The sequence below is a fragment of the Strix aluco genome, chromosome 3 (genome assembly GCF_031877795.1).
Source record: "Strix aluco isolate bStrAlu1 chromosome 3, bStrAlu1.hap1, whole genome shotgun sequence".
NCBI lineage: Eukaryota > Metazoa > Chordata > Aves > Strigiformes > Strigidae > Strix > Strix aluco.
In genome coordinates this window covers 15454398-15692715 of record NC_133933.1, presented here as the reverse complement: position 1 = coordinate 15692715, position 238318 = coordinate 15454398, and the positions used below count along the sequence as shown (strand labels likewise).

At 53.1% G+C, this 238318-nt stretch overlaps 8 protein-coding genes, 1 long non-coding RNA gene and 1 pseudogene across 50 annotated transcripts; 4 read left to right on the top strand and 6 right to left on the bottom strand.

Annotated features, from left to right (window-relative positions):
• The first annotated feature begins 1032 nt into the window (after window positions 1-1032).
• On the top strand, window positions 1033-4564 carry LOC141920566 (uncharacterized). The gene is made up of 2 exons (XR_012622387.1): window positions 1033-1693; window positions 3693-4564. It is a non-coding gene; the product is annotated as an uncharacterized LOC141920566 (long non-coding RNA).
• Window positions 4565-7754: 3190 nt separating this feature from the next.
• Window positions 7755-9121, top strand: LOC141921675 (NADH-ubiquinone oxidoreductase chain 2-like; annotated as a pseudogene).
• Window positions 9122-16608: 7487 nt separating this feature from the next.
• On the bottom strand, window positions 16609-50639 carry CUL9 (cullin 9). Of its 11 annotated transcripts, XM_074817486.1 has the most exons (42): window positions 50477-50542; window positions 49553-49613; window positions 47800-48408; window positions 46836-46990; window positions 45954-46475; window positions 40103-40241; window positions 38098-38288; window positions 37244-37628; window positions 36811-37012; window positions 36323-36530; window positions 36026-36219; window positions 35679-35896; window positions 35305-35536; window positions 34868-34973; window positions 34342-34569; window positions 34086-34176; window positions 33830-34001; window positions 33519-33624; window positions 33026-33121; window positions 32762-32937; window positions 32143-32276; window positions 31887-32063; window positions 31513-31628; window positions 30889-31071; window positions 30371-30528; window positions 29850-30060; window positions 29580-29745; window positions 29326-29471; window positions 29030-29147; window positions 28444-28646; window positions 28104-28363; window positions 27663-28026; window positions 27207-27347; window positions 22918-23082; window positions 22665-22828; window positions 21666-21759; window positions 21384-21458; window positions 20777-20887; window positions 19339-19456; window positions 18835-18968; window positions 18550-18641; window positions 16609-17597 (listed from the first exon to the last, which is right to left on the bottom strand). In XM_074817486.1, the coding sequence occupies exons 3-42, from the start codon at window positions 48392-48394 to the stop codon at window positions 17399-17401; spliced, it is 7545 nt and encodes a 2514-aa protein (XP_074673587.1). In that variant the 5' UTR covers window positions 48395-48408; window positions 49553-49613; window positions 50477-50542; the 3' UTR covers window positions 16609-17398. The 11 variants fall into 11 exon arrangements, 9 of the variants coding, with proteins under 9 accessions (XP_074673587.1, XP_074673591.1, XP_074673592.1 ...); XM_074817490.1 differs by having other exon boundaries at window positions 29326-29745; window positions 50477-50639; XM_074817491.1 differs by lacking the exon at window positions 50477-50542 and adding an exon at window positions 50590-50610 and having other exon boundaries at window positions 29326-29745.
• Window positions 50640-54026: 3387 nt separating this feature from the next.
• On the bottom strand, window positions 54027-68727 carry SRF (serum response factor). Of its 4 annotated transcripts, XM_074817479.1 has the most exons (8): window positions 68256-68717; window positions 66571-66837; window positions 60960-61221; window positions 60434-60613; window positions 58656-58775; window positions 57727-57918; window positions 57140-57216; window positions 54027-56870 (listed from the first exon to the last, which is right to left on the bottom strand). In XM_074817479.1, exons 1-8 carry the CDS (start codon window positions 68700-68702, stop codon window positions 56775-56777), a joined length of 1641 nt encoding a protein of 546 aa, XP_074673580.1. In that variant the 5' UTR covers window positions 68703-68717; the 3' UTR covers window positions 54027-56774. The 4 variants fall into 4 exon arrangements, with proteins under 4 accessions (XP_074673580.1, XP_074673582.1, XP_074673581.1 ...); XM_074817481.1 differs by lacking the exon at window positions 57727-57918 and having other exon boundaries at window positions 68256-68727; XM_074817480.1 differs by lacking the exon at window positions 60434-60613.
• A 5361-nt stretch (window positions 68728-74088) lies between these two features.
• PTK7 (protein tyrosine kinase 7 (inactive)) lies at window positions 74089-113230 on the bottom strand. 3 transcript variants are annotated; one of them, XM_074817476.1, is made up of 20 exons: window positions 113113-113230; window positions 88465-88758; window positions 87810-87912; window positions 87162-87352; window positions 86296-86443; window positions 85141-85271; window positions 84610-84876; window positions 84250-84383; window positions 83697-83832; window positions 83445-83564; window positions 83126-83275; window positions 82698-82848; window positions 82218-82345; window positions 81727-81930; window positions 76720-76875; window positions 76305-76537; window positions 75657-75737; window positions 75425-75576; window positions 75169-75347; window positions 74089-74947 (listed from the first exon to the last, which is right to left on the bottom strand). In XM_074817476.1, the coding sequence occupies exons 1-20, from the start codon at window positions 113141-113143 to the stop codon at window positions 74787-74789; spliced, it is 3150 nt and encodes a 1049-aa protein (XP_074673577.1). In that variant the 5' UTR covers window positions 113144-113230; the 3' UTR covers window positions 74089-74786. The 3 variants fall into 3 exon arrangements, with proteins under 3 accessions (XP_074673577.1, XP_074673578.1, XP_074673579.1); XM_074817477.1 differs by lacking the exon at window positions 113113-113230 and adding an exon at window positions 92309-92417; XM_074817478.1 differs by lacking the exon at window positions 87810-87912.
• Window positions 113231-114066: 836 nt separating this feature from the next.
• LOC141920557 (heme-binding protein 1-like) lies at window positions 114067-119018 on the bottom strand. The gene is made up of 5 exons (XM_074817474.1): window positions 118827-119018; window positions 118574-118659; window positions 115789-115930; window positions 115489-115672; window positions 114067-115333 (listed from the first exon to the last, which is right to left on the bottom strand). Exons 1-5 carry the CDS (start codon window positions 119002-119004, stop codon window positions 115159-115161), a joined length of 765 nt encoding a protein of 254 aa, XP_074673575.1. The 5' UTR covers window positions 119005-119018; the 3' UTR covers window positions 114067-115158.
• Window positions 119019-119211: 193 nt separating this feature from the next.
• KLC4 (kinesin light chain 4) lies at window positions 119212-146411 on the bottom strand. Of its 7 annotated transcripts, XM_074817512.1 has the most exons (18): window positions 146289-146396; window positions 144334-144497; window positions 136363-136605; window positions 134756-135022; window positions 134329-134559; window positions 133881-133959; window positions 133566-133791; window positions 133166-133253; window positions 132674-132775; window positions 132178-132351; window positions 131920-132019; window positions 131302-131354; window positions 128452-128519; window positions 128262-128370; window positions 127337-127486; window positions 120476-120600; window positions 120294-120351; window positions 119212-119828 (listed from the first exon to the last, which is right to left on the bottom strand). In XM_074817512.1, the coding sequence occupies exons 4-18, from the start codon at window positions 135002-135004 to the stop codon at window positions 119739-119741; spliced, it is 1902 nt and encodes a 633-aa protein (XP_074673613.1). In that variant the 5' UTR covers window positions 135005-135022; window positions 136363-136605; window positions 144334-144497; window positions 146289-146396; the 3' UTR covers window positions 119212-119738. The 7 variants fall into 7 exon arrangements, with proteins under 7 accessions (XP_074673613.1, XP_074673612.1, XP_074673614.1 ...); XM_074817511.1 differs by lacking the exon at window positions 136363-136605; XM_074817513.1 differs by lacking the exon at window positions 144334-144497.
• A 114-nt stretch (window positions 146412-146525) lies between these two features.
• MRPL2 (mitochondrial ribosomal protein L2) lies at window positions 146526-148102 on the top strand. Its single transcript, XM_074817518.1, has 6 exons — window positions 146526-146787; window positions 146866-147007; window positions 147089-147204; window positions 147294-147404; window positions 147695-147768; window positions 147858-148102. Exons 1-6 carry the CDS (start codon window positions 146544-146546, stop codon window positions 148068-148070), a joined length of 900 nt encoding a protein of 299 aa, XP_074673619.1. The 5' UTR covers window positions 146526-146543; the 3' UTR covers window positions 148071-148102.
• Window positions 148103-148738: 636 nt separating this feature from the next.
• LOC141920561 (cullin-9-like) lies at window positions 148739-163026 on the top strand. 18 transcript variants are annotated; one of them, XM_074817496.1, is made up of 29 exons: window positions 148739-148761; window positions 149564-150172; window positions 150982-151136; window positions 151497-152003; window positions 152143-152278; window positions 152719-152909; window positions 153379-153763; window positions 153995-154196; window positions 154477-154684; window positions 154788-154981; window positions 155111-155328; window positions 155471-155702; window positions 156034-156139; window positions 156438-156665; window positions 156831-156921; window positions 157006-157177; window positions 157383-157488; window positions 157886-157981; window positions 158070-158245; window positions 158731-158864; window positions 158944-159120; window positions 159379-159494; window positions 159936-160118; window positions 160479-160636; window positions 160947-161157; window positions 161262-161681; window positions 161860-161977; window positions 162361-162563; window positions 162644-163026. In XM_074817496.1, exons 2-29 carry the CDS (start codon window positions 149578-149580, stop codon window positions 162926-162928), a joined length of 6003 nt encoding a protein of 2000 aa, XP_074673597.1. In that variant the 5' UTR covers window positions 148739-148761; window positions 149564-149577; the 3' UTR covers window positions 162929-163026. The 18 variants fall into 18 exon arrangements, 11 of the variants coding, with proteins under 11 accessions (XP_074673597.1, XP_074673596.1, XP_074673598.1 ...); XM_074817495.1 differs by having other exon boundaries at window positions 148750-148871; XM_074817498.1 differs by lacking the exon at window positions 148739-148761 and having other exon boundaries at window positions 148784-150172; window positions 161262-161427; window positions 161536-161681.
• A 183-nt stretch (window positions 163027-163209) lies between these two features.
• On the bottom strand, window positions 163210-236493 carry LOC141920562 (phosphofurin acidic cluster sorting protein 1-like). 4 transcript variants are annotated; one of them, XM_074817506.1, is made up of 25 exons: window positions 236318-236493; window positions 184763-184850; window positions 177600-177689; window positions 177111-177236; window positions 176760-176922; window positions 176513-176604; window positions 175431-175511; window positions 174574-174633; window positions 173783-173934; window positions 169671-169764; window positions 169274-169345; window positions 168851-168981; window positions 168595-168727; window positions 168366-168470; window positions 166909-167015; window positions 166439-166593; window positions 166234-166344; window positions 166044-166146; window positions 165640-165672; window positions 165240-165282; window positions 165094-165136; window positions 164847-164988; window positions 164451-164674; window positions 164134-164247; window positions 163210-164026 (listed from the first exon to the last, which is right to left on the bottom strand). In XM_074817506.1, exons 1-25 carry the CDS (start codon window positions 236491-236493, stop codon window positions 163911-163913), a joined length of 2754 nt encoding a protein of 917 aa, XP_074673607.1. In that variant the 3' UTR covers window positions 163210-163910. The 4 variants fall into 4 exon arrangements, with proteins under 4 accessions (XP_074673607.1, XP_074673610.1, XP_074673608.1 ...); XM_074817509.1 differs by lacking the exon at window positions 165640-165672 and having other exon boundaries at window positions 236318-236456; XM_074817507.1 differs by lacking the exon at window positions 236318-236493 and having other exon boundaries at window positions 184763-185000.
• Between the last annotated feature and the right edge of the window lie 1825 nt (window positions 236494-238318).

The following is a 238318-nucleotide window of genomic DNA, read 5'->3' as shown; positions in this document are numbered from 1 at the left end:
GATGGTGGCTCTGCTAGGGGAGGTAAAGACTGGGGCAGAGAGGCAAAGTATTAAAAAACTCAGTTTCAGGGGTGAAACAAAGGAAAGCAAAGAGTGCAAACAGGGAAACGTACCCAAACCACCTCTAGATGATTCTGCTGTCTGTTCTTGTAAATTTTTTTTTTTGAAAACTAGAACATTTTATTCACTGTGCTGTGCAAAACACTTCTCACTCACAATGATGATACAAAAACTTTGGAAGGAATTTGGACTTGTAAAAATAAGCTATTCAGTCTTCTCCAATGTGAGGTAGTTGATGTTATGAAATACTGAAAAGCATGAAGAAGCTTATAGTTGAAGTGGTCTCTTTATTTATTACCCCCTTTTTGAAATAGAGACGTAACTGCAAAGGCTAAAGGAAATAAAGCTGGAGCTAATAAATCCCTAAATCTTACTAATAAAAGAGGCTTAATAGAAAAGTTAACACTACATCAGGGGATTATTAGTGAATTCACAGGAACTACATACTGTGAAATCATAAAATGCCACCTGCAGCTGCTTAAATCAAATCTAACTTCTTGTCATCGTTTCCCCACCTTGTTTTTCTTATTTTTCATCTTAAAGGCCATCAGCCTTCCCTGCAGTCTCAGCCTTCCAGGGCGAGTCTTGCACTCGGGGCTGGAGCCGCAGCATCACAAACCGGCTGAGGCTTCCCTCGTGGGGTGGGGATGGCCACTTCTGTAATTCCAGAAAACTAAGGAGTGCTTACAGCCCGCTGGATTAGCCTGATTGAACAAAAACAAAGTTACTGTACTGCTTTCCTCGCACTGGCCGCAGGCGGGTAAGGCAAAGTGACCCAAATCAAGCTCCTGAAGCAGGGAGAAGGTTGTATTTTCCGTAGAACGCAGTTTGTGAGACACCTCCCTTTCGGGAGGGGAGGACGGAGCCGCGGGCTCCCCGCTGCGGGCCCCGCCGCGCCGTGCCGCTCGGTGGCGGAAGGGGCCCTCGGCCGGCGGAAGCGCTTCCGGGCCGGCGGGGCCGGGGCGGGACCTCTGCTCGGCCCCGGGAGGGCGGTGCGCGGTGTTCCCCGCCCGCACGGCCGGGCCCGCTGACACCCCGCGCCCTGCCCGCCCCGCGGGGCTCGGCCCGGCCCCTGCACCGCCCGGCCCCGCGCTTCCCCCGCGGCCGGGCGCCTTCCGGGCCTGCTGGAGCTCGGTCCCGGCGCGCTGGTCCCGTCAGTAACAACGCGGGGTGCGCTTTGCCCTGGCTGTAAGGGAGAGCTCCGAGAGCTGCTTAAAACTTGCGTTTTGAAGTCCCGCCTCAACGATTTTTTAAAAAGTTGGGTGTTTTTTGTTTTGTTTTGTTTTACACTAGTCAAGAAACATTGTAATACTTGAGCAAAATGACATTTTTCGTGGTTTTGGAGTCCCAGAGCGATAACGTAGAGGTCCCTGCTGGAGCCTTTACCACAGTCGTCGCGATGGTTGCCCGTACCCTGGTTCTTCGGTCCGGATGTCTGGCTGCGGGTGGGCCCTTAGGTCCGAGGTGCTGCCGCGCCGGTGCTCTCTGTGTTCACAGGAACGCCTGAAGCCGAAGGTGCTGTGGCCTGGGAAGCGTGGCATGGACAGGGGACTGCTCGCTCTGTTGCACCGTTATTTTGACGACTGGTTTTGGCTGCTAAATTGATGGAACTACTGGAAGAAATTTCAGAAAAGTGAGTACAATACTTTACCATTAAATTTATCCTTTAAAGTAATCTTTCTACAGATACCTGTCCGTGGCTTAGATACTTGATTTGTGTAAAACAGACCCAGAATTTCACTTTAAGTAGTGTTCTGATTTGCTGAAAGTCCCTGTAGTTAGAGAACAAAAATTACGAATGTTGCTCAGTGGTTTAAAATCTCAGCATTTCCCTGAAAGCTAACTTGCTGGAGTGAGTAGGAAGTAGCCTGAATTCCGGTAGAGATACTGTATAAAAGTCCTTTTCTTGACAGGAAAAGAGCTTCACGAAACGTCAACACTGTTTCCCATAGGGCCTCCAACATACTTGTTCAGTAATCGTGGGCTTTGTGCGATTCTCTCAGGCACAAACTTGAACAAATTTTGTACGACAGATAGTATCTTGGCTTACTTTCCATCATTGATACTTGTACCTGCAGAAAATTTAATTTAGCATCAAATGAACCCACAGGGAAATGTCCCCAAATCATGCTGGAAGGGCTACCCCACTGTGCTTGGTAAAATCAGAAAATAGTACGATATTTTGTAAAACTTGCCTTGTGAGGAGAAGGACTGTCTCCTGAGAGGCAACTGATTTTTATGACTGATTTCACAGCCCCCAAGCACTTTGAAGGAGGCAGTCCCGAAGCCAAAGCGATGTGAAATGTGGATTTTTTTGGGGTTTTTTTTTTAGATCATCTCTTATGGATATAAAGCTTGTGTGGGTGTTTAGCTTGTCCTGTTCTTTCTGTTTGTAATTCTGGACACACTGGCAGGTGTAGAAGAATGGTCATGTGACAAAAATAAAATTAAAAACATAGCTATGCTGGATTTGTCCCTTGATAAAGAAATGCATCTGTTACTACAGCATAAAAGATGTCTGATTAGTGTACCACATCGTCAGATGTCCTCTTGGTCTGACTACAAGTTATGGGTTCTTATTTAGAAATACATTCACCTACTGTTCCTTACTGTGTTTTTTTACTTTTTCAAAGGAAGGTGGATTTTTTGCCAACCTCTTTGTTGAGAGTATCAGATCAGGTTGCAGTAAATACGTATAAGCAACTAGGCAATGGTGTGTACCGGATGGTACTGGAGTACTGCTCTGCTAGCAGTGGAGAGACAGATGCTTGTTCTGCCTCAAGTTGAATGGAAAGATTCTCCTGTTGAGGGTTCCTGGGCTTTTTTTAAATTATTATTATATGAAACAAGTTCAGATAGTTGTTGATGAATGAAATATTGTATGGAATCATAGGATGGTTTGGGTTAGAAAGGACCTTAAAGATCATCCAGTCCCAACCCCCCTGCCATGGGCAAAGACACCTTCCACTAGACCAGGCTGCTCAAAGCCCCGTCCAACCTGGCCTTGAACACTGCCAGGGAGGGGGCAGCCACAGCTTCTCTGGGCAGCCTGTTCCAGTGCCTCACCACCCTCACAGTAAAGAATTTCATCCTTATATCTAATCTAAATCTGCCCTCTGTCAGTTTAAAACCATTACCCCTTGTCCTATCCCTACAATCCCTGATAAAGAGTCCCTCCTCAACTTTCCTGTAGCCCCCTTTAAGTACTGGAAGGCCACTATAAGGCCTCCCTGGAGCCTTCACTTCTCCAGGCTGAACAACCCCAGCTCTCTCAGCTTGTTCTCATAAGCGAGGTGATCCAGTCTGGGGGGGGTGGGGGGTCCAGATTGGACAGAAGGAAAAGGTTCTTCACTGAGAGGGTGGTTGGTCACTGGAATAGGCTCCCCCAGGGAAGTGGTCATGGCACCAAGCCCACCAGAGTTCAAGGAGTGTCATATGGTTTAGTTTTAGGTAGTCCTGTGAGGAGCAGGGAGTTGGACTCAGTAATCCTTATGGGTCCATTCCAACTTGAGATATTCGATGGTTCTAGGAAATCTTGATTAAAAATGATCTTATTGTAATAGAGAATTCATTTAATACGGTTTTGTGCAATGACTGTCTTATTACAGTACCTTTTTTTTCTTTTGCCACAGATACGAGAAAAGCTCTTTCCAGAGATACGGAGAAGAAATCAGTTATACCTCTGCCTCATTCTCTGAGACCAGAAGATACTGAGTAACTGTAAGCTGTGATTCTTCAGGCAACTTACTAAGAGTGTCAGGTTCCTTCTCCCCCTATCCCCCCAAAACTTGTAGATGAAAAAGCTTAGGCTCAATGTTTTACCTCATGAAATACCAAAAAGCAATACTGAGAAGCTTACTAATGGTGCTTCTGTTGGTAATGGCTCCATACTCCTGTACTTACCCTATGATTTTTCCTTTAAAATACTGAAAATTCAGGGACTATTAAAATGGATTACTTTCTGTATGGTGTTTTCCTGGTTTTCTTTCAAACCAAAAATACCTGAAGTCAGTAATAGTAAAAACTCTTCAAATTCAATTCATGACAATGAAAATTCTGTACAATACCCAAAAAACACAACAGGGGAAGGCCAGTTTAGGTTTTCCAAATAACCTGCAAAAGAGAAGTCTGTCTTCAAACAACCCTGTATCTAACACTGAGATAATGAAGTTTTATTTTTTTTAATGGAGGAGCATAGGTAAATATGGAACTTGGAGAAATGAAATTCAGAGATCTGAGTATTGACCATACAAGCTAGGATTAAGACTAAGTAATATTAAATCTTGTGCACATAATCCATTTAACTTACTTGTGTAAGCATGTTTTGCCCTTTGTGTTTTATCATGAGTTTTATATTCCTGCATATCTTGCCAAGAAACAGATGATTAGACAAGATACAGGCTAAGCCACTAGTGTAAGCAGTTCTGTTCAAGCTGGTAGATTATTTACATTTTCGTTAGACATGCTGTGTAATAAATGATGGGGTTTGTTCCTTTTTTTCTTCCATCCTTACATCCATCTTTCTGTACCTGTTTTCCACTCACTTTCTGTCTGGTGTCCTGTGTCTCTGGTTGTGCTCTTGTTCTGTCTGCTCCCCATCCCGTTCCCCATCACTATTTTGCTCTCTCCTATTTTTTTAAAAAGTTCCCTGTGCCTTTTCTTTCACTCCCCCATTCGTCTTGTCTTGTGCCATGTCCCATTTTTGAGGCGATGGAATTTACATCAGGAGTGACAGGTTGACAGAAGCAGGTCCTCCAGCCCATCGCTGTTTTCACCTTCTCCATCTCTGTCCCAATCTGCATCTCTCTCTGTATTACTAAATCCCTCTCCCTTGTTATCTTACTTTTTCTCTCTCCATATGTTCCACTCCCTATCCCCATCTTTAGCTTTCCTTCCTTCTTCGTCTCCTTTGACCTTTTGTCCTGCTCCCTGACCCTATTTCTTCCTCCATCTCACCATCCTTTTCCCTGTACCTTTCTTTGCTCCTCAGTCCTTCTCCCTTGTCTTACATTTCTCTGCTCCCCATCCCCGTCTCTCTCCATCCCTCCCTGCTGCTCCTTGCCCCGTCTTTCTCTCCCCTCTGATCAGTTTCTCTCTGTCCTTGTCTTCCTCTTTGTCTCTCTATCCCTCTGTCCTTCTTGTGTCTTTACCACTCTGCTCGCTGCCCCTTCTCATTCTGTGTCCTGCTCCCTGATCCTCTTTTCCTCCATTGCTCCTTTTATTCATCCTTCTTCCCCCGCCCCATTTCTCTCATGCTTCTCTTTGTTATCCTCCGGTGCTCTGTCTGGCTCCCTGTGCCTGTATCTCTCTGACCCTATCCTTTTTTAATCCCAAGTGGTGGACTTTGCAGTGCTAGTTAATGATGATCTTAAAGGTCTTTTCCAACCTAAACGATTCTGTGGTGCGGATTCTTTCTCTGTCTCTGTCCTGCTCCCCTCTCGCTGTGCCTCTGTCCTTTCTCTTGTCCTTTTTCTCTTGCTGTCCTGTTCCCTGCCGCATGCTGTCCAGCTGGCTGCCACTTTTCTCTTCTCGTGGCTTGCACCCTGCTCCTCCTTTTTGGCAGCTTCCACCTGTGCCCAGCAGCCCCTCGCTTCAGGAGCCAGCTGAGCAACCGATGAGTACGGCTCCAGCGACAGCTGCCGGGGTGTCCCATGGGCAGGGGGAGCGCTGGGTGTCCCAGGAGCAGAGTCGCTCCTGGGACTTGCTCTGTGTGTGGCTGAATAAACGCTTGCCGTCTCCCGGCTGTGTTTCGTGCTTCCTTTGCTCCGGGCGAGGGGCAGTGAGGGATCCCAGGGGTGATGCGCTGTGGGGGTCGGGCGGTCGCCCCCTGTTCCTGCTGGGGTCCAGCTGTGCGCCGGGGCTGGACAGGGCGGTGTGGGCACGGGTGGCCCGGGGCGGGGGGGAGCCCTGGGAGGGGGAGCGGTGTCCCCGCCAGGTCAGAACGGGGCGGGGGGGGAAGGCTGCCTCCCGCGGCAAGCTGGGAGCTGTAGTTTTTGCGGCCCTGGCTGGGGGGCGGCTGTACTGCTCCCGGGCGCGGCGCGAGGGGTCGTTTTGTTGCCCGTTTCGTGTGATTTTCTGCGCGCATCGCGCTGCGCCCCTGGTCCGACAGGCGCTGCGCACCCCCAGCACCCCGCGTGCGCGGCGGCTCTCCCCGTCCTGCGCGCTGCTGCCGCCCGGTGACCGGACGAGGGTACTGCAGCCCGGGGGCGGCTTCAGCTCTTACAGATCGTGACCTTGATCTTCCCCTGCAAAAGCAGGAATAAGATGAGGAAAAGCAGACTAAGATAAGATGAGAAGACCCTCTGGAACCTAAAAATCAGCAGCCACTACACACCAACTCAAGCTCACCCTGTTCACGATCCCCTGCCCCATCCCAAAATGCTGGCCTGCCTTTTTTTGGTTGGGGCGACCTTGGAGGAAAACAAATCCTCCAACAGTAAGACCACACCTCTTAACCAAGAGCAACCCCTCAAAATACTAAACCAGACCCAATAGAGGTCACCAATGGACCAAGTTACTCAGGGATAACAGGGCAATCTCCTCCAAGAGCCCATACAGACAAGGAAGTTTATGACCTTAAAGGTCCTAAAGGTGCAGCTGCTATTAAGGGTTCATTTGTTCAATGATTCACATCCCACGTGACCTGGGTTCAGACTGGAGCAATCCAGGTCGTTTTCTATCTATAATGAACTTTCCCCAGTACAAAAAGACAGGAAACGTGGGGCCAATAGTACAAGCATGCCGCCCTCTAAGTAACGAACTCAAATGAACTACCAAGAGAACACCCATACCATCCCCTGTCCTAGAAAAGGACTGCTAGTGCGGCAGCACTCAGCAAATGCAAAAGGCTTAAGCCCTTTACCCAGAGGTTCAAATCCTCTCAGATCTTCTCCCTAGAGCCCCTCTTTCCCCACCACATCTACTCATGACCTGACCCTCTACTTTTTAAAATATTTTATCATATCCCTATCCTATGCTACCCCAATTCTAATTGCTGTAGCCTTCTTAACATTAGTACAACAACAAAAAAAAAAATCCTAAATTACATACAAGCCTGAAAAGGCCTGAGCACTGTAGGCCCCTTCTTTGGATTATTACAGCCAGTAGCAGAGTAAAACTATTCATTAAGGAGCTTATTTGCATGGCGAATCCAAGCTACCATCAAGCTTCAATATAGAGTATGCTGCAGAACCAGTCACTCTGTTCTTCCTAGCTTAATATGCAAATATCATACTGATAAGTACACTAATTACTATCCTATTTCTAAACACAAGTTCGTTAAACCGCCCCCTCCAAACTCTTTCCAAGAGGCCTTGGCTACAAAAGTCCTGCTCCTTTCCTCAGGCTTCTTATGAATTTGCACTTCCTGGCCATGACTGTGCTACAAGCAACTCATACACCTCTGAAGAAAGTTCCTGCTCCTGACATTAGCCTTTGACACGCCAGCATACCAACCTGCTATGCAGGCCTGCCTCACTCCTCAAGGAAATGTGCCTGAATATAAAGGATCACTATAGTAAGGTGAACATAGAGCTATACCAGCCCTCTCCTTTCCTAAGAAAGATTTAGAAAAATAGAACTCAAACCTAGACAGAAGAGCTCAAAACTCTCCATACTTCCACTATATTATTTTCTAGTAGGGTCAGCTAAAAAGCTATATATAAAAAATGATGGTTTAACCCCTTCCCCTACTAATGAACCCACATACAAAATTAATCTTCTCCCTAACCTTACTCCTAGTAACAACCATTACAATTTCCAGCAACCACTGAATCACAACCTGGACAGGATTGGCAATTAACACCCTCAATATCATGCCCCTCATCTCGAAATCCCACCTCCCACAAGCCCTTGAAGTTGCAATCAAATACTTCCTCGTACAAGTGGCCACCTCAGCATCAGTCATTTTTTTCAAGCATAACCAATGCTTGAGCCACAGGCCAATGAGTCATTACCCAACTAAGCCACCCAACATCCTGCCTCCTACTGACAATAGCAATTGCAAACAAACTAGTACTAGTGCCATTCCATTGCCAATTCCCAGAAGTACTTCAAAGGCTCATCCCTAATCGCTGCTCTACTACTATCAACAGTAATTAAATTCTGCCCCTCCCATTCTCTTCCTAAGTCACTCAACCCAACATTATTAACCATCATAGACATTTCCTTAGCAGTCCTAGGAGGCTGAATAGGACTAAAGCAAACACAAATTCAAAAAATCTTAGCCTTCTCATCCACCTCCCATTTAGGCTGAATAGCCGTAATTATTATCTATCATCCCAAATTCCCCTTACTAACTTTCTACTTATACTTCCTAACAACTGCCACAATATTTCTCACCCTCAACACAACCAAAGTTCTAAAACTATCAGTGACCTCATGAAGAAAAAAAAAAAAACAACATACTAAATATAACCTTAATATTCCTCCTTACTGTTCCTAGCAGAACTTCCTCCAACAGGCTTCCTGCCTAAATGACTTATCATCAAAGAATTTAATAAACACGAAATGACAACAGCCACAGTCATTGCCATACTCTCAGTAGTAGGATTGTTCTTCTACCTTCACCTCACATACTACTCAACAATCACACTTAGACTATACCCCACCAAAAAAAAAAAACCCCAACAAACTAACTGTAAATCTAATCTTATCACTAACAAAAATTCTAACCAGAAAAGACCCTAATCCTTGCCTTAATGACCATAACCCCTAAACCCTAATTCTAACAATTGAAACTCCAACCCTATCCCTAAGCCTAACCATATGGTAACATTAACCCTAATGACTGTATTCATATCCTTAAGACAAACATTTAAACCTAATCCTAACACCTAATCCCTAATTCTAACTGAAACTATAACCCTAACTTTAGAACTAATCTTAACTCTAACCTTAACCCTCACACCAACCATAATAGCCATAACCCTAACCTTTCGCCTTAAACCTAACCCTAACTCTTACCCTAACCCTAAACTTTAACCAAAATGACTGCAAACCTAATCCTACCACCTAACCCTAACCCTGTGAACAGTTACCCTAGCCCTAACCTCTAATGCTAATAACCCCAACCCTAAAGGTAACTCTAACACCCCTGAACCCTAAAAGAAATTATAGCCCTAACCCTTACCGCTAAACCCTCACCTTAAACCTAACCCTAAACCTTAGTTTAATCCTAAATTTAACCAAAATAACTGTAAACCTAATCCTAACTGTCCTGGTTTCAGCCAGGATAGAGTTAACTTTCCTTGGGCTGAGAGGGAGCACAGCTAGAGGGCCAGGTCCAGATCGATCATTGGAGTATTCCATATCATGTGAAATCATGCTCAGTGTATAGGTGGATGCGTGCTCCCTCACGCCCTGGTTTTTTTTTTTGTTTCCGGGTCACTGTGGTGGAATTTTCTGGTGCGGTCGGATCACTGCTGGGTACTGGTCGCCGCTCGGTAAGCCACTGCTGCATTTTACCCATTTTGGACTTACTATTGTTACTGTTGTTTTTGTTACTATTACTAACTTTTTTTTTTTTATTCAACCTACGAATTTCTTCTTTTGTCCCTCCCCTATTTCACCAGGGAGGGGGGGCGGGGAAGTAAACAACTGGCCACGTGGCGACTGGCTACTGGCTGAGTTCAAACCACAACACTAACCCTACCACCTAACCCTAAACCTAGGTTGCAAGTGTCTGGTTTGGATCTAGCTCTGTCTAGGGTTAGTGTCCAGGTGAGGGTGAGGGATAACACAAACCCTAAACATTAAATCCTATCCATAACCCTAAGCCTATTTGCTAACCCTAATGATCCCTAAACTAAACCATACATGAAGGGACTACAAAGGGAAGGTGAGGGCTCACAAAAGCTATCAGTACTGGCCACTTTCTGTGTGAGGCCCTGCTGACAGGTGTCTGTTTTGGACCTGGGCTCTAGCTAGGGTTAGGATCTGGGTGAGGGTGATGGATCACCCTAACACAAACCATAACACTAAGCCTTACCACTTAACTTCACAGAATCACAGAATCGTCTAGGTTGGAAAAGACCTTGAAGATCATCCAGTCCAACCATTAACCTCACACTGACCGTTCCCAACTCCACCATATCCCTCAGCACTATGCCAACCCGACTCTTAAACACCTCCAGGGATGGGGACTCCACCACCTCCCTGGGCAGCCCATTCCAACGCCTAAGAACCCATTCTGGAAAGAAATGCTTCTTAATATCCAGTCTAAACCTTCCCTGGCGCAACTTGAGGCCATCACCTCTTGGCCTATCACTCATTACTTGGTTAAAGAGACTCATCCCCAGCTCTCTGCACCCTCCTTTCAGGTAGCTGTAGAGGGCAATGAGGTCTCCCCTCAGCCTCCTCCTCTCCAGACTAAACAACCCCAGTTCCCTCAGCCGCTCCTCGTACGACATGTGCTCCAGACCCTTCACCAGCTTCGTTGCCCTTCTCTGGACACGCTCGAGTCATTCAATGTCCTTTTTGCAGTGAGGGGCCCAAAACTGAACCCAGTCATCGAGGTGCGGCCTCACCAGTGCCGAGTACAGGGGTAAGATCCCTTCCCTGTCCCTGCTGGCCACGCTATTGCTGATACAAGCCAGGATGCCATTGGCCTTCTTGGCCACCTGGGCACACTGCTGGCTCATGTTCAGCCAGCTGTCAATCAACACCCCCAGGTCCCTCTCTGACTGGCAGCTCTCCAGCCACTGCTCCCCAAGCCTGTAGCGCTGCTGGGGGTTGTTGTGGCCCAAGTGCAGCACCCGGCATTTGGCCTTATTGAAGCTCATACAGTTGGCCTTAGCCCATCGCTCCAGCCTGGCCAGGTCTCTCTGCAGAGCCTCCCTACCCTCGAGCAGATCAACACTCCCACCCAACTTGGTGTCATCTGCAAACTTACTGAGGGTGCACTCGATCCCCTCGTCTAGATCATCAATAAAGATGTTAAACAGGAGTGGCCCCAAAACCGAGCCCTGGGGGACACCACTCGTGACCAGCCACCAACTGGATTTAACTCCATTCACCACAACTCTTTGGGCCCGGCCATCCAGCCAGTTTTTTACCCAGCAAAGCGTGTGCCCATCCAAGCCACGAGCAGCCAGTTTCACCAGGAGAATGCTGTGTGAGACAGTGTCAAAGGCCTTACTAGAGTCAAGGTAAACTACATGCACAGCCTTTCCCTCATCCAATAAGCAGGTCACCCTGTCATAGAAGGAGATCAGGTTTGTCAAGCAGGACCTGCCTTTCATAAACCCATACTGACTGGGCCTGATCATCTGGTTGTCCCGCATGTGTTGTATGATGGTACTCTGGATGAGCTGCTCCATCAGCTTCCCAGGCACCGGTCAAGCTGACAGGCCTGGAATTTCCCGGATCATCTTTCCAACCCTTCTTATATATGGGCGTCACATTGACCAATTTCCAATCTGTCGGGACCTCCCCGGTCAGCCAGGACTGCTGGTAAATGCTGGAAAGCAGCTTGGCGAGCACCCCAGCCAGCTCCTTCAGCACCCTCAGGTGTATCCCATCCGGTCCCATAGACTTGTGTGTGTCTATGTGATGCAGTAGGTCACTGACTATCTCCTCCTGGATTGCGGGGGGGTCGTTCTCCCAGTCTCTGTCTTCTGGCTGAGGAGGCTGGATTCCCTCAGTACAACTAGTCTTGTTATTAAAGACTGGGGCATTAAGCACCTCAGCCTTTTCCTCATCACTCGTTGCCATGTTTCCTCCTGCATCTAGCAGGGGATTGAGGCTCTCCCTGGTCTTTCTTCTGCTGCTGACACAGAAACATTTCTTGTTGTCCTTGATTGCTGAAGCCAGATTAATTTCCAGCTGGGCTTTAGACCTCCTGATTTTCGCCCTGCATAGCCTCACAGCCTCTTTGTAATCACTGTGAGTGGTTAGCTCCTTCTTCCAAAAAGCTGTAAACTCTCCTTTTCTCCCTGAGTTGCAGCCAAAGCTCCCTGTTTAGCCAGGGTGGTCTTCTCTGTCACTGGCTTCTCTTACAGCACCTGGGGACAGCCTGCTCCTGAGCCATTAACACTTCCTTCTTAAAGCGTGCCCAGCGTTCCTGGACCCCTATAGCCTTCAGGATCGTCTCCCAAGGGATCCTGTCAAGCAGGTGCCTAAACAAGACAAAGTCAGCCCTTTGGAAGTCCAGGGTGTCAGTTCTGCTGCCCCCTCTCCTGGCCTCTCTAAGAATAGAGAACTCTATTATTTCATGACCTCTGTGCCCTAGTCGGCCTCCAGCCACCACATCGTCTACCAGTCCTTCTCTGTTCACAAAGGAGATCCAGCAGGGCACCTTCTCTGGTCGGTTCACTCACCAGCTGCCTCAGGAAGTTGTCTCCCACACATTCCAGGAATCTCCGGGACTGGTCCCGCTCTGCTGTGTTGTATTTCCAGCAGATGTCTGGGAAGTTAAAGTCTCCCACAAGAACAAGGGCAAGCGACCGTGAGATTTCTCCTAAATGCCTATAGAATATTTCATCCACCTCCCTGTCCTGGTTGGGTGGCCTATAGTAGACTTCCACTACAACATCTGCCCTGTTGGCCTTCCCCCTGATTCTAACGCAAAGACACTCCACCCTGTTTTCACTACACTTGTACTCAAAGCAATCATAACAGTCCCTAACATACAGCGCCACCTCACCACCTCTCCTTCCTTGTCTGTCCCTCCTAAAGAGCTTGTAGCCATCAACAGGCGCACTCCAGTCATGGGAGACATCCCACCGTGTTTCTGTAATAGCCACGACATCATAATTTTCCTGTTTCATCATGGCTTCAAGCTCCTCCTGTTTGTTACCCATGCTGTGTGCACTGGTATACATGCACTTCAGATGGGCTGATGTTTTGCCCCCTTCCCCCTTCAAATCTAGTTTAAAGCTCTGTCAATGAGCCCAGCGAACTCCTGCCCCAAGATCTTTTTCCCCCTCTAGGACAGGTGCATCCCATCTAATGCCAGAAGGTCTGGCATCCTGTATACCAACCATGATTAAAAAATCCGAAGCCCTGACGGTAGCACCAGTCTTGGAACCACAAGTTCATCTGTTGAGTTCTCGTGTATTCTTCTTCATCCACCCCCACAACTTCACTCTAACCTTAACGCTAATCCTAATGGCCATAATCCTAAACCTAAGGCCCCGAACTCTTAAACCCAAACCCTAACGCTAATAGTACCTTAACCACAACACTAACCTTGATCCTAACCCTAATTGCAACCTAACCCTTACACTAATCCTAAACCAAACTGTAACCCTAATCCCTAACCCAAACTGTAAATAACTGCTTCACCCTAACCCTAACTTCCTTCCCAAGGGAGGTGGCATTTTCAACAGCCTAAGTGCCCCGCCAGTACACCAGTGCTGGGCATAGTGTTTTGTGGGAGGGTCCCTAAGTCCTGCTGCTACAACAGGCCAGGGCACCCTGCTTTGCACGTGGCTATGTATCCTTGGGACTGTGACCCCCGAGGCTTGCAGTATCCCAGCACGGTCTGATGGGCAGGCATCCCCCAGCCCCACCAGCACGTGATTGGACTTGATGCTGGATGCTTCAGTGCCTGGGATTATGTAACACTGTCCTCTGCGCAGGGATCCCTGAAGGATCATTTTGGTGATCTCTTAGGAGTGGCTTGTTAGAATCTTGCCAATCCTTTTGAGTTTTTCAGCCAGTAGAACACACTGTTTATTATGAGTTCTGATCCTGGCTTCCTGATCTGCAGGGCAATACCCACTAATACCCATGCTAGAAGCTTCCTTGTGGGATAGACACTCACTCTTAATGGTAAGGAATTAATGAGCTTCTTGTGGGGAATGCCCCTATAACATTCACTCCAGTTGTTACTAATTTTGTCTTTTTCAAAGTTGGCAATTCCATGGCTCTGGCAGGGCAACCTAGTCCAATGCAAAAATTCTTCCTTCCTCCAGTCATTAGGTCTCAAAGATGGCATTTGGAGCAGAACTCTTCCATTCTGAGACTAGGGTCTCACCACAAACTGCTTCTGGACTCACCACGAGTGCTTTTGGGTCCCAAATTTATAGAACTTTCTCTTCCCTTCCTCCTGGAGCAACCCACAACTTTCTAAATTAATTCTCAATACCTTCTTGACCAACTATCTGCTTTATGGTGTCATCAGCCAATATGCAGTTCTGTATCTTTCCCAAGGACTGAGGTGAGGCTGACTGGCCTCTTGTTTCCTGGATTGTCCTTCTTGACAATGCTGTCTGCCTTTTTCCAGTCAGTGGGAGCATCTCCTGATCACCACAACTTTTTAAGGATGATGAAGAGCAGCCTCATGGCATCTGCCAGCCCTTTCAGTACTCTGGGATGCATCTCATCTGGTTCCATCGACTTAATGCAATGTCTAATGGACTTGAGTGGCCCCTAATTTTATCTTCCACTACTGTGGGTACTGCTTCACTCCTACAGACTCTGCTAGGAGGCTTAGGGACCTGGGAAGCCTTACCAGTGAAAAGTGAGCTTTGACTTTCATAACTCCCTTGTGGAGAGTGTCTTTGTAAACCTCACAAGTAGTCTGCCCTTGCTTCTACCTTCTGTCTATTAGGTGAAGCCACATCTGATAGCCCAAGAGAGACAAGGCTGCTGCAGCTCCACACCCCCAAGTCCAACCAGTAGTAAGGCTAAGCATGTACTCCACATAGGCACACAGACAAGTATAAAACAGGAGTATAAATAATACAGAAACACTATTCACACAAAAACAAGTAGCACCAACAGCCTCATCCTGTTTCTCTCATTGGCTGATCAGGATGAAGAATTGTTAGTGGGAAATACACATACACATATGTATGCTGCCAGTCCCCCAGTAGATGGGCACAGATCTGCAGTGGACTCCTGGGTGAGCCCTCAAGGCTGCAGACCCACACCAGGTGAAGAAGGGGAGCTGGGTGAAAGGAAAATTATGGGGAAGAAAGGGAGGGGAGGAGGTGGAAGGAACGCAGGAGGAGGTGGAAAGAGGGCAGGTAGCACAGCTGTAGATATTGTACATATCTTTGCCAGTGCAAACTCATTTGACTGTAAATAAATTACATTTACGGGTTGTCATGATCTAGGGAAATGGATGCTCATCAGAAGTAACAGAGGTAGAAGGGATAGTAGGTAGGAAATAGAAGGGAACTTGGTAATCACGCTGCATAGTCATATCTGCCAACAAAATCAACCAGATGTACCCAGGTGGAGAGGTAACCTTACATAGCCCGGAAAATTTATGTGTGATCAATAAGTACCCAAGTGCCTCACCATCCATCCAATTAGTGATGTGCATGAATGGATGAATGAGATTCCCACTGTCCCTGCTTCCTATACAGTGAAACCACAGCCAAGAGAATAGGCTTGAAGGAATCAGCAGGGAAAGAAGACGCTGTTGAACATGACTCTAGTCTGGTGCTGCGAGGAGACATCAGAGGTGTAGCATAAATGGGAGGCCCTGCATCTGCAGTTATGCAACTCAAGACCACGGTCCAGTTGCCAGTGAAATACAACCGATCGTTTTTTCCACTTACCCAGCGAGATGTGTGTTGGGGGTGAGCCCCAAAGTGCCTGGCACAACCTGCTTCAGGGACAGTATTAGGTGGGGAGTTTGACTGGGGCAGTACACCTGTCAAACTGTAACACAGGTGTCCAAAGGCGAGCTCAGAAACCTCCTGCAGAGCAGAAGATCAAGGCTTGATCTTGATTTTCAGTATAAATATCGTCCATGAAAGCAGGGCCGCATAATCCTTCTTTTTTAAGCAGGCATCCAGGAGGCACTGGATGAGTCTCCACACAAGGAGCTCGGGCATTCAGGATGCTCTGCTCTGTCCTGCAACAACCTGGGGAATTGAGGCTGTTCCTGCAAGGACTGGTCACCCTGGGAAAGATGAGGATGTCTAGGCCTCCCCACCACATCTCTACCCATAGTGGCCCTGAGGAAAGGGCCCAGAGAGGTGTCTGTCTCTGGTTGTGGGGCAGGGAACCCCTTTGCCACATAGCGGGAGCAGGGTTGGGACTTCCACCATGACAGATTCTGGGACTGTGCAGGACTGGGAGCAAGGGGGTGGGGGGTACTGGAAAAACCAGTCCTCTTGCCCTGGTCTGCCCCTGGCAGTTGTCCCCTGCCCAGCATCCCCCTAACCACCCCACATCCCTCCCAGATGATACCTTAGGCCTGAGAAGAGCCCTGTATCTCCAAAACAATCCCACAAACCTCCCAATCACCTCACAGCAGTCCCACATCTGCCTTCTGCAGGGCACCAGATGTTACCATCTTCATCAATATACAGGCATTCTGTCTTGCACCTGCTCCCAGAAACACCAGCCCCATCACTCTGGCCTGGTCCCCTGCCCTCTTTCCCATACCTCTTACTGTTCTCTAACTGCCCAGGAAGGAAAAGCCACTTTGCAGGGATGACCGCGTGGCCTGGGTGAGGATCCCAAACCCACACATATTTCACAAATGACTCCTGGGATGAGGACATTCAGGTCACATCCTCCTCACCTGAGCATGTCCTGCTCTCCCTTCACAACCACGTTCCACATAGACAACCAGGAGGCTTGTGCTCGAAGAAAACTTTTTTTTTTAAACAGAACTTTTTTCAACCCTTGTTCCTCAGGGTTTTCCTTTTTTGGAAAGATAAAGTATTATCTCAACAACTTCTGCACATATATATCTCTATATCTATTTCATGTGTGTGTGTGCGCACATACATTTATACACTTAAAAACAGCCCTGCAAACTTGTGCCAGGCATCGCAGCCCATCCTGCTCCATAGCAGAGAAGACAACTCCAACAAACAGCAAAAAAGCTGCCCCTTTCAACGAGAGGAACGCACTGAACCACATCCATCTGTGACTCTGGAGAGAATCCCACCAGCTCCAGATGGAAGGCTTTGACTTGAGTGTAAACATGTCACTTTACAGTATTTCTAGACACTGGCTGGATTAGACAGTGCCATGTTAGGACACGCACCACGCTCACCTGTGCCCAACCCTTGGGGAGAGCATGCCCAAGGACACCAAACAGTCCTTCAACATGAGGCAAGCAGCCCTCACTTTGCAGCTGGACTGTGACTTTCTAACTCAATTAGATACCTATGGGCAGAAATGGAGACAAGGAAGAAAGGCGAGGAGATGTCTTTCTGAGAGGCGGCCACAGTAACACAGCCCATCTGTCCAGAGCGATGTTTCTGCATATTAAAGGAGAGTCACTGAGCAAGTAGCCCCCAGAGGAAACATCTCTTCATTCTGCCTGAGAGCTCCTCACTGTCTTTGAGGAAAGAAATTAATACAAACTGGTCAAGACAGAGCAGAGGCAGAGGTCCAGGCTGCCAGGCTGGGTGACAGCCCACTTCTAGTCATAGGCATCATCATCATCAAAGTAGGAATCACAGTCAAGGTTATCCGACTCATCATCAAACAGAAAGTTGTCTTCATCAAGGTCATCATCATCATCATAGTCTTCCTGCCACTGAGGTTCATACTCCTCATCTTCAGCCTCTTTGCCACCTTCGTCTGTGTTGGGGGAGTCACACAAGATGGTACGTTTTGGCCTATTTGAGGAGGAGAACATCAGAGCAGAGCCCTGGTTGTGCAACCACAACTCAGCCTCACACCACCCTCGTCCTCCCTACTACCATCACCTCAGCATCCCCCTCCAAAGCCATGCCTCAGGGACACAGCAGCCATGCAGATGCACCTCAGAGAAGGTGATTAAATGGCCTTATCCATGCATGCAGCACAGGGCTGTGTCAGAGAGACACCTGTGACTGGGCCAACAAGCTGCAGTCTGCCACCAGCTCTGCTGTCTCAGCCTCATCCCAAGAGCAGAAACCCTGCTCTGAAACAGTGTCTCTTGACTCAGTTGTCATTCTTTCTTGCAACACTCAGCACCCTGTTCAGCTCCTGGAAATACAGCAGCTGTCAGGGGGGATTGGTCACACTGGGATAGCAGTTTCTTGGCTTAAACAGTGTGTCTTACAGGAATAGACCCTGTTTCAAACTCATCACCTTCCATACTTAACATCTGCCAGCTCAGTACTCTAGGCAGAGAAACAACAAACCATCCATTTCAGCTCTCAACACATTATTTTACAGCTGTGTCACCTCTTCTCCATTCCCTTCTTAAAATAAATGTCAGGCTCTTCCATCTCCCCCCATGTATGTTCTTATTCTTGCTTCTCTCACATAGACACCTCCTAGACCTCAGATACAACTTTGAAGAAAGAGTGTGACACTCTACAGAAACTCAAGAGCGTCCAGGGAGAGCAACTTATATAACCAGGTAAGCCAGTGACGGCATTTTCTTGACCAAGTGGAGCTTTTGCTGGTCTCCCTACACCTCTGTGTCACTTACATTTACCTCAGACCGCAACACAGAATGCAAGTAATGAGTATGTGTTATTAACTCTTCTGTATGTCAGCGAGCACAGCAGAAAACTCTGGTCACCTGCTTTTTGTCTGCACTCACGCACCCTTCCCTGTCACCCTGCTAGGAAAACTCACCCTATAAAGGCAGGGGCTGAAGTAGGCACATTGGAGAGTTTCACCTTTCTCTGACCAGGATCTGTCAAAGTCTGGAGTCCAACATGGAAATCCTGCTAGCACAGAAGAGCAGCCAGAAGAGAGAGACAATATGCGATTTGGGGTGTTTTTTGCGCTGCAAACCCCTTCCCTACATACACACAGCACAGAGTCTATCCCCTCAGCTGATCAAGCCCCCTTCTAAGTTTGCCCAAGATCAAACTAGAACAGAGCAAGATAGTCAGCCAAAGGGCATGTGGACTTCACCTGTGTGGAGTACCAGAGAATTGCAAAGAGACGCTCCTTGATCTGATGTACCAACTCCAAACCAGCACTGAAATGTTCTGCTTTCAGGAGCTGAAGAGAAGAGGCCAGGTCCTGATACTGCAGCAGGGTTTCCTCTGCAATTTAAAGCCAACAAAGTCACGCTGCTTCCCACACTCCTAAGCACAGACCAAGTCCCTTGGCTCTGATTATGAAGCAATCCCTTGGCTCCGATTATGAAGCAGTCACAGCTACTTAGGTCTCCTGTGCACATACACTCCTCTTTCAGAAGGGAACATGTTGTTCCTTGCTGCATCAATCTCCACCAGCAGCCAAACTGCTTCAGTGGACTTCCCAGAAATGACATCAAAAATGGGCTGGGAAAAGTGAGAGAGACCAGCTGGGTGCTGGTGTGTATGCTATTGCCCCCTTTGAACCAGAGCTGCCACCCTTTGAACCAGACAGCTGGGAATGCTAGTCTCTACTTTGAGAGGCTGCGGGACTTACCCAGAAGGATCTGCAGAGCATTAGTGTGCAGCTCTAGGCTCTCAGTCTGCTGTTCCACAACATCCATGCTCTCAGTGTCCTGGTTATAGTAGCTGTACACACAGGAGTAGGCCAGCACCTGCAGCAGTACAGATCACACTGTAAACATCCACCTTCAGCTTCAGAGTGGGCAAGAAGAGAGTAGCATCACATCTTTCCAGATTTCATTACGTATCAGTGGCTGAGAGAAGCCTGGCAGTGCTTCTAGTCTGTGGCAACAGCCCAGTGAACCATTATGCCAAGTGACAGCAGTGCCAGGCTACCTAGAGCTACTCGTAGGATTGGAAATGAACATGTAATTATTTTGTACCGAAGTCTGAAGTAACTGATTGTTCCCATCTGCGAACCATCACAAGAACACAGACTGTAAATGCATAACAAGCATGACTGACCAGCAGGCAGAGCGTCAAAAGAACCAGCACACAGAATCTACACGTTGCTGAGCCGCCCTAGATTCAAGTGGCCCTGAACTGAGAGAACTGAGCCCAAAGGGAAGGAGGCATGGTGCTATACAGCACCAAGAGCCCATGACAAAGGCATTTCAACAACTGACAAACTCCTGTTATGAATAAATGACCCCTAAAGCCATCCAGGCACTCAGCAGGAAACAAGACCACCATTTCCATTTAAAGAAAAGGGTCAGAAAAGCCAGCAGCAGCAAGCAACAGTGATACGTATCCTGGCAAACACAGGGGCTACCATACTGAAGAGACAAGACAGGGACATACACCCTTGTTCCACGTCTCTCTCAAAATCAAATCTGCCTGTGCAAACAAGGTATATATTGCAAAGCCAGTACTGCAAAGGCAATTCCCATCTCCTTCCTGTGTTTCAGGGGACAGAAGACATTGCAGGCCTACACTGTCACAGGCTTATTGCACACATCCAGTGGCTGCACTGCAAATCCTTCATAATGTGGCTAGGCAGTGGGTAACTCAGTGCTCCCTAAACACCTACGGCTCATGAAATGAAGTTAAGAAAGGAAAATCATAACATGAGCATCAAGAGGGACTTCCTGATTATAACACAGCATCAAGGAGAGCTTTCAAAAGGTAAGTACCGTCACTGGGGCATTTCAAATTGGAATGGACCAAACCCAGTATATGAAAACACTAAATATAGATCCTTGTGCTGATTCCATGGTGTCAACTTGAGCTAAGCTCCAAATCCTACAACCTGACTGTGATGAACACTGAAGACAGAGCCCACCTCAGAGTGAGAGCAGGGAAAGGCAGACATGAGCTCTTCCCCTGTCCTGATGCTATTCCTCCCCTCAAGCTTTTTCTGTCTCACCTTGTTTGGAGCAGAGCAAGGTTAGCATCTCCTCACTTTAAGAAAGGCATAAAACACACCAACTGAATTAGGCCTAAACCTCAGCAAGTCTGTTATCCAGCCTTACCTTCCGTGCCTGCTCTAGCACTTTGCAGGCATCAAGAACAAAGGTCAAAGTCCTAATTTTTGGCATCTCACTGATGGAAGAAACCCTGTTCCTCAGACTCATGGCAAATTCCTGCAATAATCAAAGGAGGAAAAAAAAAGTCGATGTCAAGCTCCACAAGATCCAAAAAAAAAAAAAAAAATCGCACCTTCCCCACAGATAATTGGTAAGCATCCTGAAGGGCCATTCCAGAAGATGCAGGCAGCAGGAGAGCACTTACTGCATCCAGCTATGACATCTTTACTGTGCCATCACTTCAACCTTTTACAGTATCTCAGCTCTAGACAGGGTTCAGCCTTCAGTCACCATTGCTTCCAAATACTGCATCAGTCTGAGCACGTAAACACAAGTTAGGTGCTCGGTTTCCACAACAGACTTGATAGAAGAAAGCAGGCCAAGAACTACCCCTTGCATCAGAGCAAGGGTGAAATGACCAGGCATCCCCACCTGGATCCAAAGCCCAATTCTCAACTTCACATGAAATACACTGAGACACAACAGGAACTGTCCTGCTCACCGGGGCTAAGACAACAGAGTCAGCATCTGCAAAGGAAAGAGGAGGCCTTACCCTTGCACGATGATGAAAGGTGCATCTCTCATTGTAATCCTGGAAACGCTTCTCCTGCCAAGCTGCTTTACTCACCTGAAAGGAAAGGCAGAAGTAACCTGTAGCAATTTCCCTCAAGTACCAGGGTTGTCTGGAAATGGCTACCACACATGCAGACTTTGACAATACGATCAATATTACTGGCAAGCGTACAAAGTCCAGAGTAAAGGGCACAAGTGGACATCCTCAGACTCTTCGGAAAGCTAGGTGCATCTGAACACAAGCATACAGCAAACTACTCACCATAGCAGAGCAGTTGTAATAATCCTTGTGAGTCGGCCTCCAGGGTTTGAGGCAACGCCAACAGAAGCCATGATTACACTTTGCACATGTCATACTGCATGACAGAAGAACAACGGGAATCACTCAGTCTTAACAGCCACTTGCAGACAGTTCCTCCCAGTGCTCCCCTAGATGACAGGGCTGGAATGTGTGACCCAGTCACTCCCATTCACTCAGTACTATGCACCTCCCTGCACGTGGCTTTTTTTAAAGCCTTTGCTGGAAGCAGATGATGCTTAAAATCTGTCATTGTGTCTCCAAAAATGAGCTGGGTAAACTGGAATTCTGGTCTCACAGTACCAACTTACCAAGTAATCGAAGGGTAAACTAAGCATTCCAGTTTGGAGCAAGATCTGCATGAGCACCTCACCTCTTCCCCCAGTAATGCAGCACTCCACAGTGCAGAAAGGCACTGCACAGCCCTAGGGCCACACACAACATGTGGGGACAAATCACAGCTGGGCACTAAGGGCTCTGCCAGTGCAAGAAAGAAATAAATGGCAACTCTTAAGCCCTGGCTTCAAAGCTGGAATGAGCTTCCCAATCATGTAAAAAGCTGCCAGAGATTCAAGACAATTCAAAAGGGGCAGTTAAAAGAAAATTGCTTAAAGTTACAGGAATAGGTGAGCATCCAAGAGAAAATGGTGCTGAGCTATCCACTCCCCTAACCTGCACTTTTGTATGTTTATAGGGGATTCTGAGAGCAGACAAGTGTGTGCTATAAAAAGGTACCGTAAAATGAGTTTTGGTTCTCCTACAGAGCTATCAGTGAATTTAACTCTGAATGCTGGGGAACATTTTGCTTTACCTAGGAATTAAAAGCAATCACTTATTATTCTGAAACTATAAAACAGACCTGCTGTAATTTTTACTCCACAGCCAAAAAAAGAGAAGCACAATGGACCTAACTGTGTCTTTGCCTTCTCCTGTCTCCAGTAGCAAACAAAAATGGATACTCACTGCAGGCACCCCTCATTTTTCTCTATTTGAGCCTGGCAGCTTGGGCAGTGCTTCGAAATGAGTTTAGCCAGATGTTTGCTCTGGGCTTCACTTGTCATTCCCTCATAGTACCCATCATCGTCCACCCACTGAGACATATGGCTGCAGCTGGCAGGATAATGGGCCTGAAAGAGAGAGTCAGTCAACCACACAAAAGCAGAATGGTGCGTGCCAAACCCAAGAGAGTATTACCCATGACTCAGCTCAGCCTCACCTCTGGGAAGTTGCAGCTGAAGCAGGATATCCAGGAGCACTTGGAACAGGCTGCCCCATAGCCAAGTCCATCCTTAAGGAGAATCTGATCGCAGCCCTGAGGATTGGTGCACCACGTCAGGTTGGAGCAACACTCAACATAGACTCTGAGGAGGGCTTTTTCATACTGTAATAAGAAGCCAGGAAGGAGATTTAAGGCAGAGAAGCTGCAAGGTTAGGCCTCACAAGTGGGGTCTGGTGCCTCTGGGCTCTACATCTCACAACAAAACAGCACTAAATTAGTTTATTCTTTCATTCTCTTTGTCTAAATTCCCCCCTGCTCATGTCATATCTGGATGCTGTTTCATATAATCACAGAACAGCTAAGGTTGGAAGGCACTTCTGGAGATAAAAACTAGTCCAACTCCTCCAGCTCAAAGCAGGGTTGCTCAGGACCATGTCCAGTTGGGTTTTGAGCACACCCAAGAATAGAGTCTACAATCCTCTCTGCTCAACCTGTTCCAATGTCCCATTACCCTTACTGTTCAAAACAAAAAAAAGTTTTCTTATGTGGAATTCCTTGCATTTAAATTAATGTCCACTGCCTCTTATCCTTTCACTGGGTATCACCAAGAAGAATCTGGCTCCTTAATCCCATTTGTGTATTTACATGTGTTGATAAGATCCACCCCTGAGCCTTCTCTTCTCCAGGCTAAACAAACCCAGCTCTCTTAGCTTCTCCTAGAGGTGTTCCAAAACCTAAATCTTCATTGTGGCCTTTTGCTGGATTCTCCCCAGTCTTGTACTAGTGAGCTCCAAGACGGACATAGTATGCCAGATGTCATCTCACCAGCACTGGGTACAGGGGAATGATCACCTCCCTCAACCTGCTGTCAATGCTCTCCCTAATTCAATGTAAGATGCTAGTGGACCTTCTTAGCCACGAAAGCACACTGATGGCTTATGTTCAACTTGTTGTCTATGACAATCCCATTTTTTTTTCTGCAGGGCTGCTTTCCAGATGGTTGGCCCCTGGCACATACTGCTGTATTGGGTTATTCCACCCCAACGGCAGGACTTGGCATTTCCCTTCATTGAACTTGGTGATATTGTTTGCTAAGCTCTCTAGCCTGTTGAGGTCCCTCTGAACAGCAGCACAACCATCTGGAGCATCGAGCAGTCCTCCCAACTGTTGATCATCTATAAATTTGCTGAGGGTGCACTTGGTCCCACCATTCAGGTCATCAACGAGGTTGTTAAACAATGTTAACCTCAGTTACATTGCTTCAACCTCTGGGTTACGCCAGTGACTGGCCTCCAGCTGAACTTTCTGCCACTGATCATAACCCTTGAAGCTCAGCAGGCCATTGCACTGTCCACTCATCCAGTTTGTACTTCATCAGGTTTTTTCTGTGAGGATGTTGTGGATGATGGTGTAGAAAGCCTTACTAAAGCAAAGATAAACAACATCTCCCCTCATCCACCAAGCCAATCATCTCACCACAGAAAGCTATCAGGCGCTCTTTAACTTTTTCTGATTTTAACTTCCTCTGCAGAGTTTTGCTTATTTACATGATGTGCAAAGGGGAAGGAGACTCGCTTTGCCCACACCCTCTAGACATTACTGCAGAGGACAGGCAAATTGGTTATCAATAGATAAGTAGGATAGGGACCCAGGGATGCAATCATACCACACAGAGTAGCTTAGTTTTCTATGCTCAGTTACTATAGGGCAAGGACTCTGCAAACATACGCAAAGCTAGAGGAAGTTCAGAAGAAATCCTGTAGTCAAACAGTCCTCCTGCAAGGATTTTTTTGCATACCTGGAGAGCTGCACTAGGAGAGCCAGCAGGCACAGAAAGAACAATACTGGTCACAACAAGCACTAGAGAGCACCGAAGGGCTCAGACAGGGCTCTCATTCATTTCTCTCTCTCATTTATTCCTTCTTGTTCAAGCAACTGAAACCAGAGAGTGTGTGCTGACAGGCTGCAAGGATGTCAGCCTGTGTGTCATGGCAACATGCCTGGTGGAGGCAAAGTCTCAAATCCACTTCATTCTTCTTAGAGAATCTACATCTATGTCTGTTGTCATCCTGTTGATAGGCTGTGGGACCATTTCTGCCCAGACACCAGTACACAGAGAGATAAACAGGTACTTGAGTCAGCAGACAGCACCAAATCACAGCCTTCACAGAGGATGAATTTCACGTCTGATGTTTGGGGTTTTGCTCTATCCTGAGGAGGAGACAGAGATGCAACTGCTGAAGTTGATCTAGGATTCCTACTGGAACCGTATGAGAAAGAGGTGCTCACAAGAAGCCTAAAAAGAGAGGGAACAAGTGTCCAATAAAGGTCTGGGAAGAAAACTAAACAGGTTCAATCAAGAAGTTGCCAAGTACCACATGACACTGATCAAGATCTTAGAGGAACCTCTGTACACACTGGAGTTAATCCAAGTAGGGAGCCTACGGCACAATTCCCAGCAAAGAATCCCTGGGGGCAGAATGGAAGACCACCTCTGAAAACAGCCTCTCACAGAACTTGAGAGAAACAAGGTTGAGAGAAAACCTCTTTCAGAAACATGACAGGGTTTATGTTTTGTAGAAATACAAGCAAGAAAAGTTTAAACTTACTCTTGTATCATCAAGATTGCAGCCAGCAGGCAAGGGAAGGGATTTCTCAAAGCTATTTAGCACTGGTGACAAATTGGATACCGGGAACAGTTTGGGCTTCCAAGTACAAGACAGACATTAACAGATTAGAGAAAATGTCGTTCATAAACCATCAAGACAGTCAGGGGCTGAAGCACAGAATGTACGAGGGGAGGTTGAGAGAGGTGGGTTTGTTCAGCATGAGGAAAAGGCAACAGAGGGGGATCTTACCACTGCCTAGAGCTACCTAAACACAAGATGCAGAGCAGACTGAACCTGGAGCAGTACGTTTTAACTTCAGTGTTAGATCTTCACACAATAATCTGGTTATTTTGAATACAGGGTTGAATCAGAGAGCTTCACAGATTATTGCAACCTAAATTATTCTGTGACTGTATGTGTGACTTTGCACAAGGTATTAACACTCCAGCCATACCACTTACTGAGCAAAAAGGGAAACAGGTAACAGGTAAAAGGAAACAGGTAACATTTCAGTGAGAGCAGAGCAACTTGTTAAAAGTGGCTGCAATTTATGTTGACCTGCAATAATTTATTTTTTTTTTTTTTATAAAATAGCCATAGCAACAGGATATTAAACCCTGCTCTCAGACAGGCACGACTACAGGATTTGCAAAGCCAGTAAGAACTGTCCAGATACATGCACTAACTCTCCAAGCACTTCTAGAAAACAAGATACAAAAGATACATTGAAGGAAATGTTTTTCTGTAGTCTTGACCATTCTGGTTGCCAGTATGCAATCTTAAAGAAAAATTATAAAATAGAGCAGCCTTTATGACTACTGTTTATTTCTCCTTATGAATGTTCCCATGGGATCATAATGACAGCAACGAGCTGGAATAGGAGAAGAATATTTTTGGAAAAGCAATTGCTGGTGGAGACCTGTCAAGTAACAGAGCAGTGGAAAACAGATGAGACACCTGTTCTGTCCAGCAATTAACAACAGTCTGTCATGTGACAGCCACAGCTCTGGTGGGGCAGGCATTCAGCTCTAGTAATAACTAAAAACGGAAAGAATAGGGAGGAAAGTAGCTTCTGCCTCAGAACAGGCAGCTTCTGCTACCCCCTGCTGACTGAGGACTAAGGTGAGCAGAGCTCAGGAAGCCTGGTCTAGAGATGTCTGTAGATCCACACAGACTTAAAAGAGATTAAGTGTGATGTGGTAACTTCTGTCATCTTCACAAAAAGCTGGAGGTGCTCAAAGACAGAGACTAATGGAAGAGAAATGATGTTGGGGTCACTGATGCAGCAATAAAATGAAATTCTTCAAATGTTTTCTCTTCATTTGTCCTAGATTTTACAACTGCTTCCAGCACACCAGCAGAGGATATTTGTCACGAGCTGCTACCAAAGCTCTCACCTGGTCCTCAACTAAGGATGCACCTGAAATGTTGTTTGCTGGAGACACATTTAGAGGAAGTATCACTGTGCTTTTTTGCTGATGTTATGCTTTCCTGAATAGCTGATATTGACCATGATCTGTGACAACAGACACCACTGGGCAGAAATCTGGTCTGCCTCAATTATCACACTGCCAGTCTTAATAATGGAAAGGGGAAAAGCAACAGCAAGATTATCTGCTAGTGCTGACCAAAATGAAACAGAGTTTCAACACCCAGTAACCACCTCTCCTACTTCACCTTGGCTATAATGTCCTCGGAGGAAACAATGGAACAAATGAAGGCTGTAGTTGGCTGTGCACGGCACTCGGATATGGGACAGGTGCAGTTGACAACCATGTTCTGTTCAATGCGAGTCGTGAGATACTCATTCCAACATGGCTGTGAAGGCAGAAGAGGAGAGATCAGAGCTAAACAGGAGCTGCACCACCTGGGTCATGTGACCCTGGAAGCCCACCCCCCTCAGCAGAAAGTGCACAAAACCACCACAAACCCTGGATAGGCACTCAAAAACACAAAAGCAGGAACAGACTAATCAGGAACTGAAAGATCACAATAAACAAGGGAGCTGAGAAAAGAGAACATATGAGCTCTGTGAAAATCACCTGAACAGCTTCAGACAAAGAACAGCTGCTCCAACTAGGCAGAAGGAATTCCCTACAAAGTTACAGAAGCCAAAGACCCCAGGACCTTCACCTTGCAGCAGTAGTGCATGCAACAGAGGGTTGGTGCCTTCTCAGTGGGACATAGCTGGTTCACACAGACTGGGCAATGGGTTCCTGGGCTCAGGGCAGGCTCGGCATCCTGCACTTGCAGCCCCGAGGAGATGAGCAGGGTCTCACGGTTCTCCACGTAGCACTGGATCAGGAAATCCACATTCCACCTGCAGTGCATGAGGAGGTGCCGAGCAACATCTTCTGGGATGCTCAGAGTAACCTGGACCTGCTGTACTGTCTGGTTCATGAGCAGCTTCGCCTCCTCTGGACTAAGTGTGTGCCCCATTGGCACCTGCAACGCTGCCAGGAGAAACTCCTCCGCCCTGCCTATGCCAGGATTCAACCTGATATGGAGAAATGTGTCATGTCCATACAGGGTGGAGATGCACACCCCTCCACACCTGGTGACATGCATCCCTACCAATGCAGGCAGTCTACACTGTCCTCATCCGGAGATGCCTCTGGTGACCTGTTCCAGAAAACCATCTGTGCCTGGCCCCCAGGAGGTGTTGTGGGTTCAGCAGAGATGTATTCCAAGACATGAGGCCTCTCTTCCTGGCGCCGGAGATAGCCCTGGTTCAGCAGGTGCAGGACACAGGACAGCACATCCACGCTGTGGCAGCAGAAGCTCAGGAACTGCAGCCCTGGCCCCAACTCGCCCTTCTGACAGGCATCAATCACCTACAGCACCAAGGGAGCCCCACACTGCAGTGCAGCGCAGCGCCCAGGCAGCCCCTCTCTACCCCTCAAGCCCTTCGTACCCTAAACACCAGGTTGTCAGTGTGGAGCTGCTTCTCCACCTTGAGGATGCGGGTGATGAGGCAGCAGAGGACGTTCCTCTTCCTTTCCAGGGCACTGACCTCAGCCCTCTCTGCCCGGAGGTACCTCTGCCGGGGCAGCAGCCTCAGGTGGCGGCCAGAGGCACGGGCCAGGGCCGCCTGGTTCAGCCGCAGCGCACCTGGAGCTGGCACCCGACCCAGGGTCAGCCAAGCCCTGAGCTGGGCCCTGAAGGAGCCCCAGGACACACGTGTGGCTGCCGGACCCAACCCTGCCTGCACAGGCGTCGGCCCCGTCCTCCCCCCCTACACATGGCCCCGAGCAGCAGCTGCACTCGCAACCCCTGGCCCTGGTCCCCAACCCCCCACGTTGACCCATGCCCCAGCCCCACGCGCCACCCCCAGCCCCACGTGGGGCCTCGCAGATGCTCCACACGCAGACCCACGCCCCGAGCTCCGACAGACTCACTCCAGGCCCCTCGCTTCCCCTACAAGCTCACACCCCCCTACCCCAGCACCCACTCGGGGCTCAGACCAGCACCTCCCCGGGATGCCCCAGCCCCACGCTCACCTCCCGGCGCGCAGTTCCGCACCAGGACGCCCTCGCCCTGGGTCAGCGGCGTCAGCGCGTGGTGCAGCAGCTCAGCAGGGAGCCCCGTAGCCTGCAGCAGGGCCTCCACAGCCACCTCCTGCGGGAGGGCATGGGAGGGGAACAGCCGGCCCAGACCCGCCAGCTGCAGGCCCAGCCAAACGAGGGGGGGCCTGTGCCCCAAACACCGCCCGAGACCCCGCCGGAAGGGAGGGCACAGCCCTGCCGCGCTCCAGCACCCGCGGCCTCCCTCAGCCCACCGCGGCCCCGGCTCCTACCTCGGCGCTGTTGAAGCGCAGCAGGATGTACATCTGCAGCGTGGACACGTGGAGGACGCAGTCGCCAAAATGCAGCTCAGCGTGGCCCAGCCACGTCCACTGCAACCGCCGTGGCTTTGTGCACCCCCAGCCCTGCTGGCTCTGGCCTACCAGAGCCAGCGTCAGCACCAGGGCCGGGGGCCAGCCCTGCCGGGCACTCCCAGCACACCCCAGCACTCCCTGGTGAGACCCACGCCCGCTGCCACCACACTCACTCTGCCGGCAGAAGTCGGCAAACTCGTCCAGAGGGGAGCTCAGCGCCACCGAGAAAAACCTCCTGGGTTCATCCATGTAGCAGAACGGGGAAACGGGCCAGCAGCGCGGGGACAGGGCCAGCACCTTCACCTCTGGCACATCTGCCACCGAGGCCGTCCCTCCTGCCTGGGCACGTGGATGCAAGGGCGGCTCAGGACAGCCCCCAGGACCCCTGTGAGGAACGGGGGCAGCCCCCAGCCTCCCCCCCATCCCCCCAGCAGCGCTCTCACCTCGTCCAGGCCCACATCCAGCTCCAGCAGCCGCCTGTCCTGCTCCTGCAGCTGGAAGAGGTAAAACTGCCGCTGCAGCTCCTCCGACTCAGCCAAGTTGCTCAGCATCTCTTGGGGGAAGCGGCTGGGGAAGCACAGCCCAATCTGCTCCACGACGGCTCCCTCCAGCCAAGACGGCCCTTGTGCCAGGAGCCGGTCGCCCAGGTAGTGCCTGCCACAGCCGCCAGCGTCAGGTCAGGGGCCGGCCTGAGCCCCGTGGCCATCGGCCACCCGCCGGCAGACAGAGACAGCCCCGGCTCTGGCCTCCCCCCGCGGTGCCTCCCCGCCCCATCGCCAGCAGGGAACGTGCCTCCGCAGACGGGCAGCGCCCACGGGCCCTCTCGGCCCTTCCCTCCACATGCCCGAGCCACCGGGAAAAGCAAAGCAGGAGCACCGCTGCCAGGTCAGGCCCGGCCCAGCACCGCCCGTGCCTCCCCTGCCACGCCAGGCCCTCTGGCCCGTGGAGACGTGACACCCCTCACCGGTAGAAGTGCTCGAAGGTGTGGGCGAGCTCCAGCCCACTGAAGACGACAAAGGGCTCCAGGATCTGCTGCAGCCGCTGCAGCGGCTCTGCACTGCCCGCAGTCCCGTGGAGCTCCTGGACCTGCCCGTCAAGGTAGCGGGCAAACTGCTCGCTCACCTGCGGAGAGAGAGGGCTGGCTGCGGCGGGGGCTCGCCGGGTGGCCGCAGGGCCGGGCCAGGTGAACGTCCCGGAGGGAGCAGCCGGGAAACCCTGGGGCTCTCGGGCAGGGGCTGAGGGTGCCCAGGCACCAGCCCGAGGCAGGAGCGCACCGGGGCTGGGGCCGTGCCGTGCCAAGCGCCGCACACCCACCATTGGGCACCATCCAGGGCCACCACAGGGCCGGGCTCCGGGGCTCGCTGGGGGCCAGGACAGCGCCCAGCCGGAGCTCATCCCGGTGCCGCGGGCCGGGGCCGCCTCCCCAGCCTGGGCCCAGGGCCAGCAGGACCCCGGCACTGGTGCCCCACTGCCTTGACTCACGTGCAGGGCAGCAAGGAAGGGGAGCTGCAGCAAAGCCCCTGCGAAGCCCTGGCCCAGAGCCAGCACGAAGGCGGCCCGCTGCCCAAAGAGCTCCTCCGTGGCGCCGCGCAGGCGCTGGTACAGCCTGCAGTATCGCTCCACGAGGTCCGGCGCCTGCCCCGCCGCCTCCAGGAACCGCCACACCTGCGGGACGCGCCATGAGAGCGGTGAGTCCCGACACGGGATGTGCCCCTGTCCCGTGGGAACGTCCACCGTCCCTGATTCACTCTGCCACCACCAACCACCCAGGGGCCGACAAGAGGCCCCAGCGTCCTCGCCGACTACCGACAGCTGGTGGAGAGCCGAGAGCGCAGCCCCGAGGGCTGGGCAGGGGCTGAGGGGCGGGACAGAAGCCCAGCAACTGCCCGGTAGGAAAGAAGTAGCCCGACACCTCGGCTGGCACTTGAGCCCTGCCAGGGTGGCAAGTGCGGCAGGGCTGTCTCCACACCCCTCCAGCCCCACGGAGGCCAGGTACAGACCCGCACCCTCCCTGTGCACCGTCAGGCCCCGCTCCCCCCTACACCCGCCCCGGGCAGGGTCCCACGCGCCCTCCCCGGCCCCCACAGCCAGCCCTCCCAGCTCTACCTGCTGCTGCACCACGCCACGCCAGCACCGTGAGATGTCCCACAGGCCGCTCGGCTTCTCCACTGCCACCTTCGCAGCCCTGGTCGGCACCTCCTTGTTCTTCCCCTCCTTCCTGCCTGCCAAGGGACAGCCCCGGGCTCAGTGCAGCTCCGTGGGCAGGCCCTGCACCCTGACCCACAGCAGCCTCCCCCTCTGCCTGCGGGGCACCGAGCAGAGGAGATGCCACTGGGGGGGCACGGCCACGAGCCCTCCCCGGCTCAGGCACCACCGGGCAGTCCCCAGAGCTCCCCAGCGCATCCCCACGGCCACGGCCTGGTGCTCTGAACCACCCCCGACCCAGTCCCATTCCCACCGGCGGGCAGCCCCTTGCTCACCAGCTGCCCTTGCCTCCTCTGGCTTGGGGCTGCCGGGGTCCACATGCACCAGGAGCTGGGTCAGGCGCCGCACACGGGAACCAAAGGCAGTGCCGCGGCTCGGGGCGTGACGGGGTAGCTCCACGCGCTCCAGGTACTCGCTCAGCAGCCAGGCCAGGGGGCTGACGCCTTGGGGGTCTGCGAGGCCAGCCAGGCTCAGAGCGGGGTGCCTCAGCCTGGGGCACGGCGCCGACTGGCCCGGGAGAGCGCAGGGTACCTGGGCTGGTGATGCTCTGCACCAAGGGGGTCACCAGGGCCTCCCAGCAGGTCCTGCCCAAGGCCCGGGCTGCCTCGTCATCAGGAAGGAAGCGGTCAGCGAAGCCCTGCTCGTGCCGCAGCGCCCGGTTCAGCCTGCAACAGCGACCGGGCAGCATATGGCACTGCCGGGCACCTGCCGACGGCTGGGGCGGACGTGGGAAAGCAGAGCACAGCGGTCGCTCCCTGCCCTGCCCCTTGCCAGGCATGACAGCTCAGCAGCCCCGCTTGCCCCCAGCAGCCAGGGCCCCCTCGCTGCCCGTGCTCGGTCTTGGGGCCCTTGCGGCCCCCGCCAAACTGGGGGGCTGGGCGGTGCCTGCACCCACGAGATCCCACCTCTGCCTGGTCAGGATGCGCCAGCCCCTGTGCCCAGCTTAAACCTGGGGGACCCCAAGGTGGCCCTGGCCCTCTGGGACCACCGGTGGCCAGGGAGGAGCCAGGGCCCCTCCCTGTCCAGGCAGGGCACACGGCTGCTCCTCTCCCAGCCCTGTAGTCCCATAGTCCCCTCACGGGCTGCCAGCACCGTGCCCCCAGGCTCTGGGACACTGGGGATGTGACAGCGCAGCCAGGAGACAGCTCACCTGCCAAAGAGCTGCAGCAGTTGCCCCCGGTCCCGGCAGATCTCCTGGCACCAGGCGTGAGCCTGAGCAGTGCAGGAGAGGAACGTCCGCCGGCACAGCTGCTCCTTGAAGATGGGCCAGAACGTGGGCTTGGGACCCAGCACCTCGATGCCACGTACCCGCGTGTCAATGCCGCCCTGCGGGACAGCGTGACCCTCAGCTCCGCAGGCACGGCCCCGACGCCCCACGCTGCCGGCTCCCCGGCCCCGCCCCCTGCTCCCCTACCTGCTGGCACCGCTTCACCCGGATCTGGATGACGGGCCAGAAGCGGGTCATGTTCTCCAGCAGGATCACTCTGCTGTCCGAGGGCAGGATGGTCACCTGCAGCCAGACAGCGAGCCCTCAGCACGCCAGGCAGAGAGCGCCAACCACCCCGCACGCTCCCCTGGCCACCCCCCGATAAAGCCGGTGCCTCTCGCCTTCCCAGCAGCCCCTACGCAGCCACAGGGCACCCGCCGCCAGGGCCCCGCTCTGGCTCACAGCCCCACAACACCAGCCTGCTGCAGCCTGGGCCGCAGGGCTGCCCGTGCCCGAGCCTCCAGCACCTGCTGCCAACAGCCAGGAGGAGGCTCCCGCAGCCCAGCTCCTGCCATCCCCACCTCCCCGGGGGGCACCTTCCAGGGCCCCGCACCAGGGCGAGACCTTCACAGGGCACAGCAAGGACCAGCCCACCGCTCCCGTGGGGCCCTGGGGCCTGAGCAGCCCAGGCCCGACTCACCGCGTTGAGCTCCGTTCTGATGGCGGCAGGGCTGTCTCCCCCCAGCACCACCACACGGGCCGGCATGTAGCTGGAGTCCTCGCTGGCCACCAGCATGCTCATCTCCCTGCAGCACAGCACACACGGTGCTGCCCAGCAGGCACCACCTCCCCGCCCCAGCCCCCGCCAGCCCCACGCGCTGATGCCCGCATCCAGCGACCCCCAGGATGGGGACCACTGGGGCAGGGCTCGCACTGATCACCACAGCCCTCCCCTCCCCACGCAGCCACTGGCCCTCCCGGCCCCAAGGCTCCCCCCCGGACCCGCCTCACCTGACCACCACACCACACTGCATGTGCACAGTGATGAAGTGGGAGCCGGTGCTGCCGTTTGACTCCCAGTAGGTCTTGGGGTTTCTGTCCGTGAGCTTGCTGGCTCGGTGGGGGTTGGAGGAGACCTGCACCTTCTCCCAACACTTATCCTCCTTCACCTCCACGCTGGAGCCTGTGGGGAGAGCGCCCGGAGCCTCCAGCCGCCCGGCCAACACTTGCTGAGCACAGGGGCCCAGCTCCCGCTCCCTGCACTCACCTCGGCACAGGTTGTGCAGAAAAACGTCAAAGAAGGGGATGCTGATGGGCCGGTGGCTCCGGCGGTGCTCCTCAATCTGCCCCAGGACCAGCTACGGGACAGGGCGAGGCTCTGACCGGCGGTCCTGGCGCCTCCTCCCCTCGCCCGCCACAGGGCTGTGGCAGGCAGAGGGCAGAAGGCTGCCCTGCGGCGCTGGGAACAGCCGGACGGCCCCTGGACCCAGAGCCCCAGCACGGCCGGGCCTCCCCAGGCCCACCTGGATGCAGCCGGACAAGATGCTGGTCGTCAGCTTCTTGTAGAGGCTGGCGTACTTCTCGCAGTCAGTCACCAGGTCCAGCAGGGCCGGCGCCAGCGACAGAGCCGTGCTGTGCTTGTCCAGGGCTTTGGACAGAGCCTCGCGGGCGCCCGCGCGGCACATCGCCACCGCGCAGTCCTTGCTGGCGGTGGCCAGGCGGTGCAGGAAGCCAACCGCCTCCTGCACCACCTGCGGAGCGGGCAGCCCTGAGCAGCCGGGCCGGTGCTGGGAGCCCCCAGGCCGCAGCAGCAGGGTGCTGCAGTGCTCCCTTCCCACCCTCCGCCCCGACGCTGCAACAGTGCCTGCCAGAGCCTGGCCGGGCACGCCAGCCACCGGGACGCGGCCACAGCCACAACACCCCCCACCTCTCCCAGCACCTCGGCCTCGATGAGGCCGGGCTGCAGCTTCGCCAGCGCCGGGCCCAGACGACGCACGACACAACCAGCAAAGCCGCCCCGGCCTGCTGGGAGTCCCGGGGCCCCCTCACCTCCCGGTCGCTGCTGTGGGCACTCAGGGAGGACAAACAGGGCTCCACACACTCGTGCCAGGGCAGCACACCCTCCTGGTAAGCGTCCAGGAACTTGTTCAGGATCCTGAGTGGCAGAGGGGGCCCACTCAGGCCGCTGCACTCAGACAGCAGCGCCACAGGCAGACCTGCCCCACCTGGAAGGCCAGCACCCCACAGGGACAGAGAGCCACGGCTCCCGCCAGCACCCAGGCGTGTGCTGCGCTGCCCCCGTACATCCCTGTGCCCCAGGACCCCAGTCAGCACCTGCATATGTGCTGGGGGGCACCTGCCCCTGCTGAAGAACAGCCGCCCCGCCAGGACCCACCACCGTGCGCCTTGTCCCTCCAGCACCACCACCCCACCGCCCCCACCTGCTGGGGAGGCCCCGGACCCCCGACAGATCCCCCCGGACCCACCTGAGGACGCTCAGGCTCACGGCCTTCTCCGCCCCCAGCAGCTCAAAGCTGCGCAGCAGCAGCCTGAAGCATCTGTGGTCCTGCAGCAGCTGGGACGCCTCGCCAGAGGGGACGGCACCTTCACTGCAGAGCTGCCGATCCAGGGCCACCACCACGTCCTTGGACAACGTGCCATCCCCCACGCTGCTCAGAAGCGGCCGCACGTCCCTCAGGTCCAGCGGGGCCTCTCTGCCTGCCAGGACAACGACGCGCGGGTCCGGCCCAGCCGCTCGCAGGAGAGGCACCAGTGGGGTGCTCTGCCCTGGCAGGTGAGGCAGCCCTGCCCGCTGCACCCACGGGGCTGTAGCACAGCGGGGGGCGCGGGCGGCAGCTACCTGCCGTCTCCAGGCCCAGGGGCAGCCGGTGCTCCGCGAGGCGGTTGATCACACCGAGGGCCAGCATCGCGTGAGGGCAGCTGGAGCTTTGCCCATCCCACCAGCAGCTCTGCAGCACCGTGGCGAGATCACGGCCTGCCAGCTGCTCCGCCAGGCCCCGGTGGCCGTCGATCAGCATGTTCACCACCAGCAAGCCGTTCCGCACGCCTGACGAGCCCCTGCAGGGACAGAGCAATGCGGGCGCCTGCCTCCCCCCAGCACAGAGCCTCCCCTGCACCCTCAAGCCACCCGCCTGCCTTGGCCGAGGGTCTCCCCGCCCCCAGCTGCCGTCCTCATTCTGCCCCTACCCTGGGACCCTCTGCAGGGTGCTCACGGCCGCAGGGATGACACTAAGCAGGCTCGCCAAGCCCTCGCTGGAGGCAGAGCCGATGCTGGCAAAGATCTCCCGCATCATCTGCGCATCGGCGTGGTTCAGGGGCGAGGGCTTCCCACCGGCACCTCCTGGCTCGCTGGCCACAGCTCCCACCAGCACCTTCAGGGCCTGCAAGGCCAACAGCAGTCAGGAGGGCAGCGGGCATCCCTGCCACGTCCGGGCGAGCCTGCACCCTGACCGCCCACCTACAGCGTCCCCCCGCCACACTCACTGCCAGGCCGGCCTGCTGCACCAGGGCGGAGGCGGCGTGCTGCTGCATGCAGGCCAGCACAGCCCGCACGCCGCCCTCCATGGCAAATGCCACGCGCCAGTCGTACTTCGCCATGAGCATGGCCAGCAGCCGCAGCGTCACCACCACCAGGGCCTTCTCTGCCACCTCGGCGCTCAGCAGCTCCACTGCCACTTTCACCAGCTTCTCCCTGCATGGGACAGGACACCTCAGGAGGAGCCTCCTCGCACTACCCCTGACATCCAGGGCCCTGTCAGCCACCTCTTCCCTGCCCACGTGGCTCCACAGCAGCTGGGTCAGCCCCAGGAATGAGCCTGCCTGGGACCAGAGGACACAAGACCCACCCCTCTTCTGGCCGAGCATGCAGGCACATGCCGGCCTTTACACTTCCATTGCCACCTCCTGCACTCCCACCTCCAGTACTGTCCCACACAGCCAGCAGGAGGGGTGTGCAACACCCCACGGCTCACCCAACACTCCTGGTCCCGAGCCCACCCTGGGCTTTGCTGACTTGCTCCTCGGACTCAGGCTCCTCCTCCAGGATCTCCATGATGTGCTTGAGCCCAGCTAAGCGCAGCCCCACCTCTGAGCTGCTGCTCTGGATCACGTCCACCACAGCTGCAACCTTGGCTAGCGAGCCCGTCTCACTCATCCCCTTGGAGCTGCCCAGCACTGGCGGGAGGGAGGCAGGGACATGGGTGTCAGGGCAGCAGTTACACCCCCAGCACCTCCCACAGTGCCACGCACCCACAGACCCACCACCCACAGGCACCCCCCGCCCCCGCTCCCCAGGCAACCTCTGGGTGCCTGGCCTCCCGTGCCCTGCCCAGAGCCTTCCTCCACAGAGGCAACGATGCCGCCTCCAGCACCACGCATGTGCCCCAGCACGTAGCAGGCCGTTACCTTTGATCTGCTCCTCCGTCACCTCTGGGAAGAACAGCCCTTCCTTCTCAAGGAGCTCGCTGAACAGCTGGTTATCCGACTTCACCACTGCAGCGGGGGCTCGGGGCGGCACTGTGGCTGTGGAAAGGTCTTCCTGCGCTGCCTTGGCCATCGCGGCTTCAGGGCCAGCGCTCCTGCGGCCGGCACCCTTCGAGCACACCGCGGCGCTCCCCCTGACGTCCTGCTCGGCCCCCCTGCTGAGGAAGTATTTGGCGTAGACGTGGGAGCCACACAGGTCACGGCGAGTGCTGCCCTGGCACCGCTTCTCCAAGACCTGCAGCACCTTCTGGGCCAGCTCTGCAGGTACCGACAGCTGGATCAGGGCTTCTTCATCCACCTCCGACAGCTGGACAGACGGGGTCAAGTTAACCCTCACGGACTCACCACGGATCCCACGCCCCTTGTGATGGCCAGTGCCCAAACGGACAGAAAGGCTGCACTGCCAGAGGCCCCCGGGGCCATTCCCCAGTGCCACACTCCCCTGGCTGTACCCAGCCCAGACCTCCCGCCTGCACTCACCCCCCAACCGCAAGTGGCAGAGTCACCCCATGGCCTTGCCTCACCTACCCAGACCTCGCTGGACACAGTCACTCCTCCCAGGTCATGGCAGGCTGCGTTTCCTCTCATCTCGCCTCACCCCTTTGCTGTGCCCAGCTCCCCGCACTTCTGCCATCCCTCACTCACATTCCCATTTCAGTCCCATTTTGGCTCCAGTCAGGCTGCCCCTGCACAGCTCACGCTCGCCATCTCCTCCTTCGGGCCCAGTCCCCTTCCTAACATTCTCCCATTTCCACACCACAGGTTCTGGCCCGTACCTGCTCTCCCTGGGCCTGCTGGATGAGACAGGCGATCTCCTTCTGCTCCTGTGCTTCCACCTTCTTCACGAAGAAGAGCAGCTCCCACCACTCGGCACGGCTCAGCGCCTCTGCAGCCTTTCTCGGCTGCTCTCCCAGGTAAGGCAGAGAGTACAGCCCCCCAGAGGGCTTGCAGAAAAACGGCTGCGCAACTGCAGGACAGCAGAGCAAGGAAGGGCACTGTCAGCTCTGCCAATTCCCCCATCCTCTGCTGCACACCCCACGTGCCCCAAGGAAAGGGCTCATGGGGACTGTCTGGGCAGAAGAGGCCCCCACTATCCCACTGCCGGCTGTGAGACAGGGAGGTGACAGGAAGGCAGCGAGAGACAGGGAGCGTGCTGGGAGGAGACCCCAGAAGCTGTAGAGATGGGGATTACCATCTTCACTTGAGCCTCTCTGGGCTGTAGAACAGGAAAAGCACATGCTCCAAATAGGCATCTCTAGATCACTGCTCCCCACATCTGTTCCCACAGTGCCTGGGCCAGCCAGGGCAACGCACTTGGACACCCAGCACCAGCAGAATCCACAGTGCCCCCGTGCAGCTGTAGAAGGGTGGGGAGAACAGCTGCAGGCCCAGCTGACAGAGGAGTCAATGGATAGGAAGTTAATTCTGCCATGAGCTTCTCTCTTTTCCAAACACCTCTTGCTGGCTAACAGGGCAAATACTTATAGGCAAAAGCAAAACGAGACTGAACATTTATCACGCTCCTTTTAGCTAATGCATCCAAAATCAAGAGAGGGAGATAAAAATCGATTATGTAGGTTAGATATTCCCTACATAATTTAGAAATAAGAGCTGAATCAACACTTGCTGGTATCTGCTAAGCAACAACTTGCAGCTCTCTCTGAAAATGCAAGGTGGGAGACATTCACCACCTCAAGACTCAACAGAAGAGGGCCAAACTCACTCTAAGATGCCCAAGCATGCCAAGAGCAACTACATACATGGCTGATTACCAACAGTCAGTCAACACGAGCTCATTTATTCAACTGTCAAGATCCAAAACAGAAAGCATTTACTTTTTCAATTCAAGTTCTATGTGGGATATGATGACTAGAAAGAAGTGAAATAGAGCCCATGCTTCTACCAAAATCAGAGAGACCGAGACAAAAGGCAAAGTCTAACCAAGTTTGTTTTAAGTTAGCCACTTCAAACTAATGTGCAGTTAGGTCTTTAGTTAAAAGAGGTACAAGCTATTAAAGAAGCTATCTTTTCAACTGGCAATAAGAATATTTTTTGAAGTGGAAAATTAGCTGCTGATTCCATGTATATTCTGTCTCTTGCAGCAATTAAAACCAAATCACTCTACCCAAAAGATGTCCTATAAGATTGCAGGTGTGATAAAAGAGTTACTTTAACAGGTTTCCCTGGCCAGAGTCATGTCAAACACTGAACAAGAAAGGGGTATCTGGAGGCTGGATTTTCCCTTTTATCTTCTCCCAGTATAAGAGCAATGTCAAAGGATTCTAGGAGATTCTGCAGATGTCTTATGGAAATGGTGCATTTAATGCTCACCTTGTCCAAAACTGAGAGGTATGAAGTTAAACAAATTGTTGGCATGTTTATGTTTTTAAAAATCCACATCTCTTATTTAAGGGGATCTGCGGGTCCCTAAAGCAATTTCATCTCAGAGAGATTCTACATTCTTATTTTGGCAGTTTGTTCAGTTAATTCAAACACACATTTTTGACAGTCATGGTTTAAGTCAAATTTTATGCTTTTTATATCATGACTTTCATTATATCATGACAGAAGTCTAGGATTCAAAAACACTCCATGCAACCACAAGCCATGTAGTTACTTAATGAGCTCTACATGGTCATACAAACCAAAAGCTCATAGTGCTTTCTAAATCAACCTACTAGTTCCTATATGCTTAGCCATATAAACTTAACCACTCAAAAAATGCCACAGCAGAATCAGAAAGAGATGATACAGACACACACATGCAGCACATAATCTCACCTGTGTCTATATTAAAGCTCTCTACCAGACTATATTCTTTTTCCTGAGCAGCATGATCTTCCCACTGGTCTCCAAAGCCAATAATCTCCAACATGTGCCAACGCATCCAGTAGATCTGACCTGCTGACTGCCATAAAACCTGTGCGTGAAACAGATTTACATGATCAGATTTGCTCACTCATTCAATCCTCATGCTACATTTGCCCTCCCATTTCCCAAACACATGGAGATAGCGAGTACTGTTCAAGTAGAAGACCACCTAATTCACATACAGATTTCAACACACACATTGTCTAATTTTTAAGCGTACCATCTTTATTAACTTGTTCCCTGGTTACACCTGGATCTTTATTTTAAAAAAAACCAAAACCACCAACTTTGCCTGCAACCACTAGAGATATCATCTACCACAGCAGCAGTGACAGGAGTGCATCTAGTTAAGCATGCCCATTCCAAAAGCGCCCAGCAGCAGGGAAAAGCATACAAAGGAAGAACACAACCAACACTACCTCATGGCAAATGAGTTGTATATAAGGGGTCTTGAGACACAAACCAAATGAATGCAAGTGTAAAGAAAACTATTTTTGCTACTCTGACTGTACCTTCTATCGGTTATACTTCTACACCTTGGTCATTCACCAACCGTCTCAGACAGGTTTTAGGCTCTTGACAAACATGTCTCAAAGAAGGCAACTGTCTCCTGCGCTTTGTCGAAGATGCCTCTCAAAATCAAAAGGATTTTTTTTTATGGCTTCCCATACTTTTTTTTTTTGGTAAGCTTTTTTTGTGGGTTTTTTTTTTTGTTTGTTTGGGGGTTTTTTTGAGATTTACATTTAACCTTCTAGCAGAAGGAGGACCCAGCAACACAGCAAGTACAACATGTCAATAATTTAAACAGCAGAAAAATATATGGGTTGCCTGATTCACCGAGCTCTTTTGGAGTTACACCAGGGCTACTAGGACTCCATTGCGCTGGAAAGCTAAAGAGATAAGATGCTAAGACACTTCAAGAAAGCACTATATGGAAGGAAATTGAGTTAAACTCTACGCGCAACACCAACTAATCTTCAATGAATCCTTGACCTAAACTAGTTATGTACCAAATATCATCTCAAAGGAGTCATGGAAAGATAGGACTGAAGGACCAGACACAACAGTGACACTTTTTCTTTGGAGAGGGAAAGAAAGCAACAGAAAACAGAGTAACAAAGGTAAGATGACAGGAGGTAGGAGACAGACTCATGATGGACTGGCCCCAAACAAAAATGCACAAGAATTTGCATTTTGCACGGTTAAAACCAACAGCAAGCCTCAAGCAGGTTGAGCTGCAACAGCAGAACTAATTGGAAAGGAAAGGATCAAAATTTTAACAAAGACCAGGAAGAAGCGGTTCTTGTAACCTGAACTCACTAGTCACTAGGAGATAAACTGTCAATAAAAAGTAAGTGTGATACACAAGATAAGAAAGAGTAACAGAGATAAAAATCAAGTTTCCCTTCAAAGACTGATGGTAAAAGCCCAGAAAAGCAATGATGATCAAGAGATGTCATTACAAAGATGATTTTGAGATGTCACTCACTCATTGAATGGTTTGACTCACAGGTTTCTCACATAACTGGGGTACTGCTGCAGACACATATACAGATATAAACATAAAGAGCAGGGTAAAAATTAACACCCCCAAAGACCGCACGTACATTCCCAACTTCCTAGACAGACTGGAGGGCACAGAGCACTAATAGCAGCAGAAATTAAGTACTTCCAAATGTAACAGACAACAAACTTCTTCACTGAATATTTATTACCATTTAGATCTGGTTTTGCCAGTAGTGTGAACCTTACAGAGGACTGTTATTGAAAATAAGCCTGGATGAAGCAACTGCAAGTTCATTCAACCTAACTAAATAGAAAAACAGGAGAAGGAACCCAAGGGACCAACTGGACAAAGGAATGGAAGTTAACAGTACACTTCAGCTCAACAGTGAATTAAAAAAAAAACCCTCTGAAATTTATATCACAGACAACAGGAGAAAAATGTGAAAGGATCTTAGTGTTCAAGTGCCCAGTTACATTAAGAGCGAAAGCAAGTACAAGCTTGTAAGAAATAGAAAACAGAATTTTAGAAAAACACAGATCTTAGAAATCAAGGAGCATAAGGACAAAAAGAGTATCAGTAGCAAACATATTTCCTTTGCAATTTATCTTTACAGACTGGGTTATAAAAGACAAAAGGTTTATCGACCACTTAAAATTAAGATGTAGAGCAGTTATTTAATTGAGGGGGCCTGCAATGAAAAATCAGCTATGCATGGTCCAAAACTAGAAGAGTATTTTACTGGTGTATTGAGTAAACACAACAAAAAGCAAAGCAAACTGATAACAGGTAGAGGAATACAAATCCAGAAGTTGCCACAACTGAGAGAGAAGCAAAATTTAGTTTGGAGGAGAGAGATGAAAGACATGCCAAGTAATCTGCCAAAAGCACAGTTGGAAAGCAGGAAGGATTTACATTATTCAGTGGTGTTTCCATGTGACTGATAAACACTATAGCCAGTGCTTCTAACTTAAGGAAAAAAATTGATTAAATAAATCATCACTACAGCTTCACTACTTTGACTTCAGTACTATGCAAACCTTTAAAGTATATTTTAGTGGAAAGAGCAACTAAAACTGTTCAAGATAAACAATATGTTTGAATTAACAGGTAAACCTGCTTCAAGTTTCAATTCTGACAGATTGATGCATTAGCTTTCTTCACTGAAGTAACCAATTTTCTAGATTAAAAAAAAAGATTGATTTCAATTGTCAAATTCAGTAAAGCACAGGGCATCAAACAGTAAATTATTAAACCAGAGAAGAGAGCGATTTATTAGAGCAACTGTGGGCATGAAATCTGCTCAGCAGAACCCAAGAACAGGAGTATGAATGGGAGTAGAAGAAAGTGCAAATAAGATGGGCAAGCCATATTTGCACAGCACATGGTGCCCTAACAATTACGCTCTCCCAATACAAGCACATACTGGTAATATCCACCATCAAACAAGCAGATAAGGCTAAATGCATCCTTCTTGCACATGCACATTTTGGGGCATTTTAAGCTGCTGGTTTAAATTACACCTGCAAGAAGTGCTCCAAGACTAGAAAGGAGTTAAGGAACTGGACCAGAGTAAGTTAAAGTTACTGAAAGGCAACTGGAAAAATTCATCCCAAAACCAGTTTTCACTGGATAAACAGAAGAGTATCAGAAGGAAGCAGCAGTCCGCAACTGGCTGAAGAAAAAAAACAAAAGAATATTCATACAATTTTCCTGTGCACAAGAAAGCAAAGAGAGACAATAGGAGAAAAGAAGTAAGTTGGTGTTCAGTGTTCTTAACTGGCTAATTTATATTTGGCTGTAAATTACAACAATGGCATTACACAAAATAAAATTGGCTGTAGTCCGAGAAAGCTAGAGAATCTCATGCTTAACAAAAGCTGAAAACAGATTGAAAGGAGATGGTCTTCAAACATGCAGAAGGGTAATGTCAAATTCTCTACCTCCTCTCTGGAAAGTTTGGTAACGAACTTTATAATACAGCATGAGAGATTTGGAAATCACGCATTTCTATAGATACCAGACTGAGCCTTTTCAGCTACTGATTTTTGAATATCAGCAACACAGAGCTTTGCACTAACATGGCACTTAAGTCTATTTGCAGACCATCTATATTTGCAGAAATCAGCTTGAAGTAGTGTCATGGTTTAATCTGGCAGGCAGCTAAACACCACACAGACATTCGCTCACTCCCTGCCCCCCCGCAGGGGGATGGGGGAGAGAATCAGGAAAAAGAGTAAAAGCCTTTGAGCACAGGCTGAAGTGGCACCTGAAGTACAGCTACGACCAGCTGAAGTGGCCTCAGACTCCTTATTTATCATCTGCATAACCAAAGCATAACCAACTTTTGCAAATTACTTGGGGGAGAGAAAACAAATTTTAAAAAATCCCAAATCCATATTTGCACACACTAGCATGTGTGCAGTGGTTACAGTTTCTCATTTTACTGGTTACTATCTCAATTTAATAAAGATTTCATGAAGTGAATTATAGCCCTGTTTGCAGCAGACACGATGCTTGACTGAGCAGGGGACACTAGCAGACAGCCCTCTATCTATGGATGACAGCCAGGTAAAGCTTGATTTTTAAAAGAACAGAAGTCATGCCTCTAGCTGCAGTGTTTGGGAAGCTCAAAAGCAAGACCAAAGCACAAGATCACCAGACAGCCTGCAGAAATAACCATACATAGTGTGATGCACAAGGCCCACCAGCTCCCTACTGCACAGTCAAAACAAAATCTCAGCTCTCACTGAACATGGCCAGCCTTCAGGACTGAGAAGAAAGTCTCAAGAAAAAAGTCTAAGCACAAGCAAACACCTCCCCATGCCCACAAAAAGGCTGGAACAGCACTCAAGTGCTCTCCCACCCCTAGGCCTGAGTGCAAACCCTGCTGCTCCAGCACTGACCCATAGACTAGAGGGATGTTCTGGGAGTGGCAACAGCTGAATGCCTTAGGCCATGAATCAGGTCAAACCATCAAAGGGAACCTTGTGGTTGGTGTTTACTACAGGCTGCCCAATCAAGGGGAGCCTACTGACAAAGCCTTCTTATTCCAGCCACAGAAGGGATTGCGCTCACAGGCTCTCATCCTGCATGGGGACTTCAACCACCCTGACATCTGCTGGATGAGGATAACTTCTTAGGCCAGGTAATAGACCGCCCTACCAGAGCACATGCATTACTGGGCCCACTGGTTACCAACACAAGTAAGCTAATCATAGACACTAAGATTGGAGGCTGCCTGGGCTGCAGTTATCACACACTGGTGGAGTTCACAGCCCTGAGGGATATGGGAGAGGTGAAGAGTAAAGTCAGGACCCTGAATTTTAGGAAAGCAAACTTCCAGCTGTTCAAGCAGTTAGTCAGTGGGAAACTGGCCCTGTTGCAATAGGACAAGGACTAACAGTTTTAAACTGAAAGAGGGTAGATTTAGATAGGACATAAAGAAGGAATTCCTTACAATGAGGGTGGTGAAACACTAGAACAGGTTGCCCACAGAGGTGGCAAGTGCCCCATCCCTGGAAACATTCAAGGTCAAGTTGGACAGGGCTCTGACCAACCTGATCTAGTTGAAGATGTCCCCACTTATTGTGGGGAGGTTGAACCAGATGACCTTTAACAGTCCCTTCCAACCCAAACTATTCTATGATTCCTCCCCCTCTTCAAATATTGAGGCCTTTTCCCTGATCTCTGGCACAATCTTAGCAACTCAGCTGCAAATATGCAGCTCTAACAGCTCTTTTCAACACAAGCTCTCATTTAAGGTTTACTCACCCAAAGGGCATTTTAAATGGAAACAGATCCCAGCATATACTCACAGATCAAAAGAAACAGCTATGTAGGCTGTGTCCATCCCAGTGAGAACAGTATGCCACAAGTCCTGTCACCCACATACCAAGGCTTAAGACCTTCGGGCACCTTTTGCTGTGTTACTCATTTGTGCTAGCTAGCCTGTTCCCAGACCACCCCCAAGATCAAACCAGGGCTAGGGACTGTTTCTGGGAAGCAGGATATAACCACCTGTTTTATAGGCTAAGAAATCTTAGCAGGACAGCCCATACTGAACCAGACCCTCAAGGACCCATACTTCCAGCTCTGAAAGGTGACTTCTTTGCTAGGACAGATGTAGACAGTATCCTAATTATGATACACCTATTGTCCAACTTGCTGCACATGAAGACATCATTAGAAAATCCTCAGTCACCCCCGTCACTCCCCTCTGTCATCCCAGCCAGACTACTTCCACGAGTGACCTACCTGCACTGTGCGCATGCTATTAGTGCTCTGAAGAAACTCGCCTTCCTCCCCAGCTTTAACATCACCGCAGTCCTCCAGCAAGCGCACCCTCATTCCGCGCACCAGGTTTGCCTGTAAGTACTCCACATAGCCACTGCGGTCTGCAAAGTCTGACGGGGTCAGGAAGGCATGACCCTGCTTTTTGTGGGGACCATAATTTGAAGTGAGCACAGGCACTTGGGCAGGGGTGCAGTCTGCAGTCTTGGGTTGGAAGATGGAGTGGGTGGTGTGAGGCCACAGCTCCTGCTGGGGCAGCAGCTCTGGCTTGTGGCTGTGGTCCCAGCCCATCACGTGCACCAGCTCCAAGATGAGGTTTGCCATAGCCATGCTGAACTCAAACTCCTGCCTCACACGGCTCCTCTCCTCAGTGGGCAGGCTGGGCACAGCGCAGTCCTCCTGCTCCACACCACTGCTGAGCTTTTCCATAAGAGAAGTGACACACAGGTAGCGCTTCACCAGGACGAACAGCAGCTTCCCGGGGATCTGCAACAAGCACGGCTGTCAGACTCTAGCCTGCAGAGTGCCTCCAGCTCTCTCCAAGCCACCAGCTTGTCCACAGTCAGGCTCCCATGATAGCTCCGAACCAGCAAGAAGCAGCAGGAACCTCACAGCCCACCCTCACTTCCCTGCTCAGAGACAAGGCTCTCCACATGCCTCTCCACCACCCCCAGCCTCAAGCCAGGCCCAGATCCTGTGCCCCCTCTCCCAATACCCAGTCCTGCCCAGCTGCCCACTGCCAACTACCCTCCTGTCCCAAACAAGGACACCAGTTCTGGCCCCCCACTCTCATCCCTCCTGACCCCTAGAGCCCACAGGCCCAGGGCTGGCAGGGCCTGACGCTACCTGGGGAAGGTGAATCCCCTCAAAGGACATGCAGTGCTCTTCAGAAGACATCATCTCAGCAAACAGCTCCAGCAAGGTGTAGCGACCGTCGAAGTCTACATGCTGCTCAATGTCATCCTGCTGGCTCAGGGACAGCAGGACATAGGCCCGGCTCCCTGCAACAACAAGACAAACTCTTCAGGCCCCATAAAGATAACCCTCACCCCACCCTGCCTGTGCGAGAGACTCGCAGGCAATGAACAGCTTTGTTGCTCACTGTAACCTAGAACCATGTTCTGTCCTTTCATCTGGATTGGCAACATTTTGCTCCACTGAATAACATCGCATTTTTTCCACCCCTAAAGCTGCAAGATTCCCCCAAAGCAGCAGCCCCAAATAACTGGCTCCAGAACAGGGTTCCAGGGAAGAAAGAAGTTAAGCTTTAACTGAATCAGCCCCCCATCTGCCCCACTGGAGAGCCACATGAACTCGGGCACTAGGACAGGGAAAGCCGGATCTCCGAGGGACACACCAGCACCAGCAACCTTCCAGGTGCACCCAAGCCTCACCCGGCACTTCCGAGCTCTGGCAGCTCCTCTCAGATGAGAGGACAGGGTGAGGACCAGGCTCTACCCCCAGGGCCTAACAAAAGGCTCCCTGCCAAGAACAGGCCAGAGCCTTCCCAAATCAAAGCATGCAGCAGAGACACCCCAATGCCCTGCCAAGCCTCTTGCCACAAGTCCTCCTAACAGTTAATCAGCGTCCCAGCTCAGGAGCCCGTCGGGGAAAAGAGCTCCCAAGTCTTAGAGCACCCCAGATAACTACAATCGAGGAGCCGCTTGGAAGCTCCACTCCGATTCTTCCCCTTTTGCCAACAAGCCCCAAGACACACTCTTCCCAGGCATCCCACGCCTGCAAAAGGACTGGCACCCTCCAGCTGCCCAGCAGCACCTCCTCAGGGGCACTGAGCAGTAGCAGCCCCCACCTGCATCATGCGAAGCCAGGGCCCTCAGCATCTTGCCGGCGCTGCGGCGGATTTGCTTCTCCTTGTGGCACAGCATCTTCATCAGCAAGTCCAGGGCTCCCGTCTCCTTGAAGGCACCCGCCAGCGAGCCAATGCTGGCATACGCGCTCAGCACGTGGATGGTGTTGAGGATGGAGGACTCGGGGGCACCACTCTCGGCCATCTGCCGGCCGGCTCGCTGCACCAGGCTCCTGACATCAGCCTTCATCTCCAGCAGCGAGGCTTCATCCAGCGGGACATCTGCAGCGAACGGGCTGGCTGCCTTCTCCTCTTTCGCCCACTGCCCTTCCAGCCTCCTCTTGCCCAGCAGCGCCGGGCAGCTGGCACAGACCTCTTCTGCAGACATCCACATCGAGATGTTCTCCGGCTTGGTCTCTGCAGAGGAGCCACTGCTGCCTCCCGCTGCTCTCTCTTCCAAGCTGACGATGCTCCACTGGATCAGGTACTCGGGCTGGCCGTCGTGGCCTCGCCGCTGCCGGAGCAGCTCCTCCGGGTAGGCCTGCAGTTTGGCTCCCAGGTGCACAAGCAGGTTGCCGTTATGCTTCTCGTTCACCATGACAGGAAACGTGCCTGCAGAGACAGAGGGGAAACAGAGGCAAGCTTTTATTTCTGAGCTGCATGCCAGTGAAAGCTTGAATAAGCACCTCAGTTGCTTGACAGTAGAAGTGGCTGAGGCTTTTGATCCTGAGATCCTGCACCCAGGATAAAGCTCTGAAGAAAAACCCATTTTGAGGAAGCTCACATACCCCCTCCAAGAAAATGAGCCAGTGTTTCATATACAAAACCTGTTCCCAGCATTAATGGCACACACAGAAATAGGTTCTCCTCAAAAAAAGCCAAGGCAAAATGGCTCATTCAAATCCTCTTTTAAGACAGCACATGACAGGAGACCTGGCTTCTGTTCTCATCTCTGCCACTGTCCATAACACGACCCTGTGCAAGTTGCTGCTTTTGCACTTCTGTCTTCCCTCTTATTATTTACCATTTATATCTCTCTAGACTGCAAGTTTACCTAGAGCTCAAGGCACTCTCACTGTGGAGCTGGACCTAATGTGAGTCACCAGGCCATGAAGAAAATAACCAGCAATTTCTCTGATCAAGTTCATATACATCAAATCAGGTCACTATCTAAAAGCCACTCAGTATTTCCTCCTTGGCCTCCTCTCAGATATTTTTTGCCTTTACAATCTTCAGACAATGGGCAAATTCAACAAAATTAAAAGATTGCTACTCTCTGCTGCCTGATTGTTCTGCACATTTTAGGACTACAAAGAAGAACCCATGACACTTCTCTGTTTTCATCTGTTGAAAGAGGAGCATGAAATAATTTGCAGTCTGAGACTGAGTGCCAGCAATCAACTGGCCAACTGTAAACAATACCACACACAACGGACAGACTTCATTACTACAAAGGATGTCAGATCAGAGTGTGATAAGAAAGTTCTCAGAGGAGCTCAGGCAGGTGGTAGTGGAAACACATGAACAGGCCCTCTCCTTGTTACTGACACATACTAGCAAGAGAAGCAGTGAGGCAACATGCTGTTCAGCTGATGGTAACGCAAGTCATTCTTAAAAAAGGAGTTAACGTACACAGCAAATAGTCAATCCATGTACAACTGAAGAAGATACCAACCATCAAAGATGGTGATAGGTGCATTAAAGATGTTTCCCAGGTGCAGAGAGAAGCCTGAACTCCCGAGAAATTCATACCTACCTTCAATTGTGCCTTCCTTGGAGTTTGCAGCAAGCCAGCTGGGAATCTTTCCACAGTCTCTCTGTAACAAGAGGACCAAGTTATTCTCCTGTGCTTTGTAGCAGCATTTAGATGCCACAACATAAGCCAAACAATTTTTTCCCTGTACTTGTACAGAACTCAAAAAAACCCTACCATAAGAGGTGTATGTGGTAATCATAGTAAAACAAAAGTCTCTGTGAAGCATTATTTTATTTGATAATTTCACCCCATCCCCACATCATGGCATTTAGCATGAAAAAACCTCTTTAGAGCAGAGCTATCAGAAGGAGCCCAAAGGGATTTGTAGCTACTAGGTAGAGGAGATTTTAGATTTAGGGCATCTTAAGAGGTAGCTACAACGCATATGATGAAGGAGGCACACCAGAGCCTATGACAACTCTCAGCTAAATTGTTAGAGTGCACAAATACATGCACTGCAGTGAGTTTCAGAGTTGTGGCAAATGAGAATGCCAGCTACGATGCCGAGTCCATGAACCCCCACGGCCCCCGGTGGAGAAGCGCAGCCAACACGGCCTGCGCACAGGCAGGCAGAGCACCCCAGCACCCCGGGCCGGCAGGGCGGGGGGGCCGGCAGGGCGGGGGGGCCGGCCTGCACATGGAAAGCAGCAAGGCCGCCCAAAACGATTTGCCTCGGCAATGGCCGCCGCGGAAAAGACGGGTTTTCTTCCGGGCCGCTCCGGACACCTCAGCAAGCCCTGCTCCACCTCGCGGCCCCTTGGCTCGCCGCTGCCGCGCCACCCCCGCCCCAGGAGCCGCAGCCAGGCCTGCCGCAGCGCTCCGCAGCCAACGGGGCCCGGCCCCGGCGCACGGGGATGCAGCCCGCCCCAGATCTGTCCCGAGACAGGGAAAAGGAGGCAGCCCTCGGGAAGGTCCTGTCCCCACCCGCCGCCGTTCCGGTTCTCCTCCCGCACCGTTCACAGCTCGGGGCGAGGACGCGGCACTGCCCGGCCCCGCTGCCCCCACAGCCGCGAAGGGACCGAACGCCGCACCACGACCTGCTCCCACCGACCCGCCGCCGCCGCCGCTCCCCACTTCCGGGTGCCGGGCGCACACGGCACGCAGGCCACGCCCACTACGGGTGGTGACGAGGGCCAGGAGCGCTCGCGAGAGAGGGCGGGGTGGTGGCGGGCTCCGCGCCTGCGCTCTGCTGCGCCTCGGGGCGGGGTCGCCGGCCGCGGCTGGCTCGTGAGGGCGGCGCGGGGGCTTGTTTGTGGTGGCACATGGCAACCGTGTGTCGCAGGGCTTCTGCTTCCCCCCTCTTGCTGCCTGCACAACAGAAATGGGTGTGAGGGACAGAAAACTGTGAAAAACCGGAATATCTTCTGACTCTCCTAGCTAATACTAGAAACGAGAAAAAATTGAGGTTGGGAGCTGAAGGCTGCGTCTGCAAGAGCTCAAGATGCTTGTGGTACACTGGGTGTCGGTATGGTTTTTCTGATGATTAACGAACTTTGTTAAGGACTGTTGCGGGGCAGGTGCAAGGAAGACTAAAACCGTAATGTCAGCACTAACATTACTGCAAACACAGTGTTAACCAAAAATTACAGTGCAGCAACTTCATCAGGCCTGGGGTGCTGGGGTAATTTCAGCCCTGCACCCCACCCCACATCCACCTCATTTGGCGTTGGTGAGAACTACGCTCGCTCTCGGCAGGTTTTGGGTTGTAAGACTGCCCCGTTCTCGATGTTGCTAGAGAGGCGATTGACAACAAGAGGCAACTGCACACAAGTTTGGCCTGTTTCCAGTTCCTTTCCTGCTTTGGTGTTATCATGATCTATAATGCCCGTAACATAAAATCTAAATTCTTATCATTTGCTCATATTTCTCTTCCTTGACAGTTAGCTACAATCCAGTAGGTGCAGGTTTCTATCGATCTCTGAGGGCTGACATTTGTTTTAAATTATAAAAAAAAAATAAAGGCTAAACAGAGAAGAGTGCTTTCTTATTTGATCCTGGAGCAACTTCGTGTGTGTGTCCAACCTCATTTCTACTCTTGACACTAATACAACTGATTAGACAATTCCCATGTTTTAAAACCACAATCAGCAATTAACAAACAATATCACTGCAATCGACTATAGGCTGGATAAATCAGTGCAGTGCTGCATCAGTCTGTGAGGACCGTCCTTTAAAGCTGTAGCACCAATGGTGGACTGTAAATGTTTGTGTTTCCAAGCCAGCTTCTCAATTTCTCCATTAGCACATATAACCTCTGTTGATGCTCTTGAAATCTCTGTTTTCCATGAGCATGTCATTTTCCTTCCCCATTAACTCCCAAGGATTGAGGATTGAAGTGGTGTTTAGTTATATCGTGCTTTGCCTTTACAAAGTCCCTTTGTCTTCTGTAAACACAGTATATTTGCACTAAGGGGAAAGTAACTTCCTGAAAGCCACACAGCTACATAAAAGCTGATACCACATGCACAACCATTGCTATTTTCCTCTGTTCTTGTCAGCTGTTACTCTGTGCAGGTACTACACCTGCAACACTGCTGTGTTTGATGTCACAAACCTGAGGTGGTGATAATGCTCTCCAGTGGGAAATGCAGCCTGGCTGGTAACATCAGCTGGCAACATCCCATAAGCAAAACTGTCACCAACAATAAATGGCAATGGCCAGATAGGACACAGGCATCTTGACTGTGATGCTGGAAGGCTTTCTGTGGTATTCATATGCCCTGCTTACGTCTTGGCTGTGCTGGTCTTGATACCATGCTTAGTCATTTCTCCTAAAGATTATGTCTGTGTTACCTTGCTGCATGTTAGGAGTTTTACACGTCATACACAGCGCCCTATGCACAAGTAACATGGGCTTACTTGTGCTGGTATGGGTTTTGTGGTGCTGAACCACGAGACATATCTGTGTAGGCATGCTGAACATGGGCTGGCTGTGGTGTAATGTGTGAAGGTGAAGCACCTCCCCTCCTGAGCTGTGTCTTGTTACTAAGCACTTCCTGTACAATCTTCTCTCCTGCTACACTGAGATGTATTTTCTCCAGATTGTACTGTGAGGTATCGTGCAGTCCCTCCACTGCACACTTTTATCAGTGCTAAGCTTTCCTTGCATTATACTGGTATCTGCTCCAGGAACCTGATGCTATGTAGAACATTTTTATGTAGTTGCAATTTTGTAACAAACAGAAAAAAAAAGCCGAACAAAACAACAACTATGTAGTTGCGTTTTTAGCTGGCATACTGTTGACTCAGCAGCACTGATGATTGTAACAAGTCCTTCTTTGGTTTCTTTCCCACCTTTAGGCACTTTATTGAGCTCCCATGTGCCCTTGACCTGGTTTCTAGAGGCCTACAGGCATCCACCTTTGACCTGACTTTAGGTAATGCTTCTCCAGTTTGGCCTTAGAATATTGCCATATCTTCTCATAGCATTTTTTTTACAGGAAATTTAACAGTCTTGGTGTTTGCCTCATAAAGACAACAGTTAAAGTCCATCCTTAAAGACTGCAGCTGTCCAAAAGTAATGGACTTGGAAGAGGTGAGGGGAAACAACCTCATTTTTATTTGAGACCCAGATCAGATGCCTGTCAATGTCAGAGGAGACTGTTCTGCCTGCAGCCCTTCAACTGGTTTATTCTGAAGGCCAGTTTGTTCTTTCTCCTTGTCCAGAGGCCTGGGGATGGTACTGCACACACCAACCAGCATGTCTGGATGCTGAGATGCCAGCCACATGACATCTCCCACGATGGCAGGGCCTTGGCCGGCATCACTTGTCTGTTGAGTCCCATCTCAGGCAAACACTACCTTAACAGCAGCGTTTTCATTCAAAACTTTTTTCGATCCTGGAAATACCTCTGTCACTACTAAAAGATCTCTCTGTCCTCCTTTGGTTTGTGGCAGTTTATCAATATAGGGGTCAGTCCTAGGGATCATCTTTTCTTTGATGTTACAATGGCAGAAATTGCTCTTCCTAACCCTCAGTTATTGTGTAACTACTCCATAAGCAACACAGACTGTTTGTCCTCCCTGTTTTAACTCTTGCTTGAGGTCTTCCTGCTCCTTCCTGTCAACACCCATGAATTGGAACAATTATTTTCTTTTTCAAAAGTCCCTGTTCCTCCTCATTCTTGGTTTTCATTTCTCTTGACTTGACACCATGCCCTGCTCACCAGCCCCATTCCTGAGCTTTCAGAAGGGACAGCCTTCAGAGCCCTGCTGTCCACCACAGGCCCCCTCTGGACCACCCACTGGCTCTGGGACTCCCAGAGTAGATGTCCAGCTGGCCAGGTCTCACCCGTGCAGGAGGCAGCGGGGATGGAGACTTTTGCAAAGAGCCCCTCTTTGCCACATCATACCCAGACAGCCCCCCACCCTCTGCAGCACACAGACAAGGGCAGGAATCTGCCTCTGATCCCCATGTATTAGCTCTAGGGTGTGTGTCATCCCCTCCCGCAAAGCACGGCCAAGATCCCAAATCTGTGCACAAAATGATAACATTTATTGAAAGAGTAATTTTTTTTTTAATACAAAAGAAAGCTCTGTACATAGTACTGTGATTACTTCCACATCCTTCCAGAAACACAACCCTGGAAACTGGAGGGGAAAAAAAAAAAATAATCCCACACACACTTATGCGTACACACGCACACACACGCACACACACACACAACCCTCAAACTAGTAAAATGAACTAAAAATGTCACCACACAATAAATGCCATTTCATCCCTGATACACAAGTGTTCTTACAAGTCTGCACTTAAATAAAATACACCATTAGCGTTTAACCAGCAGTTGCCTTTGGGGAGCCAGGGAGGGGATGCAGTCAAGACAGCCTGAGCAGCAGGGTCTCTCCTGCCATCCCGGCCCGACAGCTCTGCTCCACAGTGCTAGCACAAGCAAAGCGGAGCAAAGCCAGGACACAGTGATGCGCTGGGGCAAAGGACAATGCAAACCCCAAGCCCATCCTTCTCCCCAGACGAACTCCTAGGTACCCAGCCTTGTTTTGGAAGCATCACTGAGCAGCTTTCCAACACCCAGCGACAGGGCATGGCACAGCACTCCCACATGCTCTGAGCTGCGGGGTACGCATCACTCTTAGAGCAAGGATACTAAGGGGAGGCAGCATGCAACATCACTCTCACTGGATGGGCCACCCCACTCCCCACGAGTCCTTCCCAGGCTGCGTAATGAATAGACCAAGGGCTGAAAGACGGTTCTGGGAGCTCTTTGCACAGGGGCCTTGGAGGGGACCTATCCACCTCTGTGCACTAAGGAACGGCTGTAGAGGGGGAACTACAGCCCAGATCATCAGCTAGGAGCTCAGAAGAGGCTACCTGAACAGTGAGCAGGGATCAGCCACTGCTGGACACTTGCCACCCAGGGAGGAGTGGGGATACCCATATCCCTTAGGCAGTCACAGGTAGCACTTCTGACACTGCTCTTGGTGCGGAGAACAGCCGCAGGCCTCAGGACCAGAGGTGAACAGGGCAGCCATCAGAAAACCCAGTCCATCTCTGGCTCCCAAGCACTCTACAAGCCCCTTGCTCCTGAGGAATGGGTTCCCCACTTCTAGAGACCAGCCACTGCTTCACTTGCCTTCTGCCCGTTAAGCCCAAAATGATGGGTATGGAGTCCTCAGTACAGGTAAGTGGGAAACAAGCATCCCACTTGGTTCAGCTTGAACCCTGGCACATGCTGGTGGGTGGAGAACGCAGCTTAAACGCTAATGCTGAGGGAACGTGTCCAAGGTTACAATACAAACTCAAAAGCAAGGCCCCTTTCCTGCCTCCATGCCCACCCACCCCTCTCCCATCCCCCTGGTACAAACCCCATGAAAACTGTACAGGAGCCAAACTTTTATTCCTTAAAGAATTACATAAATACTGAGTTTAACACTTAGAAAAATAAAGTAATTTTCTTTTTTTTTTTTACTTTTTTTTTTTCTTTTTTCTCCAAGGCTTCGTCTTTAACTTAAAAAAAAAAAGTTACAGTAGCTGCTCCTTCCCCTAAGGATTCAGCAGCTTCTCTCACTTGCTCACTCTCCCTCCAGGGACAGGGCTAGGTAGCAGAGCCATTCACAGCAACTCCCATGCAGGACCAAGCATGCTCCAGCCCTTCTTCCCCAGCCTTGCTGAGCCTGCACAGGCATCACGGCTGCTCCTCCACAGCCCAGGATGGCCTGCAGGTCACCCTGGTGCTCAGAAGACCCTGCCACCTGCCCAGCAGCTCAGTGCCCCATGGGCTCTTCCTTTTGACACTTGAGTTGTTTCTCCACCTTGCATCAGACAGAAATTTAGAAAGCGCTGGCTGGAGCTGCAGGGGGGGGGATCTGGGAAAGACCCAGCCATGTTCCCCTGGGTGTACGGAGTCAGCAAGCAGTGTGAGGGCTGAGAGAAGAGTGTGGGGCTGGGCCGGCCACAGAGCCCCCCAGGAGCTCTCCAGGGAATTGTTGTGCTCCTGGGCATCCACCAACCACCTCAGCTGTGCAAGGGTGGCCGCCGGGGCAGAGCCAGTCAGGCTGCAAATCCGCCAGGCAGCCCAGCGAGGAGGCACTGAGGGCAGAGGGCTCACTGTAGTGCATACAAGGACGGGGCCACGTGCCGCAGGCTGCGCCCTGCCCTCCAAAGGGAGGGCATGCAGGCCCAACCAGAGATGTACATGCAAGGTGGCCACTCTCCCCTGTCCAGAGCCCAGGGCGAGTTGCTGCAGCCAGGACCTGTCACCCCCACAAAGGCACATTGCTGAGGTCAGCAGCACAGCCTCGGCCCGCTCCGAGCTGCATCCGCAGGACGGCTCTGGGTCCGAGCTGAGCCCCACACAGAGCAAACACTCATGGGCAAGGTGACTTGGAGCACCCAGAGCCAGAGCCTCCAGCTGGGAATGGCCCGCAGTATTTATTTACAGCGCAGAGCAATCCTCCCCTCAAGAGACAAGTTTCTTTGGCTGGCGTGAGACAAGCACAGCTATCGCAGCATCCAAACGTCCCCAAGCCCTGCATGGCCCCAGCACAGCTCCACCGCAGGTAGGTCCTGCAGCCCCACGCGCATGCCTGTGTGTATGTGTGTGGGTGCATGTGTGTGTGTGTGTGTGTGCATGTGTGGATGAAGGAAACGTGAAAAGGCAACAATAAATAACTGGTGCAGTCTGTACGAGAAGGAATTGCCACCAGCCCCAGCACTGGCATGACAAGCCAGGGACAGCACAAGGCTGGCAGCAGAGGCCTCTCAGTCACTCTTGGCGCTGTGTGAGGTGTCCAAGTTGACGACCTGCAGCTCCGTGAGGCTGCTGCCACTGCTGCTCTGCTGCCCGATGACAGCCATCTAGAGAGAAAAGGGAGGAGGAAGCACTGGGGGACAGCATGCCCTGAGACCATGTGTGCCAGCAGCCAGGGTGACACTGTCCTTTCTGGGCACCTGTCCAAGGAGGGCAAGACTTCCTCACCCAAGGGTGAGGGGCACTGACAGCCTTCCCAGAGCTGAGGACTGGCCCTTCCCAAGGGGCCGGGTCTGCCCAGACCCACAAAGGGTGTGCAGGCAGGGACAGAGCAAGGACAGCCGCATAACACCTGTGAGTACCACTCTGCGCCTACCTGGTGAAGCTGGACAGCTGAGACTGGGATCTGAACGGTGCCTGATGGGGCTGTCAGGAACACTTGGGGGACGCCACCTGCCACAGAAAGAGAGCGCACAAATGACACCATCCCTTAAACAGTGCTCCACCATGGGCCCTTTCTCAGCACTCCATGAAGCTTCATGAGGATGAAGGTGCCTGTTTGCATGCATGGAGGCATCCCAGGAGAAAGTCACATGTGCTAGTTTTCCAAATGCTGGGAGAAGCAGGCACAAGCCCTCAAGCTGTCTTGCCTGCATGCTTCATGCTCCCTCATGCAACCACATGTCCTCTCCAGTCTCCTAGCTCCCTCCACTGCCTGTCCCGTATGCCACCCATCCCAGCAACCCTCACCCTTTTTCCCCAGCAAATGCAATCCTTTGCATAGAGAATGGTGGGATCTAAAAGTGCACATCAAGCATCACCCTTGCCAGGCCTTTGTACAGCCACTAGGACTGCTTAGAAGAAAATTATTTGAAATTGATATACAGCATAAATACATGCGAGATGAGAAAAATCAGGGTGTCAGAGCACTTAAGGGAGCACTGACCCAGACAACTGTCTTACCCTGATCCTGGACCTGGCCGTGGGACACCTGCATCGCTGAGGGAGCCTGTGAGAAAGCGTTGAGGACTGCAAGTCCACCGTCTGCAAGGCCAGATGTGGGCGCGTACATCACCGCATGTGGGCTGGGGTACATCATGTGGCCACCCACAGTGGTTGGCACAGACGATGTCATGATGGTCGCCGGGAGGGTCACTGGCACCAGGACAGACTACATGTGAGCCACACGAAAGGAGTCTGCTACACTTAGACACCTGCTCAGAACCCCTCCCTCAGCCACCCTTGGCATGCTGTCTGAAGCAGCAGGTACATGGAGATACCCATCTTGTTCTCCCAAGCTCTTGGGGAAAAGCCCCAGGGAACAGACAGGAGAGCTGAAACCTCTCCTTTCATGAATGAGTATGAGGGCAGAAAAGCACAGTAGCCAAATATCCTAGAATTGAAATCAAGTTGGGATACATGTTTTCTGATGAACCTTTAATAAAGCTGTTGAACTGGATTCAGTCTGCATCCAGGCACCTGAACTCCAGTTTTGCTGACAACAGAGGAGCCCTCTGCATATACAGTAAAAGTCTCAAGTAGATGTGAACCAATGCCTTGTGCTAGGAACAAAGCTGGCTCCCCAAGAAACCATCTGAGAATTGGGCAACCTGTTCCCAGCTCCATGCTGCAAGCAAGAGCAGATCACGTGTCTGGAGAGGCTCTGAAATCCCTTGTAAGGTGCCCTATGCACAGCAGCATCTACCTAGATAAAGCATAGCACAGGGGCTGGCAAGAGGAATAAATACACCTGTGAAACTGTCAGAAAGGCTGGGATAGACTTGGTCTGGAGAAGGATCCTGGGCAGGGAGCAGGTGTGAGGTCTATTGGTGTGGGTTGTTATCAGCAGTGGTTAGGAAGACAGAACATGGTTACAATAATGTCCCGATTACCTGTTCCACTGGAAGAGGTCTGGGTAAGGTCAGTGCTGCTGTCACTAGAGGGAGACGTTTGCTGCGGTGCCTGGTGCACCTGGATCGCCTGGACTGGGACCTGCTGAGCCATGGTACCACCTGGGGAGAGAGACGAGCCCATGAGCCTGTGGCTCAGCAAGGATACAGGCACTCTGGGCCACGGGAAAGACCCCCACAGTCCTTCTCTGGACACATACAGCTCCACAGCATGGCTCTGCACTGCTCTCAGGGAGGCTAGTCAAAAGCAGCATGTGGCAGAAACCAGGCCTTGCCCCAAAGAGCAGGCCAAAATCTGCTCTTTCCTGGTACACACGGGGCCAAGGAAGGGTTAGCTGGCCTACAGGGCTCCAGAGAGAAAAGGAAAGGGCACAGCAGCTTTTGTCCAGCCCCCAGGCATGGTTCAAGTATGCCTGGGGCCCTCCTCACCATTCCTGGCTCCACCAAGATACAGCACAGATGATGTGGGGAGGAGAGGGCCCAGCACACGCCCCCAGCACCACCCATGCCTAGCCAGCCCTGCAAGGATCATCTCCCTGCATCAAGCAGAGCTGCAAGAGCTCAAATGCCCAGGCCAGCTGGGTTCTGTTGTCTTCATACTCTGAAGCCCAGCTCCATCCTCCACAGAGCACTCAGGGAACAGCTATCTCACCCAGCTTGTGATCTCAAGGACATCACAGTGCCCTACACAGGGATTAGAGATCACTGGGCCACAAGGTGTGCATCCCAGAGCTGCAGGTGCACAGCCACACAGCCTCCAGCCCAGCCCACTCACTGCAAAGCTCTCCAGCTCCAGAGACAGAGGTCAGCACAGAAAGCTCCCCTCAGTCTCAGGTCCTGTCTCTAGATGGAAGAGCAAGGGATGCCAGAGAGCAGGAATCACCGGCCACCTTGCTCAGACTGGGCATGTCCCCATGCACCACACCACAGAGTCACACATCCATTATTCTCTTAGCTCCTCCAGATCACAAGGGAAAACCAGTCCCATTTCATGGGATCACGCTGTCTGCCAGGGCCCATGGGAGCCATAAGGGCTCCAAGAAAGCATGCACGCTATCAGACTCATTGACCTGGGCCCAAACAGGCAGGACGCAAGAAACACTGTCTCACTCTTAGTGCTGGTCCTCTCAGATGATAACTGTCCCCACAAAGGAGAGCCTATCCCTGCTCTGAAACTCCAGCCAGGAGCATGTCCAGCCCTAGTACAACACCTGGAGAGCCCTGATTCAGTGCAACAAGAAATTCCTACCAAGGACAATGCACACAAGGCAGCACAGCAGCACCACTCCTTCCTCTGCTCTGGGTCTCTCCTAATCTATCATCTGCACTGTGGTTCAGTGACTGGCTGCATATCCAAATACAAAAGCAAGGGCAGCTGCTCAGAGCCAAATGCGAGCACTCAAAAACCATCCCTTGGGCATCTGAACCCCTGCGGTCTCCTTCCATCAGTCCTGCTAGCAGCACAGTTCAGCCTCAGCACAGCTGCACCAGGGACCGACCTCCTCAGAGTTTGTTGATCACAGGGCAAACCCTGGGGCAGGAGACTGACAACCCACTGCTTCAATGGTCTGTATCCCCTAGGATGCTGCTGCCACCTATGCCAAGCATTCTCTTCCCTCTCTTCCCATCTTTCCTCCCCTGCAGGTGGGTGCCTTGTGCTCCCACCTCAGTGGGGGGTCAGCTCTCTGGCCAGGACCAGGACCCCCACAGACACCTCCATCCCCCCACCTCAAGCAAGCGGAGGAGAAGCGAGTGCTGACCTGTCAGCGACACAATCTGCCCTCCAGCTCTGGCAGGGAAGCGGAAGACTGTCTGTTGTGCCTGCTGCAGCTGTCCAGCCGTACCCGTGACCACCTGGCCCTGCTGGCTGGAAAGAGCCAGGGAGTGCGACTGTAACTGAGTGAGAGGAATGGTAGGGGTCCCCGGAGAAAGGGAAGCACCTGCCAAAAGGAGGGAGAAAGAAAGGCTTTGTCACCACCAGCTCTTTTCACTCCCTCCAGGCTTCTCGGTGCTGCCCTGGGGTCCCAGCTCAGCTCCCTGCCACCACACCCTTCCCAGCAGCAGGGCCAGCTAGCAGCACTCTAAGGATTGAACAGTCACTACACGATCCTTCTCCAGCCACCGGCCTGGCTGGGCTCACGCAATGAATCCCAGCCAGGTTCACCCTACAGCAGCAACCACTCTGCTTCCTCCTGCTACTATGTCTCCTCTCCTCTGGAGAGGGCAGCAACACACTCCAGGTGCAGAGACGGACGGATGCAGTCCTCAGCCCCTAAAGGCACTGACCTGACATGAGGGTGAAGCCGGTGGGTATCGGCATGAGGCCCCCAGATGTCACTGCACTGGCTCCAGTAGTCTTCAGCACTGTCCCGTTGGCACTGGTGACGGCATTGGGGCTGATGCTTGCAGACACTGGTGCCAGGTAATTAGTGATGGGGAATGACGGGCCACTGCTGACCTGCATGGAGGTCGAGGTGGTGGGGGCTGTCTGGATAGTGGATGTTGTCCCCGGCAGGTTGGTGACAGTGAACGCTGGTTTCAGTACATCCTGGGGAAGAAGAGATTGTGACAATTCAGACCAGCCCTTGGATCTGGTCAACATCTGCCCATGAGACCAAACCAGGCTGCATCCCCATGCTAAACCATACCCCCATAGCCTGGTGCCAGCACATGGAGCAGAGCCAGGGTAGCAGAGCAGAGTTGCTTGTACAAACATGAGGGGACTGTGCCCAATAATGCAGCATGAGGAGAGCTGGAGGGAGCTCAGCGTAAACCTTGGATACAAGCCCAGGGCCACACAGGTCCCCTGAGAGACTTCCCTGCAAGACACCAAGAAACAGAGCAACCCTTCCCCTCCCCAGGAGTCCCCATAGCCTCTAAGAAGAGAGCAGCTTCTTTTTGGCACAAAACAGGCAAAAGCAGTCCTTGCAGGGACAGACGTAAAGGCAAACACACTGTCTCCTGTCAGGAACACACACACCACTTCCCTTATGGCAGGAAACACATGGCCAAGAACAAGCTGAGAACTGGCTCTTAAAGGCAGCGGTACACCTAAAAGCAGCAAGGGAGGGGTGAGTTAGGCCAAACCCAGACATCAGGGAGGCCCAAATCCAGCCCTCACAGCTGCTTAGGCAGGCCCTGGGGAATGGCTCCGCAAATCTCCTGGAGCAAAGGGGAGAACCTGGCCAGGGGAAGCACCCATTTGCCAGTCTGCTAGCAGGAGATGGGCACGAGGCAAATATTTCCAAGGGACCCCGCATGTTCGGTACAGCCAGCACGCACTACGGCCCTGCAAGGAGCGTTGGAGCTTTACGCCTGCCAGAGGACAGTGCCACCAGGGAGGCTGAGCACCAGGAGGAAAAGGGCCCTGTGCTGAGGCAAAGCAAGCCTGAGAGGCTGGCCTCCTGGGTCTGGGAACAAGGGAAGAACGTGTATGCCAGGCTGCAGGGCACGTATCACCCCAGTTTCCACAGCCACAAAGCATGCAGCTGGACATGGCTTAGATCTGCAGGAACCAACCAAGCCCAGCATGATCCCTGCTGCCCCTGGCAGTCACACTTCACCCAACAGATCTCCTTCCCCCAAATCCCCTTTTGGATACCCAGGGTCTTCGCGGCTCCTCTCCTGCCCTGCTCAGCTGGCCAAGAGCAGACTGCAAATACACTGCTCCACAGGAGACCGTGCCACAGGCCACAAGGGACCCGCTGTCCCCGTGCCCTGCCGCGGCTGCCAGCATGCCTGGGAAGAGTTAAGGCTACCACACTCCCACCCCTCCCGCTACAGGCTGGTGGGCCCTGCTCTCCCACGTGCTAAGCCTTGTTCCCAGCTTGTCAAGCTGCCAGGAACAAGGAATTCACAGCTCAACGAACAGCTAAAAAAGGGAAGGCAGCCCATTTTGGACAGGGGGAGCCAATCCTGGGCACTCAGACGTGCCCCAGGGCCTGGGGAGGGAGGAGAGCAACGCCCCTCTGCCCTGGCACTGCAGTCCCTGAAGTCTGAATTAGAAGAGGCACATGATAACAGAGCAGAGCCCAGCAGAAGCACTTTCCATTAGCTCAACCAAACTCCTGCCATCTCACATAGGACATCGAGGCTGTGGGTGCCCTCCCCACGTGGGTGACAGGGCAGAGTACCCCCCAGTCCACTAGGCCATGGGAGCCATAGCACAGCAGGGTGGGTCCTGTTCCCAGCTGGAAAAGTGAGGCTCCCTCATCCCCAGGCATAGCCCTGAAGCTGTACACCCCCGAGATACAGTCCCCAAGCAGCCAGGGCATTTAGCATCCCCCCACGCTCTGTACTCTCAGGGCTGGAGAATGCATCCCAGAAGATTCATAGCACCCTGCTCAGGGGGATTCTCAGGACTCCCTAGAAGCACAAGAGCAAACCTCAGAACAGCAAATGTGCTTAGGAGGGATGCTGTGCCATCAGGCTCAAACCACGCATGCCCCATTCTCTGTCCCCCCTACTCTACCACAGGTGAGACTTGGATTCCTCCCATCTTTGCTGTGTTTTTCTTGGGCTGCAGCAATAGCTCCCAGTACAGAAAGAGAGCTGGAAGAGACTTTAGGATTGGACACCCATTGCCTTCTCCCCATGCCCATCTGTGATGCCTCTGAGCCCTGGGCACCTTACCCCCCACCACCACCTTGCAAAGCCCAGACTACACAAAGGCCAGCCTTCAACAGGAACCAAGCCATGGGTCACCTTCAGCAGAGATTACCAAAGGGGTCACGGACAAGTCCTGAGGCAGCCACCACCACCCTGAAGGCCCTTACGTTCCTGATCCAGCTGTACATCCATTCCCCACCATAGCTCAGTGCAAACTCCAGTTTGCAGAGCAGTGCCTGGGGAATCAACATGCAGTGGAGAGGTGCAGCACAGCAGCAGGAGATGCCTGATAAATGCTATGCAGCATGAGTGGACCACAGGGCACAGCCTAGGCCATCTGATACCCATCCTGGACCACAGTAGGGTCTTGGGGACAGGAACAATCCCAGCTTCTCCCCTCCATAGCTTCTGAGGGCTGCCTGGAACAATGCTGCTCAGCATGGCCCAGACCCCCAGGCCAACATTACTATGCAGATATTGTGGGACAACTGGCCTTGGAGGTACATGGGAAATCCTAATCCGGTCTCTAACACCTGGTCTGCATTCCACATGGGGCAGAAAGTCCCACCTTTCCCCCACCCCAAAAAGAGATAAACAGATCAGGGCTACTCCATGCTTCTCATCCCAATCTAGAGCCCCTGAGCTCCCTCCAAAATCCCCTCTCCCACATAACCACACCCAGGAGATTACATGAGGGCACTGTTGTCCTTTGCGGCCTGCGAAAGATCAGACAGGTCAGTGCACAACAGTATCACTGTGAGGATACAGCTGCTCTCTTAAAAGTACAGCATGCCCCAGTGCCAGCTGCAGTCCAAGCTCAGGTCCATAGCAGGGAGTTTGGGTTCGGCACAGCAGCAGGATCTCATAGCTGCTGCTGGCTGTAGCACAAAGGAATACCAGCGGGCTGCTGACTGCAGGTAACAGCCTGGCTGCATTGCTCCCCCCTCTGCTGCAGCAGCTGAACACAAGCAGGTTTTGTCCATACAGAAGTCCAGGAAGCAGAGTTCACCGGAAGGCCAGGGAGCAACTGCCCAACCCTCTCAGAGCATCCTATGTGGCTGGACCTGAAAGTCCAGTCACTTAATTTCCTGCCACCTCCTCCAATAAGGCACCCATAACCCAGCCTTGTGTACCACCCACCCCTCAGCAAGGATGTCAGCCACCTAGCACGGCTGACCCACAGGCTTCCTTCACCCTCAGAGAGCTTCTTGATCTATATGAATTGGGCTGATCTCTGTCAGAGCGCCAAACCAGGCTTCCGGCCCTGCAGAAAGCACAGGAGGAACGTCTGGGTAGGACTGTCCCCAGCCCCAGGGCTTGCCATGACAAGAACCCTCAGCAGACCAGGGTGGGTTTAGCCAGACGTCAAGCAGAAGACAGGGACACAGGGCTCCTCCAGCCCACACCACATGCTGGCTGTGGCCACAGGGCAACCACACTAAGCGTTACCACTTGTGAGTACTGGGATGGAGCTTGCAGGGTTGCATCAGAGAGCAGGCAGAAAGAAGTTATGCTAAGATCTCCTCTGCAGAGTAACTGTACCCTAAGAGCACACTTCCTTTGGGGCCATCTAGCAGTATTTTCAGGAAAAATTTTAAGGGACATGATGCGGACAAGCCCCATGCCAGGGACAGGTCATCTGCCATGCACGGTGCTTCCTGCACCTCCAAATTACTCCAGGCACAGGCAACTTGCCTCATTACAAAATGCCCACAGGACTTGCTTTTTCATCCAGGGAAAGCCCAAGAGACACAAGTCCTTACAAACACAGGCTACACAAGGGAAAAATTGCTCGTGACAATGGACACCTTTGCCTACTGGAAAGAGCTGGCACAGCTCACACTAGGAATCAGAGGCACCCCAGGGAGTCACACCAGACTGGGACAGCCAGGACTGTTGTTGAGCTCCCATCAGTGGGAAGCCTTCCCAGGGACCTTTCTGGGCTCCAGCACAGGCTCACTTCAGCCAGGCCCACCACAGCTCCTCTGCCTGCAGGGATCTCTGGGACTGCTGGTATTTCTCAGGGCTCAGCAACGATAACCTTTTGCTTGGGGCAGCACTGCACACATGTGGGGAAGAGGGCATGGAGGAATCATGGCTGCCGGGTACTCAGCAGCACTGTGACACCGCTGTGGGGCTGCCACAGGATACAAACATGCAGCTGAACACCCCTGAAGCCCCAGGAAACATGCTGGGCATGTCTCAGGGCTGCACTCACTGCCTTTGGGATTACAGCACAGAGATCTCCAACACCCTTCTCCATGTTCTGTCTGCTTAACATTTAGTGACTACTACATGGCAAGGATGCTGCTGTGGCTTGCGTACGGTTGGCTGGAGGGTTCCTGGAGTAAGGCCACAGTTCATGCGGAAGGATGCTTTTGCAGCAAGCCCAGTACCCATGCCATGAGCACAGGTACAGCAGAGCTGCAGCAACTTGCAGCACCCAACGGCACTCTACACAGGCCCGGGAAGCTGTGGCACAACCCCCAGTTCAGCACGTTGTCCCAGCCTCGCACCACAAACTCCCCTGTTTCCCACCTCCAAGCGCATGTGGACCTGAGTACCAGCCTGCAAAGGAAGCAGCAGGGATACAAGAGCCAGTTTTCTTGCAGCAGCTCCAAGGAACAGCACCAGGGAATGCAGGGACAAGACAAGGCCCTTCCAGCAGAAAAGGGCCATTGCCTGACTCTGTACCCGTGGGCAGGCCCTCTGCAGCACCCTGGGCGAGAGGCCACAAGGAATACGGGCAGGCAAGGGCTGGCGCCTGTAGGGACACCAGGCAGGGAGCAGAAACGGTCCGTCCAGCCAAATGTTTCCATTCCCCATGTCCTCCCTGCCCCCTTCCAAAACAGCACCAAAGCAAGAGACAGCTGCAGCTTATAAGGAATGTGAGGGGCCCTGCCAGGGACTCTGGCGAGGGAAACCAGGCCTTATAAGGCCATGGAGGCAGAATCAAATTTTTATCAATGAGTGCGAGAGCGTGGAGACGCCCGGGGAGAGATAACGGCACCAAGAGCTGGCCAGGGGGGTGGGCTGGGCTGGTGGGGAGCCCTGCTGCAAAGGCTAGGGCACCTGTCACCCACCTCCCTCCCTCTCCAGATCACCACTACCACCAGCCAAGTAAAAGAGCTAGCCCTGAGAGGCCATGGCACAAACTCACACAGCAAAAGGGGACCCATTCTCAGCTTCCCAAGCTGCTACTCAAGGACGGCTGGGGATGATCAGGGCTCCCAGCACAGCCCGTGCCTCCCAGAGTGCCCAGGTGTGTGGCTGAGCACAGGAATGTTACCTTGGTCTCCCCACTGCTGTCCGACTCAGACACCTGGTAGGTGAGGTCTGTTTCCTCAAAGCCCGTGGCGCTCATGCGCTGGTCAGTGGTCGGGTCCGAGCGCGGGGGTGAATCTGGGGAGTTGAGGCACGTTTGGATCAATGCCTTCCCCGTCTCACTGGTGATCATAGGTTGCAGCTTCCGTGTGGCAAACGTGTACACGTGGCCCGTCTCGCTGGCCACCAGCAGCAGGACTTGAGTGCCAGTCAGCGTGGAGAGCTCGTAGGCCTGCCAGCAGCACGAGAGAAGAACGGGGAGTCACAGACAGCAGGGACACATGTGGTGCAGGACAAGAGTCCCTGGCGTGTCCCTGTGCTCCCAGCATGGGCCTCCTTTTGCTCATACCGGCTCCGGCTGTCGCCCCAGAGGTGCTATGGCCTCTAAAACCAACTCAAGATTGGTTCCCTACAGGTTAAAGTGCCCCATGTTGTGTTCCCATCTCCTTTAGCACGTCCTTAGGGGGTGTGCAGGCCAAGAGGCCACAGGGAAAGAGTGGTCTCCTCAGGAGAGTAGCATGAGGACGCGGGGCCACTGGGCTGTCTGGAAATTCTGGAAATCCCACTCGCTTCTCCCTCCCCACCTCACCTCTGCTGAGCCATGTGAGAGGACGCTACTGAGGCCACGTGTCTCCGCTACCTATTTCCCCTCACTGACACCCCAGCCAGGGCAGGACCCAGACACCCCTCTCAGTCTTCACAGTCCTGAGCACAGCTGCACCCCTGCAGCAAAGCTACCGCCCCCCCAGGATTGACCCGTGGGCTAGGAAGAACACTCTTCATATGCCACCATGGCACACTCAGTGGTCTCACACAAGCTACCACAGCCAGGATGGCCTCATTCTGCATCCCATGCACCAGGACGTGCTCAGCGGTACTCCACAACCGTTCCCACCTTCCCAGGGTGCGTGAAGCCCAGCTCAGCTAGGATGCAGCACTGCCCAGTTGGTTAGAGGATGCTACTAACACCAACGGGGATGCCGATGAGCCAGCAGCACCCAAGTGCACACAAAACCCCCTAAGTTTCTCAGCTTGTCTTTGCACGACCGCTCTGGCCACCGGGAACCACGGAGAGCCCTCCGGACCGACCGAGACATGGCGCTGGCCCCCTCCGCAGCCGGAGGAGCCAGTCCTGCTGGGCCTTGGCGGGACAGGGCAGCCCGGCTGTGCCACGGGACTGGAGCGGCACCCAGCCGCGGCTCACCGAGAGGGGCCCCGAGGGCTCCGGTCAGTTCCGCCCGACGGCTGAAGGCTGCACCGGGACGGGCCCCTCCGGGCGCAACCATCATCCCCCGGCCCCGGGGCTGCCTGACCGTGACCGCCGCTCGCGGCTGACCACCTCCCTGCCCAGAGACACGCGGACGCCAGGGACCGGCCGCAGGCCACAACCGGCCCCGCCAGAGTCCCCCGCGCAGCCCCCCGGAAGGAGCTGGTGCCGGGCCGCCCCCACCACCACCCCCCCCCCCCCGCCGCGGGACCGGGAAGCCGCCGCCGTTTCCGGGCAGGGCCCCGCCGGCCGGTTCCCCGCTCGCCCCGGAGGCGCGCCGCCCAGGGGCCAGCGCTCCCGCCGGGCCACCGGCCACGGACAGGTGGGTGCCAGCCGCCAGCCGCCCCCGCCCCCCCGCGCCGGCCGGAGCCCTGGGGCCGCACCTTCTTCATGATGCCGGTCTTCCTCTTGCTGAAGGTGGTGTAGCGCCGCAGCTTGTTGTCGATGAACTCCATCTTGATCTTCACCCGGCCCCGCGTCTTCTTCCCGGGCTTGGCACCGCTCACGGCCCCGCCGCCCCCGCCGCCGCCGCCGCCGCTGTAGGCGGCCGCCGCCGCTCCCGCCGCGGGCCCCGCCGCCGCCGCCTCGGCCAGGCCACGCTTCACGCCGCGCCGCTCGCCGCCCAGCTCCTCCTCCTCGGCCGACTCCGAGTCGCCCTCGCTGCCGCTGTACAACGCTTCCCGCTCCAGGCGGCCCCCGGGCGGCCCCGCCGCCGCCGCCGCCCCACCACCGTTCGCCCCACGCGGCACCGGCGACCGGCCCAGCCCCGAGCCGCGGGCCAGCGCGGCGGCGGCGGCGCCGTTCCCGGCCCCGGCCTGGCTCGGCAACATCGCGGCGGCGAGCGCGGGTCGGGTCGGGTCGGGTCAGGCCGGCCCCGCCATGGCCCCGCCGCCCGCTCCGCGCTCACGGCCCCGCTCCGCCACCGCCCCCGCCGCGCCGCGCCGCCCCCATATAAAGCGATACAATGTTGCCTTTTATGGAGAAGGCGCTCCTTATATGGGGCGAGCCGGCGCCCCGCCGGGAGGCGCCACCGCATTGGCTGGCGGCCGCCAAGCGCCGGCACCCATTGGCCGGCGGCTGGCGTTTGATTTGCATACGTTCCGGCTGCGCTTGCGTCACTCACGGCTTGAAACACGCAGGGAGGCTCTTAAAGGGGCAGCACGCGGCGACGCGCCGACGGGGCGGGACAGGACCGGACTAAGGCGGGCAGCGACGAGCACCGAGAGCGTTACGCCGCGGGGGTGGGGGGCGAGGGCGGCCCGGCCCGCAGAGGAGACTGGGCTGAGACACCTGCTCCTGGAGCCCTGGCTCCCCCCTTCCTGCCGCCGGCTCCAGGCACTTGTGCCTTCACAGAGGACACAGCACGTGGCTGAGACCCCCTGCCTTGCCCTCAGCCCCTGCTTCGCCATCCTTAGGGTGCAGCCGGGAGGAGCTCCAGCCCACCACCACCCTGCCTGCCTTGTGGTGGTAACACCAGGCGTTGCTCCGGGAAACTCTCCACTCCTACTGTTCGCTGTTCCTACACCCTGCGGGAGACAACGTGCTGCCCTCTTGTCCTCTTGTCTCCGGTGGCTGCAGTGTCTGTCTGCCTGGGGTTTGGAGGAGGGGCTGCAGAGGCACCGAGAGGGCCTGGGGGCCATGTGGGTGCTCAGGGGTGTGCAGGGCACAGGACTGGGCAGATGTGACCAAAACACACATCGCCCAAGCACAAGGTGACCACTGGTCAGAAGAAAAAGGGTCTCTGTTTAACAGGATAGGCAAGGCCCCAGGAGGAGAGAATAGGGTCCTGTACTACAACCATCCACAAGTAGGACAGACCACCTGTACGCCTGTCCCCAGGGGAGATGGCTGGGCTGGCCCCAGATCACAGACAGGGGCCCACATCCACTCCCACGCTGCAGCTCAGAGGGTTCCTAGTGGGTGGCATAGGCCATCTCTGCTCAGGTGCGAACCAGGACCTCCACAGCAGAGACAGCCCATGCAGGCAGGACAACTGGGTGCAAGGCAGGCTGCATGTGTGTCAGCGAGGGTACAGGAGGGACCATGCAGCCTCAGAGCTTGAAGCTGTGAGGACAGGCAGAGCCACATCCTTGGCTGAGAAAAGAACTCTCCACACTGTCCTACAAACAGGAACTGCAACCCAGGGCAAGACCTCACCTCTGCTAGCACCAGCCCTGCCACAGACCCATTGTGCCTCCTGGGCCCCCCATGGAGGGTTCTGCAGCTTGCACAAGCCCTTTCCATATCTGCCTCATCACTCAGAGGATGTGCATGCTTGCCACCAGTCTTCAGAGCTGTCTCCCACTCTCTAGGGCCAACTTCATACAGAGCAAGGGAGTAACTGCAATACCGAACACCCCCCTCACCGCCACCGCCTCCCCCTCCTCCCCGCCAGCCATGCTCCTCCAGTGAGCACACATGCCATTTATAGCTCCCAGCAGGGCTGCTGGGACTCACATGCCTCCCATCACATGCCCTGGCCACCCTCCCTTCAAGCTGAGCATAAACTACACCTAGCACAGGTGAGACTGAGGCCTTGCTGTGTCACACCAGGCTGAGGAAGGGTCAGCAAGACCCTCTGCATGGCTGGAGGCACCAGTTAGGTTGACAGCAACCAGCACGTAGATCTGACAGCCAGAGCCAGGCCCCTCCGCCTGCTCTGCACAAGTGTGCAACCACTGCAGGTACCAGGATTGGGGTTCCTCTTGCCTGTAGGGCTGCTACACGCTCCCTCCTTACTCCTCCCTCTGCACCTTTTGATTGCAGGGCCATGTGGAGGCCTTTTGCTCCCCAGGCTGCAGGAGAGTCTGAACAGGCAAGAGGCGAGAGCTTTGGGCTGTCTGATCCCTTCTGCTGCCATCCTCTCCCTCTCCAGCCTCATCTCAGGGATGCTTTCTGAGACGCTTGTCCCACTTGTGCTCTGAATGAGACCAGAGCATCAGCCTGCCTCTGAGCTTCCTGGGATGCTAATCTCTCATCAAGCCAGTCAGATGCACACTGTAGAGCCAAGCCCTGTCCCCAGGCCACCATCACCCACAGGACACAAGTTGCCAGCAACAATGGACCTCCAGAACCAAACCAGCACCCAGTGGCAGTTGAAAACAGCTTATACCAGGTTTCTGGTCACTTGACAGCCCCATCTCATCTTCACGGCTATTTGAATTTACAACACCCCAGACATACAATTCACATTTCTAACCCTCTTCTTACACAGCCGTGGGCACAGCACTTGGCACTATGCCATAAAAAAAGCCTCTTATCTGATTACCCCCAAGGATCCCTTCAGACAAGCTGCTGCCTGTGCTGGCTCCAGTGTAGCATGGGCTCTGGTGCCAGCTCTGATAGAGCCGTTCTTTGTGGCCCTGGATAGCACAGGTTGTCTTCCTTTCCTGAGTTTTTTGGGGTTTTTTTAAAGATGTTCCTTCAATTTGAGCTGAGGCAACTGGATCCCACCTCTGTTAACTGCCCAAGTCCTCTCATTCTCCTGCAGGGGCTCCGATTTCCTTCTCTCCTCCACTGCATTTAGCTAGGACTGTATTTGCTCAGCTTGCTGTTTCCAATTAGTTTGGCCAACATCTGTCCCATCCCCAAGGATACAGAACTTTTTCATGACATCACTCCCAAAAATACACAATCCCCAACCCTCGCCTTTCTGCACCCTTTGGGTCTGGAGTTTGTCCTAGCTTTGGTGCCTTTCCATTTGCTTGCTTCCCTGTAGTCCCCAGATCTTGACTCCATGGTAAACAGGCACTCGAGTCCCCAGGATGCATTGGGATAAAGCCAAACACCCCATCCCGACACTGGTCACAGAACCAGCCCACTGCAGCCATGTCGTTCCCTCGCAGTATGCAGAGAGAGATACCTGCATGCATGAAGCTGGCAGAGCAAGGATGTCACTTCAGAAGCCCTGGGATCTGAAGATGATCAGAGATGCTGCTTGGCTAGGCCACCACAAGTGATGGTGCCTGGCTCCCCCTCCAGCCCACCCAGGAGCATTTCGAACAAGCACAGCAATAGCCCTGCTACTCTGCCTGTCATGTCCAGCATGGGGCAGCAAGGCGGGAGGACAAGGAATCATTCATTGTGTCCAATAAGCAGGTGGCCTTTGCCTGGGGTAGAGACTCAAGGTCACTTGCTGGCCTGTCTGTTGGCTGATACTGTACAACTGCCCCGACCTGCCCCTCACCTCCCAGACAACCACTGAAGAAGAGCACCGATGACCTGGATGGAGCAGGTAACCCCTGCTGAGGGATGAGATGCTGCAGCATAGGAATGCTAGTCCAGCTAGAAGGATCAAGTGACAGTCTGCGATATGATCTATCCACAAGTGCCCAAGGAAGCAGTTGCAGAACCATCTGGAAGTATTTCTGGGGCAAGATGTGCTCTAGAGGTAAATACCACAGGGACATGCAGGCAAGACAAGACACATTCATTAGCAACTTGGCTGCAGGAATCAGCCCACAGCATGCAGCTGTCCTGCCTGAGATGCAGGGCAGCAGGCAGCAAAGTCCACAGGAACGGGATGGATGGGAGAGATGGAACAAAAGGATATCAAACAACAGCAGATTCACGTGAGAGGTCGCTTGCAAGTTGGAGAGCATGCATACAGCAGTGCTATGGAACTTGCACAATTCAAAAGGGTTGTGTGCACACTGGGAAGGACTGGGGGGAGCAACAAGAGGGACATTGAGCTGCAAGGGGGAGAGAATGCACATCCTGAGACATCTGCCCAGTAACACCTCCTCCCAGTGTGCACAAAGTCACAAGCCCCAGGCTGTGATGGTCAGGCCATCTGCAGAAGGGTCATGGAGGCAGCAAGGGTTCAGGGTGGCGATAACCTGCTGCCAAGCCCACTATGTGAAGTAGCAACAGGTCTAGGAGGAGAGAGGGGCCCAACAGCCAGCCACAGCCACATCTTAGCCTGCCAAGAGACCTTGGCTTGGGGAGACTCCACAGCTCCCAGCTGCCAGACCCAAGTGTGAGGAAAGGGACACACACTTCTGGTAACACTGCTCCATAGCCAGCAAACTTGCTTGCACCCAGATGGGCCCAGCTGACCCCCTTCCCAAGCCCTGGACCAAATCTGAGCTCAGAGCCAGTTAGCACATTCCCAGAAATGAGCCATCTTCACCCTCCAGCATCTCCATAGGCCCTCTGGGTAGCAGAAGTGGGAAAAAGGATCCTGGACATTTTCGGTCCATCCCTGCTTAAAGCAGAACCCACTAGATTGGGTTGTTCAGGGCTTACCTGGTCCAGGGTTGAGTATCTCTTGACGATGGAGATCCCACAGCTTCTCTGGGACCGTCTCAGACCTTTATTGCCCTTGGGGAGAAGCGTTTTTCCTAATATCCAATATGAGTTTCCCTTATGCCCATCACAAGTCCAGCCTCAGTAGGCCTCCTGGAAAAGGTCAGATCTTTCTCTATAACGCCCTAACCCAGACTTGTACAGCAAGAAAAACTGCTGGTCTGCAACTTGGCCAAAGCCAGCATCCTGCTCTGGCTCCAAGGGAAAAGGCCTACCCTGTGCTGGCTTGACCCATGTTCATGCTGTGGGGACTGGGGCTTCTTCTATACCACCTGCCCGCTCCTCCTTCCCCAAGAAGAGACTGTCAGGACCCTGCCATTGCTCAGGGTCACCAGCACAGGGGAGAGGGCTACAGTCCACATGTGACAGCAGAAGTCCCCCCCGGTAGCCCCATCCAGGCCTGGCCCTACTATCTCCTCAGTCCTGTAAGAAGCAAGAGCTGAAGTCTCCTGTGCGAAAAAACACAATGCAATGCTGGTTGCAAAGCTGCCTCAGGCCACAGGGGTGGGTGCACAAACCCAAATACAAAGGAGAAAAGTTGCTAGGAAAGCTTGGCTACCTGAACCGGAGCGGGGATAAGCCTGTCAACGTGTCCATAAACAGTTGCTTGCAGGGAGTCTGAGGGGGATATTTTCTCGAGACACATGTCCCTCTTGGAGAGCAACCCATGACTGCCCAGAGAGACGGTAAGCACTGAGGCAAAGTGAACCCTCAGGGCACAACAGGTTGGGAACAGCATCTCAGATGCAGCCAAGAAGGGGGCAAAAGAGTTAAACACAGGAGACAGATGCCTGAGGAACCAGCCCCCAACCCTTCCCATGAACCATGTGAAGAAAACAGTCAAACAGCCATCTGACAGCAGTGCCTTACAAAGACACCCCCCGCCCTCCCACAAAAAAAAAAAAAAAAAAAAAAAAAAAGCCTTCTTTATTGAGAGCAGCACATAAAAACCCAACAAAACCCAACCCTTCTTGGCTGCGGTACCCTCCGCTCAAGCAAACAAACTAACCCACTCTAGGCTGCATTCCAGTAACAGAAATACTATTGTAGGGAGGAGTCAGCGCTCTGGAAGAGGAAGAGGGGGCGCTGCCCAGAGTCGTTGTACAAAAAAAAGGCACAGGGTAGCTGGGAAAGGTAGTGAGCTCCTTCATATGCCAGGCACTTTTGTGTTCCTGCTGGCTGGCCTGTACCCGTGGGGTACGGGGGAGGCAGGCATGCCTAGCACAGATGGACAGAGAGAGGGGCCAGGCCAGGCCAGCAGATATGCACATGGCGAGTGGGGATGGAGAGCCTGATGCTGGAGCCCAGCTCTCGCCGGGTGAGGGGGAGCTGCGCTCCGTTCACACTGGCAGCCCAATAGCGTTGGGCTGGGCAGGCGGAGAGCAAGAGGAAGCAAGGGCTGTCTTTTGGGACCCACGGAGGAGAGGGGTGGCGGGGCTGGGGTACACTGGCTTGTGCTTTGAGTCCAGCAGCTGCTGGTGCTGAGCTGCTCATGGGCGCACTGGGGTCGGGCTCAGCAAGGGGCCGCAGGAGTGCCAGGGGCTCCCCAGGCACCTACAGACCCCTGTCCACCCCGCCACGTCCTTCCCCAGCAACGGCCAGGATGCTCAGGCTTTGCTGTCAGCTGGGCTGTCCCCGAGGGTGGTGGCGAGCTCGCTGAAGGAGGGTCGATCCTTAGGGCTGGGGGCCCAACAGCGCTGCATCAGCTTGGCGAGGCGGGAAGGGCAGCCCTCGGGGTGTGGGAGCTTCGTTTTTCCTGACTGCAGACCTGGCATGAAAGCAAAGTCCAAAGGGCCACTGGGAAGAGGTGTGATCCTCTCTGCAGAGTGCAAGGAGAGCAGTACCTCTCCACATGGGCTGGAAGAGCCTCCCCAGCCAGAACAGCACCGTGTCAAGAGCGGGCATGTCACACAGCCTGCCTGGCCCCCTCTACCAGAAGAAAAGGAAGTAGGCTACAATGCCAGGGACAGCACAAGGTACTCCGCATACCTGCTAGGACCTCATCATCTGCCAGCGAGGTGTAGGGCATCTCTCCATGCGTGAAGACCTCCCACATGAGCACCCCAAAGGACCACACGTCTGACTTAGTGGAGAACTCATCCTCCAGCACAGCTTCAGGAGGCATCCAGCGCAGTGGGATCCAAGCCTGGCGGAAGTGGTAGTACTCGCTGCAGGAAGGACAGGCAGGCTATAAGACTGGCACCATCCCCTCCCCTCCCATTTCCCTGCCAGGCTCCCAATTGACCTGTTGTACACGTCCTTGCTGAGGCTCAGGGATGAGACCTTGACCTGCCGCTGGGCACTGACCAGGCAGTTCCTGGCTGCCAAGTCCCGGTGCACAAACCTGCTGTTGGAGAGATGCTCCATGCCCAGGGCCACCTGTGTGCAGAGAGACACCTGACCCCAGAGAGATGTCAGCACTGGCCACCCTCCTCAGGATTCCCAGCCCCACAGCACTTCCAAAACTGCACTATCACCTTATGTTTGGTAGTGAGGGGCTGCGGCTTCAGAGACTCATCTTTGCTCTTTGAGATCCTCAGGAACTGCTTCAGATCCCCCTGGGAGACAGACAGCAACTCTCAGAGGCAGCACCTCTCCATGCTGCCAGTCACATTGGTCCCTGCAGTGCCCAGATGTGGCAGATCCTCATCTCCTGGGCCACAGTCCTGGCCTGCCCTCCTGGTCCCTGCCCTGTAGGGCAAGCCAGTATCTCACTTCTGGGCCTCAACTGGCTAAGATCAGGGCAAGCGGGCCTGATGTTTCCAGGAGATTTTTTTATGTCCCAAGTTGATTTCTCTCTCACAAACTCTAGGTTCTCCATAGTAGCCCTTAGCATTCGCAGCCATTCTGGAGCGTGGAGTCCCGCAGTTTAACTTATTCAGCTGAGTCCTGGACATAAACCAGGAATCAGGAGGATGTGGAAGAGGACAAAGTCACCTCCAAGTCTTGCAGGAGACCCCCATCCCCCTTGAGACTCTTCCACACACTGGGAACAGTGGTAAGCTCAGCCTGGTCTCCCTGTGCTTTGCTTGCCCTGTGCTGCCAGCCTGGACTGTGTCACACATGCAGGCCCCATGCCCACCCCTCTTCCTCCTCACTGCAGGCACCGCTGGCAGGGCCCTTACCAAGTCCACATACTCCAAGACCATGTAGTGTGGCTCTGCCTCACGGCACAGCCCCAGCAGCCGCACCACATTGGAGTGGTTCAGCTTGCCAAACATCTCTGCCTCTCGCCGGAAGTCCAGCTGCAGCTGTTCATCCCTCGTCTGCAGGCTCTTCACCAGGACCAGTGCTTCACCCTCGCCATCCTCCGCACCTTTTGCCTTGGCCAGGAACACTTCACCGAACTCCCCCCTGCCTGGAAGTGTAAAGCAACACATGGGAAGACGGCATACATTAGGACAGCATATGTATTGGGCAGCCCAGTGGCTGCAGGGAGCTCTGTACCCCAGCACATTGAGATTTCTGGCTAGGACACGCTGGGGTTTCAGCCACAGGTTTCCTGCTGGAGTGGGGTCAGGCCACAGTGGCCCAACATACCCAGGGTTGTGATTGTCTGCAGGTTGGAACGTGGAAAGTGCATCTTGTCAGCAGCACTGTGCCGCTTGCTGGCCCCAGAGCTGCTGCCCAGGTTGGTCAAGGCCACTTCTTCCTGGATCTCTGCTGTCATCTGTCCATTCTGCAGCAAAGCACCACCTGCAAGGGAAGCACAAATGGCTTCAGCATCCTGCCAGGCTGTGCAGAGAATGTCACCCTTCTCGGTGCTGACACTCCAAGTACCCCCAGCTGGCTCCAAGCACCCGAGCTTGATACCTAGCCCCAGGCAACAGAGTGGCTACCACACAGCTGTTCCCTCTGGGCTCACGTCTGACCCCATCTCTGGCAGCCCTGCAGCCACCCTTGAAATCAGATGCTGAGCAATGGTTTTGGTCTCAGAGCCAACCAGCCCCATCTGACCTCATCCATCCCATGCCACTCAGTCATCCCAAAGGGGCAGCTACATCCAAACTGCCATTGACAAAACTCTGCAGAACAGCAGCAGGAGGTTGGATGTGTGAGGCAGAGAGAGAGCAGAGAGGATGCTGCTCACTCTAACCAGAGATGCCCAAGAGACTCTCAAGTCTATCTGGCACCAGCTGCTGCAGCCTGACCCTCCTGCTCCTGCTCAATTCCCAGCAAGCCAGCAATGCTCATGTCCCTGGTAATCTTGAACCTGTCAGACCACATCAGCCTGGAGTTTCCTTTATAGCCTGGAGTTTCCTTTACTGCCTGAGTTAAAGCAGTGCTAGGAAGCACTGTCCTTGCAATCAACCCCACCAAGCTTTCTGCTCAGGAACTCCACTAGAGATTTCCCTGGCACAAATTAATGGAAGTGTGCTGGGTTTGTGTGTGTGGTGGGGGTTCTTGGCAGCAGGGGAAGGGGTGACAGCAGTGGCCCCCTGTGAGAAGCTTCTCAAAGCTCCCCCGGTTCCAAGTCAGACCTGCCTCTGGCCAAGGCTGAGCGATGGTGGCTGCATCTCTGCAATAACATATTTAAGCAGGGGAACCTGGGAGGAGGAGTGGGAGCTGCGAGGATGACACCTAGGCGAACACAGAGGTCAGTGGAAGGAAAGAGGAGGAAAGCAGGGGTAGGTGTGCTGGCGCAGAGACCCCCTTGCCACCTGTGGTGAGATGGCAGGGCTGCCCCCCTGCCACCCATGGAGGTCACTGGTGGAGCAGATGCCAACCTGCAGCTGCTGGAGGACCCCATGCTGGAGCAGGTGGCTGCATCCATGAGACGGACACCATGCTGGAGCAGGGGAAGAATGCAAGGAGTTCTCCCCCCCCACCCCGAGGAGAAAGAAGTGGCAGGACTGACTGCACCCCCCACTCCCTGACCCCTGTGCTGCTGGGGGAGAAGAGGTAAAGAAATGGGGAACAGAGCTGAGCCCAGGAAGGGAAGGGTAGGGGGAAGGTGTTTTAAAGATCTGGTAATGATTCTCACTGTCCTACTCCGTCTGTTAAGTGTTATTGTTGTTAGTGTCTGAATTAAATTGATGGTCTTTTTTTCTTCCCCTAACGAGTCTGTCTTTTGCCCATGACCGTAACGGGTGAGTCATCCCTCTCTGCCCTTAATTCCCCAGCCTTCTGCTTTATTTTCTCCTTCCCAGCGCTGGGGGGAAGAAGGGGAGAGTGAGCGGCTGCATGGTGCTCATTTACCCTCTGAGCTCCAAACGAAGCAAGAAAACACTATTGCCTTAAGAAAATAGAGAACCCTGCATTTTACAGGCAGCTTGTAGAGGAAAGACTGTATAGGTAGTTGTATAGAAAGCAAACGTTGATTTTGAATGCATTTACTGCTTGGATCAGACTTGGCACTAGGAAGCGGTACTTTCCATAAGCTGAAGGCAGGAGTCTGAATGTAAAGTGGGGCACAGCACCCAGCTAAGGTGGCTGACACACATGCAGAATCATCCTGCATTACTGTGCACGCTCCATTTCAGCTAGTCCAGGAGCAAGCCTTACGGAAACATCTGGCCATGCAACAGATTTAATCACAAAATCAAGACTTGACCCAAGATGAGGTAGCTCCAAGAGGAATCCCACTGCCCACAATTTCCATCAAGGGGTATTGTACAGCAGCCTGTGTTCATACAAGAGAGGTACCAGCCCCATGAGCACACCCTGAGCAGGTCTGGCCACGACGACCGGGACTGTGGCTTTGTCACAGGTAGGCTTGGAGCTGTGAAGACTGAGATATGTTGACTAAAGAACTGTGGCTACTGACAACTGTTCTCTCTCACGTGCTAGATTAACATTTTCAGAAGACCATAGCAAAAAACCATCATCTACCCTATAAATCACAGCTCAATGCTACTTACACTCTCCCTGTCTTTATGCTATTAGCAAGACTGTCCGACCCTGTGCTGTCTGCACTCATGACTGATAGTGTCTCAAGACTACAAGCTTGAAGCCAAGAGGATAATACAAGACGACTGCTGCAACTGTGCCAAGAAAATACCAAAGGCTGCAGAGTTAGTACACTACCACTGAGAGACAGCACCAGTGGGCAACAATGACAGACGTTTTTGAGAACGGACATCCCCATGTTTCAGAGAGCTTTGACAAGACAGTTGATAACAAAAGGATCATGAAAATTAACAGGAAGTTTAATTTATGTATCCAGCAATCCAGAGGGGAACCAAGAAGTGTAGAGGAGCTGCCTGCTTTGCCCACTTGCCTGCAACACCTGAGCATCTCCTGGAGAAAGAGACACAGCCATGCTGCTGTGGAGAAATTAGCACAGACCAACACAGAAATCAAATACTCCCCTCAGTCCCCACAGTCATTAACCTCCCCAGACGCTATGTCTGTGTTCACCCAAAAAAAGCAGCACAGTCAGGGACACTGAGAGCAAGCACCCTTGTTAAGTGAGGATGTGGCACATGAAGGACGTGACCTTGGAAGGTGAGTGACTTGTGAGGAGTGCATTGATCCACAGGAAATCCATAGGAAGGATCCACTGCAAATCCATAGGAAGGTCAAATCTGTCTGGATCCTGAGGGCACTGGAAAAGCCGCTGGTGGCCAGCCAGGAAGTACTTGTCATCAGGTAGGTGCTGAGATACTTCAGGTCACCAAGCTAATGAGGGACCACATCAAAAGGAGGAAAAGAGCCAAATCTTTGAAGACCATAGTGAAGGGGGTGACTCCACTGGAACTGACAGCAAACACAAAGCACTCCTCCAGAGAGTCTATGGAAGTACCAAAAAGGAGTGTGGACATCTGGGCAGCTGCGTCTGCTTGTAGCAGTGAGGATTTATCTCTGACAGTTAAACTGGTTCCAAATGAAGGGGATAAGAAGAGGCAAACTCTGGCAGAATAAAAAGAAAAATAAATATAGGCCAAAGTAAAAATCTGAGACCACCTCAAAAAAGATTAAAACAAATCCTTTCCCAGGAAGATGATGCTGGCCACAGCCTGCTGGCACAGGTGGCCTGCAACTTGTCCACAGAAAGAGCTCACAGTGGTGACAGCAGCAGAGCACAAAGCTGCAGAGATGCTCCTGCATCCCTGCTCCCAGGAGGTTCCCCACAGCCAGACTTCTGGAGGTTTGGCTCTGTTCAAAGTACCAAACAAGAGAAAAAACAGGAGACAAAACCAGCAGTGATGTTTTGCCAGGACCTCACAGCAATCCCCACGTGATCAGAACATGGCTGTGTGCTGGAGAACTAAGAGGAGGAAGCACCATGTCTGCATTTACAGTGGTGTGGGGGGAGATCCAGGGGATTGTAAGGGCAGCAAACTCAACTGAACCCCATCACTTACAAGTCCTCACTGGTATCAGTGATGCAAGGACAACCATGACGCCAGGAGAAAGAGCTGAAACAGCTTTTGGCAATGAAAATGATGCCCCCGAGATCTTTTGGGTTTACCAAAGGAGTCATGTAGCTCATGCACAATGGGGACCCAGTTTAGTCTGTTTGCAGGGATATTGCAGGGTCTCATGGAAACAACTGTTAAAAAGCAGCTCAGCTGCCACAGGACAGGAGGGAACATCCTCCAACGGACACACAGAAGGTAGGAACCAGGGTAGTACAACATGCTGCCAACATGGAAGCAGTGCTGCTGGCAGTTGTTTGCCAAAGCCACCAACTTAATTAGCAGCAAAGGTACAGGCCAGCTGTGGCCAGCTGCAGAGGCACACTGAGCACTGGGAGGCGTAGCCAGAGACACAACATGAGGCCTGGGAAAAGTAACCCTGATGTCCCATCCACAGCCGTGGGCTCAGCCTGGAGCTGCCTGCTCTCGCTCCAGAGTGAGTTCTGTGGACAGGGAACTGAAGTCAGTGGCAGAGCTGGGAACAGGACACAGCACAGCTGTGTCACCCTGCAAAGCTGGATGCACCAAGTCCTGTCTGGGGCTCCCCATCTCAGAAAGGCAACAGTGCAACCAGAAAAGGCACTCGCAGGAATGATGAGACATACAGAAGAGCTGTGTGTTCCAGCGCATAGCTGATAAGTGACAAGCTTGAAAAGCAAAGAGAGGGTTTATAGATAACCTGTTATGCTCCAAAAGTCCTTCTTGGAGGATGCTGTAGATGCTCAAAGCTTATATGGGTTTCAGAGGTAACAGGGTGAGTTCACAGCAGAGTTCAGGGCTGTTCAGTGAAAAGTCTTTCCCTCCAGCACCAGGAGCTGCTGAACTGTGATTTGAACAGGCTGGCAGAGTACTACTATTTCATTACATTGCAATAGGGATAGCCCCCTCCCCTTGGCAAAGGATGTATGTGATGCCATGTATGGGTGCTGGAAAGCAGGAGCAGTACATAACTCAGCAGACAGAGATGGCCACAACGTGGAGCTGGGATGCAGGCTTCACACTAACTTGCCTATTTCTCACCTGGCAGCAGGTCTCCGTCACCAGCCATAGCCAAAACCAAGAGCAAGAGACTCCAAGGGTAAGGAGGAGTCCCCTGTTCCCTGGGAGCTCCCTGCCCCTCAGCCTCTCCAGCCCAGGGGTAAGGGGCCGGCAGTGAAGCCCCCACCCCCAGGGGTGCCAGCCTCACCATTCAGACACTCCATTTCAGGCTCCTCGCCCTCTGGGTGCTTCTTCAGCCTCTTGGCTTTTCTCCGCTTCTTACAGTAGAACATCAGCCCCAGCACGATAATAATGTAGGCAACAGCTGCCCCCACTGAAAGCCCAATGGTCTGGATCATCTTGTAGGGTGTGTGGCTGCCAGGTCCCCCATCCTCTTCTGCTGCCGGCTTGTCTGTGGGGCAGAGAGCATCAAACCCATGAGGGTGCAGAGGGATTTTCCAAATCCTACTCCGAAATGTGCTGGAGGAATGTGAAAAGCTCCTCCGCTGCTGTGGCCACCTCCTCAGCCTGCCACAGAACGCTGGGCACAGCCACTACGCTGCATCCCAATAGAATGCAGCCATCAGTCCCTAGCAGGCATGACCTGACACACAGCACCCACTGGTGGGGTCAGGAGCACGGCCTAGAGCTGCTGGGGATGCCAGGAGGCCATGTCCCGACACTGGGCACCTCCCTTACCTACGACATATAGGAAGGCCTCGCGGTGCTTGATGTTGCAGCTGTTGCCGGCGATACAGGTGTACTTTCCAGAGTCCTCGGTGGTGACGTCGTAAATCACCAGGGAGCCATTGGGCATGATCTGAATCCTGCCAACCACACAGAGCCCTTTGCAAGCACCAGAGGGCAGAGGCAGGCTTGGGGCACCTGCAGCCCCATCTCCCAGGATGCCTTAGCCCCATGACCCCAGTGCAATCACCTTAAACCTCAGGCTGTGTAATGCTCAAGAACGTATGGTTGCAGCTCAACCGCGGCTTGCCAGGCTGCGGCAGAAGGGGTAACCCTGGGGCCAGGAGAGTCCAGGCCACAGGACATGGAGACAACTGACTGTGTGCCCCCCAAGCTGGGAACCCAAGATCACACCATCAGTACCCGCATGCTGGGCAGGCATGAGGAGTGCCATGCTGCGCCACATTTCAGTTTGGAATGGAGGCTGTGTACCTGGGCAGGTGCTTGCCAGGATCCAAAATCTTGTCCTTCCCTTTCCACTGGATGTGTGGCACAGGGTCCCCCTCTGCCTGGCACTGGAACATGGCTGTGTGCCCCTGGTACACCGTCATGGGCTCTGGCTCTAGCTTGAAGGTGACGTAAACTGAAGGCAGAGAGGCCGACACAAAGGCTGTCAGTTCCTGGGAAGGGTGCTGAGCTCCCACAACGGAGCAGGGCTAGCACTGGCACAGTGGCACATGCCCTCCGGAGCTGTATGCAAAGCACTGACAAACCAGACACTCAAGTGCCATGGGGCAAAGCTTGGGGTCAGGCCAGACATTTCTCTCTCTGCAGAGACATGCCAGCTGGGTGCCACCCAGGCACACCCACTGCAAGGCCAGCACAGCAGGAAATCCACCTGCCTGCTGTCGAGCCCTCACCTGCTACCACGAGCTGCACGGTGGCACGGATCTCGCCCTGTGGGCTGTTGGAGGCGATGCATGTGTAGTTCCCCGAGTCGCTCCTGCTCACCTTGTGGAACGACAAGATGCCGGCATTGTGGCTGACGTGGGATGGCAGGCTGCTCCCATCTGCAGGACACAAGAAGAGGGATGCAGCAGTCATGCATGAAGCGCTTGCACGTGGCAGTTTCCCAGGCAGCCGCAGCACTGCTGCTTCACCCATGTTGCTGACAGGCCAACGCAAAGTTCCTGGGTCCCCAGGTCAGAAACAGACACATCACATCCGAGACCCCCTTACCTGTTTTAGTCCACTGGATGTTGGGTTTTTCCCGGCCGGTGGCTGAGCAGGACACTGTAACCTCCTTATCAAACTCCATGCACTGCAGCGGCTGGGGTGGTGGGGTGAACTTCAGCTTTTCTGCAAGAGACAGATGTGCTGTTAGGCCCCCCCAGTCGCTGGAGGCACTGGAGCTGAGGATACCATGTCTACACCCTATCAAGCAGAAGAGGTCCCTCACAAGGTGAGGATGCAGAGTGCTTGTCAGCATACCTAGCACATGCACCCGTGCGTATCCCTCGATGCTGCCTGCTGGTGTGCTGCTTACGCACTTGTACATGGTCCCATCATAGACCTCCACGTTGTTGATACGCAGTGTCCCATTCTCAGAGATCTCGAACCGTGAGTCCTGCCAGAGGGAGGGAGGGAGGGAGGCAGAAACGACACTGTCACCAGCCCTGGGCTCAGACCTAGCTTGTGGCACTCCTGACACTCCACACACCCACACCATGCCTCAGATAGGCACAGCCCTGCTGAGACCCACACAGAGAACTGAGACAAGCTGCAGAGACATCTCTCTGAGGGATATCTCTCTTGTCACTGCCCCAAAAGCACAGGGCTGGCTGCCAGCCAAGTGGCTGGAGACAGCCAGTTGTGTACCCATACACCAGTAGGATGGAGATGGTGCCAGGAACATGGCCAGAGTTGGGGTGACAGGGATGCTGGCCTAGGAGCAAGGCGAGAAACAGCAGCAGCAGAGGAAGGAGCTGAGCGGGTGCCTGGCAGAAGTGTCTGTGAGTGGCAGGGGCTTGTCCTATTACCTCACCTCAGAGATGGAGACGCCGTTGCGGTACCAGGTGATGGTGGGTTTCAGGGAGGCCTTGCTGAGGCAGTGCAGGTATCCTGGCTTGCTCTCCTCCAGCTGGCTGTCCTTGGGCATCTCCACCCACTTGGGTACCGCTGGGCATGGAGGCAAGGGGTTATGCAGGGCCACTCACCACGCCTCTGGCCAGCACCAGCGCAGACCACACAGGCAGTGTGCAGCCAACCGTGGGGCCCTGCAGCCCAGCCATGAGAGATGTGCCTCTCTGTACCAGTGAGGTAATGCACCATCCCACCCCAGCTCACTCCAACCCCCTATCCACCCCCTTTCTCTGCTCCCAGCCCTTCTCAGAAAGCTGCCTACTAGCCACAGTGATGCTCAGCTCCTGTTTCTTCTCTCCAGCCTTGTTGGCAGCATGGCATGTGTAGGTCCCTGCGTCTGTCTCGGTGATACTGGTGAAAACAAGCTGCTCTGCCTCTTGGTGCACCCTGCCAGAAGTGGGAAGTCGTTCCTGGTTCCTCTCCCACCAGACTTGGGGCGTGGGTATGCCTCGTGGGGCATTGCAGGCCACACGGTGCCCCTGGTTTGCTGTCAACACCTTCGGGGAGAAGGGTGCCATTTCTTCGATCTCTGAGAGGAGTAACAGACAGCAGGGATCAAACAGGGCAGGAATGTGTAGACAACCCACCAGCATCATCATTCCCATGGGAGGTACCAGCCAAGGGAGAGAGCGCGCAAGCTGTGTTTGCTCCCCTCATCTGGGCAGCGAGGATGAGCCATTTCACAGATAAACCAAGCAGTTCTCCATGTACTGACCCATTGCCGTATTGTCACATAGCTCCAGAGTGACACTGCAACCCACTGCCCACCCTGCCACCAGCCCCAGGACCTCACCTGCTAGCCGCAGAGTCGCCTTCAGCACGAGAGCTTTCCCCCTCTGCCCACGGCCAACACACTTATAGACACCGGTGCTGCGAGCCCTCACCTGGGTGATCAGCAGGGAGCCGTTGGTGAACACGGTGGTCCTGGGCACGTGGGGAGAGGCAGGACTCAGTGGGCATCTCTGCAGGACACAGGCCAGAGCCACATCCCCGTGATGTCCTACATAAGCCCACGGAACCAAGAGGCAGATTCTGTGCCAAGTCAAAGCTTCCCAGTGCAGGGGAAGCAGCACACAAACAAGAAGATGGTGGGACACAGGTTTCGTGGAAGAAATGAGCTAACAGAAGTCTGTTTCCTGGAGAAGAGCTGGCTCCCACCAAAAAATGCATCCCCAAACTGGGCCAGCTCTGAAAGCTGGCACAGCCAGGAAAGGGGGTAGGGGGCACAAGGTGGCGCCCGGGAGCTGTCAGGCCACTGGGCATCTGGCACCCAGGTTAGCACCACTTGCCTTGCACAGGCTGGCTGAGAGATATCCTGGGCTTCAGGATCACCATCACCGGGCAGCCTGGGCTGGGAGATGTCTGGGAGCTCAGAGCTCTGGGAATTGCCTCATGTGTAGATGTCTGGGGCTCAGAAACATTCCTGGCTCTAGGGATCACCATACACTGGTACGTGGAGTGCAAGACAGCCATGGGCTCAGTGATCACTGTGCAGATGCTGGGGACTGGGAGGTGTCCCTGAGTCTGGGGATCACCACCTGTGGGTATCTGCTACTGGGACACATCCCTCAATCTGGGAATTGCCCTAAGTGGGTGTATGGGGCTTGAGCTGTCCCTGGCTCCAGGAAATTGCCACACGTGGACATCTGGGGCTGGGAGACATCCCCATCTCTGGGGATCATCATGTGTGGGCATCTAGGACTGACAGCCCCACAGACTCATTTGAGGACAAACTGCTTGCTGAGTCCTATGCAGATAAAGGCCACACACAAGTACCAACGCCCTGCTAAACCCAAGCCAGCCAAGCTGAGAAACCAATCCCAGTGGCCAGCCTGATGTTGAACGCTTGCCCTCAGGCACGGCCAGGGTTTGGCCTCTCTCTGTTGCTTATGGCACGCAGCGTCCCCCCTCCTCCCAGACCTGCCCACATCACCGGGGTCCCTGTTACTTGGATCTGTTGGCGATGGGGCTGTCTTCAAAGAGCCACTCCTGCGTGGGAGGGGGCATGGCTGCAAACTGGCAGTCAAACATGGCTTCTTCATTCTTGGTCACAATGAGGTCCTGTGGGACGATCACCGCCTGAGGAAAGCTCTCATCTGCAACGGCAGAGACCACAGCAGGGTGAAAAGAGCAGAGCAGCCTGTGGTGTTCCTTCGCCAGGGCTCTGGGGGAAGCTTAAAAAAGAGCTGGGCACACCCTGTGAGCACACTGCAGGTCTGAAGGAGACAGACATGCCAGCACAGGTGTAGTTACGCAGCCAGAGCCCAAGACAGCATGCAGTAGCTGCTCTGGGGAAAGCCCCTTCTGCTTCCAGCAAGGCCCTGAGCACCCTGGGATCCTAGCAAACAGATCAAACCTGTCACCGGACTGCAAATACCTTTGTCCAATTCCAAATACCTCTTTAAGATCAACATCTCCTGCCCTCCCTGGGCCTTGCCTCCAAAAGCCAATGGGGTGTCTCACCCATGCAGCACCGCAGTGGCACTGGCATTAGCAAAACCAGCAGCACCTACAGCCTCCAGGGTCCAAACCCTGTTGAAGGAGGGAGGACCCTGGTGCCCCAGTATCAGAGATGACAGCATAGACCTGCTCCAGAAAGATGGAGGGGCAAATTAACACCTGTAGGCAGGGTAGGGTTCAAACCCAGCCAGGTGTGCCCAGGGACAGGCCTGACAGAGGCTTTGCACGGAGAAAGTCACACCAGCCTGACACTTCTCCTGCAGCCTGGCTCCCTCCCTGCAGCAGAGGGGAGGCTGTTAGCAAAGCAGTAAAACAGCTGAGACCCCAGCCCTGAGCAGCCAGGACACAACTCACCAATGATACTCAGCGTGAAGTTGTTCTGGCTGCAGACGAAGCCAACGGCACTGCGGGCACAGCAGTAGTAGAGACCGTTGTCGTCAGGGCTGGCACTCTGCAGGGTCAGCGTTCGCTCCTTGTTGCTGACAGAATAGGTGCTGCGGCCATCGGGGAGGGGGGTACCATCCCGAAACCACTGCCATGTGGGACTGCAAGACAGGGGTGAGAGGGTGACCAGGTGCAGGGCACCAGCAGGGCTCCCCAGAGAGCACGTGTGCAGAGGAGACAGCCCAGAGATGGCCCATTTCCCTGGCTCTCCATCCCCACTGCTGGCCCCGACACAGACACGAAGCCATGAGACATGCAGCCAAGTGGACGGGACATGACTGGAAAGCAACGGAGAGTGACTGCAGCACACCAAGCAGCTCAGCAACCTGACTGTGACAGCCCATCCTTACTGTGCTCCTTGCTACGCGGCTCTGAGGAAGCTATTTGCCTTCTCCCCCGGTGCTCAGTCACAGGCTCAATCCTGCCTTTTGCCTTCCCTAGACTCTACTGAATCCTCACAGGAGAGAGGAGAGAGACAGAGAGAGAGAGGGGAAGAGCACGCAGCAAAGGTGCAGGGGGACCCCTGGCAGGGTCCACTCCTCGGGAGGCAACCCTTACCGCGGGTGGCCGTCGATGTGACACCGCAGCACCACTGTGGAGGAGGGCTGGATCTCAGCTACACTGGCCGGCTGCTTCAGCACCACACTGCCTGTCTCAATCCCTGTGGGATCAAAGAATATCAACACAGCTGGCTCTCCAAGCCTACAGAGCCCAGGTGGATGCCAACTCAGTAACCAGAGCAGGCAGCAAGGACACAAGCATGCTCAGAGACACATAAGCCCTCAAGCCAGCATGGAGTAAAAGGACACCCACCCTGCAAATGTCCCACTTTGCCCTGTGCAGCTGTTCTCTGAGGGATAAGAGGGGATCTGAAAGGATCTGCAGTGCTCAGGACACACCTGGTGCAGTAACATCCCCGTTTCATATATACAAATGAGGAAGGTGTCAGGAGAAAGCATCTCTGACAGCCTTGGGGATATCAGAAGATACAAATGGCCTAGCAGGCATGGAGGACACGGTAGCTGGAGAGGAATCCTACTTGTACAGTTCGTGCCGTCTGACCCCTGTCTGACCACCACCCCCACATGCATTAGCAGGCAGCTTGGTAAAGCTGTTTCCAGTGTCAGGCCCTCCCAGGAGAGCGCTTTTCCCTGCCCACGGTGCGCAGCACCAGGCTGTGGCATGTGCCCGGCTGCCCTCGCCCCACACTCACACTTGATATTGAAAGATGCATTGGCTGTGCGGGCCTCCTCCCCAGTGAGCAAGTTCCTCGCTACACACTGGAAGTCCCCAGCATCCCGGTGCCGATCGACAGAAGCAAACTGGAGGTTGCTGCCTTCCTTGAAGCGCTGCTCTGTGTCCTGAACGGGGAGCCCATTCTGCAGCCATTCAAACTCCACACCCGCTGGGTCCTCCACCTCACAGCGGAGGATGGCACTGCGGCCATGCAGGGCGTCCTGGGAGTACGGCTCCTTGGTGAAAAGAATCATTGCCTGAGTCCCCACAGCTGCAAGATAGAAAAAGGAGGGCACATTTAGAGCATGGGGATAGTGAGAAAGGAGTAGGTAAGCATGTGCTCTTCTCAAGAGTCTCCAGAAAGCTGAAACCGCTGTGTTAGGAGAAACATAACCCAAAGCACATCTGTCAAAAACAATCCCCCATGGGAGAGTTTACACAGATCTGTGCTCAGATTCCAGCACAGCCACTTTAAGGCTATCTCCCCAGCAATCACCGGGACAGGGATGCCTGAGCTTGCCACAAGCCAAGTAGAGCCCTCTGCTCCCAGGGGCCAGGGTGTTAGGAGAGAGCTCCTGTGACCCACTGCTGAGTGCCACTTCCAGCCTGAACAGAGAGGTGTCTCGCAGTGCACAAGCCAGGAAGTCAGTCACCAAAACACTGGAGAGCAAGCAGCTTCCTGGGCAGGTCAGATGTTTCTCTGAACTCCTCTTGTCCTGTTTTCTGGGACATGTCCTAAGTCCCAGACATGCATCAAGATTGCCCCAGATGAGAAACATCCACAGACTGTTTCTAGGCTTTCCTCAAAGCTTCTCTCCTTGCGATCATGTCTCCATCGCACCTCCACATCCTCAGAAATTGCCTGACAAAAAACTGGTCTGGAACAAGGACTGCCCATGGGAATAAACACAGCAGCTGCTGGAGCACAGCACAAGGGGTTGCAGCAGTGACATCACAAGCTTATGCTGGGGACTCAGCCCACTTGCAAGCAGGAGCGGAAACAAGAAATTGCAATGGTTGACCCCAGGGTCTGATAGCAGCCGCGGGGTGGCTCTGGAGGGCTGGAAGCATCTCTCTGCCGTGGTAGAAAAGCTGAAGAATCCTCCTCCACGCACTAACCCCCACCCAAGAGCTCAGGGTCCCGGGGACCAGCGCTTCCCTAGGCATTGCCTGACGTGGCTGCTGAGGGACCATGCTAGCATATTCCTAAATCTGGTTGCTGCCTGGCCGCAGCCAGCCATGCAGGCGCTCTGCTCCGGTTACCAGCTGGCCGCAGAAAGGAAAGCGGACAAAAGGCAATTCAACACATGCCGTTTGCTGTTGGACTCCATTCCCAGCACCGTGCTCTGCAGTGAAAGAGGCCAAGCCAGGCAGATTTTAAGCATCTTAGAAGCAATCTCTCATGAAGGCGAACAAGAAAGTGGTCAAAATTGTGCATTCCCACCACTGCAAGGAAAATGGCTTCAGAAAGTGGTTGCCTGGATGAGTTACATGAAGAGACTCCAAGCCCAGCTGAAGGGCAGTCAGTTCCTCTTTAGAGGCTCAGCCACATTCTCATGTCTGGTGTTTGTATAAAAGCCTGGTAAAGGGACACAATTTGACAGGACATCTCAGTCACCCAAAGCTAAGGATTCTGAAGGAGATGTTTTGAGGGGGCACCTAGATCACCACATTCCAGAAAGCCTCAAGAGCCCTTTCCATGCGTGAAAGCCTTTGGAGCCTGCCACGTGTGCAAGTGCAAGCAAAGCCTCTACCGCCTGCAGCCATTCATGGGCACCCCAGTGCCAGCCACTCACTTCCAGCACAGCTAGCCTGAGCTCTCCTGCTCATAGCGACAGCAAGGCATAGACACAGGCACTCATCCAGCACTGCTGGTAAGGCTCCAGTCTCCCAGCTCCAAGCACATATCAGCCAGGGGCCAGGGCACTTCAGCCTGTGACTGCTATGTCTGCTAATACCCCTTCCTCCTAGTCCAGACAGAGAAAGCAACAAAGTCTTTCCATTGCAAAAACCACAGAAGCCTCTTCCCAAAGACACTGAGGCAAAGTCGACAGTAGTCCAGAGCCCAGAGGTCTCTCCTGCCTGCAGCCTTTGCAAGATGGGACTGTGGGCTCAATTTTCATTTTCAGTCACCCCAAAGAAGCCACCAGGAAGGGGGCAGCAAGGAACTGGGAGGTCACAGGAAGAGCCGTGCACAAGGACATGCTGCAGGGTCTAGGACGTGGACCTCATTGCAGCCTGGCTTTCTACCTTCAACACGCAATTGTGCCATTGACCTTGGTGTGCAGGCAACATCCCCGGGGACCGTCCCCAGCCAGGTTAAGTCCCACAGCTCCTGGGTAGACATCCCTTGTCAACTGCACTCACGGCATTTAGGCCACCAGGAGTAGCCACAGACTGATCCCTGTGGCCTGAATGACAGCTGCAGACAGTGCCCAAAATCCTATCTCCTGAGTCTCGTATTGAGCTAAGCCCCATCAGCATGCTGTGCTCCAAGGGTCAGCATGTCCAGTGAAGTTTCCATCATCAGCTACCGTGCACCTCCCCAAAAGGCAGGAACTATTCATGAGTCTATGACAGTTGTCTCATGAGCACCACAAGATGAACACACGCCCCAAGGTGAGACAATGTGTGGGAACATGTGTTCTTACATAGGTACACACATCTAGTTCCCTGCACATCCAATCTGCCTCACCAAGAGCACTCAGCAGGGTAACAACCACCTGACCCCACACAAACACAGCTATGTGCTTAATAGCACAACAGCTCTGGAGTATCAGGACCTGAGCTCATGCCAAAACAGGCTGCTGGGACAGACAGACAGGAGCAGAGGGGAACAGGACAGTCAAATCCACTCAGGTTTGAACCTACAGGAGCTGGGTCTGTCCTTTTCCACAGATATGCTTCAGGGCACCAAGGCGCATGTCCATCAAACCGTACCTGTATGGTACAAAACACATGCAAGGCGGCAGCGTGTGTTAGGAGAGCTCATGAAGGAGAGGGATCAGTTCTCCTCTGGGGGTCTCAGCATCCCAAAACCTTCCACTCTACTAGTCATGCTAGTGCTGGAGGTAGTGATGAGGCACCTTCCTCTGAAGTTGTAGGCCATCAGGGTATTAAGACATGATATTTTAAGTTAGGTGTGCTTCTAGCATTGTCAGCATTAGTAGTATAACAATAAACAGCAGCACAACTGCTTTCACTCCATCACTGCCAGCACCATTCCATTTCACTCAGCACTGGTCAGCTGAGAGCTTCATCCGCCTCATCACATGCATCCTTCTGCCTCAGCATCCCCCACGTCCAGGCAGGAGGACATGGCTCTGTGGACAGGAGACATAACGAAGGCTTGGCACAAGCTCCACACGGAAAGCAGGGATTTTACAAGGTGTCAGGGAACACTGGGATCCAGCTCCACTGTGAAACAGAAGTATCTATTTATGTCTTTATCTTCCATACTAGGGAAATGGACACAACCATTTCGGCTCAAGCAAGATCCCTGTGATGAGTATCTCATGACCACAAGTGCCAAAACAAACTGGGATAAATGAGTATTAAAGCAGTAAGAGCCACAAACTTGTGGGGTTTTTTGACAATAGCATCCAAGGTGCCATGGGTGCACTGGTTACACATGCCGGAAACCATTGTCCCAGCCATGTATCAGATTTGGGCTGCAAGGAAAGACAGGTACCAGCTAGATGTGGTCCAGACATTTTGGGGTGGAAGACATCAGAAGCCCAGAGCTAGACACAGCTTGTCACAGTACTCTAAATCCAGAGAACCAGGGTCCAGTGTTCAGAGATGGGAAGTGCTGCACTTACCCATAAAAGTTGTACAGCCCTGGTCCAGCCAATAGCTTGCAGTCCGCAGGGTTTATGCATTCCCTCCACCCCCTCCACTTCATCTGGGCTTTTGGTCAGTGGCTCAAGAAAGCTGTCCAAGCAGAGGGCTGTCTGTGTGGGATGCCATTATGCCAGAGTTTGGGTAAAACCTGTATAAAGCCAGCAGACATCACCACCAGTACTGAATGAAGAACAAATGCTTCTGCTTGTTCCACTCATCCAGCTAGAGGACCTCCCAGCACCACTGTGTGGCAGAGCCATGGTCACACGTGGCTTAGCCATTGGGGGCTGCCAGAACTGCCTAAGCTGGCAGATGAGAAGCTCTTGCAGAATTTGGTCGAGAGTAAAGGTGACCCCTGCTCAGTCTGACTGGACACCTTCACAACAGCACGTTTCTGTTGTGGTTTCATGAGCTAATCTGGGCTGGGCCGCATTGCTAGGAGCTGTGAAAGAAGTAAAATGACTCTTTCTCTTCCTTTAGTGAGAGTCAACACCAAGTTTGCTGAAAATCAGCTTAGCTAGGCCAAACCAGTGCAGAGCTCTCCCCTAGTAACACAGCTGGGCCAGCAGCAGTCCCAGATTCGTGCACTGCCAAACAAACACCTGCTCTCTGCATATGTATGTGACACAAGCCACCCTTGGCTGGGAGAAAAAGAAACCCTCAACACATGTTTCTGGCCTAAAACCATTTCAACTGTGGCTACAGAAAGCTTTTCAGGAAAGCTTTAGCCAGATTAGATAAACACATTTGAAATGCAGCACACGAAAACACCCAGTGGTGTTGTTCCCAAAGGATATTGAATTGAAATGCAAAACCCTCCCGTTGAGGTAACAGATAAAGGTTAAGTGATTTGTGTAGGGAAGTTGCACTGGTACCTACAGGTCCCCCAGGGTATCATTCTCACACACCACAGAGCAAATCCTCTGCAGAGAGGGGACAGACACCAGCGGGACACACAAGGACAGAGCGAAGTGGAGGCTCTGAGAGCATACTTACAGCAAAGATCTGAACGCAGGAACACAGCATCCTTCACACTGAGGTATCTCCCTGCTCAAAATTAATTTTATTTGTTTAAGAAGGCAAATAGCAGCTTCCCAGGAAAACACACTCACACTAACACCTGCAATTCCAGTCTGAATTTCTATCAAGTGTACCTCAATTCACTTTTTGGGCTTAGGGATGTCCCCAGGACTTGGCTCTTCCAGCCTCCTCTAAAGGCCACAGTGGGCTGAGCATGTGTAGAGCATTTCAGGGTGACAAATAAAACCAGCAAAGCCACATCCAGGACAGACTTTGTGAGCAACCCTGTGAAGTTATTCACTGCTGTCTGAAGCTCTGCAGAATGAGTTTTCAATCCTATGAACTTGCCAGGGAGCAAAGGGCTCTCCACCACTCCAGCAAAGGAGACCCAGCCCCATGGTAGTCAACCCCTTTGAGTGCTGCCACATTACTGTGGCGATTTGGCAGCAGAGTGCAGCACAGCCTGGGATTGGCCTTGGTTTGGGGCTGTTCTCCAGAGCTAGACAAATGAGACACATCAGTGTTGCTATTTTCATCAGCCAGAGCTGTAAAATGCACCAAAAGAGTAGTAAGGATCTGAGGGAGCCACGGCAAAGCTGGGGCTAGCACTGGGAAACTGGGGCTGAAGTTCTGGGAGACCCCACATGACAGTTCCCACCTGGGCAGCACCAGGCTTGGTACATCCTGGGTACAGAGACATCGTAGGCCTCCTGGGGAAGGAGGTGGCAGCAAACTGCCCAGCTATGTGTCTCAGTGCTGCTCACTGTCCTCCCACCGGGTGCTGTGGAGATAGCCAGGCAACAGGCAACGAACCTCATTGACTGCAGACCCTTGTGGGGTGCTGGGCTTTGTAATCATGGAGACACAGCCAGAAAATCCATGGGGTGGCAGGACGTGACCCTGGGGGATCAGCCATCTCTAAGGCTATATTTAGGGCTGCAGCCAAGGAGAGGGTCTGTCGCCCTGGCGCAGCCTGGCCAGGCCTGGCAGTGAAAGCACCCAGCCCACTTTCTGCACCGTAGAGGACTGAGAGCACCATGGATACTGCCTGGTGAGTCCCTGCCATGGCAGCAAGCCCAAACCTTCATGCTCATCTTTCAGGCTGCAAGGGCATGGGGCAGCAAGCCAGGCTTCAAACCAAGCCAGGTTTTCCATCTGTTGCTTAACGCATCAGTGCCAGTCACACACAAGTACTCGCCTGGGGACACTCCAGTAGCCCAACCCCATCTGGGTGCTGCAGAGCAACTGTGCAAGCTGGGGAGACCAGACAGCACATCTTCTGCCCTGCCTGACAGGCCAAGTCACCTACATCTTGAAGCAATCCATGTCTCCCTGCCTAACGACATCGCTTGGGAATGCAGCCTCAACCACAAGGCCTTCAGCTGCTGCACAGCCCCCGATCCCTGATGTCTCCGCAGTCATCTCACTCACCTACAGCCATGCTGGGGAAGCAACAGGCAAGTTGGCTGGTGGTGCCGTGTTCCACAGCATGGCAGCCCCCTGCCTGCCCAGGGCGCTTGCACCACGCGGCAGTTGTGGAGGAAGGAAAGCTGGCACAGATCTCGGCAGGTATTTGCCATGGCTGCGGTGCCAGTAGAACTGGAAACATACCACATCCCCAGCTCCATGGGAGATCCATGCTCCCTTCAACCCCAAGCCGCCCACTCCCAGGCACGTCCAGTGCCCAGCTCCTGGGCACCTCCTCACCGAGCTAAAAGAGCTCTGGACAGAGGACAGAAAGGGAAAAGGAAAGGATCCATTTCACTTTGTACCCAAAAGAGCCTAGGTTACCAACCTCTTGAGACACCACAGCTGATGCAAGGCTATGAGTAATCCCAAAGCTGCCTGCAACCAAAAAAGGAATGAAAAGCATGGGAATAGGATTTGGGAGAGGGCTTTATGCAAGTTTAAGGTTTCCTGGTTTGGAAAGCAAGTCTGGCACTGCAGGGCTTCTGCAGCTTGTAGTCCAGCCCCACTTTCCAGCCAGGCCCCAGGAGCATTATTCTGCAGGCTCTTCTAGGGGCACTTCAGCAAAGTTCACTCTGGATCAGCTCAGCCGGATGTGCAAGCCAGCTCCTTTAATGCTCTGTATCTGGAACAGCAGATTAGAGGAGCTGCAACTCATCTGCAGTGCCGGACAGCAAAGCCCAGAGCACCCAAACTGCATCCTTCTTCTCCGAAGGGGAACCATCCTCCTCCTCTTCTCCCCAGCCAGCAGGAGGCCTCTGATCTCTCCCAGCTGTGGAGGGGGACAGCTGGCTTACAATACACAAATAAAAAAAGACCCACAGGTACCAGGATGCAACTGAAGAAGCTAGCTGCAACAACTGGCACAGCCAGATCCCCCAAGGAGTTCTTCTGGCAGAGGACACAGCTGGCCAGCATCTGTTCCAGCCTCTCAAAGCAAAGAGGACCTCAAATGCTCCCATGCCAGAGCAGGGCAGCTCTCCTTGGGGATGCACAACTGGCTTGCAAGTCTCAGCCCTGAGGTGAGAGCTGGATTTACACCATCAGCTCAGCACCTAATCAGACAGAGAGCTTGGTAACACACTGTCCGTGTTCTTTAATTAGCAAAGATGCCATGTTCCCTAGGAAGGCACTGCTGCAGCACACAGGTGGGGAGCCTGCTCTCCCTGGCTCCCCAAACCTGCAGGGCCCTAGGGGTCAAAGAGAACAGCTGCTCACCTGGGGAAGCAACCACACAGTGCACCTTCCTGCAGAGAAGGCTGGGGATACAGCTGGGAGAGAGGAGGGTGACTTGGCCAGAGATGCCCTAGCCCACACCATTAACTTGAGGTGGGCAGTGGGAGTAGCCCAAGTCCATCCCCAGGCTGCAGCTCTTCAGCCTCAGACTTAAAGAGCAGGATTAGGAGACAATTTCACCACTTTCTATCTAACAACCAACTCTGGATGTGTCAGCTAAGCAGAGCAAGTTGGCAGCGATAGCTTTTTGCCACCTGGGAATCCATTGCTGATGTATCACCGCCCTGTCATATTCACATATGACCTTTATGCTTCTGCCGCTGGCATTGCTCAGACCACTGAGGAAGCAAAGCCTCTGCAATCAAGCCAGCAGCAACACAGGCTATTCCTCTTTGATGAAGAATCAATAGGAGAAAGGGAAGGTTTGGATGACCTAACACATGCTGGACTTGTATCACTCTGCAGCACTTGCTCCCAGCTCCACAGACCTGTAACAAGACAAGGAAGACACAGGCAGAGCATTGCTTTGAAGCTGCCACTGCATCCCTCAGCAGCATACTTAGCTGCTGCTAACCCCAAGCAAAACTAACAACCTAGGCCACAGCTACAATGACCACCTGGCTTCCTGCAAGCCCAGGGGCAGAGCTAAGGGCCACAAGAAAGGCAGCCCTTGAAGGAAGAGGATCAAACCTCAGCAGAAGGGACTGACAAGCTCACACTCAGGTCCCATGTCCCAGAAGAGCTCACCATAGGATGGACACAGACAGCCCCAAACATGGGACTGATTTATTGCCATGTTCTCTGGGAAAGACACTGAGCCAAGCAGAAGTCTGGTGTCAAAGGCAACCATGGGCATATTTTCAGAAAAGACCATGGCCTGTGCTCCATCCCAAGGCCACAAAAGGCACAGCGGGGATCATGTTAGGGTTTGGGGTCCTGGACTCTCACAGGTTTCAATAACATTCCCAGGAAGCATTTTCAAACAGGTCTTGTCTTTAAAAGCATCACTGTCTGCAGGCAGCAATTCTTTCTGTTGCCAAGTCCTCGGGAATGGCTCCAATGCTGGTGCTTTGCTTTTACCCACTCTTGGATCAAAGAGCAGCAGGCTGGGTTCAAGCCCCAGCTTGCTTCTGAAGGCTAGGCAATCAAATCACTGGGCTGGAGCATCCCAAGCTTGCTGGTCCAGAGGAAGCTCTGAACCCCCTGTGAGAGCAAGGCTCCACTCACTGCAGGCAGGTTTAACTCCTCATGTGCTGGGTGCGCACTACTCACCAGCAGCTTAGCCCATGCATGCTCGGCAGCAGCTCCTGCAACAGAGCAACAGCAACGTTCCAGACCCTGACGCGCTGCTGATGCTCAGGATTCCAACTCTCACCTGACAGCCTTTCCTTCCTGCTGTAGCCAGGCACAGCATGCACAGCCTCATTGTCCCTATGACATCTGGGCCCCAGTGGACTCCACCTATCTCTCCTTTTCTCTCTCTTCCCCATCCACAATCATCATCCCAAGCCATCAACTGCACTTCTTTGCTTGCCTGCAGTGCCCAGGCTCCTTCCAACCCAGCCTCCGCTGCACACAGCCACGTCTGCGGAGCAGCAAGCCAGTCCTCCCCAGGCCAGGGGAGCCACAAAAAGCAGCACGCAGTAAAACCACTCGCCTGGCTTCTCATCCTGCCCTCTCTGCCGTCACTGGACCAGCCAAGCACTTAGTACCTTGATCTCACCTCCTGCTCCCCATCCGCTGCAGCCCAGAGGATGAAGGCTGCCGCAGAGCAAGTAATGCACGCCAGCATCTGCTCTTTGTCCTCGCGAGGCTCTTGGTGAGCACAGGGCCCCATACAGACCTCCCATTCATTGCTCAAGCAAGCCATGTGTTTCCTGGCACAGTTCATTATGAACATGCTCCTATAAAAGCAGATTTTTGGCATGCCAGGACTAGGAACAACACATGGGTCAGCTTTTCCTCCCCTCCTGGTCACAAACACAGAGCCAGCAGGCTCATTTGCACCAGCTGAAGCTGTAGAATCAGGCAAGAAAAATCATGAATGCTTAATAACACATGCAATCCCCCTGCCTTGCGGGTCAGTCCCTATAGCCACATAAAGCAACTGCTCAGAGAACACCAGCTCCACACACAGCCTATTCCACTGCTTAGCAGATACTGTGGAAACAGCAGCCAAGCCAAACACCCAGAGAGATTTGCATCTCCAAATGATTTCCAGCCAGCATGTTCCTCTGTGCAAGAGGTTCCAGTTGAGAAAGCCTCTCGGACGGGTAGAGTTGCAATAAACCACTCTCCCACCAGGCCAGATGGAAATGGTTTGATGCAGGCAAGGAGCTCTGAACACGGCAGGCTTGGTCTGATCAAGCCCAACATCTGGAAAGTCTTTGGGTACCCATCATAGAAACCTTTTAAAACTACGTTTCCCATTCCAGTTAAAGTAAAAACAAAACCTCACTCTGCGCCCAGAAAAAAATCATTCCTATTTGAGTGCCCAGCACAACTGGATGGGTACAAAACAGCATTTCCAAGAAATACTCAGCTAGAGCAGCTTTGGCTTCATGAGCCAGGAGGAACTGCACCAGCACCCAGGAGCTCCAGGTCTGGGGTAAACACAGCATGGTCGTACTGGGGTGGATCAAGACGATGAGGGACTTGGGAAAACTACTTGCCCCCACAGTTGTACCACACACCTGGATCCAACAGCCCTGCTCTGAGAGCATGGGTTTGCTCAGACGACCACCGAGCCTCTCCCTTTTGTGGCGGTTTGCTCCAGACTTGCAGGAGACGCGATGCCTGCACGCCACTGCTTCATGCCAGTTATCACACCACCATGCAGGCCATGCATCTAGTTCTCCTCCACATGCTCAGTGGAGGGCCACATCGAATCAGCCTGTAGCACAGCCACTTGCATCCACGAATAAAGTTTCAATTGCAAAGCACCCAGATATGCAGCCTTCCAGGTGGGATTTACTGACCCAGAGAAGTAACCCACGATGAAAGCAGGCACAGAGGCATCCCCATCCTGTAACAGCTAGGGACATGTGCTCATCTCACAGTACTTTGCTGTTTCACTTGGGTCCCAAATGTAAACTGCAGAGCTGGTCCACAATTTCCTCACCTCCATCCCTGTGTGTCAATGCAAGATTACATCTGCCCACATCCTGGCTGCCCTCAAGGACCTCACCAGGACACCTTATGACGTATGGTAGATGCAAGCCCTTGTCTGGAAACATCTTGGCTGCTGGCCTACCAGCGAGTGACAATTGCTCTGCAATAGGACCACAGCCTGAGCTCACCCCTGGAGCCCCACAGCACCTCTCTCCGCTGCCCTCTGCATGGAGGGGTGCTTCTAAACACAGGCTCCAAGCAACCATTGAGAAGCCAACTCTGCCCTTCAAACCAAGCTTTAGAATTAAAAAAAGAAAAGCCACAACCACTTAGCACAATTCCCATTAGCCTCCCCAGAACTGCTCAGAGAGGCTGCAAGCTGTGGGGGATTTTCTCCCCCATGGTTAGCAACCCTCCCTGCCCCACCCTTTCAGGCCCAGGATCCCATACTTGGGAACAGCTAAACCCAGTTTCTGAGCAATTATCGAAAGAAACCAGAACAAAGCCTCTGGGGTTTGAATACTGCAAATCAATTGCTGGAGCAAATGCTGAGGCAGTGCTCACAGTAACACGCTGGGGTGCAGCTGGCCATGGGAAGAGCTCGCTGCCGCACACAGCGGGGAGGTGCCTGCAGCCTCCATTGCACACAGCCCCAGTCCCAAAGCAGGCAGGGACTGCTCACACATGTGCCTCACAGAAAAGACCAGTATAACTGAGGAAAAGGCTCAGCACAAGGACAGTGAGCCCAGGTAGCCAGCTGCAGACTCCTGATGGCTGCCGGCACGTGCCAGGATAGCCAGGCTACCCTGGCACAGACCTCACTCACCCACTCCGTTCAAGCAAGTTTGGGGCTTCCCCACCTCTGCTCCTCATGCTGCTCATCCTGCTTCCCCAGCACAGCACAGGTCCCGTGAATCCCAGCCCCCTCCCCAGCCACAGACCCCTCAGGCTTGCTTCCTCCAAGACCATCCCAAGCTCAGTTTCATAACTCTGCTATAGGAGCTCTGCAGCCACTACCCTCCACAGCTCTCTCTACCTTCATCCTTGCACCAGCAACAAGCAGAGACCCTTCTTTCCTGTGTGCTCAGAGCCAGGCAGCAGGATAAGAGAGGAGCCACCCCAAAGCAACATGACAGGGCGGTGGTGGGAAGCGAGGTTCAGGGCATTTCCCACTGGGCAAGCTAGCTGCTGCTCAGGCAATGAGCAAGAACAGCAACAAGGGTGCTACTCTGCAGCCACAGAGCGACAGGAACATTATGGGAGGTTCCTCCTCATTCCTAAGCAGAGCAGGGCTGCTGCCAACCAATACCCCACTGCAGGCTTACTTGGGGTGGTGTGAGAACCACCATGCTGTGCAGTTTGTCTCCAAGGCTATCGGTCTTTATGGTATGGAAGACGTACTTGGGCTGAACTGCTAGTTGTGCCTTTGCCCCACAATCTCTCCTGACATCTCAGCACCTTCTTCAAAGAGGGGAAAGCTGGAGCAAGCCAGGGAAGTCCCAGTGGTAGCCAAACTCCTTGGCTCCCTGCAACAGCTAGGGCTGCTGAACCAGAACAACTGGCCTTGGCTCGGCAGGAGGCCCCAGCCTGTCCTGGGAGCAGGTTGACACCGCTCTGAGCCATGCTCCGCAGCGGGGCTGCGCCTGTGCTCCTGGCATCCGCTGCAAGAGGAGACACGGGCATCTCTCGGGGGGATGCGCCTGGTCCAAGGGAACGGATGCCATTCTGCTGGGCCGCTGAGGCAACCGGGTGGTCGCAGGCCCCTAACAGAAACCCAGGTACCCTCCTGAGCCTCCACCCTGGAAAACCAGCCCAAGCCATGAGCACAGGGCTGGGGTGGTGCAGCTGGGAGGGGGGATAGGGCAGAGTTAGCAGCCAGACCACAGCTTCTCCTGCCCAAACACCAAAGCCTCCCCAAGCAGACACTGCCAGCTGCATTGCTAAGCCCCAGTGAGAAACGCAAATGTTTCAAGGGTGACTCAGCACCAGTGACAGGCTCGCTGCACCCACCAGTCCTGCCAACCGACTCTCCCAGCCGTGCTCAGAGCCCTCGAGCAATTCCCTAACTTCCTCAGAAACACTGATTTATAGCTGACATGTGCTACTGGCAGTGTACGGCAGGCTGGAGACGCCGCTGATCTGGAGGCCGAGCTCTCTGGCTGGCACAGCAAAGGTATTGGACTTTTCTCCCATGAAAGGAAACATGGCAGTCAGGCACCAAGGGGAGCCAGGGTGAGCTGTGTGCTCCCTGTGCAGTGGCCTCGAAGGATGATGCTTCCCCCACAATTTAAATAAGGTACATGTGAGAATGCAACAGTCTTTACCAAGCAAAACCCCTCAGGCAGTAGAGGAGAGTCCAGGCAGTGCTGAACAGCCAAGTAGCTGCAGCCAGAGGGGAAGAGCTGCGACATAGCTGGCTCAGGGCTCAGCACTCATTGCCACTGGGCTGGAGGCCGCGTCGCAATGAGGCCGCCTTGCTTCACTCACAAGGTCCATGTGGCTGAAAACTCGTCCCATGGTAGCTGGGGCCAGCATCTCCAGGTATCACACAAGCGCTCGCCACTACATCCTCACGCCCCTTCACTCAGGCTGAGGACTGAAGGCTGACGTTGCTCCTGACATCCCAAGCCCAGCCAAGAGGGATTCTTCCACAACAGTGCTGTGTGTGTAGGGAGTGCCTGGCCAGAGCTTCACGTTTTTCCTGTTCCAGCTAAAATGCCGTTCCAGGAGATGATGGGAAAAACCAGAACAAGCTCCATAAGGCTGCCTGGCGCTTCCCTTCAGCAAACAGGAGCCCCAGCCAGGCCTGAGAATGGAAACTCAGGCAGCAGAGACAAAAGAGGGGGCGGGCGGAGGGAGGGGGGAGGAGGAGGCCAAGGCAAGGGAAGCAGTACTAAGAGAAGCAGCACGCACAGGAGGCCTCCAAGCAAAGCCAGCTGCTTCATCAACACACCATCAGAGGAGACAAGGCAGCTGCTCAGAGCCAGCTCCTCTCCAGGCAGTGAGGCCATCGGGTCAGCACCCAAGCCAAGGCTGCACTGGGCATGGTGCACTCCTGCCAGCGAGCCCTCCTTGCTCTCCCAGGACTGCTGGAGAATGAAGCAGATTTGGCACTGACGCTGCTTGAGCGAGCTGCTTCTCTGCATGCTGCCACCAAACCCACTGGAAGGAGGAAAACCTCCCCAGTACCACCCAAACCCGCACTGGCTCTCAGACACGCTTGGTCAGGACGTCTTGCAGATCTTGCTCTCTGAGAGGGCCAGGTAGGAGGGTTACAACCTTATCCAGCAGACCCCAAGCCAGACACGGCTCACCAGCAAGTTCCACAAACGCCCTGAGAGCAACAGAGTAAGGACAGCAGCTTGGGGGGGGGGGGCGACAGGGGGAGAGAGGGTGCAGACAAGAACTCACATCTACACCAGCACAAGTACCCTTGGTGCCCCCTCTCCATTTTGCCAACAGCTATATATTTACATATCTACAGGGACTTCAAGCTCACAGATAAGCAACCCTCCAGCCCCAAGGAGGACTCAGAGCAGGGGACAAAGGGACAGCTGCACTCCTGAGCCTTGCATGCAAGGAAACAGAGAGGGAGCTTATTTATCTCCCAAGCCCTGCTCTGGGATAAATATTTTAAATCTCTCTCCAGGTCACGGCAGCATATTTACAGCTAAGTTTCCCTTAGTTATCTGCCTGTAGAGACTCAGCTGGATTTGCCACGAATCCAGAAAGATCCCAGCTGGCCAAGCTCTCCACACAGTTTATAGCTCATGGAAGAAATGCTTCATCCAGTGCCATAGTCTTGAAAGTGACACCCATGCTGTGGCAACTGCTGCAGGGATTCAGTTGTGCACCCCTGCACGGCTCACCCACAAGAATGCAGCCAGCCACTCTGCCTTCCCAGGAGCAAGGGGATGGCACAGAGGCTGCGTGATGCCACATACAGCACTACATCGGGGGCAATCCTGCAGCCGTACTCCCCACAGAGCAAGGCTACGCCGTGGGTCCAGCTCGAGGTGAGGGAGTCTCTGGAGCATCCTGCTTCACTACTTGGCTTACTGCAGGTTTGACCTGTTTTCTCCCCTCCCATAGGAAGGGAAGAAACTCCCAGGAAAGGCGCTCCTGACAATACACCAGCTTTTCCTAGAAGCCACCATGATGCTGCAAACTAAAAATCACCCCATGCATCCAGCAGTGCCAGAGACAAGTGGAGCTACCAAAAGATATTGAGGAGACAAGCCTCACTCCACTAACTGCACTGGTGCCTTTCCTATTTATATGGGCTCTACACTGCTGGGTTTTGACCTCTGCCTGCATCTGAAACTTGCAGAGGGACTGGTTACCCAGGGTTTCTCTCTGGGTTTGTACCATTTCTGTGTCACCCCTCATGAGTGTTTCAGGGACAATAGTTCATACAGCCTGCTGTGCACTGCACATCCATTTTCAGTCTATGTGGCACTGCCTTCCTTCTGGCTACAAAGCACCATCCACAACTCCCCATATCTGTCTCCAACTACACTCTACAGGTCTGCAGATTTCATCCAGCTCCTCCTCTTCATTGCTGGGAAGTTGAAGACCAGCCCATTTCACAATCACCATTTACGGTTGTGCAGGGCAGCACTGCTGTCCAGTTACAGCCCAGAACCTGCCTCCTGAGGGAAACATCACCGGGAAGGCTGACCTGCAGTATCACCTCTGAAAGCAAGAAGGGCACAGAAAGACACAGTTACTTGTTTATTTTCATTAGAGCCATTTATGAATCTATATTAAAAGCCACAAGAATAGGAAAGTAGACAGAGAAGCTAATATTTGCTCTTCTCATGCAATATTAATTAGAAGGTAGCTTCTCTATCAGACATTGCTACATTTCCTCCCAGCTAAAAATAGAGAAAAGTCACTGAGTGGGAAGAATGTGCAAACAGGGCACTTTCTGGAATACTTTTACAAATCAATAACTAGGCAGAACGCTTGCTACAGACAGATCTGATGCAAAGCTCCAGCAACAAATTAAGGAAAAGCTTGGGTGTAACAGACTCGCAGAAACAGAAATTAATACTAACCTAATCTCCTTGAAAAACAACTGCTTTTCTCCATAGTGGCAGGACAGCTCATTCCCAATGTATCTGGAGAACGAATAATTCTTATTGGGCAGTCACTAATCCACCAGTGGGAAGAGCACCAGGACATCCTCAGCAACCAAATGCCAAGAAAGCACAGAAACAGTGGCAACAGACACTCAACAACCAGGTCCTGGAGAGGAAGAAGTTGTGCTGAAATATCTGCAAGTGCCTGACTGCTCACTGTGGCCACTCGGCAACCCAAGGAAAATGGTTGTTCCATCAAACCCATAGCACATCTTTGTCTGCACAGGAGCCACGGAGGAGAGCATCTCCAGCCAGCAAGAGGCAGGGCCAAATCCCAGCAAGACCACAGGAACGCAGTGTGACATTGAAGGACGCCCATCACGACACTCTTGTTTCCTGGGTGCTTATTTCCTTGCGAAAATATTAACCATTCAGATTAATGGTTTCTGCTTCAGGCCATATGGTTTTGAGAGCTTTCCTTAGCTGAGTGGAAGCATTCTTATCAAAAAAGTCTCTGATTTCTAAGAACCACCTGAACACCTCATCAGCCCTGCCCCAGTTCTCCTCTGATTTCTCACCACTTGTTGTGAACTGGAGGCCTGCCTCAAGGAGACAAGAGCAATCTCAAGATGGGATAAGGAAGCCACAGCCATACCTGGCAAAACAGCAGTGCTCACAGCCAGACATTGGAGAGAAGTCAAGCAACAGTAAAGTCAGAGAAGGGGATGTGGGGCATACCATAGGGGGTTCTGGACACAGAAGAGGAACCAAGAAGGGAGACAGGAGGCACAACTGGAAAAGGAACAGCTGCACCTGGGCCAAAGCAACAAGGCAGCAAGACAGAGGCAGGACTTGGGCAGAAGGGTCAATGCTGCTGTGCCAGGTGAGGCCCCAGCAAGCAGCTCCTCCACTTATGCATCTGAAGGCTGCAAGAACACACAACATGCAGGGAGAGCCATCATGAGCTAACGCAGCAGAGAAAAATGACATGCGTTGCCTTCGTAGCTCAGCTTTTGCTTAGAATATGGCGGATAAACACCTGTTCAAACCCGGCTGGAGGCAAGGGTGATCTCAAGACCATCAGCTGACATCCAGCCATCTCACTGCTACAGAAGGAGGCTCAGCCCAGGAACCGGCCACTCCTGTAACACCTGCCAGGTGCTCTCAGATGTCTCCCAGGCTCCCCGTGTTCACAGCAAGCAGTATGAAGGGATAGGATAAAAGAAGAAAGCCAAGTAACTCACAGGAAGCTCTGTTTTCTTCGGTCAGACAAAATTTGCACCATTCTTCAACTGCTGGAGGAGACTTTCAGTGTTGGCCCCTCTTCAGGGCAGCTGCAGAGGCAACTGAACGACTCATCCTCAGCAGCACAAACCCATCTATGCTCCCACAGATGGTCTGGGAGAGCTGGATGCACTGCCCTGAGTGGCACCCTACAAGACTGTCTGGTTCTGTCTTCTCTGATCCTGGCTTTGTTGGGAAAGACAAAAACAATGAAAGCTTCCCACTGACACAGACACTGCCAGCGACTTCATCAGAGCCAGCACCATGGAGCAGCTCCATGCCACGCAAGTGATATGCCTCCCCAGCAGAGCCAGGGCACACACCAAAGCACACTGTGTGGAGAGCAGTAAAGGCACTTGCAAGCCACAGCTTGTCCTGCCTTCAACCATTTGGAGAGTCACTGTATGTTTTGGAATCAAAGGCTTCCTTTGTGCTCCTAGACAGGCCAACGAGCAACCGTAATGAGGAGAGCATTTATAGCTGGTCTTAAGCAATACCATGCCTATCTTGTGCCAGCATCATGTTCTACAGCAAGGACAACCCTGCACAGAGCTGCCCAGAGGCACATCTGCAGCCAGAACAGGGCTTGGCCTCCCTGTGCCATGGCTCTGGGGACAGAGCTCTCTGGCTTGGGGTGATGGAGGACAGAATCAACTTGCCGGCATGCCCATATCGACAGCAGTAGGGTGCCGTCTTGGCTGCTTTTCAGGGTGGCCCGAGCTGCACCCAGGTGTAAAATCCTGATGCTGGGACAAACCTCATTTCACAACAGCATCCCAGGAGCGGAAAAGTTATAAAGTCTGTCACCTTAGAGCTACCCTGAAAACAAGTATCTGTCATTAGCACTGAGGTCTGAGTGCAAAGTGCTCACAGACACTCCTACCCTCCAGGACAGAAGTCATCTAGGAACCAGCAGCTGAAATACAAGTAGACTCCTAATACTCACTCAAACCCCAGTCCCTTCCTGCACCAGCTCCCAGCACAGGCAGCAACGTTGTGTCATTGCTTCCTCTCAATTTGCAACATCTTGCTTTCCAGCAAAGTCTTGCTTTCCACCAAAATCAAATGTGTCACCCCACTTTCCAGATAGGAGTCTGCTCGTATCGGTTTTCCTCATTCACCATCCTGCACAACATTGAACACCGATCCAAGACAGCCCAACCTCGCAGAGGTCCAGACCATCTGACCTGGTGGGGGATTCAATTCACACACACTCAGGGGCCCAGTGCACACCCCAGTCCACAAATGTCAAACTTCCTGCCTGCTCCATTCAAATCGGAGCTTAATTTGACAAGGAGAAGACAGGACATTGGTATCCCACTGGCAAGCTCCATCTCACACGGGGAATCATCAGTTCAAAACAGCCATGCCTCCTCTGCAGACACACAATTTGTGTGCACCTGCTGTGCAAGGGGACAGGGAATTAATGAGTACTCATCATTGCGATGTTCCACCCTGGCAAGTCCCAGTCTGAATTCTCCCGTGGTTGGATCTGGCTAGTTTTCATTTCTGCTCTCTGGGGCACCTGGAAACCTCAGCATCCATCTGTTCACTATCAACAGGAATGTAGTGACTTGGGACCCACCTTGATGTTACCTAGTATTTTTGATTAAAATGCATTTTCAAGAGAAGTCCTTGCAGAACAACTTCAGAGGGTCAAAAATCAGAGAACAGAGGATGGATTTTTGAAAGCTGACCAAATCAAAGGAGCAGCCCCAGGCAGTAACAGTTTGCAAAGAGTATCAACAAAAGCACCTACCCCATCAACCTTCCCATAGTGCTCTAAGACAAGCAGGCTTGGGAATGATCTGAGCTGGGCCAGCACACCAAAACTCCTCATCCCAGGCACACAGACCAGGCTTTCAGAAGCTTGCAAACCACTCTGAAGTCCTCCTTGCCTCTCTCTTTGCTGATCAGACAGCACGTATTAGCTACCTCTCAGAGGAGAGGAAAGCAGTCTGTTCTGTGCACAGACAGAGATTGCTTCCCCTAAAAAGGCAAGGCTTAAATTAAGACTAGAAGTACTGTATGGCTCAGCCTTTTAAGCTCAGGAAAAACATTTTTGTATTAAATTTTAAAAAAAGCTGGCAAGAGTGAGGAACGGAGCTGAGGCAGCAGTCAATGAAAAGCACATGCACTGCAGACCTGGCTGCCAACACAAATTGATGCTTTGAAACAAAGACCACTTGTGTTTGGCTTGAAGATCTTCCACAGCTACTCGGCAGGGGCTGCACAGATTAAAAGGAGACACAGGTAAACACAGGAGAACAGCACTTGCTGCCAAGTATTTCCCCAGAACAAAGGAATGACCCGAAATGGAGTCCCTGCCTTGACGGGGTGACACGGGTTCATCCTCACTGTGCTGCAACATGCCAAAGCAGGCAGAGGCAAGAGGAAACATTGGACAAACCTTTGGATGGGACTCTCTTCAACCTGAATTCAAGCAGCACCCAGACCCACAGACACAAAGCCTGGACCTGGAGAGCTGCAGCTGTTTAACGCACTGAATGTGCCCCCAACCTCAAGAACTCACAGCAGCTTCACTACAAGGAGCCTGTGCCCATCTCCCATCAAGGAGAATACCCAGAAGAAACCCAAGACAACTGTTCCACTCCTTGAGACTGCAGACACTCGTGAGCATCCTGCAAAGCTTCTGAGTGCTCTGGTCTAGTTCCCAAACCAACCTACATCCATATAAAGACAGGCCTTGAAAGCCTCTCTTCCTTCCCGCTGCCTGCACAGTGATATGTTCAGAAGGCACAGGAAGAGTGAAACAGGAGATGGTCTTCCTGATGATGATCCTTCAGTCCGGCCCTTTTTTGTTTAGGGACACCAGCTGTCTGGTCTAAACCAAACAGCAGTAGCAACAGCTCCCATTACAAAGCAAGGTGGACTTGTTGGCACCGTGTGACTTGAGAGGTGGTGGGACACTGCTCCCCTGCATAGCACCCAACAGCAACGCAGGAAAGCAGCCCCTGGACCAGATGCCCCAGCAACAGTCAAGGAAGAGGAGAGACAAACTGAGAGCTGACACCTCATCAACACAAACAGCACAGCAGATCCTGACAGGGTCAGATAGGATGGAGGAGGTGGAAGTGCAGGAGGACCCTGCCCAGGCCACATCCTCCAGAATCAAAAAGCTGCGTGCTTGCTTTCTTATGCTGGGGTTCAATAGCTTTGGCATGAGGAAGTGAGCAAACAGCTTCTAAAAGACCCCAGGGTCTCCCACCTTACTCGCACTCCCTCTGAACACCCTCCCTAAAAGGCAAGAGATGCACAACGTATCTGGACTGCTGAAAGCTCACAAGGACATCAGGAATGAGACACGAACCACGTGCAGAGCTTCAACCATGACAAAGCCCAGGGACCAGCCCCTGCTCTAGCAGGCGGCTGCATGAAAAGCCTGAAAACCTGCAGCATCCCTATCTGTTCCCTGTCAGGTCTCCCTCAGAGAACAAATCCTTCCATGCTCAGTAGTGGGATTGCTTCTTCCAGGCAAGCTGGCAGAGAAGGTATGCTACGTTCACAGCACAGCCCTTTAACCCCACTGCGTAATATAGCATCTGCTTTTCTAACAGACTAAAGGCATTTACAAACAGCTCTTGGATGCCACATCCCAACATCCTCCAGGCAAAGGGCAGGACATGGAAAGAGGCCACCCAGCATGGCACCTCTGCCACACTGAAACGCACACTGATGCCCAAGAACCAACATGTTGTCAAATTGCCATTTCTTCATCTCCCTTTCCCCTCTCCCCCAAGACACAGTTGATTTCTTATAAAGGTAAAAGACACTACATTTGCCCTTCTCCCACCTCCAGCATGACCAGCCAAAGGCGTTCACCTGGGGGCCTGGGGAGGTGAACTGGTACAGCTGCCTCTTTCACTTACACAGCAAAACCCACTGTGCTAGTTCACAGCTTTTGCAAACCCCCCTAAACCCAATATTAACAGCCTGCGCAACTTCAATCCTCATAAAGGAAAATGTTTCTGTGCATCTGCCAAGCATCTTGTCAGCCTCGCTGCCCTCCAGGCCTCCAAAGAGCTGCCTGTCCCAGCCTATGAGACCACCACGCATGTTAGGAGAATGAGACCTGTTTCCTTGGGGTCTGGACAAACAATCGCACATCCTCCGATCTCAGGGGAATTTCCCTGCAAACACCACAGCAGCAACTGCCTTCACAAAGAGCACATTTGTACCCAAGTCTGTCTGCTGCTAAATAAGCATTTGTTCCAAGCTCCCAAATATCGAAAGCAGTGGAAACACCCACTGCTAATGTGAAATATTTTGCATTCCAGGCCTGAGAGCTACGCTTGAAAATGTTCAGAGAGGAAAGAGTGTTTATTCACTGGAGAGAGGTGTAGGTCCAGCTATTTACTTAAGTCCACGTGTGCTTGCTGGAAGACAGCTTTGATCTTTGAAGCTCAAATAGCAGATGAATTGCAATGAAGGGAAGAAAAATATTAGTGTAAAGTTCCCCTAGTAAATACCTGTAACCAGGCCTCACTTTTAAGTGCCTTATTGCTTACAGCCAGACTGGCCCTTGCGTTCTTGCCCGCCGCCCCAAAGCCAGGCTCTTCTCTTCCCACTCGTTTCCTACCTTCTTCTCTCCATTCCCCCTGGGCTCCGTGGCCTTTGGAGAAAAAGCAGCCTGCCCTCCTAGGACACATATACATATCTGCTTGGATGCAACATGGACCAGGTTTTGGTCAAACAAGGTGAGACCTATCCATCTGAGCAACACAGAGATGCGTGGTGCCATCCACCCACTTCTCTTGAGCAAGAAGGCTTTGGCAAACTGGGAGAAAACACACTCCCATCGGCAAAAGCATTCATCACCCAGCATGCAACTAAATACAGGTGCTTGCTGCAGTTTAAATATCTGCCCATATGCCTTTAGAGACGGTCTCATTCCAGATCAATTAAGACATCAGAGGACATCTTTGAAGGATGCCGAACTTGACAACCCTCTGGTTGGTGCCAGCTCTCAGTTGTCCAGGACCCACTGTACAGACAAAGAAGTGCCTACAGCCATGACTATGGAGTCGCTGTGCCTTTGAAGCTCCTGCCACATCAGGGTTACAGCCTGCCCCAAGCTCTGCCTGAGCACAGCCAAGTCCCAAGGGGGACCACATGCTTTATAAGAAAAGAATGGTATTGGCTTGTCATCGCTTTGCCCCAAAACAGCCCAGAAATGTGCTGAGCAGCACAGCTTTTCGACTGCTGAAGGGATGCTCACTCAGAACAACTATCATAGTACTTGGTCTGGCTGCAGAGGACTCGGAGCTGCTGGAAAACAGATGGCAGCTTCAGCTCAAAGAGCAAAAGTCACCTAAGTTTTACTATTAGAAATTTATTTTGGACCCTTTAAACCCAAGAGAAATTCTCAGATCCTATCTGATCATTCCTGTTTTCAGAGATTTTCTTCTTTAGGAATGGGCTTCCTAGGGAGCACAAGAAAAGCACTGCCATACAGAAACATACAGCTCAGCACAGGACATGGAGGCACTTTCAGAACAAAACAGACCTTTTGGGGTTTTTCAGCTTTAAAGAAAAGTTGACTCAGCAAATATTTCCTCCGCTAACATTTCAACCACATGTTCCAGCAGAAGCCAGCACACATCTGGCACGCTGCAGTGTCACTGCCAGAAAGATCACAGCTTTGCTGAGCAACGGAAATGGAGGAACAGGGACCAGCAGTCCAAGCACTGAGCACTCCTGGAACACATACGTGGCAAAAGAGGATCACAGAAAGGACCCATGTGAGCCACGGATACCCCACGCTTCACAGGTCTTTCCCCAGCCCTCTCTCCAAACAGCACCCACAGTCAAAGGCAGACACTGCCCGCAACCTGCAAAACTTACCACTAGCCCGTAAAACCTAGATTTTGAACTGTACGTTTTGGACACATTGAGGGTGTCTGAGATTTTTTACAGTGTCCGTGAGCTGGACAGCAGCACGTTCCTCCCAGTGCTGTAGGACATGGTCCTCCTGAGCAAGAGAAACACGGAGAGTAGGTGCTTGGGAGCAGCACAGAAACTCCAGCAACCGAAGAGGGGAGCGTGGTGGCAGGAAAGGCGGCAGACAGCCCTCACAGGCAGGCCTGCGCATCCCAGCTGCCCCCGGCGGCACGCTGGCAGGTAGGTGACCACTGCGGCAGGTCCACCGGACCCTGCAGCTTCAAACCAGAGCCCAGGCAAACCACGGGCTCTTTCTCCAGAAAGAGGCTTCTCAGAAGGCTTGCCAAGGCAATCGGCAATTGCGGTGCTAATCAGCTAAATAAGTGCTGCTTTTCGTGCTTATCAGCTGTAAATTGGACGTTACTTGCAGCCTGGCAGCAGGGCTCAGCCACAGCTCCAGACACAGCAGCGCTATAAATACCTTTCCCTCAGAGGCAGTATCCTCCCCAGGCGCTAGACTAAGGTTGCTCTTGATTTTGCAGCAGAAACTGTCAAGCAAACTGTACAAGTGTGCACAGCGACACAGAAGGGACCACGAGTGGGTCCTGGCGACATGCAGGACGCTGTCTGCAGGGCTCCCAACCGAAGGGGGCAAGAAACAAGGTGGCGTGGTGTGGGGCAGGCACAGGACACTTCAAAGCCAGGCTGGAAACCAGCTCACAGCCCCTGTGGCTCTCGTGTCACAGCCAAAACCTCGGCCTCCTCGGGCAAGGAAAATGGCGCTAGGAGGCCAGCAGGGAGCAACCCCATGGAGCAGAGCGAGGGAAGGCGGGTTTGGGCCTTGCGGTTGGAGTTGAACGCTGTGAAAAGCGGCAGCCAGGAAAATCAACCGTCTGCCCCCCGAGCCTCTGTGCCACCGAGGAGGATGGCAGGGCTAGGAACAGGCAGGGAGGCTGGCTCACACCCTGCCCACCATGGAGGGTGGCATGGGGGGGTGTGCGGGGGGGTGGCTCCTCCGGATGCGCTCAGCAAGGGGCACAACCCCCTCAGCAGCTGAAAGGCCAACTTCTGCGGGCGGGAGCCTGCTGCGGGCCCGCTGCTTCTTCTCCGAGATTCGATCCGCTCAGATTTCATGGGAAAAACCACCCGCTGCTGCACACCAACAGCCTTCCCGGTGTCGGCCCTCACCGCAGGGCCCAGAGAAGCTGAGAGACGGGGCCGAGCCCAGCGAGAGAGGGCTCCGGGAGCCACCTCCCCGGGGAGCGCCCGCCCGCCGCCTCCCAGGCGGCACACCTCTGGCGCGTTTGCATCCCGGTTCGTTTCGGCACGACGCTCCCCCCGTACGAACGGGCAGGGCGGGCAGGGCGAGCCGGCGCACGCCGGGGAAGGAGAACCGGGGCGAGGCGCTCCGGCGACTCCCGCAGCGCAACCGGGGCGCCGCAGGGCCGGGACCGAAGCGACCGGGAGCCCGCGTAGCCCCTGCTCCACGCCGGAGCCCCGCGGGCCCGTCCCGGGGGACGCCGGGCCCCATCACCACTGGGCTCACGGGAACCCGGGGAGCGGGGGGGGAGGGGGGGGGAGCGGGGGGGGGAGCGGACCACCCCCCCCGCCGCCGCGCACCGGGACCTGCATCCTCAGGGCGGGGGGAGGCTGCGGCGCCCGGCCCAGCCCGCACTCACCCAGCACCAGGAGCGCCCGCACCGCCGCCATCCTCCGCGCCACTCCCCGCCGCGCCGGTCAATGCGCGCCCCGGCCCGTGGCCATGCCGCCGCCACCGCCCCGCCTGCCGCCGCCGTCGTCGGGAGGGGCTTCCGGGGGCGGGGCGGCCACCGGAACCCCGGGCGGGGTCCGGGCAGCGGCGGGCCGAGGGGAGCAGCGCCCCCCACACCCCCCGGCTGGGTGCTCGAAGCGAAGCGCCTGCCGGGAGAGCCGAGGGCGCCGGGTGCCCCCGCTGCCGTCTGCAGCGAGCCCCAAGGTGGGGTGTCCGGAGCAGCGAGGACGCACCAGGGCCCCCCTCCCGCCAAGGGGCTCCTCGCGGGCGTGCTGGTTGTTAGACGGGTGGTAGGTGCTCCCCCGCTGTGAAAGCAGAGGGGTACCGGGAGCCCTGCACCCTGCTGCAGGGAGCAGGCTGGAGGTACAGCCCCAGCTGGACAACACACCGCTTGCTCCTTGCTGCTCCCCCACATCGCCCAAAGTTGGGGCACAGCAGCGCGAGCTGGCCTGACCACCTTCACCGCGCAGGCTGGAGGCCACGGTGCCTGCTAGCGCCTGCAAGCAGTTGATACCAATTGTAAGGGGCCTCAGACAAGAATACATCCAAGGACATAACTTTTGCAACTGTGATGGGTACATCCCAGGGAGGGCAAATAAACCAGCAGACATCTGTGGAGACCAAGGCAAGGAACCTGAGAAACTTTACAGACAGAGCAATGAGTTAAGACAAAACCTTGTATGAAAAAAAGACTCAGAGTTCATGGAAAGGACACCAAGAGATACCTCTTCAACAGCCACTAGGGACCACCACAGACCACTGAAAACCCCCATGGAAGCCCCTCAGAGACCCTCCCCCAGATTTTAGTACACTTGCACAATGTGCAACATACACATTAGATACCCTGGAAACAGGCAGGTACTTCTCAGAAATTACATGAATATTTATTTCTTTTATTGTGTATAATAAGTGTGCATGTTAGGTGGTGTGATCCCCTGTGCATCCAGCGCTGCCTTCTAAAACTTCAGACTAAGTCTTAGAGGGTTCTTCTGAGACCGGATTTGTGGTAGCAGCCTCCCTGCCTGCCCAAATGCCTCCCATGAGCCTGCTGCAGCCCCATCACACCGGCCCTCGCAGTTGCAGCTCTTAACACCAGCTTTCTAGCTGGCTCGTTGAGCCTTCAAAATGCTGGTTGGTTTTGGTACTGCATGGAAGGCTCACCATCAGACACCCCATAGCATCCCCGAGAGCGCTGCTGGATCCATTGCAGAGGATGCTGAAGCCTTGACTCAGCAAAGCCTGTGGCACAGGATCACAGCGTGCCTGCTGCCCTGCGTGGTGGTGCCAGTCTGGAGCTGCACAAGAAGCCCCTACCATTACCACATCCAGAAGGGCCTGGGCAACCATGGAGCAGGGCACGTGGCTGTGTGGCTTTGCCAGTAGCAACAGACCAGTCTGGTGGCTTCTGGAGCATTGTGAGGAGAGAGCAAGGCTCTTCCCAAGCCAACCTGGGCACCCCCCATCATCACCATCTGCAGCTGCAGTGGTTTGAGCTGGGTTTATTTACTGTTGGCACTGCTAGCTTCCCGCAGGAGAGCGTGATAGTATTCATGGATGTGAAACTCACTGATTAATGCACAACACAACACACAGCAGTGCTGCTGTTGCTGTCAGGACCCATCCCTCTCAGCTTGTAGCAGGTCTGCAAAACAGCACCCACAACTGATGGACAAAGGCTGCCAGCACCCTGGTCCTGGCTGAGGGATGGTGAGTGACAGCCAGGGAGGCACCCAGCAGCCCAAAGAGAGCCACCCCAGCAGGAAACGTTCAGGATCCACATGTTGCTTGCAGCAAGCCCTTTCCCACTTCAAACCCCACCATCCCTGTAGCAAGTCTCTTGGTCTGCCACTCTGTGGGTGAATGGTGGATCAGGATGTGCATTTGTCCCCTTTGGGTCAGAACTGCCATCTACACCAGGTTCAGTCGCAGGATGGTTTGTGGTCACAGAGGAGACTCACTCTGCTTGGCAGATGAACCAGATCTCATTGCGGCGCTGAGGGACGCTGGGATTTTCGTAAGCAGCCACAATGTAGGTTTCCCGGAGCACAGTGTCTGTGCAGCCCAAGAGCTCCCAGAAGAGACTGATCTCCCGCAGAATCGTCTCCTCAGTGGTCATCCCATAGAAAACCCTGCAGCAAAGGGAGCAACATAAGCAATAGAGACAGCACATTCCCCCTTCCCACAGCCATGGCTCCCATCCCCCTGCCTAAGGAACCACAGCAGCTGCGCAGGAAGTTCATACACTGCTGCTGAGCTGAGAAAACACCTCTGGTACTGGGGTCACCTGGTTATAACCCGTAGCGGTGCCCTCTCGGTGATGTTGATTTCGGGGTCCATGGGAACAGGGGGGTTTTGCTGGAACTCTCCCGGGAGGTAATAGGCAGTTATGACCTCACGCTCCAGCTTGGTCCCCTCCTTGGTCAGGTGGACTTCATTGAGCACCGGGACTGTCATCCCCAGGTAGCAACCTGGAAGGAGGTAGGAAGGCAGTTGGCACAGTGAGACGGCTGGGTCAGTGGTGGCAGCCCTCTTCCTCACTCCAGATGAAGAGTGTCAGCTCCCTCCAGCCCCCGCCTGCACACACCTATAGAGTTCTCCTTGCAGATGTAGCGCATGAGCTTCATGAAGCTCATGGAGATGCTCTGCTCATACAGGGGCTCCCCCTTGGTGACAGACGCCCACTTCCCTGCTGGGTACTGCCGCTCCTCATAGGCTGCTTCCTCACACTGAAACAGGCCACAGACAAGTCAGAGTTAAGCACACTGACAACACTGCAACAGCTGGGTGGCAAAACCAACACTGACAGGCAGAAAGTAGGGAGAGAGGACCCTGCCAAGATGAGAGCCCCTGATAGTCAGTGATTGGCAGGGGACGCCAGAGAAGGCAAGGGGAACTGGCATCACGTGCACCTCAGACACCACTTAACAGCACTGGGCAAAAGTCAGCAAAAGGAAAAGCACACAGAGGGGGCAGGATGCAGGGAGGCTTAGAGGCTCCTGGCATGCACAAGGAATGCAGCACATCCTCAGCAGGAGGCACAGGACTTTCTGCTCCTCTCCAGTCACTGTCCTGCTTATGCACAAGGATGTTCCTGATTCCAGGCACCCAAAGGCTTCCAGTAAGGTTAACGTTATTCTCAGGTGCAGTGCCTTTTCCCCAGAGCACTGCATGCACAGAGGATAACAAGCAAAAAGCCTCCTGCCCAGTAGAAGGGAAAGTCTGGCAAAAGAACTCTAACACCCAGAAGAGCTGTGAAGGTTGGAACAAAACTCCTCTCAGATCCTTCTCCCATACCAAGTGACAGAAGGAAGAAGAGACATGAACCAGTTGGTGCAGAGGGGACAGCTTTGCAGGATGGGTCAGAATCTCTATTTCCAGCACAGATGCCCCCTCTTTCAGACAAACGCAGCACAGAAGCGGGGAAGGGGGAGTGGGGAAATTGCATCTGGATCTGCTCACAGTTCAGCTCAAGGCATGGTTATAACCACAGGTACCACATAAAGAGGAGCTGGGAAGTTGTAGCCAGCACCTATCTTCCTGCTCTCAGTATGTTCTTCAGCCAGATTAAAACGGTCATGAGACAACCTTGTTCCACAGAGCTCAGAGCACCTGTCCAAACATCTGTGCTCCACAGCTGTACCAGCAGTGAGCGAGGCAGGAAGTTGTGACCAGCCTCAAAACTGAGTACAACCTCTTTGTGCCTCCACCCAAATCAGGCCTCTACTCAGAAAGCCAAACCAAAGGCAGAAGGAAGACATCTGGGCTGTTCATGTGCATCAGTAGGGTGCCAGGAAGTGCCCCAAAACACTGCAGGCCAGCCAGCATTCACCCTCTAGATGGGGCCATGCCTGCTATTGTCCAGCAAGAAAAACAGAGCAAGAGCATTTTTCAAGCAAGGAAACCGCCAGTCCCTCTAGACTATTTGAAACTCTTACCTGCCACACCATCCGCAAATAAACCTATCAACCCAGCAAGGCATAGTGTCTGGTCCTTCCACAGCCTGATCCTTATATTAAGCACCAGCGCTCTAGAAGATTAGACTTGACCAAGAGAAAGAGTAAAGATGCTTCACAGAGACCCAGTGACTGTGACTACAAGCTGGGGAATTTGAGTACTGACAGAGCAAGGCTCTGTAGGTGGTATAATAATTCACTTGCCTCCAAGAGATGACAGCTTGTAGCACTGACAGCTCAGGTGGAGCAACCAAATGCTACCAATCTGCCCAAGCCTGGGAAATGGGTCCTTAAGGGCCCCTGCTCGAGAGTCCCCTCAGCACTAATGCCAGGAAGTGGCTCCTATCTCCTCACCCAGACCCAGAATCAAACTCCAAGAATCCTCCTCAGGCACAGAGGAGATGCCAATAGCAACAAAAGATCTTCAGGCCCCACAAAGTCTTGGGGCCCCATTCCTGCCTGGGACTAGCATAGGTAGAGAAGAGCCCAAACTAAGTCCCTGGGACCCAGAAGAACAGGGGAAGAGGGAGTGTGGTGAAGCCCTAGTTCAGAGCTTTACAACCCACATGCTCAGATGTGTTTTACAGGCAGGAGTGCTAGACCTCATCCCAGAAGAAACTGGTTAAGCTCTCCTCATATAGAGGACAACTGACATGTCTTCTTGGTAGCAAGCCCAACCAAGCCTGTAGAGACACAGGAACCAGTCTGACGAGCACGTCTTCACAGTTATTTCTCAAAGCTCAGAAGCACCCTTTTGTGCAAGAGGTGAGAGGAGGCGTGCAACTTAGCCAGCAAGAACAGGAGATCTTCAGGCAGAAGCTACCATGTTTGGATCAGCAGTTGTGACAAACACCACCACATGCTCAGGTCTGACAGTCAGGGCCCCGGGCCCTGTGTTCCCCACAGAAGCAACTCTATCTTGTGCCAGCTGAGATCTCCAGCTCAACCAGCAGCCACAAACTTGCACAAACACAAACCCAGCAGGACTTTGAGCTATGCAATGAGGTGTTTTGAGCAAGGCAGGCAGGGAGCAGACTCCGAACTGAAAACTCACTCTCTTGGTCGTGCCCACACCAGCAGAGCATAGGTTGGTAAAGGAGGCAGCTGGAAGTCAGGAGACGAGAGAGAGCAGCAAGACCACTGGATTTTCAAATAAAGTCTGGAAAACTGAGCATTGCCATTACTCAACATAGGAGAAGACGCAAGAATGGCAGAATACTGCACCAGTCCAGAGCTGCCATCCTGGCTGCAGTACTTCCGCAGAGACCCCTGTGGGGCTGGTGCGTGCAAGCTGACACAGGGCCACCTCCTCTGCGAGGAAGACGCTTTCCTGCTCCCCAGGCTGGCGGCAGCACCCACACCCGCCTCACCACAGGCGGGCAGCGGGGGAAAACAGCAGAGAGGAGCGGGCCTCACCTTCTCAGGCTGCGAGAGGGTAACGTAGGGCACGGCCTCGCGAGCCTGGTTGTTCCGGGTCATCTGGAAGATCGGGCCGGCCATGTCTGCAAGGCGAAGCACAGGAGAGGCGAGGCTCGCCAGGAGGCTCGCCCAGGCTGGCGAGCGGAGGGAGCCCCCGGCGCATCGGGCGTGGCTCGCAGGGCGCTCTCAGTCCCCGAAGGGCCCCCCCGCCAGGGCCAACCCACCCTCCGCAGCGCGGCTCAGCGCTCACCTCGAGGCAGGCTCACTCGGTGCGTGCTGGCTACGGCCTCCCAGCGGGCGAACAACCGGCCCCGCTCCGCCGCCTCCACCTCCTCCTCCTGGCCGTCGCCATCCCCCCCGCCACCGGCCGCGGCCTCCTCGCCCAGCTCGCCCAGCCCGCCCAGGTCGCCCCGCGCGCTGCGCGCCATCGCCCCCCGCTGCCCACCCGGAAGCCCGCCGTCCGGCGGCGCAGGGCCCCGCCCCGAGTGACGTCACGGCGCTGGGCGCCAGGCCCCGCCCCCCGCGGCGCCCTCGCCCCCCGGCAGGCGGCGCCCGCGTGCCCGGCCCCGCCGCGCGGCCCCGCCCCACCCCACCCCCCGCCCTCCCCTCACACCCTTCCAGGGGCCGAGCCGCGGTCGCTTCTAGGGTCGGTTTTATTTAATAAAATAAAGTACAGCGATCAGCCAGCTGGGGCTCATCAGCCACGGCCGCCCCCCGCCTGCGCCCCAGCTGGGGCATGCGGCCTGCGGCAGGCCCGGGGCACTCCTGCCGCTGCCCCGGCGAAGGGGGTGCAGCCCCCCGCCCCAGCCTACGAGGCTTGCTTCCTCCCTCCCTCCCTCCCTCCCTCCCTCTCTCCCGGCTGGCATTTCTACCTGGCTAGCGTGTGCGGCTGGGGCCGAGCGTGCCGCCACCGAAGCTGCCGGCCCTGGGTGCGCAGCAGAGGAGCATGCGTGCGGGCTGCAATTCCCGAACTAGCTAGGGCCTCCCGGTGCCCGCGAGCCCCCCACCCCCCCGGGCAGAGCGGCACAAGAGCCAGTGGTGGGGGAAACAGAGCAGTTGGGGTGGGGAGGGTGCCGGGCGCTGCCCTGCGTGGTGCCAAGCAGTGGTGCGCCGGCGGCAGAGCGGCGAGATGCGGGGGGGCACCTGTAGGGGGGTGGGGGGGTCAATTGGAGGAGAGCAGGGAGCTGTGGGAGGACAGGTCCATGCTGCTGGCGCTGAGGCCTCTGCTCTCCGCACGGAGGCCCTGGGTGCCCTGGAAAAGACTCGTGAGGACCAGTACCTGCAATCCACACGCACACCCCAGAGCTGCCAGCCCACCTCCCACACCCTACAAGCCAGGACTCCCCCCCCGACATTACCAGCCACGTTAGGTGCCACCTCTGCCCTCCCCGCTCCCATTCTGTGGCTGGTTTGCTGAGCAGAGTGGTGGTTAATTGGAGGCAACACCTTCAGATTTGGAGCTATGATCTCAGAAGAGACCCAGGGGGTACAGTGGGGGCACCAGCCCAGACCACCCCTTAGGAAAGTAGCTCCAGCACTGCAGAGTACCTCTGCATGGACGAACACCTCCGATGCAGTCTCGGGCACCACATGTGTGGCCCACTGTGCCCCTCACCACTTCTGTTGCTGGCCACTGCCCCCAGAGCCAGGTGCAGCCACAGAGCCCCCACCCCAGTGCCCATTCCCGCACCAGCCCTGCTGCCTAGCCAGTGCTTACCTCAAATGAAGCATCACTAGACTTGTGCAGGTAATTTAATGATGCAGCTCGTTTCATGCTACAAGAAAGCAGAGGAGAGCAGGTGTGATCTCGTTGCACTTGGCCAGACCCCGAAACCCCAAGGTGGTAGGGCCCCCACCTGGCTCTGTACCCAGCCTGGCCCTCACGGCCCTGGTACCCACCTGGTGTTCCTGGGCTCCAGGGGACCATTGCCCTGCAGTTTCTTGACCAACATCTCACTGCTCCTCCGTATCACATCCCGGATTTTCCCCAGGGAGCTGCTGCGCTGGAGGGTGCCACTGCCATCCTGGACACAGAGACACAAGCCGGGGCGATGGCTGAGTGGCACCAATCAGGCTCTGACACGTTGCAGACCAGGAACTGGGCTTGGCCCTAAAAACTGTCTTGCCCACTTGCACTACGATTTAGCCCTAGCCCAGAGCAGGCTTACTGCTCACTACATGGGCTCCCTCTCGCCCTGGTTCTCCACGGGACATGATGACCACGGAACTGGGGACTCCCCCCACCATGGCCTGGCTCACCCAGACCAATCCTCCCTCCTGCCCGGTGCAAGCCCAACACCCAGCCAGGCTGTTGACCTGCACCAGGCCACCAGCACAAGTGGCAGTGGCATCCCCACAGCCCTGCCCAAACATGGCATAGCTCCACCATCTGCAACAGTTCACGCAGCAGCTACCATGGAGGTCCCAGTGGCCAGGGAAGCACCAAATCCTGACAGGAGCCAGGACATTCATTTCAAGGACTCCCTCCTCATTTGCTGCTGGCTGGAGACTATCCTCCCCCTCCCCTTGCCCTTCCTCACCATGCCATTGCTATTCCTCCTCTCCATCCAGCACTCGTCCTGACACACATCCTGGTCCTACGTATGCCAGGCCTGCAGGCTCACGCATGTCAGACAAGACCAGTCCACAGGCACACATGTCCATGTCCCACCTCTAACACCCCCAAGACAATTAGCTTTGAGCCTGCTGAGCAATTCCGGCAGCTCCATTTGGGATGCACTCACTTGGCTGCACCAACACTGTGTTGCCACACAGGCACCACTTTTCTCGGTCCCCCAGCTTCAGCCGTGCCTGGCCCCACTAGCTGCCCCGGGGTGACACTTTGCAGGGGTTTCTTTACAGCAGCCTGCTTTTTCCAAAGACCAAAACCAGCCCTAAATCTTGTTCCCCAGCCTATTTCCTCCCACATACCCCCCAAAATTCCCAGTACTCAGAAAGGCACTCTCCATCGCCTGTGTTCAGCTCCATGTGCAAGGCACAGGCTGCCAGCATGACACCACCTCATGCCACTGTGCCATCATGGCACCAAGCTCTTCCCCTGCGGCCAGGCATGCTCATTACACAAGGTTGTGGCACCACCGCTGATGTGGAGTTACTTTTGCTCTCACAGCCTGATAACAGCAGTCCTCCCTGCTCCTGATCCCAAAGGCCCCTGGCACATCACGGCAGAACAAACAGATAAGGTGACCGCAGAAGCCCTTTGCTCCTCACAAGCATGTGTGGGAGCCCCTTTGTTCCACTCCAAATGACCAACGTAGCCCAGGCTAGCAGCAGCGGTTGCTCCAGGACTGTCCGTGCAGCTCTGCAGGTAAGCAGGGTCTCTGTCAGTCACCCCCTTGTGCTGACTGCTATGGGTTGTAGCCCTGGGGAAGGCTTTTCCAACATTTCCCCACTACAATTACCCAAAGCTGATCCAGCCCTAGACCCCTCTCCAACAGCTGAACAGGACTTTTCCTACCAGCAAACCTTTCTCCTGGTATTCATCTCGCCCCTTCTTGGACAAACCAAGTGCATTGAAACTCTTTGCTTTCTCATCAGGATGAGAGATTTCCAAACTGGAAGTCACCTGCTGTCGCTTCAGGGGACCCACTCACCAGGAATGCAGAGAGCACCAAAAGTATTAGCAAGGTAAACAATTCACCTCCTGCATCAGGAGTCATGGGCAGGTTTTGGAGGAGCTAGCCATCAGCATATGGCACTAGCAAAGACAGGGGTAGGGTGTCTTTTGCCTCCCCACCAGACTTGCACTGGGTCACCACCCTCCCTTGCAGGGTGCTGCACTTTTGCCAGGGCACACAAGCCAGGGGTGGAGAAGGAAACACAGCTGGGGCAGGGGAGTAGGACCGTGGTACAAGGACAGCAGGATCTGGCCAGGAAGTATGCTCTGGGGTCAGAGCTGGAGGATGGAGCCACATTTCCCCAGCTCCAGTGATGCAGACTGACTGCAGACCAACACCAGAATCAAACGCTGCTGCATGCTGGGTTAAAAATAGCCTCCCTTCTCTCTCCACTTCCTTTTCTGCAGGGTTATTTTTAACCCAGAACATTTATGGGGCTTGGTTTACTGCAAAGCCCCCACCCCATTGCACCCACCAGGATGAGAGCACTCAAAGAAAAAGCAGCAGCTCCCCCACTGAGCTGCTCTCTGCTGCATGCTCCCACCCTGCCTGCTGCATGGAGGCAGGGGACTCAGGCGTGATCTGGCGGCACGTTGCAGCTCAGCACTGGTGGGCACAACGAGATATTTCTCTGGCTAATGGAAACACCTGTTGGGGAAGGCCCAAGCTCAGATGCCCCAGGGCAGCTCTGCCATACATGGCTACAGAGCTGGGGTTAGTAGCAACCCCAGTTTGGAGGTTAGGAAAAGGCTCAGTGCAGTTGGGTCCTTCATCTCCAATGCTCAGCCTAGGAGAGGTGCCCTGGAGGCAGCACATCCCCCCCGCACACACACAGACACCAAGCACCCCCACACCTGCTCCAGCAGCATTTGCACCCACCACCCCAGGGCTGACCGACGCTGGCCTACAGAGCGTGGAAAGAAGCACAGGGCAGCGGTTCGGGTCTGTCTACCTTTAATCAGAGGTATGGTTGTTACAGCACCAGGTCCAGGACATGGCAAAGCACAGGGGCAGGTGGCACTGAGGCCTGAACGCACCCTGCACTGGGGACTCAACACTCTCCAGGAGCATGGAGCAGCACTGGGAGAGAGAGGCAAGGAAGGTGCAGCCCTAGAGCACTCAGCCCTGGGCTCCATACCCCATGGTCCTTTCAGCAAGCACAAGCTCCCAGGAGAGCAGCATGCACGTGCCCCAAGGCCACTGTATCACCACGGGAAAGCCAGGCCCAGACAGACACAAGCACAACCTGCCAGGTGACTAGCATAAGACAAACTATCTACCTAAATAAATAAGGGGGTATCCTGCACTGGCCTCCGGGCTCTACCCTGCTGGCTGCAGCCTCCCCAGCTTTATTCCCAGGTAGGGAATAAGGGAATAAAGGGCCAGGGAGGTTTACTTCCTATAGGAGGTGGGATGAGGGTGTGCACCCAAGGGTGTGAGGCTCAAGGCAGTGGCAGTCTGGCCATGGAAAACGTCCCTTTTCCCAGTAGCGACCGACAGGACCAGACCCTGTGTAGGCCTGGAGTCCCATCAGAGGCACTGAGCCACCCCCACACACGGCAAGGGTCAGCACTGTCTTCCTAGCCGTAACAGGGTTACAGATTTCCCACCCACTTGGCTAGGGACAGCCAGACAGCAAGACATAGCTACAGGGACCATGCCTGGCAAGCCAGGTCCTGTGTTCAAGAACTGCCCTCCTTCATGAGCAACCTGGCCCCTTCTCCTGCGGAAACCTCCCTCCATCCATTCCATCTGCCCCCACATGCTCAGAGCACTCAAGGCCCAGCTCTTCCTTTCCTCGTATCCTTCTTTGCACCTCCTTTTTCTCTCAACCATTCTGCTCCAAAACAGCCCGTTCCCCATCTTAGCCACTTCTAATGGCCTGGGGTCTGGTCCCTTACAGAAAAGTTCTGTTTTCCTCCTACCCTTCTCTCTGCCTCCAAGGAACAACAAACAGCTTCACCACAGCCTCTCCCTCTGCCAGCAGCCACACCTAGGGACCCTGGAGCAATGGGGAGCCGATTCATCCCTTAATGCTATTAGGTGAGGAACTTGGCTACACCATCAGGTCAGGAGGTTGCAACTTATCCTTATACTTATCCTGGCATGTCCCTGTTCCATGCATGGCCCTTGGCTGTCACCCCCTCACCTCATCTTGGATGTACCTTAGCTATGGGCCAGCCCTACACTCCTGTGCCCCTGCAGAGAGACCCACATGCTGCCCCTGGGTTGCAGAGCTCAGCAGGGAGGAAGACAGCAAGGCAGGGACTGCCCTGTGCTGCAGGGAGAGCCCAGCTCACTGGTGGCCAGAGCAGGTTTGCTACAGGGCACTAACATCAGCTAAGCCTACAGGGAAGAAAGGAACTGGACACACAGCAGCCTTGCCAAGGCCAGGCCTCTCTGTCCCAGAACAGCCCCATCTTCGTGCCTCCATCCTGGCCTCTGCAGAGATGGAGGGAACAAGCTACGAGGGTTGAAGGATGTCTAATGACAGTGGAGTCGGCACGCCTGGAGTGAAGACAATCCCCCGCAGGCCTGGTCCCCAGGGATGTGCAAGGGCAGGCTGGGGGTGGGGGCACGCAAGGGGACGGTGGCCCATCACCCTGGCCTGGGGGAGCAGGCAGCTCCTCGCAGATTCTTCCTGCTTTTGCTGGCCATGGGACTGGAGCTGGGCCACGTGGCCAGGCACTCCTCTGCAGGCGTCGCGGTGCCCTCGCGCGCCGGGAGGGTTGGGGGACTGGCGTGGAGTTCTTGCCGAGGAAGGAGGGATGGTGTGGAGGAAAAGTCGGAAGATACAACACAAACATCCAGGTGATTGCGGTGGAGGGGAAAGAGGGAGTCTCGGGAGGCATTTAAGCCTAGTGCACAGAGAGGAGAAAGACACAATTTACAAGGCCGTGAGGTTGTAGGTCACCCAGGGAGCAGGTGGGGCAGGGCCCAGGCTGCATGCAGAGACAACGGACCATGTCTGGGCAGGGAGGGAGTCTTGTGAGGCTGAAACAGCAGACTCACATCTTTGCCAGCATGCTCTAGCAGGCTAGCAGGAACATCTAGCTCAGGGAGTAACAGCCTGGGCTTCCTGCTCTGAGGGCTCCCTGCTCCTGGGTCTTGGGCATGGGGTGCCTGCCAAAGGCTCAGCACCACTGAGCTGGTGCCATCCCTGCTCTCACAGCCCAGACCCTGGATCTCCCAGCCCAATTACCTGGGCCGCAAGTAGCTGGTCCAGGCCCTGGGGTGCTTCCAGAGCTGCCCTTGGCAGCAGGGCACAGAGGTTGCTGGCACCTTGGGGGCTCCCATGGCCCTGCCTACAGCAGCTGACAGCTAAGGGGTGACATCCGAGGTCTCTAGACCAGCACAGGGAACAACTGGCCATAACAGACAGGAGCAGTGGGAGCTGCCTCAGTCTTCTTTCTGGGGGAGCTGCAGCCCAGTGCAGGGCTGCTGGCTGGGAGAGGAGGCTGGCTATGCATGCAGCATGCTGGAAAAGGCACTGAGCATCATGTGGCAGCAGCTGTGTCCCCCAGGGTGCTGGGCAAGCCCTCGAACCCTCTATCTACAGCTGGCTGGGCCAGGGAAGCCCTGCCAAGCCCTCTGGGGAAGGGTCATACAAACAGGGACTATCCCCCTTGGCTGGGTCACAGGGTGGTATTGCCTGCTAGCCTTGGGATGATCAGCTCAGAGACTGTCAGAAAGGTCTCCCAGACCATCACCAATGCAAAGCAATCACCCAACACCCACAGCCAGGAGGAACTGTAGAGAGACACTGGCCAGGACAGGGACCAGGTGATCCTAATCCAAACCTGCAGCTATCCCTCTGTGTTTGCTAGCCCCTCAACTACCGGGGAGTGCAAGGGCCCAAGGTTGGTGCCTTGCCAGGGCTAGGACCCTCTTCACTCCTGATGGGACAGAGCTGGGACAGAGGACAGCCCTGCATCTGACAGAGCTGCCAGGTCCCCTCGAAGCTCTGCTCCCCAAGGTCCCCTCCAGCCATCTCCTGGGTACAATCCACAATCAAGAGAGCCAGCAGGCTTCAGGCTTGGGTGTTGAGGGGCTGTCATGGCAACACAGAAGAGGAAGGAAGGGAGCTCATGCAGGTGGGAATAGAGCTGAGCCAGGTGGAGAAGGGTTAGTGACAGTAGTTGGGAAGGGAGCGCGAAGGACTCGGAGTGCTCAGTCTATCACCTGTGCCAGGCTGCAAAAACCCCTGGGTACCCAGCTACACTATGCTCCCAACTAGAGTTTGCAGGAGGCGTAGTAAGCGTTAAGAGCTCTAGCAGCCCTTGAGCCAAGCACCCACCAGCACCATGCTCACTTGCCACCTCTTCTCCATCCTCCTCCTTGCAGGAGACAAAAGGCACCTGTCCCAGACCTGGACTGCTACCTTTCTCTAAACTCAGTGCTAGTGACCAAAGTGCACCTCAGTCTCAGAGCAAGCCTAGACAGGTTCAGGTCACCCTGGCTGTGTCTCAGCTAACACCAGCCTCTTTTGCCACCTCTTTGCCACTGGTCAGTCTGGCCTGGCATCCCACAAAGACCTGCCTTTTACCACCTCTGCTTGGCCAGAGCCCACAGAGGAAATGAGACCAGGAGAGGGGGACAGCAAAGATGCTGGCTGCAGACTATTCCTGTGCCCTGCAGTCCACTCAGTCACAGACACACCAGGCACATACACACCCTCCCCAGGCTCAGCATCGCCTGTGGCGCAGTGCGGGACAGACAGCCAAGTTGCTCACAGAGGCTGTGTGGGCCTGAGATAGGGCTGATGCTCTCAGCCAGGGCCTCAAGAGGGGAGCAGCAGGGAGATATGTTAATAAGGTTGCAAGGCTAAGATTAAGGGCAGACCAGGACCAGCTCATGCTGTGCACTGTGAGAGCCTGGCAGCCCCCTGGAAGCAGGAGCCCCCAGTTGGGGATATCTGGCCTGTACACCAGAAGCCAGGCCCAGACACGCACCTTTGCGGGCTGGCTGGCTCATACCAAGAAAGAGGGGAAGGAAGTGTGCAGGGAACAAATGGAGGCAGACAAGGATGCCACGACAGGCCACGCGGGGACAGCCCTGAGCCAGGTTGTCCCTTCCCTCTGGCAGCCGGCTGAGGCCATTCTTGATGGTGTCTTGTACTTACCCCGCTCCATTCCACGCCCATACTCACTTCCTCGCTACCGTCTGTGGCATTCTCGTACTTGACGCTGCCCCCCAGGCTCCGACGTCTCTCTGTACCATCACCCTCCTTCAGGATCTCCACCACCTTCGTCTGGTTGATCGGGTCAATGCCCTGCAAGTAGAAAGGGATAAGGAAGCACCATGTGTTGCCCTTCTGCGTTCTTTCCCTCTAGCGATCTGCTGTGCCATCACTGTGCTTAGTCCCATCCCCTCTCTTGGCCATTGCCCCATCACAGTCAAAATTCTCCAGCACACGAAGGATGGAGCCAAATGACATCCTGCACTTAGCAGTCCCTGTTGGGGTTCCCAGATCAGTGAGACCCCCGGCAAGCCATAAACCACCCTGGGGGACAAGGGCTTTGCTACCCCAAAGCTGACAGCTTTTTTTCTTAACATTTTGGTGTGTGAAGGCTTCCGCTGTCCTTCAGTCTTTGTACAGCTCCTGCTTTATTATTTGAGGATTGAGAGGAGTTTAGGGTGAGAGGTACTCTAAGAAATCCCTAATGTGTACCCTGGACAAAAAATTAGCGTGAAGAAAACATCCCAGTGAGTGCAGATCTCTCTTCAGTAGCTGACAAAGCCCAGTAACCTGCCCTAACCCAGGTGCAGTATTTCTGCACTCAGAGCACCTTCCTCCCCACAGGTACACACGCTGACATCTGCTCCATCCACGCACACATGCACATTCAGAACTCCACACATGTACACACAAATACAACTCCAACCACCAAGGTGCTCTGGTGTCATGGGAATATAAACTGAGGATATCAGATGCTGCAAGGCCCAGAAGAGTCCCTCACCACACCCCAAGCCAAATGCTGTGGCATGATCTGCCACCCCGAGCCCCACAATGCCCCCTCCACCAGGGAAGGTCCCTCTGGGGTTACCTGCCGCCGAGAGCGAACTGCACACTCCTCCAAGGTCTCAGCTGCCTCTAGCTTGCCCTGGCGTCGGTACAGCGCACCCAGGTTCCTCAGAGTGGTGTTCACAGTCGGGCTGCAGTAACAGATGGAGGATGAGCAGAGCCCTGGGGCCACCCACTCCGGAACCCACAGCTGCCCACAAACCACCACTTACCTGCTAACCTTACAGGCCTTGTACCAGCCACCATACTCAGCGTAGGGAGCACTGTCTCTGTGCTTGCTCTACAGGGTGGGGAGAGATGAGAGCTGTTAGCCCCATGCCTACTGCCATTCTCTGGCCTGCGCTCTCCTACTGGGTCCCAGGGTCAGGCCCCAGGCTGCACCCCTGCACCAGCCCAGCCTTTGGAAACACAATGTGCAAATGCAGTCACAAATCCCAGCAGGTTCCTGGAGGGAAAACCGAAAGCCCATTTGCTGCAACACATTTGGGCCACAAGTAGAAGTGATGTCCCCACCCCAGCAAGGAGCCCCCTTCCACGGTACTAAAGGGAGCAGGGACAACACAGTCCATCTTCACAGTGCTCTGGAGGACATGACACCAACCCCACTGCCCCAGCATGCAAGGGGGAGACACAAACCTCCAACAAAAACCCCATGGGCATGCCAGGCAGCATGGGCACTAAACCCCTCAGCCATAGCCAGCAAAGGAATCAGCCAGCCACATGCAAGCCTTCTGCCTGCAAGGTCAGTCCAGTCCCACAGCAGCTCAGTCCAGCTAGCTGTCTCCTCTCCATGCCCAGCCTTTGTACCCCAAAGCTGGTTGGCTGGCCCTGCGACAGCCAGGAGCAGAGAAGCTGCTGACCAGAGCAACAGGAGAGGAGGCAGAGCTTGATGCTCAAGGAGAAAGACTTAGGGCCAGGACAACCCACTCTGCAGAGCACTAGCTGCTAGCCAGCATTGCCCTGGATCAGTAGGGGCAGTGGCACCTGCATGAAGGAATCCCCACTGCTGCAGGAGCAGGGCTGCCTGTCCACACACTGTGCACCCTGGTGCATGGCAAGTACTTGGGGGTGTGCTCTGCCCCTGGCTCTGCACCCACAGGACACAGGGGCTGGGCAGGAAACACCCAGCTCAGCCCCAAGCACAGCAGGGCTGCTCTCACCAAGCAGGTGCAGGGGCCACTGCTCCACAACAGGAGTTTCCCTCTGGCAAGGGCTCTAGCCCAGAAGAAACTGTCTTCACAGGGACCATTTTTCTTATTCAGTTCCACAGCACTTCTCAGATCTTTACCCCACATGCTGGAGTCTCTCTGAGCCATGGGCACACGTGAGTTTCCTTGCGTCAGAGCCTACACAGCCTGGATAGGTCCCAGGGACAGGAGGGCTCAGGAGTCAAAACACCTCTGAAGCTTGCATAGAGGCAGCCCTAAGAGGGTGGCAGAACCCAAGGGGAAAGGTGTCAAATCCCCTGGGGCAGAAGAAGCCTCAAAGGTCAGGGCTGCCAGCTGTGCCCCGCTGCTGGCACAAGCTGGCCTCCCCCTGCTGTCACTGAGAGCCGAGGGGAAAGAAAAAAAAGAAGTGAAGCTCTGCAGGAAGTGTTTGATGCTTTTTAATAAGAAATGTGGAAACACAGCACAAAGGAGAGCGCAGCAGACCTAGCCCCTGGGCGAGCAGCATGAGTAGTCTGTGGTTACCACTGCCTAGCCAGGAAGGCCATGTCAACTATGCCGTGCCATGGGGCATGGGCACAGCTGTCCTGGGGACAGGAGCCCCAGGGGCAGGGAAAGAGGCTCAGCCCTTGCCCCAGGCTGTAAAGTGAATCTCACTCCAACTGTAGGTCCCTGAGCCTGTTCTCTTGCCCTGTAGCGAAGTTTGCATTATCTGGAGCATAGCTCAACACTACAACTGTCTACTTTTGACCCCTTAATTCTCCAAAAAAGTGTCTCAATCCCAGAGGGTGCAAGGGGAGCCTGGTCTCTACTCCAACTTTGATTTCTCCTGTATAGGATGGTGCTACAGCAAGTGTAATTTCTTTGCAGCAGAGCATCCGTAGGACAGCAATCAGAGCGGTGCAAGGCAGAGCTGAGTGCTGCCCTGCACTGGGGACTGCACAGCACGGGTCAATGGGAAGACACAGCATGCTGGTGGGAGGCAGCTGCTACTGCCCTGCTCTTAGGACTCTCAGGATGGGACTGGTAAGTCACTAAACCAAGCCTGCCAGCCTGCTGTCTGAGCCCATGTAGGGATGGGGCCTGCTCTGAGGGCAAAGGAAAAGGAAAGAGACGGTGTCTGCTCCCACCGCAGCTAGAGGACTAGACCAGAGTCCTTCATTCTTCTGCTTCACCCACCTGCCAAAAAGCAGGTGACGTCTTAGGCTTGGGGAAAAGCAGACACATGATTCTTCTGCATTTATCTGTGCTCTTGCACAGAGCAGGGCCTGGGCAAGAGGAGCAACAGCTTCTTTGCCTCTCAGCCTAGTCCAAGGCAAGCACAACCCATGTCTATCCTCTTTCACAGGCCAGCTAGGACATAGAACAACTAGGGCCTGCCCTGTGCAGAGATCTTTTTCAGGAGGTTTGACTCCATTTCTTAACCAGGGTGATGGCAGCAGTTTCTTCTTGACCTCCATTTTTCCTCATGCAGCCTTAGGGCTGCTTCAGAAGCAGGTTGTGCTCTGGGTACTAGCAGCTCTTTGCAACAGAGTGCCAAGGCCCTGCAGCACAACCCTTTGCCATCCACCATCTTCCATCATATGTGTGCCCTAGAGGGATCACTAAATCAAAAAGAGAGAGCATGCAGCCACGGTCAAGATGCTGAACAATCCCTCCTGCCCCAGGAAAAGCATCAAGCGCTCTGATGGGCCTTCCCTCCCTTCCCCAAGGAGCTGCCACACTCCCTCCCCACTCTCCAGACCCCTCCTGGCCTTCATCAGTGGCCACAGCAGTTCTTCAGACTGCAGGAAGGAAGGTCTGGCTGTGATAAGAGAGGATCAAAACCCCTAGATTTCCTTCCCCTCCCTGGGCTCTTGCTACTATCAACAGGCAGCACCACCAGCTCAGACTCACCTTGCTCATCTCCTCCCTCTCCTCCGCGTGCATCCAGATTGGCTTATGCTCATCTGCGTGGGGAAGAATGCAAGACAGCTCCACTCACCACCTCGCCTTGTTGCTCTGCCACTTCCACTGGGGCGGGGCTCTACCTCCTGCACAGTCCAGCACTTTGTCTCCAGAGCCAGAAGCTCACCAGAGGTAAGTGACAAGGCTTCCAGATTCCCCTGGTCCCTAGGCCAGGGCCACAAGAAAGGCAACCAACATTGCAAGGGTGGGACAGGGGAAGGAAGGAACAAGCCCTCCCACGGTAGAATACCTGTGCCAGGTGTACAGGAGAAACTTCAGCCTATGCCTGGGAACAATTGTGCCACTTGCTATTCCCCTTTTTAGCCAGCTACTCCCAACCCAGTAAAGACTGACAGCCAGAGCTCTCCAAGACCCCTTCTGAGAGAAGAGGTTGAGCAGCATAACACGCTAGAATGGCAGTGTCTCAAGGGCTGCGCAAAGCAGGGGCCCTGCAAGGCATCTCATCCCCCTGCCAGGGGGATACCAGTACCAGCCAAGCCTAGGCTGAGAGCCAGGACACCAAACTGCTCACCCTTCCCCAGCCCCAACAGTTTCTGCTGTACAAACCATCCACAGAGCCAAACTCCTTCACGTGAGCACGGGTAAGGATCTCCTTATACAGCACCTCTGCATCTTTGTATTTGCCTTGCTTCAGGTAACAGGAGGCCTGCAACCAAGAAAACAGCTCCAGCCCCACTGGGCAACACAGATTAACTCTGTCCCCCTCTTGCAGCTATCCTTCCACATCTCCCAAGCACCAGGCAATCCTAACCTTTTCCACGGCACCACTCCCCATTCCCACAGGGCCTCTCCCCAGGGCCTCACCAGGTTGTTCTTGGTCTTGGCCACGTTGGGGTCATCAGGACCCAGGCAGCTCTCATAGATCTCCAGGGCCCGGCAGTAATAGTACTCCACCTCATCATACTTGCCCTGGTTCTGGCACAGCAGGGCTAGATTGTTCAGCTGCTTGGCCACATCAGGATGGTCTTTGCCTAGGACCTGGGTAAACAAAAGAAGAGAAGCCACAAAAAGTCAACACTTTTTGCAGTGGACTCCTGGAGTTAGTAGGCACTGTAGTACCTCGAGTACATGCCCAAGTCAGACAAGAGCCAAGGACTAGGGAGGTAAAGAGGAAAGATTTCCGCTTCCACCTCCTGGGAAGCCCCTCTAAGGCTGAAAACACTGGAGAGACAGGAAAGGGTGGTGGTAGAATCAGCAGCTGAAGAGTCTAGGTAGGTCCTGGATGTCACAGGTGCAGTGAGGTAATGGGGGAAAACCCTTAGGGAGAGCTGGAAGGATGGAGAACATGGGAGACCATTACCTTCTCACGGATCTCCAGGGCTCGCTTACACAGTGGCTCTGCTTCTTTGTACTTCCCTCTCTTGCCGTAGAGAACAGCCAGATTGTTCAAAGTTGCTGCCACCTGCAGAGACATAAGCTTCTCCATGAAACAAAGCAGAATCCACTGGGACCAAACAAGGGGTGCAAGCAGCAGTAACAGTGACTGTCTCATTTCCTTCATGCCTGCAATACAGCTGATTCTGAAGAGAAGGACGTCCAGAGGCAGAAGGCTACCTTGCCTGCACTGCAGGATCCTGAAGAAGCTAACTCCTGACAGGCCATACTGAACAAGACAGCAGGAAATACTGAAGCAGTAAAACAGAGCCCCACACCATGCGAACAGCACCCCTCATATCACGGAGCACAGTGCTGTCCTTGGTAGTCTGGCTGCAGACACACCATAAGGGCACCGTTCTAGCCCCAGCAGCACCTACAGCTCAAGGGAAGTAACTGAAAGGAGGGAGACACTCACCGCTGGGTGGTCTTTGCCCAGAGTCTTCTCACGGATGGAGAGAGCATCATTCAAGAGGTGTGCTGCCTCTTTGTATTTATTTTGATCCCTGCAGTGCAAAATCAACCAGTTATTCAGGATTTGGACATCACAGCCCATAGCAAGCAGAACTGCAAACAACAGCCCTCCTTCCACACAGATCCAGCTCTCACAGCCCTTTCATTTCTCCATTCCTCCCTATCTTAGCCAGTCCCTAGTTTTATCAGGGAGTCTGGCAGTCCAAATACCTCTCCCGTGCCAAAACCTTTTTGAAAGGCACTGGAAGCTGGGGGAGCTCCCTGTCACCAGAATGTGCTCTCCTGGTAAATGGGAGAGGCCAAAAGCTCTCCTGGCCCAGTCCTGCCCTGCCCACCATGCTCACCTGTACACTAGCGCCAGGATGTTGAGCATGGTGGCCACATCAGGGTGATCGTGGCCTGATGTCTTCTCCAGGTCCTCCAGTGCCTGCTTGCAGAGCGGCACAGCCACCTCATAGCGTCCTTGTGAGGCATACTGGATGACAAGGTTGTGGAGGGTGCGCAAGCGTGCAGGAATCTCATAGCCTCCCTGCTGGGCAGCTGCCACGGCACTGCTGTGCTGGTGGGGCACTGCAGGCACAGAGGAATAAACAGGGGCACAGTTGGCACAGCACGCTTGAACAGATACAGCCAGCAACCACGCATGAGCAAACACTTACATCCAGGACCATGCTCCTCCTCCTCATTCGGGAACAGATCATCCAGAGAGTCCTTGGCAGAGTCACCCTCCTTCTCCTCCTGAGAGGATGGGAATCACAACACTGGTGGTTCTCAGAAGAGTCATCAGCACCCTGGGCTGAGTCAGCTACCAAACTCTCCTCCCTGCTGCAGCCCACCAACACCCTCAGCTTCCCCTGTTGTCTTTGCCACCATCTTCCCCCTCTCCCCTGCCTCAAAGTAATAAAGCCAAATTTGTCCAGTGCATCCTGGCATGCTACTCCACATTCTCCCAGATACTCTGCCCCATGCAGGCTCCCTTTAGTCACAGGCATTGCTGTGCACAGTACCTAGGAAGAGGCAAAATCCAAGGCAATGCTATCACACCTAGGCAATCCTGCTGGTCCAACCTCCCCCATCCCCAAAGGTGGCTGCTTGACTAGGGCATACCGAAGGTGAGACATCCTCATCATACTTCTTCAGCTGGTTCATGAACTCAAGGTGTTTCTTCTCCTCCTCTAGCTGAGCCACGGTTTGCTCACTGCGCTGCAGCTTCTGCTGGGTGTTGGCAAGCTCGTCACGCAGCCACTGGTTCTCCTGGCACAGTCTCCGCACCTGAGCACGCAGTTTCTGCTTCTCTGACTCCACAGCATTCAGATGGTTGGACAATGCCATCATCACCTTGTCAAGAGTTCCAGTCAGTAACTACCACAATTCTGTATCTCCCTCACATGCATGCTTAGAGCCCACCCTCAGCATCACACTGGCCTTCTATGTTCAGCCCCCTGCTGCCCTTGCAGCTTACAGGGAATGGCCACATGCCTGCCTTCCCCTGTCACTCCTGGGTAACACCTAGGGGGTCACCCACCACTCTCACCTGAGCTTCTCCAAGACCCAGTTCAATCATTTCCACTGACTTGCGGAGCAGGTTGGATTTCTCATGCACAAGATTGGCTTCTTCATCCTTCTTCAGGCACTTGATGGTCTCCAGCAAGCTGTGTAGGATGGAGTTGTGTTCATTCTTGAGTGCCTCCAGCCCTTGCATCACCAGCTTGGTGTTGGAAATTATCTCCTCTTGGCTCAGCTTGTCCAGTTTCTCCTCCCTTGGGTATACCATGGTGGACATAGTCCTGCTCCTGCAGTCCTAGACAGAGAGAAAGACAAAACCTGAGTGCCTCAGTGCTGTTTCAGAGAGCCACAACAAGTGTCACAGCCTTCTTCAAGAAGCCAGAGACAGCATTCAACTGGTTGCCTACTCTAAGCCCTTCCACTCCCTTCGGCAGCAGGCAGCTGTCAGGGCACATGTCTCCGCTTTTGTGGCACAGAGCGCTGACAACCAGTGCAGGTAGCACACGTGGACAGGAGACAAAAAGGCTAGAATCAGTGCTGACGTCCAACACCACCATACTCCCGCAGCAAGGAAAGCTGATTTAGCTTCCATTTAAGAGCAGAGATTTGTAGTTGGCAGCTGGGGTTGCAATGCATACACCTCCTGCCCATAGACCACTGATGCAAGGAGGCTCTCAGAGCTCAACACCTCTTCCGACTGCAGAAGAAAGGGAACAGAAAGTGGAGGGATGCCAGCTCAAAGCTTTCTTCTTCCTCAATGGAAAGATCTCCTGGAAGAGCATCTCTCAGACAGGGAGGCATCAGTGGCCTTACTGGGCCAAACAAAAAATTCCCTGACCAGAAGAGTACACCCTGACAATCCTAGCCCTGGCACAGAACAGCCATTGTGTTGATAAGGAACAGAACACCACCAGCATGAACTGAATCATGCCTGTGTGGGAAAGCTTATATACACCAACTGCTACAGTTACACTAGTGTAACCCTCGTGTGGGTGTCAGCTTGAAACACTAACAGCTTCTACAGCTTCTTTTGCCCTGCTGCCAGCCCAAGGACTCCTCAGGATGGCATAAGGACTCTGCACCCCTTCCCCATCCCATTCCCCCCACATATACAACAGGAGAGTACAAAGTTACTGCCTTTGCACAGGGACACCAAGCGCTACAACCCACAATGTTAGTGTGGCTGCAAGATCCCTGCATAGAAGATCCAGGAGCTAGGGAAACACACAGCAGGCCAGAGGGCAAGAGTCGTAAGAAGCAAGGCAAGACCTCTTATAGCAGGTTGACAGTACCCTGGCTGCTCCACGACTTGCTCATCTAACCCTCCCTCAGCCTCCCCTTCCCCAGCTGGGCCACCCCAGCAGTCTCTTCACGTTACTCAGCAAGGGCAGGAAAGCCACCAGCCACCTCCTTACGGGTCACTCCAAGGCCAGCCTCCTGCAGGGCTGAAGGCAGCCCGCTGCAATGCCCTGCACAGGCAGCACCTCCCTGCTGCCCACAGCTGGCAGGAGGCACCGCCACCGGAGCACCCAGGGCCCTGCTGGCAGGAAGCTGGCACACTGCCCAGGCACCAAGCAGGAGGAGGTGGGGGAAGAGCTGCCGACACATTTGTCTTTGTCTTCCTGCAGGACCCACCTCTGCGTGGTTTGAGCTCTTTGTTCAGCAGCAGCCTTGTGCCTGGTTTACTGAGCGAGCAGAAATGCTGCCACAGATACAGGAACAGAGAGACAGCTTCTCTTCTTGGCAGGGCTCCTCTCCTCCCAGCTGTGTGCTCTGCCCAGGGGGACTCAGGGCAATCTCCCAGCTCACCTACCACTATCCCTGCCCAGGAGTGGGCCCTGAGCAATAGATGGGTCCAGTTTCTTCCTCACTGCAGCACTGAAAGCAAAGATGGCAAACAGTGATGGGGCAGTTGCTGCAAGTACACACATCTCATTATAGCTACCCATTCCCTCCTTTTTAGCCTCACTCTTACAAAAGTTCCTTGAGTTGCTTTATATGCCTGAGCTCTCCTCTCCACTCCTCTTTGGTTTCTGTTCCACCCCTCAGGAAGCGCAGCAAACTCTCGACACACAGGGGAGGCATTACTGAACCTCGGCAGGGCAGGTACACTTCATGTCTCTTGAAGACTGGGTTCCTGTTCATACCTTTGAGCAAGAGCTGAGTCCTCCCCCACCTACCCCAGAGTCACAATGCTGACTTCACATTCACTTCATGATCCAGCATCTGCACCAACCCTGAGCCATACCCAAAAGTGAAGGATACTGTTAAGTAGCTGCCATACTCTGCATGCAGTTACCCTGCACATTGTGCATTTTACACTGAAAAGTCTCATCTGGACTGTGACATTTCCCAGTTTGCTTTAGAGAAGACCATATGATAAGAAAGGCATGAAAATCCTCACTAAGATCAAGATAGAGAGCACAGACTACCGTTTTGAAGAAAAGAGTAAGTCTGTTGAGAGTTGGCTGCCACTCATACCCTTGTCTTCCAAACTGATTCTCCAGGAACTGGCAGCTCAGCATTCCGGTCCATAATTCCCCTCGTTACTCTTTTTGCCACCTTTATAACACCTCTGGGGGAATGATCGAAGCAACAAGGGAAGCCCTGCCTAAGGCAGACTTCTGCAGGTGAGCACAATTCAGGAAGAGATGTGCAACGATTCCCAGCTCCAGAGGAAGAGGCTGGCAGCCCAAAGGACACTAGTGCTGCCACATCTGGCAAAGAACTGTTGTCTTGCTCTGAAAAGGGTCCAGACAGCCTCCCAGGAAGGCTCAGCAGGCACTTACCTGCTTCCACAGAAGCCAAGGTAACAACTGCTAAAGGGTGAAATGGCCTTGTCACTGGTTTCAGCTCATAAGGAAACAGTCCCAGACTCAGAAACAGGGAAATCAGGAAGTGCGAGTCCTATGGAGCATAGGCAATGTTTGGGACACAAGGAGATCCCCAGGAGCAGTCTTATACCCAGCTTACAACAAAACTAGAGCTCTGCTCTAAGGCTAACGCAGCTGCGCAGCACAAGTGCCTCTTCATCTGTCCCTCTATGTACTGGGTCAGCTGTGAAATGCTGACAGTTTTAATGGAAGCATCACTTATATCCATACAGAGATCCCACTGCCAGCTTTAAAAAGTACAATACAAATGCACTGGGAAGAGCAACATGTTCCAAATCATGATAAAAAGCCACCAGAGCTTGCACCTTGCTAGATAACAGTCAGACAAGACCCAGATCCATAGAAAATCAGCCTCATTAATTCCACTGTGCACAGAACTACTCCTCAACTGAGAAATCGCTGAGCTAAGTGTTAAACCACACTCAGTGCCCCTACTACAGCAACAACCTGTCTTTCTTCAGCCCTTCCAGCAGAAAAAGCTTCAAGCATTTCAGAGTCCCCATCATCAACTTGTTTTTTAGAACTGTAAAGCTTTCAGATTGAGAGTGAAAAAATCATCAAAACATCCTGACCCACAGCACTTCAGACTCATTCTACCCTGCAACTACATTCTTAGATCCTCAAGACATACTAATACAAGCTTCTCTTCTCTCACTGGCTGTGCAAACACCACTACACATCCCCTAGAATGACATCCTAGCAGCACAGCCCTGCTAGGTACTGACATGCTTCCAGTGTTAAAGGGTGGACAGAGGATTGTCCAGGCTGGATACAGTGTACAAAACCTGAAAACAGCGCATGGGCTGTTCACTTCCAACTACCAACAAGAAAACAAAGAGAAGACTGCAGAAGAAGTCACTTAAAGGCTGCTACCCCCTGCACAGCAAAAAATCCCAACAAGCACTGGTGGGAGCTGACTTATCCCTCCAAAGTGACAATTCTTCCCTACAGAGCCTTATTTCTAGCTCTCTCCAGTGCTGGCGGGTCTACACTCAGTGCCCAGCCCTCTAGAGCCGAAACATGCTCTATGGCAACTGACACCAAGGTCAGGCAGGCTGAGGCTGCTGTATAAGCACTCTTCCTATTCCCACACATTCAGCAAAGGGCACTGAGTGTCCTTTATCCAGGCAGAAAACACACTTTGAGGTTCCTGCAGAGAGGAGGGGAGACACTGTCATTTGCCTTTGGCAGGGAGAGGTTCAGACTGGAACAGAAAGAAAGAATGCTTTTCCAATGAGTTCCTCAGGAGCTGGAGTGCCCAGCTCCTAGTTTATCCTGCTGCATTCCTCACAGCTCTGCAGGTGTCACGTCCCAGGTCTCCATCAGCATGTTTCTGCTCTAGTTGGCATGTCTTCCCTATTTGCAGTGAACTGCTAGAATAGCCTGGATTTCTGGCAACACCCATCTGATCTCCCCTCCCCTGCTCACATTTGGAGGAGTGCTGCAGGAAGACAGGGAGGGAACACGCGTGCACTGAGCTTTGTGGCAGTTGCAGCAACCAGCTGGGTATCCATCAGCTAGCACATCCTGCCTGGCAGAAACCTTCCTCCTGTATTCAAGTGCATAACCAGGAAATCATTGAGCATCAGCTATTTCAGCAGCCCACTTTTCTGCCTCTGAAAACTGCTCCCACATGCAGGAGCTTTAAGAGGAAAGAGCTGGAAGCTTCACTGCTTCTATCTCAAATCCACAGCAGCTGCCATAACAGAAAAAAGGATGCCAGACTAAATGGGTCCAAGTGAATCTTGAAGCTTAGCTTATGATGCCTAATGCTAGAAGGCTACAGAGAGGGGAAAAAAAAAGCACCTGAGAAATCAGGAGTCAACTACAATAGGACAGAGACTTCAGGTCTACATATGCCTCAACAAATTCAGTTCACTGTCTCCCCGCACGTCCCTGGACCAAGTATATGAGAGACAAAGGGTACCATCACAACTTGCACAAATGATACTGTCAAGACGATAATTGCCACTTCCTTCAAACTGCAGATGGCCTGCCAGCACTTTCTGTATAGAAGTGGGCACAGACTTTTAGCAGCAAACTATTCTGTAGGAGAAGGTGATCTAAGGATATGGTAGGTGCAGAAAAACAGCTGGGTTCTGGAAAAACTTCCTGTGGAAAAAGAGTAAGTCTGACCCATAGCAAGAATGAGTGATCACATTTGGGAGATATATAGCAATGGTAGCATTTAGAAATGGAAACACGGGGCTTCAAGTCTTATTCTCACAATAATTATCCCAGTCTCATACTGTGAGACATGCTTTTGCTACCTGGAGAAACAGCAAGGCTATACATTTGGGAAGCAAACCAACTTGATAAAAGCAGGCAGGGTTTTTTCTCCTCTGGACCTCTGCCAACTCATTACTGTTAAACAACAGAATAAAGGGTCTCTGGAAAGACTGGTTGACCTCCAACGAAGCTAGAAGTGAGATCACCAATATACAGCTGAGTCTCCACCACTAGGTTTTGCAAGAAAACCTAGACCTAATACCTTGGATGCTGAAAAATAAAACAAAAGCAGTAAAAAGCAGACAGAGTGCCAAGATTGCAACCATCGCAGAGGCTGTATCATGAGCACAAGTTTTCTCCTTATTTTGATAGTGTCAGAAAGCAAACAGAGACTGTAGGAGACTATAGTCAGCTGTGCAGAGCCTCTGAGAGTTCCACTGCGCAGCCAGGACACTTTGACACTGCCAGGCACCTTGCACACTGACACACCACTGCCAAAAGAGCCACTGTGCTGAGGGTCACCACCCCAGGCCATCCGCAACAGAGCCACAGAAAAAGGACGAAGTGGTGCTCCTGAGCTGCACATCTGACACTCAGCATTTCCAGAGCCACTTCAATATGGGTAAAACAAGAAATATAATCAGCTCTGTATGGTGCCTAAGAACTTCAGAGCTAAGAGCAGCTGCGCACACACGTTAAGGCTTTAGAAACAAAGTCAAAAGAAGGATGTTTTGCAAATGAAGGAACAGATGGGTGTGCAGTCAGCTTCAGGGTAACACTAAGAACTGCAACATGAATAAGAGCCAGAAATTAGAGGGCAAATGCTGGACTCCTAAAAGTAAAAACTGGTAGAATAATTGCAGTATATGGCTCCATCCTGGGATACATGCCTGCTGAGGTTCACGTGAGGCACAGAGCAGAAATGGTGCTCTGTGAAGCTTGTAACCACTGCCAGAAATGCCTGGTACTCCTGCTCCCTTAGAGCCACTAAGAACACACAAAAGGGAGATCAGTCAGGGGTCAGCACCTCGGGAGTTCATACACAGCATATCTCTGAGCTGCAATTCCAAAGCCAAAAGAAGTCACTCAAATTCTGATGTTCATGAGGTCCTCTGCCACCATTTGTCTCTGGCTCATGTGTTTTTCCACCCTACTGCCAAAAAAGGGGGCACCTAGAGCCCCATCTTCTTCTCTAAGTTCTTTCCCAACCCCAGACTCCAGCCTGGACCTTTCTTGCACTGCAGACAGTCTAGAGAGTCAAATCAACACAGAGATGGCTTCAAGTACCATAGAGAGACTACTGTGTTGCAACTTCCTCCCTATTAAAAGAGTCCAACTGTTGTATTACTTGGAAGAGATGCCTAGATGTCTCTGGTACATCCCCTCACTCAAAGCAGGTATCTGATCAGGTATCTGTGTCTAGTCAAGGGTTGAGTATCTCCAAAAATGGAGATTTCACAAGCTTTTCAGACCCCTGTCCCATGGCTTAACTGTCCTCATGTGGGAGGAAAAAAAAAAAGAGAAAAAAAATTCCTCATCTGAATTCCTTAGATAAACTCCTTACTACATTTTCCTTTGCTGAACACCACTTCAGGACAAAAGGGGCCAGGCAGCACAGCACTAGAAACTGACCCTACGCCCAGAGGAAGGGAATGCAGCACATGCCTCCTTTCAGCAGGGTCCCATGGGGTCAGGCTCCCTCTGTCCCAGAGCAAGAGAGGGAATGTAATCCCCCTCCAGCAGCAGAGCAGGGAGTGGAGGCGAGGAGCTATCCCACCCACATTCTCCCATGCCCAAAATACAGGACTCTCCTCAGCATCCAGGCACCCCCTCTCTTGGTTTTAAAGCCGATCTTCAAGCCCAGAAAGGCTTCACTCAACCAGCTTCCCCAAGCTCTACAGTAATGTGTAACTCAGTACAAGTTGACAGTGCTGTTGGAAACAGCCCATCCCTCCCTATCCCCTGGACAGGGATCAAGGCCAGGATTGCTTCTTTCAGCAGCAGCTGACACACTCCAGCTCTAGCTGAGTGTGAAGCTCCAGGGGTTTTTCTAGATACCAGTAGGCCTGTGATGGGAAAGTCTGTGCTAACCAGCAGGCTTCAAGAGCCCCAGGGGCTTTTAACTAGGGCTACAGAGCTAGGTTTGAAGCTCAAGTGGAAGGGCTCTCCATCAAGGAGACCGGGGGTTCCCTTCACGCTCTTTCCCTTCAGCACTAAACACTCCTCTCTGTCCCAGAAGCTTCAGCTCCCCACCGCCTACAATCTCTAACAGAAAATGCACCATAGCATAACCTTCCTGAAACCTAGGGCAGCGCAGTGGTAAGCTGGCTTTACAAGGACTTGGCCACAGTGACTCATGTTCATATCGCTAGAGAAAGGACTTGAGAGCTTCCCATCCCCCTCTCGCTTTCTAGCCCACAGCTGGAAATGGCAAGTCAAAAGCTACTAGGGTTTTCTGTGACTGACCAGAGCAAGCAATTCCTGTGTTACCAAAGCATGACCCAATTCCAATAAGCATATGTGCTCTGAGGAAGACAGGGTAAATGGTCTGATTGGCTTTGTATCAGCTCCTTTTAAGACCAGAAAGGTCTTACTCCTTTCATTCACTAGCAATCAAAGACAACAGTTGTCAGAAGGAACAAGAGTTAAAAAAAAAAAAATCCCAAAACCTACGAAACAGACAAAAAAGAAAACCCCAAAACAACACCAACATGTGCCATTAGCAGAAAGCCGTTTTGCTCCTTACTGCAGCTCATGCTGTTTACAACCCTAGCCGGCCAGGGAAACATGAACCTTTCAGTGAGCCACTGGAATCAGAACAGCAGTCTTCACCACCCCCACCAGCAAGCTTGTGCTAGCACCTCCAGATCAGCTGATAAGACCTTGTTTTCAAACTCTTGCTTATGTCTGCTGCAGCTCACCAAATCTGCTGTGCCTGGGACTACAGTGGAACACCATTAAAACCTGTTTCCAGGCTAGGAAGACAAGAGCTAAGCAGCTGGAATGAAGCCAGGACAAGCATCTCTTCCTAGCTTCAGAATCTGATTGGGAGTCTCACTCTATAAAAGACAAGAGCGAGAGCCATTACCTTGCCCTGACAGCATGAAGTAGTATTAAAGCAGGCAGAATAATCCCCAGGAGACAGAGCCTCTGCAGGCATCTGTCTAATGTGAGGGCTATGCACTGGATGTGCCTCAGGAGTACAGGAGATGGCCAGGACACAGCTGGGACCAGCAAGTGCCCTGGGGCCACTCTTGTGTATCCTGAAGGGCTCTGGAGTGCCCACGTTCCCTCCATGGTGTACCTGAGGCAGCTGCAAAGACCAGCTGACTGCAGGCTGCAAATCTGAGCTAGTATTTCCAGAGCAAATGGGTCTTGTAAACCGTAACAAGGCAGCCAAATTCACAGAGACAAAGCCTCTACCTGTGTAATAAGCAAAGGATCTGTTTTACCTCTGGGTCCCCCAACCAGCTGGAATTTTTTGAGGAGCTACATGGCTCTTTGCTAGCAAATCAAGCCTTTGTCCAGAAACTCTGACAAGGTCAAAATCTTGCCATGTGTCTTTTGTGCCCCGAGAGCCATTTTGGTATTTGGGGTTAATGCTGTTGTTCCTACCTGGACATTCCTCCAAAACAGCAGATGAGAGAACACGCGCTTCCTGCTCCTTCTGCCAATTACAGCAAAGCTCAGCCATGTTTATTTACCCTGTGTCTGAGCTGGCCAGATCTTTGACCCGATGCGTGCTGAGCACCACCCTCCTTCCCCTCACGCAGAGGCAGGGGTGGGTGCTTTCCACGTCTCCAAGGTGGCATGGGAGACAGGAGACCAAGGGCACTAGAGGAGACCCCTCGCATGGAGCCGCAAGAGCGTGCCAGATGCCAGCTCTGCAAGACACAGCGAAGCCTGCGGTTGCTGGTAATGTGCCGCTGCCTCCCACCATTGTGCAGATTTCTCCCGGTTGCCTGGCCAGAGCATTCTGCGGCAACGCCATCCCCCAGCCCTTCTTCAGACACCTCCTCCCAGCCACATCCTCTCCCTTCCAGAAGCTTATCAGTAATTGCCCCCCCCTGCCCCCCATCTTTGGTAGGGTGCACCTCCGCTTGGGAACAGCTTAGTAAGCAGTTTATTAATGGGGGGAAGGTTTGAGGGGAAACGTGGCTCTGAAAGTTTGAGAGCCATTGCTGTATACTAGGCGCTGCCTCCGTCATCGTTTCTCCGGCTTTGTCTGGCAGCAGGAGGCACACCCGCTGCGTATCCTTGGGACAAGCAAGCCCGAGAAACCCCTTTGTCCTTCCGCAGTATCACTACAGAGAAATTCTGTGCCCGCCTGGCTAACTAAGCTTCCCAAGGAGAAAAGTTATCATCAGCTCTGCCCAAAACTGCCCTTCAAAGTGGCCCTTTGTTACAGGCCGCCGGGGCACCCTGCCTTGCTCAGTCACCGGATGGGAATCCTCCCCCAGCCCACACCGCAGAGGAGCGGTACCTGGCTGCCTGTAGCGGCTTGTCCAGGGTTGGCACTCCCGGAGGCCCCAGCGCCGCGGAGAAGCCCAGGCTGCGGCGATGCGCGGCTCCCACGGCGTCTGCTGCGCTGCCCTCCGGTTCTAGCAGAAGCGCAGGCACCAGGCGCTCGGCAGCCAACCACACACACTGCAGCAGGGGGAGGGGAGGGAGATGCAGCCAGGCTCCAGAAACAGAACGGTCAGATGCTCTCCTGGGAGCGCAGAAAGCGCCACCACGCCAAGCCCAGGGCTCCCTCCTCAGGGACCGATGGGAGCACCAAGAAGCAGAGCAGAGCCCCCCAAGCTGCCCAAGGGGCTCTACCACATCAGGCTCCCGCTCAGATGGCCAAAGTCACCCCTGCCCTACAGCCGGCTAGAGCTGCTCCATCCTACACGCGATCTTGCGGCAAAAGGTTTTACATCCTGTTTAGTATCACCCTCTCCTGTGTCCCCACCGCTTGACCCTACCCCAGCCCCTAAAGCCAAGCAGGTGGAGCTGCAGAGAACCCTCCAGCTCTGCGATCACTATCGCTGTGCCCACAAAAATGGCCAGGTACAGGACAAGATCGCTCAAAGTCCCACTGGCTCAGCACTGCGCAGTGCAGAGCTGGGCCAGGCGCCGCCTGGAAGCATTTGTTCAATCTCTAGATGCTTTACACAGAGAGAGGACAAATGCCACAGCATCACAGCAGCCAACATAGCTAGTGGATTGTTGCTACAACCATCCCAACCATAGTAACACGCAATCTTCACAGTGCTCCCTACAATGTTTCATGAGCCTCTGGAGGCATGCTGGCCCCAACTACCTACATCTGCCCCAGCCAGCGCTTCATCAGCATTCCTGTCCCTCCCCACAGGTTGCCCCAGAGGGGGAAGGGCTTCAGATGTCCCAGGAGAGGGAGTCCAGCCTTGTTGACACACAGGCTCTCTCTTGCCTCATCTCACAACACACACTCCTTCACTAATGGATCTTGCTGTTCTCCCTTCCATTCCCTAGTTCTGGAGGCAAACTTGGCTGGCTATGGGGTACACACAGTTAAAAAAAATTCACACAAGTTACACAGCAGGAGTGCAAACACATATTATTTATCTTACACTGAAAGCCATTCCTGGCAGCAAAGACACAGGCTAATTATAGAGCAGTGAAACCCGTAGTCTGTGCCACAGCACCCTGGAAACAGCCATGACTGGGACTTCAGGCTGTCCCACCGTTGTCATAAATACACGCCTCCCCCGGGGGCTCCCGGCCTCTGCCAGCCGCCCCTGCGTGACGGGCAAGAGCACAGGCAGCGAGGCAGCTGGCTCTGCCCGCAGGGAGACTGAGAGGGCAGGGGCTCGGGGACCCGGTGCTGCCTGAGGAGGGCAGGGGCCGGCGGGGCCCCCCGAGCCCGGGGCTCGCCCTGATGCCGGCGGGGGCTGGGTCCCACCCCGCTGGCTCCAAAGTCCTCAGAACCAGCGCCCTTATCGCCGACCTCGCCGGCGGGCGGGAGCGCACCCCGGCAGGCAGCGTTAGCACGGCCCGCCGGCTCCAGGCACGGCGGCCCCGGGCCGGGCGCTGCCCTTCACTCCCGCTTTCCCCGCACGCTGCGGCGCCCGAGCCACACCGGCCCCAGCCCCGCGACTGGGGCTCCCCCGTGGGGGCCTCGCTCCGCTCCCGCTGCCCGCGGTCGGGCGCCGCCCCCGGAGACCGCGCAGCAGCGGCCAGCGCTGCCCGGGCCCCACGCCCCCTCCCGCCATCTGCCGGGCCGAGACCACGTCCCCCGCGGCCGTGCGGGGAGGCTGCCTGGACCCACGGGGCCCCGCGCGGCGGCGGCGGCCGATGGGCCGGTCGGGCCACGGGGCAGGGACACCGGCCGCACTGCCTGCAGCGGCGAGAGAAGCGACCGGGCCCGAGGCGTCACCGCCACCCCCCCCCCCCCCGGCAACCCCCCAGGCCAACCTGCTCGGTGCGCGGGTCTCGATGGCCGTCGCGGTGGAGTAGGGCGGGGCGAGAACGGAGCCCAGCACCGCCCGCCCCTCAGCGGCGCAGCCCCTTTAAATCCAACATGGCGGCCGCTTCAGCCCCGCCGGCAGGCGCGCGCCACCTCGCGGCGGCCCCGCCGGCCCCCAGCGGCCCGGCCCCGCCCCCCGCGCCGCTTCCGTCGGAGGCCCCGCCCCGCCCCTCCCCTCGGCGCAGGCGCAGAGGGCGGCGGCCATGGCGGCGGGGCTGTGTCGCGCCTTCGGGGCGCTTCTGCTTTCGGCTGCGCCGCGTTCCGCCGCCCGGCTCCCCGCCCTGCCCCGCACCCCGCCCGGCCCGCCGTGGGGAGCACTGGCGGCTGCCTGCCGCGGGCTGGGTGCCTCGGCGCCGCGTTGCACCACCAACCCCCTGTGGAAGTGCCGGGTCAAGTACACGGTGCGGCCCGTGGGCATGAAGAAGACGGGTGGCCGTGACCACACAGGTGGGCGGGCGGGGCCCGCGGGCGGGGGGCCGGCGGGGCGGTAGCGGGCCCGCCTGCAGCCGCTCCCGTGTCCCGCAGGCCGCATCCGCGTGCGGGGGATCGGTGGGGGGCACAAGCGGCGGTACCGCATGATCGACTTCCAGCGGCTGCGCTACGAGGAGGGGGCCCCACCACAGCCCTTCACCGAGAAGGTCATCAACGTCCGATACGACCCTTGCAGGCAAGTGTGGGGCACTGGTTCGGCCCCGGGCGTTGCGCCTGCGTTGAGCCTCCCTGTGCACACCGTGGGTTCTCTGTGCAGGTCGGCTGACATCGCCCTGGTGGCCGGTGGCAACCGGAAGCGCTGGATCATTGCCACGGAGAACATGCAGCCGGGGGACATCATCACGAACTCCAATCACATTGGCAGGATGGCAGGTGCACACCAGGGCCAGGGGCAGCTGCGCCGGCCCTGCCAGGGGCTCATTGGCTGCTCCTTGCCCAGCTCATCAGCTTCTGTCTTCCAGTGTCAGCCAACGAAGGGGATGCCCACCCACTGGGGGCTCTGCCTGTTGGCACACTGATCTGCAACCTGGAGAGCCACCCTGGGAAGGGAGCGCAGTACATCCGGGCAGCTGGTGCGTCTCTGGGCAGGGGACCTCCCATTTGTAGCTGGGTTTGGCTTAGCGCAGCTGGAGAGGAGGGCGGGGGGCACTGCTCTGGGTGGCTAGTGACAGGGAGTTGCTGGCCTCCCTTCTCCTTGTGTCACGGTGCAGGACAGCCCTTCAGAGAGGCAGGGGCAGCTCTGCCCCATTGCTTCTGAGGTCCTGTCCTCAGAAGAAGTTCTGCACAAAGGGCAATGGCACAGGGTGAGATACTTTGTTCTGCTGCTTGGGGCAGCTGCTTCCTCTCCTCTTCCCTGCTGCAGGTACCTGTGGGGTGCTGCTGAGAAAAGTGAATGGGACAGCCATCGTGCAGCTGCCCTCCAAGAGGCATATGCAGGTAGAGGACCCATGCTGTCCCTGACCTGACCACCTGGGCATGTGGCTGTGCATCCCTAGGGAGACCTCCAGCTCTTCTCCGTCCCCTAGGTGCTGGAGACCTGTGTGGCCACAGTGGGCCGCGTGTCCAACGTTGACCATAACAAGCGGGTGATTGGGAAGGCAGGCCGGAACCGCTGGCTGGGCAAGCGCCCGCACACAGGCTTGTGGCATCGCAAGGGCGGCTGGGCTGGCCGCAAGATCAAGCCTCTCCCGCCCATGAAGAGCTATGTCAACCTGCCACGGGTCACGGCACAGCAGTGATGTTGGGGGACAATAAAGCATTCTCCATGCCACTGCTGTCATGTTACTGCTGCCTTTTCTGCATGGGGCCTCAGAGTGTGCTTTCCCCAAGGGACATGACTGTGTTCAGCCCTTGGCCAGAGTTTGGCTTGCAGGAGAGATGAATGTGGGGCTGTGGACTGCCTTGGCTGGAGCTTAGGGTGGGTGGGGGTCTTGGTGGGGTCAAACAGAACTCTGCACGGTTGTGCCAAGCCTGCCTGTGGGACAGCTGGCCTCCTCCCCCAGCTTCAGGTTGTGGAGTAGTGATGGCAAGTGGGCAGCCATGTGGTAAGGCAGAAAGGTGGCTGTGCCCCCAGGGCGACCTGCTGAGCACTGAGGAGCACAGACCTCGCACCTCCCAGCCCCAGTAATGCCCTCGCTGCTCCCCTGTCCCCCCTTCACTCGCTGCACTACCCTGCTGACCCCCAAGTGCCGTACTGCACCACCCCCGTGCCCCATATAGCCCCCAGCTCTCCCCTGCGGCCCCCGCTGCCCCCTGGTCCTGCCCTGCCCCCAGATCTACGCCGCCCCGGGCCCCCCGGTACCGGCCGTCGTCCCCGTCCCCAAAGCTGGGGCTGGGCCGCGGGCGGGAGAAGCTTGTCCCTGCGCGGCTCCCGTCCGGCCGCGCATGCCCGCCCGCCCGCCCGGAAGCGGTGTGGGAGCGGAGCCGGAGGTAACGGCGGGGCGGCCCGGCCCCGTGCGGAAAGCGGTGGGTGTGCTGGGGCCGCGCGAGCGCCGCTGTCCTGTGGCGACCCCGGGCCTTCCGGTTTGGGGAGCCCCGAGGTGAGCCCGCCGGGGAGGGGCTGCGGCAGCCGGGCCAGACCGGGCAGTGCTAGGCGCTTCTCGGTGCTCTGGGAACTCTCGCTTGGCCCACGCTTAGAAGGGGCTTTATTCCTGCCGGCAGCGGGACCTGCCCACGCAAGCCAGTCCCCGGGAACGGGGGTGCTGTGCCGCCCGCCTTTAGCACGCGTGTCCCGGGGGCCGGGGCGGCCAGGGCACAGGCCTGTGCCTGGGCTGTGCTTCCAGTCCAGGCTGGGAGATGTGCAGCGGAGCCCTCCAGCACTGCCTTGTGCTGACGCTCATGGCCAGCATGCAGGCTCCAGCTGGCCAGGGGAGCTGTCAGCACACAGCTGGGCTTTCCAGCTGAGCTTCCAGGGAAAAGCTGCTCTCCTTGGACGCTGCTGTCCGTGTTCCTGCCCTTCCCACAGCCCGTTTAGCAGACCAGAGATCGCTATGCCCCATTATCTTGTTGCTTCATGCGTGCTGTTTTCCAAAGAGAAGATGACTACTTCAGTAGTCTTGCGTTAGGGGGTTACGGCACTGACCTTGAGTACAGCCAGTACAATAGCACATTTTATTTGTTACACTGCCATGCTACAAGCACTGTCACCCATGGGACCATAGATTTCTAGCTGTAGCAAAGCCCATGCCTCAGTCACCTCTCCCCAGCTCCTGCTTCCCCTCTGTCTCTGCAGGCACGTTTCCTGTCATGGTGAACGAGAAGCATAACGGCAACCTGCTTGTGCACCTGGGAGCCAAACTGCAGGCCTACCCGGAGGAGCTGCTCCGGCAGCGGCGAGGCCACGACGGCCAGCCCGAGTACCTGATCCAGTGGAGCATCGTCAGCTTGGAAGAGAGAGCAGCGGGAGGCAGCAGTGGCTCCTCTGCAGAGACCAAGCTGGAGAACATCTCGATGTGGATGTCTGCAGAAGAGGTCTGTGCCAGCTGCCCGGCGCTGCTGGGCAAGAGGAGGCTGGAAGGGCAGTGGGCGAAAGAGGAGAAGGCAGCCAGCCCGTTCGCTGCAGATGTCCCGCTGGATGAAGCCTCGCTGCTGGAGATGAAGGCTGATGTCAGGAGCCTGGTGCAGCGAGCCGGCCGGCAGATGGCCGAGAGTGGTGCCCCCGAGTCCTCCATCCTCAACACCATCCACGTGCTGAGCGCGTACGCCAGCATTGGCTCGCTGGCGGGTGCCTTCAAGGAGACGGGAGCCCTGGACTTGCTGATGAAGATGCTGTGCCACAAGGATAAGCAAATCCGCCGCAGCGCCGGCAAGATGCTGAGGGCCCTGGCTTCGCATGATGCAGGTGGGGGCTGCTACTGCTCAGTGCCCCTGAGGAGGTGCTGCTGGGCAGCTGGAGGGTGCCAGTCCTTTTGCAGGCGTGGGATGCCTGGGAAGAGTGTGTCTTGGGGCTTGTTGGCAAAAGGGGAAGAATCGGAGTGGAGCTTCCAAGCGGCTCCTCGATTGTAGTTGTCTGGGGTGCTCTAAGACTTGGGAGCTCTTTTCCCCGACGGGCTCCTGAGCTGGGACGCTGATTAACTGTTAGGAGGACTTGTGGCAAGAGGCTTGGCAGGGCATTGGGGTGTCTCTGCTGCATGCTTTGATTTGGGAAGGCTCTGGCCTGTTCTTGGCAGGGAGCCTTTTGTCAGGCCCTGGGGGTAGAGCCTGGTCCTCACCCTGTCCTCTCATCTGAGAGGAGCTGCCAGAGCTCGGAAGTGCCGGGTGAGGCTTGGGTGCACCTGGAAGGTTGCTGGTGCTGGTGTGTCCCTCGGAGATCCGGCTTTCCCTGTCCTAGTGCCCGAGTTCATGTGGCTCTCCAGTGGGGCAGATGGGGGGCTGATTCAGTTAAAGCTTAACTTCTTTCTTCCCTGGAACCCTGTTCTGGAGCCAGTTATTTGGGGCTGCTGCTTTGGGGGAATCTTGCAGCTTTAGGGGTGGAAAAAATGCGATGTTATTCAGTGGAGCAAAATGTTGCCAATCCAGATGAAAGGACAGAACATGGTTCTAGGTTACAGTGAGCAACAAAGCTGTTCATTGCCTGCGAGTCTCTCGCACAGGCAGGGTGGGGTGAGGGTTATCTTTATGGGGCCTGAAGAGTTTGTCTTGTTGTTGCAGGGAGCTGGGCCTATGTCCTGCTGTCCCTGAGCCAGCAGGATGACATTGAGCAGCACATGGACTTCGACAGTCGCTACACCTTGCTGGAGCTGTTTGCTGAGACAACATCCTCTGAAGAGCACTGCGTGTCCTTTGAGGGGATTCACCTTCCCCAGGTAGCGTCAGGCCCTGCCAGCCCTGGGCCTGTGGGCTCTAGGGGTCAGGAGGGATGAGAGTGGGGGGCCAGAACTGGTGTCCTTGTTTGGGACAGGAGGGTAGTTGGCAGTGGGCAGCTGGGCAGGACTGGGTATTGGGAGAGGGGGCACAGGATCTGGGCCTGGCTTGAGGCTGGGGGTGGTGGAGAGGCATGTGGAGGGCCTTGTCTCTGAGCAGGGAAGTGAGGGTGGGCTGTGAGGTTCCTGCTGCTTCTTGCTAGTCCGGAGCTATCGTGGGAGCCTGACTGCAGATGAGCTGGTGGCTTGGAGAGAGCTGGAGGCACTCTGCAGGCTAGAGTCTGACAGCCGTGCTTGTTGCAGATCCCCGGGAAGCTGCTGTTCGTCCTGGTGAAGCGCTACCTGTGTGTCACTTCTCTTATGGAAAAGCTCAGCAGTGGTGTGGAGCAGGAGGACTGCGCTGTGCCCAGCCTGCCCACTGAGGAGAGGAGCCGTGTGAGGCAGGAGTTTGAGTTCAGCATGGCTATGGCAAACCTCATCTTGGAGCTGGTGCACGTGATGGGCTGGGACCACAGCCACAAGCCAGAGCTGCTGCCCCAGCAGGAGCTGCGGCCTCACACCACCCAATCCATCTTCCAGCACAGGGCCACATCCTACAATGCTGCTCAAGCAGCCCCCACTCCCCCACCAAAAGAGCCCAGCATCTTCAAGACGCGCTCAGCCTTCCCAAGCCGCAGCAGCTATGTGGAGTACGTGCAGGCAAACCTGGTGCGTGGCATGCGGGTGCGCATGCTGGAGGACTACGAGCAAGTCAGCGCGGGTGACGAGGGTGACTTCCGCCAGAGCAACGACGGCACACCGCCCGTGCAGGTATCCTCTGCGGGGACGGCACGGCCGGGCAGGGGCCTGTCTGCTCTGGTGTGCTGCAGGAAGCATGCAGCCTTCTGCGGAGCAGTGGGGTGGGACTTGTCTTTCCTCAGCTGGGCATGTGTTGGGCTCTCCTCCTCAGGTGTATTGGCAAGCCCTGGGCTGTACGTACTGGGTTCACTGGCACATGGTGGAGATCATTGGCCCTTCTGGGCAAGAGGAGCCTGAGGGCCAGGAGAAGGTGTCCACCCTGGCACGCAACCACAAACCAGCAGCAGGTGAGGAACCTGTCAGCTGGGCCTGCAGCTGTTCTCCCCACCTTCTACAGCTGCACGGGGGCACTGTGGATTCTGCTGGTGCTGGGTGTCCAAGTGCGTTGCCCTGGCTGGCCCAGGCACTGTGGGAACAGATGTGGGGAGCAGTGATCTAGAGATGCCTATTTGGAGCATGTGCTTTTCCTGTTCTACATCCCAGAGAGGCTCAAGTGAAGATGGTAATCCCCATCTCTACAGCTTCTGGGGTCTCCTCCCAGCACGCTCCCTGTCTCTCGCTGCCTTCCTGTCACCTCCCTGTCTCACAGCCGGCAGTGGGATAGTGGGGGCCTCTTCTGCCCAGACAGTCCCCATGAGCCCTTTCCTTGGGGCACGTGGGGTGTGCAGCAGAGGATGGGGGAATTGGCAGAGCTGACAGTGCCCTTCCTTGTTCTGCTGTCCTGCAGTTGCGCAGCCGTTTTTCTGCAAGCCCTCTGGGGGGCTGTACTCTCTGCCTTACCTGGGAGAGCAGCCGAGAAAGGCTGCAGAGGCGCTGAGCCGTGCCGAGTGGTGGGAGCTGCTCTTCTTTGTGAAGAAGCTGGAAGCACAGGAGCAGAAGGAGATCGCCTGTCTCATCCAGCAGGCCCAGGGAGAGCAGGTATGGGCCAGAACCTGTGGTGTGGAAATGGGAGAATGTTAGGAAGGGGACTGGGCCCGAAGGAGGAGATGGCGAGCGTGAGCTGTGCAGGGGCAGCCTGACTGGAGCCAAAATGGGACTGAAATGGGAATGTGAGTGAGGGATGGCAGAAGTGCGGGGAGCTGGGCACAGCAAAGGGGTGAGGCGAGATGAGAGGAAACGCAGCCTGCCATGACCTGGGAGGAGTGACTGTGTCCAGCGAGGTCTGGGTAGGTGAGGCAAGGCCATGGGGTGACTCTGCCACTTGCGGTTGGGGGGTGAGTGCAGGCGGGAGGTCTGGGCTGGGTACAGCCAGGGGAGTGTGGCACTGGGGAATGGCCCCGGGGGCCTCTGGCAGTGCAGCCTTTCTGTCCGTTTGGGCACTGGCCATCACAAGGGGCGTGGGATCCGTGGTGAGTCCGTGAGGGTTAACTTGACCCCGTCTGTCCAGCTGTCGGAGGTGGATGAAGAAGCCCTGATCCAGCTGTCGGTACCTGCAGAGCTGGCCCAGAAGGTGCTGCAGGTCTTGGAGAAGCGGTGCCAGGGCAGCACTCGCCGTGACCTGTGTGGCTCCCACGTCTACGCCAAATACTTCCTCAGCAGGGGGGCCGAGCAGGACGTCAGGGGGAGCGCCGCGGTGTGCTCGAAGGGTGCCGGCCGCAGGAGCGCTGGCCCTGAAGCCGCGATGGCCAAGGCAGCGCAGGAAGACCTTTCCACAGCCACAGTGCCGCCCCGAGCCCCCGCTGCAGTGGTGAAGTCGGATAACCAGCTGTTCAGCGAGCTCCTTGAGAAGGAAGGGCTGTTCTTCCCAGAGGTGACGGAGGAGCAGATCAAAGGTAACGGCCTGCTACGTGCTGGGGCACATGCGTGGTGCTGGAGGCGGCATCGTTGCCTCTGTGGAGGAAGGCTCTGGGCAGGGCACGGGAGGCCAGGCACCCAGAGGTTGCCTGGGGAGCGGGGGCGGGGGGTGCCTGTGGGTGGTGGGTCTGTGGGTGCATGGCACCGTGGGAGGTGCTGGGGGTGTAACTGCTGCCCTGACACCCATGTCCCTGCCTCCCTCCCGCCAGTGCTGGGCAGCTCCAAGGGGATGAGTGAGACGGGCTCGCTAGCCAAGGTTGCAGCTGTGGTGGACGTGATCCAGAGCAGCAGCTCAGAGGTGGGGCTGCGCTTAGCTGGGCTCAAGCACATCATGGAGATCCTGGAGGAGGAGCCTGAGTCCGAGGAGCAAGTCAGCAAAGCCCAGGGTGGGCTCGGGACCAGGAGTGTTGGGTGAGCCGTGGGGTGTTGCACACCCCTCCTGCTGGCTGTGTGGGACAGTACTGGAGGTGGGAGTGCAGGAGGTGGCAATGGAAGTGTAAAGGCCGGCATGTGCCTGCATGCTCGGCCAGAAGAGGGGTGGGTCTTGTGTCCTCTGGTCCCAGGCAGGCTCATTCCTGGGGCTGACCCAGCTGCTGTGGAGCCACGTGGGCAGGGAAGAGGTGGCTGACAGGGCCCTGGATGTCAGGGGTAGTGCGAGGAGGCTCCTCTTGAGGTGTCCTGTCCCATGCAGGGAGAAGCTGGTGAAGGTGGCAGTGGAGCTGCTGAGCGCCGAGGTGGCAGAGAAGGCCCTGGTGGTGGTGACGCTGCGGCTGCTGGCCATGCTCATGGCGAAGTACGACTGGCGCGTGGCATTTGCCACGGAGGGTGGCGTGCGGGCTGTGCTGGCCTGCATGCAGCAGCACGCCGCCTCCGCCCTGGTGCAGCAGGCTGGCCTGGCAGTGAGTGTGGCGGGGGGACGCTGTAGGTGGGCGGTCAGGGTGCAGGCTCGCCCGGACGTGGCAGGGATGCCCGCTGCCCTCCTGACTGCTGTTGGCCTTGCAGGCCCTGAAGGTGCTGGTGGGAGCTGTGGCCAGCGAGCCAGGAGGTGCCGGTGGGAAGCCCTCGCCCCTGAACCACGCCGATGCGCAGATGATGCGGGAGATCTTTGCCAGCATCGGCTCTGCCTCCAGCGAGGGCTTGGCGAGCCTGCTTAGTGTCATCCCTGCGGCCGTGAGCACCCTGCAGAGGGTCCCAGGGTAGGGGCAGAGTGAGGACGGCAGCTGGGGGCGGGGAGACCCTCGGCCAAGGCAGGCGGGTGGCTTGAGGGTGCAGGGGAGGCTCTGTGCTGGGGGGAGGCAGGCGCCCGCATTGCTCTGTCCCTGCAGGGGCTCGTCAGGCGTGCGGAACGGCTTGCTGGTGGTGAACATGCTGATCGACGGCCACCGGGGCCTGGCGGAGCAGCTGGCAGGCCGTGATCTCGCCACGGTGCTGCAGAGCTGCTGGTGGGATGGGCAAAGCTCCAGCTGCCCTCACGCGATGCTGGCCCTCGGTGTGATCAACCGCCTCGCGGAGCACCGGCTGCCCCTGGGCCTGGAGACGGCAGGTAGCTGCCGCCCGCGCCCCCCGCTGTGCTACAGCCCCGTGGGTGCAGCGGGCAGGGCTGCCTCACCTGCCAGGGCAGAGCACCCCACTGGTGCCTCTCCTGCGAGCGGCTGGGCCGGACCCGCGCGTCGTTGTCCTGGCAGGCAGAGAGGCCCCGCTGGACCTGAGGGACGTGCGGCCGCTTCTGAGCAGCGTGGGGGATGGCACGTTGTCCAAGGACGTGGTGGTGGCCCTGGATCGGCAGCTCTGCAGTGAAGGTGCCGTCCCCTCTGGCGAGGCGTCCCAGCTGCTGCAGGACCACAGATGCTTCAGGCTGCTGCTGCGCAGCTTTGAGCTGCTGGGGGCGGAGAAGGCCGTGAGCCTGAGCGTCCTCAGGTGGGTCCGGGGGGATCTGTCGGGGGTCCGGGGCCTCCCCAGCAGGTGGGGGCGGTGGGGTGGTGGTGCTGGAGGGACAAGGCGCACGGTGGTGGGTCCTGGCGGGGCGGCTGTTCTTCAGCAGGGGCAGGTGCCCCCCAGCACATATGCAGGTGCTGACTGGGGTCCTGGGGCACAGGGATGTACGGGGGCAGCGCAGCACACGCCTGGGTGCTGGCGGGAGCCGTGGCTCTCTGTCCCTGTGGGGTGCTGGCCTTCCAGGTGGGGCAGGTCTGCCTGTGGCGCTGCTGTCTGAGTGCAGCGGCCTGAGTGGGCCCCCTCTGCCACTCAGGATCCTGAACAAGTTCCTGGACGCTTACCAGGAGGGTGTGCTGCCCTGGCACGAGTGTGTGGAGCCCTGTTTGTCCTCCCTGAGTGCCCACAGCAGCGACCGGGAGGTGAGGGGGCCCCGGGACTCCCAGCAGGCCGGGGCGGCTTTGCTGGTTGTGTCGTGCGTCGTCTGGGCCCGGCGCTGGCGAAGCTGCAGCCCGGCCTCATCGAGGCCGAGGTGCTGGGAGAGGTGGGGGGTGTCGTGGCTGTGGCCGCGTCCCGGTGGCTGGCGTGCCCGGCCAGGCTCTGGCAGGCACTGCTGCAGCGTCGGGGCGGAGGGTGGGAAGGGAGCACTGCAGCACCCTGCTGCTGCGGCCTGGGGGCTCCCAGCACCGGCCCGGCTGCTCAGGGCTGCCCGCTCCGCAGGTGGTGCAGGAGGCGGTTGGCTTCCTGCACCGCCTGGCCACCGCCAGCAAGGACTGCGCGGTGGCGATGTGCCGCGCGGGCGCCCGCGAGGCTCTGTCCAAAGCCCTGGACAAGCACAGCACGGCTCTGTCGCTGGCGCCGGCCCTGCTGGACCTGGTGACTGACTGCGAGAAGTACGCCAGCCTCTACAAGAAGCTGACGACCAGCATCTTGTCCGGCTGCATCCAGGTGGGCCTGGGGAGGCCCGGCCGTGCTGGGGCTCTGGGTCCAGGGGCCGTCCGGCTGTTCCCAGCGCCGCAGGGCAGCCTTCTGCCCTCTGCCTGCCACAGCCCTGTGGCGGGCGAGGGGAGGAGGCGCCAGGACCGCCGGTCAGAGCCTCGCCCTGTCCCGTAGCTGGTCCTGGGGCAGATTGAGGAGCACCGCCGGAGCCACCGGCCCATCAGCATCCCCTTCTTTGACGTTTTTCTGCACAACCTGTGCCGAGGTGAGTGCAGGGAGCGGGAGCTGGGCCCCTGTGCTCAGCAAGTGTTGGCCGGGCGGCTGGAGGCTCCGGGCGCTCTCCCCACAGGCTCCAGCGTGGAGGTGAAGGAGGATAAGTGTTGGGAGAAGGTGCAGGTCTCCTCCAACCCCCACCGAGCCAGCAAGCTCACGGACAGAAACCCCAAGACCTACTGGGAGTCAAACGGCAGCACCGGCTCCCACTTCATCACTGTGCACATGCAGTGTGGTGTGGTGGTCAGGTGAGGCGGGTCCGGGGGGGAGCCTTGGGGCCGGGAGGGCCAGTGGCTGCGTGGGGAGGGGAGGGCTGTGGTGATCAGTGCGAGCCCTGCCCCAGTGGTCCCCATCCTGGGGGTCGCTGGATGCGGGCATCAGCGCGTGGGGCTGGCGGGGGCTGGGGCGGGGAGGTGGTGCCTGCTGGGCAGCACCGTGTGTGCTGTGCTGCAGGGAGATGAGCATGCTGGTGGCCAGCGAGGACTCCAGCTACATGCCGGCCCGTGTGGTGGTGCTGGGGGGAGACAGCCCTGCCGCCATCAGAACGGAGCTCAACGCGGTGAGTCGGGCCTGGGCTGCTCAGGCCCCAGGGCCCCACGGGAGCGGTGGGCTGGTCCTTGCTGTGCCCTGTGAAGGTCTCGCCCTGGTGCGGGGCCCTGGAAGGTGCCCCCCGGGGAGGTGGGGATGGCAGGAGCTGGGCTGCGGGAGCCTCCTCCTGGCTGTTGGCAGCAGGTGCTGGAGGCTCGGGCATGGGCAGCCCTGCGGCCCAGGCTGCAGCAGGCTGGTGTTGTGGGGCTGTGAGCCAGAGCGGGGCCCTGGCGGCGGGTGCCCTGTGGCTGCGTAGGGGCTGCTGGGAAGGCGAGAGGCACCGGCTTTATCGGGGGGTGGCCAGGGGAGCGTGCGGGGTGGTTGGCGCTCGCTGCCTGGCATGCTGAGGGCTCGCTGTCTGGCTGCAGGTGACCATCCTGCCCTCGGACAGCAGAGTGATCCTGCTGGAGAACATGACCCGCTTCTGGCCCGTCATCCAGATCCGGGTGAAGCGGTGCCAGCAGGTAGGGGAGCAGGGGGCGGGGCCGGGGAGCCGGCAGCGTGGGGCGTCGGGGCCGTGCCTGCGGAGCTGAGGGTCACGCTGTCCCGCAGGGCGGCATTGACACGCGGGTACGTGGCATCGAGGTGCTGGGTCCCAAGCCCACGTTCTGGCCCATCTTCAAGGAGCAGCTGTGCCGGCGGACGTTCCTCTCCTGCACTGCTCAGGCTCACGCCTGGTGCCAGGAGATCTGCCGGGACCGGGGGCAACTGCTGCAGCTCTTTGGCAGGTGAGCTGTCTCCTGGCTGCGCTGTCACATCCCCAGTGTCCCAGAGCCTGGGGGCACGGTGCTGGCAGCCCGTGAGGGGACTATGGGACTACAGGGCTGGGAGAGGAGCAGCCGTGTGCCCTGCCTGGACAGGGAGGGGCCCTGGCTCCTCCCTGGCCACCGGTGGTCCCAGAGGGCCAGGGCCACCTTGGGGTCCCCCAGGTTTAAGCTGGGCACAGGGGCTGGCGCATCCTGACCAGGCAGAGGTGGGATCTCGTGGGTGCAGGCACCGCCCAGCCCCCCAGTTTGGCGGGGGCCGCAAGGGCCCCAAGACCGAGCACGGGCAGCGAGGGGGCCCTGGCTGCTGGGGGCAAGCGGGGCTGCTGAGCTGTCATGCCTGGCAAGGGGCAGGGCAGGGAGCGACCGCTGTGCTCTGCTTTCCCACGTCCGCCCCAGCCGTCGGCAGGTGCCCGGCAGTGCCATATGCTGCCCGGTCGCTGTTGCAGGCTGAACCGGGCGCTGCGGCACGAGCAGGGCTTCGCTGACCGCTTCCTTCCTGATGACGAGGCAGCCCGGGCCTTGGGCAGGACCTGCTGGGAGGCCCTGGTGACCCCCTTGGTGCAGAGCATCACCAGCCCAGGTACCCTGCGCTCTCCCGGGCCAGTCGGCGCCGTGCCCCAGGCTGAGGCACCCCGCTCTGAGCCTGGCTGGCCTCGCAGACCCCCAAGGCGTCAGCCCCCTGGCCTGGCTGCTGAGCGAGTACCTGGAGCGCGTGGAGCTACCCCGTCACGCCCCGAGCCGCGGCACTGCCTTTGGTTCCCGTGTGCGGCGCCTGACCCAGCTCCTGGTGCATGTGGACCCCGGCAGCCCCAAGCCAGAGGAGGCAAGGGCAGCTGGTGAGCAAGGGGCTGCCCGCCGGTGGGAATGGGACTGGGTCGGGGGTGGTTCAGAGCACCAGGCCGTGGCCGTGGGGATGCGCTGGGGAGCTCTGGGGACTGCCCGGTGGTGCCTGAGCCGGGGAGGGCTCGTGGCCGTGCCCCCCCAGTGGCATCTCCTCTGCTCGGTGCCCCGCAGGCAGAGGGGGAGGCTGCTGTGGGTCAGGGTGCAGGGCCTGCCCACGGAGCTGCACTGAGCCCGGGGCTGTCCCTTGGCAGGCAGGAAGGAGGGGAAGAACAAGGAGGTGCCGACCAGGGCTGCGAAGGTGGCAGTGGAGAAGCCGAGCGGCCTGTGGGACATCTCACGGTGCTGGCGTGGCGTGGTGCAGCAGCAGGTAGAGCTGGGAGGGCTGGCTGTGGGGGCCGGGGAGGGCGCGTGGGACCCTGCCCGGGGCGGGTGTAGGGGGGAGCGGGGCCTGACGGTGCACAGGGAGGGTGCGGGTCTGTACCTGGCCTCCGTGGGGCTGGAGGGGTGTGGAGACAGCCCTGCCGCACTTGCCACCCTGGCAGGGCTCAAGTGCCAGCCGAGGTGTCGGGCTACTTCTTTCCTACCGGGCAGTTGCTGGGCTTCTGTCCCGCCCCTCAGCCCCTGCCCAGCCCTCGGGGCTGCGCTCTCGGCTCTCCACCAGCTGTCGGTAGTCGGCGAGGACGCTGGGGCCTCTTGTCGGCCCCTGGGTGGTTGGTGGTGGCAGAGTGAATCAGGGACGGTGGACGTTCCCACGGGACAGGGGCACATCCCGTGTCGGGACTCACCGCTCTCATGGCGCGTCCCGCAGGTGTGGCGGTTCCTGGAGGCGGCGGGGCAGGCGCCGGACCTCGTGGAGCGATACTGCAGGCTGTACCAGCGCCTGCGCGGCGCCACGGAGGAGCTCTTTGGGCAGCGGGCCGCCTTCGTGCTGGCTCTGGGCCAGGGCTTCGCAGGGGCTTTGCTGCAGCTCCCCTTCCTTGCTGCCCTGCACGTGAGTCAAGGCAGTGGGGCACCAGTGCCGGGGTCCTGCTGGCCCTGGGCCCAGGCTGGGGAGGCGGCCCCGGCCCGTGGCACCGGGATGAGCTCCGGCTGGGCGCTGTCCTGGCCCCCAGCGAGCCCCGGAGCCCGGCCCTGTGGTGGCCCTGGATGGTGCCCAATGGTGGGTGTGCGGCGCTTGGCACGGCACGGCCCCAGCCCCGGTGCGCTCCTGCCTCGGGCTGGTGCCTGGGCACCCTCAGCCCCTGCCCGAGAGCCCCAGGGTTTCCCGGCTGCTCCCTCCGGGACATTCACCTGGCCCGGCCCTGCGGCCACCCGGCGAGCCCCCGCCGCAGCCAGCCCTGTCTCTCCGCAGGTGAGCGAGCAGTTTGCCCGCTACCTTGACGGGCAGGTCCAGGAGCTCCACGGGACTGCGGGCAGTGCAGAGCCGCTGCAGCGGCTGCAGCAGATCCTGGAGCCCTTTGTCGTCTTCAGTGGGCTGGAGCTCGCCCACACCTTCGAGCACTTCTACCGGTGAGGGGTGTCACGTCTCCACGGGCCAGAGGGCCTGGCGTGGCAGGGGAGGCACGGGCGGTGCTGGGCCGGGCCTGACCTGGCAGCGGTGCTCCTGCTTTGCTTTTCCCGGTGGCTCGGGCATGTGGAGGGAAGGGCCGAGAGGGCCCGTGGGCGCTGCCCGTCTGCGGAGGCACGTTCCCTGCTGGCGATGGGGCGGGGAGGCACCGCGGGGGGAGGCCAGAGCCGGGGCTGTCTCTGTCTGCCGGCGGGTGGCCGATGGCCACGGGGCTCAGGCCGGCCCCTGACCTGACGCTGGCGGCTGTGGCAGGCACTACCTGGGCGACCGGCTCCTGGCACAAGGGCCGTCTTGGCTGGAGGGAGCCGTCGTGGAGCAGATTGGGCTGTGCTTCCCCAGCCGCTTCCCCCAAGAGATGCTGAGCAACTTGGCTGAGTCGGAGGAGCTGCAGCGGCAGTTTTACCTCTTCCAGCTGCAGGAGCAGGACAGGCGGCTGCTGGAGCTGGATGTGGGCCTGGACGAGGTGAGAGCGCTGCTGGGGGGATGGGGGGGAGGCTGGGGGCTGCCCCCGTTCCTCACAGGGGTCCTGGGGGCTGTCCTGAGCCGCCCTTGCATCCACGTGCCCAGGCAGGAGGGACGGCCTCGGTGGCAGATGTGCCAGAGGTGAAGGTGCTGGCCCTGTCCCCGCGCTGCTGGCCCGTTTCCCCGTTCTGCTACATGGATGAACCCAGGAGGTTTTTCTCGGTGGCGCTGAGCTCCCCTCTGGACGAGTTTGCCGACTTCTGCCGGCAGAGTGAGTGTGGTGGCAGCGGGCGTGGGTCTCACCAGGGAGTGCTGGGGTGTGCTGGGAGTGCCCGGCAGGGCTGGCCCCCGGCCCTGGTGCTGACGCTGGCTCTGGTAGGCCAGAGCCAGCAGGGCTGGGGGTGCACAAAGCCACGGCGGTTGCAGTGGACGTGGCTGGGCCACGCTGAGCTGCATTTTGGCGACTGCGTCCTCCACGTGTCCACGCTGCAGATGTACATCCTGCTGCGCTTCAACAGTGCCGAGGTAGGAGCCGGGGCCGCGGTGGGCTGAGGGAGGCCGCGGGTGCTGGAGCGCGGCAGGGCTGTGCCCTCCCTTCCGGCGGGGTCTCGGGCGGTGTTTGGGGCACAGGCCCCCCCTCGTTTGGCTGGGCCTGCAGCTGGCGGGTCTGGGCCGGCTGTTCCCCTCCCATGCCCTCCCGCAGGAGGTGGCTGTGGAGGCCCTGCTGCAGGCTACGGGGCTCCCTGCTGAGCTGCTGCACCACGCGCTGACGCCGCTGACCCAGGGCGAGGGCGTCCTGGTGCGGAACTGCGCGCCGGGAGGTGAGCGTGGGGCTGGGGCATCCCGGGGAGGTGCTGGTCTGAGCCCCGAGTGGGTGCTGGGGTAGGGGGGTGTGAGCTTGTAGGGGAAGCGAGGGGCCTGGAGTGAGTCTGTCGGAGCTCGGGGCGTGGGTCTGCGTGTGGAGCATCTGCGAGGCCCCACGTGGGGCTGGGGGTGGCGCGTGGGGCTGGGGCATGGGTCAACGTGGGGGGTTGGGGACCAGGGCCAGGGGTTGCGAGTGCAGCTGCTGCTCGGGGCCATGTGTAGGGGGGGAGGACGGGGCCGACGCCTGTGCAGGCAGGGTTGGGTCCGGCAGCCACACGTGTGTCCTGGGGCTCCTTCAGGGCCCAGCTCAGGGCTTGGCTGACCCTGGGTCGGGTGCCAGCTCCAGGTGCGCTGCGGCTGAACCAGGCGGCCCTGGCCCGTGCCTCTGGCCGCCACCTGAGGCTGCTGCCCCGGCAGAGGTACCTCCGGGCAGAGAGGGCTGAGGTCAGTGCCCTGGAAAGGAAGAGGAACGTCCTCTGCTGCCTCATCACCCGCATCCTCAAGGTGGAGAAGCAGCTCCACACTGACAACCTGGTGTTTAGGGTACGAAGGGCTTGAGGGGTAGAGAGGGGCTGCCTGGGCGCTGCGCTGCACTGCAGTGTGGGGCTCCCTTGGTGCTGTAGGTGATTGATGCCTGTCAGAAGGGCGAGTTGGGGCCAGGGCTGCAGTTCCTGAGCTTCTGCTGCCACAGCGTGGATGTGCTGTCCTGTGTCCTGCACCTGCTGAACCAGGGCTATCTCCGGCGCCAGGAGGAGAGGCCTCAAGTCTTGGAATACATCTCTGCTGAACCCACGACACCCCCTGCCTCCCAGGTCCAGCCCCAAGTTGCCTTCCAGACTGTAGAGATCAAGATGGCAGCAGGCCCAGCCCCTGCCGAAAGGAGACAGACTTTTTCCACCTTCAGGTAGACAAGGACCTGGATGGGCTGGGAGGACGCAGGCTGGGTCCAGTCTGTCTCTCCCTGACTACTTGTGGGTTTTATTTTAAATAAATGAGCCAAGCTCCACCCGGTCCCAGTTAGTAGCCTGTCAGAGAGCTCAGCTGGCCCATAGCATTGCTGTGCCCAGGGCGCCCCAACAGCTGTGCTTGCTGGAGGGGTGGCAGTAGCCGCACCCTGCCTGCATTTATTCTCTCCCCACTGTGCTCAGCCCTGCCCTCAGGCATGGAGGGACACACAACCCCCCTGCCATAATGGTACCAGCATTAATTTATTAAAATTAATCCCGAAAAGTAACCGTACAATAAATTTAAAAAAAATAGAATCTTGTAAAAAAAAAAAAACCAGGCGCCCCCATGCCACACCTCCAGCTGGCAGCACCGTGGGGCAGGGCTGGTTGGGAAGGGAGGGGGAGATGAGGGGCACAGCCTCTGCAGCGCTCTGCCAGCCTCAGCAGCAGGGCTGCAGGGGGACTAGAAAAGCTGCTGCGGCTCAGCGTGGGGCTGGTGAGGGGTGGTGGAGGGTTGGTTCGGGCCCCCCCCACTGCTGTGAGCAATCTCCAGTGCTGGGGAACCTGGCGGGGCCCAGCCCAGCTGGGGCCCCGGCTGGCTGGGGAGCTGGCCTGGCAGGCACAGCGTGGGAGAGCGGGGCCTGGAGCCCTTTCTGGGTCCCTGCTGGCTGGTGCCAACCCTTGTCCCAGGCTGCTGTTGTGGGTCACGGGAGGCAGGTGGCATGGCGCCCTGGCTGGTGTTGGAGGGTGCATGGACCCGGTCTCACTGGCCTCACCTTCACGGGTCTTGGCCCACAGGGAGAGGTGCAGGTGTGGTATCTCCCTCTGCAGAGCAGGCAGGGGCTGGGCCGCAGGAGACAGGGGACACGAGCACGTCCGGCTCTCCATCTCCCCATCTCCTCCTGCAACCCTCTGCAGCTCCATCCCAGGGCTGCCCCACGTCTCACACACTCTTTGAGTAGCCGAAGATGCCCACAGGGAGGTACTTGACGTGCGTTGGCCACTGTGCTGCCAGCTGGAAAAACTTCACATCGTTCCACTCCACCCCATCTATGGAGACTGAGAGGAGAGGGTGCAGTGAGGAGAGGGTGCGGCCCAGCTCCAGGCAGCCTGTGCTGCTTGGTCTGCCCCCCAACAGCCCTGTGGGGCTTGCGCCTCCCTCTCACCTCGCAACATGGTGTTCTGGTGCTTGGCTGTGCAGATGAGGCGTGTGATCCCTTCGATGACTTGGCTTTTGGGCTCCAGGTCCTTCTCTTTTGGTTTCTTGCTCAGGAACATCACTGGGGGCCAAGGACAGATGAGACCAATGTTAGGATGTCCCCAGCTGGCCCTGGGTGGGAGCCTTCACCCCAGGGCTGGCTGCACTAACTGGCCCCTGCTGGGCCGTGTCTCAGCCCTGCCCTCCTGTGGGCTCCCCTCCGGCCCTTTTCACAATGGAGTGTGGCCCCACAGCCAAAGAGCACCCCAGGGTGGGCTTGGTTACCTTTCTTGTTTTTCTCCTTGGTGACCACGGTCATGGCCATGGTGTTAGGGGGCACCAGCTCCCCTGTGCCGGGGATGCGGCTGACCTGGAGTGAGCGGAAGTTGCTCTTGAGTGTGTTCTTGATACCCGTCTCCCGCTTCTCACCCTCCTTCTTCCTGTCCAGCCCTTGTGTTGTCCAGTAGTCCACCTGCAGGCCCATCACCTCCACGCCAGGGCTCAGAGACCTGGGCAAAATGGGCAACACCATGCAGCACACAGGTGGTGTCCCTGTTCCTCTCCCTCCCCGGTTCCAGCTGCAGCCCACCCTGGGAACACGCTGGCCCAATAACCACAGTGAGCACCTCAAACCCTCCCACCCCAGCACCCACTGCCTCAGACTGAGTGGGGCTTCCTTACCCGGCACCAGAGAGGCCACTGCTGACAGATGGGGAGGGTGGCGGGGTGCTCACAGTCTCCTTGCTGTAAGGGGCCACTCCACCGGTGGCGGGCGCTGAGCTCAGCAGGGAGGGCGTGCAGACTGTGGCATCATCTGAGTCCACTAGAGAGGAAGAGTGTGGGTCGTTGGGGGGGCTGGGGGACACCCGCAAGGACCTCCCCCCCAGTGGAGAAGGGAGCCAGGGACTCTGGGCTCCCCGGGACTCACCAGAGGCACTGAAGGACTGCTCCACCAGGCCCACCTTCACCACCTGCGAGGACAGACGAGTCAAATGAGCCCTGGCATCAGCAGGGCTGAACACTGCCCCCTCTCCCCCCAGCCCCAATTCCCCACTGGCCCCTCAAGACACTCACCCCCACAAAGGGTACAAACTTCTGGCAGGAGTCCTCATCAGGGCTGCACAAGGAAGAGAGGCTGGTCAGGGTCTGGGTGCGCCGAGCACTGCGTGTCATGCGGCCAGCCTTGTGGCTCAGGGACCCCCACAGCGGCAGGGGCCAATGCTCACAGCCACAGGGACTGTCTCCTCTGCCCTCCATCCCCTGGGACCCCCTGTCCCCGACATGGCAGCACAGGGCACACTACACAAGGAGGCAAGGAGTCAGCCCCTCCAGTGCTGGGAGAGGGCTTGCATGCGGGAGGGCAGCCTGCCCCGCTTTGGGGTCACGGCTCCTCTGCACGGCAAGAGGGATGGACGCACATGGGGGGGAAGGGAGTGCGGGGCCAGGCAGCGGCACAGCAAGCACAAGCCAATACCTGATATAAAAATCAAAATAGAGACTTCTCTTCCTTGGGTGCCAGAAACCAAGAGAAGGGAGAGGTGAGAGTGCAGCTGGAACACGAGCGTCAACCCCCAGGCAGCACAGTGCCAGCTTGCGGCCCCCAGCCCAGCCCAGCCCAGCCCTGGCAGCTGGTTCCCACCACTGGGGCCATCACAGCCCGTGGTTGCTGGAGGGGCCGAGTGCAGCAGAGGGTGGCAGGGGATGGCACTGCAGGCCTCTCACCGTGGAACCCCAGCTCTCCTCAGCACCCCACTGCTCGACAGCAGAGTAGAGCATGGGGCCTCACTCGCTTATCCCCCGACTCCCACAGCCTCGTCATGGGCACAGCCCGGACTAGGGCTGCACGAGACAGGACAGGTGCCCGTGGGCCATACTCACCTCTTCTGCTTGTACGTCAGCATCGCCTCAGAGATGGGGAGCTGGTGAGAGAAGCTGGCTCCAGCGATGAACTGGGCGACGCGGCCCGCGATGTCCACAGTGTCTACGGGTGCAAAGAGCCGTGAGGGCCTTGGTGACGGCTGGACTCCCTGCCAGGGCACTGCTGGCCCCTGCCTGCCCTGCTCCTCACCTGCAATGGGTGGCTCAGCCCTGCTGAACAGCTCCCGCCATGCCGTGTCCAGGAAGAGCGTGCTGTATTTGTTATCCACCGAGGCCAGGTACTTGGCCAGAGGGTGAGAGCCTGCGAGTGAGAAGGACAACGTTGGCTCCAAGGCCGCAGAGCCCAGGGTAGTGGGAGAGGACAACCCTGGGGTTGGGCTCATGGTGGCTCTCACCCAGCGGCACAAGCAGGAAGCGAAGGTAGTTGAGCCAGTCGGGTGTCTTGCTGGCCAGCTGCTCCACAAAGAAACGGAGGACAACGCTCAAGTAGCTCTGGTCTCCTGCCACCACCACCTTCACGGGAGGAGGCATGTGGGAGTTACAGTTACAGCTGCCAAAGGGAGAGAAAAGGAGACTGTGAGGGACATGTAGTGGCTCAGCAGCTGGGTCGGGGCAGGAGATGTGCCCTGTCAGGCCAGCCAACCCAGCATCAGAAACCTATTGCTGACAATTTCCAGCTTGCCGAGTGCTGCCGTGGGCACAACTGACGCTGGGATCCCCCGCTTTCCCCAAGGGCCTATACCTGCTCCTATAGTTATGTCCACAATCCCAAAGGGTCCTAATGAACCCCAGGGGAGTCAGGGCCCTTCCCAGCCCTTCTCTGCAGTCACAGGGAGCCGCCAGGCTGAGCCCAAGCTGTACTCACTATCGCTGGATGCGGGAGACGGTGGTGTTGAAGGCTGCCTGGATGTCCGCCACGGAGCAGGTGGATACAACCAACTGCTTGTGCGCCTGCAGCTGCTCACTCACGTACTGCCAATGCAGAGAGCCCAGGTTAAGGCACCATGGGAGGCACAGCCGTGCTGGCCAGCACTAGCCCATACCTGCCCTGGCCCCTGTGCCCCCTGGGATTGACCTGGGGTGTCTGTCCCCACCCATGCCGTGAAGGGAGGCTGAAACCATGAGGTCACCCCTGGCTGCATGCCTGAGCACCCCTGTTCCTCCGAGCTCTGCTCCAGGGGGCTGGCTGCCCTAGCCCTCTGCTCTCACCTTTGAGCACAGTAGTCACCACCCTGCAATGGCAAGGGCAAAACTGTCCCAAGAACCAGGCTGTGCTCCTTGAGATAAGGGGTTTGGTCCAGGAACCCTCTCATTTAAATTCTGCCATCCCACACGAGGGCCCAGCTCTAGGCTCAGCCCTCCTCTGCTCATTCCCTTCTCTTGCTCTCTCCCACTGTGGCACTCAGAAATCCTTCTGTCTTCTTCAGGTGTCTGTGTGCAGCTGAACAGTGGTAAACAGGCAGTTGTGCTAGACAAGGAGGCTTAGAAAATGCCATGACAGGGTTTGGGAATGGGCACTGCTCCTTTTTTCCCCCATCAGGACAAGAGCTACAGCTGGAACATGCCAAGGATGCGCGGCTTGGGACAACACTTCACTGCCTCTCACTGAGAAGCCTTTTCTTCTGCCACAAACCCTGCCTTGATTTTCCAGCACTGTTTCTGGAGGTCAGATGTAGCTGCAGGATCTTAAAGGGGTCTTTATCAGTGCTTCATCTAACTGCTGTTTGCATGTTTGCATTCACATGCGTGACCCTGCTCACCTTCAGCAGTCAAGTCCTCCATGCATGGGGGAGGCAGCTGCTCATCAGAGGCTGGGCCCATCCTCACAGGGACACAGTGGTGATCAGCATGAGGCAGAAAGCCTCACGTGCCTCCCTGCCCAGAGACCCCAGCTCTGACAATGCAGTTAATGCTTCCTGGGAGCGACGGGCTACGCTCCCCCATCTCAGAGTGGGAAACAGCACCTCTGCTGCTTCCCAGGGCCTGGTGCCAGGGCATCCAACAAAGCTCTGACCAGTGTAGTCATTGAGCCAGGACCAAGCAATGAGGGCACAAGGTACAGTCCGTTAACCAGCCTTTCTGGGACTGCTCGGGGCATTGGTACTTTGCTGGTGCTTGGGACATGATGGAGAAGACATGCCAGACTCGTGTATGTAACTCAGCACTGTGCAAATGCACTGTCTCCCCAAAGGGCCACGTTGGGGGAGAGGAGGGCACAGCTGGTGCCAGTTTCCCTAGGACACCCTGCCACAGTTGGGAGAATCCCCTGGGGCCCTGCTAACAGCTATCCCCATGCATCCCGCTCCCCTCACACTGACTCACCTGCCCCTGCCACTCAGCGACGTTCACCAGCACAATGCTCTCGGGAAGCTGCTCGTCTGACACCAGGATCTGGTTCAGCTGATCGTAAACAGACTTTCGGGGCACCTATGACAGCATCACCATGAAGGTTAACCCCAGCTGGCTGCCTCAGCTGCTCTGCCCATGTCTGAAGGCCCAGCAGGGCTCTCAAGTGAGAAGCCTCCAGGTGAGGCGGCTTCCAGGGCCTCACCTGGGTGCTGTGCCATGAGTCTGGAGAGCTCTCGCTGTCCAGGCTGCTGGCGCGGCCACCCTGTCCCTTTGAGCTCTGCCGGTCCTTCACAGAGGTGCTGCGGGGACGCCACAATTGCTTGCTCTCTGCCTTGCTGTGAGCGAGGAGATGGAGAGGCAACACTGTTGAGGAAATCCCATCTCCACCAACCCCCACTCAATCCAGGGAGACAGCATGAGCCCTCTCAGCCCTGGCATGGGGCGCAGACCCGGCTTACCTGGGGGACACAGCACTGGGGAGCTCGGCTTTGGTCCCGGGGCCCAGCTGGGCCAGCCTGTCCACACTGCCCTCCCTCGTGGCAGCCTCTGCGGGGGCCAGCTGTGAACACGGCTCCTCTGCAGCCAGCTCCTGAGGGCCACACACAGTCACTTTGCACACACCACTCTCCCTGCCCTGCCCCCTGCACCCATGGGTGCCCCCCTCCAGGATAGGCCTGGTGACCCTGCTGGAGAGCCTCAAGGGGGCTTGCCTGCATCTCCTGCAGGCTCTAACCCTCCTTTCACTCTTGCTGCTCTCCAGGCTAATCTACTTGTCCACCCAGCCCTGCTCCCAGGCTGGTGGGAACCCCTTGTACCTCAGAAAGCAAGGTGGAGCCTGAGGGAGCTCCAGCTCCACTCCATATCCCATAGCCTGGACTCACCACTGCAGGGACCTCCACTCCTGGCTCTTCCTGTGGTCGCAGCACTCCTGGCTTCCGCTTGTCTGCCTCGCCCTGGGGGACAGGGAGGGGAGTCAGAGCAGGATGCAGCACACCGAGTGGGGCAGCTGCCAGTGACCCATGCCTGGCCTCACAGAACACGTGCTCCCACAGGGGAGCCCGGCATCCCCCTGGGACCAGCCCCAGAGGACATCCCCCATCGCTACCTGTCTGCCTGTGCTGGGAAAAAGAAGAGGAAAGAAGGGAAGGAGCAGCCCCTGGCAGGTGCTGCCAGGAGCTGTGGTCTCCAAGGGAGCTGCAGGCACTGCGGGGATGTTGGGCTGGCTGGGGAGGGAAGGGGGCAACTGATGGTGGTGGTGGTAGTGGTGGTGTAACTCACAGGGCTGCCCGACTCTTGATCCTGCCCTTTCTGGCTGTGCAGACTGCCGATCTCAGTCTGGGAACCAGAATGAGAGACTCCCTCAAAGAAACGCCTGCAGAGAAACAGACAGACGAACGGACGGACAGACAGACAGACGGGAGAGAAAAAGGCAGGAATAAGAGAGGAACAAAGTCACCATGATCCCAGCACACCCCCGCCGGCCTGTCCCAAGCACAGAGCGCTGTGGAGAGGTCCTCTACTGGGACACGGGGTCAGACATCCAAGCGTCCGAGTGACTCGCAGCCTGGGAGCAGACCTGCCAGCAGGCTGCCAGTCCCACACCCCGTGGTCTGCTGCAACAATGCTGGGTGCAGGGACAGGATGGGGCCACCCCAGACCAACAGGGCTAAACCTGTGACCCCAGTGAGCTGGAGGCAAGGTCCCTGTCTCCTAGCCAGCAGCGATTTCTCTCTCAGGGGATCCCCTACCGCTGCAGTGCAGGGTGAGAAACCACCACTTTACCCCATCTCACTGGTATATGGTCTCCGTCAACACCACAACCCCAATGTGCTGCTGAACCTCTCTGCCCCCTCTGTACCACCACGGCATCCACAGATTTCTGCTGCTTTCCCTTTTGCTTCCCCTTTTCCAGGGAGGGCTCCTTGCCTCTGACAGCTGCTGCTGTACCCTTCCAGCAGCAGCTTCCACCTTTCCCTTCTGCTTTCCCCTTTCCCGAGGCTCTGAAAACCACAGTATTATGCACAGAACCACACCTCAGGTAGCACAGCAGCACAGCAATGTCCTGCTTTGTTCCCCAGCACTTAAATTTGCCTTTTTTTAGGTCTCTGGTCCGATATTTTGGTAGAGCTGCACAGTGCAACTCCAGTCACAATGGTCAACACCGGAACTCCCTTGGGGCAGCAGGACTGTCTCTGCCACCACAGTATGAGCTTCCACCTTTGCTTCCCCTTTTTGCACCCATTATTTATTTGCCAAGGACCACCCCCACATCCTGTGTGCTGCCCAAAGTCTTTGGGAAAAAGTCTTTAGCAAACAAGCATGCTCTGTCACTGGATCTCACCTGTCAGCTTTCCTAGGACCCCTGCAGCAACTGCAGCCCATCTGCAGTGTGTGACTTTCCTGCAGGAGATCTGAGCTAGCTTCCCCATAAGCTGTATGTATGTATTTGCTCGCTAACACCCAGGAAAAGTTTCTCCTGATTTGCCTGGTGTGCAAATGGGAATACCAGGTTGCAGGTTTCCAGGGATGGCCACAGAGGCACAGGATATAGAGCAGTTCTTCTGTTAGGACTCTTGCCAGAGTTTCCACTGTTTTCTATTGTCCTCATCTGGATACATCTGCAGCTTTTTACTTACTTACAGACCTCTGAACATCTTGGCTGCTCCTTTTAACATGTTTCCTCACTTGTATACAGCACGCTGTGCTGCCAGGCACAACAGTGTGTGTCAGGTTCTTTGCTTTTACTGCTCCTACAAGGACATTTCATCTCAGTAAATGATGGTCCCACCACAAAGCAGCTCTTCAGCAGCAGTGTTTATACACTGGCTGGGAGAAGTCAAGGCTCAGTTTTCCTCTCTCTGGCTCCATGATCAGTTGCTTCACAACGTGTTCGTTTACCAAAGCTCCCCGTCTAGAGTCAGAATTGCACCCCAGCAGGACATTTTGTCCAGGTCACCCAGGGATAAATGATGTCTCCTGTTATTAACATATTTCTGCTTTCCCCACCCCTCCAATCTCTTGCTACAGGATCTCAGACATTAACACCACCCTGTACAGCCATTACTCTACACTTGCCTTTTCTCAGTCAGCAATTTCAATCCATAACTTAATTAATAACTTAAGAGTGAAACTAGAGAAATATGTAAGTTTTCTTATAACTCACCCCCCAATCAGCATCTGTCCCACACCTCTGTACCTTCCAGTAATCCCATCAGAACATGACATACCCCTGGTGACACTGCCACCTCAAAAAGGTATCTTCATCCCCTCCTTTTTCTTAGACATTGGATGTACCTAGATTGTATACACTCGGTCTGGCTTTCAACACCCCATTTAAATGAGGCTGTCTCCCCGTTCCCCATGGAAACTGTCTGTTTCTGCCCTCCATCACTCGCAATTCAGGAGCTTTCATCCCTAGAGGATGTGTCACACTGAGCACAGAGCTCTTCTGCAACTCTCATTTTTCCCTGTTCTGCAGTTTAAAGGCTCTTCTATAGGCATGATTGAGTCTAAGTCTCAGCAGGTTGAGATTTAGGCAAACACCAGCCCTTCCGCACAGCCTCCTTCTCTTTTCAATGAATTAGGCCCCTCTCCCCTATTCATTCTCCCAGTCACCTATGGAGACATTTGCTCCTTCACCTCTGATATTCAATCAAAGGCTCTGACTGTTGAGGTCTTACTTAACAGCCTTAGTTCTAGCTCCAGTTTTGCCCCAGCGCAGGAGCAGCCTACAGCTGTGTGGCCTCCCTGGTTGATCAAAAGGATGGCCATTTGCTCCCAACACCACTGGCCCAACCAAGGACACCAGCCACCGCTCACCCTTAAGGGACTACCTTAATGCCCTTGCTCCACAGAGACCTTCACAGTGTCTAGCAGGTGATGACAACAAATGAGGATCACATCTTGAATTTACAGGCTGGGCTGGAAGGTCACCACCAGCTGAGAAGGCTATGCAGGGCCTTGGAACCACGCAGTCTACACTAAAGACCTTGGCATCGGCTCCCACATGTCCTTAGAAAAAGTACAGACCCAGTAATGTGAATTCAAGGGGATACACACTCAGCACTGCCAGAAACTGAGGCACTAGAGAGCAAACCAAGCTAGAGACACTTTGTGAACAGGCTGAAAAACAGCCCAGGGCTGTCCTACCAGAGACAGCGGCAAACACCCAAGGAAGACTGTAAGAGCTGGTACAAGCACAAACCAGCACTTACTCTAGGATGCTCTCCCAGTGACCAGATGTTTGCAAGCAGGCACTTATACTTAAATACTCCCACTAGACTTTCCTTACAGTTTACATAGTTTTACAAAGTTTACATACATAAACTGTTATCTGACCACAAAAAGGCCTTTTTTTTTCTCCCACAGCACCTCTGTTTCCTTTGACAAGAAACCATGTGAAACTCCTTTTGGAGTCCAAGCAGACCAGCTAAGCAGCTCCCCCTTGCCCAGATGCTTGCTGTCTCCTTCACAATGACTTCTGGGTTTGTGGAAAACACAACTTCTGTCACATTCCTTTCTTCCCCAGTGCCCCATGGGTTCCTGAATCCAGCAGATTTAATTTCAAACAGTTTGCCTGTGGCAGACCAAGTCTGCTACCCCTGAATACTTTCAGCAGGGATTACAACTAATTCAAATTATATTTAAATACCAAACTACAGAAACAATAATGACAAGTAAGCTTGGCTTGGCTAGAAGAGACCCAGCGCACTGTGAGGCAGCCAAGTAGAAGGACAATAAAAGGCAACTTTCTCACAAAAGGACAGCACAGAAACAGAACAGCCATGAGCAGAGAGGCCAGGTGAATGCAGATCTCATGGGAGAAAAGCCTGGTTTCACTACATGGTCCACTGGAGACCTCTGTGCCAAGTCAGAAGTGCTTGGCAGAGCAAGTCAAGCCACCACGTGCCTGGGGAATGGGTGAGGAACATGGTTGCTAGTCACATGTCTTCACAAAGGGTAGGAACGCAGCATGCAGATCTCACATGGACATGTGGACTGGCCCAAGCAGTCACAAAGTGCTCAAAAGACAGGCATGCTTCAGCGTGGAAAGCCCTGAGAAGGCCAGGACTGTCAGCAGAAACACATGAGAGCTGGGAACAGCAGGGGCTTAGATCAAGTAGGTACTCTTCCAGCAGATCATTGTCAGATGCTGGGCTGGCAGGAAATTATATGAGACTATATGTGAAGGAAACCAGTTTTAATGGGCAGTTTTGAGTTTATTAAACAGGATATGCAAGTGAGGAGCTCAGTGGTGCCAATAGAAGATGGTGATGGGAGTGGAGACAAGGCAATGCCAGCATTAGCCCAAACAACAGAAAAGTGTCAGAGGCCACTTCTCCAGGTCCCATAGACTGGGCTGTCAGCCTGTGACTCCCTGCAACCCTTACCTCAGGGTGGGCTTGGGTGTGCTGTGCACACTCTCATTGTCCTCAATGTCCGGGCCACTGTCACTGTTGTTGCACTCTTCCAGGCTGTCATAGAGCAAGCCCAGGTCTTCCTCCACCTCCTGGGTCTGGTCTACAGGGTCAGAGTCCAGGACCTGTGGGACCAAGCCCAGAGGGGAATAAAGAGATATGGAGACACCAGCATCCCAGGCTAGGCATGTCCAAGCTCCATCCCAGCCATGAGGCACACCATGGCACTGTTCCTAACTCAGAGAGCCAAATCCAGGCTCTGGGAGAAGCAAGTGACACTGTCACTGGGCCAAAGGAGGGTGCCATGAGCATGACATCCAAAGGAGTCTCAGACACCCATCATACTCCCTGGGAGTTAAGAGACCTGGGAAGACCACCACTGGCTGTGCTGCACACTCAATGTAGGCTCTCAGTCAAGGCCAGCTACCCCCAGCTGATGTTAGCCTGCTCTCAGTCGTGAAGAGGATTGCCCCTGTAATGCCAGCTCCTGGGGCAGAGCCAGCGTATGACAGCACCCTTCTTCCCCTGACCCCCCTCCCCAACAGGAAGATTTTTTGATTTAAGCATGAGGCTCAGAGCTGCATTCTTGAAGCAGAAGGCCTTGGAAAAGCCAAGGCCTTGTGTCATGTCTCACACCACCTTTGATAACACCCCAGAGCACCTGCAGCTCATGTCTTGTGCTCCCAATGAGTGGGAAGCAGCACTCTGACACCTACACATCTGCAGGAGACACTGCCAGGTGGGGCAGCCTTCCCACTTCTTACCTCCTCCGTCACTTTAAACCTCTTCAACAAAGCCACAAATTTCTGCTTGAAGTTTGGTTGCTAAAACAAAACAAGGGAAGAAAAAAGATCAGCAAAACTATCAAACCATATTCCAAGATGACTAACGTACAGGCCACTGTTGCTCTCTTTAATATGCTGTTGGCTCCTCTCTGGGTTCACAGGCTCAAGGTCAGCTATGATCTCCATTGCTCTTTAAGTTTGCTGTAGGATTTGGACTAAACCTCGACTCCGCAAGAAGCCACTGTATCTGGGCATGAGGGAGGGTGCAAAGACTCAGACTCTCTGCTACAGGCTGGAATAGCACTTTCTCTCCATTTAAATCCCCTTTCTCCCCAGGTCATCTTGTTGAGGAATGCTGCCTTCAAGCAAGAAAAGATAGGGAACAAACTTAGGAAAAAGGTGCTCAGGGACCTGCAGGGCTGAAGCAGCTGGGTATGAGGAGATGCTTGGGGCTGGCAGGGCAGCTCCTCCCTTCTGCTGACAGGCAAAGGAGCTGCTAATGGTTCACCCTTCCTCATGCCAATCTTACCCTTCCTCAGGGAGGGAAAGAGAAGATACCATATCGCAGCAGCAAGTCAAAACTGTTGCACACAGGTCATCATTGATACAAAGCCAGGTGAAACACAGTACAGACTGTAAGCTGGGGTATAGCTCTGAGCAGCAAGCTAACTCATTCATGGCAAGAAGTTTGCCCCTTCTTCTCAGAGCCAAAGGCTCTCTCTCCTGGCTCTGCACCAGTGCCAGCATCCTCCCCAAACCACCCCCCACTCCCTGCAGGGAGGGGAGGAAGTGAATCCCTTCCATCCCTTTGATCATGTTGTAAATGCTGATGTTACTCTGGTCATTGATGTGGTTCGGATCATTTTCCTCCTAGCCTTCTTGGTTTTCCTCAAGTCATCCTCTTCGTCAAACAGATCCTACAGGTAAAAGGTCACAGCACATCAGAGAAACTCAGAGTGCAGGGAGCAGAATCTCCTAGAAGTTCTCCTGCCCTGTGCTTGCCCCCCATTTTGAAAAGCTCTGGTCCACTCTGCTCCCAGAGTCTGGCTTTCACTTCTCCCTCTTTAGCACTGTCCCTCAATAGACCTTCCTCAGCATCTCTGCCCCCATGCACCCCCCACAGGGACATGTACCAGCAAGATTCAGAGGAGAGACAGCAGCTTTCTGCAACAGTCCTTGTTACAACCTAAAACTCTTCTCTGCACTCACCAGCCTCCCTGTAACCCATGTTTTGTTCTCCTGCTCTTCCCTCTCCAGGATTAAATCAGAGGGCACAGCACCTGAGCTCACAAAAAGCCTTCCAGGGATCAGCCTCAGCCACACACACAGCTCACAGGGATATGGTACGCTGATGTGTTAACCCAGCACAACGGAACAGGTAATGTGGAGAGCCCTGAACATGAGTTTGTCCCTGTGCTTGATCAGCACGCTACCAGAAGTCTTTTTTTGGCCTCAAGTGTAGGCACCACAAGAGGACAGCAAACAGCAGTGGCACAGCTCATCAACAGAACTGGGATGGGTTTGTCACCTCTGACCATTTTCAGACCCAGACTGTACTTCTTCCTAAAATCTCTGTCCTCTCTCAGAGAGAGGGCAGCCTCTGGCCTGTTTTCACAGGGAGATGGGAGAGAATCATGGTGCAAAATGGTGGGGGCTCAGTGGGGGTTTTATGCTGCAGACCAGGCAGCTCCAAGGACAGATGGGTGAGACCTATGGCTCTCCAAAATCCCTTGCCCCATCATGGACTTGACTGCAGCCCACAGTTCTTTCTGCTATCAGGTATTGTGGCTCCCTGCCCTCTCAAACCATGACAAATGTTTACAACGGGGATGAGAGGGCTCAGGGTGATCCCTCAACCCCTGACTCTACTCCCAGAAATGGGACCAGCACATAAGCTACCTTGCCAGGCCTCCCTTACCTGACCCTGCACAGCATCATCGCTGGCTTCCTGCTCTGAGGAGAAGCTGTCATCCTCTTCTTCAGAGTAGTTATCAATATCTGGGGAGCGATCTGAAAGCAGAGTGAAGATGTCACAGCTAAGCATGATGCCTATCACGGCTCCAGTAAAATGATTGGTATTGCTGGCAGGCGCTTGGGGATGCACTCTGTTACCCATGTCCTGTCCCAAACGCTTGCCTTCAGGTCTGTGATGAGCGCTAACACACCTGAAGCTTTGATTTTAGGACCTGAGGGAATGCTCCCATCCTCATGGTCAATGGGTTGACTGGACAAAGAGTAGATACTGATTTCAGCCACTCGGATGCTCGCGTCCTTCATGTTGCTGTGGAGGCCCAGAAGCTGCCCGCCATCCGTCGGGTGCTGCATCACCTAGGCAGACAGACAAGCCCCCTGTCAGGGTGACACAAGGGCAGCTGGCAGCCCACCTCCTCTGTCACAGCTAGCCAACAAGCCAGAGCACTCACAGCACCGAGCGCCTGTCAGCCAGCCCAGCTCCCTTCCCAGCGATGGCACAGGGAGGCCATGCGAAGCTTCCTGCTGTTCCCAGCACCCAGTACCTCAGCCATGTTAATGATGCCCACTGCAAGGGTCTTGTAGCCTAGGATCGTGCGGTTCTTGTATCTCTTCCTCCGCTGCAGCATGATCTGTAGTTTGTTGCCATCTCTCTTGAGGAAGTGTGGGTACTGGGGAAGGGAAGCACAGGGAAGATGGCAGCATGAGAGCAGGGCTCAGTGGGACACACAGGTAGAAAACTCTTCCTCAGTGCTGAGGTACAGCAGGATCTGACCTGCTGAGCTTTGAGCTGCCCCTCAAAGGCCAGCTGCCCTCCACATCATTCTCCAAATCCCCATGCCCAGCAAAACAACCTCTGGAGCAATGGAGCAGCTGGCCAGCAGCAGGAATCCGTGCTGTTATGATCTGAGCATGGGCAATCACAGGAGGTCCCTCCTCAGAGGCTGCCCCCTTCACACTGAGCTCCCAAAGCCGTGCTTGCCAAGAAATGCGAAGTGAGGGAAGCACCAGGGAGCCCAGGCAACACAAAGTACCTGCAGTGAGAAGGTCAGCTCCAGCTCGGTCTCCATCAGGCCGCCAGGCGGGAGGGCATATTCATTTGATCTCAGGACTCGCTTTGAACCCTACAACAAGATTGGTAGATGCACACAGCTAAGCTGGAGCATCTTGGCCACAGACTCAACTCCATCACACACACACACACAAGTCAATGGTGTTCACAGTCCACAAGGAAAGAGCCAATGCCTTGACTCTGTTCTGTTCTGTTCCACCTCGCAGACCCACCTTACACACACCAATCAATGCTTCGCAAAAGCCTGCAGTTTCTCCTGAGCTGCCAAAGGCCTTTCTCCTTGCCCACCTGCCACGAAGCACTTGCTCTTCCCAAGCCTGCTCTGCGTAATCTGGCTGCGTGCACCTGGAGCCCACCAGCCACTGTGGAGGGGGACACTGGTAGAGCCAGAGGGAGTCATGCATACAGCACCAGCAGGAGAAGGAAAGGGTCCAACACCCTGCCCCTCCAGGAGAGCACATCTCTGCCCCCCAGGACACAGACCCAGTGTGGACCCCTGCCCAAGCACAGCTGGCAGGATGGCTCTGCTGAGACCAAGGCAGGATGTACCAAGGGAACAGGGGTCCTGTGCCATCCCCCCACCCACCTTGCCCGTCTTGTGTCAGAAAACTCCTCCTAGTCTTTTCCTCCAGCAACAGTCCTTATCTCTCCACATCTACAAATGGGGTTTTGCCCCAGGAGGGCAGTAAGAGAGGCACTCTAACCACAGGCCCACTCCAACTCCTTCCTTTACTTCTGTCCTATCTTTACTATCTCTATGGCTTGGCTGATGACAGAGACACTGAATGACCTGAAGGATGAAAAATGCTGTCTGCACGCACCACGCTTGCTTGGTCGCAGGGTGGCACAACTCACAGACCCCCCAAAAGGCCCATGCCTACTTGCTGTGTCCCTGCAGGGCTGTGGGACCAGCTCCAAGTATAAAATAGCCCATGGTGGTTCCTCACTCTCTCCTGCCTCCCTGTGAATGGGCCAGCAAGCTGAGACACTGACTTAGGGAAGCAACAGGATAGGCCAGTACAGCTGTTCTTGCAAATCAGTTATCATTGGCTAATGAGCACTCCTTAACTTAAACTGTGGGCTAGTGAGCAGATGGGTCAAAGCTAACCAAATAGGCACAGCAGTCCAGAGGAACTGGCTCTCGCCTCATGTATGTTGCCCCTTCCCAGGACCTCACTGCATCCCCACACCTTGCCCAGCTTGATCCTGACAGATGCCGTGGCCAGTAGGATCCTAAGTTAGCCGTGGCCAGAGACCCTTCAGCAACTTCGACAAATCCTAGATTTGGCTATGGTTAGATGAGGTTAGAGCCTCGGTGAGGTTAGAACCCCCAGCTCTTCCTCTCCACTGCAGATGGGACAGCAGCCCCCGAAGTCATGACAGGAGCACGCAGGTGACACTCTGCAATCAAAGAGAATGGCCACGGACACAGGCGTTTTTCAGCACCCAGCGAGCACCAAGGAAGCTTCAGCAGGGTCCAGCAAGCCTGGGTGGTGCTGACATAAGGCCTTTCTTGCATCTCTGTTGCTGGTGTTACCTGTGCTACCAAGGAAAAAGAACAACCTATAGAGCGGAGGCAAGAAAGGCATCCACATTTTGCAGTAATGCAGCATTACAGTTCTCACTGATACCTCAGCAAAGACAAGCTCTAGCAAAACACTCATTCCTTTTCAAGAGGTCCAGTCTGAGCTGTCAGCAACACTGTTCCCAGCAACTGTGCCAGGAGTGAGGCTTTCCTGTGAAAGGTCTTCCTAAAATTGAAGAGAGGAGGCGAAGCTCATCCCTTTCACCATCTGTGAGCTTTCCTGGCCAAGAATGCACTGACTCTTCCTGAACTCTTCTTTAATAAGAGATGATAGGTGGTCACTATGACAGTGACCATTTACTTTAGCACATTTACCATTTGCTGTTTGTTGCAGAAAGACTGTCCACCAAAAATTTGTTCTTTCATCAAAACATACATACTGGTGCAATTATTCTTCTTGAAGATGCTATTTCTGGGGAGAGAGTTACAGCAAAGGAAAGGTGAGGACAGCCTGGGTGGTGACTCACTGGTCTGGTGAGTGAAGGTTTCATAAACATTGCCATCCTCTGTGCTACTGTCATTTACCACTACGGAAGTTACACACCCAGCTCCAATCCTTGGCTCTGGCCCTCAGTGAAATGCCGGTGCACATCCATGTGGTATTTCAATAACTGGGACAAAGGCTGGTTCATTATCACAATGCAAGCAGCAGCGGAGCTCAGAGACCCCTAAACAGCAGTGCTTTTTAGGTATGGGCCAGTTCTTTATGGAGGCAATGACCTGGCAGGCTGCACCCTGGCTGAGTTCAAGTCCTAGGAGATACCTGGCCTGTGGGTTCACACGAAGGGAGAGAGATCATAACGTCTAAGCTCAGCCAGAGGACCAGCTCACAGGACGCCATGGAGCATAGCACTTGGGACATGGGGTAGAAAAAGGGCTAGACACTGTACTGCAAATGCATGAGGTACAGTCCTCTCAGCAAGGTAAAGCCACTACCTAAAGCTCAACTTAGGTTTCTTGAAATGGATGGCACTCACATATCCATTAGGAAACACTGATCACCTTCAGGAGCAAACCATGACCCAGCAGAAACTAGCATTGCTCCAATTAAACAGATTAGAAACTAGCACCTGGTGGCTACTACCTGCCCAGGGAGTTAAGAATAATTTGGGATTTCTAGTAAGGTCAACACAAACCTCATGAGGTTCAATGAAGGCAAAAACGAAGTCTTTCTCTACAACACCCCACGACAGTGCTGCCTGGGAAGAATCCCAGGCAACAGGACAGGCTCTGCAGAAAGGGGCAGGGGGGATCCTAGGGGACATCAAGGTACCCTACAGTGGCAGCATGCCCTGTAGCAGCAATGACACCAATCTCAGCCTCAGCAAATGTGCAGGCAGAGAAAAGGGATTCCTCCCCTCTGTTTAGCACTGGTGACACCACAGCTGGATTCCAGAGCCAATTTGGGCTCCCCAGTACAAGACAGACATGGACAGACTGGAGCAAGTCCAGCAGAAGACATCAGGGTGGTCACAGGCTGGCACAGCACATACAAGGAGAGGCCGATTGAGCTGGATTTGTTCAGCTGGAAAAAGAGAGGGCGAAAAGGATACTTTACTGCTGCCTACAGACACTTAGCAGGAGGGTGCAGAGAAGACAGAAGTGAACTCCTCTCAGAGGTGCACAGAGACAGAGTGAGAGGCAATGGGGATGAGCTGGAACATGGGACATTACCATTGGATGTTGGGATATTTTTTTTCTCTGTGAGTGCAGCCAAATCTTGGGACAGAACACATAAAGACTGAGGATTCTCCATCCCTTGAGAAATTCACATCTCAACTGGCCATGGCCTTGAGCACCTGATGTAGCTCAGCTGTTCTGCAGTTTGAGTAATGTCAGGCAAGAACAATTTCTCAGCAGAACAGCTGAGTATCACCATCAGTACTACAGGAAAATGTAATATCAGGCTGTTAGAGTGAAGAACACAGATGACAAAGACTGTCAAGGAAGTGAAAAGCAATAGGGAGAGGTTATGGTCACAGATCTTCACTACCTAATAGACTGAAAACATACAGGAGCTTTCACTACTATACACAGGGACATGATGCCCAGGTCTGGTTTGCAAGGTACAATACCCAGCTTCAGGTATAAATCTGTCCTGATGGGTCTTGTTTAACACACAGGGTTGAGGCTAGAACAGCATACCAAACCTGGAAAAGGAGAGAGGACTAACACAGTATGGAAGACCAGGCCAAGGCAGACAGCAAAGCACTACCCAGAATTCAAGATAAAGGTGCATTTTGGGAGAGAATAGCCCATTAAATATCTTCAGCAAATTCAGTTCTTTGGGGTGTAGCTGGGAATGCTCAGGCAGGAGTGGAAAATTCTTCAAATGGTTGCAAAAAGATTAGGAACAAAGCATGAGTGAAGTGTAGACAGAAGACTCTGCATGTACCTTCCATGCATAGCAAGAAGGAGCATGCATAGCAAGAAATCCAAGTTCCTGCAGGGAGTAGGGCTGGGGCAGCAGGTAGGCCTGGCAGAGGCAAATGAGCTTCTCAGCCTGGCCTGTTTTGTAGCACACATTCCAGTCCGCTATGTAGGGGCTGCCAGCATCATCCCTCTACAGCAGCACTAAGGGTTGAACCTGAGTCACCAGCCACATCCTGCAAAGCAGCTGCAGGAGGATCTGCATCCCTCCTACAGCACCTGTCCCAGGAGCTGAAAGTTCTGGGACTGGTGGGGCTTGTTTGCTTCTTTGATTATTTCCTCTATTCATGGCTCAAGACTCGGTGCTTCTGAATTATAGTAAGTGTCTCTGATGAGAGGGAGCACCATGTTTCCCTTCACACCATAATCAGTTATGATGCCAAGACAGGTATGTGCACCTTTATGGAGCTGAGCCAGGCACATCGGAATCTCTTAATGCCGTGCTGAGCAATGCACAGAAGGAAACGCTCTATGACATCTCCAGTCTGTTAAAACAATAACAAGGGATAAAAGTTTAAAAACCTCTCAAGTGATATGAGAGTAAGTCCCCTTTTTCACAGTAGTTCAGACTTTATCTCACTGGAAGCCACTGAGCATTAAATATGCAAATCACCTCTGGGAAATGGGTATGTTCTGTAGACATAGAAAGATCCCTTAGTCCTTTGACAGCAGTCTTTTCAGATGAAGGAAGATAACAGCACATGCCACACTTGGAAGCTGTCTTTTAAGACCAGAAGGGCATGATCACCGTGAGAATATCAGATATTCTAGACAGGCTTGGGTCACGTACATTCATTGACCAATCTGTCTCCAGCACTAGGGCTGTTGTCTTGGTGCCATCCCCACTGAGGCAGGGTCAGAGCTTTGTTTCCATGCAATCTGCCTTTCAGAGCAGCAGCTTCCTGACAGGCAACTTTCTTAACCCAACAGAGCTACTACTGAAATGAGAGAAAATATAGCTCCCCTTTCCACTAGTCCCCAGCTGCCCCCTTGGGAACTTGCAGGTCCACAAATTACATGCATCAGCTGTTTCCATCCAAAAGATGGAGATGGCAACGCTTGTTGGGCAGCCTTCAAACAGCTTCTTGCTAGCGTGAGTCATCTGTTACCTAGGAGAGGAGCAGGAGGGGTGGATCCATCTGAGGCCATTCTGTAGGCAGGCTGCACTGAAGCTGCCTACAGCTTCCATCTGCCTTCCAGGAAGGCTCAGCAGTCCCCGACCCTGCCAAGACGGCTGGTCAGGCAGGTGGAAGCAGCCTGGGAGGCACACAGATCCACCCCAGTGAGTACTGAACCACAGGGTAATGTGGGCAGAAGCATTCTCCTCCAGTTTCCTTCAGCTTTGCAGAGAGCCTACACCAGCACGCAGCCATGGGTATGTGGCCATGCAGAGAGGAGGTGAATATGTTTAAATTAAGACCCTGAATGCAGCCTCCATTGCCTGGCTAGGAAAGGAGACCTGCAGTGAAGAGCCCCTGTGGCCTCAGTCACTGCTGAGGCCTGTTAATTTCTATTACTAACAGGGTGCACGGTTGGCCTGTAGCAGGGACAGGGGTGATCTGTTTGAAAGAGCTGGAGTGCCACTGTGCAGCCTCTTTCACAGTCTCACATTGTGGTTCATGAGAGAGGAGGCAGCTGAGGACACACATGCTCAGCACATGGCAGCCGCAGCAGAAGGTGGGGCTGCACAGGAGCCCAAGGTTCCCCAGTCTGGAGAAGCACAGACGACTTGGGCCGACAGTCCGGGAGATAAAAGGAGTGAGGGGTCAGTCTAGCCCTCCCTGCCTCATGGGACCCAGAGTCCCCAGCTGGCTCCCAGCCCCCCAGTCCTGTGTTGCTGGCACCTGTGGCCCAGCCTTGATTTCTCCTGCATTTCCAGGGGCCAGGCAGCTCTCTCCTGCCCAGGTTGTTCCCTTGCTAAAGCCTGCACCAAAAGGGTGCAGGTCTCTGGGGTCTCGGGGCTGAAAGCCCAGTGCTTTCAGCTCTCCTGAATAGCACCATACACACAGTGATGGAAATGCCAGCAAAGTTGGACATTGGTCAATAGTAAGTGTGGACCACAGCATCCTCCTGCTGTCCTCACTCCAGGCCCTGGGTTTCACACATTTCGCTTTCAGTTCCTTCTGTGCAAGCGAATGAGATCGGCCATGAAGGCAAACCCCAGTTCCCAGAGCTTCACTAATGCTGCAGCTTCCAGCACTAATCCAGGATTTAGATCCTAATGTGTGTGGCACAAAGAGCTCTGTGGGAGCGCAAAGCTGCTGAGCTCCCACCCCACAGTGCTTTCAATGGGATCAGCAGCTTTTCTGCCAGCTGACAAGAACGAAGGAAGGACACCAGCATCTCAGCTGTGTTAGGGGAGCTGTGTCAAGGACTGCCTACTCAAGAGGCATCTTGCTTCCATGCTGTCCTTTGGCAGGCGGAAAGGATGTGCCCACATCCACAGGGACCCAACTGTTCACCAACAGCTGCAGAGAGGGAGAGGGAAGGATCACACACACCAGGATGGCAGCAAATTCCCTCTTCCCTTAGTGATAAAGATCCTCTCCCCTCCCCTCTGCCTGATTCGGAATAGAGGCACCAGACCTAGCAGGGATGCACAGAGAAAGGGAGGGGACAGCAGAGGCAGCAGTGAGACCACACAGGGTGCAAATGTCAGCAGAAGTCATGCACAGAGCCGCTGATCCCTTGCACCCTTCCCTTCCCACCCTTCACTCCCCAGGGAGGGGATCTGGATGGAGGGCACTGCCAGAAACCACCCAGCACTGAGCCTGTCTAAAGGGTTGGGAACAGTGGGGTAGGGGATGTCAAACTGTGAACAGCAGCTCGAGACGAGGGCTTTGGCTGAGGCAGGCAGGGAAGCAAGACATACTTTGTCCCAGCACAGAGGCCTGACCAAATTCATCCCTGATACAAATCAGCACCAGGCAGCTTACTGCTGTCCCTGGGGCATTGTTCCCACCTGCCTGAGAGTCAAAATCTCCCCAAGGGTGCTAACCAAGACAGAAGCAAGGGGTTGGCACAAGGCAAGGGACATGCAGACCAGCACTTCACAGAGGGCACAAGGATGGGCTTGCTGCCATCAGGCAGCAGCAAGAAGAGGAGCCTACCTGAATCTTCACAGCGATAAGTACAGAGCTCAGCTCTTTGTCCAGCTCTTTCAGCACTGTGAGTTTCTTCAGGCGCAGACTGCAGAGCCTGTAAGACAGAGAGAATGGGACACATTCAGGCACCACCATCCCTGGGACCCTGCCACATGGCACCCGGTGCTCGGAAGGCAGCCTGGATGCTTGGCCCAGCCACAGGCACAAGCTTGGCCAAGGAACACTGGCATTCATGCACCACCGAGACAGCCCATTGGGGAAAAAAGGGAAGAAGGAAAATTAACAGAGCTAAAGCAGGCTTAAGGGATTAGCATGCGACAGGAAGTCCAACAGCAGGCCATGTGGTAAAGAGATCCCTTCCCAAGCAGGGCTGTTGCCAGCTCCGCTTAAATCTACCTTGGCCACAGTGCTGTTTATTTATAAACCAAAGCACTTAAATCCACTCTTATCCTGGACTTAGTTAAGGCAAATGTTCCCAGGCAGACATCACAACTCAGCTCTTCTCTTGCATAGTACCACACAGAGCTGACTTGGGAAGCTGGGAGCCCCGCAGGAAGCCTCATACAGCAGAGCCACCCTGACAACCTCAAACCCTGGGGACTCAGCATGGTAAGTGGCACTTCCAGAAAAAACCCATGATGGAGCCTGAGGCTGAGTGAGAAGAGCTACTTTTGCTGCTCAAAGGATTAGCCTGTGAGACAGAGAGCCACACTGAGCTCCTGCCTAGAAGCCTACACCAGGACTCCCATGGAGACTACTTGCAAGGGACTATCTGTCAGGGAGCACAGGCCAGACACGTTTTTACAAGCAACACTGGCACTCTCATGTTTTGCAAGCTAGCCTCTGTGTTCCATGCTTAATGTCTGCATTGCTGCAGCCAGTAGTACCCAGAACTTCTGTGGATACCAGTGTGCTGTACCTGAGAATTAGGCCACTCTTCCTGGAGAACAGATGGGCTACCACCAAATACCTTTCTGTCTGCTCTCTGAAGGCCAAATCTATTCCCCCCTGCTTTTCTTTTTTTAATAGAAAAAAACCTGCTCTTGCTATGCTAACATACAGCAACAGCGTAGAACAACCCACAGATGGAATGATACTGGAAAGGGAAGGAAGACAGCAATATTGCAGGAGAGGTTTAGGGTTTAGCAAGCACTCACTTCCTACCACATCCCTGCCCTCCCTGCTAAAATTATTTTAGCTTGTGCAGAAGGTTTGCTGGACTGTGACTGCAACCCTGCTGCTCTGTCCTTTGTGTTTGGATAGCAGGGCATGGAAGGGACCAGAAGTCAGGAAGCTGGGAGTGCAGGCACGCTCTGCCCACCTCTTTGCCAGATGGCCTGTATCCTTCAGCCAAAGCCCAGGGCTAGAGCCCCCTAAGCCCCTGTACCCTGGGCACCCCAGCATTGCAATCTGTGATCCCATCTCTGTCCACCCTTCCCCTCTGAGCCTCTGCTTGTAGGAAGGGAGAAATCTTATCATCTAGGGCAGGCTTCTTGCTCTGCAGAAATACCTAGGCAAGGTTAGGAGTGAGCTGCGGGGAGCATGGCCAAAGACAAGGAGGCTACCTCTAGGGCAGGGAGGGCAGGACAGAAAGATTGGGGTACAGCAACCACACCAGAGGTACTAAGGAAAAGTTTGCAAAAGAGGCTAAGCTTAGCTAACACCATCACTAACCAGTGTGAACTTTAACCGTCCCTAGTCCCTAGACAAGTCACAGAGATGAATGAGGCTTGAATGTGTAAGACAAGGACAGAATGTCTACTCAAATTTTCCATACAGCACTGATCTAGTCGTGACATCTACCTGCATGGAAAAGTTATTTCCAAAAGATTAAAACTTTATAAGGATATCCAGTCCTAATTTGAGGATATTGAAAGATTGTAATTCTACTTGGCAGTTGTTCTTACTGCAAAACACACTCCTTATCTAAACTAATCCACCCATTAGCTCTTCATGCTCCTCTCTGAGGCACTCAGGAGTCTCATCAGTATCTAGTATTTTTCCTCGGGGAAGAGTACATGCATACGGATCAGCTCTGCCCACTGGGGCAGCTCTTTTATCTTCAGTAAGTAATTTTAAAGCTTCTTTCTTCTCTTTCTATCCCTTTCCAGTTTTCAAGATCTCTTTTGCACAATGGGAGACCCTGTACTCTGCCCCTGGTCCTTCCCATACCACACGCAGGAAGGTGGTTACCCACTTGCACCCTCTGCTCTTCCCCTCCCACAGCACCCAAAGGTCTCACTAGCTCAGGTATAGTTTGTACCCTGCAACTTCTTCTCAAAACAGTGCTTTCTAAAATACCACTACCCTTCCCACAGGCATTAGCACACATGTTCTGGAGTCTAAATGTACTTATTTGCAGCACACAAGCACACAATTTTCAAAAGGGTGCTGCTCCCTAGCAGCTTGGCTGTCCCTGATGACCCTCTTTTGATCTCTTACTTAACCAATACCTGCATCACCCAGATTTGTGTCACCGCTAGGTGTTTAGCGCCAGTACTGAACAGCAGTGGGTCCCACACTAATCCCTGCAGATCTCTCTAGGACAGGATTGATCCACAGCAATCAGAACGGTATGCCTCTCCGAATACTTCAGCCAAATCACGTGGCAACTGCCCCGTGGCCTGGCCCAGAACTGATCACTGTGTGATCCCCTCAAGTTGCTGAACTTTTTGGTAGGTAAGTTATAAATCTGGATCCACTTGCTCATGTAATTAAACAGAATAAGTAGCAACTGCTTTTGAGCTGTGGAACTACTGCAAGGACTTCCTCTATCTTGCGCTGTGGTGAACATGACTGTAACACTGATAGCATCAGTGACTGCCAGCAACAAGGAAAATGAGCTCCAACAGAACAGTCTGACACTACACTCCTAACTCCACTACTGGCTGTTTACTGGTGAGAGGTACTTATCATTTCCTGGTATTATCTTCAGAAATGCTGCCCTCTTTCCATCACTAACTGAGATGGTCACTCAGCCAAAAATCCCCTTTCCTGATCATGGCTTTTTAAACATGCAACAAAATAAAGCAGCTCCTACTTTTCACTCATTTCACTCTACCTCCTTATTACCTCCTACTAACCTGGTACCAAGCAGGAGCACACACCCCATCACTGCTGCTGGCTGAGGAGGTAACAAACAGGAGTACATGTACACATACACACGTTCTCACACCCATCACTGCCGCCACCCCCAGCTAAGATGATGGTAACAGAAAGGAACACACGCACATACACACAGACATGTTCATCTTGACAGCACCACCCCCAGCTAAGGAGCATGTGCGTGTGTGTGCATCGACACACGTGCACACAGACACACACTCACACTCACCTTAGCTAAGCAAGCACTGACTTTCAAAGTCGGGATTCTGAACTGCAAGCAATTACATCAAAATAAGACTGAAGCGTGGGGGGGGTGGTGAAGAAAGAGAAAGGAGCAAACCCAGGAACTCACCAAGTTATCTGTCTGATAGCATTAAAACCTCAAAGGTGAAATTTTCTAGAGTACACGATTTTCTAGAGTATGTTCTAGGCATATTTTTTCCTTTTTCTTTCTGCTCCAGGTTGCAGCTTCCCAGCTGTTTCCTTCCTCTCTAGTTAAAGGATAAATTTGGTGGTTTTGCTCTGAAGTCTGATGAAACACTTGTAACACTGTCACCAACTTGGCCTGTGAGTTCATCTTGAAAAGGAAAGCTCTGTAACACATGCATTTTGTGAAATCCAGTGCCAGTAGTAAAGCTGTCGTTTGCAAACTCATTCAACCTCCTGTCCCAACAGGTGCCTGCTGCTCACAGGTGACACACACAGTGGCTGGTTTTACTGTTGCGTTTCAAGGCCAGTGAATGCCACACACCTCTAAAGCCCCCAATGCCAGGGGAATACAAACCAGAGGTACAGTTCCTAATGCTAGTAGAGAGGGAAGGAAAAAAGGATAAAAATACATCTGTGCACAGGACAGAGGGAGTAGGTTAGAGTCTGTGCTCTTCCCGTAAGCCTGAGAGCAACTAGCAAGGAGAGGAAAACAATTTTGACCTACTCATGGCCTCAGCAAAAAGATTTGGGGGTATACTGTACAGAGCGGGGCAGCAGGAGCTTTAGAAGCACCCGGCAAAACTGGAGCTGCACAACTACCCAAAACTTAGCCACAATCTCGCACAGATGCCTGGCAGAGAGGCAGCTTGAGCTCTGTGTAAACAAGGAACCTCAGACATCTCTCTTTGGCTTACTGACCACTGGTGAGTGGCAGCTCATTCTCTGAGCAGGATTATTTCCCTGACCATTTGCACTAATTTCTTCAAGTGGCAGCAGTCAGGCTCCCTGGGTTTTGCCTGTAGCTCCCATGCCACTTACAAATGTTAGGGCACATTCAGCTTTCCCAGCACTGGCCCTCCACACATCCTTGTCAACACTACTACCCTTATTAGATGCACAGTCATGGGCTAAACCTTCAATAGCAGCAGTTTAGCAGCTCCTCGATATTTTTCCTGACTTTGACAGGTTTGCCTTTCAAGATGATATCCACTTCTGAGACTGGGCTTCTGGAGAGATGCCAGATGTTCAGTGGGGCTCACAGCGTAGGGGACACTCCTGCACCCCTGCCCAATTGCTGTGCAGCACCTATTTCCTGCAAAGCTTCCCACTAGAGGGCAGAAGGCAGCCAGCCAGCACAGACACCCCGTCGGTGGGGATACCCTGCAGCTCTCCCTGCACACTGGCTATTCTCAAAGAGCAGTTTGTAAAAGCAGCTGTACCCTCTCTGATCAGAGCGGTGTCCAACCCTACAGCTCACCTCTGCTAGAGGCCAAAGCAGGTGCCAAGGGAAGAGCACACAAACGGGGTGCGAGCAGTGAGATACTGCCCAGAACATGCTCTCAGTCACAGCTTTCTGAAGTCAGGATACTCTCTGAGCCATAAGTGGTATGTATGCACGAGACATGACTGATGCACGTGGCGGGGAGGAGAGACCTACTCCACTTTCAGAAACCAAGTCCCTGTTGCCAGCAAACAGGAACGATGAACTGGGACAGCAGCAGATTCTTCATCAGGTTCTGCAGCTCAGGCATCAGGACAGGTAGGTGGGCCAGTTACATGCTTTAAGATGAATTGGGATGAAAGTTGACATTAGCCTCCTTTGAGAGCCTCCCCAAGCGAAAGTGTGACAGAGCACTCAAGGCTTGCTAGCACACTTGCCTCTGCCCTCCAGCAACTGCAACTGCTGCAGCCTGGGAAGGGCAAGTAAAGCAAGCTGCACTGAAGTGGCGTAACACAGTAGGATGCAGAGGCCAAGGGCCATGACAGCAACCTCCTGGGGTCCCCAAGGACAGAGCTAGGGCCAGGGCCACCAAATGCCTGCTGTGTCCCCCCAGCTGAGCTACACAAGGCGGTGTGCAGTACAACAGCCCTGGTGCTGACCAGCAATCCTTCTCTTGCCATGAGAGGCATTATGGCTCTCCAGCATCCTGGCTGACAGCAGCTTGCTACCAATAGCACACGTTTGCCCAGCTGTTGGATCCAGAGCAGACTTCCGCTACTGCAAATTGCAGTAGGTTTGACTGATCCCAATTCCCAAAGGAAATCCCAAAGCATGAAGAACAGGAAGACAAAACTCCCTAGGTTGCTACGTCCCTTCATTTCCTGTAAAGTATTTCACAGCTTATGTAAGCTTTCCTATGCCTTAGGAAATCCAGCCTGGTTTCCCATGTGACTATTCCCGGTCCCCTCCATCATCCTACTTCCTTCCAAGTGCCTCTAGACAGACCAAACCCAAGACCAAAGCTCAGACATTCTGGAGGACAGGCTGACAGTCTTCCTTTTGTCTCTGAGGGTTATAACAGCAAAGGAACGTAAAGCCCGTGGTGAGAAGAGGTTCCTTCTCCCCACAGCAGCAAGTTGGCCACACTACGTAGGAGGAGGACAAAGGCCTGCTGGAAACAGCAAAGAATGTCAGTGTCAGCAGGGTATACATTACCAAGAGAAAGATTACATCCTTGGTCAGGACAAATGGGACGCAAAGGGAAGAAAACAGTGTGAGTAGAAAGATTCACCTTTCCTTGTCCTCATGTCTGGCTGCTTGCAGCTGTCCAGAGTCCTCCTCACAGCCTTGTGTCCTGGTTAGCACATGCCCCCTGGGATGGCCATTCAAGACAGACTGCAGCCTCTTTTCAAAGAGGCCAGTGCAGGCCCTGACAGCGCAGCACATTAAATGGGGACTCAGCACCATTGTACTGAATTGGAGCACCTCATTTTTTCATTTTTCCTATTCTCACAGGAGAGAAAGCCCACCCCAACAGCCATCATTGTTCTCATCTGACTGGGCAGTCCATTCTTAACTGCATTAAATATCACCATCTCACTGTGTGTGTACATTTATCAGGCATGCCCTGCTCTTATCAGCCCTTGGATGAGTGCCTAACTCTTTAATCTCTGGGCAGATGATCTCAGAACAGCTCTGGTTTGGTCAGCGACTTGCCCTTGAGCTTGCTGCACCCAGCTGCTCTATTAAACACACTCAGAAGCAGCTTTCCCACTGCAAGGACCATACACGGGTCTGCCCAGGAGCTCTGGCTGTCACCCAGTGGCCTTCTGGGAACAGCCTGCTCTCCCATCACAAGCTCTTAGCACTCCTCTGTGCTCAGATACATATTTCAGGGTATTGTAATACCACTGAGATGGCACAGACACTCACAACAGATGCATGGGAAAGAGCAGGTCACACCCCAAAGAGATACAACAATTAGGACAAGGCATAGCAGACATACCAGGCTGGGTCCGATGCACCTACAAGATAAGGAGGTTCAGAGAAGGGACAAGAACATTGAAAGACTGTGTGCATGTCTCAGTCAGTAGCAGTAGCTACTAGTGATCACCAGCAACAGCTACCAGAGCTGCTTGCTACCTGTGTGAAAGCAGCCAGGTGTGAGGGAGAATCGAGCACAGCCAGGCAATGGATTCACTGATTTTGTCTGGAAGACTTAAGATTCACTCAGCATTACAGAAGAGACCTGTTGGACTTATCTAGGAGAATATAAAAATCTTTCTAAATACCTAACATGATGTGCAAAATCAATCTCTTCCCCAGGGCTTTCAAAACTGGTATCTGATAGCTGTAGCCAAACTGGTTTTGGACCAGACACTATGTTTCTTTCACAGGGTTTTAACAGGTTATGCTTTTGAAACATCCTTGTTAAAAGAGACCAGCCAAGGTGCATTACTGAGCGTACACTAGCCCTAAACACAGCGAGTCACGCGAGGAGAGGCAGATAAACCAGCAGCAGTGCTGTGCTCAGGCTGCGTAGCACTTTTCTTTCCAAAAAGCTACATCTACTACAGGCTTTCAGCTGCTTTTGTGCTGCCAAAATGTCAATATGCAGGCAGTGCACATGGAACACTGGATTTCTAAAGAAAGAATGGCTGTTCAGGACAAGAGCTAAACATTGAGATGGCTCTGCTTGTTTGCTGCCAATGGCATAGTGAGGAGGAGGGGGCTGTTCAAAGCAGGAGGGCAATGAAGCAGAGGCATGAGAATGCATGGCTTCTTCAGTGCAGAGGTGACAGCATCCCAAATCAGGGCAGAACAAGCCTGGCTGCAACAGAAAAACAGCTCTCTCACAAATGCTTGATCAAGATCAGGGAATATTCCCTGTTCTCCAGCATCCCCTCTAAGCACAGACATTTTCAATCCAGCGAAGCTGCCTGGGATTCCCACTTGTCAGGCCTGCAGCTGACTGCTCCAGAGCACGTGTGCTTTCCTTCTCGAGGCTGCTGAGCCATCCCTCTGAGGTTTGGACGTGTCTCATCACATGGGCAAGTGTATGCCAGCATCTCTCCAAGCAAATCACTTCTAAACAAGGCAAATGTTGCTTTCACACACCAATGCAAATGCAATACCGGAGGCAAGTCAAAGATAAGCCTGTATGATGAAATGCTCCCTTCCTATTCCCAGGCAGATTTCTCTAAGCACAACTGCCCTTTGCAGGCTCCATAGCTACAGACAGCTCCACAGTTTTGGACTCAGCAATACAGGCAGCCTTGAAAAGAAGTGGACCACTGTGGTCTACTAGCTGTTTGTGTTGTGGACTTGTGTCTAGGACACAAATGCTTACTGCTATGCTCATATCCAGGACTGCTCAGTGTGGGACACTGTACACAGCAGACAAAGAGACAGCTAAAGTCAGTATATAACCTGAATGACACTTCCTGACCTGAGGACTGCTTCCTCCTGAGAAATGCCACCTCCTGACACATCCCTGCTGCGGACTGAGGGCTCCCACATGCTTTGCCAGCCTGGAGGGCGAATCACACACAAGACCTTCCTACATCCTTCCTACCCTCATTTCAGGGGCCATTTCTGCCAGTGTGGCTAGTCCCACCATGGGAGGAAAGCACAGCTGCTACTGCAGCGCCAGGCCTACCGAGCACCACAAACTCCCAAGCAGGATGAGCGCTGCCTGCGTATGCAGCCAGCACAGAACCTGGGCAACAGGAAACAGCCTGTCAGCATTGGCAGGGCTATTCCTGCCCCTTCTTCTTAGCAAGTCTCCTCTTTCCAGACAGAATTCAATATAGAGCTCTGCCCAGCAGAGCATATGAACTAGCAGGGACTGAACCTACCAGTATGGAGAGTTAAGGCAGGTACCACTGTTCTCTGAGGCAAGCTACAGCCTTCTGCACATCCAGCTTTCCTCTGTGCTATTAACACTTTCTTTCTGAGCCAAGCCACTCTAGGCAAGAGCTGTTCCATCTCTGATGGCACTGGCACAGCCCTGGACCCAGCACAGCTACCAGCCAGGCTGCTACTGTTTTATCACAGCTTCATGACTGCCTGTAAATCTGCACTAAATACCTCTCTCACACAGTACAGCTCTGCTCCACAAGCTTCCAGCCTGCCCAAGTAGGCAATGTAACCGCACTAAGGCAAAATGCAAGGAACGGGTGCCAATGACAAGGCAGAAAATGCCCAGCTCTCTGCTCTGATGGGGCTGCAGCTTCAAAATTTGAACTGACACATTTTGTTGCTCGTGAGGCTTCCCTGCACCCTCCCAGTGATGCGGTTTTTAAACTTCTCTCTTTCTACCCTTCCATAAATACTAAATGACGTTGCCCAACAGGTTCAAAAGCTAAGAGGAAAGACTAAAATACTCTTGGCAACTGCATGTTTCCCAACAAAATTCTTTTCCTGCTAACATTTAATCTGATTCAAGTCAGATACAAACCTGGCATCTCATAATGTAATTTTACAGTCTGGTCATGTTGCTCTGTGCTAGAAAAAGTCAGCAAGAGAAAAATGCCCTACCAAAGCATCATAGCCTAGTATTATCATCCACAGGATCTGCACAGGCTGGAACACTGCTATTTTAACAAAGTTGCTGTGCTGTCTTCCCAGATGTAGTCAGTCTCTGCTCACAGTTTTCCCCACTAGTTTTGCTTTAAATCTTTTCCTTTCAACCAGTTTGCAGTTTGGTACCCACCCATCACCCCAGACCCCTGGGTCTCTGTGGACTACTTACCAGGTGAAAGCAAAAGGGATCCAGGGTGACTAAAAGTGAGTTTAAATTTTCTGCATGGAGTTTCCCAACAGGTTTCTAAGCTGTCTGATACACAGGTCTCTTAACCCACTGATCTAGACCAGTGAGGCCACTGTGCTGACCACACATAACACAAGGACCCTTGTCTGAAAAGTGGGGGAGCTATGAAAGGACAGTTGTTAAAATCACAGGAGAACAATCACTCTGCGTTCAGTGTCAAAAGCAAGATCAGAGGGTGGAATGGAAACCTGGAGATCTGCCTAGAAAGACCCTGTCAGCCACTCCAATGTGTCACTATCACAGACATACCAGAGTTATCTCACACACCCCATGGCAAGGAACTGCAGCTTACCTGGTGCTACAGAGCACCTTTCCTTTTAGCATAGAGATGCCTGCAAACACTCTAGTGTGTGCTGCTTCTCCTTGTCAGTCAACTTCAGAAATAACCCCTCCTGGCAGAGATGTCCATCTTGTCACACCACTGCAACCCAAAGCTGCCGGGCTGTTTCTACCCAACCGTGCATGCGTTTCTAAGGCAAAGATACCACACAACCCATGCAGCTGGAGTGGAAGTGAGAGGGCTGTACATGTTGCTACGGCTTGTGCTAGATCCCTAGCTGAGGGGTACCATGGTATTTACCAGAAAACACCAGCAACAGAATAGTGCTCTGCGCTCAGATCGACCCCTGTAACATCAGGTTTTCTGGGAAAAGGCATCAAGAAGCATGGACCTGCTGCCCTGCAAAAGTAGAAGAGCTGCATCCAGGGAGCAGTCTGAACTCCAGTGGGCCAAAGCAAAGGCAGTTTTCCCTTGAGGACACCTCCAGGCAAAGCAGCTGCTGCCTGCAGTCATTCATGCTCACTGGCACCATAAGATGCCCCAGCAGGCCGCCAGGCTGCCCAGCAGGCGCAGACCCTGCTCTCAAAGGCACTGCAGCTTGGGCTCAGCAGTGTCAGACAGTTACTCACAGGCTGACAGGGCCCTGGGGGCTCCAGCAAGCAGCACACAGACTAAGCAGATGACACTCCATGCACCTGAAGTTGCTCACTTCCAGACACTGCTCCAGTGGAACAGGACATTCCTTCCAAGGATCACTGTGTCCATCCAGCATCTCAGCAAGCTGCAAGCAGAGCCAGGAGCTATCATGACAGACATTTTGTCTAGCAAAAGGGTCCATGAATAATAACTTGCTGTGTCTCCTCACCATATCCTGTATTACAGCCACTCTGGTAGATGCAGCCATTCAAAGACACCCTGACTAAGACAATCTGAATTTGTAACATACATGAAAAATTCAACACCCTACCAAGCACTTATTCTCTTTAAAGCACATTTTTGTAGTGCTCACTGGAGCACCAGAGTGCCTATCAGAGAACTTGAGAAATGGAGGGACAGGTGGTTTCTCATATAATCCTTCCCACCAACCCGTGGGAATCTGTGGCTAAAGTGGAGGATTTCCTGCACAATAGGTGCATACAAAGCCACCTGGTGCAACAGAAATGGTCCTTATGCCCGTTATCTCAGTGTGCGTCAGCCAAGTCAAACCTGTATGTTCAAATGCAGCGTCCTTGCTTGCTTTCCAAGTACACTGAATTTTATACAGGAGGTCGTTAAACATTTCTGAAATGAGTCACCCACAGATCTTCTACACAGCCTGTTAGAAAAACACATGTCAGTGCACATACCTTGGGACTGGCCCACAGGCCGCTCCGCACCAGCCAACTGAAGCAGAAGAGACAAAAATGTGGCTTTTTTGGTTCACTGATCAAACTGTAAAAGAAGCCTATAAAAGAAATAAAGCTAGTTCAAGCCCAGAATAATACTGAAAAGTTTTGAAAACAGCCATGAGGGAATACCTCTAAATCTGACCATATCTGACATGGAAGAATTGGTTAAGAAGGGCAGGAATTAAGAGTGCAAGTGACTGAAATTCTAGCCAGTTACAACTTTTAAGAGAAGGACAAAAGTGAAGGGACAGCAACATCAGGAGAGCAAACTTAACTAAAGGCCCAGAATCTGGACATATCAGTAGGGTACCACTCAAAGGAAAAACCTCTTTTAGAAATATCTGGCAGTTCCTTAACAGAAATGCTGTGAAGGCATCAGACACCCATCTAATGCCCAAAGGGAGGGGCAGCACAACAGCCTGGCTAGATCACACTATCTTCATTTCCCAGGCCCAAGAAGAAAGCATCCAAAAAAATGAAACCAAGTCAAATTACCAAGGGCATGAACAACAATGTGCAGAAACAAAACCAAAACACAAGCCCAGAGAAACCAAGGCCTCCAAAGCATTCATCAGTTTCTTAGTAGCATGTTATGCTCACTGGTGCTCAGCTTGCAGCTATAAATAGGCTGCCAGTTCAAAGGTGAGGTGAATCCCTTCCTCTAGATAATCACATATGGAGAAAAGGCAGAGGAAGCTGTTCCCCTGGGCAGGCTGAAGAGCACTGCTACCCACTTACAAAAGCATGGGGTCTTTTATTAGCATGATTCCTTGGGTGTAATCACCCTATTCTTCCCTCATGTAAGATATAAAAGATTGATCAGAGATTCTACATCAGAGCATCACCATTGCTCCAAATCATAGACTCATAGAATAGTTTGGGTTGTAAGGGACCTTCAGGATCATCCAGTCCCAACCCCCCTGCCATGGGCAAAGACACCTTCCACTAGACCAGGCTGCTCAAAGCCTCATCCAGCCTGGCCTTGAACACTTCCAGGGAGGGGGCAGCCACAGCTTCTCTGGGCAGCCTGTGCCAGTGTCTCACCACCCTCACAGTGAAGAATTTCTTCCTCATATCTAATCTAAATCTGCTCTCTCTCAGTTTAAAACCATTACCCCTTGTCCTATCCCTACAATCCCTGATAAAAAGTCCCTCCCCATCTTTCCTGTAGGCCCCCTTTAAGTACTGGAAGGCCGCTATAAGGTCTCCCCAGAGCCTTCTCTTCTCTGAGCTGAACAACCCCAACTCTCTCAGCCTGTCCTCAGAAGGGAGGTGCTCCAGCCCCCTGATCATCTTCGTGGCCTCCTCTGGACCCACTTGAGCACGTCCATGTCTTTACATTGGGGGCCTCAGAGCTGGACACAGGACTGCAGGTGGAGTGTCACAACAAGAGTGGAGTAGAGGGGGAGAATCCTCTCCCTCAACCTGCTGGTGGAGGGGATGGAGACACAGAGGTGAGGGGAGACACAGGTCCACAATACCTGGAGACCCAGCAACTATCCAGTATCCTGGAAGCTGCACAGACCATCCAACATGCTCAGAGCACCTAGCCACACAAACACAAGGCACATCTCCAGCAGTGGCAGGGCCAGGGATGCCCAGCTGTGCTGGGTTTGTCTGTGTGGCAAGGTTTCTGATAGCAGGGGAGGGGGCTACAGCAGTGGCTCCCTGTGAGAAGCTTCTCAAAGCTCCCCTGGCTCCAAGTCAGACCCGCCTCTGGCCAAGGCTGAGCCAATTAGTGACGGTGGCTGCACCTCTGCAATAATGTATTTAAGCAGGGAAACCTGGGAGGAGGAGTGGGAGTTGTGAGGAGGACACCTAGGCAAACATCAAGGTCAGTGGAAGGAAGGAAGAGGAAGAGGTGTGCCAGAGCAGAGACCCCCCCCCTGCAGCCCGTGGTGAGAGAGCAGGCTGTACCCCTACTGCCCATGGAGGTCACTGGTGGAGCAGATGCTGACCTGCAGCCTGTGGAGGACCCCATGCTGGAGCAGATAACTGTGCCCGAAGAAGGCCAGGACTCTGTGGGAAGCCCCCGTTGTTGTAGTTCGGTGCTGGGAGGATTGCAACATGTGGGACGGACCAATGCTGGAGCATCTCAGGAAGAGTTGCAGCCCGTGTGTCACATCCCGCACAGTTGAGGGAAACAAGTGACTTAGACTTGTAAATCCCCAACGGAGTGGACAACAGTGAGACAAGTCTCAAAGTCCATATGTAGACATTTGTTATTTCCCACAATGTACTAATTGGATATATGATAACTGACTAAGTATATAATGAATTATGGCAAACGATATAGTACGCCTTGTGTTACCTAATGAAAATAAGGAAAAAGGGAAAAAAGAAAAGAAGAGAGATAGAGAGGTAGAAATAGAGATCGCCAGTCCAGGTCCCTGTGTCAGTCCCGTTAATGAGGGTTCAAGGATGCATTCATCTTCTTCACTTCACTACTTCTTTTCCACTCCTCACCCCTGCCCCCCCCCCCCCCCCCCCCTCAATTTATACACACTTTCCTTGGGTCCGTCCCCTGGGTTGACCTACCTATGTATCACATGTATGCAGAGGAGTAAGGTGCTTCATGGGATGATGTAAGTAGCACAATCTTGTTAATCTTCATTAGCATATGCAGCTTTAATACCCATTTCATTGATAATGAAGCAAAGGTCATTCACCGGACAGATGGCCCTTGAAATTTTACAAGCTGCACCAGAGCAGAACTGTCCTGTCTCCACAGGGTTCCCTCCCCCAGCTGCATCCTGTGCTATCCAGGCAGCCTTATCAGCTCCAGCCTCCAGATTATCCACCCCATGACTATAGTTTCATTACTTGCGAGTGTTTGAGACATTCCTCTGCTTGGAGGGCCTCCACTCTCCCCCAATCCCTTATCTTTACCAAGTCTTGTTTCTCATTGTTGTTTCTCTCAGGCTGTTTTTCAGTCCTTGTTTCGGGGAGTCACAAGTCGTCTCTTACACAGTGGGAAGGACTCATGTTGGAGAAAGTTTGTGGAGGACTGTCTTCTGTGAGAGGGACACCATGCTGTAGCAGGGGAAGAATGTGAGGAGTCCTCCCCCTGAGGAAGGAGTGGTGGGACTGACTGCACCCCCCCATTCCCTGCCCCCTGTGCCGCAGGAGAGGAAGAGGTAGAGAAATCAGGACCAGAGCTGAGCCCAGGAAAAAGAAAGGGGTGGGGAGAAGGTGTTTTCAAGATGTGGCAATGCTTCCCATGGTCCTACTCTCTCTGTTAAGTGTTGTTGTTGTTAGTGTTTGAATTAAATTGATGCTCTTTTTCTTCCCCTAACGAATCTGTCTTTTGCCTGTGACCATAATGGGTGAATCATCCCTCCCTGTCCTTAGCTCAATTCCTGAGCCTTTTGCTTTGTTTTTTCCTTCCCATTCCCAAGTGGAAAGGGGGCGGTGAGCAGCTCCGTGGTGCTCACTTGCCCTCTGGGCTCAAACCAGGACACCAGCCCAAGAGCAGCAGTCCTGCCTGTTGCTGGGTAGGAAATGCTCAGAGCTGCTCTCTGGACCAAGCTGACACAGGAGAAGCAGTACCACCACTGTCACTGCAGATATAGCATGCCTCCTCCCAACACCTGCACTAGAGCAGCAGCCCAGCATCTCCAGGATTCCTGTATTCAGCCCAGTGTGTCCTACAGTACATAAAAAAAACTAGGCCCCCTCAGCTCCCCACCAACAAGCACTCATAGCCAACACAGCATTTCCCAGAGCCATGTCACGATACGGGGAAGTCCCACCCCATCTTAAGTGAACCTTTTATCCACTGCAACCCTGGCAACACTTTCTGGAAGAACCATTTTGTAGTATCACTGGGGCTGGCTCCAGTATCAAGTACTCTGTCACACTGAGGGAACAGAAGTATAGTTTGGTCCTGTCCACAGAAGCAAATACCACTCACTGAGGCCCTCTGATGTCACCTACACATAAAGATGCTTGTTTAAAGGAAATAACCAGTTGTGATGAGCAATTCCACACAGGACAATGTGGGTCTTTACCAACCTGAAGTGCAGTCAACTCTGCTTTGTACAAGGAGGAAAGACAGCCCAGAAACTGATGTAGCAACAGGGAGAATTAGAATAGGTTGGTAACCTGAAAGAAGGAAGAAGGTCTGGAGGTCTCCCTTTCAAGGCATCTGCCATTGATGGAGGAGGCTTTTGCTTTAGAAAGATTAAAGAGCATTGCTACCCAACCATAGAGGAAATCACTGCAGTGCTTTTGAGTAGAAAGGCAGAGGTGATTACCGGAGGTCCACAACCAACTACTGCTGTGATTTCTAGAACTTATCTGTCAACACCCATGTGAGGCTAAACAGTGTGATTTCAAACTGCCACAGTAGGTTCAGCTGCACCCACTGCACGCTATCTACAGCTGGCCTCCATCTGATGAAGGGTATATGGTAAGCCAGCACTAGTTTAGGTTTTTTAACGTGCACTAAAATTTCACTGGCAAATCTAAATATGGCTTTACAAGAATAATTCCTGCTTAAAATTAGAATGTAATTAGAAAAGCATGTACAGGTTAGTTAAAATTGGACCTCACTGAAGTTACTCCTGCCCTCATCCAGAATATACACAACCCTGCCACCCTTCACATTGCAACAGGCAAAGCATGTGCAGCACAGAGCCAAGGTATGTCTTAGCTGTGGGACAAAATTTACCTGCTTAGAAGCAACTAACTCTCCAGCACTGCCACAGGCACAAGCTGAGCTGATCATACCCTAGTCAAAAGTGAATACTCTGCATGTAGAAATCAGCCTTGTTCAGCGCAGGGTTTTTGTGAGCTTTTCTGAAACTTGTTTTGTTTCATCTGCACACAATTGTATCTAATTATCCCACATATCCCAAGTGATCCAACTTGGATCACTTCAGAGTTCAGTGTTCACTTCAGAGTTCTGTGTCAAAGGGGCTTCTAGGCAGCATCCATCCATGGTCTGTGTCATCAGAGGAGATAAAAGGTGACAGCAAGGACAGGATGGGAACAAACAAACAGCACAATCAAAGGAAGGAAGAAGGTTCACAACAGAAGAGGCAAGAGCATCTTGCAAGAGCAGGACCACCGTAGGCAGAACTTCTGTCACTTCTGGAGAAGCCAAGAACAAATGGAAGTCAGATAGCAAGTCCTGCGAGCACAGCCCCAGCCCTTGAAAATCACATTCTCAGGACCTGCAGTTCACAGGGCACAGTCCTCCAGGCCAGGATTTTACAGCTGCACCTTGCTATTAAAGTACACAGTCCTGCCCAGATCAGATTCATCAGTCACAGGTGCACAGCTAACACTTTTCAGGTGGGTGCACTTTCTGGGGACCACACAAGAGAAACTATTCATCTGGGCTGAGAACCTCCATCCTTCAGTAATCCTGGGTCTCCCTTCAGATTTCATTACCTTGAGCCTCAGTACAGCAAGAATGTTTGCAAAAAGCTCTTCTATTTAATCTCCTCTGTAACAGCCTTCTTCCAAAGCACCTGTACAGATAAAAGGCAAGCCAGCGCTTCTTAGAGTGAACAGAAAAGTTAAGATATTCTAGTCAAATCTTTTAGAAAAGAGAAATACACCTAAAAAGTACATCGAAACTTCAACAATCATCCTACTATACAGCTAATAAAAACTATTTTCTGTGAACTTAAAAAAAGTTTTTGCAGTAAAAATGCTTCATATCTTTAAAGAACTCAAAGTGAGCACAGGGAAGTCAGCAGACTGACATCTGGAACCAGAGTTAGCTGAGTGCTAGCCCGTCTTGACAGCCCTTTCCCGTCCTGGGTGCACAGAGAGAATACCTCTGCAAACAGAAATTAAACACTGTGGTTCATTGGCAAGCTGCGAAGTTGAGAAACCCAACTGGAAGCCTGAAAAAGCAGAAAGCTGATTTTCCTCTCTGAACCTCCAAGTAAAAGGGGTAAGTATATACAATAAAATCTGCTAGCTTCAGACTCTTGGAAGACATTGAACAGAATCCAATGGTCTCTGACTACTCAGGAATAATAATCCTCCATCCAATTAACTGGGCTTTCTATATAGAAACATGTTCAGATGAATGTTCTTATAATCCAGTACATCTAAAGTAGTTTTAGTGAGCTAATTTTAAGGGACTGACTTTGGAGATTTTAACTGAACTTCCATTTCCATACAAAAGCAGATTAATTACTTGTGAATTTTCAATCTAGTAAACATGAAGTGAGTCACTCTCTCACTTTAAAAAAATTAAGCTAGAAATGAATATGCTGAATAACCCTATAATTTTTATAGGGCTACAGAATGAAAGACCTCAGGGAGTTCACATGTGCTTGGATACACTTTACCTTGGTGATCATCCTAAACCCATGCTGCTGTCAACAGCTATGCTATAGATAAACAGTAAAGGACTTTCCAGAGATGGATTACTGACTTACATCTCCTTCTGTGAGAAGGTACATAAAGCTTTTTTCAGATACCTTAGATGCTCCAGAATGTAAGAAAGCAGAAGCAATGTTGCAGCAGAGCCCTGGGGAGCCTGCTAGAAGTAGCAGCAGCCTTACTATTAGCATTTGGTACTCCAGCTCCGACCCATTTTGAAGAAAGAAAGCTTCTCTGACAGCCTTGCATGTTTCTCTTCTCGCTACCAAAAGGGACACGGGACCCAACTATCGTCCAAGCCTCTGAGGACTCCTATTAGCAGCATATAGATCTCGGAACTCTTGTCAAAGAGGCTCAGGGTCTACTGCATTTGTGCTGGCAGAAGTCACAGATGAATGCACATTGCCAAAAGTGATTAACATGAAGATGCATTGATCTTGTTGTGTCTAAACAAGATTCTCTTCGTTGGCCCAATTTTTTTAGGATAAATCCTAGTGAGCTTTCTGAAGGAAACCTGTCCCCTGGCAAATGTCTTTATGATATGAACTGGTGAGGCACTTCTATCTTGCAATTTATGCCTCCAGCTGAGTCTGGCGTTTTAAGACATCCACATTTGATGCTTTTGATCTAGATCTGGACTTCAGTCCCAAAGCATCGGCAGAGCAGGAGACTGAGGTTGTCTTCTTGGCACATATTACTTCCATATTCAAAGACTAGTTACTGGGCTAAGAATTGGCAGCATGACAAACTCTTGCTCACATCACCCAAAATCAATTCTGTACACAGAGAATGGCATAAAGCCATCAACGTTCATGAAAAGCTGACCTGCCTCACTAACATAAACCAAACTTGCTTTTCCCATTTTGGAAGCAGACCAGCACCTTCTGGAAGCAGCAACATTGAATAAATTTCTTTCACATTTGAGGCAGCTAGAAAACTCAGCACCCACTTGGCTACCAGCTATGCACATTTGCAAAGAGGAAGAGAAAGGTTAGACCTGTCTAAATGCTGATTGCCCTCAGCAATGCAAGGACAGGTCTACCTACTACAACAGGAGAGGCTGCTGTTGTTCACAAGGTTTCTCCTCCGGCCAGCATTATGCACACACTTGTCTGTTATAAGTACAGTCATTCTTAAAAGGAAAGCATTTTTGTTCTACTGTACCACAGTCCTGGGTACAGTACAAGCTTATAGCAGGACACACTGATGCCCTCCAAGACTTGTCAGTCCATACCCTGCAAGTCCAAAAGGCTGTTAAAAAGCCCATCTCCAAGGTAACAAAACCTCAGACACACAAGAGCTACCATGCCACACTCACCAATGTCTTCTGCAGGCTGCAAGTCACTGCGCCAGCCAGTGTCACAGGATAAGCCCCTCCTCGTCCATGTCCACACTTCACTTCCTGCTGTGGCAAGCTCAAGCAAGTCCATCCTGCAAGCTGCTGCTTTGTGTAGCAACACACAAATACAGCCCATGCAAATGCAAGCATGACCACAGCCAAGCTTCTCTCTTTGCCTGCCTTTACCAGACTGTGAGCAATGTATGTCCAAAGACCCTTTGCAGGCACTGCTCTGTCTCCAGCACACGACACAGCCATGAAAATGAGATGGGTATAGAAAGGAAGGCCAACTTGCTGTGAACCACTCCCACTGCGGGCTGGCCTGCCGTTGCTGAGGGAAGGCAGATCAAGGTGCGGTGGCAAAAGTTCCTCCCACCAGAGCACTCATCTGACAGCAGCAATTGCACATCTTTGAAGACCTCTCAAGTAAGAGGAAAGAGACCCATTTGGAGCAGGCTCAAAACACTCCTGCTGGGAGAATGAGGGGTACAAACAAGAGCTACTCAAGCCAGCCAGGTTGCCAGAAGTTCGATAGTAATGCTCAGCTCACGTTGAGCCTGGTCTGAACTGGACCCTGTGTTTCTTTAACTGACCAAATTTCCCTTCCACTGCTGTACTGGAAGACAAGTGACACACACACAACCCCCCTGGTTCTTCCCCTCCAGATAAAAAGTAACTAGGCAAAACACAGCTGTTCATACTCATCTCTTCCTTTTTGCTACTATAGCTGATCACTAGAGCTTGGCCGATTCACCTCATCCTCCCATCCCACTGCACAATTTAGCAAAGCTTCTGGTCATTCAGTGACACCTCCTCAAATCCCCCAGCTCTGCTCCTTGTTCCAGATGAGAAGGCCAGGTGCAGCAAAGGAAGTGAGATGCCCAAGAGCACAGAGAAATTGGACCCAAAGGTCCCACTCTGGACTTGCACTTCAGGTCACCAGATGCCACTCTAGCAGGAACTGGTATTTTTATAGAAGCCTTTATTCACGGCACAAATCTCTTCGATAAAAACAGATGGAGGTGGATTGTGCTGGGCTCTTATCGCCTTCACCAAATCCCCTTTTCTCCCTCCAGACATTCCTGACAGGCAGATTTCCCCGACCTACTTTTCCAGAAGAAAAGTTTCAGCTACTTCCCCTGAATTGCAATGAGTTTCCACATGCCAGCAAGCAGCTCCTCGAGAGCAGGGGAGTGAGCAGTCAGCACTTGCCAGAGGGAACTGCCACACCATGACAGAACCAGAAGCCGCTGAGCCCTGCCACCAATGCAAGCCCACCCAAACATCCATGTATACTGCAGTGCAAAGACAGGGGCTAGCAACACTTGATGCAAGCTGGGCTCTGTTTGTGAACAGATATTTATGCTTCCCAGGGGAAACACATCTCTTTGTGCACATCTCCATACATGGAGGTTGGAGAAGGAGAGGCCCAGCAGCACTCACTCTCCCATCTCCATGAGCCCTTCAGCAGATATCACAATGTTGTCGTCCTTCTCCAAACACTCAGAGTCTCTCTATGAATTGGTTGGATCCTTGCACAGGAAAAACACAGGTGAGAGGACTGCCAAGAGGCAACAGCAACCACCTTGGAGGGGAGATCACCAAGGTAAACTGGGGGTTCACCATTCCACCCTTTCAGTTTTCAGGTTCTCATTTCTCAGAGCAGAGATGAACATTTGCAGTGCAAGAGGGTCATCATACAGCCCTGGCAGCCAAAGTAGCTGTGCAACAAACCCAGTGCCAGCTCAGCCCTGGGTGCCTGAGCAGGCGCTGCACATTTCATGGATTAGAGCTGAACTGCAGAGTGCTGATGAGTGAGCTCTGTTTTCCCAGTGTCTGGAACAATACATGTTTTCTGTTCCCAGTTACTGCCTCCTCACTTTCCACTGCACTACAAACTACCACTGCCAGATGGGAGAGTAGAAGGTCTGGCTGGCAGAGCATATACATGCCTGAACAGCCAAGACACTGGGGACATGAGCATAGGTATAGAATAAAATGCTTGCTACTGCACTACTGTATATTACATGAATGTAAAGAAACCCCCATAGAGCTCATCAAAACTTGCAGCTGGTTCAGACCGTTGCCACAGTAAGCTCAACACTTGTCTCCAGCTCCCAGAGCACCTCACACAATGGCTTCTGTCAGAGTCTGATTGGAATATACTCCTTAAATCATGCTTGATTATTTCCCCAGGATTCAGCATCAATGTTCCTCTTTCTAAGGAAACGGAAGAAGTCTAATATCATCCGGCACTTCATAAAAAGAAACTGGATGAAGGAATATGCCTACTTTAAATACCTGTGCTGATCTTTGGAAAGTTCCAAGGGGTCCAAACCAATATTTTGCCAAGAAGAGACATGTCAGATTCTTAACACTCCCAAATCAAAAAGAAAAAAATAAGATTGAGCCCAAACAATTCAACTTGCATTCTTGAAATGCAAATCTAAGGTACATCCAAAGTCTTCAGCACAGCATCACAAACTCTTCCTAAAAATTTAGGCAGCTAAAGTTCTGCAGAGAGTAAGGATGTGTGAGTGTGTGTGAAAGATGGTCCCTTAGCAGACACTCCTTGGGCTGAAGTTCTTCAGTGCTATAGCAATCTTCTTCAAAAAGGAATATTTCTATTTAAGATTATACTGAACAGGTATCTGAGGGCAGATCCCTCCAGATCTCCTCTGGTGAACTTTTGACATAACTGACTATGTATTCCTGCTATCTATTTAAACAGTTAGCTATCCACGTGAGGACTTTTCCCTCTGTTCCATGGCAACCTTGCTTTTTAAGAAGCTCCTCTGAGAAACCTTGATGAAGGCTTTTTGGAAATCCAAGCAGTGTATCAACTGGATCTCACAGTTCTTATGCCTCAAAAATTCCAAAACATCTGAGAGGCATGTCTTCTTTTTACAAAAGGGCCCATACACCAACATTGTATGTATCCATGCGCTTCACTACCTGTGTTCTTTAGCTTTGACTAATGTGCTTGATGCTTACTAGTTTGGTTCTCAAATCTCCTTTAAAACCCTTAGAAAAGTGTGGTTTCCCATCAGTCATTCCCAGCCTCCTGGGAAAGACACTGGCTGAAGCAAGAGGCTACATATTGTACTCAGTAGTCCAGCTATTGCAGACTGGCATCTGTCCAGACTGCTCCTGTGAACCTAGTCCTGGGCTACTTGTTTGGGTTTTTTCCCCATTTTTTCCATAAGTTCTTTTGCCACCACTTCAAGCTGTAAAAGACTTTTCCAATGCACCCAGTACAGAGAAAGGTTCCAGCCAAGAAGCACCCAAGCTGTTCACCTTCAAAGCCAGGAGGCTGTGCTTGCCCTTCTTACACTCTTTCTGTAAACATCCCGTCAGCCACAGTCAGGACTTCGGGCTAAGGCACTTCTAGACCAAAACAGTACAGCCATATTCATGTTCTTAGGTCCACCCTAATCCAAGCAGTGATCATGCAGATATCGAGATAATGTCACATAGCAGGACACTTGGATTTTCTTCTCCATTTTATTAAAGACTCTGCAGTCTCAAACAGGATTAAAATAAAGTTCATTGATTCAATCTGTCAAGGCTAAGAAACACTAGAACTAAAGCAAGGCTACATGAGCACCTTTAATCCAGTCTTCTTTAATGTTTTTGCTTCAAACTTCTCTAATGGTGGTTATGTATGTCCATTCTTCTTGTACTGAAATACCCCAACCCCTTTTGCAAGAGGAACTTCATCTTCTAAATCAAGAAATACAAAACTATTTAAATAAAAGAATCCTCCATTCTTGGAGCAGAGTTTCTTAGTAAATGACTGGCATCACAACTTCAATTGTATGACACTGCCTATGCAGTGTCCAACACTTCTCTGTTAGTACCACCTTGTCCACCAGAACGAAGATAGCAAAGCCACCATGCCTTGCAACCAAGGGATGAGAAGGGATGACAAACCAGTCTTGATTTGTCACAGTGATTTTCAAGGTTATTCAACCTCAGATGGAAAATTCTTCCCTGAAAACAACTTCAGTCTATGTATTAGCCCATCACATCAGAAGGGACAGACAAAGAAACAGTCATTGATGCTACATTTTAACTGAAGTGACTTTGTCTCAAGCCTCCCATTTCTCTAGCCTGAAGAGCAAACAGAGCTTGGCAGCCTCTGAAAAGTGTCAGACACACTACTGAACCTATACAGCTCCCAGAAACGTGGGAGGAAGTAACACTAACACAGAGGCTCTTCAGCAGAGAGCTTCCCCAGAACACACACAGCTACACCAGACATCCTCCCCTTCCTTCCTCCAAGAAGGCCTCCAGAGTTCCCACAGGCACGTTCAGTTGCAAAGAGATGCCACAGCACACCTCCCTTTGCAGGACAGCTGGATGAGCACAGGGCCATGGCAGGAGAAAGCCACAGTGCCAATACCATGGCACTCAGTGCCCTCTGTCATGCACAAGCTGCCATGCTGGCCTCCACAGTTGTCACTTACAGGCACCACATTCAAATTCCAGCAGTTTGAGATGGGGGAGGGGGAGCACGGGGGCTGCTCCCTGCAAACAGATTGACACAGCAGAGCCCTTAGGCACTTGCTCCCCTAGCAACCAAAACAGCAGAGAGAAGGTCTTTTTGCCAGCTTTCTACCTACCAGCTGCCTCCATGCTATCTGAGCTAGTAGTAGCTGCATCCCCAGCACACATAGGAGGCACCATGCACAATCCTGGGAACAGAGCACCTTTTCTGCAGCTATGCAGAGTGAGAGAGAGTGCTTTTCCTGAAAATGACACTTTGACTTATGTTGTCGGACAACTTTAACTACCCCTCTGCCAAATCACGACTGTTTGGCCTGGTAGACAGGTCCTTAACGAGGCATCTGCAGATTGACCCTAGGAGGTGATCTTAGTGAAGGACTCAACAGATCAGACAATGACTCAGGATGACCAGAAGATGCCCCTGTGAGAACCTGTTCTCAGTTCTTGGATCCATGGCTTCCCTAAAATTACAGGTCAGTAGCAAAGTGCTCAACCACAAGTGTATCCTCCCCAGTACAAGTCACAGAAAACAGCCAGACCCTAGGGAAGGCTATCCCCAGAGCTCTTGAATGATCAACAGCTCTCTCATGCTTGGTTAAAACAGACAGAATCTCCTCACACTGATGACAGCAATATTTGTGGTCAATAAAATTATGTATTACTGCAAGATACTGCCCAACCACATCTTTGTTGTAAGAGCATTTGCAGCTCTTACCATGGACCGCTGCTGATACTCCTCACCAGAGTAATCTACTGTGGACCTCTGTGTACACATACAAGCAGTGAATGTGTGCTCTTGCAAAAAGGGCAGATAGGCAGAGTAGAGGCAGCCACCTGAGCTCAGCAGAAAGGGATGAACTTCCAAGACCTGTTTCCAATGCCCTCTTAAAGTACTGCAGCCAGTCTGAAATCTCAGCATTCTCAGATACTTAACAAGATGCTGGACAGAGATCCAAAGCATCAGAAAACTCATATCTGAGATCTAGCTGCAACTCATTCAAGAGGTCAGACACAACCAAACAGATCAGCATGCTCATGCCCAAGAAGCTTGACGCAGCTGCAGTCTGGAAATTAATATTTTACTCTGGAATAAAAAAATCTTCAGTGACTGTGAAATGCAGCCACTGTTTCCTTGGTAACAGAAGTGGCAGGACACCTCTCCCCAGTGCTGCTCTCCAGAGCCCTCCCTGGAGAGCCACCACCAGGGCAATGCACTAAGGGCACCCTTGGATCTACAGTCACTCCTCAGAGGGCACCCACAGCACCCACCTTCAGTCTATCACCCTGCTGTTGGCAATCAACTGCTTTCACAGTACGTCAACAGCATATAACCACCAGACTTGCACAACACCCAACAGTCCAGATACCACCTGCAGCTCAACAATGCTGTCAAGGTCTCAGCATGCTCCTGGGCCTGTAGAAGACTTTCAGGGTCAACATCCAAAGGGTGAGCAGTGAGAAACAAAAGCAGTAAGTAAGATTATAGAAGCTAAAAAAACCCACATTATCCAAATCAGAAGCCACTGTTCTTAAAATCACATACAGGGATACTTGCTCAAACTGGAACACTACATCCACAGCAGAAGCATCCCCTGGTAATTTATCTAGTCCAGGTGCTGTTTGTCAAAGGGATCCCACCAGAGCAATTATTTTTAAGACTCAGATCTGTAACTTAAGCTTTTCATTAGGCTGCATGGATATCTTGGGGAGGGTTCAGCCACTCACTGGACCCCATGACCAATACAGAAATAGCTCAGAGATATCCTACTGCTGACACTTCTGACCTATGATTTCCTGTGCCCTGTTACACAGACGCACTCCTCTGGCAAGCAAGAGGCCAACACTGCTCCCATCACATTAGCACAAAGGCTTCACTTCCTCCCTCTTGTGGTTGGGGACCTCGCTGAGAAGAGCCACTGGTAAGGCTCAGCAGCACGGGACACCCTCTCCCTGAGCCAGGCCACGGCCACACGAAACCCTGGTGTTCAACCTCAAGAGATCATCTGTCGCAGATCAAGGAGCAAACATGGTGGCAGCCAACTGAGACATCAGGAACAGGTTTCTTGCAGACAGTTTTGACTAGCCACAGCTGGCAATGGAATTTCTTTTATTCCTTACCAGGTGAGCAAAGCAGCCCAAACTATTCCCCTTTTTTGTGGCTGAGAAAAATATGGACATGCTGCAGGCCCCGAAGCCCACTGCTCCTGAACGGGCAGTTCCTCCAGCCCTTCTCTATGCATGGCCAGACAACCCCAAATTTGCACTGTAGCACAGAAGAAGGGAGTCTTGGTCATGGGTGTCTGACTACAGAGCCATGGCCAGGGAATTAGGAGGAAGGCTGGCATACACATGAAGGCTTGGGTATTGCATTCTGATATAAAACATAACAGATTTCAGGCACCTAGCTCAAAATTTAAATGAAATCCAAACCAAAGACAGAGAGAGTACAAAGTTTCTTTTGCAGCAAGACACCAGTCCAGGCTATTCTTTTCTCTGCAAGCAGCAGGATTCATTACTGGAGCACGGAGTGATGTTCGCAAGCACACAGCAGTGGCAGCCTTCCACAGTTATTACCTTTTCCTGCACCTGCCACTTCAAGGACAATATTTGCAGAGGCCTAATAGGTTTCAACCCTTCCTCCAAATGCCGTTGAAACCCTCAGATCCTACCAAGTTTCTTGACTTTGGTTTGTTTGGAGGTTTAATTTTACCGGGGACAGTGGCTGATTTTGTCTTAAAGTGTTCAAGAGAGCCTATTAAGCTTGCACTGGGTGTCCACAAAGAACAGGTTTGTGGTTCCAGGGAATCCCTTGACTGTGATCACTGTGGCTCCCTATCATGTTCAGCTGAGAGAAAACAAGCAGAGAAGGAAACCAATGCACAGAGAGCACAAATTCATGGAGCTGGGGGCTTTCCAGAGGAGAGAACACAGCGCTGGTTTGTTACTGCAGAAAAGGCTTTAATAAGAAGGCACAGACATAACAGGATGCAGCTCCACAGGATCTTCCAGGAGCAACATGTTTCAAAAGTGGGTTCGGAGATACAATTTTGTTGTCCCTACTGGGGATTCAGGATTACTGGTAGGATAGGAACCGCCTGCTCTCAAAGCAAAGCAGACTGCATCAAAAACTGACCTCCAACTATACTCATAGTTGTATCCAAAAGCCACTCACCTGAGGAATGAGAGAACACCAATTACTATCTCCCAGACCCTCCTCAGTCCAACAGTAAGCTAACAAACCAACAAATAGATGACTATTCCAGGAGAGGACAATGTCAATGGAAGAAAATGACTTTATGGCAGCCACCAGCTGCTCCCAGCACTTGTGAGCCAACCTTCCCATCCCAGCAGACACACTGCCCCAACACTTCCCACTCAGGATCTGCCACCAAGTCGGTGGGCACACAAGTCCTGGCCCCCAAGGGCATGCCTTAGGTGCCCCTTGGATTCTGCTCCAGCTCCAGCACAGGCTGCCATGCTCCAGGAAGGAGGTGGCCAGCAACATTCCCATGTCTCCGACGGGCTTGTTTCCAGTTGCAGGAGGGACAGCACACAGCTCTGTTAGGGTAGTGCTGCCAGTAGGATTTCAGGATGTGTCAGGCAGAAAGGGAGAACAGACTGCTGACACAAGTCGCCCACATGCAAGTTATTGGTTCATACAAGCCAATTTCAGAAAAAGTTGAGAAAGTTATTACCATTATTTCTACCTTTGCCTGCTCAATCTTGTTGTCCTAGTTACCAAAGCCCTGGTGACTAAGGCAACCAGCCTTGGCAAGTAAGAAGCAGAACACAATGAGATGTAACACAAATATTTAAGATGGCTCTGAAATAGCAAAAGCAGAAACAAGTAACAGCAATTCTGTGCCCCCAGCATCACTCCCTGCCCCTTGGTCTACTACATTCCTCATCACCCCCACAGGAGTTTGGGAATGGACACTCAGATATGTTTGTGATATACCCAAGGTAGCCTGCAAACCCAACTCAAATGTGCAAGAGGTCCCCCTGCACACCCCTTCTTCACACAGCGAGTTAACTGTACAGACACTAGCATGCACAGTCTTGTGCCCAGACTGAAGATCAGAACTTGTGTTACCTTTCAATAAACAGCTCCCCTCTATCCATGTATGGCCTCTGCAGCATCCAGGCTCCATGTTTATAGTGTGCTGGAACATTTCACACAGACATTACAAGGCATCTCCATCTGGGAACTGAGTAACATGACACTCCTGTGGTTTCTGAGATCACCAACAGCTCTAGAAAAATTCAAGTCCTGATCACATATTTGCTTCTCCGTTATTTTTATCACACACATACAATACCCAGAACATCTCCAGGCTCAAGGCTTTGTAAAGCTAAGTCAAAAGTTACTTTAAGTGAACTGTGTGGCTTGGATGGTATAAAGGGAACAACTACTGGAGTGACCATGTACCACAAAATGGTCAGACATGCATGTCTGTTTGGCAACCATCTAGTCTCAGAAAAATATCTATATGATAAGAAAGCACCATTTACCAGCACATTTAAAACATGCAAGGGGTTGAGATGATCTGGAACAAGTAAGGTAGCTGAGGGTAGGGACTCTGAGATCAACTTCCTGATGAAGATCAACCTGCCACTATTATGTTGAGGCTACTGAATCCTCAGAAGCTGCAGAAAGACTTTGCAATGTCTGTGACCACATTTGGCTCTATCACCTTCATCTGCTAGGTATACGGGATAAAATAACCCTGTGCATCCCAGCAGGCATCACACCCAGTTGATTAGCCAAGGCCACTCCATGAGTTCTGCATCTTCCAGCCCCCGACATGCATCACTGAGACGTGTGATGGGAACCAAAGGGTCAGGTCCAAACACTTCAAGGCTTCCAGCCTCCCTACGCCACCAAAAGGAGCTGACACTTCTGCTGTCCACAGTCCCGCACCTTCAATTCTAAACTGTTATGATCATGACCCAAGTGCCAAAGCCAAAACATAAACAACTTTCTGTCTTGGAACTCAAAGCAGCATTTCACTAAGGTTCACTTAGGTTTTTTTTCCACAATTGCTGTTAAACTTCACAGAAATGAAAGAAAACTACATGCTTTATACTTGAATCAAGATTCATAAAAAGATATCAGTTATGCAGAACCTGTTGGACTGAAAAATAAAAACTGGAACATTTTCTAATGAACACTGCATCTTTAGCTTGCACTGAACATTAAATATACAGTAGTGCTGGGCACCTCACAAGAAACATGAAAACAACACTATTATGCTGGGATGGGTGGCCAGATCCCTAAAGGAAGACAAGAAAATTTCAATCCAGATATGCATATAATACCCTCAATGCCTAATAAGGATGTGTTTAAAATCTGATTTAAAAGAAACAAAAGATACTCTTATTTCTCTCCAACCCTTAATTTCCCTATATTACAGCTATGCCTACCCTTTAATTAATCAGCTTCTTATCTGTTAGAAAACATCCACATAAAATGGGAAGTTTCATTTTCTCCCTGGTGATTCACATTGTCACGCTCAAAGTGATATCCACCCAAGGCCTTATGAGCATCCTCATGAGAAGGCGTCGGAGCTTCAGAAGAAAATTTGTGAGTATATGGAGCCAAGAGTGCTGCACACTGAACTCACAGGAGTGAAGGGAACAGTTCTGCACATGCTGCAAGTTCTAGGGAGAAGCGTCAGGTCCTAAACCTTGAGAGCTTTAAACGTCTGCCTTCAAGGGCTTAGCTCAAGGCCCTATTTGAACTACATTCTACTCAAACTTCAGAAAAACGAGCTCCCTTGCAGCAAGCACTGTTTTAAGACCCGTATGTCTGCTTAAGTTACCAATATTTTTTCACCTAAAATGAAAACAGCACAAGTTTTCAAATTACTTCCTAAGAGTTTGATTTAAATTGTGGCTTAGCTCACTCTGACCTAAATGCATTAGGCCCGGGAGACAACAGAACCCTTTGACTATGGCAGGAGTAATCAAGCAAAGGCAGCAGGGAGGTTGCAGAGAGGCAGCAGCTCTCACTCACCTGCCCAGCTGGAGGGAGGGAAGGCAGGCACGGCACTGCAGGTCTATAATGCTATCTGGGAAGATGGTGTTCTCTGTCCCTACTTCAGAGGCTGCTTTGCTTGTCCAGCAGGCAAACTGCCCCAAGGCCCAGCCCCCACTCCCCCTCTCACAAGGGGGATGAATAGTGAAGCTAATTGGGAAGCCAGGAACTGGGCTATGCAGGTTACCACAGCAACTCCACAAATCCATGTCACTGGAGACCACCATACTCAGAAAATTCAGACAGCAAAGCCCTTCCAGCACCTGGATGACAGCCAGTTATCCTGCTTTCTGGCAACAGGATTGCAAGACTAAGATCAACCCAGCTCAGTCTTATGAATGGAAGATCGCCAAGAGACACCAGAGCAGCTGAGACATCCGGCACAAGCTTGGTGTCCAGCAAAGCCAGGCTGGGAAGGTACCATAAGGCAGATCCTTGAACCGCCACCACGATTGATTCCCCAAGTTTTTCCATTTGAGGGAGCAACACATGGAGGATCTTTGAAGACTACACACATAGGTTTCAGAGCAGCATGCATGTTGTGTGCAACACAGACAGCTTGTTCTCTGATAAAAAGTAGCCTGAGCTGCTTCAGCACAACAGGCAATAAAAACAAAAACTAGACCTACTGGAGTGAGTAGAACCACTCAGAACCACTTTATAAGGGCTGACAATAATTCAGAGCACAGCAGTCTTCCAGCATTTTCCAAAATCCCAGAAATAAAACTGGGCATTTTCCCTTCCTTCTTGTTTATATCATCTCTCGAAGCTTGAACTTAAGTACCTGATATTAAACACCTGGCTTAAGCCTCAGTCAGACAACACTGCAATCCCTCTGGCTCACAGTATTAGTAGGCTTAACACAATTGCTCCTGTCAGTCCCTCTGACTGCTGGTAACTGCCAAGTAGAAAGTACAAATTATTCCAGCAATTCTAGAGATAACCTGAAACATGAGACTCATCTACCATTTGCATTTCTGTCAGCACTGCTTTTGCTTCCCTCTGCAATATCCCAATCTGACAGCAAGTCCAGTCTCACTCTTGGTGATGCTGTGGGATGCAAAAATTCTGCAACTGAACACTTGCAAAACATAATAAACCCCAGATGTGTACACATTTCATTGCCAGAGGAAACATAGGATATATACCCTAACTCTTCTTGCAAGAAAAGAGATTTAACCCAACAGCGTGAACAGCTATGAAATATAAAGAAAAAATGCAGAAGATACAGGTGACAACCAGGCTCTAGGACAGAGATAAGGCACATGACTCTGAAAAGCCATCAGTTACAGCCACCTCTGCATCCAGGTTTGGTAGCTACATAAAGTACATGTTACCTGCCCCTGACTCTCCATGAACAAGCTCTGGGTGCACACCCTGTGTATGAACCAGCACTCCATCTCTCCAGAGCAATGCTGCTTACTCCTCAAAAAGCAGGCTGGGACAGTCTCCACAAGCTAGTTTTGTTTGAGCACCCTCCACAAAGAATAGCTGCTCCCAGGCACTAAAGCACCGGGGTTCGGACTCAGGGTGGATTTCCCCCCTGGAAAAAGAAAGGCTTAAAGGAAAGGCTCCTCAGAACAAAGAACTGTGGGGGTTATTTGTTAGCTGTTTCTGGCAGTTTTTTCTTGATTTTGCACTGCTTTTGATAAAGCTTGTATCTGAGCACTATTGATAATCTGTCCAGCACACACCTCTGACTGAGAGCTGCACTCCTGATTAAACTGTTTCTAGCATAAGATTTCAAAGCCCTGTTAATATGCCTGCCACTCACTTGCTGAATGATGTTTGCTTGCAACCCCATGGCAATTTGGGCTTAAAACACCACTATGCCCAGGAAATTCTGTAACAGCTTCAAACATAATGACAAAGGGTAAATTCTTACACATGCACACACTGCTGCAATCTCCTTGGGAATCCCTATGCTTCAGTCCAACTCTGCTATGCTTTGGTGGTTTTGGAGGAGCCTTTCTTCCAGTTAGAGACATATTTCCATGTCTTCGGAGAATTTTATGCAAGGAGTCACCCAGAGAAGGTACTGGGGAAGAGGACATTTGATGACATACCCATTAGAACTGTCACTCAGTGAGAAATACCTTCCTCTACCCAGTTATCCTCCAAATCACCGTTAACTGAAGCCAGCCCAAAACAATTTATCCACATTAATCAAAGGAATAAAAAGACATTTGTGAAGAAATAAAAAGGAAGGTGTTTTCCTTATACAGCCACACACCCCCACACACAAAACAGCGCAGCTTTGTTTTGTGGACCTTGTGCTGCAGGTTGTGCCCATTAGAGAGCAGGCAACTGGCAGCATCTAGCAGGTAGATATCTGGAGTAGCATGTTACTGCTCATAGCTACCTTCCCCCACAATGCCCCCAGGGGTCCAGACAGTTCATTTCCAGGCTCATTTTCAGGCCCTTGTAAGAGACATTCACAGTAATCAAGTATCACCCCAGTTCTTTGGAAACACCGACATCCCTTTCAGAGGGTACAGGCAGAGAAGCTGATGAACCAGCCAGCAGTCACCACCATCAGAAGCCAGTGCCTTGTCTCCACTCCCTGCGATTCCCCACCACCACCGTGTGTCTGAGCACATGATGAACTGACTCAACTTGCTAATCCAGCAAAGAATTAACCTAAAAAATAATGAGTTGTTTCCTTCCAGGCCAGCACTGAGCTGGCTTGCCACATAGTCAGCATGTGCTGGAACTAGTGCCAGAGAATGGGGGACAGTCCCAAGCTGCAAGGCCAGGACTGCCAATTCATGCCATCCAAGGTGTCATGCCGAGTGTAGGTACAGTGGGTTTGGAATTTGACCTGAGAAAGGAATAAAGCTCTCCCACCTTCTTTTGAGACAACTCAATGCATGAGTCACCAACTAAACATATCACCCAGCAACCCAGCAGAAAGGCATGCAACTCAGTGATGCTTCCAGTTAAGGTGAGACAATCGCAATTAGCCACTTTAGGGTGCCTCTCACCTTTCTCTCCCTCAGCATACCATAGTGCTAATACAGCTTCATCAAGACAGTATTGTTGGCTTTATTCGAGTACTTCTATTTCACCTATTTTGTCCTGTGCCGAGTCCTGCAATCTGCTACACAGATTTCTATTGACAACACTGACTGTGCTGTGATGAGAGCTCACACAATAACTTTGGGTCATGTGTCCCAGCTACTTGCATTGCAGAAGATGAAACATGCCAAACACCACATATTCTTTGGGAATTAAAAAAAAAAAAAAATATATATATATATATATATATATATTTGAGAAGGTATTTACTAGAAAACCATGTCAGGATCTAACATGTCACCTCCTAAGACTCAGCCTGTAAGACTTCCCAGTGTGGGTTTTTTCCATATTTTTTAAGATTAGGAGGGACATTAGTCTTAAAGGTCTGTCTGGCCTGATCCCCTGTGGAGCATACACAAACACCATATTTGCTCAGGCAAACAGAAAGTGGCAACACACCAAAAACCCACAGAAAAATGGTCATCAGTGAGTAACAAAATAACTTGTGCTGATGTCAAGCCATCTCTGAAACTTATTGCCTCTTTTGTGAGGTGCATCAAGAGAATAAAAGGCTACACAGCTGAAAAAGTGTCTCCCCATCAGATATTAGACACAGCTCCTTTCAACAGACAGACAAAGCAGCAGCCTGATTCCAGGAGTAACTCCTCCAGCAACACAGTGTCCAATATTCATTCACAGGAGCTGAATTTAACATTTGCAAAGTTGAAACTCAACAACTTTAAAGTCATTGTTGCATTAAACAGCACCAAAATCTTTACACTTAGAAGCAAAGTTACAGCTTGTTGAAGAGCTCCAATTCCCATCCTGAACAGCTCTGTCTGGATCCAGAGATGGCTCCTCAAGTTGTTCCCTAGAAATCGTCTCATTTCCAAAAAACAAAGTACAAACATCAGTAGGAGAAAGCTTCCCTTCCCCACCATACACTCCTGGCCTGCAAGTCTCTGACTTATAGACAGGGAGCTACAAGATGTCCTTCAGAAATGGGGACAATTACCTTCACCCATCCTCACAGCAGGGCACAATCTCAAGCACCCAGAGTGCAGCATACCATGACCTGTCTGTTCTGCTGCATCTCAAGCAGGTAGCAGAGCTTAACTGCACACAAACATCTGCACAAGCTGCCCACAGCCAGTTCCCATGTCAAGTACTCAGCTGGTTGGTCATCTGGTGGGCTTTACCTTCTCTTCCCTGGCATGGGCCCCACCGCTGTGCTACCTGGAGCCACAGACTTAGTACTGTGTTACCTGCTGCAAGGTTTGGAAGCACCCATTTCCAGTTACAGTGTGAGGCTTTTAGGTTGTCCTGTATGGAGTCAGGAGTTGAACTCGATGATCCTCATGGATCCCTTCCAGCAAAGGAGATTCTATGATATTTGAACTGCAAATGCCTCTTCTATCTTAACACACTCCCCTAACACCTGAAGCATGTGAACCAACAATCCTACAAAGGGCATCAGAGCAGCCGTAGGATTTGCTTCACACCACAGTCAGCCAAACTTTCAGGCAACTTCCAAAAGAGCTGCAGACAGCTTTTCTTTTCTTCATTTGCCCAGGAAGAAGCAACTGAGAGAAAATGGTAGAGCCCTGCTTGAGAAAATCTTTATTTTTTTCTTCATTAAAAAATAAAATTTATAATTACCCAGTCCCCTGGTCTGTCTAAAAGCAGAGCAACCAATGGGAGATCAATATCTCTAATAGATATTTCACATAGAGTTTGCATGCCCCTCCCCATCTCTTCTGGAAAAAAGAAGCGAGGGAAGGGTTTCAGGTGCACTTGAAGAGAGGTTTCTCCTCAGGAAGGAGTAGAGGCAAGAGGTGTTCATCCCTAGCAGCACCACTGCTAGGGTTGGTATTTCTCCTCTCACCCATAAAGTAACAAACTTCCTTAGAAAAGACTGGAAAGCAGGCAGATTGTCTCCTCTTTACCAAAAACATGCTGACTAATCCCACCCAGGTCCATACAAGAGAAAATGAAAGTCAGCTACCATGGATGAAGAAACCAAAAACATAGTATCCTTCCAGCAGCCATGTTTCAGAGTGAGTTTTCATTAAACTCTCTTTTGCTCTCCAGCAGAGCTGCTGCTAGCTCTAGGGAATCCCACCAGGGAATGTTCTTCTATGAAGGAGCAGCTTCTCAGTGTCCCTGCCACATTACTCCATTCTCCTTTGGGTTGGTGAGAAAACTATCTCAGAAGAGAGAAAACATCTCCTACTAGCTTATCCCCTGCTAGGAATGTCAGCTGCTGAAAGTTAGTGCTGGATTTGCACTTAAATTCATACTAACCAGGCACCCCAAACACCAGTTTCAGGCAGGCTTTTCCTTCTGCACTCTCAGGGCGCAACAGTGTATTTCAAACACTGCAGTCATAGCACTTGTGCTTGCTGTAATTCTCATGTGTTACTAAACTACTCACACTACAGGTGATTTAGCAAGGAAGAGACTGGAAGTCTGCCAACAGCCATTGAGAAACAGCTTGAAATGCATCCCAGAGGACAGGGGAAAAAAATCAACTCAACCACACACCTCATAGCTCAGCTTTCTCAGATCTGCAATAAAGTGCGTGCCTGAAGAACAACTAACACTCAACACATTTGTTACACTCTGGAGCTGTGGTCTCAGGAGCTGTCTGCAGTCAGGAGCAGGATTTTATATCCAGTTTTGTAACTGGATGTAGCCCAGTAATTCACAGTATAGAGACAAATCTGATTTTAAAACATATGCTTTAGGAGCATCTCACCCATTTCTTCCAGAAGCTGCAGCCACCAAGAAACACACAGCTTGTCCTGATGGAAAATTCCTTATTTTATGAGACCCCTTCCTTCAGAGCAGAATCTGCATACACCTTCAAAATCAGATCTTTACTCTTAAGGAAATTAAAAGCTGCCTTGTTATTCAGAGGATGACAGTCCCCAAAAGCATAACATTAGCAGGCAAAGTAAAAAGAAACAAAAGCCTGCCTTAAGAATCACAAAGCTTTAAAGTAAACCTCCTACTATCAATGCAACAGAAAGCACATGCCAAATTCTGCAAGGGTGGGGAAGAAAGATGGGCAAGACCCTGTGGGTCCAGGGCAACTCTAAACACTTTTGTTCTCAGGTGTGTCCACTTGGAAGAGCAAGATTTTTTCTTAGTCCCGAATGTCTCAAGGCCTTCCATTAGAGAAGGAAAAAAAAAAAAAAAAAAAAAAAAATCATATTTGGGGGGTACATGTTGTGGACCTGCATACATACTGTAAGAGAGCTTATGAGGTTCACTCCCCAAAACGCAGCAGGTGTAAGTCAGAGGAAAGGCAGCATTCAGCTTAGGTGAATTCACTCTGTTTGTCCTTCATTGCGGCAATTCAATGTTAGTGAAAGCATGTGGTGAAACTCAGCACAAGCAATAAATTCTGTTTCAGGCTGTAAATCTTAAGACAGCATGTCAAAACCAAAGTTGGGAGATCTAAGATTGGCAATGGGTGCATATTCGCAGCTTTAAGTGCAACATAGTGCAATACTGAAAAGCTCTTTTGAATCACTCATACACAACCTCCTACAAATTCCCAAGCCTGAAAATCTCTCTGCTACCCTGTTTCACTGGCCTGGTCATTTTACTACCAGATCACTAGCAGTTGCCACCCCACATCATCTGTCATTAGCAGACCTACTCAACAAACTGTTAAGGAGCTGCTTCTCCTCCCAAACACTGCAGGCTGTCCACGCACAAGAAGAAGGTCACTAGGCATTAAACAGAATCCTTCCCTCAAAACTCCTTTTATCTAATCCTAAACAGTAAGGCTTATTCCTTCAAAATATTTGTATCATAGCTGAAATATGGGAAATCTCAAGGTAGTACAAAACCTGAAAATATGAAGGTAAGAAAATCAGCAAGTGGAAAGCATGGCTGGCTCTCACCCAACCTCACCTGTCCTTTATATAATCTGCATGTTGTAGGAAACAGCGAAAAGCTTGAGAGCTGTGGGAACCAGAGAGATCCTATGGAAACACCACAGGCTTGTGTTCCTACTGTGCTTCAGTGCTACAGTTGCAAAATGACTTGGGTTCAGTAGGACAGAACACAAACTCTCCTAAATTTTTGCCCCCTCTCCCTACACCTTCACCAGAGACATAGAATCATAGAATGGTTGGGGTTGGAAGGGACCTTCAAGATCACCTAGTTCCAACCCCCTGCCATGGGCAGGGACACCTTCCACTAGACCAGGCTGCTCAAAGCCCCGTCCAACCTGGCCTTGAACCCTTCCAGGGAGGGGGCAGCCACAGCTTCTCTGGGCAAACTGTGCCAGTGTCTCACCACCCTCACAGTGAAGAATTTCTTCCTCATATCTAATCTAAATCCACGCTCTCTCAGTTTAAAACCGTTACCCCTTGTCCTATCCCTACAATCCCTGATAAAAAGTCCCTCCCCATCTTTTCTGTAGCCCCCTTTAAGTACTGGAAGGCCACTATAAGGTCTCCCCGGAGCCTTCTCTTCTCCAGACTGAACAACGCCAACTCCCTCAGTCTGTCCTCAGAAGGGCGGTGCTCCAGCCCTTGACCATCTTTGTGGCCTCCTCTGGACCTGCTCAAGCAGGTCTGTGTCCTTCTTATGTTTGGGGCCCCAGAGATGGACACAGCACTGCACGTGGGGTCTCACAAGAGCAGAGTAGAGGGGAAAAATCCTCTCCCTCGACCTGCTGGCCACACTTCTCTTGATGCAGCCCAGGATACAGTTGGCTTTCAGGGCTGCGAGCGCACAGTACTGGCTCATAGTCAGTTTTCCATCCAATATCCCCAAGTCCTTCTCTGCAGGGCTGCTCTCAATCCACTCATCGCCCAGCCTGTATTTGTGCTTGGGATTGCCCCAACCCATGTGTAGGACCTTGCACTTGACCTTGTTGAACTTCATGAGGTTTGCACGGGCTCACCTCTCAAGCCTGTCCAGGTCCCTCTGGATGGATCCCTTCCCTCCAGCGTGTTGACCACACCACACAGCTTGGTGTCATCGACAAACTTGCTGAGGGTGTGCTCAATTCCACTGTCCATGTCATCAACAAAGATGTTAAACATCACCAATCCCAACACCTACCCTTGAGGAATGCCACTCGTCACCACTCCCCACTTGGACACTGAGCTGTTGACCACAACTGTTTGACCGTGATTATCCAGCCAATTCCTTATCCACCGAGTGGTCCATCCGTCAGGTACGATTTGCCTTTAGTGAAGCCATGCTAGCTGTCACCAATCTCCTCCTTATTTCCCATGTGACCTAGTAAAGTTTCCAGAAGGATCCACTCCATGATCTTGCCGGGCACAGAGGTGAGATTAACTGGCCTGTAGTTCCCCAGGTCCTCTTTATTTACCTTTTTAAAAATGGGCATTATGTTTCCTCTTTTACAGTCAGCAGGAACTTCACCAGACTGCCACAACTTCTCAAATATGATGGGTAGCGGCTTAGACACTTCATCTGCCAGTTCCCTCAGGACCTGCAGATGCATCTCATCAGGTCCCATGGATGAACTTCAGGTTCCTTAGATGGTCTTGAACCTGTTCTTCTCCAGCAGCGGGCAGTTCTCCCTTCTCCCAGTCCCTGCCTTTGCCTTCTGCATCATGGACAGTGTGACTGGAGCCCTTGCCAGTGAAGACTGAGGCAAAAAAGTTGTTGAATACCTCTGCCTTCTCCATATCCCAGGTGACCAAGCCTCCCTTTTCCTTCTGGAGAGGGCCCACATTTTCCCTAGTCTTCCTTTTATCACCGATGTACCTGTAAAAGCTTTTCTTCTTGTCCTTGACATCCCTGGCCAGATTTCATTCTATCAGGGCTTTGGCCTTCCTAACCTGATCCCTGGCTACCTGGACAGTTTCTCTGTATTCCTCCCAGGCTACCTGTCCTTGCTTCCACACTCTGCAGGCTTCCTTTTTATGCTTGAGCTTGTCCAGGAGCTCCTTGTTCATCCGTGCAGGCCTCCTGGTGGTCTTACCTGACTTCCTCTTTGTCAAGATGCATTGCTCCTGACATGGCCAGTACCAGCTAGTGACTTGTTTGCTTTAAACAGAATTATAGCTTTTTCAAAAGGCTGAGCACCTCTGTCCCAGGAGAAGGGGGATGATGCACAACAGGCAGAGCACAGTGCAGGTGTGATGTCCTGGATAAGCATGCTGGTGGAGCCAAGCATTCTGCACAGACATGTGCTTCAAAGGTGGCATTTCAAATACTCTCCATCACTACCTCTCATCACCAGGTATCATTCAGAAGCAGCAATGGTTACTTGCAACTCCATGAACATCCTACAGGTATGGAAGCTAGCACACAGAGCTGGCACTCCGAAAAGAGTCCACAGGTACAGAGAGAAGCAGGAAGGACTAACAGTCATGTTACCACAGCTCAAATTCAAAGGTCTTTTGCAGTGCATGCATTTCCAAAGTGTCCTTGACACTTGGTGGTAACTTGTCACCGAGGTCCATTTTTTGTCTTTCAGATAGAGGGGGGCGCACACACGTTTCAGTTACATGCCCAAAGAGCAATAGATGCTCTATAGAACATACACCACTTGTTTTGTGGGAAGAAAATATTTGCAACTGCAAAATAAGGGAAGAAGTTGTTCATATCAGATATCAATTCACCTGCATTGTTGACAACTCAGGGATCCTTCTTGAGGTCTGTCAGCAGCAAATGTTTGTTCTGGATAACAGGAAATTAATTCTGAAGCCTCACATGCTTTACTTATATCATCAAATATAACTAGTGCTGGCAAAACCACACTTTTCATAACCTCTTTCAGGGTGCTGTGCTGTCGGGTATCACAAGGAAGATGCCCTGTAGAACTGTCTCTACCTGGACAGCTGAGGCTGGGAAGAGATCTAGACTGAACACTTCTAACCTCAACAGAAAGTTTGTTTGGCTTGAAATCACATCTACTCTGAAGAGACCATGGAGCTTCTCTCACACAAAGCTACCCTGGATTTTAAACCTTGATCTACTTAGTTTTGCCTTCTTCCCAAAGAGATTTCTGAAATCCTGCACATCTCACAGCCAGCTCTCCTTGAAAAGCCATTTACTCTCAGAGTATTAGAAAAAAAATAGGTTGTAATTAAGCAGAGTTATTAATTTTTTGTCACTTGAGACCCGAAACCTATTCATATTCATGTCAACAGGAGTGTTTGCTACTACAATCAGGACTGGACACAAGTGCCTCATCATTTTTCAGAAAAGAGTACAAGATCTTCTGGGTGCAAATAACTAGCTGCTCTGCCTTCTGCTCACAGCAGTGTTTACCTGGGGTGTTGACCACTTCTGCTGTTCTATCACCAACCATTTTTGCTTTTCTGCATCTCATCCAAAGAACACCATTCCTGGCACAGGCACAAGCTACCACAGTCTATGGCCCAGATTCTTACATATCACACAGCTCTGCTAGCTACTCAGAGGAGAAATAACCACGGCTGCAGTGGCAGAAGTGGTCTTTGGAACATGCTTTTCAAGATTCCTCTTCTCAAGAGGAAGGAACTACCAGGATCTGCTAAAAGCTTCAAACTTTCCCCAAAAGACACTTAGATCTATGAAGGAAGTGTCCAGGTCACTTAAAAAGAGAGGCTGGAGAACCCAGTGGCAGCCAGGCAGTCACTCCTTACCTGGACAGATAGACAAGACTCAAATTTTGGGGCCAACAGTTCTCACGCTCCTTGGACAAAGTCCAAGTGGTCAGTGTGAAGCCTCATCACAGTTTCTTCAGGTAATGGTCAAGGCACAGAGAGGTTCAGTGATTTCCTTCACAGACACCACATCCCTGCCTGCAAGGGTATGAAACCAAGGCTTCTCTGTTCTAATTGGGGTCCAACAGCATCAGGATTAAATGATGGCAGTAACTGGATTGCTTACTGTAGTCACAAACAATAATAAGATTAAGAGATTTCCTTTTCCTCCTCTTGGCTAGGCTCTGAGTAGGCAGAAGTTATAAGGCAGGGGAGTGGCTGTTAAACCTTTCCTCCTCCAGTTGCTTAAGAGGGGTGTTTAGAGTTGTTAGTTTTGCCTCTTACTCATAGCTGACACTTCTCACCTCACTGGTTTAAAGGCATATTTAACTGTGTCTGTAGGGAGAAAGTGCACCTTGCTGCACAAACAATGAATGAAACAGGCTCCTTGAAACCATTCTCCCATCACTCTGCATCCTTAACATTAAATACCCACACAGATGCATCACTGGAAAGATCACTGCTCAAATTTTTCTTAAACTACTGCTACTAGTCATGAAACAGCTTAGCCTGAAAATGCACCATTCTCTCCCACCCCCTTTCCCACATTTATATTAGCTCTTTCCAGGCTGCCTTCTGTCCTTTCACCCCCTCCCCCCACCCCCCGCCGACTCTCAGTATCACCCATCTGGAAAAAGAGCAAACCTTGGGGATGGTTGAGAGTTACCTGTGCAACACACCCAGGCACACCAGCCTGCAAACAGGGGAGTGGAAGAGAGCCAAGTTCTCCATCACAGGGAATAGGACCTCCAACCTCCCTCTAACCCATGATTTCTATGAGACATGGTTCTTTGAGACAGTTGCCCTTGATAAGCCAGGACAAAATTGGGTGGATAGATCATTCAAGAGAGTTGGACAGACATTGTGTACTTTCTTAGTAGTTGCCTGTGTGAAGCTACAACTCATTTGCTGTGTTATTCACAATACCCAAACATTTGGGGAGGGGAAAAGAGAAAAGAGGAAAATTAATTGAGGCCAAACCATACCAAACAACTGCTGCCCCACCATGTGCACAGGAGAGTTGCAGTGATATAACCACATCCTCCAGGCTCTGCTACAGCGAGACTTCACTGCTTTTACAGAAGGAAGCAATTTAGAGTTAAGATCTGGTTCCAGGCAGAGAGGCAAGCTTTAATCCGTCTCTGCCACTTTTTAACTGTTGGATGAATCACTTCACCTCTACTTCCCCCTCACCCTTGTCTATCCAAAGCATGGAGTAAAACCCCCACAGAATAGGCAGCATTTCATTATAGCACATCATGCGGCATCTACCACAACAGGACATGAGACTCTGCCATAGCCTCCTGGCGCCTCCTGTCACACAAGTTGATTTCCAGATAATAAGCACATTGTCAGGAAGCATCTCCTGAGGAAGCATTAGGATCTGCCTAGACAGCCTGTCCCAGCATGCACAGCATGCTACTCAGTCACACAGCCATTAGCCTCTCTCATGCTCCACTGCAAGCTATGCAGATATTAATTGCCCGTCTTTCCTCAGCACAAAGAGCCCTTAAAACCTCAGCAGAAAGTCAAAAAAATCCCAACCGATTTCCACATACTGCTCTCAAAACCTTCCTCCAGACTACACCAGTTCCCATGGTCCTCTGAGCCTGTTCAGGGGATTCCCAGCTGGCAGCATCCAGATTAGACAGCAAGGAAAACTCTGCTAGTGATCTGGCTCTTGGATGGTTTCTCTCCAGTTGAGCAGCCTTACGCTTCCTAGCTCAACACTCCAGTCCTTGGAAGCCAGGGAAGAATCCCCCAGCTGTTTCCTCTAGCTTCAGCTTTGTCTTTCCAGCTCAGGGAAATACATCAGCGTGTACGGATAGTCTTATAAGGCTCTATTTTTCCTAAGAAGGACAAATTCCTTCCTTGTTGCAGGACACTGGCTTTGGGAGCAACCCTGCCACACCTCAGGATGACTTTTGCTTTACAATACAACTCCACAGTCGCCCTAGCGCACGCCAAGGGAATAGCAACACTGCAGCATGGAAACAGGCGGGTGGGAACAAAGTGGGGAGAACAGGAACATGAGTCATAGCTATGGCTTCAGGCAGGGAAAGGGTTATTTGAACTAGAAGAGCAAGCAACTTCAGATCCTGGATCTGAATCTAAGCCTCACTTCAGTGTCCAAACCGCAAGGTCATCTTTCTGCTCTATTTTCAAACAAGTTACATGTTTAACAAAAAGCATGTGACCAAATCCATTGCTGCTGTGTAACAGCCTCCCTAGAAACGTTAGAAAGAGCTTACTAAACAATCCACAGGTCAGTGGTAAGGCTACATGCTGCAGCAAACTTTTTTTTTAAAAAGTTATAGGCAACAGAAGGGGTACATCACTTGGGAAACATCCCATCTTTAACTGATCATTGCTTTACTTAAGATCACTGTGTTTGAACTTCCAGCTGTTCACTTGGGCTCTCCCCAAAAGCAAGCTCAGGGCAGACAGAAAAAACATGGAAGTCTGCAGCAGCACATTGATCTTCTCTCATTTTACCCATGCTGAAATTAGGCATTAGCATTAGTATGGCTAATGTCACAGAACTTTTTTCACAAACATAACAGATTTTGAACTTTTCTGTCTACATATGCAGCCGAATTGCTGCACCAGCTGTTCCCAAATCCAAGGCTGCTTTAACAAAAATGCTGCACTGCCAGCCTATTGGAGAGCAGCACACAATAGCACGGCAAGGTGCAAATGCACCACACCTCCATGGAGCTACAGCACTAGCAGTCTGCCATGATACCTGTTGCTAAACAGCTCACTCACTGTGTCTGGAGGCTAAAATAAAATGTGTTAATGAATTAACCACCACAAAGCAGTGAGTGATTACAAAAACACCACTTGCAGCCTTGTCTACAGGAGGACAAGAACAAGCACTTAAGACACAGTGACAAGCACCTTTCAACCAAGTTTGAAAGTGCTAATAGGATGCAGGACAGGTTACATTCTAACACACATCAGCTGGCAGAGCTTGCTCCGGTACACCTCCAAGTTCGCTGGAGATGTGCCAATGCAGACAAACTGGGAAAAGCAGTGAAATGAGGTCAAGGTCAGTTCACTGATGGACACCAACTTCCTCTAGTTCTCTGCTGCAGGCATTTGTTCAAGTGCCAGTAGACATCTGTCTGGCAAACCCTGCTACAATGACTTAGAACACAGGGCATCCTGCATCGTCCAGACTGTCCTGGTAGAGATCTCCACGCAGGCTGACAAAAAGGGGACATGTGCCATACAGCAGCTTCTGTAATACATAGTCCAGCAACTTTCTTACTGATGATGAACACAGAGTTACGGTTGTGTTACAGTTTGCTACTTCTGAAGTAGCAAACCCACCAAACATCCCATCTGCTTCCTTTGCTGTTACCTTGAGCAGGCAAGCACCTTAGATCTGACTACATGCAGGCTCAGGAACATGGTACCATGGTAAGATATATCTAGGAAGAGAGCACAGGGGAGGGACTGAAGTGATACGATAGCCATTATACAGGCCTGTGGGAGAGATAGTGTCAGACCAGCATAGACATCCATTTTGGAGGCTTCTTCATAACTGTAAGAAAAAAATTTTACATTTAAAAAAAAAAAAAAAAAGTTTAATTCTAGAGTTGCACAGTTAAGATTCTTCACTCAAAAGAATGATTCTCACCAAAACTGGTAAATTTCTGCGTAGGCTTTTCATCCACTTGCAACACAAGCTGTTAATAACCAGAGCCTGTACAATGCAGTTCTCCGCTCAGATCCTTGTGGGTGGAGCAGGTCCCCGAAATCAGGGTGACTTCTCCATACGTCCACAAATCAGCACTGAAACAGACAAACTTATCCCCAAATAAGTATCAACATTTCATCAATACACAGGTGCGATGAACAAACTGTAAATGCAGAGTAATGGGAATGTTGTCCTTTTGTCCGACTGGAGATCAAGGAACATAATAAGCAGAGAAAAAGCTTGAAAAGTCAAGGGAATTGACAAACATCAAGGAAAAAAATGAGTAAATTATTCATATACACAGTATGCTGTGAAATCCAAAAGGACATCCTAAGCCTGCTTCTGACAAAGGAGCACACAGGGAAGGAAGGAATACTTGGAGCAAGCAGCCTCAAGCATAAGGTATAAGAGGACTGAGACAAATGTCAACTTATGGGACTGTATTTCAGGGATGCACATACAACAAAATTCAGAATGTGTAGCAAAAGAAAAAAGTTGATATTCATTAACAGTGAAAAAATCTAAAAGCCATTAAAAAACAACCCAAGCACATCAAGAACATAGTCCAGCTGAAAAATACAAGCCATACAAGAACAAGATGTGGCTATTGCAGCTTCACAAGGAATAGACTCTCAACTCTGAGAAGAAAAAAAAAAAAAAAAAAAAAGGCAAATTACTTGAAAAGAGAAAAATTAAAATTCAGAACTGAAGATTACCCAATTACAGGTGTGCAGGGCAAGACAGAAGCAAGGAAAAAATGTGAGAACAGTGACAAGATTATCAGCAGGTGTGTGTGCAGGATTTGAGGGAAAGGAACAATGAGAAGAAAGTGGATGTATTAATAAGGTAGAAAATGAATGGACTATGAGAAGATAGCTGAAGGAACACAGGGGAAAATGCAGAACAAATACAAGGGAGCTCTTCTGAAAATATACAAATAATGTAAATCTAAAAAAAACCCGATCTAAATAATACAGACTCAGAGACACTACTTGAACTGTTTCTGAAAATCAGACAGCAGAAGAATCAATGAGAGGCTCTGGATGAACGTATCTTCTCCCCTGGTAGAGAAAATGTATCAAAGAACAGGAACAGAGTAGCAGAACCCGTTAGAAAGGAGTTACTCTTATTCTAATCCTGCTACCATTGTAACAGCACAACAGCTAATTGTTAGAGTTTTTCAGTTTTGGGAAATGGAACCAAAGACATGAGTTCTGCCATCATTCCAAACTGCCTATACTGATGAGAATTTAGCTATCATATGCACAGAGATAAAATACACAGCTGGGCATGGAACCTGGACATATTTTACCCAGGAGATGGTCCCACGTGCACTGGCTTTGGCTCTCATGCTACTTAAGATATGCTTGCACTGCAGAATAAGAAGCATGATAAGAAGGATTTACAGTGGAAGTGTAAAAACCAGCATGAGTAGGAAAATAAGGAGGATCTAGAAAAACTAGAATAGCAGCCAAAATACAACAGGAGTTTTTATTTACTAAACAGAACCCCTCACTGGGTTAGACCACAGGAGACAGGAGAAATAAAAAGAGCATTAGATGACAGTGGGCAGTAAATTATAACAGAGATGGCATTGCAACAGGCCTGCAGAAAAATCCAGTGTAATTTTGGGCTGTGTGCACAGAGGCTGAATCACACTGCAGAGCAGGGAGTGGTCTCTGTAACCACAGTTGCAGTGTGCTAAGGTACCTGAAATACTGCATCTCTCCTTCGGGTCCACTGCAATGAGTATACTGAAGTATCCAAACAAAGCCTCATTTATCTAAAAGACTTCTAACTACAAGAGCAATATCACTTAAGCTGTCTGCTTCCCCGGAGACAGAGACAGGTTCCTGCTGCCACATCCCACACAGAGGAGTAAGACACTCTCACTTCTTGTTTCCCAAAACAGTATCCACCAGCTTTGGTGTAGTTAAAAAAACACAAACCAAAACAAAGCAGAAGTACAGCTTCCCCATCAGCTGGGATGCTGAAAGCTTGGACCAGATGAAAACACAAGGTATTTGGAAAATAGCTTTGCCCAGATGCTCATCTGGCACGCCATAAAACACAGTGTGTTTCTCACCTCTGGCTCTTTTATGGAAATAACTTCTCTGATGTTGACTGGAGACATGGGTTTCAATCTAGAATCATTCCACGTTACAAACATTTACACAAAAGCATCAGCACAGATTTCATTGAAGAATGGATCTGCTACAGGAGCCCCGTAATGTATTGGTGCTCAGCAATTTATTCTTTTGACAGGATAAAGGTCAGGGGATCTCCATCCCAGAGGAGGGTGCACTATATGCATCCTACATGGCTGTCAGTAATCAATCACAAGTAACCGAATACTCCAGATGAAGCAGAATGAGCACTTACAGCGTATTAGCACAGTAAGAACAATGCAACATTTTTGATAAGCCATCAGACAACTGAGCTAACGCAGCCTAGCTAATGAATGAAACACTGGAGAGCAAGGTTAGGAAGCAGCGTGGCAGGTACTTCAAATAAAATTAAGCCTTCAGGAAAGTCACTATTAATATTCTGAAAGGAGTACACACCCCATCAATCATACTAGCAGGGGACACTCGTCCCAAGTTCCACTAATGAGCAGGAAGAAGGAATAACAGACACCAACTCAATTATCGTACGCTCAGAAGGGAAACATAACACTGCCAGAGGAGAAATCCTAAATGTGCTCCTCTGCGACAGACAAGCCACAGAGAGTGACAGATAGTGGACAACACATCAGACATATTATGTTGCAGGCTTGTAGCCAAGCCCACAATATTAAGAATAATAAGCAATCTGATGGCTGTTTAGAACATTTTGTGTTCTATATAGGACTAAAAGGAAATCATCATTCAAACATGGTAAATATCACCAGTTATGAGAGACTGTTTCCTTACAAGAAACTGTGGCCTCTCCCAAGCACTCCCTGTCTGGAGCTACTCCAGTTTGTCACAGCATCATAGTATCTTTTGAGGGAAGGGTCTAGAATCATTTAACATTCCCAGAGGTGCAACTGTGTAGCTTACTCAAACAGAGCAGATTTTGCTGAGGTTGGAAGTTTACCATGAAAATGCCTGATTTACCCAGGAAACCACTCAAGAACATCTCAGGCACATAAATACACGTTATTCCAGCTGGAATAAGTGTTTCTTAGAGGAACACCTAGTGCAGAGGCTCTTCATCACCAAATCAGCTTCAGAAAAAGAAACTCTTGGGGGTTGTAGAAAAGACAAGCAATACTCCTTGCAGACAGAAAACAGACCCCTGAGTCCACAGCTGACAGAGCAGCCTGCTTCACGGGGCTGTGAGATACTGCCAACCCAGTTGAACGCAGCTGTGCCAGAGGAGAGCACATTCCTCCATACTGTACGGACACGTACTGCTCACTGCAAGGCTTTCCTGACCGCAGGCAAAGCAAAGCATGCAACCAGTTGCACAAATGAAGTCTTACCCTACTCTTCATGAGGTGTCAGGTAATAGATATTGTTTGCCCAAATAGGACAACAGGGTTGCAGAGACAAGAACATTCACCTCAGAGCACTTCAGGGGATCACCACAGCTGGCACTGATGGGATACTTCTAGTTGTACTTGCAATAACTGCTCTTGTTGCAAGAATATGTTCATTAGGCTCTAACTTTCCGAAACACACATTTGGAAGTTTTAATGATAGCGAATTCAGAGCATCTTCTGAAACATAATGTCCTGAAGGTGCACATACACAGTCTCACAAAGTGAGGCCAAACCACATGTATTTCCCTAAGTCAGTGCTATCAGAAGCAGGAGACACTGTGTTCGAGCATGCTGTGTGGGTGGCAGCAAGACTTGGAATGTTTTTAAGCTCATGCATTGTACCAAGATACGAGGTACTCTGGATGAAATGCATTATATTTGACTTCTTGCAGCTCCATTCACAGCATAATTCGTACAGGTAGAATCTGCCTTTGCAATCTGAGCTCAACAATACTGACGTATTAGCCAAAATACAACTTGTATCTCTCACCTCTAACTAGAAATGTGATGACTTATCACTGAAACAACATCCATGTAACACTGAACACAACAGCTGTGTCATGGAAAAAGAGTTAGAGTGAACACAATCACACAATCTTATCTTGTTTCCTAATTAAGAACTTGCATTTATGGGCTCTCAGATATTAAAGGGAAAAAAAGGAAGAGCAGTCCTATTAACAGAGGTTGAAAAATACCACTGCTTGGAAAGAACAAGACCCCAAGCATGTTTGTAAAGTCCTTTCACACGTTTTTTTCCAAATGTACTGCCTGATCAGCATACAAAAGAATGAAAACACAGTAAGACATTACCTTGATGCAGACAGACGTTTTACTTTGGCAAAGCTCTAGTTCACTTCTTGCAGTCTCCATCAGTGAAAACGTGCTACAACCCTTAAGGGTATTTATATATACAACCTTTATTTGCATGGTATCACAATAAAGACACTTTCTCCCACCTCAGAACACCGCTATGAAGACTTTTACCAAGGTAGCTATGAGTGGAGGTTAAGGTTGATTGATTGACTATTTTAGCAAAAGCATGCTTCACACCCTGCAGCATGAATCAGCCAGGATTGCTTTCCTTCTAAGGCATCGCAATGGGAAGCCAATAATCCCTATCCCAGTGGGTAGCCTAACTGAAGATGCAAAGAGCATTTTGCTTGGTTTCCCATTGTTTACTTCCTTCTGCCTCTCTGCATAATAGTCCACCACCCAGAAAAATCAGCTCTGCCTCCCCCGAGAGCCACCTGAGCCAAAGGCAGCTGGGTCTAGGCTATGCTTACTCAGTTCATAGGAAGGGTATTAAGAGTTCACAGATCTCTCTCAACTTGGCCCTGAAAAGAGGTAAACCCCAGCAGGAGGGATGATACATCCATTCTGAGAGCAAGGCAACTTCCAAAACTAAACGTGGACTTGGTTCAGTGGCTCATTCCTGATTCTGCAGGAAAGATTTCCATTATGGGCAACAGTTCATCTTAGAACACCAAGATCCTCCTACAAGGCATCAGAAGTCTTACAGTCATACTACTGAACTGTTCAGTACATCGGGGCTTACACTTCATGGTGTTTATTTTTACTGGCCCAGACTGACTGTGAAATCCTGAAGGCCTTGATACAACCTCTCAACTGTCCTGCACTAACAGCCAAATACAGAACAACCCACAAAGGTTGATCTAGCCAAGTTCCGCTCCTGCAGCAGCCAGAGCTGCATTTGCAGAAAATGAAACACCTAAGAAAGAGCACAGGGACAGCAGAGACTTAGACACAGAGTCTAGAAAAAGAAAGCACATTCTATTGCATTAAAATCAGTGCAAAGTTGTTCTTTCCCTAGATATGCATAGGGCTGGAAGAATTGAGGCTGCACATGCGTAAGAGACAGAGAGGCCCAAGGGAGAAGGATTATTGCCCTTGAATGGATATTATTTTGCCACCACTACCACCCCCAAAGCACAATAACACCAGACACCACCTGTGCTGGGCACTAGAACAGGACAGCAGAGTTTCTACCTCAACGAACATAATGTCAAGACTAAAACATCATACCGGTCAATCAGTAGAGGAAGAACTTGGGTAAGCAATAAGTAAGCACAGCACACAGATACACAATTAACCCAGCTCAGATCTGGGGCTTGACCTCCCTTTAGTTTCAGCAAACACACATACCTGCCTGATAGGGGCCCACCTGTGACCTGCTCACTCAGGAAAGCTTGGGCTATGTGAAGACTAGAAAACACAGAAGCAGCAGTCCCACACTGGTCACTGTGGCCTGACAGGACTTCTCCAGACACCTGCTGACTCTACAGGCATAGCAGCACACCATATTAGAGCCATGGCCTCTGAAGGAAGAATCAGATTCCATCAGCTTCTTCCCATCCTAACAAATGTTGCATCTGAAGACATTCCAGAGATGAAATTTCAGATTAATTTTACAGAAGTTTTCTCCAAGCTGGTGTGTCAGATGGCTGCCCCCCATGGCTATCAACACACAAAGAAGCTTGTGCATTAGAACAGCCATGTACACAATGCTAATGGAAACTGTCCTTGTGAAAAGGCACAGGATTCATCGGGCCAAAGAGCAGTTCTTCAAATGACTTTCAAACTGATGGCCCACCATTTCTGCTCACCCACTGGCACCTCGCCACCCATGTAACCCACTTCTGAACTTGGTCTCACTATTCCCAGTCATTCTGTCTTCAGTTTGCCCAAAGCCATTCCTCCTCTCTCTAGCTCTTGCAGCGTTTCCATCTGTGAAGACTACGTACATACACATGCTTCACCATCACTAAGTTCTGGGCTCTGTACATGTAATTTCTATTCTTTCTGCAGGAAGTCAATCTGGTAATTCTGTCCTGCTTTCCAAATTCCATTTTGGGAGTAATTTACCCACAAACATACAATACCTCAAGTCACTTTAAAGCTATAGAATGATCACTGCTTCCTGCTCCACACAGCAGCCTCAGCATGTGTCATCAAAAGGTGCGCTGTCTTTTCACAGACACATGTTGCAAACTCCTTCCCATTTGCTGCCTGCTCAGCCCAGGATCTCCCTGGGCACTGCAATCACACACAGGCTTTCTCCACTAGCTCAGAGTATTTCAGAACATTTCTACTCCTACCCATCTGGCCACTCGATCACCAAAATTCTCCCTACAAACACATAAACCTTCTGCAGCCCTTTCACAAAGGCTTGTTTTCTCCTGCTCTACAGGATCAATTATTTTTCTCCTCCTGGATTTTACACCTCTAGTTTTTGTGCAGTACTTGAATACATCACTTGCAGACAACACACCACAGCCCAGAGATACATGGATCCAGAGTGACTTCCTGAATCTGTCCCTTAACTCTCATGCAAAGACCTCCTTATCAATGTCTGGTAGGATGAGTGGGGCAAAAGAAATGTAGCTTATTCACATATCCAGGACCTCCTGGCTCCAAGACAGGTCTTTGCATTCTTCCCATAAGCACATCTAGCCTGGACATACCCTTAACCATAAAGTCAGCAATGATATTTACACCGTTCAGCTTGTCTTCCAGCTCTGCCAGAGATACAACTGTGAGTTCAGGCGGCAGCACAATGAAACCTTTTTGCTGTTGCCTACGTTCTGGAGTGCAGGTGACACAAGTAACCCCACGGGCCCATGGATACCTGGTGGCCACTACCTGGCTTCAGGGGACCCGCTGTAAGGCCATCGTTCACCTCAGGGGCAGAGAAGCAGCCTTCAGAAGCAGCATGGCCGCGATCATATACTCCACTCCATGGCCATCAAGACAGACACCAGCCAGAGGCCGCAACATGGAGTAAACGCAGCCATGGTCCGGTGCTGGCACAACCAGCCCCGCCGGTCCCCGGTGCTGCCGCTGCTCAGCCCAGTCGTCACCAAGGGAGCGCGGCCCCAGGCCCGGCTCGGCGGGGCAGGGATGCTACAGGGGCCGCCGATCGCGGTGGCGCGGGGGGGCCGGCCGGGGACCACCTCCCCCCCGCCCGTGCCATACCCGGCCCCGACCGGCCCAGGGCTCACCAAGACCCTCGCAGCGGAGCGGGGCGGTCCCCGGCGAGGCCCCAGGCGGCGCGGCTCACCTGGGCACGCAGCTCGGCGCCGAACGGTCGATCTCCCACGTCGCGAAGAGGTTCATGGGCACCGGGACCGGCCCGGGGCCGGCCACCGCCATCGCCGCCGCCGCCGCCACGCCGGCCACCGCCGGGGGCCCCGCGGCGGGGCCCGAGCCCAACGCGCCGGCCGCCGCCGCCGCCATCCCGCCGCCGCCGCCGACACTAGCGATGGGGGGCGGCCCGAGCCCCTCGCCTCAGCGCCGGCCTCCGCCTCGGCGCGCGCCCGCTCCCTCGCGCGGCGGGGCGGGCCCAGGCGCCCCGCGGCCGCCAACCGGAGAGTGGCAGGGCGCGGCGGGGGAGGCTTGTGGCCAATCAGAGCGCGTCTAGGGCGCGGCCTGCGGCGAGAGACGGGCCAATCGGACCGGGGAAAGGGCGAGGATCGGCATTTCGGCAGTCAGCCAATAGAAACCGAGAGGGGCGTGGCCGGAGCGTCCGTTAGCCAATGGAAGAGGGAAAAGGACGCGGCCGCCGGAGAGGGGCCAGCCAATGGGAACAGCGTCGTTCCCCCTGCTGGGAGGGGAGCGGGGGGCGTGGTCGCGAGCCCTTTAAAGCGCAGCAGCCTGGGCTCGCGCGAGCTCGCGGAGGGGTGCGGTCGGGCGCGCGCCCGCCCACCCAGGGCCGTGGCCTGCTGGTGGGGTTGCCATGGCAGTGGGGAGCCGAGCGGCCGGGCCGCGCTGCTCCGCCCTCCCCGCCCTCCGGGGGCGCCGCCGTGGCCGGACGGGGGTTCAGGGCCACCGCATCGGGCAGTCCCCGGGGCGGCTGAGGGGGGAGTCCTCGAGGACCGGTTGAGAGCCCCGGGGGCGGCGGGTGAGGGGTTGTCGCGGAGAGGTCTGGCAGAGCCCCCGGGGCGGTTAGAGGTTTTGGGTGCTGTGGGGAGGGGGGTGAAGGGGTCACAAGAAGCAGGAGTAGGTGGGCAGCACAGCCAGCGGGTGGACGTGAGGGAGGAAACGATTGTTGAGAGTGCTGGAGCGGGAACAGGGAAAATAAAAAGCCATGGGCCTGGCGGGTTGAAGCTAAGAGCAAGACAAGCCTTGCAAGAGGAAGCTGAGAGCTGAAACAGCCTCTTTCCTCAAAACCCCTGGGAACAAGGACCCCCTGGAATATGTAGGGGCAGAGTTCAGGACAAGCCTCGGGGCAAGCAGCTGAACAAATTCATCGCTGTGGTGCAGTTCTAGCAGAAAACAGGAAGGACGATGCCTTGCTGGACCTCACCTTTAGCAGGGCCCTAGCAGAGGATCTGACTGAAATGGCACTGCCCCTGGAAAAAGGGGAAAGGAACAGTGCGACATCATTACAGTAGGGTGATGTTGGCTGAGGGATCCTGAAAGGAGGCAGAGATGAACCGGGACCTGCAGTGCTCCTCATTTAAAAGTACCTGACAGAAGTGGCTGAGTCAATAATGGCCAAACCACAAAATAGAGAGAAGTCCACAGCTTCTGCAAAGGACCATGCCAGGACCTGTGCTGTTCAATATACTCAGCAGTGACAGTTTTCCATTGATGCAGTGTTACTCCAGGCAGACTGTAAAATATGGCTCATGCCAGTGGAGGGATTAGGATTTGAGAAGCGGGAGCAGCACAAACTTACAAAGCAGTATAAAACATCCACAGTTTGTACTGTGGATCTTGAGCACAGCACGGCTGTTTTCAGAATGTTACCAGTAAGAATTTCACAGTCACTTTCCTGAATACTGATGTCTAATGTATAGCCTTTCCCTTGTACCTCTTCTTTTTATTTGCATTTGTCACTTCTACATTTCATCTGCTGTTAAGCTTCAGGTCTCATGAGCTTCAGTAACATGCAGGTACTCACATCGGCTTTCAGTTTGACTAGATGAATAATCTGAACCATCATCACCACCTTGCTCTCTGCCCTCTTTCTTAGTCCATTTCTGCATCTGATGAGCAGCATGGATCCCAGCACAGAATTGCCCAGACCTCCTGTATTGCTTGCAAAACAGCTTGTTTG

Coding starts and splice junctions, on each gene's coding strand:
- LOC141920561 (XM_074817493.1), top strand. CDS start 149,515: ATGCCTCAGTCACCTCTCCCCAGCTCCTGCTTCCCCTCTGTCTCTGCA. Junction 152,279..152,718: donor CAACCACAAACCAGCAGCAG/GTGAGGAACCTG, acceptor GCTGTCCTGCAG/TTGCGCAGCCGTTTTTCTGC. Junction 161,978..162,360: donor GCGGAACTGCGCGCCGGGAG/GTGAGCGTGGGG, acceptor GTCGGGTGCCAG/CTCCAGGTGCGCTGCGGCTG.
- CUL9 (XM_074817490.1), bottom strand. CDS start 48,394: ATGGTGAACGAGAAGCATAACGGCAACCTGCTTGTGCACCTGGGAGCC. Junction 21,760..22,664: donor AAAAATGAGGGGTGCCTGCA/GTGAGTATCCAT, acceptor TCTGTCATGCAG/TATGACATGTGCAAAGTGTA. Junction 18,969..19,338: donor TGCTCTGCAGATCCTTCTGG/GTAAGTCCCGCA, acceptor TTTAAATTGCAG/AGGAAACCCTGCTGCAGTAT.
- KLC4 (XM_074817510.1), bottom strand. CDS start 135,004: ATGTCCACCATGGTATACCCAAGGGAGGAGAAACTGGACAAGCTGAGC. Junction 133,792..133,880: donor GGAGGAGCATGGTCCTGGAT/GTAAGTGTTTGC, acceptor CTGTGCCTGCAG/TGCCCCACCAGCACAGCAGT. Junction 119,829..120,293: donor CTAGTGATGCTTCATTTGAG/GTAAGCACTGGC, acceptor AGTCTTTTCCAG/GGCACCCAGGGCCTCCGTGC.
- PTK7 (XM_074817476.1), bottom strand. CDS start 113,143: ATGGCGGCGGTGCGGGCGCTCCTGGTGCTGG. Junction 87,913..88,464: donor TGCATCTTTCAATATCAAGT/GTGAGTGTGGGG, acceptor TTGATCCCACAG/GGATTGAGACAGGCAGTGTG. Junction 75,348..75,424: donor AGCAAGGACGTGTACAACAG/GTCAATTGGGAG, acceptor TCCTTCCTGCAG/CGAGTACTACCACTTCCGCC.
- MRPL2 (XM_074817518.1), top strand. CDS start 146,544: ATGGCGGCGGGGCTGTGTCGCGCCTTCGGGGCGCTTCTGCTTTCGGCT. Junction 147,008..147,088: donor GTCCGATACGACCCTTGCAG/GCAAGTGTGGGG, acceptor TTCTCTGTGCAG/GTCGGCTGACATCGCCCTGG. Junction 147,205..147,293: donor TCACATTGGCAGGATGGCAG/GTGCACACCAGG, acceptor TCTGTCTTCCAG/TGTCAGCCAACGAAGGGGAT.
- LOC141920557 (XM_074817474.1), bottom strand. CDS start 119,004: ATGGCGCGCAGCGCGCGGGGCGACCTGGGCGGGCTGGGCGAGCTGGGC. Junction 115,673..115,788: donor CTGCAAGGAGAACTCTATAG/GTGTGTGCAGGC, acceptor ACCTCCTTCCAG/GTTGCTACCTGGGGATGACA. Junction 115,334..115,488: donor CCGCTACGGGTTATAACCAG/GTGACCCCAGTA, acceptor CCTTTGCTGCAG/GGTTTTCTATGGGATGACCA.
- LOC141920562 (XM_074817506.1), bottom strand. CDS start 236,493: ATGGCGGCGGCGGCGGCCGGCGCGTTGGGCTCGGGCCCCGCCGCGGGG. Junction 169,765..173,782: donor ACACCCAAGCCCACCCTGAG/GTAAGGGTTGCA, acceptor GTTTCTCTGCAG/GCGTTTCTTTGAGGGAGTCT. Junction 165,283..165,639: donor TATTTTGATTTTTATATCAG/GTATTGGCTTGT, acceptor TTCCTTGTGCAG/CCCTGATGAGGACTCCTGCC.
- SRF (XM_074817479.1), bottom strand. CDS start 68,702: ATGTTGCCGAGCCAGGCCGGGGCCGGGAACGGCGCCGCCGCCGCCGCG. Junction 66,838..68,255: donor AGACCGGCATCATGAAGAAG/GTGCGGCCCCAG, acceptor TGCTGCTGGCAG/GCCTACGAGCTCTCCACGCT. Junction 57,919..58,655: donor GACCTCTTCCAGTGGAACAG/GTAATCGGGACA, acceptor TCCTGGTGCCAG/TGACCCTCCCGGCGACCATC.